Source organism: Haemaphysalis longicornis, unplaced genomic scaffold (genome assembly GCF_048455015.1).
Source record: "Haemaphysalis longicornis isolate Haplotype H1 unplaced genomic scaffold, Haemaphysalis longicornis Haplotype H1 scaffold_7, whole genome shotgun sequence".
Taxonomy (NCBI): domain Eukaryota; kingdom Metazoa; phylum Arthropoda; class Arachnida; order Ixodida; family Ixodidae; genus Haemaphysalis; species Haemaphysalis longicornis.
Genome location: NW_027526422.1, coordinates 139791477 through 140027546, shown reverse-complemented (window position 1 = coordinate 140027546; position 236070 = coordinate 139791477). Strand labels below are relative to the sequence as shown.

The 236070-nt window shown below is 47.5% G+C and overlaps 4 protein-coding genes and 1 pseudogene across 5 annotated transcripts; 2 read left to right on the top strand and 3 right to left on the bottom strand.

The window, feature by feature from the left end:
* Window positions 1-4268: 4268 nt before the first annotated feature.
* Window positions 4269-5019, bottom strand: LOC144145191 (uncharacterized; annotated as a pseudogene).
* Window positions 5020-9374: 4355 nt separating this feature from the next.
* On the top strand, window positions 9375-70794 carry LOC144146577 (beta-scruin-like). The gene is made up of 16 exons (XM_077678520.1): window positions 9375-9478; window positions 14931-15046; window positions 16515-16631; window positions 21678-21855; window positions 24820-25032; window positions 25770-26116; window positions 34130-34179; window positions 35751-35843; window positions 36350-36457; window positions 39129-39316; window positions 40015-40160; window positions 40936-41052; window positions 49482-49665; window positions 52030-52227; window positions 67748-67962; window positions 70578-70794. The coding sequence occupies exons 1-16, from the start codon at window positions 9375-9377 to the stop codon at window positions 70790-70792; spliced, it is 2589 nt and encodes an 862-aa protein (XP_077534646.1). The 3' UTR covers window positions 70793-70794.
* Window positions 70795-74989: 4195 nt separating this feature from the next.
* Window positions 74990-123468, bottom strand: LOC144147072 (arylsulfatase B-like). Of its 2 annotated transcripts, none has more exons than XM_077679111.1 (11): window positions 123412-123468; window positions 109600-109704; window positions 102918-103077; window positions 102402-102514; window positions 100488-100598; window positions 98180-98305; window positions 90716-90839; window positions 86798-87091; window positions 84621-84891; window positions 79108-79285; window positions 74990-75202 (listed from the first exon to the last, which is right to left on the bottom strand). In XM_077679111.1, exons 2-11 carry the CDS (start codon window positions 109702-109704, stop codon window positions 75074-75076), a joined length of 1611 nt encoding a protein of 536 aa, XP_077535237.1. In that variant the 5' UTR covers window positions 123412-123468; the 3' UTR covers window positions 74990-75073. The 2 variants fall into 2 exon arrangements, with proteins under 2 accessions (XP_077535237.1, XP_077535235.1); XM_077679109.1 differs by lacking the exon at window positions 123412-123468 and adding an exon at window positions 120362-120461.
* Window positions 123469-180624: 57156 nt separating this feature from the next.
* LOC144147071 (uncharacterized) lies at window positions 180625-184505 on the top strand. Its single transcript, XM_077679108.1, has 2 exons — window positions 180625-181044; window positions 183973-184505. The coding sequence occupies exons 1-2, from the start codon at window positions 180763-180765 to the stop codon at window positions 184228-184230; spliced, it is 540 nt and encodes a 179-aa protein (XP_077535234.1). The 5' UTR covers window positions 180625-180762; the 3' UTR covers window positions 184231-184505.
* A 7812-nt stretch (window positions 184506-192317) lies between these two features.
* On the bottom strand, window positions 192318-200049 carry LOC144147070 (uncharacterized). Its single transcript, XM_077679107.1, has 2 exons — window positions 199331-200049; window positions 192318-193422 (listed from the first exon to the last, which is right to left on the bottom strand). The coding sequence occupies exons 1-2, from the start codon at window positions 199658-199660 to the stop codon at window positions 193246-193248; spliced, it is 507 nt and encodes a 168-aa protein (XP_077535233.1). The 5' UTR covers window positions 199661-200049; the 3' UTR covers window positions 192318-193245.
* Window positions 200050-236070: the final 36021 nt, after the last annotated feature.

Genomic DNA, 236070 nt, shown 5'->3' with positions numbered 1-236070 from the left:
TTTTTGTTCACCAATCCCCCCCCCCCCCCCCAAGAATAGTTCTGTTTGTAGACGCCAGTTTATCTCGAGAATTTAAAGCAAAGTTAACTCTGTCAAAAAAATCATTAAAAATCACTTCTTTTTTAACCGCCATTATTTTTCGTGGGTATCATGTTGAGGCCCTGAACTCTCGTACGCTGCATTTTCAAAATATTTGTTTTTTTCCTCGCGACGCCATTAAGAAAATACACGATGTTGAGCATTTTCAAACATTTTCAGCAAATACAAGCACACTCTCTCAGCCAATGAAACTTTTTTTGTGGGAATTTTACCATTGCGGACATTTTTTTTAGATAAAGAAAAGGCGGGGGAAAAACATTTGTCAAATCTCTTTTCCAGCTCATTTTCATCCCTAAATTGCGCATTTTTTGTGGTCTTAGTGAAAATATCAAATACATGGCATTCACTAGAATAAATCATGACAGTTTATTTTAGAAAATTTAGTCGGAACAGTTTTTGTTTTACCAGAGAAAAAAAGTTTTGAATGTATACACCGACATTTCACGACGTTGTTCCACAGAGCGTCCTCTCTGCACGGCATGCGCCTGCCTTGATGAAAAATACGCGAGCCGCCGGCTTCGCGCTGCGAGAATACATTTCCCTGCAATGGTATTTCGTAGCGTTAATACGGGAAAAATGAAAAGTTATCGTGTTGGCGGGAAAAGTACAACGTGGTGCAAGCGGTGGAACGTCCATCCTACCAGTACGTGTAAACTCAACGGCTGGCTGCACATCAGACGTGCATTTATCGAACGAAATCCCGACTACTGTGGATGGTAACTGCAAGGCGGGAGCTGAAAGGATGGTGGTGTTTAATGGAGTAAGCAAAGAATTGGCAAAAATGGCCTGTGGGCGACAGAGACCGGACCAACAGGAACTAAAAAAATACATTGCATGCTGGAGCAAAACAGACTGTAGTCTGTCCAGCGAGGACTCAAAGAACTTTGAGAATGCATTAATTGTCAGGCATTTGAACCTGGAATTCAGCGTTGGGACTCCGGCTTCTAAATTGACAGCAAGAAGTTACTGAGTGTTCTTGTAGATACCTCGTTGCAGAATTGTGTTTTGGGAGACTTAGAAAAATAATCAACCAATGTAATGGCGAACCCGCAATCCGGCGCAGCTCTTAGCATTGGGCCAACGATGTCTATGGCGATTTTCGCCAAGGGCGCTCTGGAAATGGAACGGGTTGCAGAGGAGCAGGTGCCGTTTTCACAATCTTGTCTGCCTTCTGACAGACGCTGCAGTTTTGGACTGCGGCTTCTGTTTTCCAGTCCATGCCCGGCCACCAAAAGCGTTGCCGAAGTCAGGCTTTCGTCCTCAAAATGCCAGGATGAGCTTCATGCGCTGTGGAATGACCAGATTCGTATTAAAATGTGGCACTACGAGTCGCTCTCCACGCAGGAATAAGTTGTCTACAACTAACAACTCGTTGCGTAGCATGAAGTACGGATGAAGCTGGTTTGGGACGAGCTTGTGGGGGGCCCATCACGACTTAACCCATTCTTTGACTTTTGCCAGAGTGGCATCGTCACTGGTGGACTGCTCGAAGTGATCCTTGGAGATGCACAGTGACTCGACTGGGAAATTTTGCAGCGCGTCTGCGACCTTGTTCTCCAACCCCTTGCGGTATTCCACTGTGCAGTTGTAGCGCAGAAGTTGTTCTGCCCACCTTGCAATGCGAAAAAGGCGTCGCCCTGTACCTTGTTAGATAGCAACGCTACCATGCCTGGTGATCAGTTTGAAGAGTGAAAGTTTGTCCCCACAAGTAAACATGCCACTACTCACATGCCCACACTCAAGCCAATGCATTATGCTCGCAGGCGGAGTACTTCTTTCCTGCGTAAGTCAGAGTACCCGAGGCAAACGCAATGGTGCAAGTTTTCTGGCCGTCCACCTGCTGCAAAAGCGCACCCAGCCCGAGTGCAGAGACGTCAGCTGCGACAATAACTGGAAGGGCTGGGTAAAACATGCGCAACAACTTGTGGGAGGCCAGAAGCGTCTTCACTCTCTCAAAACTTGTTTGGTTGGCTGTGTCCTCCTCAAATAGTGAGTCTTTGCGGTGAAGTCGACGCATGGGCTCCAAGTCTTCGGCTAGCCTCGAAATGGACTTTGCGTATTACCCGACACGGCCTAAGAATAAACGGAGTGTGCCTGGGTGTGTAGGCGTGGCGGTGTGGACGATTGCATAGACTTTGCTTTGAAAGGGTGCAATGCCTTCTGCGCGGACACGGTGTCCAAGGAAAGAGTGTTCTGTTGCATTGAAAACAAATTTCTTATTGAGCTTCTTACCTGCTTTCGCAATGCGATGCAGAACTTCTTCCAGGTCCTCCAGATGTTCTTTCTCCGTCTTCCGGAAGACGATGATGTCGTCTATGTAATAAAGAATACCATGGAAGCCTTGCAGGATCCTTGTCATTAGCTGCTGAAAGGGTGCTGGGGTTGACGCCACTCCAAAGCAGACCCTCTTAAACGGAAAAAGACCTCCGCGCGTAACAAAAGCTGTGAGGTCCCTGCTGTCTAAGTGCAGCAGAACTTGGTGGTACGCAGTGTCGAGACTTAGCTTTAAGAAGTGGCTGGCTCCGTTTAAGGCATGCCGCAGCTCTTCAATGTGAGGCAGCGGGAAGTTGTCGACCATGATGGCTTTGTTCGGCTCTCTCAGGTTAACCCCGAGACGAATTTTGCCATCTTTCTTTAAGGCTGCGAATATAAGGGAAACCCATTCCGAGGCATTGACCCTTTCCATGATGTCGGCGGAGAGCAGGGCCTGTAGTTGTTTGCTTACTGGTTGGTGTATTGAGGATTGAAGGCGTCTTATGTTCCGGGCGACTGGGTGGACTGTCTGTTACATGTTCACCTGGTGTTGAAAACCTCTAACAAGGCCCATGCCTGGGGTAAAAAGGTGAGAAAACCTGGCCCATAGCACTGCAGGCATAGCAAACTGTGGGGCACTCTGTGGTTGCTTTACAACAGCGGCCTGCAGTGGAATGCGCTCTTGTGTGTGGGAGCTCGTGGCAGGCAACGTTGACGCTGCGTGGGTGGGCGTTTGCACAACGGCAGTGCGCAGGCAACGTAGCTCTGTCCCTGAAATTTGAATATCTAGGGCTTGCGCAGCATCTAATCACAGAAAAGAGTTCCTACTACCCGTTACATCAGGCGGCATGACTGCTATTGGTGCCTTGTACGACGGCTTTGCTTTAAACAGGCCAAGCACAGGGACCTTCTGGCGTGAAAAATCAAGCAATGTAAGTCTGGGTGTCTTGAGTTGTACCTGATCTTGAAAACGTTTTGGAAAGTGACCGTCCCCAATTATTGGCACTGCTGAGCTTGTGTCGATGACAAATGTGACTTTGCGCGTGAGCGGCGTCGGGTTATTCACGGTCACGTCGACGTCAACATACAGACCTCGGCGTTTGTTTGTGTTGAAGGTCAAAATGCTATGAACGCTTTCAGCGTCATCGTCGCAGAGGAGTTCGCGGACTGGTAGGTAGGTAGGTGGTTCGATGGAAAAGGAAAAGAAATGGACTGGGGATATTATTGAGCCCAGCTGGGGGCTCACCGGCATACAACCCAGTCCGGGGGGTGGGGAATATAGAAGGGGATGAATAGGATAGGGTAGAGAAAAGGAGATAGGTAATAAGAGAAAAGTTGAGGCGCCGCGAGGAAAAGAAGCGTTGCCACAGTCACTGGGGGCCACCGAGCACAGTACACACCACAAACACAGGTCCTGGCGTCATGCTGCGTCCGAGAGAAGTTCTCGACGGGAGCGGTGGAGCGTAGAGGCGAGGCTGTGCTGCGATGAGTCGTGCGCGGAGGTCCGAAGTGTGGGTAGCTTGCTGAGTGAAGTTCAAGGCAGACGAGCGGTTACTGGCGACCGGGAGCAGGCGCTCGACGGCCCCACGCAGCAGAGCGCGCGCCGCCCAAACAAACACCCATGGCTCGCGACGCGTGGCCGGCATAATCGCGATACCGCCACGGCCGCGCAGGAGCGAACGAAAAACACGTCCGCACCCCACGACGACCGAGGCCAAACTCCAGTTCGCGGACTGGAGCACGCCTTCGTGGTTGGCTGCGACGCGAGCTCCGACAAACGCTTTGGAAGTATACGCGGCGTCGGCAACCGTAACAGGTGCGGCCGCGTGTGGGACAGCGCGACCGGTCGCATCTTACTGCGCCACGGTTATCGCAGTTATCACGTAATACACCATGCAGGGGGTCGGAAGCGACGGTTTCTTGTAGTTCTGGCGTGTGCGCTACGAGCTACGATGATGTTGACTAGGGGGGCGGGACTCGTTGGAACCAAAGAACCTAGCGGTGCTGCGTTCTCGTTGTCGCTGTTGCGTGATGCGGGTAATCTGGTTCGCGAAGGCTTCTTGGCGGGTTTCTTCGCGAAGTTTGGCTATTTCTACAGCTCGGTCCAATGTTAATGAGTCACCTTCGAGCAGCAGTCTTTCTCTGAGATTCGGGCAAGTAACTCCGGCAACGAACTGTTCGCACAAGTTATCGTCGGCGGTATCGGCGAAATTACACGGGGCTGCCACTTTACGGAGCGCCAAAGCGAATTCGGCAACTGACTCACCGGAAAGCTGTCGACGCTCACGGAACTGATGACGCTCGGCTCGAAGGTTGACAGTAGCGGTGAAGTATTTTCCCAGTGTGTCAGCCGCAACGTCGTACAGTTCCCGAGCGCTTGCGGCCAGGGGCGCACGTGGTAGGCGTTGTCTGTTCCTTCGCCTGCTTTCTGTTAGTGTCTGCAGGTGCAAGCGGCGGCTGGGGCGGTGCCTTCGGGGCGTCGAAAATTGGTTGGCCCTCGGGGCCCAGGCAGTCAAGTAGGAGCGCGCAACGGCGGGTGGCTGACCACTCGTCGGCGCCGGACGCGAGCACGAAGTTCTGGGACAAGCGAAACCAGCGGGGCGAATGGATTGCTGGCGTGCCCAGAGTCTCGAGGAACGGCGGCGGCGACGATAAACCGGTGGCCATCCTCGTCGCAATGTGGTGTTGCGGCGCGGTGGCCCGATATTTCGGAAGGAACAAACTGGCCCATATGAACGCCGCCATGGGATACCGATGACGTCCTATGTTTATTGGACAGTGCACTTATATACACGACGTGAGATGTTGACTGGTCACAGCGCCATCTCTCATGGTGTCACAGAACGAATATACAAGAGTACGCTGCTACGTGAGCGCCATGCAATCGGTTGCCCCCCTCAGCAGTGTCTTATTACAACGCACGCTCATCACCAAGACCAAACCGCATATTATTACCTTACAAGAAACTAACGGAGACTTTTCCATTCCGGGGTATGATCGCGATGTTCAGCCAAGTATTATCACGAATAGGAAAGGGACACAACTGCTATTCACGCCACCTACCATGGCAATTACCTACGTATACTCAAAACGCTCCCCACCATCCAGCTGGACATGACGAATCTTAATACTTCTGAAAAAGAGCACATGGCTACTACTACGATGGTTGACGGTCATAAGATCACTATTTTAAACTGCTATTGGCCGCCCCAACAAACAACCGCCACGCTGTCCGCCTTCCATAAGATGAATAATGCAACTCGTAGCTCAGACACGCCCCTATTGTAGATTTCAACTCTCCACCCTCACCCCCCCCCCCCACCACGGGGCTACACTCGGACATCCCTTTTAGGGCGTAGATTGGATGAATTTACAAGCCTCCATCAACTCACCCTTATGAATTACACCACACCCCCCATAAGGCTCGGCTTCAATCAAGAGGCGGAGAGAAATCCCGATCCTACCTGGATTCGGGGTCTGGTATTCGACGCCTGGGACAACAACGAAGAAACTCTCGGGAGCAACGACAACATTATAAAAATAAGGGTCCCTCTTACTCGGTCATCAAAAAGAAACCCATAAAACAGGCCCAAAACAGGTATAATGAATTGGCCAAATGTTCGTAAACAACTGCAAGAAATTGCACAAGCGGCACTCCCATTGCTGAATGGAGCAATGTCATCCTGACATTGCTCCATTCCAGCACCTCCTTACCCTCTGGCGAAAGCGCCGTGCTATTGTGAAACGCTGGAAACGCGGCAACCATAACAGCGGGCTCAAAGAATGCCTTTACCGCCCCAGTCATGAAACCCAAGAGTATGCCGACAAGTTAGCGACACAGAATTGGCTTCAAGTATTCGAAGGGCTCAACGGCAGGCTTCATATGGCAAGGGTCTCGCAACAGTTTTGCACACTACTGGGACAACAAAAACCAAAATACACCGCCCAACAGCTTCATTTAGCGATGGGAGGCACACCACATGATATCACAGAACAGATACGTAACACACTCTGGTACCTCACACATCGGCATCATTTACTCAGGATCAGCCCCGGAAGATGACGACGAAGGAAGCAACTCGTACGTTTCACCCGGGGTACTAAACATGCACGGCATCAACTCACTCGCAACGCAGCCCGGGGACCCGATAAAATTACATACGCAATGATCCGGAACCTGCCTGACAAGAAACTTGCAAAACTTCTCGACCATATCAATAGGCCTTGGAGATCAGGAAACCTACACCCCAAATGGAAAGAAGCTCATGTCACCCTCACTTCAAATTAGGAAAACCACCCAACACACCCGCCGACCTCCGCCCTATCTCCATGACATCTTCTGCTGGAAAACTTATGGAGAAGATGGTGCTCGCTAGACTGCAATGGCACGTGGAAAGCAACGGCCACCTGCCAGCCACAATGGCGAGATTTCGAAAGCATGTGAGCACAGAGGACATTGCCAAACGCATTCATGAGGACGTATACGCACAGCCCAGTGCAGCTTAATTAAGCACCATCGTAGGATTAGATATAAAACAGCTTTTGACAATTTGCTGCATGACGCGATACTTCTCAACCACAAGGAAACAAGACCGGGTATCCGTATTTTGAATTACACGTAAGATGTTCTAACAGTCCGCATCATCTGCATCTTGGGACCCGATAGGAAACCATCTCGGCCTTACCCACTTCATAGAGGCACATCACAAGGAACCATATTATCACCTACGCTCTTCGATCAGGTGATGAAGAACCTCCCCGCCAAACTGAACGCTACCCCACATCTTCAACACGCCATATACGCTGACGATGTCACACTCTGGTGTACAAAGGGTAGCCCTGGCGAGTAGGAATACACGTTACAACCGGGCCTCGATATCATCAGCGGGAACGCCCACGACGTCGGACTCACCTGCTCAAACCAGAAATCAGAATATCTGGTTGTATTGCACAACGGAACCGAGAAAAATAACCAATATCGCAACCTGAACACTCCCACATTAAAAAATTTACCCGTCCATCGCTATAGCCACATCAAGGTCCTGCGCTTCATCCTCCAACAAGACGCTAAAAGTACAGAATGGGTCAAATCCATCATTGCTCAAATTACCCAAATTCACCAACTGCTCCGCCGCGTGACGCTACACCAACAAGGCCTCAAAGAACACGAATTACGCAAAGTAGCGGAAGCCCTCGTGTTCTCACGCGTCATGTATGCATACCCTTTTCAGCGCCTTACCAAGACAGAAGCCAACAAAATATAAACAGCCATTACAAAATGCATCCGCATAGAAATGGGAGTGCCTCTCTACGCTCTCACGGCAATAATTAATGACGCGGCCCTCCACAACACTCTTGAAGAAAAGCCTCAGTTTAATATGAAGCTCAGCACCACCGACAAACAACTTCAATGCAAGGGCGGGAAATTCTTCGCGTCCTCGGCTACCCCACCGACCACCTCCAAACCATCACTCCCCCGCCGCCACCATGGGAAAGCATACCAAGAATCACTGTGCTACACATACCAAAACACATGAGTCGAGCCACAGATCACGAACGTAGAGCATCTCGCGCTCATCACCTGCCCGAACCAATCCATGACACCTACTACACAGACGCCCGTTTTTTTGACCATACAACGACTACGGTATCGGTTTGCCCCTGCACAGCTCACGTACGGCATCACGTCAACGTCCCTTCGCCCACAGCTACAGAGACTCAAGCCAGCGCAGAAGCCATTATACATCACAAGCATCGGACCGCCCACATTACAGTCCGCACGGGGAGCCCGGGAACACCACGAAGCTTCGCCGCGAATGACATCCCATCCCCTGTCCACACTAGCCTGACAACATACATGCACGATCATCCTCACCTACACGTTTTCCTCGAATGGATCCCTGGCCACCAAGCCACAAAGGGTAATTAACTACAAAGGGTAATTAACAAAGGGTAATTAATTAACCCATTTCCCGGGCAGCCCTCAGCAGTTGTCTGAGGAATACAATCCAAAAGAGGATAGAGCAATGCAGCATTAAAGGCGCCGCGATCATCTCGGCAACTTTCTCAAAGCAAGAGTTGTACTTCCCTCCCCATCTAAATTCATGTCACGGAGACCCGCTACATATATTAGGCAGGCGCAGACATTGTCCCTCCCCTGTGATCTCTTTCTCCACTACATACAGAAGTCACCAGGCCATCCGCATTGTCAGGTATGCGGTGGCTATCCTAACAATGAGCACGCACATTGGCGCTGTGCACGTGCCACCTCGTCTTCCACGTTTCTTTCCAACAATCCCTTCCCCCCTAATATTCCCTATTCGTGGCCAAGCTGGGCCACTCCCCCCGAAAATCTACCGGCCGCCCTGTGGCCCCTGGTGGCTGCCCACATTGAAACTCTTTGTGCACCTCTGCCAAGCCCGCCACCGTCGGAGGACCGTGGAACACCCCCTTCCTCCGAGGACTGATTACTCCGCGGCTCGGACTTGAGCTGCCGAATGAAGTTCGCTCTCTGCTTAGTGTCAGAGAATTGTGCCCAAAGCTAACTTTTCTTACACCATTTATAATATTCAAAAAAATATTTCCCCACTTCCCTGGCTTGATTGCTTAAACCTCATCATTTTGCCAATGAACGGCAACGCGCATGTGACCCTTCTAGGAGAAACGTAATAAAATGATTCACCCTCGTCAGGAGCAGCATCATTTAATTTTTGTGGCAGCACGTTCTCCCCTCCGCTCATCATGATCATCCTCATTGACGTAGGCGACCTTCCGCTCAAATGAATGTCTACCACGCACCTTCGATAGTGCGCAAAGCGGACCAATGTATAGGTAGCACTGGTGGGTGCATAGAAAAAAGCGCAAGAGCCATATCAATCTGAGAAGATACTTTTGTTCGTCATCGTCATCATCACAATCCTCCTCCTCCTCATCATCATCATCATCCCCGAGAAATCCTCGTGGCAGCACGTTCAGAGGGAGAGCTCGCGCGGGTCGCAATCGGGGCGGGGTCGTGACAGGCAATGTTTCCCTGGTCGAAAGCCGCGGCCAGCCCCAAGGGCGGCAAAGAGGGCCTGCAGTCACCCAGCAGCACGGCCACGTCGACGACGCCTAAAAAGGACGGCAGGTACGCACGCGTGTACGACACGGCAGACGTGTAGGTTAGGCCGGCTGTTCTGACGTTCGGGCTTAATCTTTCGCGCACGACACGGCCGTTACCAACAGCGATCGAAGCGTCCTGACACAGGGGGTTTCCAGACTGGGCAGATGCCCCCTCATTTTACCCCGGCCCAGTCAGGCTGCAAGGGGAAATTTCAAATACGGAAACCGAGGAAAAATTGACCACGGTGATGTAGTCAGGGTCAGAACCGGTTCGCTACTGCAAGCGATACGGTGGTAATAGAACTATAGCGAAGGACCGGTCACGATACGACGCCTCTGCGCATTCGCTCAACCACTTTGCTTAACTCTCCGCACGAGCAGTGGTGCCGGTTGCCAACCAGGTACCGTACCGGGACCGATTCTCCAACCCGCTATACCTGTCTTTGCATCGATGCTCGCTTTACGTTGGTTTCATTAAAATGCATGGTTATTGGATGCAGTTGTTCTGAATGGTGACATAGAGGAAGATACTATTCCGTGAGGAGTGAACAAAATGCCAGCCCCGTAATGTGGAAGGAGCACGTAAGCACCGACGCAAAGGTCGCCGTGCCCGAGTCAGCGAGCGCACTAGACGGGGAAAAAAGAGACGCTGTAATTGGCCATTGCGACCCTACCATGAGGCTACTGGGGGAGGTCCTGCGAGTAACCCGTCCCTGGCGCCTGGCGAAAGCAGTGCGGGGCTTTAGGTGCTCGCCTTGTCGTAGTATCTCGCTCGCTGTTGCGGTGCTCGATGTTAAAGGACTGCCGGAATCAGGTGGTGCAGCGATATAACGGACCCAAGTAGATCCTCACGGCGAGCCGTACTTGCGTAACACAGAGGTTTCGAAAAACAGTTTACATAGGTACAACTGTTCGAAACTCTTGAACAGCTGGCGCTTGTATTCATCTCCACGTTGTTTACGGCAAAGAAAACTGCAGGTAAATTTGCGGAAATGTGTACGTAATTAACCAGGAGCCCCCGCGTTCATTCAGTTAGGAACGCTCGTTGGGTTGGTTTTTACGATCGTAAACGAATGAAGTGGCAGTACAATAAAAAAATGACGTGTTGTAAACTGCGCAGTGAGGCGCCGGCTCGTGCGAGATGAAAAGCTTTAACAAAAAATAAAATAAATCTGTTCCCCTCAATGTGAACGCTGTCGGAACTGCGGAGCAGTGATTCGCCATTATGGGCTGGAGCGCTGTTATTCGCTCACTGCTACCACCCAATGAAATACAAATTTCCCGCCTTCGCAGTGCTTGCGCACCCCTGCCTGAAACTGCGGCAGTGGGTGTTATGTTCTTTTTGTGCTTGCTTTTTCTCCCGCATGTGCCGGAGTTGCACTGCCACATTCCAACCAACAAGCGCTCCTGACTACATAAACGTGGGCGCTGCCGGTTAATTACGTTTATTAACGGGGAAATGTATGACAAGCACGAGCGGTTCACGAGTTTCCAGCGCTTATGACTAAATAAACCGCTTGGCTTTGGAAGCCTCTGGGTTATGCCGTGACGACAGCCGCTATGACGGAACGCCGTGTGGCTCTACTTGGGTCCAGCGAGCGACCTACGACCACAAGGCGAGCCCCTAAAGTGCTCTGTACTTATAATAACTGAACTCCCGCTCGCGCTGTTACAGGCAGGGGGCGCGAGAGTGCTAGAAAGGCAGAAAATTTGAAATGCGTTTGACAAAACTTTGTTCAGTTCATCAGGAGAAGAGTGAGACAGGGCGGCGAAGAATAAGATGGGTGGTATCAGTGACCAGCTATCGGCGCCACAGCCCATAATGGTGAATTACTGCTCTGCACTTGCGACAGCTTTCACGTTGAATTGAACGTCTGCAGCTTTTTAGCACAGCGGCTAGCGTAAGCTACGCTAGGGTCATCGTTCCGCACCGGAACGTTCAACGTTCCGGTGTATCATTAGAGTGTTTTAGCAGTCCACCCGTTGATTGATTTGATTGTAGGGTTTAACGCGCCAACGCAACGCAGGCGATGAGGTGCGCCGTAGTGGAGGGCTCCGGATTAATTTTGACCACCTGGGGATCTTTAACGTGCGCCGAAATCTCGTACACACGGGCGTTTTTGCTTTTCGCCTCCATCAGAAAAGCGGCCGCCGCGGCCAGGAATCGAACCCGCGACCTCGTGCTCAGCAGCGCAACGCCTTAGCCACTGAGCCACCGCGGCGGGTAGGCAGTCCGCCCGTTCCGTCGTGTACGTTGTTACGGGGTTGACCTGGACCCGTCAGGGCACTTGGGCATTCGTCGCGGTAAGGGGATTAGTTCCGCGGGCCTGCCTTCGCCATGTCCGCGCCTCCTCGCCCTTCCTCCTCGCCCTTCCGCGCGCGCAGGGGAAGACGGGTCCGGTCAACCCGGTAACAGACGCAACGGACGGACTGCTTAAACTCTCTAGTGGTTCCGGTGCGTGTGTTCCGCTCCGGAACGACTGCCTCGGCTCGGCGGGCGGGCCGCCCGTCCTCGCGGAATGAGGGCCCGTATGCCAGTCGGGTACCGCTACCCGCCTCGAATCGCGTAGTGACGCTAACCGCTGTGCTACTACAACTGTGTAGTCTTAGGGAGAATGAACCTGTGGTGCAGCACGTTTTCGTGGTAAGGCTGCCGCCGCTGCTCTTCGAGACGATTGTACCGCGGTATTCGCCGTACCTAAGTTAAATGGTGCCGTTGTAGAACTCAACGGGACTCTAGGATTTCTCTGTGAGGAGGTCAGCCTGTTAGAGGGTCAGGTTTCCTTTTGTTTCGTCTGCGTACGAGCAAATGCTCACACAGTGCTACGTACCCGCAGGGGTGTGTTGGCCCAGAATTGGCTTAACGTCACGTTTTGAGATTTGATGACGTTAACGGCTGATCGCTTGAACCAGACGCGCTTGAACGCCGGTGGGATCGACATTAGGGCTACGTAACGTCAAGCCTAACAGAAGCCGTAAATATACCCGCGTAGGTGTAGTAGTAGTAAAAACGTTCGTTTGAGCCGTGGCTCCTTATTCGAGGAATCCAATGGACGGGCAGCCTCGGCTCTCAAGGCCAAAAGTATCCATACGTTCAGGTCCCTACTGGTCGCCAGATTCTCTCACAGATGAGTAGTCGGATTGAATATGTGTTTGAATATGGGGGATTGAATATGTGTATTGAACAACGTTTACCAGAGGGATTTTCATTTAGTGTGAGTCTCAGAACACGGCATTACAAATTCAAAGGGCCGAACAGTCTGGCATACGTAGATGCTGGCCAACACTATCACCGGAATTTTCCGTTTCGTGCCAGTGCCAAAACACTGCTGACGTCTGCGGAAATACGCAGCAGACTGCCAAAGTGCTTGGCCACCGCTAATGCTTGACTTCAGTAATGCTAACCTTCGCAGTCTGCATCGTCCCTTGAAAGTCAGAAACAGGCACCGATAACTCCATGCATAAGCCCATTGTATGGCTGGGACTATAGAACGAGACACAGCGGTGGTTATAGTCGGCTTTAATGATGACATTGCGAAACACGTCAAGGACTATTTGCCTGCTTTTGCCTTTGGCAACTTAGTACTCGCTCGCTACAACGGCCCAAATCAACCAACCATGCGGTGCAGGTAGCATTTGGCCCTGGTCTTTGTAACAACGACCTGCAACAAAATAGGAACGTCGTAGCGAACATGGAAGCTTCCGTTCGAGCTCGACGCTGTGCGTATACGCGACTTGCATTGGAGCGGAGGGTTGATGGCATTTCCGCTGTACGTTTCTAGGCAATGAAATCTGATCTGGGAATCTTGCCTCGTGGCTGAATACATTCACCAACGTATAAGAAAACCAACCAGTAGCGCATCACGACGAACGGTGGGTGCATGAATGGAACACCCCCGCAGCATTTGCTCACTATTTCGCTCCTGCGCGGACACAGCCTCCAACTTTGAGCAATGACACCGGTTGTTGAATCCTTGTCGCGTTTCAAACAACTATAAGGTTCGCTCCCATTCAGCACTATTGTGCGCATACGTAGTGTGGCCAGATTGTCGACCGTGCCAAATATAGCACCGCCGGCCTATGGAAGCGGTGGTATGGGCGGCTGCATCTGCAGGGCTATAACAGACCGTGCACACACAGCCAAGTTGTTCCACTCGGTCACGTGACGCTAGAAACGAAGCGGTCAGGCTCGTCGCGCGCGAGTGTTCACCTGTAATGCATTTATCTGTAATGTGTTTACCAACGTCTTAGAGATAAGGAGGAACCCTTAATTCTTGTAAGGTAACGGTACTCTTGTAACGCAATGGTAGCGGTACTCGACGAGCACCCTGCTGAGGGTGTTGGCAAATGCTGTATGACGTTAGTTCTCACACCGCAATGGATGCGGACGGGTCAAATGACAATGACAAGAGGATAGGCGCAAGGTGCGTCGCCTTCTAATCGGGGCGACGACGTCTGTAAAAACTCTTCTTACAAAAGGGTGTACTGAAGGGCCTGTTGGTACACTATATCGCTTTAAAACAGCGCGGAAGACGGGCCTAAGGAAGGAACAGACGAGACAAACTCTTTTTAGAGCGCCCAGGAGCGCGTATTGCTACCGTTTTCTGCACAGACGACGTGATGTATTAGCAAAGCTGACGTCAAAGACGTAAAGTGGCTCAGAAGGCTTCTTTTAACTGTGGGGAAAAGGTATGGCGGTAGCCTGACACGGTAGACACGGGAGACTTCGAGGACGTGAGAAATGAGGATGAACCCTCGGTGGGAAACCATTTGCTTATGGCAAAAAAGGATATTGATGAATGCACGAGACAGGGATGACAAAGATGGTCATTGCTTGCACGTTAGACGATGAATGCAAGTTGCGGGGATGACCAGTTCCGCGGCAGTTTGGAAACGCCGATGATGCTTGCGCACACGATATTTCTATGACCTGACAGAGAGTGATTGATTGATTGATTGATTGATTGATTGATTGATTGATTGATTGATTGATTGATTGATTGTAGGGTTTAACGCACCGACGCAACGCAGGCGATGAGGCGCGCTGTAGTGGAGGGCTCCGGAATAATTTTTACCACCATGGGATCTTTAACGTGCGCCGAAATCTCGTACACACGAGCGTATTTGGTTTTCGCCTCCATGAGAAAAGCGGCCGCTGCGGCCGGGAATCGAACCCACGTCCGCGTGCTCAGCAGCGCAACGCCTTAGCCATTGAGCCACCGCGGCGGGTCTGACAGAAGATGGAAAGTACGTTCAGGTAGTTTCTTTGCATGGTCACAGAAAATTGCTTAAAATCAGCCTCGATTAACTTCCGCAGCTACACCTTGGCTATCAGAAATCACGCCGTACAGTAGAGGGTTACACAACGACTTTGAGTGCGGGACTTCCTGGACGCAGAGGGGGCGTTCGGATTTTCGCCTCCAGAAGCGACTAGTATTCAGAATAGTATGTCCACGAAATGCGCCCAATATGCGCAGGCATGAAGAGTCTTCAGCGGAGGTGTCGCTGGTGGGCAAGGTGCAGAACTCGGACTCCGCAGTCGTGGTCGTGCTGGGGGGCGCCGACCTCCAGGAACCGGGCGACACCACAGCCGGTACGTTTCACCGGAATGGACTCTCCATGGAAAATGAACGTGACAAATTGACTCATGGACGGTGGTTTTCAGCTTTGGAAATTTCACAGAAAGTTTACAAGCGCGTTGAGCTAGTTACTGTTATTTATACCACTTGACAGCGGTCGGGTACAAGCCCAAGCGCAATCTTTCAATAAATGGGTTGGTTGCAAGATAACTGTTTTCTGCCGAAATATGCGTGGTGGGACACTATTTAAAATTAAGCCTGTGTCTGCTTAAAGTGTTTTTGAAAGCCCTTTTGGTCCTGCACTGCCTATAGATATTTCCTCATTCGCGTGAACACAAAGCTTAACACTTCGCGAGTCAACGTGCAACAGAAATATGCAGAAATCGTTTTGCGTGCAAATGATACAAAGCGTACCACGAACCGTCCTAGTATAAAGTACACTTTTATGTTTGAGGCGTGACATTGCCCGATACAAAATTTAAATTCGGAAACAATGCGCGAGGTCATGCGGACGCCTGACAACTGTTGCTCTTGTTATTGTATTTTAATTATCAGTAATAATAAACATCCCCCTCGCGAGGGGCACGATCAAATGCAGATCATTTCTGCGAGGGGGGAGGGGGGGCGCGCCTGCAAGTCGTAAGGATTACGTATTGGTTGTTGTTGTAATTGTTGTCTTCCAGCGTAGACATTGTCGATGAAGTTGATGGTGAAACGTGCCGTGAACCCCCTGCCGCGGCTATGACGCAACGTGGAGCGGCTATGACGCAACGTGACGCGGCTATGACGCAACACAATCCAACACAATCCACTTTAATCCAATCCAATCCAAATCCAAGCCAATCCAAGCCAATCCAAGCCAATCCAATCGAATCCAATCCAATGCCCCTCGCGAGAGAGTGTTATAGCGCCGAAATCGCCACCACGCGAACGCGTGATGCTGACGTCACGATCACGCCACAGATGTTAGCGACCGCAGCGCGCGCGAACGACATATGTGGTTTAAGCGCGAACTGACCGCGGCGAGAGAGCGCGATGCGCGCGCCCCACCTGTTCTTGCGCGCGAACCTAACGCGGCGAGGGAGGGTGTTGCGCACGTCCCCACCTGTTGTGCGCCCGAACCGAACGCGGCGAGAGAGGGCGTTGCGAGCGGAGAGAAGGCGAGGAGGACGCGGGGGAGAGGGCGCACCTCTGGCCGACGGTTGAATGAGTCAAGGATATAAGGCACGTTCGTAACCTTCCGTTCTGTGTCGGCTTTGTGGCTCAGTTGGTAGAGTACCGTGCACCTTGCGTTCCGCCCGCACAGTCGTAGGATCGAAACCTGGCGCCGGCAAGTATTGTTTTTTTATATAGTGTAGGGGGAGCGATGCGGACGCGGACTACGGACGCCAACGCGGGTGACATCGTGAGTTACTGAAATGCTCTGCATTTAAAATAATCTTTCATTATCTTATCAGCTACCCTCGGCCTTTTCCTGCGCAGGGACGTCTGCGTTTGTGTTCAAGCCCCAGTTGAACCAGTGGCTAAGCCTGCCGCCTCTGCCAGAACCTCGCAATTACCACGCCGTCGTCTACTACGACGGCTGCATCTACGTCCTGGGTAAGAAGGGAAAAGCGCCCTTCGAGCAACCGTGATAGCGCGCGTTACGTCGGAAAAGCGGGGTATTCTTTGCCCGTGGCAGCAGTGAGCAGCATACTGTAGACGTATACTCTATTTGTGGAGAAGCCGGGGGAAAGTGCCAGAGTTCTTCAATGTATGCCAGTTGCGAAACTCCGCTTCAGAATCCGGGCCGCGCGTGCCCCCCTGCTGCGTTGAAGCAGAGGGGCAAGTGCACTGGCGCGCCCCTAGGGGACAAAAAGCTGAACTTCTATAAAATATTACTCAATCACAAATCTTTGTAAAATGAAGCTTGCTTTTTCAATTAGAAGACATTAATTGCGTAAAATGTACCTACGTTTTTATGATTTTTCTTTTTATGACGTACAGCAGCAGCCGCATGCATTCGAGTACTACTTGAACTGTCTGCTCACAGACGACAGGCTAGTCAACTTGGCCCGTGCTTGCCGCAGTGCGCCCGGGGGGGGGGGGGAGAGGGAGAGGCAACGGTAGACCGGCTTTTGATACATGCGGTCTATGGGCAGTTTCGTAACTGGTATATACCCTGTAACCCTGACAAAATGTAGCCTGTGATATGCTGGAGTTTTGCACCAGCTGCTATTTTAACGGCAATCGCTACCGACACCAGCGTCATCGATGCGATGTGACACCGCAGCATTGATGAAACAGCGCTCCTAGCGCAGCACTGCCGTCGCATCTCAGTGTTCGCAGCATCAATTCAAAACTTTTTTTACGCCGGCAGGTCGTCTGTGCAAGTAATCATGTAAAACATTAAAAGTGCGTACAGGTACAAAAACCTTTTTAGCCGATTTACCCGGATGAGACACGATTTTACGATTCCCCCAATTTGATGAACATTTCGTTACTTCGCTATAAGCTGCACAGTTGAAAATATTTTTTTTAGTTTAGGAAATACTCTATTTCACTGAACAGATTTCTCTGCCCGTCAACCTTACTAAATGTAATATCAACGGTAGTAGCTGTATGAAATAGAAACAATGCCAGACACAGACATTATTTCTGACAAAATACCTTCGTGGTTCCAGTTTTGTAGAATATTCCAGCATTCCTGAGTTGAGGCATTCGGCTGTGCCCGTTCCAAGTTCTGACAGAGTATGGCGGAGAAGAGAGCAGGGAAATGTTTTCTCTGGAAAGGACTTTTCCAACTCTCCCAATCATCAGCTTGCCGATCGGCAGCGGCAGCATTGATTTGCAGATACAGAGATTTCGATCTGTAGCGGGAACATTGAGTAACACGCATATCGCCCTCGTAGTACAGCAGAACCTTTAGTGAGTGGAAATCCCTTGAATGGAATTAGTGCTTAAGGAAAGGGGCTTCAATGGCATTTTTAACGCGAAGCTTTCGTGGGCTCTCATTTCGGTTACCGGGCTGCTGTTGCTGCTGCTGCCTTCTGGCAGGTCGTGCAACTGGGTTTTATCTCGCACATAGCTTATCTCTCACTCGCCCCGGGGCTATGCAGACCGCTATTGTGGATGTAACGATCGAGGTGGGGAGGTGACCACATGGGTACGACCCGTCCGCATGGCGTTACCGACGACCGGGAAATCTTTGTCCAACTGTAAAAAATTGTGCGCTTATCTGCTCACTTTGCTGCAGATGTCGCCGAAAGACCATATTATTTTGCCGCCCTCGCCGCGTGGATGCCTGTCTTCTCCACCTTTCTCCGCCTGTCTTCTCCACCCTGTCGCAATCCACCTTTCATTTCGCTTCTCCAACGATAACGACACATAAGATTTGCTAAAATCAATTCAATTTCCGCGCGTTTGACTGGTCCAGCGCCATCTATCAGAACATTGCGTTAATGTTAAACTTGGAACGCCGCCTCATGGTCCAGGCTCGGCGGGCACTCTTTGTATTTTTAGTTAAAAATATTTTTCAACGCGTATTTTTTCTTTATTTGCTGTCGCGAATACCAATCAAACGTTTATTTCCAAATAAAAGAACACTCAATTTTTTCCCGATGATTTCGTTTAGCTGAAAACTGTTGACAAGTATAAAGTGTCTTTCCAGGTTTAGTGGTTCAGAAAAGTTTTGCCTATGTGAAGGTCTCGTTAAGGCATCCCGCTCAGATTCTGGCAGAAGTCTAAACGGAAGGTCCACACACACACACACACACACACACACACACACACACACACACACACACACACACACACACACACACACGCACACGCACGCACACGCACACGCACACGCACACGCACACGCACACACACACACTAAAATTTTCTGGTTTAAATGGCCGAACGAACACTATTGTCTTTAAAAATTGCAGGTGACGATGTCAGTGGAAAAGCAGAAGTGGGAAGCTTTGCCTTCCGTCGATTTCATCACCTCTGTGTGGGATGCGCCAAGTTTTCCCAGTTTGCGTTTATAGGATGCAAAAAATGGCATTCCTTAATCTCTTTTAATGAGGATGTACTGCGAAGCTGGTGGTCTGGTTGGTGTACCTATATCGGGGATTCGGTATGTCGAAATATACAGTGGCGCCATCTCTACTTCACCGACTAACGACACACACACGGTTGTTGGGTAGAGACAACGATGTGTTCTTAAAGCGTGGCTACGCGAATCACCACGCTGTCTCTAGTGCGCCTCAGAGGGGGCAATTCACGAGCGCGCAGCATTACGCAATGGCATTTGGGAGGTAGAGGGCGTGTGTGGCGCGCAGTAAAGGTGGTATTCATTGAAAAGCTTAGCTGTCAAGTTCTTCGTTTGGCAACACTGAAATGGCCACGGACATGGTCGAAGCGCCACGGGCATAGAGTTAATACTACTGGGCCACGGGCATGGCGTGGCCTGTGCCACTGCAGCCGCACGCCGAAGAGAAATATAACACCGGCGTGCGTCGTCTGCTCCGTTTCAACCCGATTCTCAACGGTGGTGTCAACAGAATTGTTGTTAATCGCACTCACATTGTAGTCGAGGCATTACTTTGTGTTCGGCGGGCTAGAGCTTGGAATGTTCAACCCATATCATGCGCTTAGCACGGACAAGTACCGCCATCTCGCAAAGCCCGACGTAACCAGTAACGGCGCACTCACATGGTTGCCTGCATGCGTACCTCGCCATTGAATACAGGCTATACAAGACTGGGTAAAGCGGTGAAGGCCGTGGTGGAGGGGAGTATACAGCGGGGTTGCCATTATACTCCCGTCGTAGATAGGCATGCTTCACAGCTCAGAACGCAATGCGGAAAAGCCAGAAATATACACGCAGTTGCATGTCAGTAGCGCGTCGCTTCAAAGCGACGTCCGTCTTTCGGAGAATTAGGCCTCTGGTATGGTGTCACGCTCCTTCCGGGGGAGGCTCCTCGACCCCCCCCCCCAAAAAAAAAAAAAAAAAACCCGTTTCCAAGTATACCAAAAATTCATAAGAGAATTGAAAAGGCCCGAGGTCATCCTAATATAAAATGGCTTAAAGTGTTCCTGTCGAAATGTCGCCCCAGCAATGCATTCGTGTTTCGAACTGAGGCTGAGTTTAAGAAGTTTGATGGAAGCTTGGACTTAAACGGGCTTTTCCACATTTCCGGTTACGCAGTGAAGCATCCCCATCTGCCGAGGAAATGTTATTGCAGGAAACGGCTGTAACTGTTGTTTTACCGGGAATATCCGGAAACAAATTATATGGAAGTAAGCTGCTAAGGCGACTCTGACATTACGCACCCCAGATCAGCTGGTCCTCCTCTTTCCCAGAGCGAAAGGGCACCGGATTTTCTAATTTTTTTGTGTGAATTTTTTCATGAGGTCCCATGTCCCCGAGGTTTCCTTTCACATTGGCGCGTGGACTGAAGGGTCTAGGCCCCCAGCCTCTTTTTTTGTAAATACGGCAAATGCATTTGTCTACGGCATCCTCGCCTGGTAACAATATACGCAGTGTCACTTTAACTGTAAAGTCCTTAGCCTAAATAGGACGAAGATACCTGCTGTCGAGATAAACGAAGCAGACGAGGCGGCCGTGAGCGCTCACCAGCTGACTCGTAAATAAACACTCGAAAATTTTTGACAGGAATTTATTTATTTATTATACAAGGTTATTAAATGTGTCATCAGGCCATAGTTATTCCATGTTATACTACTATAAATTTTTGAACTGCTGTTATCGGCAACCTATTAAATTTTGACCCTTACAAGTGGTATTTTCGGTACATTATATTACCCTGGCGGCTTTCATTCACCACCTTTCACATAGTGGTTTAGGTACCTCCACAACCTTGTAGTTTGTATTTTTTCGCATATGGATCTGTATGGAAACGTTGACACTCCGATTCAATGTGCGAAATCGTTTCTATTTTTTAAGCAGGTCCCGTTAATCTGGGTATACTCACTTCCCCACGTACTCTTCGTTTTCAAGCCACCCACTCTAGCCTTAAAGAGCGAAGCGCTGCCCTTTGAGTTAATATATAAGCTTTTGTAGCCGATAATAAATTTGTGTTCCCGGTACCTGTATAAGAACGTTCTCGAGTCCTTTTTTTCAGAAGGCGGCTGCAAGAACTTCAACACTCCAATTGACAATTTTTTTCGCCACACACTTATGAGCCCCCGTGTATCTGAATTCGCATATCAGGCGGCAGTTCTGTCCACTTTGTTTTTAACCAAACTCGCTTGTGATCGTTAGTTGCTGAAACAGCTTGCGTAATTAGCGAGATTTAATATGGCGCTTGCGGTCTTTGCGAACACTAAACGTACGCAAGTAAACGGCGTACGCCAAATTTTGCATCTCGCTACGTCCGTACAGCGAGGAGAGTTCAAGTAGGGACAAAGTCCTTCGAGCATTAAATGAGTCTGGTAGAGCTGTAACACCCTCGTTTCAAAATGACGTCAGCAGACTTAGGGGCCCAAGCCACTTTTTGAGCTGTAACGCCTTCGCTCCGAAATGACGTCAGCAGATTTAGGGGCCCCAAGTCACTTTTTGAGCTTTAACGCCTTCGCTTCGAAATGACGTCAGCAGACCTAAGTGCCCCGAGGCATTTTTTGAGCCTCTACTCTGGCCTCCTTCCACTGCAGGCGGCTGCTGTCCCGACGACAGGGGTGGGGCACCGGCGCAGCGTTCGGTATTCAAGTTCCACGTGCGGGAAAAGCGGTGGGACCGGGCCGCCGACATGCTGCACGCCCGAACCTGCCTGGGCGCCACGGTGGCTCTCGAGAAGATCATCGTCGTCGGGGGAAGGGACGACAACGGAGAGTGAGTGGAAAGACATGGAGGGCCTCTGCACCTGCGGGGATTAAAGTATGGCTGTGAATGCGGCCTGCTACGAGACGGCGCTCAGTTCGAGCCCGAATTCAAAAGTTTCACGATTACGAAGTGTATTTCTGTGAGCCTTGTGGTGAGGCTTGGCCCCGTGGCGCCATCCATCGTTTCACAGAAAGAGATTGCAGCGGTGACCGGCTACGGAGGCAAGATGAGTAACCTGCAAGTTGTGTAATTAAATAGCTCAAAAATGAGGGCAAGAATAGGCGGAGGACACAGGGCGGCGCGCGTGTCCCTCCTTTTCTTGTCTACGACTTTGCGCTGTCGCCCCGTCGTTAATACGAAACAAGTGGCCCAAGTTTACACTATGCTCTCGCGTAAATGGATGGTGACTAATGAGTATAAATTAATTTTTGGACAATTTAAATAATTTGTGCATAATCCAAGCCTTCCATTCGTTTCGACCGCCTATAGTTTGCGCCACTCTTCGTGCTTATGTTGTGCAATATGTTTTTGCCTGCGTCAGTTCCGGTGGGAGGGGCGCTTTTTTGTGCTAACTTCACTACCGGCCACGGCTGGCACTGTCTGTCGAGAAACAATACCAGCACCGGCGCGGGGTAGAGGGAACTCTACTACTGCGAAGGCGCACCACTTGCTGACCCGACGTATCGTTTCCTTCGTATCCGTCATAGTGTATTCGTCGGTGAGCCTGTCGCCCGCCTCCTCCTTTCTCCACAGTACTTGCCGCTGCCCCCGATCCCGGCTTCAGGTGAACGCTCGCTCCTGGCTGCCACGGTCCGAGTTTTAAGGGCAAAGCACTTTAGGGTCCCGCCTTGTCGCCGTAGCTCGTTCGCTGTCACGTGGTCTAGCCACCGCCGCAATCAGACGGTGTAGCCATAGAGTTTCTTAGAAGGTATACTAGAGAGGAAGCTGCACCTGGCAATCCACTTCTTCGCGGGGGTTTATGGGAATACCCCCTTGTTTTGACATGGGCTTGTCATGACAACTGGATTCTTAAGCAGTTTTGGGGATTTGCTTTCTTCACTATGCATTAACACATCTGCAAGCTACGAGGAAGCCAAAATCCTCCCTGTTCTGTGGTAGCTGTGTTCGGTGAAAAGGCAGGCAGTGCGTGATCGTATTTGACGTTGGTCATACCGCAGTCGAAGGACGTACGATTGAGCGGGTAATATGGCGCTGCGAAAGTTGTAGCTGACGAAAAAAAAAGAAAACGTACTTCGACGAAGACAAGATACGACAGATATGGGCGCTTATATATGTCCTATCTTCTCTTTGTCCGCGGCTGTTTAACGCCACGTTTTCTTTTTTCTTCAAGTAGGAAGCAACTCGCTCAGCAACACGTTTTGTTAAACTCTAGCTGACGGTCGGTGCACTGGTTCATCACGAAGACGACTTTTTCGTAGGCACGCTCAAAAAGCTTTCCAAACTCTTCAAACAACTTAATGTTTGAAATATAGTAAAATTAACAAAAAAGAGTCTAATGAGGTTCCCACAAAATATTGACATTGTTGTTAACTACCAGCTTGGCCTGCAGAATAGTAGGCACAACCGTTTCTGCGAAAATACGCTTTACTTCCTTTTTTCATTAGCCTTTAAACAGCCTGTTTTATTTTCAACCTATGCAATAGCACACCATTATTCGCATTTTTCGTGGCACTGTGTTTGAATATACGGGCACTAAAGCGTTTCAATCCAATCCAAAAAGGAAACTAAGGCGAGCGCATGATATAATGGCGGTCCATGACTACACAGACGTCCTTGATGTGAGCCGCATAGACGCTTGCGCCAGATTCCTCTCCAGTGTATATTGTATGAAACTCTATGCGTGTAGCGACGTAACGGACCCAAGCAGAGGCTTCCAAAAGCAAGCGGTGCGAAACGTCTAAGCCGCCGTCACTTGTCATACATATCATCGTTGTTTAGCGCCAAAAAACCTGCACGTGCAGTTGAGGCAAAATCTGTGTACATCACCGGCAGCCCACACGCCCATTTAGTTGAGAACGCCCGTTGGGTTGGTTTTTACGACAGTAAGCGAAAAAAGTGCCTGCCAGAATGGCGCGTTCCAAACTCCGCAATAAGGCTCCGGCACGTGCGAGACGAAAGCAAGCAACAAAATAACAGAACTCCCTCTCATGCTGTTCCAGGCAGAGAGCGCGCTAGCATTGCGAAAACGATAAATTTGAATTGTGTTGGTCCAAACGCCGGTTTAATTCATCAAGGGAGGAGTGAGACGCGGAGGGGAAGATCGCGTGGCGGCAGCAGTGAGCGGATAACGGCACCACAACCTCACCGGCGGATTAATCACTGCTCTGCACTTCCAACCACTTCCACAGAGTGGAAGTGCTTTCATTTTTGGCTGGCGCCTATGACGTCTTCCCGCGAACGCTAGATCGGACGGCTAGCTCACGCGGAAAGTCGCTGTATGAGCATAGTAACGCTCTCGCCTTAAAAGCTGTCGACTGACGTGGCTGGTAGCAGTAGAAGTGGAAGTTGGTATTTCATTCACGGGTGCAGTTGAATGGCGTTCATCTGGCAGGTTCTAATGAATGGCCGGTCTCTGGCGTTCATGCATGACATAATAATCACATCGGAAAGATTTTCAAAAATCCAGAGCACATTCCATTCGCCTCCGCACTGTTTCAAATAGAATAATCATCACCTGGTTGTCGGTACCACCTTTCATTAGCCCGTCCTTGCGCTCAGTGAATTCAAAGTTGTCAAATTTTCTAGTCCACGCACCCGTGCGTAGAGTTCTGTTACGATTCCCGAACGGCCGGTTCGCATTTAACGCTCGTAATAGCGAAACGCTTCTGCTTTATCAAGTTAAATGTTCCCAACGGCGTGTACATATGCACCGAGGACTAGGGCGTTCCTAAAGCATGCATGTCTTTTGATCCTTTTTTTCTTCTCTTCATTATACCCTTGCACACCCACCAGGATCCTGCAGTCGGTGGAAGTGTACAACCCGGCGACGGACTCGTGGGTGCCGTACCGCAATCTCCCACTGCCCCTGATGGGCTGCGGAGTGGGCTTCTTGGACGGCATGGTGTACGTGGTAGGGGGCGTCACCACCAAGAAGCAGGTCTTCACCGGCATGATACCCAACGAGATCCTCTCCGAGGTGCACGCCACGGACCTCAAGGAGCGAACGTGCGTACCCGATACGTGCCGCTACAGCACTGACGGACGGGCCATGTCGGCAGCTCTGCCAATCGGTTGGAGCCGCCAGGTAGACGGTAGAGGCAAATGTGGCACATTACTTGCGAAATAGCGAGATGACCTAACTGGCAGTCGTGTTTCCGAATCATAATTTCTCAGGCAGCACGGGCTCCCGGTGCCGGCGGCGTGCGGGAGGCGCTTGGGCGACATGCTCGCTTGACGCCGTCCGAAAAAAAAACTGATTAAGGGGGAGGGGGAAGTAAGGGGAAGTGGTGATACGAAGTTTTGATATTGCTCCTAAAACTGAAATTTCTTCCGACTTTCGTGCACCTTGAAAGAATACAGAAGTTTTAACCTCTTTGGCGAATAACCGACGCTCTTTGCGTTACGGTCAATAAGCGCTGTCCAAAGTACGGGCCACGTCATTACTCCGCATATCGTCTTCCCGAAGTGCATACTCAGACATAGTTTCGCAGCGTCTATGTTATCTATAGACGCTGCAGATATATAGATATCTATAGATATATACAGACATAGTTATCTATGGCCCTTTGAGGAATTATATTTTTAGTGCGTAGCGCTAATCGGAATGCCGAAGTCCGTATCCCGCAGTAAATTCCACCCATCATAGCCGGTATTTTAACTCCTTACTTTACATACCTGAGTGTTCTCTGCACGTCTCGCGCTTCTGCTCAAACACATTGCCGCGACCAAAGAGTCTACCGCAGGTGGGTGCGGCGTCCGAGCCTGCCCGAGCCCCGCGCCTACTGCACGGCCCTGGTCATTCACCACGAGCTGTGGCTGGCGGGTGGCCTCAAGCCCTCGGGCAAGGATCCCACAGGCTTCTCAAACGTCGCCGACGTACTGGCGTACGACTCGCTGAGGGGCCGCTGGGAGTTCCGCTTCAAGCTGTCACGGCCCCGGCACGGAGTGGCCGCGGCCAGTGCCGACGACCGCGTCTACGTCATCGGAGGCATGGCCTGCCTGACCGGCGCGTCGGTGGACGACGTGGATGTCTACCACCGGCAGAGGCTCACCTTCCTGGACTGCGAGTTCCTCCCCAAGAGACTCACAGGTTAGGAGCGGATCCTGCAATCCTGCGTATTGTCCTCTGTCACTGCAGGACACGTGGCATGCTGCTAGTTGCTCTGATGTGACCTGGCCCCTCTAATTCTCACTAGTGAACAAAAGTGCGAATATGGCAGCAATGTTTCAGAATAAGAATGTACCTTTTTCCAGTAGCGCTCTGTGCATGCGCTACTCTCGCTCCCAGCCACCGATCCGCCATCATTGGGGGGAAAAGGTAAACAAAACGACGCCATATTGAATTTGCTAGTGGCGAACACCGAGCCAGCAAACTGGTGCCCTGTTTTCTGAGCCCTGAAAGGGGCCGACAGGTAGGCGCTACGGCTGCCAAACGAAAAAAATTCTCTGGCACCCAAAACGATGCTTTGCGACGGAGACGGCTTCCCCAACTGCGCAGGGCAGGCGGAAAAAAATGGGGGCGTGTTCTTCTATAATCCCCCCAGTGTGGTTCGGGCGGCCGCCGCAAGAGGGCTACGCTACCGGGAGAAGGTACATTATGCAAAGGCGTAAGCAGACGGGAATTGCAAATAAGTGCTTATTTCATAGTGACTGACACATGTAGCCCAAAGTGTAAAGAATAGTGAGGGTTCAAGAAAGGAAAAAGATTGGTGATTACTACAGGCCTGATTTTTAGGCATTAAACAAGTGCATTTACGCAATTAAACTAGGCAGGAAATACAAGAATTTAGGTTTCCAACCTAGGAAATATCGGCACCATAATTTTTTAAATAAAGGCGAATAATTTCAAACAAAAACCTGGGTGACCTGTATCCATGGAAGGAAAACTACTAACGTTGTCGTTTATAATGGCACAAGCGCGCCGAGTTCCAGATAGCCGTTTAGTTGTCCCATAAACTTCTGTACCAATGGCGATCCATTGCTTTAGTTGAACAAACGCACTGCTCGCTTCCACGTTTAATGGCCACTGCCGCTTGCTCGAGCGTCGCATTTAGTGAAACAGGTGTTGGGACGCGTCGCTCGGCAGAGCTTCGCAAGTGAACAACTCGCGTCCCAAACAACAACTGAACTTTTATTATCATCCTTCGTCTCGAAGATAACTTTCTCGTGCGGGCGCATGCGCTCTCTGCACCGCACACAGAAGCGCCGCTTTGCGTCGCCACAGTACTCCCCCCCTAGTGAGTGCGCGCACAACGGTCGCACTCGGACGACCCACTGCGGTTCATAAGTTCATGCGCACCGGGGGTCTCGTCCACCGTCCACTCCGCGTGAACCGTTTGAGGATTTGTTGGGGCTGCGCTACGTGGTCTGCCGGGGGTGCCTGCGAAGATGGAGCTCGAGGTGGTGCAGGTGCTTCGCTGTCGGAGTCCACGTGTGCTGGTTTTACGCGGTCTAGAGAAACCACGTCGTGACGACCACCTCTGTCGATTGTAATGTGCTTGTCTGCCCGTCGCAGCACCTTGAAAGGCCCGTCGTACGGGGGCCGGAGTGGACGCTGTACGGCGTCGTGCCTCACAAACACGTGAGAGCAGGAGGAGAGTTCCCGGTCCACGTAGACTGGCCGGGCTGCGGGCGGACGCGGAGGAACAGCGCGTAGCTTGCTCATGATGTCTCGCAGTCGCACGGCGTAGTCCGCGTTCGCGTACACGTTCTCGTCCTTACTGGTAGCGAAAAACTCCCCTGGGAGGCGAAGCGTTGTTCCGTACACCAGTTCAGCAGAGCAGCATCCAATATCTGCTTTCAGAGCCGTCCTAACGCCCAACAGAACAAACGGCAGTGCCTCTACCCAACTGTGACTCGCAGTAGCCGTCAGGCTCGTCTTCAGATGACGATGGAACCTTTCCACTATACCGTTGCTTATCGGATGGTAGGCAGTTGTTCTGATGCGGGAAGTACCCAAGAGCCGGGTGACGCTTGCGAATAGGGCGGACTCAAACTGTGTTCCGCGATCCGTAGTCACGGTTGCCGGCACTCCGAAGCGGGCCACCCAGTGGAAGATAAATGCGCGAGCGACGGTATCAGCAGTCATGTCTGGAATGGGCACGACCTCCGGCCATCGCGTGAAGCGATCGATGCAGGTTAGCAAGTAGCTTTGCCCCTGACACAACGGCAGTGGTCCCACAATGTCAACATGCACATGGGCAAATCGACAGTCCGGCAGAGGGAAGGATCCCAAGGGGGTCACAGTATGTCGCTGAACTTTGGAGCGCTGGCATGCGAGGCACTCTCGTGTCCAGTGTCGGACATCCCGGTTTATTCCTGGCCACACGAACCTCGCTGTGCATAGCCGTTGCGTGGCTCGAATCCCGGGATGCGCCAGGCTGTGCAGCAAGTCAAAAATGCTGCGACGGAGGTTCGAGGGGACGAACGGTCGGGCCCTGCCTGTAGACATGTCGCAGCATACGGATCCTGTGGGTTCTGCCAACCATTGCAGCTTCAAGGCGCTGGTTGAAGACGTCAGTAGACGCTTCAATTCTCCATCACTGCGTTGAGCCGTCGTAAGTGTGGTGAAGTCCACGCCGCTCGGCAGGCTGATGGCATTCACTGGACCGCGCGAAAGAGCGTCGGCAGCAGCATTATCCGTGCCACTAACATGGCGTATATCTGTCGTGAATTCTGCGATGTACGACATTTGGCGGAGCTCCCGTGCCACGTGCGCACCAGAATCGGAGTTCGCGCGCAATGCGTAGGTGAGTGGCTTGTGATCCGTGAGCACAAAAAATTCTTGTCCTTCCACATAATGCCGGAAATGCCGGATAGCCGCGTATATGGCCAGGAGCTCCCTACCAAAGGTGCTGTACCTTCGTTCGGACGGGCTCAGTTTTCTGGAGAAGAAGGAAATTGGTCGCCACACTCCGCTCACCCTCTGCTGCAACACGGCTCCAATCGCTGCATCGGAGGCGTCCACCATGACGCATTGAGGAACACCAGGCTGCGGGTACGTGAGCATGGTAGCATTTGCGAGAGCTTCCTTAATCATCCGGAATGCTTGTGTGGATTGGTCGTTCCACTGAATGGCAGTTGCCTTAGATCCAGATGCCGCAAGTAGGCTGTGGAGAGGGTGAAGGATGTTGGCGCATTTCGGGATAAACCTACGGTAGAAATTCACGAGTCCCAGGAACTCTCGAAGCTGGCGGAGGTTTTTCGGCTGTGGAAACTGCCGTACTGCTTCCACCTTGTCCTTCTGGGGCTGTACTCCGGCACTTGAAATGCTGTGGCCCAAAAATGATAGTGTCGGTACCCCAAGCACGCACTTTGCCGTATTGATAACGATGCCGTTCTCTGTCAGTCGCTGAAGTACGTAGCGCAGATGCCGCTCGTGCTCTTCAGGAGTGCTGCTAGCAATCAGAAGATCATCGAGGTATACCTTGCAAAAGTCGAGGCCACGGACAACGCCATCCATGAACCGTTGAAAAGTTTGGCCGGCGTTGCGTAAGCCGAAAGGCATGCGTAGGAACTCGAACATTCCGAACGGCGTTGTTATTGCGGTCTTGGGAATATCCTCCGGTGCTACGGGTATCTGATGATATGCTCGCACTAGATCTATTTTAGAGAAAATGGTAGCACCATGCAGGAAGGAGGTCATGTCATGAATGTGCGGGACTGGGTAACGGTCTGGCACGGTTACCCGATTCAGCGCTCGATAGTCCCCGCAAGGGCGCCAATCACCGTCTGTTGATTTTGGGACCATGTGAAGAGGTGACGCATATGGGCTGGATGAAGGACGTACTATCCTGAGTTCCATCATGTGGGCAAACGCCTGTCGAGCCAACCGCAGCTTCTCGGGTGACAGGCGCCGTGGTCGCGCATAGACCGGTGGGCCTGTGGTTTCGATGTGATGCAGGACGCCGTGCTTTACTTCTGGAAATGCCTGTGGCTGTCGCGTCAGCTCTGGGAACTCTTGTAGTATTGCGGTGAAGTACGCTTCTCCACCCGGACTAAGCAAGGCCGGGCTGATAGGGGGGTGCCAACACGGCGTGCCTTGTACCGCTCCCCGAGAAACAGGATCTTGAAGCCGTTTGTTGCGGACGTCGACCAACAGACCGAAGAACTGGAGAAAGTCTGCGCCTAGTATGGCGAATTTGACATCAGCAGCTATGAACACCCAGCTAAACGTTCTGCCGAAACCGAAGTTCAGCGACAGTGAACGATGGCCATATGTTGTTATCACCGTGTTATTGACAGCTTGCAAGGGCGATGCACTAGGTTTCTTTCTTTCAGCTTGTGACGCCGGTATAACGCTCACCTCGGCGCCTGTGTCAACTAAGAAACGTACTCCGTTGTTGCGGTCGGTAACGAAGAATACCGAGGGACGACTTGGAGGCAACGTAGTAGCACTGGTCGCCCTCAGTGCCTGCCGCGGCTGTTTCCCGAGTGCGCGCACGGTGGGACACATTTACGCGCACTACTTCCGAACCTCCGATGGTACCAGCAGATATGCTCGTGCTGCTTTTGCGATAGCGGCGTGTTAGGCTCGGTTATCGTTTGCGCCCTCCTGCTTGCGTGCAAAGCTGATACTTTTTCGGCAAGTCGAGAAATCTCCTCACGCATCTCTTGAAGTTCGTTTAGAGGCTGTTGCGCTTGCACGGCAGCCATGGGTGTGGGCGGGGTCATCGCTACCAGTTTGTCAGCAAGTTCGGCGGCTGCGGTTAAATCCTTGTGCTCTGAGGCCGCGACGACCATGCGGACGCCTGAAGGCAACTTTTGCAAAAAAAGTTCTCGGAGCAATGCTCCATCTATCGTGGTTGATGTCTCGCCGAGCAATTGTTGCATGTGCCGCAAAAGCTGACTAGGAGTACGGTCGCCGAGTTCCGTGCCGCGAAGCAATTGCTGCAGTCGTTGTGGTTCGGAGGGCGTAACTCGGCGAACAAGGGTTTCTTTTAGCGTTGCATATGCGTTTTCGACAGGTGGTGCGAGCAACAGATCCCTGATTTCACTGGCTATGGCGGGCGGCAGACTGCTGACTACGTAGTGGTATTTCGTAAGGTCTGCGGTGATTCGTCTGGCTGCGAACTGAGATTCCACTTGTATGAACCAAAGTGCGGGGTCCGCAGTCCAAAAAGGGGGCAGCTTACCGTCGACTGAGGAGACTGTCGGAGGGGCGTCGGCCGTGGACGTTGAATCCATATTGCGGCTGGTTCGACACTCCGGTCGCTGTGTCTGTATTCCGGGTCACCAATGTTGGGACGCGTCGCTCGGCAGAGCTTCGCAAGTGAACAACTCGCGTCCCAAACAACAACTGAACTTTTATTATCATCCTTCGTCTCGAAGATAACTTTCTCGTGCGGGCGCATGCGCTCTCTGCACCGCACACAGAAGCGCCGCTTTGCGTCGCCACACAGGAAAAAAAAAGAATACTTGAGAGTTAAGTGATATAATTTATTAAAGCCCTTCTTTATGTCTGCTTGACGCGATTTAATTACAGAACAACAAAAACATACCAATAATAAACGCAAGAGAGACGACGATTTATCAAGAAATTAACATCCTCTTACATAAAAAATGAGAGGTGCAATGATTTCGGAATTTTTCAGGCAAGACGTCCCAACACTGCTTTGCAAATGCTTTGCAATGCTTTGCAAATATGCGCAAGTGTAATACACTTGCGCATTTGCGCATATTTGCAAAGCATTTTTCAAGCAGTGTTTAGCAGCCGAACCGATTTTTGATAAAAAAAAGCGAGTTTGAGGGCCCGTCGGCGGTGCCATTTTTGAAACGTGAGGAAATGATTCTGCGCAGTCGTGTTTCGCTGTTGGCTCCTTAATATGCCAATTTTCTGCTAACAAAGGCGTGTTTGATGCCCAATCGTTGCGCGCCATAGCTTAGTAATATTCGAAAGGAATTAGGTCGGCGTTGTGGGTCTGCCACCATCCTAAATGGCCTGCCGTAGACATTAGAGTTGGATTTGAGTATGCTTTAGAAATGAGAATGTGGCGGCGTATGCTTGAAGAAGTCTGTTTGTGGAGCACGCGGAACGTAGTTTAACAATCACTGTGACAATTACAGAAAATGCAGCAAACTACCACCATCACCCGATTTTGGTACTTAAAATTGCGCTTCTTGTCATTGAGAATGAGCGCCTGTTTTTTTACTGCCACTTTCGGTGGTTTTTCGTGAGTTTGTTCAACTAGAGCAGGGGTCGGCAAACTTTTGAGGCGGAGGGCCTGACAGCCAGTCGGGGGGGGGGGGGGGGGGGGGGGAGCGGAGGGCGGAAGGGGCTTTGCAGGCCGACAAATATTTCAGCGAATTGCCAATAATATCCGCAAATAATTGACAATATTCTGGCTAACTGTGAAGACGGGGGACAATGCCCACTGGAAGCAATCGATTCTCTGTTTTCTCCCCTTTAGCCCCATTTGAGGTCAAAACTGGCATGTCGGCCTTCAGATGGGAAGCGACAGGGGAAGGGGTCGGGGTTCTGTCGACGTGCTGCCGGCCGTATAATACTGCCCCGCGGGCAGCATGCGTTCCGCAGGCAGCGGGTTGCCGACCGCTAAACTAGAGAACCAGGGCAACCTCATAGAGTTCCGCACAGTCTTCTGTGTTCGGTAATATGAATAGCGATCTCAAACTGCACTCGGAAGGGAAACTGGGGGCGAAGTAGCGGTCATCTCGGCGCCGGTTTTGTGAATAGGCATTCATTGCCCTCTAGGCACAAACTCCGAAATGGGAATTTACAAGTACCATAAAAACACTACAAACGCTCTTCTTAACCTCTATTTCATGCTTATATATCAAAGTGGGGTGATAGGTACGCAAATAACAGAAATAGCATTGTCCTGTAATTCTGTCTCTAGTGATTACATCCAGCCACAACGTTTTCTCGTCCTGTCAAAAGATAAACATTCCGGGTTAACGATGTACATATAGCTTTGATCTTCATCTTTCCTTCTAAAATTGTTTATATCAGAAACGTCTTCAAATTAGTCTGACTGTTGATAGCGTTGTTGCATTTTTTTACATTTTTACGTGGTGGCAGAGAGAATAAGACGAACCGTGAAAAATAACTATCTATTTGCGAACCCGCCGTTAGTCAGACGAGGCCAGGCAATTGGCCACCAACAGCTGCTTCGTCATCGGAGGCTAAAAGAACAGGACCATGTCCCACTGCTGGCTCTTCGTCCTCTCATAACATTATATGTGAAATGAATAGACTGTCAAGTAAAGCTTTGTATAAAATGGACGCAGCGTATGATTTCGGGCGCGGAAGGCGCATTTAGTTCGTAATGCCAGCCAGGGTCAACTTGTTTTTCAATAATAGGCCTGGTGGCCTTTCAAACATTTTACAAGCACTAGCCGCGGTTAAACACATGCTATAGTGTACCTAATTCCCCAGTCTAAATTTAAAAGCTTCTCTCATTATTGCACCGAATAGCGTAGACCGACCTTAAAGGGAAAGACAACCAATTTTTGTGGAGTATATACTCTCGTCCCAAATGAAAGGGCATCACTTAAGATACGTGGAACTGGAACGTTTTCCCTAATAGGACCCAAGAACGCCTGCAAGCGAGATTTTTAGATATACTCCCCATAACTATGGTTTAAAAGGAATGCTGGCAACCACAACGGTGACCCGCGCTGCAACTCGGGATAGAAATAAGTCTCCAAAAACTCATCCAAAGCAAAAACAATAGTACAATGTAGTATTTTCTTTCCCTTTTATGCGGTTTCCAATCCCGCATTGTAACCCACGAAGCTGTTTGTATACGCATGGTAGTGTCATGGTTAGACACTAGATGGCGCCACTTTTAAGACTTCACAAAGTTTAGCGCTAAATTAAAATAGTTTCCGCCAATTTATTAACACATCCCTTTTGTACATCCAAATATATAAAACCATGACTTTCATATGAGCTAGAGGAATTTCACTCCACGAAGACCGGTTGTCTATGCTTTTAGGTGGAGGTAAGTGAACAGACGCGTGATTTAAGTGGGATCGGAAGCAATTGAACAGAAAACCGCCAGAACGAGGGCACGGTGATATGAGAAATGTCCCTACTGTTGAGCATGATCTGGTTTACAGGCGTGCTTTAAAATTATTGCAGGACTCGCAGCAGTCACGGTGCCCCCGGAATCAATAGAGTCCGGGTTGAAGGTGAGCAGCAGCATTTACTCTTTGAAGCCAGGTCTTAACGGGCGGAAAGTATAAACAGAACCATGGAGCGCGATGAACTAAAAACTAAAAAAAAAAACATTGGCCGTTCCAGAATGTTTAAGCACAGCGTAGTTACGGACTGGCTCTTACGGAGATTGTCGCTGTTGTCAAACATCACCGCTTCGGCATTGACTCTGCTTTTACACACCTCGGCTCACTTCCGCCACGTAGGTACTCTGAGCAAAACTAACCGCGCACTGTTTGGGCGAAAGTATCGTACTTGAACGACGGTAAATAATCTAAACCATACAAAATATACATGTTTTTTTTTTGTTTGACATACTTTCCTTGGTTTTCAGTAGAAAACGGTAAAGAAAACAGTAAAGCACTTCAAACGTCCCTTTTTTCGCCTTAATTCTTCCAAATTCCAAAACAATGAACACTTAAAAATATGAAGGAGTGCTTTTGAAGCTTTATGCATTCTGGCGAAGCTACTGTACACCTGTGAAATTAATAATTGCCCCCTATATCGTGGAAATTTACAACTTTACGGTTTATAATGTCTCATTGTATATGCGAGCTGGTAGGAATGCGTGTTTGTTTTTCTTTCTACATTTCGCTGTTCTCTAAACAGGAGCCTGGCAAGCAAGCTTAAAGATATTTATTTGTCGTTGTTCGCCTTAAATTCGAAATAAACCTTCTTGTTTAGACGCTGCATCGCTCTTCATGTTTGCTTCACTGGAATCGGAAAACATTGGGGCATTCACAGCACGCTGCTGCTTGTAGGTTTTACTGCGAAGCATCCCTTTACCACTCAAGAAAATTTTCGGGTCCGCGTCGGCAGAAAACGCCGGGATAATGAAAGAAATCACAGGCACCAGTAGGGATCGAACATGGACCCGAATGCGCAAACGCAGCGAGAACGCGTCATTTTACCGATTAAGCTACGTCCACTTTTTTTTATTTGTTGCTTTTTAAGTGTGAGCAAAAAGAGGCGCGCGCGGGACTGTCAATTGATAAATATAAACTACGCCCACACGAGGAGACGGAGAGACAGACGACGTGCTCGACGAGCACCGCGGCGGGCCTACCACCTACTCTTATTCAAAGCCCTCGTGTGAAGTGCAAACTGGGCAAGGTATGGTAACGCCGTTCGCGTGGTTTGGATTAGCGTAAACAGAACAGCGTATGAGGAAGGGCAGGGCAGGGAGGTCGGCGCCGCATGAAACAAGAGGGACGGGAGGCAGTGAGAGAGATGACGATATAGCCGCATGTGCCGCCCTGTTGCCGCCCATGTGCCGCACGTGCTCACTGTTCGCCAGACGTTCGCCTCCGTTTTATTTTTGCCGTAGCCGCTGCGTTCGGACTCCGCCCCCGCCAAACCTAGGGAACGGCTGCCAGCGTCTCTGGTGTCCCTCTTTGTAGAGCCACGTGCATGAATTCAATTGACGCCGCATGGGTAATCATTGTGGGTGTCGTTTCCAGGTTAGCAGTCCAACCACCTCCACAGCGTGGAGTGGAACGAACTTTTTTCTGTTTCAAATCATCTTCTTATCTTCTTTATCAACCAGAGTGAGGCAGGATCGCCATCACCATCCTCTACGAAGCTCGAGCAGGGGGACCAGGACAGGAAGAAGCGGCCGCTGAAGACGCATAAAAGTATGGTACGTGCGATACATTCCTTCGACTTGTGCTAGTCGTAACATCGCTTTCGTCCTAATACTTGTCGTCGCTCTCCCGGCAACTATCCACAGCACCGAATATCACTGGAACAGGCTGTTAGGTATTTGTTGTACAATAAGTGAAAGAAAATGGCGAGTGATTATTCGATACGATAACGCGAATAGTCCGCGCAACAGCACGATCATTCCCCGCCATCTCGATAACACTTGTAACGCATGGCGACGTCTTCACGTTGTGAAAATATTTTTGGGGCAATCTGTTACTGCTGCGACAACATTCCGTTTGGTTGCGGTGGTAGTTATGTATGTTTACGGCCCATAAAATACTAATCCATAACGTTACTATTGTGGGGTATAGTACGTTATGTGATTACGTCGACGCTGCATAGGTGTCATTGTCCAGCCTCATTACGCGTGAGAAAAGAGTGGCAGCGAAGCTCCGGCACAGTGCCAACATTTTCCTCTAATGGGGACTGCGAACCGCGCAGGTCGGGGACAAGGACCGCTCTACAGAGGAAATCGTGGTGACTCCGGACGGTCGGAGAAGGTCGCATACTCGCCGGACGGACGCTGGTGACATGGAGGACAACGAAGGGGTACGGCATAATTAATTGCAGCCACCAAAACATCAGTGGAACAAGGGTTAAGTGGCGAGTATACTGCCCCCACCGCATTTTCTCAACCGAGAAAGCACAACGGGTGTAAATAGACTTCATGCTGACTCTTAAAGGAGAAAGGGGTCTTCAAGCAAAAAAAGCTTTAGAATTTCTTTTGTTCCGTTACCCCACGAAGTTGTGAAGAACAGAAGCGAAGGTCAAATCAAAGTGCTTGAAGGATCTCTGGTAAAATGAAGTGTGGAGAAATGTGATGCGGAATCGAATGTTGCCAGTAAACAGTGCACCGATTTAAGTGACGCTGAAAGCGTTTAAATGAAGGCACGAGATAAAATTCGAAACTCGGTCGACCGAAACCGTGATCGACTAACACTGTGTCGACGGCACGGGGCACACGGCGGTCTATAGTAAAAAAAAAAGTGCAGTTTATTAACGTGCATTGTTTACAAGCGCAGCACAGGAGATCAGAGCCCACTCTCAACGGGACTCCCCTCTTTCTGCTCGGAACGCCAAACAGCTCACTGTTATTCTGAAAGTCCCCCCTCCTAAAGCGACGTAATAACAACGGGCGAGAAGGGCCTATCAATAACCCACGCTAAGCCGCTGATTCCCCAGAATAACAAGCAATCATAGGTGTGTACACAAATATTAACGTGGCCCGATTCTCTCTCTCATTCGGAAACTCCAAGGTGTTCATCAAAACACGCAAACGCATAACCACCAAGAAACTCGCAGTGCTCAACCGTCATACCTCGGACGGTCCATCTCTGAAAGCGACGCCGATAATTGTTCTTCGTTAGCACTTGCAGAATCGCGGGAACGCGGTAAGTCCAATTAATATATTTTTTATATTATTATTATTGTTACGATCAATGGCCTCCCCTTTGAATCGGGGTGAGGGCATGCCACACCTCGCCTACGACTCGCATTTCTCTTCAATTTTACTGTGCTGTTACCTATGGGTGTTATATCCACTTTTTTCCTAATTTTTGTTTACCAATACTCTAGCCGCTGTTTAGTAATATCTACTGGCGACCAGTTAATGCTTCCATCAACTGCGAAGTCTAGTGCCTTAGCAAGCAGGATTCCCCCTCGCCCTCCCCCCAATTGTAGCTTGCTGAATCTTTCGGCATTTTATTACTAAGTGATCGATTGTTTCTTAATCCCTGCTGCATCCCACACATGTCTCATCCTGGGCGATTATTTGATCATGAAAGTTCAAGTCCTCAGGCAGTCATTTCAGGCCTCAAAGAGCAACACACTACGTTTATTTTTGCCGTAAGAGTTCTCTCTCCGGATCTCTTGTCGGCCCTCAGACCGATCGCCCTCTTCAATGACGACTCGCCGCAGCCGAGGCGACACGTTCAGAGGCGGAAAAAAAATTCGTTAACACCGTGCACCTTTGGCACTACAGCCTCTCCAGGAACTGCGCCGCGCTTCTCCTTACTTCCTCGTCTCTCTACCCAGGGCCTCTCGTACCATGAACCATTCAATGCACACACAAATTATTCTTCATCCACCCGCCAGTCAAAAAGGCGCCGCTGAGGCCTCGAAAAGGAAACAATTGATTATGGGCGTCCTCGATTATGAGTCTTGGATCGTCCGCGGTATGCCCGAGACGCGATCCGGTGCTCGATGTTACCATGTATTCCTAAGGGCCTTCCGGTCCTAACGCAGTCCTCGTTCTACCCTCGGACAGTCCAGGACTGGTAAATGGACAAGGCCTTATGTTTCTGGGCCGCGAATATCTCGAGCGGCTTAGCCAGCGTGTCTCCTCCCGAGTGTCCTGTACGCCAGTACGGTACACTCGGTATATCACTCCACTGTATCATTTTGGGGGTCCGGGAAGCCCCACCTAAACCTTCTCTTATCCGCCTCCACCGCCCCTTCCACATTCTTCTCTTTTTTGCCAAACCTTGCTGGTAGTGCACATAGCTAGCTTCGCTGCACGACTTTTACATATCACTCCTTCAATCTCTCCATGTAGGACATGCTTTAACGTTGGCTATTTGCACAACACGCCAGATATGAGGAAAAGCAACACACACACACACACCCACGCATGCACAAAGGCACCATACAGGTGTTTGGATACTTTTAGCTGCAAGATCAAATTGGGCAACAATATGACACGCATGATCATAAAATGCGAATACACAGTCGGGCTTTGGTTAAGAATGTGGGCCACTTTACTGCAACTGCAAATTGTTTTACGCCATCACACGGATAAACATTTGCAAGCCCGAAAGGGGTCCCCGGCACACTCACGGTTGCGAAACACCGCTGCACTGCACAACATAGCCCCAGCCTCGCCTTCTCCAAATAGGCAGTCACCCTCGTTAACAAGAAAAGAGGCATTCCGCCCGCTTCAAAAGAAACACGGGGGGTGGGGGGAAGCGACAATAGTTCCCGGTCTCTCGTCTCCTCCAAATGTACTCGCCGGGGGAGAAACATAGACGAGTGAAAGATGCTCCTGCGGCTGCATTTTGCGCCCATTGGACGCTTCGTAATCCCGGCAGGCATGAAAACAAACAAATCAAAGCGAAACCAGCTAAAATACGAAATAAACGAGCTGCCACATAAGTGAGGCGGTCGAACGTAACAGCACCGAATGTAGCGAGTGCCAGGTTGGCGCGGAATTTCCCTCGCGCAGCCGCAGTGGCCTCCCGGCCGGCTGTCCCTGGACTCGGAGGCGTTCCTGGGCGTTGGAGAGCTGAAGCTGCGCACCCCGCTTAGCCGGCCCAGCCTTCCGCGCTTCTACCACTACGTGCCGGTGGAGCCCATGAACGACCCGCACCACGGCATCACCGTGCGTGTGGACGACGACTTCAAGAAGACCAAGTGAGCCTCCCCCTTTGCCTTTCTTGGCGCTGCACGAAGTCGACGCCGTCTTTCTTTAAAGGGACCCTGCAACACCTAAGAGCTTTCACTCTTCCCTTCGCGTCTAGAAGCACTGCTAAAGCTACAGTTATCGCCAGCACGGAGCGGCACTGCATGACTCTCTCGTCGCACCAGATACGCCTTCGCTTATGTCTTGTTTTTGTGGCTTTATTTTTAAAGTTGCTATCGAAAATCGTTCATTGCTGCAACTAAAGGAAAACCGGCTCACAGCCGCCACATGACCTCAGTGACCTAGTTCGGGGCGTCGAAGTACGTCAGGAGCAGGACTTAAGAGGGAAAAATCTTTTGAGCGAGTTTTCAAGTTATCTGACGAGCATAGAGCAGTAATCTTTCTCTGAGGTACTTTGCGACCCCCTAGTGTAAGTTCTGGGTGTGTTGGGTGACTGCGCTGTGCAAGCCTTTAAGATTTCAAAAAAAAAGTTGGAACAAGTGTTGCAGAGTCGCTTTATAACGGAGCTGTCAAATGACGTTGCGGAGACAACAGAGATACGCAATGTGGCATTTCTTTTCTTGTTCAATGCACTACAAGCCCACTCTCTTTTCTTGTTCAAGTTTATGCTGTCTCCGACCGTGCTAACCAATGGCCACTCGTTTGTGAGACGCCTCGTTCAGTGATTTCTTGGGAATCCTTCTTCCAGGGAGGTGCTGGGGTTGCGAGACGCCGTCGGGCTTCCGGCCTTTGCCCGTAAGCTGCGCCGAGTGAAGAAGATCCAAGACGAAACTATTCCCGTCATCCTCACCTTTGGCGGCCTGGACCCGAGAGAACCGCTCAACTACGCCAACGGCAAGTTCTGCTAGTGTTTCCGATGCGCCGGCGGGGCCGTACGTCTGCAGTGGGGTGTCAGCTAACCTTTTTTATTTTCCCAGCGCTTCGCGTTCATACTTATCTAAGCGTTTCAAGGTGGTACTTTGAAGTGGGGTGCATTACGCGCGGACCCAGGGGGCAACGCAGGGATGACATTTGATCTCTGAAGAGCGTGCAACATGTACCCGCCGCGGTCGCTCAGTGGCTAAGGCGATGTGCTGCTCGGCTCAAGGACGTGGGATCGATCCCAGCCGCGGTGGCCGCTTTTTTGATGGAGGCGAAAAACAAACCTTCCGTGGGTCGAGATTGCGGGGCACGCTAAAGAACAGCAGGTGGTCGAAATTAACCTGGAGCCCTCCACTATACGGCGCGCCTCTTAGCGGAGCTTCTGCTCGTTAATCCCCACAATCAACCAGTGTCCGACTCGCCCAACCTCTCCCGCGTCTTCAACGGCGCTTAACTCAAGGTATTCCATCTTATTTCATGTATCTCAGCGCTGCCTGCGCCATGTCAGCCACGAACTCACCCGAGGCCAGCATCAGAATGGGTGAATGCAGTTTAGTAGTAATCGTCGATTTGGCGATTGTTTTTGTTAGCGGTACCTGCACCAGTTCATCTCTTAAGCTTTGTGAAGCTACTAGTGATCGGTGACAAATGCCACGCTCTAATTAGATGACAGGCGTATTTGAGGAGAGCGTCGTTTTCTTCCGCGGTTCAAGCAACACTGCTTTCGTGTGTTCTGCTCGGCACGCAGGCCGCGTTGTCCTGCACTACCACGTGATGAAGGACCGCTGGGACTTGTGCGGCATGATGCCCGAACCCCGCAGCTACCACGCCGCAGCGCTCATCGGGAACACCGTCTACATCACCGGTCAGTTCTTCGTCCAGCCACTCTTGGCTCTTCTCTCATGGTCATTCATTTTCTCTTCTGCGAAATACGAGTTTCGGAGAAAGAGGCAGTTTTAAGTATAGTGTCGAACCAGGAACCGAACCGAAAGCCGAAACTGAACAGGTATTTTTGCTAGAGTTGAACCTGAACCAGAACCGTTATTTTTTGAGTCCGGAGAAGTTCCCGAACCGAAACTGAAACTAAAAAAAAATAACGGTTACCGCCCCACGATGGAAGAGTTCGACACCCCGTTGCTAATAGTGCTCAGTCAACGTCAGTCACAACTTTTCTCTTTCACACAAGGTAAACTTCTTTTCTCTTTCACACAAGGTAAACTTCGTTCTCTTTCACGCACCTTTCCCCTTCGGAGAGATGACAACACTATCACTGTTCTATACATGACCGCAACACGCGACAAGGGATGCGCACGAATGTTGCATGAACGTTGCACAAATGTTGCACAAATGTTGCACGAATGTTGCTACTGATCGCGTATAGGCAGTGCAAAGCTGAGTGAAAGAAATGACTTTTTCAGTAGCCAGTAGGCGATATGAAGCATCGACTTTGCCCTTCCTTCGCTGCGACTGTATAGGGGCAAGCAGGCCGCGAAGTTTCTGTACTGCGCACCAGCAAAGACCCTCACCATAAACGTACAGTCTTTGCCAAAATTTTGTGGGCCACGGCGACCGTGGCAGGAGCAGGCACGCGGCCGAGTAGGGGCGCTGCGCTTGCCGCTGTCGGCTGGTTGCGTGGCTAAAGAGAGCGAGGGGAACTTTTGCTTTTAGTTTTGTAGTGTGTCCGGAGTGGTACGGAGCACGGAGCAAGATAAACAGCAGCGCCGACTTCGCTCTCTCCGGCGGGCTCTTAATGTCCATAACTCGCGGAGCACAATGTAGATGGCGCAGCGAAAGGGACCTTAGCCGGCGGCGACTAAGCGGCCGGCGTTCCACGTGCGCCGGCGGGAGAGTTGGCGGAACGCATTCCGTCGGCTCTGTCGTCTGCTTCGGCGACGGTAGTTTTGGGCACGGACTGCTTTGGGCCTGCTTTGGCGCCGCTTCGCGTTCATTGCGCGCCTCCTTCGCACAGTTGATTAACTTGTTCGACAGCACCTTCCGGGTAACCCGGACCCGAAGGAATTGAGTGGCCGTACGGCCAAGATACGTTAAGGATTGGTTTCCATGGCGGGAAAACAAAATATAGAGACCACATACAAACATATGGCTGCTATACAAACACTACCTTTTGCGCGGCGCTTGCCGAAAATGTGGCGCCGTTTTGTAAATTTGGGAATACCAATTTGGCTCTGTTTTAACAGGTTTTACAAAAGGCGAAAGGAGTAACTGGTTCTGATCACTGGCGATTATAAAAGTTCCCTCAGCTTTCTCGCAGTTCTGCAACTTGCGTCCAAAACAGAGTGCGCCTAGAACACGGGCCGTCACTTACACGCTCATCAGAAAAGAACAGAAATGCGATAACATCACCCGCGACTGCCCGCGACGTAGCAATCTGCTCAAGATCAAGTCCCTGACAGTGCGGTCTTTTCACAAGCCTTCATTTCGCGATAACTCGCCGAAAGAAAAGGTTTAACGAGCCGGTTGTTTTGCTGGTCAGTCGCTTAACGAAAAAAAAAAAAACGCCGGGAACCCTGGTAGGCCAAAAAATTGCAGCCATACAAATCGCAGCATTTTATTTGGAGACCGCGGTGTTATCGACGAGATAACACGACCGTAGAGCGACAGTGAACATCGGGCGGTAAGTTGCGGCATGAGTTAAAATGAAGTATGCGTTTGATATTCTTGGGTTCCTTATCAAGCTGACAGTGTTTTTGTACAGTTGATACAACAGGGCAGCCGTCCAATTCAGTCATTGGCACAGAAATGTGCATCATTGCCGTTTGCCGATGGAGTCTCCGGGTGACCCTCGTAAGCGTTGTTCGTGCGCAGAAGCGGCATAAATAATTAAGCACGCGGCCGGAGAGCGGGATAACAACAGAGGGTAACCACAGAACAGGGAGGATTTGGGTAACCTTTGCGCTGCATCGATTCCTCGTAAGCAGAATCACGCTAGACGGCGTTCCATATTACTCTTGCTCATTCTTTGGTGCTTCTGAAGTCGTCGTCGTTCAGTTGCGTCTTACATGTGCTGGGTTAGTACAATATTTTTAGTATTTAGTATTTAGAACGTTTAGTCTGACAATATTTCATAATGTCAGACTAAACGTTCCGGGAATAAGCGATTGCCATGTATGCGGCGGCGTGCGCTTATCTGCGCCGTCTATTGCGGCCGCGCACGGGTGTTTAAATTCCGCGCGTGCACGCATGCCTCCTGCATAGTAGGACAGGCATAAGACAGACGTCGCTGCGCAAGAAAAGATGCCTCTGGGGAGAGCGAAGAAGGGAAGAGCCATGTACAGAGGCACAGCGACGAGAGGGCGAACGAAGGAGGAAGAGAGCAAAGGGAAAGCTGGGCGGCCAGCGGCGCGTGGACATTATCTGCCCGAGCAAAAGATTTTTTCTGGGCCACAGTCGGCGCTCCTCTTTATATCTTGCTCCGTGGTACGGAGCGGCAAGTGCTGTAGAAAGGGCCTGCGCCGAAGCGAAGTGCGCCTGCTCTGAGGAACCGGCTCTACAGCACTTATCACGCCAGGCATACTACGAAAGTTCTCCGCACTCTCTTTAGCCGCGTAGCCAGCCGATAGCGGCAAGCGCCGCATCTGTTGGGGCGCGCTCCTGCTCCGGCCACGGTCACCGTGGCCCACAAAATTGTGACAAAGACTGTACCTGCTTGTTGCATTTCGTAATTTGCTTTGAAATGTCACAAATCTGGAGAGCGTGAAAAATGGACAAATGTTTTCACAGAAATGGTTCAGTGAATCAGGGAAAAAAAATTCAGGGAAGTTTTCACTTACGCGCAAGACTTGAGTGGCGGAGCTGGTGTAGGTGAGCGTTGCCGGACACATAACTAGTTTAGTTTCAGTATCCTTCTTTATTTACATAGTTTCAGTGCTAGTAATCGTCGTGATATGCATTGAAGAGGTCGTCATCGTCGAGGCGAGTGGTGGATGCAAAGTCGTCCTCAGCATTGATCTGCAGTTCGCCTCGAAAAGAATTGGCACACTAGTAGACATGTCTCCGATTATCCATAACGGCTTCTATAGATAATGCGCTGGCCGTGGTGACCTCTCCCAAATAGCGTGTCTTTTCATCTTGAGCATTAGTGCTGGATTTGTTTTATTACATGCTTGGTGACGGTTGATGACAGCGTTGGAGTTTTTTGTTTTAGGGGCCAAGCCCCGTACCGGCTAGAGCTGTTGGCGTCTCATATGGCCGTCGTAACCATCGTCTGATGCAGTCACGGTACTAAGACGCCGGGACACTCGTTGACGCCTGGCGCTAGACCGTAGCGCGTACTATAGAAAATACGGCGACACTCGTTTACGCCTCGCAGTGGAACGCTTCGCGTTTCAAAGACATGAGACTTTTACAGCAAAGCTGTATACCTCTACCCCCAACGGTTTCATCTCCGTTGGCAAAAATACACTTCATCTGCTGCATACTTCGCCCCTCCCCAGGTTTTACGTTAGTGGAGATGTCACGGGATTTTATTTTTTTTTTGCTATAGCTACAGCGCATGCCGAGGACGCTCGGCGATCGCCGCGAGGCACGGATCACGAGCGCTCGGCATTTTCTAGGTATTTTTTCCTGCAACGGTGAACTCAAGGCTTGTACGACACCTCCGCTGTTAAAATACTTGCCGTGGTCGGAATCGAACGTGCGTCCCTCCAGCTATGAAGCCGACGTATATTCGCTTGCGCCATTCCGCAACGGTTGAAGAGGTTTGGATTTCGGGCATTGACTTTGATTGAAGTTTCATGGGAGAGGGCTTCGCGATCGAACCATCTTTTTAAAAAAGGAGGATTTGATTTTTTAGATGCAAGGCATCTCTTACACTCGGCCTGTCCTTCCATCCGGCGTGCATACGTCCGCAACCCTCCTCCTTTCCCCTCGCCTGCCAGCTGCGTTAGCGCGTTCTCCTCGCCATGCCAGCTGTGCGTCAGCGCGCCGTTAGCGCGCGTATGCTACACTCTCTCTCGTTCTCCTCGCCATGCCAGATGTGTGTTAGCGCGCATGCGCGTCTCCCTCTCATCACTCTCTCTCGCGGAGCGGCTATATAACCGCGGTATCTGCGGCGCGCTCCTCAGTCGCTCCGTCAGTCGGTCTCACTGCTACTGCTCCGACTGCTGCTCCACCTGTTGCTCCGATGAGTTGAAATGAACACTAACATGACGTTCTTTACGTAATTGGAAATCTACGTGTGATTGAGCATCATTTAAGGTTCACTACACTTCAACCACATTTGGGTAACCGACATAACGGAAACGCGAATTGAACCCCGTGAGATGCCTTGCATCACCCCAGGGTTCCCCTCGCGGGAAGATGGAGAGAATTTTTTTCTCTAGACGCCTCTTCCTTTGTCCAACCTTCCACATAGCAAAACGTTTTGTGACTGCGAAGACAACGGTTGCCGTGGTGCGTGGTATAATCGTTATTTTCTCGGGAATCGTAGGCAGGATACGTTTGTACAGGCCATTTGTCGTCTTACGTTGATTTCAGAAGTTTGTTACGGAATGAACCATTTTGTTCCCGTACGCTAAAATTGTTACGAAGAATGGTAAATGATGAGTATAACACTAAAGCATTGGACTCACTAGCTTTTTTGCAGGCAGAAAAAAAGGACCCGACATATTGGCAATTTTTGAAGATGTGTGATGTTTGTAGGTCTTTCTTGGAAAGAATTCCTTCTGCAAACCAGAAATAGATAATATCTTGATTCGTTTTAACAGTATCCAAAGTTGCGACGGAAAGAAATCTGTAGCGGTAGCTGCATTAGTTTGTGTTTTACAGGGGTAAAAGCTTCAACTTTCGTGCTATTCGCCCAACCCACCTGTTCCCGGAGCCGGCTTCCGGTTTGTTTTTTATTGGGAAGTTTTTTTCTCTTCAAAATAACGTGAGGTCTCATTTGCGGTGTATAACCAGCAAAATATAAAGTTTTCGACAACATTTGAAATGCCGAGTGGACACCCCTGTCCCATCTCGGTGAAAACACATCAAACTACTTCCTAGGACGGCATAAGGACGGCGATGAAGTGGTTGGTGAATCGTCGCCGCATCATTTGTCTACCTTATTATGCGGTCCAACTGTTTAAAGTTGTCTGGAGTTGCACCACTGCTATTAGTTGAAAAGGGTATCGAGTTTTCTTTTGTATTTTCTTTTTCTTTGGTCGTTTTAAGCTCTTCAACATTTTCTTCAATTACGCTGTTAATTCAACACACCGAAACTGTTCGTGAATCTGTTCCAAGCTGCCGAACCGCTTCGTTAACTGGTTGGGTACGCGATTTAGTTTAACCGGAACTGAACCGAAACGAAATGAATTCGCCTTAAACTTAACCTATATATTTTCGGTTCGACGCACTTGTTTTATGCCAGACAAACTGGCTCAAGCCACATTAAAATTTGTGCACCATGTTTTAGCTGATATGGCCAGCCATGGTACAGGAATTCTCCACATGGGTTGGAACACCGGGGAATTAAGAGAATATTTCGGGAGCGCCTACCTCTGAGTACATATCAAATACAAACTTTTTATCACGTGGTAATGTTTTGCGGATAATATCCGGCCGGCACAGTGTCCCAATGGTACAAAAGCTCGTTTCGGTCTCGTTTATTATACTGTTATGTTTACAGTAACCTGAAGGGGCCATAAAGACAATATATAACTTTGTTCCATTTGAAAGACCTAGCCTTCAATAGCCCTCTCAGCTTCATTCCAACTTCAAAAGAAGTTTGGGAACTGAGAACACGCCAGAAATATTCAAGAACTTCCAAATTTTGCGCTCCACTGACGTGTTTGGGTAGGAGTGCCGTAATATAGGCCAGGACTAAAACATATCAGCGTGATAACCCCACGTCAGCATTCGTTTAACACGATCGAACAAAACTAGTGGCGCCACCGCAACAGGATAGTCATGTTTTTTGCCGGCCGCTTTGGTCGACGGCCACCAATCGCACAAATTCAGTGACGTCATAGAGAAATTGCCGAAAAGTGGCTGTGAAGTCGCAACTGCTTTTCCTCATACCTTCATTTCTTGTTCGAAGCTATCGTTTCAATTGATATCATTACTATCGGGACAAAACAGTTTTTTAATGAAACAAAGGGTAGTTTGTCTTCATGGCCTCTTTAAAGGCTGTGTCCTGAGTGTCTTCCGACAGCACTATATGCACTGTACTAAAGCTACTCCAACCGGCGTTTCGCAAAAATGCCGCGTCTGGCATTGCTAGGCTCCCCCTAATGTACTGTAACCTAACCTAACCGAACATAACTGAACGAAAAGTAAGCAATAATTTAAAACACCAAAAACTAACCTAAGCTATGAAAATTGTCATTGAAACTGAACAAAAATAAAGGAAGGAATAGCTACGCTCTAACGCTCGCCCTTGGTATCAGGAAGCAAACACGGAGGCTGTATACCACGACGGCAGACGCACGCCTAGCGTCACTAAATAAGCTACGCTTAAGAGTATCGCCACTTCGTGCACCCAGAAGCGTCTGGGGGCCATTTTGTTTCTGACTTGCAGCGTTGCCATCTCTCCCAACGAAACCGCCGCCGGTTGTGACGAGCAGAGTGTGACCGGCCGTTCTAGCGTCCGCCCAGCAGAGAAAGAGAGGAGAGGCGCCCAGAAACAAAATGGCTGCGCCCATATGTAAACAAATACCCACCTATGGAAATCCTGGCGGCACATAACAATGAGAGAAAAGAGTGACGATACTCTTAAAGTCTTTATTTAGTGACGCTAGCACTACCCAGTCCCAGCAAGTCATAAAAATTCGAATGTCGTCGAACGGCCCTCTAGCGAAGGCTGCAGCGCCGAGGTGGACCACAGTCGGACGACAATTTAGAGACTCCGTAACTTAAAGCGCCCGCACGCACGCCCGCCCGCCCGCCCGCTTATCCGTCCGCACGCACGCACGCACGCACGCACGCACGCACGCACGCACGCACAGACAGACAGACAGATAGGCAAGCAGGCAATCAGGCGGGCCGACCAACCAAACGACCAACGTACCGACTCATCATAAACTCCCTCCTACCTTCTCTCACTCACTCATTAAATCGCTCGCTACTCCCTCAGTCACTCTCAGTCACCTGCCTCCTGCCTGCCTGCCTGCAAGCTCGCAAACGTTATTACCGTCGCCCGGGCATCTCACTCAATTGGTTCCACCCACAGACATCCTACGCGTAAAAACCACCGATGCTCACAAACGTCATTTTGGATGGTTCTTTCAAATTCGAGAACACGCTTCCACATTTCCTCTGTTAATCGCAATGTTCCAATTTCCCTCGAAAAGTCTTTGTCGCCTCCCTCCAATGTCCGGCACAATGAGGTGGTCGCTGCTTATGGTTCCTGCTTCAGGGGCGGAATCCTATGTTGTGCTAGTTTCAGAAATATCCCTTTCTACTCCATTTGAATCGCGACACATTTGTACTTGTGAGGCCTCTGAGAAATTCGTCCACAGAAATCCACGGCCCCGCCGTGCTTGTGCTGCGTCACGGCAGCTCATCTGCTTTCAGTCAATCAAGGCTCACTCGAAATGGACATTTCCAAACGGACATTAATTGACCAAAAACTGCGCCGTCCGCCCAAGGTGAAGGAAACGAAAATGAAGTTCAGTCAATCGAGGGCTCCTAGTAACTACTTTTACGCACGTATGTCGTAGGCATGCTTCGCCTTTTGGTCGCAATTCGTGGTGCGATTAGGCCTCAGTAAATGAAAGAGCAAACCACTTTGAGCCGACATAAGAAAAAAACATTTGGTTGATTCCTGTGTCGTCGGAATCGGTAAAACATGAAAGGGAAATGTGCAGCGAAATGTGCAACGAAAGGAGCATGATTTGTTGGTCGGCGGCTGTCTTGTGGGTGTGCTTCGCGAGCGACGTCCTGCTGGGGTGTCGCTTCGCCAAAGGTGCGACCACTTCGGTCCTTCTTCCTGGCGTGCACGGCAGGTAGTTGCGGTGCGACGAGCTCAGCTTGTGGGACCCGAGAGGTAGCCTTTGTAGGTTAGACAGCGCGCGAACGCGTTCCTTGTCGAAGCTACGATCCAAATGCGATGAAGGCGCCAACTGCCGGCGCTGCCTGTCGTCATGATGCACCAATTCGCTTGCATCACCCTGACCGCAGCATCATCCGCGTAAATGAAACGTTTTGCCGTTTCTTCACTGTTCGTTGCACTGGCGTCATTTCCTTAACCGATGTGATGCCAGTGAAATCTTGGTGTATCTTGACATAAAACACTGTCGCGTTAAAATAAACCCCCTGCAAGTTCGATTTGACGTGCCCAACCATTGCCGCCAGGTGGCTTCGACCCGGACAGGCGGAAGTGCGGGGAGCTCGTCGCGTGCAAGACCACATACGCCTACGACATCGACTCCATGGAGTGGAGCCGCAAGGCAGACATGAACGTAGCCAGGGCGTCGCATGGGGCAGCCTGCTGCGGCGACAGGTTGTTCGTCTTTGGCGGTCGGGGGCGCCTCGGACGGTAAGTGCGCAGTAGTGGTACTACGACAATCAAGCTCCGCGTAATTCTACCATCAATTCTGTAATGTAGGGAAAGAAACCTTCTTGAAGTACTGGGTATTAGAATCGAGGAAACCGTGAAGTGGTATAGTGTGAAAGAGCAAGAACCGATAAGAAAACTCGTAGGGAAATTTCTTTCGGCCATTGGCAAAAAAACAGGCAAGGGGTGGTTACATGGCCGTTACAAGCACCGTTGGCTTCAGCGCGTTCTCGAAAGGTTACTATAGCGTTAGCTGAAAAGGGTAAGGAGCATAATTTCCATTATGCAGGCAAGATCATGTGCCATCAACCCGATTCAAAGCAAAAGCATTTAGCCGTTATTTACCACCGCCACCACCACCACCACCACCACCATCATCATCATCACCGCAACAAGCACTTGATTTTTCCACATGTCATTCTCAGCTGTTTGGTTTAATGAATGCTTCTACTTAAAGAAGCGCTCACAAGAAGCTGACAGTTTGAACACAAATTTTAACATTAACGAAATTTCGTAGAAGTCCCCCAAAATTATTCCTAAGTCAGTCGTCAGGAATGGCTATTGATAAACCTAGCCCTCTATTTCGCTTGAACCTACTAGAAAAGATGCTACAAAAATTACAACATTCTGTTTTACAGACATGTGTGTCGCGGCCTGAATTATCCATACGTCATGCATCCCGGCGCCGAAATGAAAGACGTGTGTGCGGCCAGATGGCACTGCGAATACAAAAATTATACCTCCTGTTGCGTAGTAATCCTTCTTTTCAGGAATGCTCTAAGAATATCCTAATCTACGTGTATCTAGCTGGCAGCTGAATGGAGCCTCGAGGCCTAGGCGGCCGCTACAAGCTCCCAGTCGGTTCTCCGCAGACAGCGCAGGCTGAACCAACGGACATTTGCTCAGCTACTGAAATTAACATTGTTTGCACCGGAATCCAACGACAGCGTGGTATCGCATCAGTGTCGAACTGGTGTCGTTGTGGGACGCCTGGGGCAAGGCCTAGAGAGGTAGTCCAAGGGCATCATCGGACGTAGTGGGTCCGTGTAGGGGTAAAACGTGGAGTTTGCGTGGAGACCAATGTGGGATCACGCATGAACTGAAAGCGAGTGTGCCGTTGGTGCCCACCGGCATTTACGTGGGGCCCACCGATAAGGCGCATTTTTATGACCGTAACAAGACACGTTCGTGTACTCGTCTCATGGAAAAATTCTCAAAAAAAATGATCGGCACACATAACTTGGTTTCCCGGGAAAAATGACACTTCTGAAGAATGTATACGTTAGCGGCATAGATTGAGTTCAGAACAAGCTTGTGTAGGAAAGCCAATCGAAACCAGTTCGCCCTGAGTTTGACTCTAGCCTCTACGCCTTCACCGCGGGCATACACCGAAACGAAGAACGCTAAGATGGAGGGGCCTCGTGGCGTAGGTGTGCATTTACGGGTATTTGCTGTAGACATTTGCATACCACATTCTGGGGTAAATAATAACCTCATTTCCTTCTATGGCGATATAGTAGTTACAGAAGGGGATACACACGACACATGGGACATAAACATCTAGCAGGTTTGACGCACGCGGAGAGCTCTATTGGTAGGACCCGTCGGCTGTCGGACCGGTTCCTGAAGCGTGGAAAAAAGTGCCCAAATGCGTCGCTTTCCTAGCACTTGCTTCGCCCTCAGCACGTCAAAAGTATGTTTTGCTTTTGTCTATGTGCCGCAACGCCTACACGAAAAGCGTTTCCGTTGAAAATTGAGTTGGACGGCCTTCCCGGCGAACGTATATGGGCCAGAATAAACTCTTCGCTGGTGGCGGGGGTACGATGCATTCTGCTATAAAAATCCAACTCGCATGCGCACGTGATCAGATCTTACCCCCCTCCTCCCGCGGACCTCAAGATGCCTTAAGGCGGGTTAATTGAAAAGAGGAAGAGAGTGAGTTTTAACAGAGGGGGCCCTGCCGTGAGAGATACGAGCGACGTCACCGACTAGGAGAAAAGGGAGACGCGTCCTGTGTCGGCCCATATTCAAATCCCGCCGAAGCTGGAACCGTTTGTGTAGCAACCATTCCCGTCCCCGCCACGCAGTAGCCACCGTCGCTTCTGCTGTCTGCCCCGAAAAACTACGCACGTAGGTGGGACGTACACCCACGTGATACCCCTTGTGCACGGTGCAAGGGAGGTTGGTTTCTTACCCCGTGTAAACTCTGTGTGAGCCAAGTGCACGATAGTGAGTTGAAATTGAGGCCATTCCTTTATTGTATAGGACGTAAAGTTGGGTATCGGAATCTGTGATCTCCAAGTGCGAAATGTAACTACACGCTTCTGCTATCGCCGTCCATCGCAGTGCCGTGGCCACGACCGAGGAGTACGACCCTGCAGCAGACATCTGGAAGGAAGCCACGCCCATGGACATTCCACGCATGGCCATGGGGTGCGCCACAGTGGGTGACGTCATCTACGTGGTCGGTGGCATGACCCCAGAGTGCGACGAGCTGTACCGGGCGGTGGACAGGGTCGACATCTACGATCCCAGGAGCCACACGTGAGTTCGTGCGACTGCGCATGTCGCATTTACAGAACCTCATATTTTTCGTTCACGGGGCCGAGATTGCAATTTAAAGAAAAATTGCATTCCATTCCTGTACGAAATATCTGAGAATGCATGCGGTAACGAACTCTCACCTGACTTGACAGCAAAATGAAAGGCTCTGCAAAACTATTTTCCCTCCAGTTGGTTTGACAACCGACAATTGTGGTGTTACGCTTCTTAAAGGTGGGCTATCGTCCCACCCCTATACGCATAAGAAGAGGCCGGCAGACTCAATACTAATGAGTACGCTTACTCAGCATGATCTGGGCTCAAACTCACGCTTGAGTTGCAGTTTCTCTGAGCGTGAGACTAGTATGGCGTCATGGGTATGAGCCCGAGTGGATTTGAACCTGCGTGATTCCGAGTGAGTTTGAGCTTGAGTGAGTTTCAGCCAAAGTGAGACTACATGAGAGCGGTTTACGTTAGACTGCGTGATGCTAAGCCCGTGCGAGACTGAGAGAGCTGAGCCGGCATTCGTGTAGATATGGGCCTCAGGGAATTCGCTGTGGCGTGAATGTAGGCTGCAGTTGTCGTGAACATTATTTTTGTATTGAAGCCGACTTAAACTTACCAGTTCAAATGAGCTCATCGGATTATTACATAGATGATGGCTAGTTGCTGATCTTGTCCATCCCATGTGAATGCGGCCGCTATTCGCCACAAATTATTCTGTGACCCGGAATGCCGTGATGACTGCGAGCGAAGGCATCCCTTTCTTGGCAGTGTAATGAAATTAACGCTGCCGTAGTTCATGATGATGTTTTAATACGGTTAATAATTTGTATATTGCGTAAGAGAAACGCGCTGCGTAAGGGAAACGCGTTGCGTAAGAGAAACGCGATTCTTTACAGCCATAAGTTTCAGGTTTCCAGAGTAAGACTAATATGTTAGGACAGCAGCCGCGAAGATCAGGCATGTGCGTTCGTATGTCATTAGTTTGCTGCGTTCCTTCTTAAGCGTGATTGCTGAGCAAGTTTTTGTCATCCAGGAGGCAGCTATGGATGTTGGCTGTTCAGTTTCATGCGTCGCTTTGGGCTCGGCATCGCGTTCCGCAAGTGATAATAATGGGCGGTGATTGATTATCAAAATTCAAGCAAGGCACACGCCGAACAACGGCCACGAAGACACAGGTCACGGCATGTCAGCCAGGCATGCCAGTAATTGGCGTGAAACCTGAATGCCGGGCGTCCATGTAGACAAAACACATAAACCTGGAATTCCTTAAACACGGTTAGCAACTCAGGCGAGAGTCAGTGTAGCGCTGCGCGCATTCAACCCGCCACTGTGGCACTGCGCGCAGTATACAGCACGCAGCGATTCCGCGGCGAATACGGTGCACTCACGCTGTGCTTGTGTAGCCACGAAAACCACATGAATGCAACAAAACAACGCGTCTAAAACCAATGTCCATTCCACTCGGGCAAGGCGGATCGCCGCAAAGCTTAGGTGACAGAGGATTTTAAACAAATGAAGTGATTCTGGGACTAGCGGTCCCCGGCTTCATTCAATCTTGTAAACTGTCTGTAATGAAGGTTCAGGCAAATCCGTTCGTCGTGGAAAATCGGAGGATGCAACCCTTAAACACAGTCTACACGTTCCGCATACTCGAATCTATTGGACGTCCTCGGCGTCCTCAGGTTCGAACTATACGCCGTTCCTCAATACTACCAGACAGAAGTGAAATTCCAAAGGCAGAATGGCGCCTTTATACTTTTCCCCCACGTGCTCGTCCGGCAGAGTTCCGGTGGGCGCTACTCTGTCGTTAACACGCAGCGTATCGCCGCCGTGCAACGGGTTGTTAATCATGCTTGAACTTTCCTCGCTAATGTCACGTGATTAGGATGAGCCACGCAGCGTGGAGGAGGCCCAAGGACCAGTGTACGTGCAACACGCGGCGAGTGCTGGGCTTTTGTGGCGCCGCCCCCGCACACCGCCCTGCCCCCTGACAATTTCCTCTTCCGTTTTCCTTCTGTCTTCGGTGTATCCTTCGTTCGCTCGGTTACGAGGTCGACGAAGTTTCCAAACCGTAGTAGCTGACGCTTAACTGCTGCGTACTAATCCAATGGGAACACCCACGAATGCCTTGCGCTTCATAAACCTGTGGAAACAGTTGGCTTTGCCGCAAGGAGTTATTTTTTAACATGAAGATCAAGACTAGACGTGACCCTAACCATAAACAGCTTCGGTGTAAATAAACCAAGAGTACGTCACCTTGCCCAATGTCCTTTGTTTCTCCAGCAGTGCACCCTATATGATTCCTCTTCGGCATGAAGACGCTGCCCATATCAAGGGTTTGGTATCCAAATACACAGTGGAACCCCGGTTATAAATCCCGTATTTTGCTGGAACCTGGTTTTTACGACAGACAGGTCTAACCCCGGCGAAGTTTTTGTATAGACAATGCCTTAAAAACCTCGGTTATGCGGCGCGATTTTATGCCTGACCGGCGTTATTCGACGATCCACGTGAGGCGCGCCACCGATCGAAATGAAAGTGCCACGGGCATGCTCCGCGAATGTTGGGCTCGCTCGATTGGTTCTATCCGGCATAGCTTTCTTCTCCGTCTGGATTGAAGGATTATACACAGGCGGAGGCGCGCCTTAGGGGAGTACTACGAATTATCTTTGACCACCTGGGGATACTTAAGCGGGCCCTGAATAGGCTTCCGAAAGTCGGAATTTCAATCGCGCAATGACTAGAGTACCCCGTCACGACAACCTATACCAAATATTACACCTCTGCCTAAAGCAGGGGCCGCACAAACACTACAAAAATTCCTTTTTTATCCTTGTTTACCAAGCGGTCCTCATTGCTATACTGCCGTGCTCTGACGTGTGGCAGAAGGCTTTGACGGAGCCTCTATGACTCACGAAGCACTGAACAACACGGTGCCGCTATTGGTGGGCGCCTTTAAATGCTGTAGCCAATCAGCGTTTCCAGTTCTGGAGGAAGCGCGGGTGCGGTTCCGGCGGCCGGCGCTCCGGCCCCGGCAGCGCGGTGTATCTTAGTAGGCACGAATATCGATCGTTGCTATCCGTCCCAGGAGCTTAGCTGAGTTTGTAGACGTAGCGCGTCGTTTACAAAGTATGCATAACGCTTAAAAACTCGGGGAGTCTCTGCAGGCGGAAACGCCGCTACACGCACGACCGCGGCAAGCATCTGCCAGCCCGGTCGCGTATTCCCAAACCATATCCCGTAAGGGCCCAGGCCGACCACACCCCCTAAGCAGGGGCGCAGCCAAAGAGATTAAAAAAATTGCAATTTTTTAACCTCCTTGGACGCAGCACCGTGACGTCTCTACCTATTTGTGCGCGACTCCATGCGAGGTGGATTTCTTCTTTTTTCCCCCTTCCCTTGTTTCGACTGCTTGGCAGGCGGCAGATGGTTTCGCTCCATTGGGCGGGGCTGGACTGCGGCGCTGGGGAAGCTGACGCACATGTGGTAGAAGCTAACCTTTTGTACCTGAGCCCCTGATCTCTCCGCGCTCTTCTTGCGCACCTGCAAGTTGACGCTGACCTCCGATCGTGTTCCTAAATAAGCGCTCAACTCAGTGCTCGAAGTGCGCGCGCGCGCATGGACGCTTTCACGCGCATGTGGCAATTATACACGGTCCGGAAAGCAAACACCCTCATTGAAAGCTCATTCTACAGCACACAGAAGGGTATACAATTGAGTTGGGTGCTCTTTCACTATATACACAGCTCAAAACACGATTCGGTGCTGCAGGTAAGGATTACAAGAAAGGCAGCCAATTACCCATGACTACACTTACAAACTGTCCTACTCTTGCGAAATATTACAGCTGCATGAGCTGCTACATTTTGGCACTTTCATAAGGAATATTCCATTGAATTTCGTTAACATTAACTTCATTGCATTATTCTTTATCAGGAACAGTGCCACTAAGGAAAACATTGACATTTTGTTAACAGCAATGGAAGGTGTGAATCGTTCTTGCAAGGGCGATACATTGATAAGAAAGACACCAGCTCAAACGTACACGTTTTACACTGGGTCATCAATTCTGCATAATTTACACTGCTGGTCATAACAATTTAGGGAAACAATATCGAAAATATATACCAACCAAGGGCTAAGTAATAGTTGGATTATACAGCAACTAAAGTACTCGAGGAGTTCGATACATGTCTTCTGTACAGGGCTATTGACCACAGTCTCTTCACTGAAGCCACCAGGCCGAGTTTGATATCAGTAATCATGCGTGCTACCACTCACGCTCTTGCCAATGTCGATTCGTTATTTTTAACATTTTGTGCTTCATGCACACAGAGATTTTGCTGCATAAGATACGTTATTTATAAATAGACAGCTCCAGCAGGATCCGAATGGCGCTGATGCCCCCCCCCCCCTCCCTCCCTGTAATCGGGAAGGCACACCAAATCGTTACCACTTAATTTGGCTCTGTCCATTATTTGACCGTAATCGCCACCAGCTTTTAACTCTAGGTCCCGCCCCTGCGACTGAACAGGAACATGTTAGTCGGGTCCGTGACGATCCCACCGCACTAAAGCAATTACCGAGTACGCCCTTGAAAGCACTCTACAAATTGGTGTAGCAGCCTGGCCGACTTTCCCGTTCGGTATACAATGTGAACTGTCTGCAGCGTGCACTGTTTTAAGTGTGAACCGCATTGTCCACAGTGTTGACTGTACATTTAAGTGTGAACTGTGCGTTTTGCTGCCACTGACTGACTTGTGTTCATTTTGCGATTAGGACCCCAAGACTGCAACTGTCTTCATTGTGCGAGTTGTGACCTTCCCCATTCTCCTCATCCTTGCTCCCCCAGGGCCCCATGGCCTCTCATTTAATGCAGTGTTACACTCACTCAGATACGGATATTCTTTTCGCTGGGACTAATGAGTAGTTGCCCGTAAGCTTGAAGTCACGGTAGTCGCCGCAGAGATAAAACTAAGTAAAAAAGTTATCTCCTTGGCGCACTATTTTTACGATAGTGATCTCGGAGTCCAAATAGCGGCAAAGAATTGTCACTTTTAGAGATCCACTGATGGGTATAGATGAGCAGTTTGTGCCTGTTTCCTGCGACGCATTTTAAGCTACCACATATATATATTTCGGTAGTGTCTGGCCTTTTTATTCGCCAGCATTGTGTCACAGCTCGTGCCTCAACTGTAAGCCACACACACGCAAAAAAGTATACAAATGTATAAACAAGAAATAGCAGGAATAAAAATATAAATAGTACAACACAAGTTGCCCGCGGAGCGAAACCATCGGCCACCAGCAAAGTAGCCGAAACGAGGGGAGGGGGAAAAAAGAAAAAAATCCACCTTGCATGAAGTCGCGCACATATAGGTAGAGACGTCACGGTGCTGCGTCCAAGGAGGTTAAAAATTTGCAATTTTTTAACCTCATTGGCTGCGCCCCTGCTTAGGGGGTGTGGTCGGCCTGGGCCCCTACGGGATATGGTTTGGGAATACGCAGCCCGGTCGGCAAGGAGCCACTCTGCGGTGTATGCACGACACGGCATACACCGCAGCACCTAAAACTTGTCAGCGCCTGCCACAGCGGGACTATTGCTGAAAATCAGTTTGCAAATACGTGAAAGGGGTAATAGTGCAGTGAAAGATTGCGATGGTGATCGTCGTCGGCGCGGCTTCGTGAAGCGGTTTCTGAATAACTGCGGTGATGCAAAGTCTTTTCTTCGACCTTGGAGGACCAGTTCCCCGCAACAGCGCCGCATGCAGAAACGCTGACGGGCTGCTAGTCGGTGGAAATTTTAATTACTGTAGTGATCGAACATGTTGTGTTTGGGACAACCACTATCTTGCCTTCAAAGGCTTGTTTCCCTAATATTCTGACGATACCACGCGACTGACTGCCGACTGCGATGCCGACGTGACGTGCCGACACGTCGACGCGAGCGCGGCTGACGGGAGGAGCACAGCCGCACTGTCATCGATGCCGGCCGACCGCCGACCGGAATCTCTCAGCAGTAGTGGCTGTAGTAGGCGGAAAATCCCGTCCACTGATAAAAAAATATCTGCCGCGGCGGCAGCTTGTCTGATGGAGGCGGAAAGTAAAAATGCGCGTGTGTGCAAGATTTCGGCGCATAGTGAAGATCCACAGGTGGTCAAAATTAATCCGGAGCCCTCTAGTAGGCGCGCCTCGTCGCCTGCGTTGCGTTGGCGTGTTAAACCATAACATCAATCAATCAATCAATCAATCAATCAATCAATCAATCAATCAATCAATCAATCAATCAATCAATCAATCAATCAATCAATCAATCAATCAATCAATCAATCAATGAATGAATGAATGAATGAATGAATGAATGAATGAATGAATGAATGAATGAATGAATCAATCAATCAATCAATCAAAGATATAAAATCCTGACGTACCGCCCAACGGAGCCAATTGCTGCGCGCATCTCGAACCAGCACGGGCCTTGCCCTGTTTCTCTAGGTAGTCTTGCGCCTGGTCGGTGACGTCACAGCTTCCACAGTGCTTTGGAGGCACGATGAGGGGGTAAAAACTCGAGGCCTTATTGCGGACCCTTTTTAATGAGCAATAACTCGGCTCATACCCAACGCTTTAAATCATTTTTCGGCCGAACGTTCCTGGGTTAGTACTCCAGCGATTGCTCAACTAAAATCGCTACCTTTGGAATCCGGTTTAAGTGCTCTTGTAACGTGCGCCAAAATCTCGAACATGCGGGCATTTTCCCCTTTCGCCATAATCAGAACAGCTGCCGCCGCAGCCGGGAATCGAACCCGCGTCTGCGGGCCCGCAGCATAACTCCATAGCCACAGATTCACCGCGGCGGGTTCCTGTCCGTCTAATCTGTCGGTTCTCTCACCTCCAGCCGCGGCCAGTTCCCCTGCAAAGTCGCATTCCCCCTCTTCTCGCATTCGTCTCTTCTTGTCTTGTTACGCAGCGGTCGTAGGGGCACTATGTAGGTTTTCTGTTTCCCAACTCAGCAGTGAATTGCCAACAAGGTTGCGCTGATAGGTAGGCTTCCACATGTTTTTCTTCTGATCGCTTGTGGCATGATTCGCACCCGTCGGCGGCAATAGCGGCAGTTGACGGCAGTGCAAGATTTGTTTTAATACAGCGTGATTGGCACCTGCACTGCATTACTCTTTCAACATTTAATTTTTATAGTGATTTCACTTTTCGAGCCCTGCAAAGGATTAGTTTGTTGTTCAGATTTCACGATGGCCGTGTTTTCCCACGCTTTTTGCCCAAGAGAGTCGTATACTCGGGGTTCTACTGTACTTACATTCGCTTGTAAGCGGCGCTAGTCATCATCACCTAACCAGTCATCATCATTATCAGGCTGTCTACGCACACTGCAGGGAAAAGTATCTCCCATAGATCTCTAATTATCCCGGTCCTGTGCTAACTACGAACAAGTTATCCACGCAAACCTACCGATTGATCTCATCTGCCCATCTAACTTTCTGTCGCCCTCTGCCACGTTTGCCTTCTCTGGAGATCCACTGTGTTGCCCGTAATGACCGGCGGTTATCTTGCCTTCGCATTACATGCCCTGCCCACGCCCATTTCTTCTTAAGTTCTGCTAATATGTCCTCAACACACGTTTGTTCCCTGACCCACTCCGCTCTCTTCTGCACTTCTGGTTCGTTAACGTTACACCTCTAATCTTCCGTTTCATTGCTCGCTGATTTGCCCTCAGTTAGCGTTGAACCCTTTTAGTGAGCCTTTAAGTTTCTGCCCCGTAGGTGAGTACCTGTACGGTGCAGCTGTCATACACTTTCTTCACTTTCTTCTTCAGGGTAGTAGCAAAGAAGTAGCAACCGATGTTTATTGCTGTTCCCGTGCCCACGGGTGCTTTGCGCTGTTCTGACAGAGTGTATATATTGTGCTGAACTTTTGTTGCTGTCCGGGGACGTCGAAACGAATGCTGGTCCAACTAGTAAAACTCGCGCTGGTTCTAGTAGTGTTACTGACGACAGTAATACTGGAGATGGCAGCGTTATTTTGAGCATTTTAAAGGCTGTGCAAGCGCAAGTAACGACAATACAAACAAGCAATAACGAATTGAAGGAAAGTGTTGCGCAGGTTCATGCAAGTCAAAAATTATTGAGGCTGGACTGGCTGCTATCGGAACTAGACTGACAGTCGTTGAAAAAAAACTGCAAGCTTTAAAAGAGATCGAGGTTGATTTGCAGTCTACAATTGACGACCTTAAAAAACAAAATCATTTTCTTCAGTCTCGAGTGGATGAACTTGAAGATAGGGCTAGGAGGGATAACCTTATTTTAGATGCGACTGCATCTCATTCATTCGCCTTGTCCCTCCATACCGTTGTTGTTGTTCGTCCACACCCCTCCCCCATTTTCCTCGCCGCGCGAGCTGCGCTTTCCGCCGCTCACCCCCACTCCTCTCCGATAGCGAACACTGTCTCGCGAGGGGCATTAGATTGGATTCGATTGGGTTGGCTTGGCTTGGCTTGGCTTGGATTGGATTGGATTGGATTGGATTTGGATTGGATTGAATTGGATTAAAGTGGATTGTGTTGCGTCATAGCCGCGCCACGTTGTGTCATAGCCGCGCTCGTTCCAGCACCGGCCAAAGAAATAAAGAATACATCATACGCGTTCCTCACACGTTTCACGCAATTAGAGAATCAACCCAACGGAAACACCAAGTGAACCCCCAAGATGCGTCGCATCTCCACAGGGTTCCCCTCGCGGGAAGGTGGGGTAATTTTTTAAATTAGGAGCATTTCTTAGGCTCGCCTGGCTTGATGGCGGCGCCGTCCACACGCTCACTGCGCACGCGCAACTCTCCTCCTTACACCCACAGCTCCGCGATACTACACTATAAAAAAAAAGAAATAGCTAGCGGCGCCCGGTTTTGATCCCACGACTCTCTGGCCGCAACGGCAGGTACGCGGTGCTCTTCCCACTACGCTACAAATCCGGGACAGGAGTAAGTGCTACGAACGCGCCTTATGTCCTTGACTCATTCAAACTACGTCAAGAAGCTACTGATACAACGAAGGCACGCGAAGCTGAACGTCAACGGAAACGACGAACTGAAAACTTCAGAGGGGGATGCTGAATTTCCCGTGGGAAAGCTGTGGCGGGAAGCGCCACGCGCCTTGCAGCTCAACCAGCCCCGTCCGCAGCGCCTCTGATGCTGATTGTGGCAGGATGCCCCTAGGGATTGGCCAACCAAAGAATTCATCACGAGATAGGTTCGCGTTCAACCACCGTCATCTTCCCGTAGGGGAACCGCCGAAGAAGAAGAAGAACGAGAAGACAAAGCTGCGAAGAGGAGGGCGTGCACATTGCTCTCAGCCGGTGCACCAATGTCAACAACCTTTATCTCACGAAAGCTGACGGAGACCACCGATTCTACCACAAAGACAACATCGACAAGAACATGATGGACGAGTTTCGGCGCCTCGGGAACCACCGCCTATTCACCGTAACACAACAGCACTTGCGTGCCTTTGCCACCCGTGTGGACCCGGATGCGGAATTCTCTCTGGCGCTAGTAAAAACCAGATCACTCAACATAACGGCCACACAATGGAACCACACGGAACCGCCACGATGCTTCGCATCCTCATCAGGGTTCCCCACGGGAAGATGGTGTAATTTTTTTTTCGTGGTTTGCCAGATGGAAAAGAAACTTGGGATCAAACAGAACAAAAAAATCCTTGGCTTGCTCTCATCTTGCCTTCAGGGCGAGATATGTGGCATTGAACGTGCGCATCGTCTTGGACAGTTTTCACCTTTAGGATGCCGTCCAATAATAGTTAAGTTTTCTAGCTTTAAAACAAAATAAAAAATTCTTCACGAAAAGAATAATCTGAATGTGCGCAATGTAAACGTTACCCAAGACTTCTCGCCTGCAACACGCCTAGTTCGCAAAAGGGCCCATCTCCCCGCGAGGGGGACTCGAGTAAATGCGTCGCATAGGGGGTGGGTGTATTGCGTTAACGTTTAGTGTTTGGGGAGTTGGTGGTAGAGAATGTGTTGTATCAGCAGCTTCTTGACGTAGTTTGAATGAGTCAAGGATATAAGGCGCGTTCGTAGCCTTTCATTCTGTGTCGGTTTTGTGGCGCAGTGGGAAGAGCCCCATGTACCTCGCGTTCCGCCCACAGGTAGTGAATGCGTTGTATCAGCAGCTTCTTGACGTAGTTTGAATGAGTCAAGGATATAAGGCGCGTTCGTAGCCTTCCATTCTGTGTCGGCTTTGTGGCGCAGTGGGTAAAGCACCATGTACCTTGCGTTCCGCCCGCAGGGTCGTGGGATAGAAACCAGGCGCCGGTAAGTATTATTTTTTAAATGCAGAGCATTTCTTTAACTCACGATGTCATCCGGCGTTGTCGGCGTTGGCGTGCCTCGGCGTCCGCAACAGCCGTTCCAGGTGCGCCCTCTCCCCCACTCCTCCTCTCCCGCATCACGCTACCCTCCTCGCTCTCAACAACAGGTCCGCACCCCTCCCCCTACACTATATAAAAAATAATACTTACCGGCGCCTGGTTTTGATCCCACGACCCTGCGGGCGGAACGCAAGGTACATGGTGCTCTACCCACTGCGCCACAAAGCCGACACAGAATGGAAGGCTATGAACGCGCCTTATATCCTTGACTCATTCAAACTACGTCAAGAAGCTGCTGATACAACGCATTCACTACCACCAACTCCCCAAACACTAAACGTTCACGCAATACACCCACCCCCTATGCGACGCATTTACTCGAGTCCCCCTCGCCGGGAGATGGGCCCTTTTTATATAGTGTAGGGGGAGGGGTGCGGACCTGTTGTTGAGAGCGAGGAGGGTAGCGAAATGCGGGAGAGCAGGAGTGGGGGAAAGGGCGCACCTGGAACGGCTGTTGCGGACGCCGAGGCACGCCAACGCCGACAACGCCGGGTGACATCGTGAGTTAAACAAATGCTCTGCATTTAAAAAAACTAGTCCAATTTGCCAAATCGCAGCCCAACTCTCCGTCCTTCAAACTAAAGTATAACAAACTTCTTCTGAATGATAAATACTACGTTTACGACCACGTAACAGATTCCGTGATTGAAGCAACCACGCTTTATTCCTATGAAAGCAATACTCACGGTGTGTCCGCTGCCCCTCCCGAACAACCTCCGGTTTCACCAAGATAGCGGATAACGAGGGGTAGTACCGTAGTGGTAGTAGTTCCCATTCTACGCATGCTTCTATTTTATTCACGAATATCAGAAGCTTAATCAGCAAGCGCACTGAAGTGTCAGCAGCAATTAATTCTTCATCTGCAGATATTGTAGTGTTAACGGAAACTTGGCTCCATAGGAATATACGTGATAGTGAACTTTTTGATTCATTTAACCAGTTCCATCTTTATCGCCGTGATAGGGACGCAAGGCAAGGGGACGGTGTCTCGTGGCTGCTAAAAAACAATTCGAATCCTTTTCACTTAACATACCGTCTGGTTTAGAAATCGTGTGGGTGTCTGCTGAGCTGTCGTATCGCAGAATAATTTTCGGTGCATGCTATCGCCCAACAAATTCCTCGCTGACGTTCGTTACGACCTTCACGATGCTATAAACATGGTTGTATCCCGAAACCCAGCATGTCCTATTTTCTTACTGGGTGATTTTAACTACACAGGAATTGAATGGTCGGCCTCAATACCATTTTCGACACCGTTTTCATCTAGTACCCAGCAATTTATTTACTAATGTTTAGCCTTTAGTTTAACACAATTAGTATCGGAACCTACGAGAGTAACGCAAACTACCGCGAATATGTTGGACATTGTTCTTACAAACTGCCCTGATCAGTGTTCGCAAATAACGTACATGCCCAAAATGAGTGATCATGCCCTTTTAAACTTAACTGTAACAATTCCAGTGCAAAAACGTTCCAAAAAAACAAAAACCATTCGAAATTATAACAAAGCCAATTTTGCGGAAATAAATAGTGAACTGAATTTATTTATAGTTGATTACTTAGATGGATTCGATGAACGATCGCTAGAATGCAACTGGGCGTTATTTAAGAACAAGATCATTAAATTAACAGATCGCTTCATACCTACTCGGGAAATACCGTGTAATTCCAATCCTCCCTGGCATAACCAAAATATTAGGCGCTTATCAAACCGAAAGAAGCGGCTGTACCGTCTCTTCAAGACATCTCACAGTATTTATAGGTGGTCCTTGTACCGCTCAGCAGTGAATGAGTATATTACAGCGGTCAAAATTGCAAAGCAAGACTTCTTGACAAATACGATGCCTAGCTTTTTGCAAAATAACCCGAGGAAATTTTGGCGCGTCGTCAACCCTACGGAAGATTCTCGAATAACGTAAATTGACGCAAACGGCGAACCAATGCTCAATAATGAGTGTGCTAGTGCACTGAACAAAGTATTTTCAGATGCTTTCTCTTCCAGTTCCACTTCTTCTTTACCCAACTTTAAGGGTCGGGCCTATGTAGCGATGTACCCTCTGCAAATTGACCCAAATGGAATATTTAAGATTATTGACTCACTTAAAACTAGTTCTTCCTCTGGCGTTGATGGTATTAATTCCAAATTCCTTAAAAGTACCAAACACAACTGTTCTATTATCCTAGCTAAACTTTTTCAGCAATCACTTGAACAAAGTAATATCCCTGATGATTGGGAAATAGGCAAAGTGGTACCCGTCCTTAAATCTGGAGATAAACAGTCCCCTTTCAATTACAGGCCAATTTCTATCACTAGCATACCGCGTAAAATCTTTGAACATATAATTTATTCTCATGTTGCCAACTTTCTTGAATCTAATTCATTTTTTGACCCCGCACAGCACGGCTTTCGAAAGTCTTTTTCATGCGAAACCCAGTTAATTTTATTTACTAACAAGCTTCACTCTATTCTTGACGACCGTTCCTTTGCCGACTGCATTTTTTTTATTTCGCAAAAGCGTTTGATAACGTACCTCACCCGTTACTTCTTCACAAGCTAAGAAATATAGGTCTCGCCACCGGCATAATTAATTGGATTGAGTGCTTCCTCGTGCATCGCCAGCAATTTGTCACAGCCAATGACACCATTTCATCTTTAAGCCCGGTTATTTCAGGTGTACCCCAGGGCAGCGTTCTGGGTCCACTACATTTTCTCATCTACATCAATGATTTGCCTGAGTGTGTTTCATCATCAGTGCATTTATTCGCTGACGATTGTCTCATTTTTAGGAAGATTGATAACGATATTGATATATGCACACTTCAGTCCGACATCAGTTCCATATCCCATTGGTGTAGTACATGGCAAATGACATTAAATACTAATAAATGCAAATCAATGCGATTTTGCGGTATCGCTACTAACCCGCACCCGTATTTACTTAATGGGAAAATCCTCGAAGCTGTTACTTCATATAAATACTTGCTCGTTCATATCACTGCTGACCTATCTTGGAATCGTCATATTGATTATATCACCAATAAAGCCAATCGAATGCTTGGCTATGTAAGACGTAATTTTCATTCCGCTCCTTCTTCTGTAAAACCGCTCCTTTTCCAATCCCTTGTCCGTTCACAACTTGACTATGCTTCATTTATATGGGACCCATCTACTGAAGTACTAATTAACCAGCTAGAAATAATTCAGAATAACGCCGCACAATTTATTCTTTCTAACTACCAGCGAGCAGCCAGTGTCTCTAGAATGAAAACTAACTTGAATCTCCCATCTCTGACGTCACGACGCAAAATTGCACGTTTGTGCTTATTCCATAAAATATATTCACACAGCATGCTTCACAACGCACTACTTAGTCCCCCTTCATACGTATCTTCCCGTTTAAACCATGCTCACAAAGTTGGTATTCCTACTTGCAAAAACAAAGCCTTTTTTCACTCTTTCGTTCCATGTACCTCTAGGGACTGGAATCATCTTCCTTCTGATGTCGCTACGATTAGCAACCCGGACTTGTTTCGTTCCGCTGTGTGCAACTTCATCACCTAGATTTGTCTATTGTCTGTAGCGATACAATGGTTCCTGCCAATCCCACTTGTTTTGCTGTTTTGTTTTTATTGTTTTTATTTTATTTTTTATGTGTTTTGCCAGGAACGCCAAAAGTGACACGAAATTGCAACTGACCTCCTGTATTACTCCTTACAACATGTATACCTTAGCCGCATTTCTCACGTTGTAAAAGAATGATTACAACCTTATTTACTGTTTTACGTTTGTTTTAGAGGTGATATGTACTCGCAATGTGTTCGTTGTACTGCATTTTTCTTATTTCTTGTTATGTATTTACCCACTCCCCTCTTCAATGCAACTGCCTTGAGGGTATTCCAAATAAATAAATAAAAGGGTAGGCTGCCATTCATTATCTGAGAATGTCTGCCGTATGCACTCCAGCCCATTCTCATGCTTCTAATTATCTCTGCGTCATGGATGGGATTCGGTGTCATTACTAGGCCTAAGTAGATATATTCGGTTACAGCTTCTCCTGCCTCGCCACATATTTTAAACCACTGTGTCCCCTCGAGGCCATGGAGCATTACATTAGTTTTGTGCATATTACATTTTAGACCCAGAATTCTCCTCTACTTGTCCAATGCGGTAATTATGCTTCGCAATTCGTCTACCGAGTTACTTAAGAAGGCAACGTCATCAGAAAATCTGGGGTTACTGAGGCATTCTCCATTATCCCTTACGCCCACTTGTTCCCAATTCAATGTTCTGAATACCACTTGTAAACATGCTGAATACTTGGCAAATATAGCTGTCTTAATCTGGACCGTACATTCTTTCTGTCGTGATTGAAGTGACGACGTCATGTCTTAGAAAATACAAGAATTTACACGAGTTTGAGCCCTAATGATTCCTGAGCCCGCGCGAATTTTCAACTTTGAATCCCCATCCGTTTTGTGTCCACCTGAGATCTCAGCCCGGTACTCAGTACTCAAATGGACTCAGTAGTCAAATGTACTGAGTCCATCTGAGTACATGTTAGTTCTTAACCTGCGTGAATTCTGATTCTTGAGCTCGCTATGAGCTTGGGTACGTGAGCGTTGATGAGATCCTAAGCAATGACTCTGACTTTAATTGAGAGGTGATTCCGAAAATCAATTGGTGAGTGAATGTGAGCGCGGCGGTTTAACTTTGTCGAGGTAGGCGCGTAAGAATATTTTGCGTGCCTTGACGGTAGTAAGCCCAGTTCAGGATTCACCGTGCGTCCGCTCTGCTTGACGTACATTGTACGACGTGCATACCGCCGTCTATTGGTGGAGCTATTTTTTTTTCTTGTAGGCGGCTGGAACGGCCAAAACATCGCAATACGGAGAATCCCTGTTTTGGGGTGCTTGCCTGTTTACAGGACTACCGGTTGTATCCAACAGTGCTATCGCCTTGAATTTCGGGATACTGAAAGTGACTCCATCTGAACATTTCGACTAAACTAATTTAGTCTCACAGGACGAGTTTTTTAATAAGTACGTGACCTGGTGCTTGCACAGGTGGAGTGCGGGTCCCCCTCTGCCTAAGCCCCGCGCCTTCCCTGCGGCGGCCTCGCTGGGCGAGAGGCTCTGGCTGCTCGGTGGCTGCTACGACAACTCTGAGCCCGGGCTACCGCTGGTCAGCCTCCGCGACGTGGACGTGCTCGAGTCCAGCGGATGGGTCCACGTGGGCTGCACCGTGCACTCGAGGCACGCGGCTGCCGTCGCCGTGGCCGGTGAGCCGGCAGTGAGCAGGCACCGGAATGAACCATTGAGCGGAGCCATAGTCTGTACTTTCAAGCCTGCTCGAAGGCTCCATCTATGAAGTCCGCGGCTCTCTCATTCTTTCTTCTTTTCATTTTATTTTTATGTGAAACTTCCATAAAACGGCAGTTTTCTGCCAAAGGGATGTCGGTGGCGGGCTTACAGTATCTCACTGAAATCGCAGTACATGTATCGTCCCCATTGTATTTAATGTATTGATACAAGAAAGATATTCGCACAGAATAGGTATGGGCGGGGCTGCACTTTGCAAGCACTCCCAAATACTGTAAGGGAAGCTACCCATATCACTGAAATCAAAATTTAACCAATGCGTCCTGCCGGTGATGACATATTGAGCGAAAACGTACCGCCTTACTAAACAACTTCAAGTTGTTTAGTAAGGCCCCAAGTTTCCGCTTCAAGTTTTGCTTACTGAACAACTTCAAGTTGTTTAGTAAGCAAACATAGGTCCGATAAACGGGCCACGATAATGATAGGAGTAACGTTAAGGGATAGGAAACGAGATTCCTGGACCAGGGAACAAACTGGAGTAGATGAAATCATAGTTCAAATAAAGAAATCGAGTTCGGCTGGCCGTATAGTGAGACGAAATAACCGGTTGACCACCAGGGTCAAAGCCTAAGAGGGGATACCTAGAGGCGGGTCTAGAATAAGGCGAAGGCCAGTAACTTGATGAACGGACGAAGTGAGCATATTTGGGGGCAAAGAATAGACTGGAGGAGCGCATTACAGGAGCGGTTCCAGGTATACAGGGGAGGGCTTCGTCCTGCAGTGGTTGAAGTACGCTGTTGATGCTGCTGGGGATGATGATATCAATTCTGTCCTTCACACACCTGACGTTGCAATAATCGACACTTACTCTGGCCCTGTTAAAGCACGTCATGTTCATGCACGTCGTTAACCAGAAGCGCGTCGTTAACCACGTAGCTAACATAGTCATGTTAAAGCACGTCGATAACCTAATTTAGAGTTGAGCACTGGCCTTCCGAAGCAAATTGCTCGGCGAGTTACTGCGCTTAATTCTGACCCCAAATTTTTGGAGGTCAGACAGACAGAGAGAACAAGTACGGCTATTGTCTAACTTTTCTAGGCCATGCGGAAGGTGCATAGGCCTCAAAAAATTTAAATTACAATTTTACCTCTCGAGCGAGGCTGAAATGTTTTGTGCCAGAAATCTGGAGGAAACAGCTTTCTTTCGTTATGTAATAAAAAAATAGCGCGCATCTGATTACTTCGTTGCAAATGTTGTGTCAAGACAATAGCCGTCCGGCGCTACTGCCGCCTCAATCAATTCAAGTTTACCGCATTGCCTTGCTCCACTATAAGGCCATTCTCCACGCGGGCTCTACGCGCCATCTACTGGAATCTTGCCAGGAGCGATCTTGGAATGCCGCCAAGAGCTATAGCTGCGCGGGTGACAGCGCGCGACTGTGTGATTTTGTTAGTGTTATTACGTGTCAACTATGTCGACAAGTAATAACACTAACATCAGATCTAGATGCTTCTGAATGGTTGTGGGTATATAAACATCTGGTTCAATGGATATTTCGCTTTGGCCGGGTGGCTGAATTGAGGGACAGACAGACAGACAGGCAGACACAGACAGACAGACAGACAGACAGACAGACAGACAGACAGACAGACAGACAGACAGACAGACAGACAGACAGGCAGGCAGGCAGGCAGGCAGGCAGGCAGGGCAGGGTGCTGCGGGGCGGGGCGGGGCGGGGCGGGGCAGGGTGGGACAGGGAAGGGCAGGCAGACAGACCAAATTTCTGCTTTCAAGTAGCCCAGGAAAGACTGTCGTTTTTGGAATAATTGGTGACAGTTGAACGTAAAGCTTTTGCTTTGAATTCTTTGTGACCGAGAAACCGAAAGTGTGGCCTAGAAAATTTTGGCAAAACTGTATGTTTCAACTGTTCCAATGACCATTTTAGCCTTGTTTCTTCGCTGGGCTTGTCCTGTTTCACAAGGGTCGTTCCTGAGACCACAGAATGGCGCCTACACGATGAATCGCGTAGGGTGCCTCGATTTACATGTGTCCGCTGTGCGGTGGCACTGGCATAGAGGCACCCTAGGATCGCGTTGGGTTGACCTCTCCCATCGATGTGCCGCGCATTAACCGATTTCCCATGCGTCACATGTGCGCACGTGGACGACTGAGAATATTTTTGTTTCTGAAAACAAGCTGGTGGAGTGACCAAGCTTGTCGACTGAAAGGCAGATAAGTTTGGCAGGATGGAGGATAAGTTTTTAAAAGATGGTGCTCTCACAGACACACCTAGTGTGCTCAGAGAACTTCTTAGGGAACGCGCTGGTGGATGCCAAGGTTGCAGCGTAGCACATTCTCGAAGGCTAGCTCAGGTTACGCCATGCTCCGGAGGGCCACGATTGCTTCGCTCCTGGGGTGAGTCTAACCGTCAACGACGAAGTGGATCTCTATGCTGTCGCTCTTGAGCTTGAATGTGTTGAAACTCATCCCATTTTTTTACTTTATACTGCCCCTGCGCCTTCCTCAACCTCTCCTTTGTTTAGGTGGGATAATTCCTTGCCACTGTCGTTTCAGACACCAACATCTACGTCATCGGCGGCACCAGCAGCGTGCTGAACGGTCCGCTGAAGAGGCCGGAAGTGTACTTGCAAATCGACAACTGCTACCGGTTCCCGGCCGAGTACCCGGAAGCCATGACCGGCATGGCCGCGGTGTGCGTGCCTCCGGCGACGCCGACGTTTCGGAGCAAATCTCTGACGTGCATGATCCAACAGAGGCTGGCCGAATGAGGCACGTTGTAGGCAACACTAACAGAAAATGTTGACTTGCACTCTAAATTTCTATACGTATATATAAACGATTGAGCTCAATGTATGAGCGCCATATCACAATTGTCACTGTTGTCATTTCTCGTAGGATGGATTGAGTGTCCCCAATGTTCTAAGTGAGTCGTCACTTAACCGTGCTCGGTTTAGCAAAGGTAAGGGTTGAGCGTTATGTGCTAAGCACGTGTCCACCCTACGAGGAAACCCAAGGCGAATCAACAGCTCGACCAAATTCAGTATTTAGAAGAAAACGGCCCTGGGTATACTGGTCATGCTGCCGTTTAGTTTTTGTATCATAAAGTGGATGAGCCACAGTCCCTCAACCCCGCGCTGCTGGAACAACTTATCACGAATGCGTCTGTCGAACATTTCCAAACAACTAGAAATGGGCTGAAATCTGGTGCAGTTAGGTAAATGAATATTCTTTTTCTTGCAAATTTCTTGCTGCTGCTTCTGTGCAGTTACGCTTGCTGTTCGTGGCTTTGCTAATGTACTTGTGGTTAGCTTTTAAGAGGACCCTGTGTGTAAATAAATCAGTGTGGAGGACATTTATCTTTTTCCTTTGTATTTGGGACGTATGCTGGTGTCCAAACGAAGTTTATGAACTCAAAATTACGGAGAAATGCTATGCATGCAGTTGCAACATATCTGCCCCTGATTTCCGACAGTGAAGATTAAGAAAAAACGTTAAAGGGCGATGTGCGGCACATTTTTTTATGTGCTTGCTTTAATGACACGCTGCATGCATGCTTTCTTTGATGCCCTACCGACACATGGATTTCCTCACGCGGCGAGAGCTGGCTCCCACGTGCCACACCACGTGACGCCTTCGATTTGCACACGGTGCGCCTTTGCTCCGACGCGGAAGGAGAGTGGCAACGGCACACTGGACCTAGTCCTGTGGCGCAGCATGTACGGATAAGCGCGGACATGTCAGTAATACGACCGACTTTATAGATACCGACCTGCCCATCGCCGGCGGCTACAGTGGAAGCCAGCGTGGCAAAAAATTGCAGCGGAGGGACGGCGCGCTCCGTCAGTTGGGGCTTAGTTTAATCACCAAATACCGCAGCTTCGTCTCGCTGGCAATGGGGCCTGCGACTAGTCGCATAAAAATTCACTGACCATTACAATACTCCCCAATGCGAAATTTGTGCGAAGTGCGAACTGCAGTCTTCTCGGTCATGGCTCTTATCTGCTGCGTCTCAGGCGGGGATCGCGTGATCAGCGAACGCAAGGTTGCGCGCGCTACTCGGCTGCTATATCGCAGCGCGTCACCACCGCAGTAGACAATGTTTTTGCAAATCGTGTTTGAATCTTCCGCACAAATATTTGAACCTCCTGCGCAAATGCAAGTTAAGAACTACAATAGGTCATGTAGTGTGTCATAGCGCCGAAGCGGTGGACACGAATGTCAAAACGCGTTCGCTTTTCGAAAATAGATTGCACACAATGCGTTACGTCGTGTGATTTGCTCACATGGTTTGCCTGTCGTCACTGCAGTAGTTTGTCAGCACATGAAGCCCGAAAAATGACGGGAACGACTCGTGTCACGTTCCAAATACTCGCAGTTACAGCCTTTTACCGCCGCGCTGTGGAACAGCCGGGTGAAGATATGAGGCGCAAAGACAACTTCCGTTGTCGTTCTTAACTTGTACGCGACTATACCAAGCGAATAGGAAGGCAGAGCAAAAAGTAAGCAAGTGAGCACCATAGCCGAGGGAAAATAGCCCCACCGAATTTCAGTTATTGGAGAGGGAAAAAAGTGTATTAGTGCACACGCAACAGAGTAGCTGGTCTTTTGGGGTCTTCCTCGCCGAAGACAAACTTGGGCTTTCAGGTGCGCCGTAGTAGAGAGCTCCTGATTGATTTCGACCACCTTGAGATCTTCGCCGTGCGCCGAAAGCTTGAAACACGGATGTTTTCGTTTTTGGCCTCTATCTAGAAAACAGCCGCCGTGACCTGGACCAAACCCGCTTGCTTTGGCAGAGGAGAATGAGTGATGTTGTTGAAAATGTGCAGCAGTCATTGTTCCTACACTTACCATGCACGAACACACAGCCGAACATGCCAGATCTTTATAGATAGCCTTCACTATGATAGTCAGTGGCAAAAGTGTGGGTTTCGCCATGATTTTTCGGTAAATGGGATATATTTCAACGAATTGTTTAACCAACCCTAAGGCTGCCGTATGTCTACGAAAAGCTTTTCAGAACTCGTTTATTACACGAGAACTCCGTAGATGCATTCCGGTGGCTTTAGATGAAGTTCACGTAATGGTGCCGAAGACAAATACCAAAAACCACAGTTCACAGCGATGGATCCGAGGGGGCGGCCGCTGCGTAAGGTACTGCTATGTGTCGTCGTGGATAACCGACTTTTAGAGAATAGAATATCAGGCGCTACATTATCCACTTGCAAACTCTTCACACTAGGTCTAAACTATGATGTATTCCGGGCAGCAAAACCTTATCAGGAGTGTAATGATCTTCCATTTCCTACCACGATCAGGATATTAGGCGTTCCCTTCCACTGGGATGGTTCAGGCTCTGCCCTACTCCCCCAACTGCACCGAACAGTCTCCCAGCTCATCCACCTTATACGCCGAATCCGGGGATCGGCATACGGTCTAAAAGGCATACACTTGCCGTCTTGTCCAAGCCCTCATGGTCAGCCGTCTCACCTACGGAACCCCGTTTGTGAATCTCAGACCCCAAGAAACCACCAAGCTGGGTGCCCTAATCCGCAAAACTTACAAAGATGCCTTGGGCCTCCCTACATTTACCTCTACTGAGCGTCTACTCCAACTTGGGCTGCATAATACCCTCAGTGAAATTCTGGAAGCCCAACGAACCTCACAGCTACAACGGTTGGCCCTTACTCCCACTGGCAGGAACGTGCTTCGCACCATTGGCCGGTCCACCCCGTCTGCAACTCACGAACTTCAACGCATCCCTCTTCACATTCGCCAGCGGCTTAGGGTCGCCACAATTCCGAAGCATATGCATCCGACGTTCAATAGGGGAAGGCGAGAAGCTCGTGTCAGAACGCTCAAAAGGCGGTATGAAACCGACGCCCAAACGCGCTACACGGATATCGCCCATACTCCCAACGGTTCACACACCACCCTCGTCACCCTGGACTCTACCGGCCATCTCGCCACTGCAGCCACCTACAAGCAGCTACCAGTTCCCACAGCAGAGGCACTCGCCGTCGCTCATGCGACCACCACCCACCAAAAACAGCCCTACCTAACCATCATCACCGATTCTCAGCAAGCATGCCGGTGGTATCAAGCTGGCCTGGCACCCCCTCAAGCTCTTTCCATCTTTCACTGTCTCCCCGAAGAAATAGAGATAACAATAGTTTGGACCCCTGGCCACTCTGGTCTTGCTGGGAATGAAGCGGCCCATGCCGCAGCCCGCGCTCTCCACAACCGGGCACTCCCCTCTGCAAGGCTAGATACCACAGGACGTCCAGATTCCGCAAGCACCACCTTAACACCGCTGGACTCTACCTATAGCTCCATCCTTTCCCACTACACAAACATCAGAAGAAGGTACCCTCCTCCCCACCCATCCCTTATCCCACATGAAGCCTACGTCTATCGCCGCCTTCAGACGGAAACTTTCTATAATCACACGATTCTTTCACACATCTCCCCATCCCTATTCCCTCATAACTGCCAAGCGTGTGACCTTCCTCTTACCACCTTCCACCTAGTCTTCTCCTGCCCGCAGCACCCAACCCCCCTTCACTCCCCCACCCTTGAACAGTGGGAGTCGGCTCTGACCAGCTCGTCACCGGAGCAGCAGCTCGCCCTGGTGAAACGAGCTCTGGAATCGGCGCGGGCTCGCGGCCTCCTGGACATGGGAGGCTGACCACTTCCCCTTCCCTCTCCCCTAAAGCTCAAATAAACGTTTTTACCACCACCTACCACATACAATCGGAAAGAATGATAACTCAGCGAACGCAGTTATCAATCACAGTTAGGAGTCGGCAACAGTAAAAGTCGTAACTCTAAATGATAATTCGAAAAATGCCGGTGCCTTGAAGAGTGTTCTTTTAAAGTATTTGATCGCTTAGTAAAAATTTGAGTAGTAGCCAATGCAAACGATAGTTCAGCTTTATTTTCATTCAGGTTTCACAGGCAGGGAAAATCTATCATGCTAGGAAGGTGGTCTTTCATTGGTAGTCAATGGTGAGATTGCTGAACGCCCACGAATATTCCCCCACTACAATAGCTCATCGCATCCAAGGCGCCCAGACACCACCGTGTTTCTCAGGAAAGCCTTCCTCATCAACGGGCTTGTTTTCGGGTGGCATCGAGGTGGCCGCATATAGGTCGATTTTCTTTTGCAGCTTTTTGACCATCTGAAAGCATGTAACGAACAGGTTTTATTTGAAAACTGGCCTTTGCTAAAATAAGATGAGCAGCCACATGAAATCGTAGGACTTCAAGTGACAATTTTATAGCAAGAGCAAAAATCTTCGATGATACGACGTTTAGGATTATTAAACTGTGCAATTATCACAGGTTACGCTAAAAAACGCTACCAAATGGCTTTTAGATTTCATTCAGAATTAAAAAAACACAATCACAATGGCATCTTTGTTTTACCGCGGCAGCGCTGAACAAGAAGTTCTCAAGGAATTGTCCGTTGCATAAAACACGCCGGGCCTTGCTCATACAGTTTTCATCTATATAATCAGCGTAGTATGGTCGCTGCAAGACAAAGGCCTCTCCCATTGACCTACAAAAGATCCTGTCCTGCGCTGTTGGAGTCCGCAGTTTACCCCAAAATTTATCTCGTCCCTACCTCGGAATTATGGCCTTCCCCTTCTTCTAACCCGTCTCTTGGTATCAACTCTAATACACTAATTTTCCACCGGTTGTCCGTTCATCTAACTACATGGACGGCCATTTCTTTCTTTATTTCAACTACCATGTCTTCTATTCTGGTTTGTTCTCTGACCCAGGTAGCTTGTTTACTGTCCCTGAGTGTTACGCCTAACATTATACGTTCGATGGCTCATTGAGCCGACCTAAGTTTGCGTCCTAGTTGTTTAGTAAGACGCAAAGTTTCAGCTTCGTAAGTTATAACCGGCAGTATGCACTGGTTGTAGATTTTTCTTTCGAGTGACAGAGGTAGCTTACACTTGATTATTTTGGAGTGCTTGCCGAGTGCTCACCAACCCATACCTATTCTTCGCAGGGATTTTTCTCTCGAGGATGGGGTCTGCGCTAATCATCTCTCCGACGTAGTTATAATCTCTTACTTCTAAAATTTTCTTCCCTAAGTTGAAGAGGACATTTCTGGCATGCTTATTTTAAAATAATATTTATTTTTAGCCCCATGTCCGTTCTCTCTGACTGTAGTTCCTCAAGCATTGTTTTATATCTGTTCTGCAGTCTCACTTAGCTAGACTATGTCGTCCTCAATCCTCAAATGGCTCAAGTATTCTCCATTTATCCTTAATGCAATGTTTTCCCACTCGAGCTTTCTAAATACCCCCTCCAGACATGCTGTGAATAGTTTCGGCGAGATGGTACCTATTTGGCTTACTCCCTTTCGGATCGGAAATTTAGCGATTTGCTTTTGGAGGGTTATCCGGCCCGTGTTCTACATACCTTCTTGAAGTCTTACGTAGGCCTCCTATATTCCCTGCTCCTTTAGTGCTTCTGAAACGGCTGCGGTGAGTACGGAATCAAACGCTTTCTCGCAATCTATGAAGCCATATGTGCAGCGGTTTGTGTACTCCGCGGATTTTTCTATCACTTGTTGGATGACATGGATGTGATCCATGGTTAAGTACCCTTTCCTAAACACAGCCTGCTCTCTGGGTTGCTGGAAATCCAGGCTTTCACCTATGCGGCTAAATATAACTTCGGTAAACAGCTTGTAAACAACTGCGAGTGGGCTTATGGGTCTGTAACTATTGAGGTCCTTGGAATCTCCCTTCTTATGAATCATAATAATGTTGGCGTTTTTCCAGGCTATGGCCACTTTTTGAGTCTTCAAGCATTCAGAAAATAGTACAGCAAGCTTTTTCAGTACAACAGGTCCTCCCTCTTTCAAAAGATCCACGGTCATGCCGTCGTCACCTGTAGCGTTTCCTCTTTTCATGCCTTTCAAAGCCTTTCCTACCTCTTCTTTAGTTACCACTGGGACATCACAAGTCGAGTTTGCACTAAGTGTTTTTTGTCTAATATCGCTGGGAGACAGCTGGGTGTAAAATCGCCGCTCTGCTACCTTTATTATTTCGTCCAAGTTGTGCGTAATGCTATCTTGTTCGTCTCTGAGTGCGTACATCCTGTCTGTGCCAATGACTAGCTTTCTCGTAGTTACTTTTAAGCTTCGTCCTATCCAGAGCGTTTCCTCGATTACATACGTGTTATATCGTTTGTTTTGCTTCTGTATCAGTTTCAACAGGTCGACTAATACAATCTTTTCTGCCGTACTTGACAGTTTCATGTTCTTACGGTCGGCAATTAGTTCCTTCGTTTTCACCGTTTTAAGTTTGTTCCCTACATGTTACTTCTTCCACAGCTGCTGCTGATTCACTGATTGCCGATGTTAAGTTGTAATTTAGGCTGTGCACACTTACCTCGTTCTGCTCGTCTAGAAGCGCGAATTTGTTTTAAGAGTTTTTTTAAACCTTTGTGGTCTGGCCCTGACTTACCCCATGCGGGGTTTCTTAGGTTTCAGAAGTTTCCTCCTTTCTCTTTTGAGAGTAAGCCTTACCTTGCATCTAACCATCCTATGATCGCTGTTCCAAATATTACTTAGCACCTCTATGGCTTGCACAACACCTGGGTTGTCATTTAAGAAAAAGTCAATTTTGTTTTTTGTTGTACCATAGGGGCTTTTCCATATCCATTTCCGATTCTTGCGTTTCTAAAACAAGGTGTTCATGAACCTCAGGTTATTTCTGGGTACAGATCCCACAGTTTTCACAACCAATGTGTTAATCGACATTATCTTCATTGTTTTCATTGGAGTAGCAGATTGGCTAACCAGCGGTATCGGAATTATAGCTTTCATGGCCATATTCAGCCTAACACGAAGATTCGCGGGGAGTTACTTTACATGCCACTTATTTGTACAAGCAACTCGAGCTGAAATATAAGCTGTGATCCCCCGTGGACGCCATTCTCATCGACGCACCGTCAATCATTGACGTCTCTTTCGGCCAGAATGAGATCGGCCAGGAGCAAAAGAATAACAGGCAAACATCTAGTTCAAAGGAAATGTTAAGGATACTGAATACGATTACAGCGATTTTTGTTCAAGTAAAGGCGAATACGCACGCATATTTGTCACTAATTGCTGTTCACTGGGTAGCCCCGTTTGTTAGGTGTTGAGGAGAGGGCCCAAAACGATTCCTAAGCTTATGCTGTGAGCTACGATCCCTTGCTGTCTATCACAAAGGGGAAGTTCATAGACCCACTCATCAGCAGTGGGCCGTGATTTTGTAGTCCACGGCGTGCCCTATCGGCCAGTGGCGTGGCCGAAGGTTGGGGGAGGGGGTTGGACGGTTCAACCCCACATTCATTCTTTTAATGCATTCGTTTGTGTCAAGTTTGGCTGTTTTTTGCGCGCACATCCGTCCTTTGCTGCAGTTGACGGAATTTATTGTGTGGAACATGCCGGCACATAATTTAACAACGATGCTGTTTAAGGTTGTGGTAGGGCCGGCGAACGTGCGCAAAAAACCTCGCCGAGTGAGCGGGACTCGTGTCGCCACCTGTCGGAGGCGCGATAACACTCGCACAAGCATGTCTTTGGAAACAAGCCGCAGGGTGGCTCGTTCTATCGCTTTTTGCGACGAGTGGTACATTTTTTACGGTGTACAGAGAATTATTATTGGAAAAATAAAAGAAGCCAGACGGCCGAGAAGAGATAAAGTTAATCAACTAGTAAATCCCACCATTCCACACGCCAAACCACAGAAGCCGAACGGTGGCCTCCGAACAAGTCCAAAATAAATTTTGAACAAACGCTCATACCGCTGTGCCCTCCGATACTCTTGGGGCTTCCCCGCAGATTCGGTGGGCCCGCGTGCAATATACATGCTTTAATGACCGAGTGTTCATTACTCTTTTGGGTGCTAACTATGACACTGCGCAGACAACTTGACGGCGTCTCGAAGCATAACCACGCATCAGCTTAGCCGAACAAAGAACAATCTAGTTGGGCCGCCAGCTTCGCTGTTTGCTCAGTCTTCGCGCCACTAGTAGGAAGCTGCCCAAATTTCTCAAAGGAATGCTTGCATACCCTCGGGTTTTTGCGTGCCAAGTTGTACAGCTCACAGGGATCTTTCTTGAGGTTGAACAGGTACGGTGGCTCCCCGCTGACAAAATTTGAGCGCTTGCCTTTCGTATTGCCGCACGTCACTGTGGCCCGCTCACGCCAGCCTTCGGGAAACTGGAGGTCGTCGACGCCATAAAAACTCCTGCATTAATTGAAGTCGTTAGATCATAGCACTATTCATCCAATTTTGCAAAACAGTGCAGCGAAATAATTGGTGCAATGGTAGGTGGTCATTTCCAAGATTTGGTGCAATGGTACGTCACGAATTCGAAGGACTCACTCAGGCTCAACTAGCCATTCATATCATACCCCAGCAGTGTTACTTCTTTGGAACTCATGTACGTATGCCGCACCTCTGGTTCTCTAAATCTAAGTCCACGAGCCTCGGCTACTTGGGTAGCCTCAGCAGTCGAACTGTTAGTTGCGCCATTCAAAGTCTACTTCTGCTGCAGTCTACAACAAGTTACTGCTGTTAGATAAGCAGAAGTAAACAATGGCGCGTAGCACCAGCGACATCCTTCAACAACACTGACAACGAATCGCTGGCTGGCTCTGACACATTTCTCCAGCTGCCATGGCCCCCTGCACATAGATCGCATCACCCCTTAAAGGCACCGTGCAACACGTTTTTACAGTTATTTCGAAATCCTATATGCTTTCAGAACGTACCCAACAAACACATCCAGTACTTAGAATAGGAGGCAACAAAGTACTTCAGCCAAAAATTGCTGCATTGTGCCCATCAGATAACTTAGAAGCTTGTTCAAAAGAGATTTCGTTCTCGCTTTCCCGAACGTGGATTTGTTCTTTCCTTCAGTTTCAGCAATGAACACAGTCGATGGCCACTTTAAAAATACAACCATAAAAGCAAACCAGAAACGAAAGGCGCATCTGCTGGGACAAGCAAATCACGCCGTGCCGCTCCATGCAGGTAATGACTATAGCTTTCTCAGTCTTCCAGATGTGAAGGAAAGAGTTGAAGTGTTTATAGGAAGGGTGGCAGATTCCCTTTAAGTACCTCGTTTCACCACTTGTCACGGTTCGTGATTTCGCTCTTGCGAAACAAAGCACCAACTGGCGACCGAATATCAGCCTTAGACGAATAGCTTTACTGTGCACTTTAGCAAAATGTTTATTGAAAAGCTTGCAGTGCACGTCTCCAACTATTGATACCTGGGACGTCACACTGCTCTATGTCCCTTTTACCTGTAATTGCTCCCGCAATGACAGTGCCGGGTACTCTCCATACACTGCCGGATACCTACTTTAACCTTAGGCATTATGCTACCGACCTACCCCACCACTCCATGTGCTGGGAACGCCATCCACCTCGCTGACACGGCCCGCGAACTTACCCGCACAAGGTTTTCAGCATTACTGGCTTCCCAGAAAATTAGATACGATAAGGGATTAGCGCTCTGCTCATTATGTTCTGAGCTCTATAGTTTCCTTGTGGACTCCTTCTCGCCGCCCTAGACTTTGTCGGAAGCTAATCTCCCGCTTCGATGGCTCTTACCGCATCAAGCTTGCGGCTATCCCCGACACGTGCGCAATTGCCCGGCAAGGCCCACAACATCATCGGCTTACTCGGCAACTCAGCATATGCTCAAGCCTTACGGCACACGGGACACAACGACCCCTGAGCCTTAATTAGGGGCAGATGGACGCTGATTTTGTCGGCACAAATCATGCCACGGTCCTTATGTTGTTTCACTTCAGAAGTTCAGGGAATGATTCTATGATTAGCCACCTTCTTCGCTACCACCAATCGCTCCTGCTGTGTGTACGTGCCATCCATTGCTTCATCGTCGTCGATGGAGGAATGACCCTCGAGCTTCGCGCCACTGCTCCACTCCTGCTTTTTGAAACACTAGCTTCAAAGTTGCTTTTGCCTATGATTTCTCCCGCAACGACACCGCCGGAGGCAATTAACTTTTACTTCTCCTTGGAGGTGAGCCTACCTTAACTTTCGGCACCATACTACCCACCTGCGCTAAATCTACCACTGAATATGCTCGTGACGCCATCGCCTTCGCGGACACGGCTGGCCAAATTACCCGCACAGGGTTTATTCGGACAATGATTTGGCGTTGCTGGCAATCCGATAGCAGGAAAAATGGTGCCGAATTTCACAGAAGGTATGCAGCATTGAATTATCTTGTGTTTCGAAAAACGAGTGTGGCACGGGATACAACACCAGACCTCACTTTGCGACCAACACACCAAACGTTCAGTATACTCGCCTGCCGGACACATTGGGCAGCGACCACTATATAATTTCTCTTACAATTAGGCTCACCCACTCTTCCACCAGGAGGAAGAAGGCTAGAGCCACCAACTGGCCGGAATTCAGAGCTGACCCCACTCCGCTCCCACCCATCGGGGAAGACATCACGGCATGGACCGAAGCACTTAACAAACTTGTTCGCAAGCACACACAGAAAATAGCCCTCACGGACACCAACCCTGACGTAGACCCGCATCTCCTCCACATCTGGGATGCCCGCCGAGGCCTTATCAAGAGATGGCCACGTCAGAGCCACTACAAGAAATAAAGGAAGCGCATAGCCCAACTCACCCAACAAGCTCAAGACAATGCCAAAACACTCCAGCAGCAAAGCTGGCTCTCATTTTGTGACCAGTTGAAGGGCACTGTCAGTACCAAACGCAAGTGGCATATACTGCGCCACCTCATCGAAAATACCAAGTCCCGTTCCATCACCAACACCAGGATCTATCGACTAATCAGAAACAGTGATCTTACACCCGGAGAACTCCTTCAAGCCATCAAAACCCACCTCTTCGGTCACCCTACGGCGCATCCGGCCCCTATCTCAACTGAATGCAAGGGGCAGCCCAACAGCGAACTGGATGCTCATTTCGCAGAATCAGAATTCCAGCAAGCATTAGCACGTCCCACCCGAAACACAACGCCAGGTAGAGATGGAATCACCAACTGACTGCTCAGAAACTTCGACCATGACTCCCAAGGTTCACTTCCAGAACTGTTCAGTCATCATTGCAAACAGGGAACCGTGCCGGCCGAGTGGAAACATTCTGACATTACCCTTATACCAAAACCCAACAAGCTCATTTCCCCAGCATCGCTTCACCCCATCTCACTGACATCGTGAATTCGAATACTTTTCGAGCACCTAGTGCACCAACGCTTGACAGCCTACCTAGAACCACCAGAACTTTTCCCACTCACCATGTTTGGCTTTCGTCAAAATCTCTCGACGCAAGATGTTCTTATTCAACTAAAACAGCACGTCACATATCATCTCAGCCGTTCTACACCCAAAACCGTACTGGTACTAGATATAAAGGGGACCTTTGACAACGTCACCCATGCAACCATCCTAGGAAACCTCGTTAACACCAACCGTGGAGCTAAAACGTATAACTTAGTCAGGACGTTCCTCACAAATAGAACGGCAACACTCCGGCTCGGCTCCCATGTATCACCCACCTTCAACACTCCGGCCAAGGGGACACCCCAGGGGTCGGTAATTTCACCCCTACTATTCAATATAGCCTTCTTTCTACTCCCTTCACTATTGGAGTCCATACCACACCTTCAGCATGCATTTTATGCTGATGATATAACCCTATGAACCACAGAAGGCTCGAGTAGTCACCAACAAGATGCCCTTTAGAAAGCAGTCGACACCACGATCTACTACCTCCAGTCCAGAGGGCTGACTTGCGAACCCTCCAAATCAGCCCTTCCTGTCTTAATGTCCCGCACCCGCGGTCGCCCACCTCTCCCGACGCCTGACCCACAAGTAACCATCTCCGGTCAAGCCATACCCCAAGTGAAGACTCTAAAAATATTGGGGGTCCCATTCCACCATGATGGGTCCAGCGCGGCCCTCCTACCCCAACTGCAAACAACCATAGCCCAGCTCACCCACCTCATTCGTCGCATCAGCCACAAAAAGTTTGGGCTGCAAGAACAGGACACGTGCCGCGTCGTACAAGCGCTGCTTCTCAGCAGGCTTACGTACGCCACGCCATTCCTGGCCCTCAAGCCTCGAGAACAGGCCAAATGGGATGCCCTCGTACGCAAGACCTATAAAGCGGCACTAAAATTACCTACGTACACCCGCAACGAGAAACTGCTACAACTCGGGATACATAACACCCTCTCAGAACTTTTTGAAGCTCAGCACATGGCGCAACTGAACCGACTGTTCGTAACACCACCAGGCAGGAAAGTACTCCAACTCATAGGGAGAGAACCCCCTAATTCCAACGACGCCCCGCACCCGATCCCGGCGAACATACGGTGCAAGATCCGGGTAGCCTCCATACCCCGCCACATGCACTCGCTTTCAACAAGGGCCGCAGAAAAGCTCGCGTTCGTCATCTGGCCAGAAAATACTCCGAAGACCGTCAGGTTCGGTACGCAGACATTGCACAGCACCCCCGATCACGAGGAAGCACAATTGTTGCCCTTACACCTCAAGGTGAGGTGGCCACAGCAGCATCTTATTGTAGTTTATCACCCACAGCGGCTGAGGCAATCGCGATTGCACATGCTGCAACTATTCACCAGAACCAACCACAAGTGACACTTCTTACCGATTGCCAACAGGCCTGCCGACTGTATCAGTACAGCAGGGTACCAGAAAGCGCCCTTCGTCTCCTCCGGACCTTGCCCGAAAATCTTGAAATCACCATCGTATGGACCCCAGGGCACTCGGGCCTTGCCGGGAACGAGGCCCGCCCGCGATCTGCGCTTCCGGGTATTCCCATCCTCAAGGCAAGATGGCTCGAGCTGCCGGGCTTCACAATTCCCTGTCTAACACCCCTCGATCCTGCATACAATGTCATCCTATCCCACTACCTAAGAAGGATCTATTCACCGCCCCACCCTACTCTCAACAACCAGCAGGCTCATATCTCGCGCCGCCTACAGACCCGTACTTACTTTAACTACATTGTTCTCTCCCAGATTTCTCCATCACTCTTCACACACGACTGCCGCACTTGCAACGTCCCTCTCACTACCTACCACTTGGTGCACTCATGTCCAGACAACCATAACCCCCCCTTCGCCCATCACCTGAGCAGTGGGAGTTCGCTCTGACCAGCTCGGCTCCGGAACAACAAGCTCTGGTCGACCGGGCACTGGAATCAGCGCGAGCTCGCGGCCTCCTTGACTTGCGAGGCTGACCACTTCCGATCTTACTTCTTTTCCTTTAAGATAAATAAACGTTTATCTCTCTCAAAATTATATTTAATTTGATGCCGGCCTTCTCACAGGCTGGGTGAGAATTCCGTATTCCCATAATTCCGTTTATATGGAACATTTCAACAGGGTCTAGTGAACCATCTCAGCACCAAATTATTATAAGTTGTCACCTTTGAGCATTTCAAGGACAGAAATTGGCGTGAGACGTAGCATACTAGGTATAATAAAAAACATACGTATTTCGAATATTGAACTGCGTCGTATACAGGGTAGCTACCTGAGCACACGTGCCACCGTGGAGTTCTCCGTTAGTTCATGAATGTCATCGAATGGCCGCGGGTTGCCGGTTGTCTTGTAGCGGCCGTCGTTCCCTCCATCATTAAACACACCCTGCACCAGCTTCATGTTCCCCTCGCGAACCGCTGCCGTGTTGTCAGTGGGGTCTATGTTGTACAGCATCTCGGTCCGAGGCGATGGCAGGTCGAGTGACAAATGGCGCCAGATGTCCATTCCATCAAGGTTACTTCCCAGATTCTTCGGGTCTCCACCTGTTAACGTAGTCACGTTAACGGCAATTACAGTGGTAGCAGTCTATGTGTTCATCATCGTCCAGAGGAATCTAATCATAAAACGAGCTTAGTTAGGGCCTGCCAAGAAAATCCCAACCATTGATTTCCTGCGTCCACTTATTCAATTCTCGACACCGAATTCTCACTTCTCATCAGTTATCATCGACATCGAATTTTCACTTCTAGCGAGAGCCTGCGTGCATTCTAGCAAGAGCCTGCGTGCATTGTAGCGAGAGCCTGCGTGCATGCAATCTCTAGCAAGAGCGTGCCCGCCTGCGTGTACCTCGCTTTCTCAAGTGGCTATGCCCTTTTTTACGTTTTCCCGTTTACCACTTGGTTACCAGTTGCACCTATTAACCGGTTCGCAAATCGAATAAATGCACTCGAACCAGATTTTGGAAGTTTTTAGCAGAACCGGAACAAAATGAAACCGCCCAAGCTGGAACGGCCCAGCGGAACCGGTATTTTTTTGCTCGGCACCCTGGGTTCAATCCGGTGAAAGAAAGGCCTACATGTGCCGTCTCAGCACCGTTTGTTCGCTGAGTGTCTGACCATAAGAAGGCTTTCATGCTTTCGTTGTTAAGGAGATTTTCAAGCCGCACTGCACACTCAGAAACCATCCCCAGAAACCGAATGATCGCGTCCCGGCAGATGACCTGAACGGTGTCGTTGACAAGGTAAAATGCCAAGACTGTGACTCATCCCCCACCGGGGAGGCCGAGTCCACAAGAAAGACGAATGAAGCTGCTTAACAGAGCCATTTTCAAAGCTACAAATACTACACGTGTGAGGACGAAGCTGGTTGAACGTTACTTGAAAGACAGGCAGGTGTTTGATTATGTTGGAAAGAAAACACTCGTACAGAAACAGCGGTGGGCTGCAAATATTTATTGACTCGTGGTTCATGCGTCACGACAAACGCCGCAATGCTAATCGTGGTCCCCTACTGGTTGCCTGTTGTGACCTCCATGCATATGTTTTGAGATTTCATATGGGCCAGTTCGGTCACTGACGATGACAACAGCATCAGTTACGAAACGTCTTATGTGATCTTTTACTACCTGTAGGGCAAAGCCAGAGTTTTTGAAGTGTTATTTTATGCTTTGCTACAGGAACGTTAACATATTCAGCCTGTTTACAAAGTTGAGTGTCTTCGTACTCTAAGACGCAGTAGGCCCGCGAACTTAAACACAGTATCTTGATTTCTATCTTTCTCGCACGTTGGCGCACGCGCCCTCCTGTTGGCTCTCAAATGTAAGATGTATTGCTTACCAGCGGCACTGTATAGCGTAGGCAGCGAGTCAGTGACGTGCATTAGCTGCATGGAAACCCGCTTAGTTTTGGAGAGAAGGGGTGCAAATAGTACAAATACTACAAAAACTGCACCTGTGAGGACGGAGCTGGTAGAATACTGCTTCAAAGGCAGGCAAGTGCGTCTTTTTGCAGACAGAAACACTCGTACGGTAAGAGCGGTGGAGAGCAAATATTGATGGAGTCATCTTTTATGCGCCGCGACAAACGCTGTGCAATGCTAATTGGGGCCCCTTACCGGGTGATTATTCTGACCTGCATGTATAGATTCTTGGTATTCTATACGGGCCAGTTCTGTCACTGACGATGCCAACCGCATAACTCCCGAAACGTCTTACAAAACGTCTTTTACTACCTGTAAGGCAAAGCCAGAGTTTTTATAGCGTTATTTTGTGCCTTACTGCAGAAGGGGAACAAGGTATGTAGCCTGTTACACAGCATAAAGCTGGGTGTCTTTGCACTGTAATACGCAGTAGGCGTGCGAACGTAAACACACTCTTAACTTAACTCTGACACACATGCGACCACACGCCCTCCAACCCTTGAACTCTCAGATATAAGATGGATCGCTTACCAGCGGCACTGTGTAGCGTAGGCAGCCAGTCAGTGGCGTGCATTAGCTGCATGGAAACCCGACTCTTCTTGGCAATCAGCGGCGACCACATCAAGGCAGCTACTCGCGTGCTGCCTTCGAAGACAGTTAGCTTGACGCCACGAAGGGGCCAGTTGAAGCTCCTCGTTGAATGAGGGCCGAATGGTGTGCCACCGTTATCGCTCATGACCACCACTATGGTGTTGTTCAGCATGTCCTCGTCATGCAGGGTCTCCATCACGGTAGCCAAGGACTCATCCAGGGTGTCCATCAGCGCTATGAGGGGAAAAAATTAGAGCCAGTTCCACGCCGGTGAAATCTGCTCACACCGCAGAGCTGACTTCAGCACGCGGGCGGCCACATCCCGCCGAGGTGGGGTCACTCACAGTCGCACACACCGCAGGATGCACGTTTACTCGAAGCTTACCCACGGATGTCTGGTAGTTCCGCGCTGTATATATGGGAGAGGGAGGGTGGGGGGAGTGGTAGTGCGGCGGGTGGCCTGGCGCACGAGCAGATATAGCGCCGTGGACGGCCATCAATGCAGTGGCGCCATCTATGGCCACAGTGGGGTACCTTCGCCTGGCGTTACGATCATAAACGTACATTGCGGTCCCGAAAAAAAGCTCTACTGTTACAAATACAAGGGTTTAATGCAGAGCTCGATGTCGAATTTGGCACGAGTTGAAAGGGTCACTTGGCTAAATCACGTGGCGGCCGCTTCAGGGTGACATAAACGCCGCATGAGATTAAAACTCAGCTTTTTTTACAAGATTTTACAGCAGTACGCTTAGCGGGGAGTGGTATGAAAAAGGGGGGTTTCACCTCACATTCGTGTTATTAAAAACCGATTTATCCTTCGTGACGCTCGCATTGTGTGGACTTCGTTTTGATCCTCAAAACCACTGGGATAGAGTTGTGGCATGTCGTTGGCCTACAGAAGCAGGGTTGCCCGACCACCGCCATCTTGAAATCCCATTTATGCGTGAAAGGTGATTGGCCTGTTCAGAGCTGCGGCGCCGCGTTGAAGACAACTGTTACAAGGCTACAGTGGTCTCATAAAATGATGTATCTTGCCTACAGTGCTCACTCCGTTACGCTCGACCTTGGCCGTTTTGCTGCATATGGGAATCCAAAAAAAGACGTCTAAAAAAACGAGCAGTCTTCTAGAGGGTGACTATCTGGATATTCTAATGAGAAACATCCTGGCACACATTTAGGACTCGGAATGGCTTTTGTCGGCGTAGAGATGCATATTGTAGAAACTATGCATTATGCATGCAACTGGGTTACTGATATCTTAAAAAGGAGCGTAGCAACGTCTCGCTGCAGGGGTTTCCGGCTTGAAAGCGAAAGAAAAGTCGCGAAAACATGATGGAATTTGAGAAGTTGCGATCGCCTGCAAGCATATTAAAACTCAGCTGCCAAAAAATGTCGAAGATATGCAAGCCGCGCTTGTTGGAGAGACATTCTTGGATGAAACCAGCGCGAAATTAAATAAAGTCCTTGTGTCTATTTCCTTAGTCTGTTTAATTTCGCGCTGGTTTCATCCAAGAGTATGCCAAGAAAACGTTGCACGTCATAAAACGAGAGACTATAGACGCTTTGGCGGAAAGAACTGTGAGCTCGATTTTTCTAGCTGACTAAAGTGGAAAGCATGGTAGATGAATTTGTGGCCCCCACCTCTGAAACAAGTGTCAGTGATCCTTACAGGAGAAATAATGCAATTACACGATTAACAAAGCACGTTTTCGATTGTAGCCCCAACAAGCGTGACTGACGTAGTAACGGATGCAGAAAAGAGGAGACCCAGAAGGAAAAGAATTGTGGTAATAATGACAGGACACTGGCACAACTGCGCATGTGCTGTGCAAGAGATGTGTATGAGATCGCGCCATTGTAGGCTTCACCTCATGGCTGTATATGAAATGAGTGCTCAGCTTCCCACGCGACACTCGTTTTCTGAATTTCACACTCTTGGTGCATACGGCGATGAACTCAACCTCCTAAATGAACAGAAGCTGTGAAACGTGGTTGCCATGGCAATACAGCGCTGCGGAGGAGTGAAAGCGACAGAACGCGACGAAAAGAGCAAAAACAGCCGCCAAGCCAGCGCGAAGGGATTAGAAATTACCCCGGAGGAAGAAAACAGAGCGGAGCAGCCGTAACAGCTGTCCGGAAATCCAGGAGGTGTGGCAGCGAAGTAGCTGAAGCTACTGAGCTGAAGTGCGTGACGGCTACCCCATGAGCTGTGAATGAACTGCCATCCGCCCCAACAAAAGGTACCGCGCAAGCAGCATCATTACTATGGCGAATTAAACTTGCCATGACGTATTCTCCAATAGGACAAGGCTGCGCATATAGTACCGGCATATCCCCGTTAAACAATTACCCTAATGCCTTCCCATTAACCACGTCATAAGGATTCACTAGGTGCGATGGAATTTTTTGTTGTTATTTTGTTGTTTGTTGAATTTTGTTGTTCCGTGCTATATATATATATATATATATATATATATATATATATATATATATATATATATATATATATATTATGTTAAATCACCAACGGTCATTCGCTGGGCTCTCCAGCCACGCACACAAGCGACACCGTGAATGCTTGTGTGGGCTGGCATGTTGTTGTTATCGTCCTTTATTGATTGAGGGAAGGCCATGCGGCCAAAGGAGGGGTAGGGGAAGGAGGGGAACAGGAGGAGTAGCCCAGTTAAAGAGATGCGTCCATGAAGACCACACAGGGTTTCCCTTCAGACCGCAGAGGCCAGGCTAAGGTTAAGATCTAATAAATTATTATTACTACAACAACAACAACAACAACAGCAACAACTACTACTACTGCTACTGCTACTACTACTACTGCTACTACTACTACTTGTACTGTTGCTACTACTACTACTACTACTACTACTACTACTACTACTACTACTACTACTAATACTACTTCTAGCTTGCAAAAAACCCTGTTTAATAACAGCGACCGCCATACTGAAAGCCTGGTTATGATAGTCGGCCGCGGGGCCCATGGCGTGTTTCTTGCAGACACAGATGTGGTGCGTTGTGCCACTGTTATTTCGCGTCTGCTTAACGTGATCTGTCTGTTCCATTGAGCGAAAGAGTAGGCACAGAGGAGGACATAAGTACAGGGCTCTCATAACCGCTCCCGTGGGAGCCTTGCGAACGTGGATTTTAGTTAACGTTCGCATACAAACTCCCGGTGTCCGGAGACCGTGAAAAGCAGGTGTTGCAAGTACCCGTGTATAGTGGAAAGTTTCACTGGTGATTCGTGAGTACCTGGTGCGGGACAGTTGATCGAGCACGTTAGTACGCATCGGCCGCAGAGCTGGGGGTCGGGGGTGGGGGGGCATGACCGTCGCCACTAAATAGGGTACTTCCTGTCTTCGACAGTTGGGGCCCAGTTATCGGACCCTATGGGTGAGCGGTAACCCGTGGCAGGGGCCGCATATTTGGCAATTGGCACTGTCTGATGCCCTCGCTGAGCAATCAGTCTTGGAAGAGAGTCAGACAAAAGGATTGGAGCAAATTGCTCCCTCCATTCCCACCCTTCTTCCCATAACCCTTCCCGATGTCCAAGTTCCCGTTCCCAGCAACCCACCCTATCCGGCTTTTTCCTCTGGGGGACAAGGGGGGACCCCCCGGGCTCGTCCCCCTGGCGGTGGGTCGCAAGAAAGCTTTTCCCGTTAATTTCTCTCCACCTTCGGGTGGACAAAATTCTCTTTGCCGGTTGGCCCTTTTTTTCTATTGTTGCAATTGGGTATAACCGGTTATACTAAGGTGGTGCCGGGGAGCTATTGAAAGCTCCATTTACTCGATGGACATGTCACACGAACCTTACGCATCGATTTAACGACTAAAGGTGCTTACCAGCGTACATTGTCCGTTGCCACTCTCCGATGTACCAAAACTTCTCAATGTTTCTTGCTGGAGCAACAAAAGGAACTTCGACGCCCGAGTGGGCTGCTTGGTGGCTAAGGTATAGAAACAAAGGCTACGAGAAAAGAAGGCAATGTCACCAACGTTAAGCGGCAGATATCACGGAAGGAGAGTTCATAATTTGTCTGCATCTTTAGCGATGGGCTAGTGCGAATAATTTACGCTTGTAAAAAAAGAACGTTCTCATAACAGCTCCCCGTTAACGTGTGCTAAAAAATTCAGTCATTGGAAAAGAATAGACGCTAGGGGAGTTACTAGAAGCAGTTCGACTGTCCAGTGCCACAGAGATAGGAATGGGGCAAAAATGCGAGGCATGTTTTGTCATCATAACAACGCAGTGGCTTGAATTCGGCTAGAGGTGAGCAATTTTCGCAAGTTCAGGACTAAGTGGAAACGACAGCCGCTAAATGTTTTCTCTTCTGGCAAAAAATGCGCACGACGAGAGATAACTCTCGAGAGAAATATAAGAAGTCTTAAGCAACAAACTATAACAGCGTTGTTCGCGCTGATTGCTTGTTTTATACTGTTTATAGCGACTGATAATACGCTGCTCAACGCGGGATATGTGGGACGTGATGATGGTAACAGTTTCATTCGGTTATATAGTATGTACTGGCTGTCAATAGAAAGTGAATCGGCCCCGCTAGCACGGCGAACGATTTCGTCGTCCGCAGTCTACTTACAACTGTTTCTTATTATTTATGTGACTTAATTGAGTCCAACAATTACTTCACTCGCTGATTCGCAAAAAATAACGAGGACTTTGGATTTTCCTAGCACCAAAAGCATTAGGAAGTGTTGAAGTACTTGCATACATACATAATCTCGGAATGCACACATTGTGATCAAGTGTATCGTGTATGTCGCTTAGTCTGAACAGTATAAGCTTTAACTATTGCTGGAAACATTAGATTTTGACTGAGTGTACCGTCACGTTTATTAGAACCGCAAAAATGCGTCCGTTGAAAAGATTCCTGCCGGCAAACTTACAAGCTCTATTGCGAATAACAATTAGTTCTGCATCAAGTAAAAATCGTATTCATGTATTAGGTGCTTGGCAACAAAATGGGGTAAATAAATTTATTTGTTTGGGTATTCTTGTCGTTGCCTTGAATTTGTATATTTTCGAAACTTGAAAAAGCGAGAAAAACCTCGTCTTTTGACACAAGCGAGCGCTACAGAGCATTCTCGTTCAAATTTAAGACGGCCATAACATGCACATATAACCTTCCCACTCCTCTCTGTAACGCTTTTCGGTGCGTTGAGAGTATTGAAACAAATAAATAAATAAATAAAATAAATTATTTATATATGCTCAAGTGCGCGCCATTTGGTTGATTTGCGTCACTAGGTGGGCCGAGGTGCATCTTGACGCCTAAGCACGAGACTATTCTTTTGGTGCCTTTGCTGTCTTCGCCATTAGTGCAGAACCTATTTCTTGTCTCGTGCTTTTGCCTTCCTCATCCCGCCGGTTGTCCACTACATGCACACAAAAACTAGCGTGCCCAGCCGCGCATGAGACGGCAGTGCTCATCCAATGCGCATGCGCGACACCTGCTGCCATCATGTGTCCTCGTTCTTCTCTTCTGTACCGCTTAAGGGGCCATGAAGACGAAATGGCAGTGGGGTTCATTAAAGGCACTGCTTTGTCCCCATAACAACGGCAGCAGTTTTATCGCAGTCGTAAAAAAATAATGCAGAAAAACTCCCACCTCCCCTCGCGGGAACCCCTGTGTAGATGCGACGCATAGGGGGTTCACGTTGCAGCGTTGGACAGCGGAGGAACGGCGCTGCAACGATGGAGCGGAGCGGCGCAGGCACCGCGTTTTATAGCGCGCATAACGGTGAGGGGACGCGCCGGCGCCAGTGCGTCTGCCGCGGCTATGGCGCAACACAATCCAACTCAATTCACTTTAATCCAATCCAATCCAAATCCAGTCCAATCCAATCCAAGCCAAGCCAATCCATTCGAATCCAATGCCCCTCGCGAGAGAGTGTTCGCTATCGGAAAGGAGAGGGGGTGAGCGGCGGAGAGCGCAGCTCACGCGGCGAGGAGAATGGGGGAGGGGCGGACGCCGACAAGGACGCCGACGCCGGATGTAGGGACAAGGCGAGTGAATGAGATGCAGTCGCATCTAACATTACCGAAATCAGACAAAGCAGTCGCGATTCTGGAGCCAAGTTTTGGCGACTTGTCTATGACGTCACAGAATCGTGTTTGTGCGACTGGCGGCCACAGGTACAAGCCACCGGCAAGAAACATCACTGACCAATTGTAGTGGGGCATCTAGTTCCGTTTGACGGTATCGATAGACAGATCGTTTTTTTTTCGGCGCAAGGCCATCAAGGGGAAAATACTGCCAAAACTGAACTATACTTATTCACTAACGCGGAGTGAGAGTGAAAGGGTAGTTAGAATTTTTAAAATATGACGGATGGCGTAAAGGGGCAGAATGAACAGCAGGTGTACTTAAAAAAAAGAAAAGATGACTGGTTTATACGCCCAGGTGCAGCACTATGGGCGGTATGGGATGAGGTGCAAAAAGTGAAATTATGAGGAAAACTTCAAGATGTGCTTAGTAGAAAACATGGGATCGTTTCCTACGTTAGACTATATCAGTTGAACGTTAACGTGCAGTCAACACACCGATAAATATGTTTCTAGTGCTTGCACTTAACACGCCACTGGGGCCCGTATCACGTCACTGAAGCGCAAAATTAGGAAAGTTTTCAATATTACTTCCCCTTTTTTTACGTTTAAAAGCCTTTTGTTGTTGAAATGGAGTTGAGTGAGTTACCAAGCGCTAGTTTTTTTAACATCGAACGAAGATGTATTTAGTCTTCATGGCCTCTTCAATTCTCCCGTGCTCGGCGCCCCCACTGTACAATTGTTCGTGCTAACTCGTTCGCTCGATCTTGCGGCATAAGAGAAATGAGTGGTGGCGCTGCAAGCATTTGCGTCTCCGAACGACACATTTACAAGTACGGAGAAGCCGATATTAAGCCCTATAGGGCTCCTGCGCTGGAGTTATCATAATGATGATGCTTAGCGGCTTCCCCCTTGTAACGGGGTGGCGTCGCACAGCGACCTTAGTCGTAACGCCCCCGTACAATCACCTCGCCAAAAAAGAAAGAAAAAACCTTTATGACATTTTTGTGCTAGTCTGACATCTTTGTTCGCATGCCTTCCCAGATTCTTTTCTGCGATTTTTTCACCAACATTCTAACCTTCTTTAACTAATCTCTACTGCTGTCCTATTCTCTTTTTCGTTAACCTTAAAGCCAAGGGCTTGAGAAAGCTGCACGTCTTCCTCACTGAGGAATGGACGGATACTTTTGCACTCCGTTGCAACATGTCGGAGTTTTGGCGACATGCAGAGCACCATTGCACCGGACGCAACTGGGTTACTAGTACAAAATCAAACGACCCACGCCGCCATCCATTTTTTTCAAATACAAGCAAGAGTGAAACTCCCTTGTACCTAATTTAATCGCGTTTTGTTGCGTGTAAATTATGGCATACTGAATAAAAAAGATTACAGCCCTTCCACTCTGTGAAGAAGGATGACCTGCAAAGCTGCACGCAGTCCACGGAGTGCCCGAAACAAAACACGTTTATCGTAATTCCTGATGGAGCATACTTTCTAGCCAAGTAGCTGAATTAACCTCTGAAGGATCCAAGCTTTGTTCTTGCAGATGAACATGGAACTCCATGCGTGTCTCCCGCGTCGTAAGCGTCTTACTGTTTGTGTAAGGCCGGGTTTGGATTGCTCCCGCAGCTGCCATAACTTCAAAGAATGACGTCATTTCACGCTGCAGCCAGCCGAACTGCGTGACATGCCATTTTTTACGTCCATAGATCACGATACGGTTTTCGCGTCGGTAGTCTTAACATAGCTTAACACACGAACCCAATCCGCTCTACCACTAAGGACTTCGGACCCGTCTCATCGGGCCGTTTAACGTCCGCGTTTAAACGCCGCACCAGCACAACGGATATGCCACCCATCAGTACGGGCATGAAACCTATAGTTGCGCGTGCACGCATACCCTCCTCCCTCCCACTATTCTTCACTACAAACCCGCGCACGCATAAACCGGCAACCGGTCATGTGAGCGTGCTTGGAAGTGACAGACGCCATCGAAATATCCCCTGAAAGCCCTCTGAAGAAATGGTATTGGCCCACGCCTGCGTTGCAAGCGGTAAAATTGCTCTTCAGCCGGGTGGGATTCCCCGCTACTCGACGAGCTCAACTTGAGGCGGTAACGGCGGCGCCAGAAGCTTTTCGTAGTTTTTGCACCCATTCGCGCTTGTGTTCGGACCAGCGCTTCAATTATTGCTCTTCCTCCAAACGAACGGCGTGCATCCGTCCCATAACGATTTAAAACCTGGAATCCCTTGAGCTCCATTCTCGCGTACAAACATGTGGCTGTCCGTTTTCCTTCCCCTTCGTAATCATCTTACTGTGTGTGTAAGATGTCTGTGTAACACATCAATTCACACCCGAACCACTCTATTAAGGAGGACATCCAACTAACCGCATTTAGCCATGTTAGCCATGTAGTTTCGGCATCTAAGTCTCCCGCCAGCACAACCGACATTTCATCGGTAGCGGCATAAAGCCTAGCTGTGTGTGCACACCCCCATTTTTCTACCCGCAAACCGTGCACGCATAAACCGGCAACCGGTGATGGCGCATACTAAGGCGTGAAAGACACTGGCTAAAATATCGCTCGCAAGGCCTTCCAAGCTGAAAAAGAAATATGGGCCCAAGCCGGCGTTCCGACTCGAAAAGTTTCTCTTCTACCGGGAGGGATTCGTAGCTACTTGGCGAAGTGAATTTGAGTGGAAACGGCGGCGACGGGTTTCGGTCGTTTTAGGGGGCAGCCCCTTGGCAGCCGTTACCGGTGCTTCGCGGGAGCGGCGTCTGTTTAGGCCCGCGAAACCAAGTGAGCGAACGCAGCAGCGATGAAAGAAAGAAAACGGAGAGGAGCGTCTAGCGAAGGCTGAAGAAGAGTACGACACGTGCGGCTACGGCGTAATCTCTCTCACTGACTTTCCCTCACACATGTCTTATGCGCCGCCACCAAGGAGCGCCCTTCCACTGACTTTCCCCAGTCGCTGTTCCATTCTCCGCTAATCCAAACCACGTGACTTTTGCGCGGGAGGTTCAAACACGATATGCAACAACATGCTCGCTGCTCCCTTGTGTGGGGTTAATCCCAACCGCGTGACATTATTTGCGCGGGAGGTTGAAACACGATTTGCAACATGCCGGCCGGCGGTGGCGCCGCACTGCGAGGTAACAGCAGAGTAGGGCACGCTGCCGTACGCTCGCTCATCACGCGAACACTTCCTCAGACACAGCAGAAATGCGCCGTGACCGAGAAGACTGCAGCTCGAGCTGCGCACAAATTTCATACTAGCGAGTGTAGTAATCGTCAGTGCATTTTTTTACGCCCATCCGTGCTTCCGTTTATTTTTTACAATCATCTGATAACCGCACTACCGCTGTTATCTGCCGGCTGCGCAACTTGCCAAATGGGCATAGGTGGAGGCTAGGAGGAAAATAGTTGTGAAAGAGGTGTCAGCGACGGTGAGGAGGAGCCACGGAGTGGCGCCGAGTAAATCGATTACACCGGAATGAAAACTGGGGGGGTTGGACATATACTGCTTTGCAGTAAAATCACTTAGAGTAGTTACAGAGGCTAAGCAAAATAGCATCCTCTAACAGAAGCCGATTTATCGGCTTTTTTTAGCGAGCTGCCGCGATCGTGGCGATGTGGGTCAGTATCGCCCGATCAAGTGGTATAACTTCCTGACGACAATTATCGTTCTTTCTCCTTACGTATGGTCGACAATGGAACAGTTCGCAACTAGCATATAACCCAGAACGCTGCTCTCCTGTAGCCCGAGGTGACTGCAAAAGGTTGCTTCATCGAGAGCATTCAAGCGGACGCCAGCAGAACAGCCGGCTCAACTGACACCACCGTCCCGGCACCGCGTTGAAAACGAGTGGAAATTTTGTTTTATATTTTCGCGAACTGAATGATTTTTAACGCGACATTTTACGCCGCACGTTTTTACGAACGGCACGGTATATGTGTGCTAGCGGTTAGAAGGTGAGGCAATAGCGCTAAGCAAAGAATATGAGCTCAAATAAAGGAAGAGAAACAAGCACCAAACCGCACGTCGGCTGCCTGCTAACATGTGCACCTCTATATTTACACATCATAACACCGCCTATTTACATACGATATTCACTGACGGTGTTGGTTATCTTCTAGTGCAGGGGTCCGCAAGAGGTGGGGCACAGGGGGGGGGGGGGGGGGCAATTTTCTGCGGCCCCCAGCACGCCGTCGGAACCGCTGCTCCTCCCCCTGTCCTTCCGATCTGAAGTCCAACACGCCAGTTTTGACGTCAGACGGGGTTAGACGGAAGACAAGAAGAGATAATTGATCGCTTTCAGTAGGCATCATACCGCACCTTCAGATTCAGGGAGATTATTGTCAAATGTCTTGTCAATTCGCGGAATTTTTTCTGTTTGCCTGCAATGCACCCTCCTCAGCCCCCCACGCGATTAGCTGCCCAGCCCTCCGCCATGTCGGCTTCATGCAACTCGGTCCTCCACATCAAAACGTTGCCGACCCCTGGTTCTAGTCTATTAAGTGGGAACTGGGAATATATGATGCATGTGCGCGATTATATAAAGTGAGAGCAAACAAGGAAACAGAACGGCCACCCAGTTCGCCCGACCGCTTTTTTCAAGGCCTCTACTTTAAGAATCACAAAACTGATTTCACGCTGCTGACGCTCGCTGCATTTTGTCCCTGAGCCACGAAACTATAAAAGGCAAGCTAGCGCTGCACCACGTATTCGTAACGGCGACGCAGACCAGCAGTGTTTGATGAAAGTGCACGCATAAAGGCACAGGTGCGCAGGATGTCGGCGCACCGCAGCAGACGAGCCTGCGGTTCGCCGGACTTACCGGCTTTTACGCACAATCGTCGCCGATTGCGTTACTCTTTTTTTAACCGCTGTTGTTAGAAAGCCCCTGTCACCAAGTGCAATAATTTAAACAAGACGCACTGACTTCAAATTCAACTTCACACGACCATCGATCGGTGAACTGCGAGTGGCAGAGCGCCGTCACGGTCCAAACAGTTACACTCGACGCTGTGAATTTATTTAGCGCTGCAAAGATTTTTCCCCTGGGATGGGCTAGAGACCATGTTACAAAACAATCGGGAGTATTGAGCTCATTTTGCTTCTATCGACACGGGATCCTATGGGACCCCCGCAGCCTCGTACTACCCGGAAGTACTAACCGGAAGTGGGTTTGGCCTCCTGCTGTGCAGCGCCGCCTGGGCAGCGCAGTAGCCCTATAGACCTACCTTGTCCTTTTCCCGAGATCTTATCAGGTTTGTCGCTCTCTGCGTAAACAATGTAGTGGAATAGCGGCCACTCTCGTTCGTAAGGGGCTCCATGTCAAGCCAAAAATCGAGTCCCACGTGGGTGTCCTAGTGAGGAATCAGTATCAGAATGAACCAGAACATTACGATGAAAGGTGAGGAAAGAGTACAAAAAAAAACTCTGGTTAATTCCTCTGTCATAGGAATCGGTAAAACACGAAAGTGAAATGTTCAATAATAAAATCTGCAGCTGAGCATGATTTGCGGGTCGGCGGCTGTCTTGTGGGTGCGCTTGGCGAGCGACTTCCTGCTGGCGGGTCGCATCGGCAAAGGTGTACTGGCGTCATTGCCGTGACGGATGTGACGTCAGTGAAATCTTGGTGTATCTTGGCATTAAACACGTGCGTGTTAAAATATGAAACCCGAAAACGAACAACCCTAGGTATAACTTACTCGTTTGTACTAAAGGTTTCTTTCCCGCAAGAAGACCCTATGTGCACGGGTGCACCCTTTACAGGCCCCTTGCGTCGTCGTACTGGCGTCACTTCTGTGGTGGATATGACGTAAGCGAAATATTCGTGAATCCCGGAAGAAAACACTTTCGTGTTAAAAAAACGAGACGTACAATTAGGAGACACAAACACTGTGCGCTGTGTCTCATGAGTCTGCGTCCTGTTTTATCTTGCTATTCATCTACTTTTCAACAAGCACCCAACAACCTACTTGCTCCCTAGTCTGAGATAATTAAGATCTACTGATATCCAAAAATTACTTCTCCCTGTAGCACATCAGGGGCCATCTGTGAAGCTTGTCTTAAAGACCTGATACCATCATTTAAATGAGCAAAGAATAGGTTAAATAAATGTTTGCATAACGAAATGCCCACATTCTGCGCGAGTATCGCTGGCGCTAAGCTTACGCAGACAAAAGCGCTAGCTTGTCTTGTGTGCAACTCCTCGTAAAACAGCCTAGCGTATTCGCCACAAATGATATTAGCTTTACCAATAGGCGTGGAAATTCTCCTTATGCAAAATCGGCACAGATGATGCGGTCAACCACTCAGACGTGCATTAAATTGGAAAATAATCTTGAAAACTGACTAGCGACATGTCTAGAAAGCAGGCTTCCAATGACATCACACCTTGTCCTCAGGATGTTCTCAAAACAAAGATGTGTTGTTCCCGAAAATTTTCATTTTGCAAGATGCACTCCTTCCAAGGGGCTAAGTGGGTTCTTGACTGTGAACACTGCTGGCGCCAGGGTAACACAGACGAGAGGGGTTCGTTGTTTTGTGCGTAAGTACTCGTCTGTGTTAGCTCAGCAGATGCTATGCTCGTCGCAGTCAACCCAGTAGCACCCTCATATGTAGTGCATTTCCCGAAGTGCAATTTCTTGTAGCAACTCATCATTGTTTTGAGTACGCCCTGCGCACAAGCTGTGTCGTTCATAGAAACATGCGTTCGGCACAAGTCACTGACTAAACTTCCTAAGGGAAATTCCGTTGGCGTTAGTAATACACGCCTAAGTGGTTGGCCGCATCGTCCGCGCAGATATTGCGCGATGGAAGTTTTTTTATGATAGTTCAAAATGAAGATCATTTCTGACGTATACGATTGCGTAACGCCGATATTTCAGAGTTTAAAGATTTCTCGCTTTGAAATAGGTCTGTTTAAAAATGTAAAACGGCTACATTAGAAACAAAAATCGGCTGCTCTCATACCTCGTGATGTGGTTCAATATGCTAAAAGCTGAGTGATGCAAATCTCATCTGGCAACGATAGTATGCATAGATAGGCTGACAGAGTGTGAGTGAGTGAGAGTACTTTATTGATGTAGAAAGTGGAAAAGAACTGGACTGGGGATATTTTGGACTCATTTGGGAGTTCACCAGCATACAACTCAGTCCGGGGGAAGGGCGGAAGGGGAATGAAATGGGATAGGTGAGAAAAAAATGGGGATAGAGAAAGAGGAAGAGAGAGAAAGAAGGCCGACATCGTGCCATTTTTTTTTCGTTTCTCTCCTGTAAAGAGCGCAATGAGCTAACTATTACCGCAGACTGGAGGGAGAGAAGTAGAAGTAGGCAGAACTGTATATGCCGGCCGACATCGTGCCATTTTGCCGGCATATACAGTTCTGCCTACTTCTAGCTCTCTCTCTCTATCCAGGCTGCGGTAATAGGTAACCCCTTGCGCTTTTTACATGAAAGGAACAAAAAAAAAAGGTTTCGTGAAATAAACATTCTATGCAGCAAGGTGAAGATTATTAAGAAGGGTGAATACTGAAGCAATACCCTCTTGGTAGTGTGGTTGACGTAGTCCTCCTCGCCGGCGTAAAATCCGTAAAATGAATCGAAGCCTCGGTAGTTTGGTGTGTACTCCTTAGCGAAATAGCCCAGATGCCACTGAAAGTTAAAAACGTGATGAAAATTGCGCCCCCTTTTCGCGTGTTCAAGAAGGATCATGCAGACATCAGAAAGCGTGTCGGCCAAACGAGGATCAAAGCGGCAAAGGGAAGGATATAAAATTAAAAGAAGACCATGCATTTCGAAACCAACTCTTTTTATAAGGTGCCTTTAATTATTCACCCCTTTCGAAATACGCCAATATATACGCCATTTTTGGTCCTGCTTGGCTCTGATTGCCGAAAATTTCACGTGTAGGGCACTGCTTGCACATTTGAACAAATAAGTGCCTTTCTGATGGGAAAGAAATTCGTGCGTTGGCGTGACCGATTTGCAGATTGCCCAAAGAGAGTAAATGTAAGGAAAATAAAACTGCGTGAATTTGGGCCCGCGAAATAACCGGGGGCTCCACAAAAAGCGACTCCTACACGCAACCTTGGCTCTTGTCTATCCTTGGCTCCATTTAACCTGGTTACATCGTTATGGCCTCCCACTTAGAAACGAGTGTTAGAGACGCATACTGAGCACTTCAGGAGTAACTTGGGCATGTTAATTGGAGAAGTAACCAAGCAGATTGGCAGTAATAGCGCATATGCAGGGCCTAAAATGGCAAAGACGCAGACCAAAAAAGAACAAAACGACGCAAAGGAAAGCATCAAGCTGATGGTATTGAGAGGACAAAATTGTACCGCTGCTGCCTACAAAAGTACGTTGAGCATGCTAGAAAAGTGAAAAAAAAAGAACGTTGGCGGTAAGACCGTATACGTCGGGTTAACAAAGGTGATTGGGCGAGATACTCAATCATACACTCATAGTGACCAAAAGAAACCGGAAGTGGCGCAAAAGGACTTTGAAACATCTATCTGAGGGGCAGTTATCAATTGGGGTGCCCACATAAGCACGCCTCACTGGCGGCCCACATGGAACGAATTTCGCGGACGAAAATTCACCGGTGGCAAAAGCCGCCCCGACGGGTTCTGGACTCTTCGCAGGCCTGTATCGGGCATATGCTATTTCATTCCACCGCGGATGATATAATACCTTCCTCTGTGTATCTAGAAGATCTAAATAGTCGATAAACTGTCTCTGTGTCATCGCCGTGGCGATGACACAGCGCAACCATTGCATGAGCATCGCAACCATTACCAGCGCGGTAGATTACACGTCAGACATATACCCCTCATTTTCCAAAGACATTGCCGCAACAGAGGATTACTTTTAATCAACTTCAATAAAGCTTGGTGTTGGGCTAGTTGGCATCTAGACATAATGGAACATAGAGCGCGGAACTTTACACGACGACCACAGCATTAAAGAAAAAAGGACACACGAAACGGAAGGTGCGCTTCCGTTTCGTGTGTCCTTTTTTTCCTTTCATGCTGTGGTCGTCGTGTTAAGTTCAGCGTTCTATGTTCCATTATTACGTAGTCAAGACATCTTTCAATTAAACTTAGAGAATCGCATAGCTTGCAGTAACACGTAACGCTTCCGCAATCCTACAGCTAAGCAGCGTTAATTAGTAGAGAGCTGTAGCTGACCGTTTTAGACGGTCCGCTCCGGTATCTTGCGGCCGCTCAGCGCAACCGGAGCCAATGCTCTTCACGACCAAGCGCGCCACGCGTGCGCAATTGCGCTCCCGCTTGCTATCGCAGCGGAGCGAACCGTGACAAACGGTCAGCTAAAACTCGCTAATGTCTCTGAACAGTTTTGTACATCAGCTCTACATAAACGGGCACACCTCTGAGCTTGTGCCCGCAAGGAGCTGACGAGCGGGTTGTTGTTACGCTACCGACACGGTCTTACCTTGCCCACAAGGTGCGTTTGGTAGCCGAGGTCCTTCAAGTACTCCGGCAGGAGCTTGAAGTGCAGAGGAAGTCCCCAAGGTTCAGCCGGTCCAAGGACGCTATGCTGAGTCCCTGTGATGGTAGTGTAATCATTCAGAATACGCGGGTGGTAATGAAGAAGCCTGCTCTCGCTGCTCTAGACATAGCTCTGTTCGAAGTGGAGGAGCCCAAGTAGTTAAAAATAAATAAATAAATAAATAAATAAATAAATAAATAAATAAATAAATAAATAAATAAATAAATAAATAAATAAATAAATAAATAAATAAATAAATGTTTTTCTCTATTTGTGCCTTTGTGTGCGTGTGGGCCTGGCTTCCTGCCTCCGTGTTTGTGTCGGTCTAAGTGTTTATCTATCTGCCTGTGCGCGTGCGTGTGTTCGTGCGTGTGCGTGTGTTCGTGCGTGCGCGCGCAACCAGAAATTCCAGAGAGGTAAGCGGGTCATTTCCCCGCCGATACAGCGGGTCCTACTTACCCGTATGAATGGGGTACAAGCCAGTGAGAAGCGCCGCACGGGATGGCGTACAGGCTGGCTGTGTGTAGAAGTTGTTGAGTATGATGCCATCTGCGCCGAGGGCGTCCATGTTGGGCGTCGGTATTTGGGACGAGCCATGGAAACTGACGTCGTCCCAGCCCTGAAAAGTGCGTCTTGATATAGCAGGTACGTGAGCTTGTTAGGTATGACCTATCCCCAGCTACGAGAAACCCGCTTTCACGTTATATCTTATGTATTTAAGATAAATAAAACGTTTTGTTTGCGTATTTGGCTTCCTATTGCAAAACCACAAATGCGGTAAGCGCAGAAATATGCTGCAACGAAAGAGAAGTCAAGGTCGGAAGCCTAAATAAAAGAAAGAATAAACACAGCTGCCCCCACACTCAACCTAAATGTGGGATAAGGGGTTTAAATTATCGCGCGAAAAAACAAACATATTATTAGAAAGTAGGAAGTCTGAGAAAGCTCGAGTGAAGGACGAGTGATTGTGGGTTCAGATATTTTATCTACCTTTCAACCAACTCCAAGATTCGGCATCTACCGGCTAGAGCATTCTGTTCCTTTCGGGTTGATAGGTAATGCTTATGTTATCTCTCTGGCGCGCAGATCGCGGTATTACCTTAGCACGATCACTTTATCAAAATCTGGCGAGCAACTGCAGCACTACACGATGCACGGTAAAGTTACTGCCAGGGAAATTGTTCGAAGTAGTACCCGTATTCTCTTAGACGATCATTGACGCAATTGTTTGGCCATTGTAACACCAGGGGCATGTAAGAGTGCGTTCGTAAACAACATTCACAAGGCAGCGCACATAAAATGTTTGCGGTATTTCCATCAAGCAGCGAACTCTGGCGTTTTCATTCTACTTTCCATTTCTTTTTTCCAAAAAAGAACGTTTTTAACTTTTCACGACGTTGTTTCACTGTGTACCGTACTTGCTTCTAACCTTTTCTTGTCGCTTTCCAGAAGACGGCCCCTCTGAGGAAGTTTCTTCCCTTTGGTATGTTCATGCGCTGCTTGTTAAGTCATTTTGATTTTACATGCTGTTCATAGGCACCGCGGAATAATGACGCAGGCCTTCCCCCGTTCTACATACTCCGCTTATGGTATTCTCAAAAGCCTCCATTGAGGTCACGCGGCGTCACTACCAGACGCCTTCTGCACCCCTTCCTCCCAGAGTTGTCCTTCAATGTTGATGTTCAAATTTGTCTTCCCTCTCGCCGGTTGGTTCTTCTCAAGAAGTGCACCCCAATCTCTCCTCTCTTTGGTTATTTCTCTCCTCTCAAACACACTATATATATATATATATATATATATATATATATATATATATATATATAGCGAATCAGAAAATGGGAAATGAGGGTCTCCGTGAAATAAACACAAAGTAAGGGTTGGCAGTCAAGAAAACCTCGGAAAGCAAAGGGGAGGTTGTGGTGGGTCATAGAAAGAGATGCAGAATTTTTTTAGTCGAAAAGAAAGTGGTCTTTTCGACTAAAAAAATTCTTCATCTCTTTCTATGACCCACCACAACCTCCCCTTTGCTTTCCGAGGTTTTCTTGACTGCCAACCCTTACTTTGTGTATATATATATATATATATATATATATATATATATATATATATAGGAAGACCTGTCTCAGGTCGAAACGTTGGAAATAAAGTCTCCGAAGAGCGTACTTCTACTTTGTGCATATATATATATATATATATATATATATATATATAGTCTGGAATCAAAAACTCACACAGAGCGCGAAAAAATAAGGTTAGTAGAGACAGAGACACACGAGAAGGACATTGAAAATAAAAATAAAAGTTTACTGACGTTTCAGGGAGAGGACTCCCTTTCTTCAGAGTACAAAATAAGTTCGTTTCAGAGCTATATATATACAAAAAATGTAGCAAGGGCGAGGGCAAGGTGAAAGGAGGGAGAGTTTGTACAAATGGATCACGGTTGGTGGGTAGCAAAAGAATGGCGAGAGAGCGGGAAAATAAATTATAAAAATGATAATATGTACACACAGTCACGCGGTATGAACATGGGAAAAAAAGTGAGAGAAGAACCAAACACAGAGAGAAAAAATAAATAAATAACAAGGTAATTTTCCTCCCCCGTGGCAACGGGGGTCAAAGAGGGGTCACAACAAGATATGCCCATGCAGGTGTTGGACATGGGCGAAAAGATTAGTCACGCGGAACAGAGACGTTCCGAAGAAGATATACACCCGTTCTAGGAATCCGGGTAAAGTCATTGAAACAAGAAACACGTGGCTTCTGTTGGTGGGAGGCAAGGGTCGCGCCCAAGAGCAGTAGGGCAGGCAGTTTCGACAGGAATGAGTGTACATTGGTATACAAAGAGCGGGGAAAACAAATTAACAAGGTAATTTTCCCCTCCCTCGTGGCAACGGGGGTGAAAGAGGGGTCAAAATAGGATATGCCCATGCACGTGTTTGACATGGGCAAAAAGATTAGTCAGGCGGAACAAGGAAAAGAAGATACGCAAATGCACACAAAGGATGAAGATCTGCCCTTACACACCCGTTCTAAGAATCCGGGTAGGGTCATTGAAACATGAGACACGTGGCTTCCGTTGGGGGGAGGCAAAGGTCACCCCAAAAAGCAGTGGGACAGGTAGTTTCGACTCGAAATGGGTGTACATTGGTATGAAAAAAAGAAAAAAGAAAAAAGGTCAAGGTGAAACAAGTCATGAAAAGAAAGAGAACAGGCAGGTGCACGCGTATGACGCGGCAGCAGGTGGTATTCATCTGGGCGGCGCATTGTGCCAGTTCAGGGAATGCCGAGGCGGTCAGCAACGAATATTAGAAAACAACAATACAAAAAAGAAAGAGGACACGAAAGCAATCACACACGCTCGCGTTCACAAAAAATAATTACAAGGTGAACGCGAGCGTGTGTGATTGCTTTCGTGTCCTCTTTCTTTTTTGTATTGTTGTTTTCTAATATTCGTTGCTGACCGCCTCGGCATTCCCTGAACTGGCACAATGCGCCGCCCAGATGAATACCACCTGCTGCCGCGTCATACGCGTGCACCTGCCTGTTCTCTTTCTTTTCATGACTTGTTTCACCTTGACCTTTTTTTCTTTTTTCTTTTTTTCATACCAATGTACACTCATTTCGAGTCGAAACTACCTGTCCCACTGCTTTTTGGGGTGACCTTTGCCTCCCCCCAACGGAAGCCACGTGTCTCATGTTTCAATGACCCTACCCGGATTCTTAGAACGGGTGTGTAAGGGCAGATCTTCATCCTTTGTGTGCATTTGCGTATCTTCTTTTCCTTGTTCCGCCTGACTAATCTTTTTGCCCATGTCAAACACGTGCATGGGCATATCCTATTTTGACCCCTCTTTCACCCCCGTTGCCACGAGGGAGGGGAAAATTACCTTGTTAATTTGTTTTCCCCGCTCTTTGTATACCAATGTACACTCATTCCTGTCGAAACTGCCTGCCCTACTGCTCTTGGGCGCGACCCTTGCCTCCCACCAACAGAAGCCACGTGTTTCTTGTTTCAATGACTTTACCCGGATTCCTAGAACGGGTGTATATCTTCTTCGGAACGTCTCTGTTCCGCGTGACTAATCTTTTCGCCCATGTCCAACACCTGCATGGGCATATCTTGTTGTGACCCCTCTTTGACCCCCGTTGCCACGGGGGAGGAAAATTACCTTGTTATTTATTTATTTTTTCTCTCTGTGTTTGGTTCTTCTCTCACTTTTTTTCCCATGTTCATACCGCGTGACTGTGTGTACATATTATCATTTTTATAATTTATTTTCCCGCTCTCTCGCCATTCTTTTGCTACCCACCAACCGTGATCCATTTGTACAAACTCTCCCTCCTTTCACCTTGCCCTCGCCCTTGCTACATTTTTTGTATATATATAGCTCTGAAACGAACTTATTTTGTACTCTGAAGAAAGGGAGTCCTCTCCCTGAAACGTCAGTAAACTTTTATTTTTATTTTCAATGTCCTTCTCGTGTGTCTCTGTCTCTACTAACCTTATATATATATATATATATATATATATATATATATATATATATATATATATATATATATATATATATATATATATATATATATATATGTAAGAAAAGAAAACTTTGAACAAGGTAAACACACGATTGTTGCCAACGTTTCAGCAAAGAGACTTGGTTGTCAGCCGTGCGAGAGATTGCCCTGTCGAAAGCAAGTCTCTTTGCTGAAACGTTGGCAACAATGGTGCTTTTACCTTGTTCAAAGTTTTCTTTTCTTGTGTTCTCTAGCATCTTCAAGAGTTCAACTGCTCCCTTTATATATATATATATATATATATAGTAAGGAAATCAGGGGCTCGTTGAGGAAATACAGAAAGATAGGTAAGCAGTCTACAACGCCAAAGGAGGCGTAGGGGTGTGGTTAGGCTCTTTTCTTTTTTACTACGGTTAATGAAGTAAACATCTTTTTTTTTAAATATACAGAAGAAAGAAAGAAAGAAAAACACGCGATGTTTACTTCATTAACCGTAGTAAAAAAGAAAAGAGCCTAACCACACCCCTACGCCTCCTTTGGCGTTGTAGACTGCTTACCTATCTTTCTGTATATATATATATATATATATATATATATATATATATATATATATATAGGGTGTTTCAGGGAAGTCTTAATGATTTTTAGAAATAGGCTTTCAGAAGTAAAATTGTTTTTCTTGCGCGAAGCGATCAGGGGCCGGGGCAGAATAAAAGGAGTTCCAATTGGCTTTTAGGGTTACAAATAACTAGTACTTGTTAATTACCTTCTTAATAATTGCAGCTAGGCGTGTTATTGTAATGTGGCAATTGTAGACAATCTTCAGTTTGCGAAAATGTAATTCTCCACAGACCTAAAAGTTGAATACTTCAGTCCTCAGGATGCGCGCGTCTGGAGCTCGTCTGATGCAAAGCGCCGCAAAGCCATGCCCCCGTGTTGACGTCACTCAGAGCTTCTTACGTCACAGGTACGCCGCGCTTTATCAAGGCAGGGCTAGAACGGTGGTGCACGCGTTCCCGCGCCTCCCCTCAAGCCTGGCCGTGTCTTTCTCTTGTCTTGAACGAGATTAGCACGTCTATGTGTATCGTGTATATGTATTTTTAAGGGGCCAGAAAGACAAAATACGACTGTGTTTAAATTGGAAGAACTAGGCTTCAGTACTTCACTCATCTGCATTCCAGCCACGAAAGACTTTTTCTAACCAAAAAACAAACGCATGAAGTACTGTAAAAAATACCAAATTTCGCATTCGCGTGACGTGTTATGGGCAGGAGCGACGTCATATAGGCTATCACTAGAAAGAATTTTCAACGTATTAACTGCACGGTAGCATTAAAATGATGCAGTCAAACGGAACTAGAAGCCCAACAGCAATCGTCCATTCGTGTCTTGTGTGTCTTGGCGAAGGATTCGTTCGGCAGCCGATAATAGCCCGATTCTGTGAGATCACAGAGAGGTTACTGGAAAGTTCGTAGGTAATCGCCACTGCATCGTCATCATCATCATCATCATCATTCTGTCTACGCCCACTGCCGGGCAAGGTCCTCTCCCATATATCTCCAATCATACCAATCCTGTGCTAACTGCAGTCAATATATCCCCGGAAACGTCGGCTCGAGATTACCTTCCCACCTAACTTTCAGTCGCCCCCTGCCACGTTTTCCTTCTCTAGATTCCACTCTGTTACCATTAATGACCAACGATTGTCTTCCCGTCACATTACATGCCTTGCCCACGTCCGTTTCTTCCTTTCTAGTAACATGTCCTTAACACTCGTTTGTTCCCTGCACCCACTCCGCTCTCTTCTTGTCCCTTAATGTTACGCCTATCATCCTGCGTTCCATTGCTCGCTGAGTCGTCCTTAATTTAATTTGAACATTCTTAGTTAGCCTCCAAGTTTCTGCCCTGTAGGTAAGTACCGGTAAGATACAGCTGTCATACACTTTCTTCTTCAGGGACAATGGTAGGCTGCAATTTATTATCTGAGCATGCCTGCCGAATGCACTCCACAACATTCTTATCCGTCTAATAATCTCTGCCTCATCGTTCGGATCCGGGGGCACTACTTGGCCTAAGCAGATATATTCGCTTACCCCTTCGCCTGCCTCGCCGCCTATCTCAAACCGCTGTGCTCTCCGAGCATTGCTTTATTTTTCTGCATATTAATTTTCATGCCCATGGTTCTACTCTGCTTGTACACTGCGAAGAAAGCTGCTTCACGTGTTTTCATAAATAGCTCTATTATTTTTCGAAGTTTCCGATAGAATTGGTGTCACTGTTATCGGGACAAAGCAGTCTTTTAAATGAACCCAACTTGTATATCGGCTTCATGAACTCTTTAAAATGCAATGCAGCCAGTTTAATGAACATGACAATACTCGTCTTTCTGCTTGTGACTTAGCAGCGATACTGCTTGTGAATAATGGGCTTAAGCACTGTTAACTTGAACAACTTCTTGGCATTCTTTTGAAGGTCCTCGTGAGGAGCCGGCGCCTGGTAGAGAAAAAAGGGAGTTCCTTTACGGGAAAAACTTTGTCGCACGCGATGCCAGGTAACGTCGTATGGCGAACAGACAAAAATCGCATTCAGCTTAATGACATTGTTGATGTGCTACCGCAATACTTACTACTTCGTCCATAACAAACAAAATTATGTTTGGCGCCTGCTTGCTTCCGAGAGCTTGGCACATCGCTAGTCCGAAAACCAGGGTTACTTGTGGGAGGAACTGCATCTGTTAATTTTTTAGAGACCATGGAAGCAAAAATCATTAAAAATATCTACTAAAGTTGCTTCAAACTGCCACTGAAAAACTTGCGACGCGGAACATTGTCAACGCTAAGGGAAATCTGTACTGATGGTAATAATTCTAAGCAACTTGTTTTTCAAAGCAAACTTGAGAGGAAAAAATAGGGTGGTTACAAGGAAGGTTATTTTATTTCAGTTTTAGAATTCTAATGCCAGGAAGTTTTGTTTGAGCATGAAGTAAAAGCAGAAAGCAAGAGTTAGCGCACGTTGTGCTTTGCATGTGCAGCTTTCCCGCTCATGGAAGTCCTTTCAACTGGGATTACTCTGTAGTTATTTAGCGAAATGTAAAGTTCTTTTGCGCAGCTAACCTTGGGAGTGAAAACGTGCTTTGTGCATAGCATCAAGCCTCGCACATGGCGTGTCTAGGTTCCTGAGCCATCGAAACTGTCCCATAGAAATGCATGGAGAGTAAGATTTGACAGCGAATTACATACAAAATATTGAGAAACCTGGAAACTCCTTTTAGTGTTTTCATCTTCACGTTGACTTCTTGTTGTATGCCAAATATCACTTTCCTGAAGCGGTTTTTCTAGGTTCCTGAGAGGTCGGAATTTTGAGCGAGAAAGCTGGGTATGACTTGAATGAAAATATCGATTTTTGTTTCAAGGTAAACAAATGAGTCGCGTCGCCGCCCGGCCGCTTTAGGCCAACTGTGCGCAAAATTTGAACCTCTTGAAACTGTTACATCCGTGTAGTCTGCCTAAAAAGGCGGCAAGATAGTAAATATCACACTGAAATACTGGTATCCGCGGCGCAAACGACCATCAAATAACGGAGATTTTGAAAACAAAATTGAGGAGAGCGCGGCCATTACGGCCAGTCTGAAGTGACGTTCCAGCCCGCCCAGCCGACGAGCTAGCGGCGGCACGCGGCCGGGCTGCGTATTCCCGAACCATATCCCGTAGGGGCCCAGGCCAACCACACCCCTAAGCAAGGGCGCAGCCAAAGATATTAAAAAAATTGCAATTTTTTAACCTCCTTGGACGCAGCACCGTGACGTCTCTACCTATTTGTGCGCGACTCCATGCGAGGTGGATTTCTTCTTTTTTCCCCCTTCCCTCGTTTCGACTGCTTGGCAGGCGGCAGATGGTTTCGCTCCGTGGGCGGGGCTGGCCTGCGGCGCTGGGGAAGCTGACGCACATGTGGTAGAAGCTAACCTTTTGTACCTGAGCCCCTGATCTCTCCGCGCTCTTCTTGCGCACCTGCAAGTTGACGCTGACCTCCTATCGTGTTCCTAAATAAGCGCTCGACTCGGTGCTCGAAGTGCGCGCGCGCGGATGGACGCTTTCACGCGCATGTGGCAATTATACACGGTCCGGAAAGCAAACACCCTCATTGAAAGCTCATTCTACAGCACACAGAAGGGTGTACAATTGAGTTGGGTGCTCTTTCACTATATACACAGCTCAAAACACGATTCGGTGCTGCAGGTAAGGATTACAAGAAAGGCAGCCAATTACCCATGACTACATTTACAAACTGTCCTACTCTTGCGAAATATTACAGCTGCATGAGCTGCTACATTTTGGCACTTTCATAAGCACTATTACATTGAATTTCCTTAACATTACCTTCATTGCATTATTCTTTATCAGGAACAGTGCCACTAAGGAAAACATTGACATTTTGTTAACAGCAATGGAAGGTGTGAATGGTTCTTGCAAGGGTTATACATTGATAAGAAAGACATCAGCTCAAACGTACACGTTTTACACTCGTTCATGAATTCTGCATAATTTACACTGCTGGTCATAACAAATTAGGGAAACAATATCGAAAATATATACCAACCAAGGGCTAAGTAATAGTTGGAATATACAGCAACTGAAGTACTCGAGGAGTTTGATATATGTCTTCTGTACAGGGCTATTGACCCCAGTCTCTTCACTCAAGCCACCAGGCCGAGTTTGATATCAGTAATCATGCGTGCTACAACTCACGCTGTTGCCAATGTCGATTAGTTATTTTTAACAATTTGTGCTTCATGCACACAGAGATTTTGCTGCATAAGATAGTTTATTTATAAATAGACAGCTCCAGCAGGATCAGAATGGCGCTGATGCCCCCCCCCCCTGTAATCGGGAAGGCACACCAAATCGTTACCACTTAATTTGGCTCTGTCCATTATTCGACCGTAATCGCCACCAGCTTTTAACTCTAGGTCCCGCCCCTGCGACTGAACAGGAACATGTTAGTCGGGTCCGTGACGGTCCCACCGCACTAGAAGCAATTACCGAGTACGCCCTTGAAAACAGACTCTACAAATTTGGTGTAGCAGCTTGGCCGACTTTCCCGTTCGCTTCGGTATACAATGGGAACTGTCTGCCGCGTGCACTGTTTTCAGTGTGAACCGCATTGTCCACAGTGTGAACTGTACATTTAAGTGTGAACTCTGCGTTTTGCTGCCACTGACTGACTTTATTGTGTTCATTTTGCGATTAGGACCCCAAGACTGCAACTGTGTTCATTGTGCGAGTTGTGACCTTCCCCTTTTCTCCTCATCCTTTCTCCCCCAGGGCCCCATGGCCTCTCATTTAATGTAGTGCTACACTCACTCAGATACATATATTCTTTTCGCTGGGACTAATGAGTAGTTGCCCGTGAGCTTGCAGTGACGGTAGTCGCAGCAGAGATAAAACTAAGTAAAAACGTTTTCCCCTTCGCGCACTATTTTTACGATAGTGATCTCGGAGTCCAAATAGCGGCAAAAAATTGTCACTTTTAGAGATGCACTGATGGGTATAGATGAGCAGTTTATATATGTTTCCTGCAACGCATTTTTAGCTACCACATATATATATTTCTGTAGTGTCTGGCCTTTTAATTCGCCAGCATTGTGTCACAGCTCGTGCCTCAACTGTAAGCCACACACACGCAAAAAAGTATACAAATGTATAAACAAGAAATAGCAGGAATAAAAATATAAATAGTACAACACAAGTTGCCCGCGGAGCGAAACCATCGGCCACCCGCAAAGCAGCCGAAACGAGGGGAGGGGAAAAAAAAGAAAAAATCCACCTCGCATAAAGTCGCGCACATATAGGTAGAGACGTCACGGTGCTGCGTCCAAGGAGGTTAAAAAATTGCAATTTTTTAACCTCATTGGCTGCGCCTCTGCTTAGGGGGTGTGGTAGGCCTGGGCCTTTACGGGATATGGTTTGGGAATACGCGGCCGGGCTACCGGGGCAAACCAGGGCTCAGAGCTTCGCCCTTTCTGCAGTCCTTGGAGGAGCTCTCCCAGTGGAGCTCGACCGCTTCTCCAGGCTGCCCGAACGAAAAAGCACAGGGCCCGCCACAATGTCATTTCCGCTTCACGGCTGTTTGCTAAATCCGCCGTCAAGTGAAGCGTCACCTGCGACGGAGCTATTTTAAACGCCTAATTAAGGCATTTCACGAGGCTACCAATCAAGTCAAAGTTGGTGTGCTGGTGCATACTGTACGTTCAAAGTAAATTTGGCCGAGGTGAAATTTGAGTGCAGTTGGCCTCTAACTGTCGTTCCTCCGTAGATAATGAGATTAGCGGAAAAATAAAATGAACTTCGAAATGGTCACTTGTGCCTATTCCGGTAAAAGCAGAGAACTAAATAATTTACATCACTTAACGCTTCTTGCGCAATTTCTAATAAAAAAAAACTGGTTGATTCATCTGCCATAGGAATCGGTAAAACATGAAAGTGAAATGTACAGCGAATCTGCTGCTGAGCATGATTTGCGGCTCGGCGGCTGTCTTGTGGGTGCGCTTGGCGAGCGACGTCCTGCTGGCGGGTCGCTTCGGCAAGGTGTACTGGCATCATTTCCGTGACGGATATGACGTCAGTAAAATCTTCGTGTATCCGGGCATAAAACACTTTTGTGTTAAAATATAAAACCCGAAAACGAACAACCCTAAGTATAACGTACTCTTTGCAGTGAAAGTTGCTTTCCCGCAAGAAGACCATGTGTGCAGGAGTGCACCCTTTACAGGCCGCTCACTTGGTTGTACTGGCGTCTCTTCCGTGACGGATATGACATCAGCGAAATCTTCGTGCATCCGGGAATAAACACTTTCGTGTTAATATTACCTATAAATAAACCTAACACTCGCTCTCGCTCGAGAAACATATCTTTTGGCGTTTTCCTTCACTGAACCATTTGTTTAACAACAGAATCAATTTGAAGCAGTCTGCGTCCTTTACACAACTATTTTTCGGCACGGCATTTAGACGGTTGACCTGCCGCTTTCACTATCCTTATTTGTTAAAATTTTCCCCATTTCAGTCATTAAAATTGGATGGTAAGGCAAATGATAGGCCTGTAGCAGGATTAGGAAAACGAAATGACTAGGAAGGACGGAAGGATAATACAGTGAGTGAAAGGCAGGTAGGGTAACCAAGTTGCAGTCCGGTTGGCTACCCTACGCATTGGAAGTGGGAAAGAAGGGATTTAAAGAGATGGACAGGGTATTGAATAGATAGGGAATAGAACTTGACGAGCAAGAAAAGAAAATTAAAGGTAACTACAAAAACAAGACCATGGGTGATAACAAATCGTAATCTGAACAGGTGTAAATTGACAAAGTACTTTTGCGCAACAAATATTTTAGGAAATTTCAATGCGACGTCCTGTTTGCTATATTACAGTATGTTTTTTAATATTTCAGGAGCATGGCAAGTGAACGAAATGTGGCTAAAATGTCATTGTTTTGGAATCCACTGTTGAATTCGACGGGAATGCGTGGGTCCCACTGCAAGGCCCTATAAACGAAAGCGTGGCGATCCGTACCCTTACGCTGTTTTTTCATGCCATCCTCCTGGTAATAGATTATCGCGGTGGGGGGACAGCTGCCAAGGGCAGCAATGGGCGCCGTCGCCGGGCAGTGGGAATGTGGGATGGGGAAGAAAAAATACGATTGTTGTGAATAGACACTGAAGCTAAACAAAAAACCTCTGTCATGCGGGTAAAAAATCTGGCGTGCGGGCAGGTGCATCCCGTCGAAAAACAACAAAGAACACAAGGAACGTTAAAAACACAAGATTGTTTTTTTTCTGAAAAAAGCTTGCAAGCCGAATCTTTCATGTCGATTTCTCCCGATAAAACGTACTATGGGGCACGTTTTTAACGTTATGAAATCCCGTTTTGGTTCAGGCTGGTCAGACTGTTCAAGTTCAGACTGTTGTCGCAACTGTAGTAATATGTTTAAGTAATGTCGTCATTTCACGTCTCAGCCAACCGAACTGCGTGAGGCGCCGTTTTCTTTACGTCCATAGCTCGCGATATGGCTGTTACTTCGCTAGTCTGAACATGCATTGCCCAGGGAGCTCCTTTCTTATCCGCCTATAGCCATTCGCGATCCTGGTTGGTGTACCTGTGGGGAACCACAACTATGCCGCCTGATAGCCAATGTCTCTGCTAGTTGGCCGCAACCACAGTAGAACTTTGGTAAACGTCTCTTTGAAGACTTGTGACGATCATCTTTCGGTCGGGGGATATTAGCCACCCATTAGGAAGGGTCGAAGTAGAAAGCTTAAAGCGGTGGAGCAAAAAATCCCGACATGCCCCTTCCTCTACACGTAAGGACATTCCAGAACCATTGAGGATATGAAAATAAGTTCAGCAGGCGCCTTCGTCCATGAAGGCCTTTTTTGATTCCAGAAACACGTCAGTATTTTTAAAAGAAATGCAGCAGATACAAAGATGAACGCCTCGTTTTTCAGCAAGTCAACTGATAACAGGTAATGGCGCCCACTTGCGAGTTACTGGATATTATCAAACTGGCCGGATCCTTCTTCAGAGCCACTCATGGCTCGATTTGCTTCTAGGCATGTAGCATGCAAATACCAAGGACGATCAAAATACGGGGGGAACGTTACGAGAGGGCTCTGAGGACTGCTAGCGCTTGTATCGTACCTGCTCAACGTGAAATGTTGACGACTCTCTGTTCACTAATGTTTCAATCGACGCACACTTCGGCAGACAATAATTGGTGTCCCGCCGTCCATACGCTGTTTTTTTTTTTCTTATAATCAGAAATGTGAGTTTTTTGTCTAGGACAACCTGATATATATATATAGCCATGGATGAACACACGCAATGGGTTAATTGGCATATTCATGGGAGGTTGTGGCCATTACTACACCAGGGTGGCCAATTCTGCTCTGGTGAGGGAGTGCGTTAACGGCAATGGTCGCCAAGGTCAGGCCGCACCCAAAGCCTCATTTTGAAACTCCAACAACACCTGGATTTTTTTCCATAAACACGCGGATAGAAATTAAGAAGACGAAATGGAAGTGGGCAGGGCATCTAATGCAAGGGCAAGATAACCGTTGGTCATTAAGAGTAGCAGAGTGGATCCCTAGAGAAGGTAAGCGTGGCAGGGGGCGGCAGAAGTTAGATGGGCAGATGAGATCAACAAGTTTGCGGGCATAAATTGGTCGCAGTTAGCGCAGGACCGGGGTAAGTGGAGATTAATGGGAGAGGCCTTTGCCCTGCAGTGGGCGTAGACAGGCTGGTGATGATGATGATGAACACACGCCTCACCCCCATGAAGCCGGACTGCTGCAGTACCAATAGCCGGGGAGGGAGTCTTGTTTTGGCGGGCAATCTTTTATTCTTCATATTTTTTCTCTCCTGCCTATGCGACAGCTTGGGGCTTTTATGTGGATTTAACCTGTAAGTTCTTCTTAAAAATGGCGTGACGAAAACGCGCGAGCGCGTTGACTGCCAATACCAGCACATGGCGAGTACTACAAGGCATAAGAGAAGTGAGGGTAGTGAAGTTCTTACTTTGCTTTTCTGGTCCGTTAATTTGTCAGCGCTGCGACAATAGTACTCTGGGCCAGTTCCGTCTTCAAGCGTGGGCGAACTCGAGCCAGCTACAATTTTTGGCGTTCTCAGCTAAGCCCGAATAACTCAGTCTGCGCGTCACTTCATTGTTGTTAGCCGCTGAGCGTCTCATCGGCTATATATCTGTTTTTCTTTTCAGTTGCTTAGATAGTTATTCGGGTATTTATCGCTTAATGTTTTAAAACGAAACTTGCTTGACCGTTCTGAAGGCGGTTTCGTTACGTAAACGCACTGCAGGGAAGCCAACTTTACACAATAGGAGGGCACAAGATGCTGGTGATGGCGATACAAACAGAAACGCTTCCCGTAGTGGGAATCGAGCCTGGGTTCCTCGCATTACCAAGCCGACGTGTATCTAATTGCGCCATTACTACACGGCCGAAGCAGTTTGCATTTTAAAGCGACTTTTAACGGTGCACTTTGAACAACGACGATGGATTAAGAAGGCGGGGGGGGGGGGGATGGGCACCTGGCTTTCTTGTGAGGGATTGATTTGGTGTCGTCTGAGTTTCTATTTTGACTCGCATGCAATGTGGACTTTGATCAGACGGTTTGCACTTCGATCGCGGACGCTTGGACTTTGATTGCAGCGGCTTCTTTCACTTTGGCACTTTGCGATTTGAGTTTCCCACGCAAGAAAGTTTCGCCTTTCAACCATCATCGTCGTTACACGGAGGGTATTTGAATGTTTTCAATAAAGATGTGGTAATAAATCATGCGTGCATTAAATCCACGTGATTGAATATGACGTGAAACGCGACGTAGCATTTTAGTGTTTCTGGTGAAAGTTTTAATGTTTCAAAGTTTGCACCGCCTGGGCAATTACGTCGGAGGATGCGGTTAGTGTCACTAGATAAGCTACAGAGTACCGTCACTGAGGCGTGCAAGTGAGCAACGGCAGCCATTTTGGTGTTTATCAGCGTTGCCAGATTGCCGCTTCAGCGGCCTCACCGCTCACTTTGATGAGGTCGCTTGTCAACAACCCTGCCGAAGACGCAGCAACACGGCATCTTCGGACACGCTTCTGCAGCTGAAATGCTGCGAAGCACGTTATCTTTGATTCGCGTTCGGTACGTCGCCAGTCGCGCGCAGCCGCAGAGCAGGGAGGGCAAGCTGAGGCTACCACAGTTGACCGACCGAAAACGCATAAGCAACAAAATGGCGGTGCCCATGAACCGTCGCAGTGTAAACAAATGTGACGTGGTGCGAACTGACCAATGATCACGGCGGCGGCACGGAACAATGGGAGAAAAGAGTGCCGATACTCTGTAACCTTATCTAGTGACACTAGATGCGGTGTTCTTCAACGTCAACTGCCGGCGTACCATAAAGGGTTTTTGACCCCTTAATGCGAAACCCTGCTGTGCAATTATCAGCTCAACGTATGAATGTTTCTTGCTAATGTTGCAATTATATCTTGTTTTTACCTGCTCGATATCACCTTTCCTGCTCCTTGGTACCCTTTAAAAATACAGCTTATCTAATACAGTGCGTACCACTAAGACGTTGGTTCACAAATGTTTGCCGACAAACAATTTGCCTGCGCCGACTTGTCGACTGTAACTCTTGTTTCATGTAGCGGTTACAGACAAAAAATTAAGCGGTGTTTAACCGGTCAGACGACTCAATTTATACGCCGAGTTTTCTTTACTTTTATTTACTGCAAGTTCACAGTTTCAGAGTGAGTTCGTACCTTTGTTTAAAACTCTTTTTCCTCTGAGTAGTGTGCTAAGCAGCTTTAACCATGCATTCACCTCCTTTACGGAGTGGAAGACGAAATGTAAACATGCCCAAGCCGCCTTTCATATCGGTTATTGCCTACCTCTACTGCAATATTTATTCAACAAGAATTAACAACCCCATTTAGTCCTACCGCATCACGGAAATAACTTCGAGGCTCATTTTAAAGAATGCCGGTATTTTTTTTCAGTTCGCGGTTATGCTACAACGGTAGAGTACAACGGATTTGTTTAAACCGCCTACAACGCTTAGGCGGCAGGGCTTTGGGAGCGTGCGTTCGTTCCAATCTCTGTGTACGATGTGCTCAGCAATTTCACCCAGCGACATCGGTTCGAGAAGCACCATTAGCGTTTCTCCGAACTTCGTCGGGGTAGGCACTGTTTGCGAAGCCAGCCGGGGATCTTTCAGCAGTGGTGAACACTCCCCGCTAAGGGAAGCACACAACATCAGGCCTACGAACAATAAACTGAAACTGTAACATCAAAGTGTTTCAGAAATTAAAAAAAAAAACATAATTTTCAAGCGCGCAAAAAAAGAAAAAAAAACATTCGGCCACCTTCGCAATTGATATGCGAGGACTCAGGAAGCAGCGGAACGGCTGATCTTCAGTAGCTTCAACTTGGCGTTCCTTAGGTCTGCACATCTTATCGGTAGACCGGACACTGATGCCGCAGAGCGCCCAGCGTCTCTATCAACTAGGAGAACGCCTGCACGGGAGAGCTTACGTCGTCACTACGCGCAGCCAATCCGCGACGAGAGCGTCCCCACCAGAACATTTCCGCCGCGGCGCACACTCCCCACACCTGCTCGTCGGCTGCTTTCCTCCTAACCACTTCCCGTCACACTTCTTGGCCTAGCATGTTCCTCCTCTACACTATGCTGCGCTGAGTTTTGAGCGTCGCCAGAAACGGATATAACAGCAGCTTTTAAACAGTTACGACGTTAAAAACCATGAGCCGTTGCACTCTGTGATGGCGGATGACCAGTGAACCTGTTGAGCGCACGACACAGATGTGACAAAGAGTTTTGAGCAAATGCACGAACTTAAATATTCGGAACTAAAGAGCATAGGTAAATGAAATTCGGCATATTGACGGAGTCGCCTCAGCGGCCACTTGTCATATGACGTTTGGAGAAAGCTTCTATCGAACAAGAGTCAGCCGTTTCCTGTAACTATACGCCTCCAGAAGGTGTCCTGTATTCACCACAACCCGGAATTCGGTAAGAGTTACAATTTCACTGCGGACTAATTACGATAAGAGAAAATCTGAGTAAAGATAGTGTCATGTTAGCGGCAAATGATGAATCGTTTTTTGGGGAAAATTTTATAAAAGAATACTTAGAGTCATTGTCTGCCGATAATTCATGACAAAGTTGGCTTTGCCGCACGGCGTTCTCGCTCGCGCGCATGAAAAATGGACGATATCCTACACATGTGGTGCTTCGCTTTAAACCTCCCATTGCTCCTAAGCGCTTCTTACGAGTTCTGAGTGCGTTGAATTAATTTCTCTTTAAACACACCTTTGTGTTTCTTATAGCTCCGCGCTGAGTAGCGCTTTATCTTCGGGTATGTTCTTCGGATATGTTTTGGGGTTCTGAAACTGAATCCGTGCGGGTTACGTTTCCAAGTTTCTACGGTAGCAGTTTGGCTGGATTTTCCTACGCTCCGTAGCCAATGGTAAGTTTTGTAGCTGTTTGCCTGCTACGGAGCCTGTACCCACGTAGCTGAGTGTCCACGGGATATTCTAGAGTAACGCGTCGTCGGAAATGAGCGCATTTCTTTTCGAGCCTTCCGCATAATCAGCGCCCGCTCCCAAAGACGGTCATCTCGGAACCAGAACCTCTCAAGTTTAGAAGAGCAATGCCTTATCACCCGATTCTCTCGAATCTGAGAAGCAGTGATCTGGTCGTCCGCTTTTTATCTCTCTAATCTCCACTTAATACCGTTACCTTCAATTGTGAAAGGCGCATTGGTAATATATTTGTTCGAAAGCTTTATTGCCACGTCGTTCTCAAGTTACCCCGTTCGGTGGAACGGTTTTGGGGTGGCAGGAGAGTTGAAGGACAGGGTGGCGGATAGGTGTGGCAGAAGGCGATGTAGTCTATATAGACCGTCGGTCTGGCGAAAAAAGGCGCGGAATGAATGAAGGGGCTATTGAACCTCGCGTCGGGTGTTACCACCGGAGTAAAATCATTCGCTGAGCTCTTGAGGAGTAGGTGGCCCTCATTAACCGGTAGGCCCACTAAAATCATCGGTTCCTACATAAAATTCACATCAAATGGTCTCAGTTATAATTTGTTCTAAGCTGGCTTTGCGCGTGCTATTTATACCGTCTTCCTCTTGCTTATATTGGTAGGGCTTCGTCGCAGGGCTGAGGATTTAAATTCATTGTGCCGTGGTGCATTTTGAAATGCAAAAGTGTTAGTTGACACTTTAGGTGGATAATCTGGCGCCCTGATACGGAGGTGGCTCACAAAATGGTGGAAAGTACACAGAGAGTAACAGCGAAGAAAATAAGTGAACAAATGGGGTATATTTCGGTCTACGTAAAATTCGAATTCAGGGTCTTCGCAATGCGACCGAGAAACAATTCACAAGGACACTAAATGTCGGTGGTTCCATGTGACTAGACGTGGAACTTGTGAATGCGTTGTGGCTTTCGACTTAGAAACATATGTTACACGCATGTATTGAAGGAAGCATACGTGAGTAATTGAGCATTCCGATTATAGACCTATGTGACAGTCATGTACTGTGCCCTTAGAAACGTGCTAATTACAGATGTGAGCAGCAAAGTACGCTGTCCCTAAGTGTCAGGCTTGTTTGGCGACGAGAACGTGGGTATGTCTTGCCTCGCGTTGGACGCACCAATGCCGCCTGTATAAACATTGCCTAACGCGTGAGCGAAAATGGCCAAACAGCCACTCTCCTGTTGCTCTCTCCTACCCTTCCCCGCTCCGTAGCCTTCCAGCGTGCTTTCGTGTCCGCCAGCCAGCGCCGCTTCTCGGAAACTATGCAAAATAGTGGAAAGTTTGTCTAGCGTTCCCGAGGCGGCGCTCCTACGCCTTCTTGTTTTTCGCCATGCCTGTCTGTCTTGGTCTGTCACTGATAAAGCTTCCTTTATCACGAAGCAAAATCCCTTGCGCTGCCGCAGGCTGATGCCGGCTTTGCGCGCTTATCTACTCGGATCACAGGCCCTGAAATTTTCTGAGTGGGGCATACCACCTCTATCCCCTTCGCATTTAGGTATTGTTTAGACCCCGCTGTTCGCACTCCGCATCGGTACGCACTTCTAAAATTGAGGACTTTACTGTAGAAGCGCCCGGACAGCGTGGCGGGATCCCAGCTGCTTATCCTCTTGTTTCCTATAATTTTCTGAAGTTTACAAGCGCGTGATATTACTGGAAAGTAATCGTAGAAGTCAGCGCCTGAACAAAAAACGTGCACGCAATTTTTTCTTCTCTAAATACTCGAGAAAGAAAAATATCAGTAAAATAACGGCTGCCCCTTCCGAAAATATCGTTTTTCTGTTAGCTATATGTCTACCCGACAATCAGTATGTTCTTACACTATTTCAGTCCACCTCCGTCTTTATCTTTGGAAAAATGCAGCAAGTATGAAGCGAGCGACACGTTGAACGAGATAACCAGTGCGCCACCGAACTAGCGCCCCGTCGCGGCTAAGATGTAAGCGAAACGGCCCTTGAAGCCCATCAGGCAAGCTGACAGACACACGTCGTAGAAGTGGGTGCAGCGTTCGCGACTCGCGAGCAGTGACGTGAGGCGAGATGTCCGCCGGCACGCGCCACATAGCGGATCAGTGCCTGAACTAAGCGTCCCTACCCTTCCCATTGAAAAGCGCGCGACGCGTCAGGCAATGTTAGTACAGGCGGCGTTGGACGCACCATCACGCGGCATACTCTCAAATCTACGATGTTACAGTGCTGCCCCACCAAACGGGGCTTAAGCTATGCGAACGCGCATATGTGTCGGCCTATCGTTAAGCTTAACTCAAAGCTTTAGCCCTAGCAGCGTCAGCCGGTGCACACAGCTTGACGATTCATGATGTTGCTTACGCGTCGTAAGGTCCAACGTTACGCGTAGCCTTATGCCGATATATATGGCTAACCAAGGCGGACGGACCAATGCTTTTAGTCATAGTAACGGACAGAAGGCATGGGCTCTAAGAAAAAAAAGAAGATTGGGATTATGAGAGTGCCCTCTATGGCACTTAAAAACGAAGGCTGTCGCATTCCCTCTAATATAGGGAAGTGTCGTAAGTGTCGTTTGTAAGTGTCCTCGTGGGGGAGGTTTGTCCTATTCTTGCGGCTTGGCTGCGCCCAGACGCATTAACCGCAATGTCTAACTCTGGCCGACGGTCCTGATAGCAGTGACTCAGCTCGGCCAGAGTAAAACTGGCGCGCAGTTCTGGCATTCTCTTTGCTGCATCAGGCTGCTTGCACGGATCATTTGACTGAGTCAGTCGCCATCGCAGCAAGTGCCCAAATGTAATTCCTTCGGCTCCTACATTGCTAGCAGGCGCGTACGCTCAATTTATTCCCGCATGCCTTGCCATGTTTACGTGACACCAGCATGACGTAGCTTCTTTCATAGGCGTTCTATTCATTTCCTTCCAGTCTTGCGTACCAACAGAGCGCTGGAGTGCCTATTTTCAGTTTCCTACCATAAAGCGACGCTACACGCAATAAACGGCTTAAACGTGTAAATTTGAAGAATCTGGTCTCAGATTCGGGTGGCACGTTTTAGACTTTGCCATAGCGTCAGTAAGCGTCGGTTGGCAGTTTCAAAAGGCTACATAAAAGGGTTTTTTCTGTAATGGGGTAGCGTGTTGGCAGTGGTACCGCTCGCACTTAGTATAACCACTCCAGTTGGAATCTGGGTTTCGGTGAGGCAAACGTGAAGTGATTGGCTGTTGTCCCCAACGTAAGGATCACTGTAATTCCTAAAAGAGCGTGCCAATCGTAACTGCCATGCTTTCAAGGTCTAGATCTTAATAACATTCATAAATATTTTTGGGGGTCAACGAAATCAACCGTACGTCGTTTCTTACCGTTGTTAGATGTGTGGGAAGATACGGCGTTGCTGTGTGCGGGCGCAATTTACTTTGCCGAGCAATGAACGCCGGGAGGGGCATCAGAGACAGCTTGCTACATCAGTCGGGGCACGCTGTCAGTCATCTGGCCAATTTGAACATTTTTTTTTTTTTTAGAAGTAGTGCTATGCCTCATGACACATTCGTTGGACATTAACGAAGTGGACTTTGCAGCCTTTGCTTTCCCATGTTCTATCAAATAAAAAAAAAACGACAAAGAAAACCGAAAGCTTGTGAACTTTTTTACTCACGCCTATAACTTAGCTGATGTAAAAATAAAAAAAAATATCAAGAATTACAAAGTTCCACATATGTGTCAAGGTTGGCGAACATCACGAGCGACGTTACGAGTCGAAGCTTTCGAGACCGATTCTCCTGTTTTGGTTGTCCTGTCATATATGTTGTGCGCGCCGGCATTTTGCGACGAACTTTCCTTTACGCACACCATGAACACTACTTTATTTGAAAAATGTGGTGGTACCAGCCCGGCCACAGACCGGCTTTAAATGATGATTCCCTCCATCTTACTTCGCCCCGTCAGTATGGCTTTACTAATCCAGCCTGGTAACGATGGTACGCGAAGTGCACTAGGTGGCTGCATAGTAGCATCAAGCACCTCAGAGAAAATGTTAACTGTTTGCACATTGCGGTCGAAAAAGATGCATCGTTGTGTGCATTTCAGATACAATTGTTGTGGTTGGTGACGTGCACGCTAAGATACCGATCTGTGTTTCACTCCTACTCAGCGTAATGGAAAGTTTGCAATTTTGAATTCCGTCTTTTTTTTGGTTGACTAGCACCAATGTTTTCGCACTATAGTTTTCGCACTAGCATTACATCACTTAAAGCAGAGTTGGGCTGGGAAACATTAAGTAAACGTCGGTTGCATCACAAACTTGAACTACTATATCGTATTTATTTCAATAAGACTGGTATTGATCCCAAAATTTTCTTACTACCCCCGCACTTTGTATCTAAGCGTCGCGACCATGAGTAGAAAATTCGTGAAATTGATTGCCGTACTGATGTGTACAAGGGTTCTTTCTTTCCCCATTCCATTGGGGAATGGAATAAACTACCAAGTAATATTGTTAATTGTACATCTGATGCTCTGTTCCACACGTTTTTGTCGCACATGTAAATTTTTCATTGTGACACTGCTTGTACATTTGACGCGCTATTGTGCAGATTTGTACCACTTATTCTCATGTCAGTTTTTTTTCTTCTCTCTTTTTCTTTTTTCCCCATGTGATGAATCGTATTCATGTATTTGCATACACCCCCCCTGCTGTAATGCCTTATTGGCGCTGCAGATAATATGAATAAATAAATAAATAAATGCCCTTGATTCGGCCTCGTTCCTGAAGCTGGTATGCACCCGATCACTGCGTACTTTGGTTGAGCACTGTCGAGCTTGAAATGGAAGTTTTCAAATGCGAACAACGGCTTTGCGTCGGGACGTAATTCTTTTTATTAAATATGCTAATGACAAGAATAACAAGAATTTTGTGTTTGTTCCAGGCACACGTTTACCTTCTGTTCAACATCTGAAGTATGCCTTTACTTCAAAGGAGAGAAAAGACCTTTCAATTTTCAGTATATTTTTAACTTCGTGTTTTAAGTAAACCATCTCAGCTGTCATAACTCCTTCGGCGAACATTTTACGGGACAGGATGTTCGAGTTACCAGCAAGGCAGGGCCCTTCTCTGGGAGCACCACGATAAATCTGCAAATATGAGCGCTTTCTCTTAATCTTGTGCGCGTGCTGCGGCGTCTTGGGACTGGCCATCCGAGCGTAGTCACCCGTGCAGCGACGTTGCCTTGCTCCATTCGCAATCGACGCGGCGCAGCGCAGAGCGATGAAGTTATCCAGCCGACGAAGAGATGAAGCAATATTTAAATACAGCATGTACAAGGGTAACAAAAGCGGTATATGAATCGCCCAAGGCGACAGCACGTCTCTACTCTGTGCCTCTGAAAATTGCCGCTCTTGCTGATGCTTCCGCGCTATTTTATGCCCCCGGAGATCCGTTGCAGTTCGAATTCCTCCAACCAGGACTCTCACTGGCCGATGTTTGAATCCGACGAATGGAGGCAAAGCGATTGCGTCAGCCAAAGCCGCCACGACGGGAAAGGAAAGGCGACTCACCGGCGCCGTCTCCAGGCGTGTTGCTGCGTGTCTGCAGCGGGCCGTTCGTCCGAGGCATGATTAGGCCAAGCTGTTGCGAAGGGGAAAGGAGAGGGCACTGTGCGGCGCCTTCAAGTTGGGGCACGCCTGCCGCGGGCGGTTTGGGCTGGGCGCTCGGGCACAACAGCCGACATCCAGAGTCTTCAATACCCATATAGTAGCAAATAGTCTAAAAGGTGTATTGAAGTACGGTTGAAAAAAAGAAATTCATCCTGGTTTCGCTCGATATTCTGTGGCTGGCGTAGCTAAGCCGTCTGTCACTTTGCATCGAGGTACGTACCCATGGGTGCCAATGCGCCCGTCCGCCAGGGACATAATTCTGATTACGTTTTGGTGCAACGACGGGACACATCACAACACGTGCGGTCGTCTGAGGTGCATACCCGTGTTCGCAGTCACAGGACGCTGCGCAGCCACCGGCGACGTTAGGCTGACGGATACTGGCGCCTAAGGGAAGTGGGGATTTCAAAGGCACGTTTGAGCTTCAATGTTTGGTTACGCAGACCTCGAAAAATCGGCTGTGTACTGCTTGAGCGAGGCTCATATAATGAAATGTCTTCCTGTTGCTGTGAAAGCAAAATCGCTGCCAAACAGGAAGACAAAATGCAGGTTTCTGTCATTAGAAGTTCTACTTTGACCTGATAACAACGATGCCAATTTTATCACAAACGTGTAAAAAATAAGACTTAAAAAACTTAGGCATAAGAGTGGCGACTTCCTAGGCTCTTTCCGGCGATTACTTTATGATGTCAATAATCTTGTTTGTGTGGTTGGAGACGCACGGCCAAGGCCACCGCATAAAAAACATGACTGGTTGACTGTCATTTGGCCTCTAGTTCTGTTTAATCGTATCACTTCTATGCTGTGGTGCAGTAAACACACTTATGACTGCGTTTTAGTGCTGGCATGCATTACGTCCCTCCTGGCCGTAATAGATCACTGCGCGCGAAATTTGAGAGTGCGGTAATATTTCTTGCTTTTTTGTTAAAAGAGGACTTTGCCGGCTGCAGTGGAGTTAGCTAGAAAAGGCTATTCCTGTCAAACTTAGCAAATTTGTATTTTGTCGTCATGGCCCCTCAAAACAAAGGTGCACGACCTACCTATTCAGCCTTTCCAACAGAAAGTACGTGTACGTGTGGTCAACGGGGCCTACAGCCCACAAATGCATCGTAAATAGTACACTTTCTAGTAGCTACCCAGATGGCCACACTGGCACACACTTGCCCAAGGAAACCTCACTCAACTGGTTCTGTCATGTCCGAATTTTACTAAACGACGATGATGTGCAGCGCCACAACTGCACACTAACCCGCTACAACGTGACACTGAATTACTCCACCAAGTAGCAGTTTATTCTCTCACGGGCGGTATGACACGAGTAGTCGCAGCGGCGTCCTCACCGGCCCTACTGGCGATGAACTATTAAGCCTGACCCAGCAGTTGTGACGGAATCATGCCAAGAGGAGGACTGAAAAGATTGGAGCCCTTGTCAGCGCGAACAAGAAGTGACTCATGGAATTCTAAGAACTGTCCCATTGCCCAGTGCATTAGCTATTCTCTACTCTTCCCCTTCCCATGCGTTGGCCCCCGTATCAATTTAAAAGCTTTACTCTGTAGACATAAACATGTCCAGTTTAACTGGCTTGGAAAACAAATGATCCATCCGTCTCTGGAGTTGTAGGTTGAAGAGCAAGATGTTACTTCGAGCCGAGCAATGCCATAATTTTTAGCTGTGGAGCTTTTTTACGTACGTAATTTTTCTGTAGCTTTGAAAGGTGTCTTGTACTCAGTATGTCAAATTTCTCTTAACTGAAGAGCGGACCGTGAAACAAGAGAAAGCAGAGGGGTGTGTGTTGGCGCTGCGACACAATGGCGCGGTGGTAATTGGGCACGCCCTTGCTGCCCGGCTGCCATGATACTATATTACTCGTGCTGCTGAGGATGTTTTGACACCCTAACCTTGAAGCATTACGAAAAGACACCGGGCATACAAAAATTAATTACGCATTGGAGGAGTGCGCCAAGAATATAGTTTCACGGTAACAGCCTCCAATTTCACTATTTATTGTTTCCTCAAAAGTGTTAACTGAGAATCCCGAGATTATCCCGGCTGACATGCTAACACGCTGACGTCTTTTAACGGCTCTCTGTAGTGTTCCCTGCACATGTTAGCACACCTCAGAAAGAATACCCCACGGAAAACTCGAAGGAAGCCCCACTTCCTCAAAAGAAATCGGCACGCGGGACGTTATAAGATAGTCCATAGGCAAACGACATGGTCATTGAAACAGGCCACCAAACGAGGGAACCTGATAGAGTGCGCCGTAAGCTTCCTCACACCATCCGCAAGGTACAAATAGGTCGGCCCGGGGTGCTTGCCGGCGGTTGCAATTCGTGATTTGCCCCAGCAGGCCGCTGTAATTCGTAGCAACATTTAACCACTGGGACTAGGGTGCAGGTTGTCATGGCTGGGTTCTTCAATGGCACGGACCAGGAACCCAGTGGTCAGAAATAGGGGTGTTCTGAATTACGGCTATAACTTAAGAGCACCTTCTTGGCTACATGCACCTTGGCCCAGCAGCTTCACATAAGAATTTTAGGAATTTTCTTCGCGCTAGGCTGTCTGAATACAGTGCCGAAACAGCGCTACAGACGGCTAAATAGCCACGGAATACCTAAATATATTCCTATATTCTCTGTTTGCAAGTGTGTAAAAATGTACATAAACCGTTCCAGCAAGCCTTTTGATAGACTTACACTTTACCATATCGAATCTTTTGTAGAACCAGTACATAAAATCACCCCTGAGCTGTAGTACGCTGTCGTCAACATTGGCTTCAAACATCTTGCATTGTACGTATGAGTTGTGTGTTTCCGCCATTGTGTCGGCGTGACGTTGCCGCTTGCTCGCAACAATTTGGTACCATTGTGGGCACCAAAACATGTTGCTGTGTCCATTCACCGTAATGCGCAGTATTCAATCAAAGCTTGAATTGCTAGGCTGTTGCCGTCAAAGGTGTCTTCGCCAAAGCTCTCCTCGTCCGCGCCACACTTTCTCTCCATCCTCGCTCCCAGCAGTCGCTCCCTGCAGGTGGTGGCTGTCGGCGCCCCAATAATGGCAGGTACTGTGATAGGGGGCTCCAATACCCGCAGTTTTCAATATCAAAGAAACTTAGCTACAATTTCCCGCCCTAGAGTTTACCGGCTTTGTTCACACGCGTGTAGTAGACCGGTCTATAGAGAGGCAGGAAGCCACCGTTGTTGGTATGCAACTCGGAGTACCGCGTCTGTTAAATGGTAGCAGTTGTGCGCTTCACTGAAGAACCGTGGCTAGCATGCTCACGCGTGAGGGCACGTAGAACCAATTTAGTAGCATGTGGCAGATTATTTTGTAAGTGCAAATAGGGCATTGTATAAGTACTTTCTCAAGAAGCCGCATGTATGTCTGGGCTCAGTTTGCGATCGCATCGGGCTCCGGCATAATTTGAAGCCGCATATATTTACAGAAAAGCTGCATTGTCGTCATAATGTGCTGAATGTCGTCAAAATGTAACGATACGAACATATGTTATCACAATTTCTTCTTATGATCGTGCAGATGATGTTGGCGATCATTATAGTTATCATCATCATAAGGCTGTTTGTGTCCACTGCAGGACGAAAGCCTCTCCCAAAGATTTCCAGCCGCGCCTATCGAGTGCCAGCTGAGTGCATATTGGCGATACTATAATAAATTACGTGAAAATGTTTCTTGTTCATTGTACGGCCATTCAGGTGACCCAGGAGTCCTTATTGAGGCGCTGGCTGTTGTTTACTAGGCGTAGCTAAGGAGCGTGGTAAGGGTCGTAGCACTATCATTACAGGAAACGCGTGAAATGTAAAAACCAAGTTATTGCCTCAGCTTTCGACCAATGGAAACTGCAAAAAAGAACGCGCGAATTTTTGTATACCACGGGCAAAAATAGAGCGAAACAGAGCCTGATCTCGCATGTCGCTGGGCTTTGCGTATGGCAGCATCAAGAAATCGCCTAGATGCATGGCATCTAGGTGCCTGAAACAGCAAATTGAAGGCATTTGTCCATTGAAGCACTTGCAGAAACAACCGATTACCATGAAGAAAATGTATACATGCAGCTGAGAGCGACAGAGAGCGAAGTACTTATTACCAGTAAAAATGAGGAATTCTTGAAAGGAAACAAGAAGGGCAAGCAAGCAAGCAAGCTAGCTAGCTAGCAAGCGAAGATGCACGAAGAACAAAAGTAAGCAAAGGAGCAACGGAGCAGAGGGGGAAGAGCTTAACGGAGTTTCAGTCATTGACGATGTGAGCATGTGTACCACTGCACACGGGGCGGGCTAGCCGGTGTGGAAAAAATTTACATTATTGAGTTTTGCGCGCCGGAGTTGCGCGGGAGTACAGGGCTCAGGGATAATGTTAACCACCGAAATCTTTTAACACCCGTGTTTTCGTTTTTCGCTTCCTACGTAACGGCATGCGCAACCTGGAGCTAGCCCGCACGCCACGTCCTGTGACAGAGGAGACCAAGTGGTGGACTTCAAAATGCACCGTATTCATTGTTCCTACACTTAGCGTGTACGAACACACTCATTGCGTTAAGTATGATAGAGACGAGCAGGGTTGTGGGTTTCCTCGTAATTTTTGGTAAGTGGGATTTATTTTGACGAGTGGGTCAGGGAACAAACGCGTGTTAAGGACATATTACTAGAAATTAAGAAGAAGAAATGGACGTGGGCAGGGCATGTAATGCGAATGCAAGATAACCAATGGTAATTAAGGGTAACAGGGTGGATCCCTAGAGAAAGCAAGCGTTAAAGGGAGCGGCAGAAAGTTGAATGGGCAGATGAGATAAACAAGTTTGCGGAGATAAATTGGTCGCTGTTAGCACAGGACCGGGATAATTGAAGATTAATGGAAGAGGCATTTTCCCTGCAGTGAGCGTAGGTAGGATGATGATGATGATGATGATATATTTTGACGAATACTTTAAACAGCCATAGGACTGCCGTATGTGTACGAAACGTTTTGAAAACTCGTTTAGTACACCAGAACCCTATAGAAGCATTCCGGATGGTTTAGGTGAAGTTGATGTACTTTTGTCGAAGACAAGCACCCAAGATAACAGTTCACAGGGATGGATCAGAGGTTGCAGCCGCTCCGCAGGGTACTGCTGTATTTCGCCGCTGATAACCAACTTTTAGAACACGGAGTATCAGTTGCTGCATTCTCCACTCGCGAAAACTTCACAGTAGTTCTGAAGAGTGATGTGTGTAGGGTGGTATCCACTTCATCAGGAGTCTAATGAGCTCGCATTTCCTACAACATGTAATCGCCAAGAATGAGAACTGAGCGAACGCCGCTAAGAATAATCACATTAGGGATTCGGCAACAGTAGACGCCGTTACTCCAAATAATATTCCATAGAAAGCCGAAGCATTAAAGTCGGTGCCTTAAAGAGTGTGATTTTGAAGCATTTCATCGCTTGGTAAAAATCACAATAGTTGGCAATAGAAACAATATTTCAGCTTTATTTTCATTCAGGTTTCACAGGCCAGAAAAGCAATCATGCTAGGAAGGTGGTCTTTCGTTGGTAGTCAATGCTGAGGTTACTGAACGCCCACGCATATTCCCCCACTACAATAGCTCATGGCATCCAAGGCGCCCAGACACCACCGTATTTCTCAGGAAAGCCTTCCTCATCAACGGGCTTGTTTTCGGGTGGCATCGAGGTGGCCGCATACTGCTCGATTTTGTTTTGCAGCTTTTTGACCATCTGAAAGCATGTAACCAAAAGCTATTGTTGAAAGGCTGGCCATTGTTAAAATCGGATTAGCAACCGTATAAAATCGTGGGAGGTGAAGTCCCCATTTTACAAATGGAGCAGAAATATTCAATCATACAGAGTTTAGAGGTGTTAAAGTACGTGCATCACAGGTTGTGCTAAAAAAACGTTACTTAATAAATTCTACATAGTTTATGCAGAATGAAAAGCGCAATCGCGATGGCGTGCTACGCCATCGCCATCGCGTGCTACGCCATCGCCATCGCCCTGGGCGCGTGCTACGCCACGCGCCCAGGGGCGCGTGCTACGCCAACGTGCGTTCGTGCTTCGCATCGGCTCCGTCAATGAAGATCATTATCTGCGGACAAGTCGGCCTCAGCTTTCCAAAAACGTTACAGGCAGTTCCAGCTTGACGTCCGGAACACGGCAATACCAAATTTTGGTCAGTCCGGTCGATTTTTACGGACTTTTGACAATTTAAGTGCCCGTCAACGTGGCGAGCCAGCTAGGCCTAACCGGCCCGCTAGGCTTAGCGTCGACATCGGCCACGCCGGACCGCGGCGGCGGCTCGGCCTCGGGTGGAATGTCGTCGACAGACCTTCCCGACATGGACACTACGCCGGCTCAAGACCCGCAGCCCGTTTTGGACCGCAGCTCGGGCCGGATGGCAATTTCCGTCCCCGGAACCTCGTTCGACGAGACTTCAGAGAGCGTCGCCGGCTGGGTGGTGGCTACCCAGCGCGGCAAGAAGCGTACGACCATCGCCGGCGCTCCGCAGCAAGCGCCGACGACCAAGCCCGGTAAGAAGGCAACCCAGCCAACTCGGGCACAAGTGATTAAGAAAGTTAACGCACAGTTTGCTCGGGCAGCGCGCATGCCGAGCGTGCCACGTGGCGAATGCACCGTTGTGGTTAGACCTCGCGGGGGTCTGATCGTGGGCAAAACGATGATGCCGGTAATGGCACAGGCGATCGCAAATGCGGCGGGAATCGGTCCCGAGGTGATGCACGAGGACACGATTTGCCCTAACGTGGCCCAGAATATTATCGTGATCAGCACCCCGAGCGGGGATCGGGTGAGTCGCTACGCGGCCATCCGCAGTCTCCGAATCGGAGATCAGGACTACGAAGTGTTCGCGTACGCCGCGGCACCCGAAAATACTGTGAAAGGAGTGATCGGCGGCATTCCGCTGAGCGAATCGCCGGAGATGATCCGGACGAAAATCGTCAACATATACAACGGCACGGCGCTCGAAGCGCACCGAATTGGGAATTCATTCTCGGTGATCGTACTGTTCAAGGGGGACAAAGTCCCGCCTTACGTGAAGTATTGCGGTGCAATGATCAAGTGCAGGATTTACCGCCAGCACAAAGAGGTCTGTAAAACGTGCGGTCAGTTGGGGCACCGGAAAGACGTATGCCCGAGACCGTACGTGGAGGTATGCTTTGCGTGCGGCAAGGCGAACCCGGGTGCAGAGCACGAGCAGGAGTGCAAACCCCGATGCAAACTGTGCGGAGGCCCGCATCCCACGGGCACGGGAAACTGCCCCAACAAATTCAAGACCCCCTACCAAGTCAGGAAGAAGGAGCACGAGCGCAAGATGGCGGCGAGGAAGCCGGCGGCGAACGAGGGTAAAGTCAGGTTCTCCAGGAAAGACGAACTCCCGGAACTACCGACGCGAAAACAATTCCCCGAAGAGAAGGAAAGGGGGCGTTCTGCGAGTCGCGGCCGCTCCTCTTCGAGGGAAGAGCGTTCCGCCAGTCGCGGGCGCTCGGGAAGCCGGAAGGGGCGGCGCGAAGGCGCGCGCAGCTCATCACGTGACAACAAAGTGGCCTGGTCCGAGGTTGCCAAGGGGCGGAAACGCTCGGCGACGCCGGCCAGGAAAGCGAGCAAGACGCCCGCGGAAACGAGAATGGAGCTGCTGGAGAGCACGATAAGGCAGCTGCAAGCAACGATCGAACAACAGCAGAAGCTGATCGCAAGACTCAGCACGCAGCAGAGGCCGGAGGAATGGCGACTTGGATCGACGCCAAGACCGGCCACGCTGACGCCAGCGGCGGTGGCTGCGACGAGCGCGACCCAAGGAGAGGAGGACGCGAGCCGCCAGAAGAAGGCGAGGAAAATCTCCGAGGTGGAACCCGAGAATGGAGAAGAGGAGACCATGAACGAAGGAGGCGAGGAGGAAACGGCATCGGTGGTGTCGGTTACCGCACCGGCCTCGCAAGGTGAACTGAACTGCGGTGCGAGATTCCGCAAGATCGAGAAGCGACTAAACAAGCAAGATCAGAAAATAGAGGAGCTGTCCAACCGGGTCGATAGGCTGGGCGCCACAACCAAGGCCCGCATCGGCAGGCTGGAGCAGGAGATGAAAGAGGAATTTGCGAGATTCGAAGAGCGCATGGAAACGCGATTCGAGGAAATGAAGGATTTCATTGTCCAGTTCCTGAGAGAGGAACTAAGGGCTTTCAGCCAAGGCAACCGCAGATCAACGAGATCTATGGTCAACGATCATGGACAAGAATAACACCAAGTTGAAGATCTGGCACTGGAACGCCAACGGTTTCCGGTGTCGGAAAGCGGTACTGCAACAACACATACGTTCAATGGCAACGCCACCGGACGTTATCATGATTCAGGAAACGCATATGGAACAAACTCCGAAGTTGCAGGGCTACAACGTGCAAGCCGTGCCACCCAGCGCCCGGAGCAGCACCAAGGGTGTGGCTCAGGGGGTGTGCACCTTCGTTCGCAGGGGCATAACCCTCGTCGAGCTGGACAAGTTCCTGGACTGCGACACGGCGCTGGAGCTGTGTGCGACCGAAGTGGTGATCGGCAGGAGGAAACAAGAATCCATCTTCCTGGTGAACGCTTACAGTAACCCACAACACCGAAACCAGAGGTTTCGAAGCCTCTTTCAAAAGACGCGTAAGAAGATCGGAAGCAAGCTGGCGCTGGTCGCGGGCGACTTCAATTCGGCACACAAGGAGCTGGGCTACCCCCGCACGACAGCCAAGGGACGGAACCTGCTCGAAGAGGCAGAGGCGGCGGAATTCGAGCTGATCTCGGACCCGCAGCAGCCGTCGCGAATCGGCACCTCTACGGCCAGGGACACCACGCCGGACCTCGCCTTCGTCTATCTCCCGGAGGCGAGGGACGTCCGCTGGAGAAACACGGGGTTGAACCTGGGAAGCGACCACCAGATCATAGAAGTGGAGATCCCCCTGCGGGTCAACGCGGGTGAAGAACCGAAGCGAAAGCACAAGATCACCGACTGGGAGGCTTTCCGGCGGCAGGAAACTCCGGCGGTCATCGATGACATAGGAAAGTGGACCGAAGGGCTAGCGAGCGCGGTCGAGCGTGTGAGCACCGAGATCGAGATCGACGAGTCGATACCCAACATGGACTCCCGACTCGCGCATCTGATGGAGGCGAGGCAATCTCTGCAGCGCAGGTGGAAACAGAGAAGGCACAGCAGGGCGCTACGAAAGAAAATCGCGCAGCTGGGCAGGGAAATCGAGCGCCACAGCCGGAAGCTTTGCGAGCAGCAGTGGCACGCCGTGTGTAACGAAGCGGACGGCCAGCTGCACGCGGGCAAGACGTGGAAACTGCTTCGGCGCCTGCGGGACGAAACGGCGAGCAAGTCTTACCAGCAGCACAGACTCGCGCAGATCCTGCACGTGGCCATCAAGAATCACGGGGAGGATGAGGTAAAGAAACGCCTCAACGACCAATACCTACCCGAAGGCGAGCAAGCACGGCACCCCGAGTACGGCGGACCCGACAACCCCGCGTTCGACGCCGACATAGAAGAGTGGGAAGTACGCCGAGCGGTACAGGAGCTGAACTGCAGGTCGGCCGCCGGCCCCGACGGGATCGGCAACAAAGCCCTGAGAAACTTGAGTGACGGAGCCATCACGGCCCTGACCGGCTACTATAACGAGTGCTGGCGGAGAGGCGAGCTACCCAAACAATGGAAGCACGCCAAAACGATACTTATACCCAAGCCCAACAAAGCTCCGGGACTCGAGAACCTACGCCTGATCTCCCTAACGTCGTGCGTGCGGAAAGTACTGGAGCACGTGTTGAACAACAGATGGCAACCGCACATGGAGAGAAGCGGCGCGTACCCACCGTCCATGCTGGGCTTCCGGGCCCGGCTGAGCACGCAAGACGCGATGCTGCTCCTCCAACACGATCTGCTCGAGACCCCCCACAAGACCGATGCGAGGGCGGTCCTGGGCTTGGATCTAAAGAGTGCCTTCGACAATGTGAAGCACTCGGCGATACTGCAACAGATCGAGAAACTCGGGCTGGGAAAGCGCTCGTACGATTACATCAGAGCCTTTCTGTCGGGCCGGACGGCTAACCTGCAGATCGGGCAGCTGACCCTAGACGAACGCAAGCTGGGCAGCGTCGGAACCCCGCAAGGAGCGGTAATCTCCCCGTTCCTGTTCAACGCAGTGATGATCCCCGTGGCGGAGAGACTGTCGCAAATGCAGCAGATCCGTCACACGATATATGCGGACGACATCACGATATGGACGACGGGGGGAACCGTCGGGCACATGGAGGACTCGTTACAAGAGGCAATCGCCACGGTCGAAGACTGCCTCCGGGGCACGGGACTGCGCTGCTCGCCACAAAAGTCCGAGCTCCTGATCCTGCCACCGACCGGATACTGGAGAAAATCCGTCGGAGGGGAGGCCGAGAAAATCGTGCTTCGAACAACAGACGGTACAGAAGTCCCGCACGTTAAGGGCCTCAGAGTCTTGGGTATGCACCTAGACTCTGGGGGCGACAATCACACGGCCCTGGAACGGCTCCTGACGAAGATTGGGGTGGCCACCCGTCTCGTCAAACAGGTATCCACGAAGCACAGCGGCATGCGGGAGGCAAACCTCCTACGCCTCCTGCAGTCGTTTGTGCTGAGCCACGTCGCGTACGTAGGAGCCTTCCACGCGTGGCGGAGACACGAAAGAGACAAGATCAATGCGGCGATCAGGAGCTCCTACAAGGCGGCGCTGGGACTGCTGCAATGTACCAGTAACGCGGCCCTGGCAAAGTTGGGCATACATAACTCCTTGGAGGAAATCGGGGAGGCCCAACGGGCGGCGCAGATTGCCCGCCTCGGAACGACCGCGACGGGAAGAATGATACTGCAGAGCGTCGGGGCGAGTCCAACGACGACCGGGGAAGATCGCGAGGACCTGCCCGCAGAGCTAGCAAGATCACTGAGGGTGCCGCCGCTCCCGCGGAACGTGCATCCGGAACGAAACGAAGAGAGAAGACTCGCGAGGGCGAGAGCCCTGGCGGAGGCGCACAAGGAAGACCAGCGGGCGGCCTACGTCGACGCGGCGGCGTACGGCGGTAAGCCGGGACGCTACGCAATCGTGGCGGTCAGGGCGTCCGACGGGGAGATGGTGGCAGCCGGCAGCGTCCGGGCGGCCACGAGCGAACAGGCAGAAGAGGCAGCCATAGCGCTGGCGCTAAGAAACTGCCCAGAGATGACTACTATACTCAGCGACTCCCGAGCCGCCGTGGCAGGCTACAGCCGCGGTCGCGTCGGAAGACCGGCTGCGAGAATCCTCCCGAGAGGAAAGGAGACCGTAACAACGCTGAGGTGGTTCCCGGCCCACGTCGGAGCCCTCCCCGGCGGTACGCCCAACCGCAACGAGGGCGCGGACGCCGTCGCGCGAGAAATCGTGCACCGCGCGACGCCCCCCCGTGCCCAAGCCCTGCGGACGGAAGACAACATGGAGCCCCTAGCCGGCTACAGTGAGATACTGGCGTGGTACAAGGAGGGACGCCGCGAGCTTCCCGGCCCTCATCGGGGGCTGGGGAGGCACGAGGGCGTGCTCTTCAGACAGCTACAAGTCGGGACAGTGTTGACGCCGGCACTGGCCCGGCACATGTGCTCGGACATTCCCGGCGACGGTGTGTGCTGTGTGTGCGGGGTGGAACTGGCCACCCTGGCCCACATACTTTGGAACTGTGACGAACCTGTGCGGGGTGTGCGGGGCCCCGGCCCGCTACCACCGGACATCGAGAAGTGCATCCGCTCGACGGATGAGGGCGACCAACTATACGCGATCCAGCGGCTCGAGGAAGCCCTGGGCCGGCAGAAGCGAACGGGAGACCCTCCTGCTGGGGGAGCGCTCCCTAGTAGCCGAAGCCAAGGCCTGGGTACCCCTTGAGGCCCAGGGTAGGCGGGGGCGGTGAAGCCCTGCGTGGTGAATCCCGCCCCCCTCGCAGGATTTATTAATAAAGGTCATTTTCTCTCTCTCTCGCGATGGCGTTTGTGTTTTACAGCGGCAACGATGGACCAGAAGTTGTAAAGAAGTTGTACCTGTGGCATGAATCACGTTGTACCTTGGATACACAGTTTCCATGCGCAAAGTTTTTATCGATATCGCCTTTATTAACATCATTTATATCAGCGTAGCAAATTCAATGAGCAGCTGTATTTAAATTATAGGTTTCATGCCTGTAATCATCATGAACGCAAAGCTCGAAACCATACAGGGAAGTTACATATATATTCTTTACAGCGTATACTTATACAAGTAACTGGAGCTAAAGCGTAGCCTGCAGGCCCCCAGTGGACGCGGTCTTGCTCGACATACGTCAATTCACAAATAAAAAAATCTGAACGCTCGTGTGATTGCTGTTGCCTTCGGCAAGAAAGAGATTGACTAAAAGAGTAAGGGTTCTGGCTAGTTGGTAATCTGTGACGGTAGCGGCAGGGAACCTTGCAGCGGTAGAAACTGGCAAAGAGCAAAATCGTTTGAAGCTAACGTCTGGTCACAAGGAAGTGTTAATGGTACTGAATACGATTACAGGCAACCCATCAGCAATTGAAGGTGAACACGAACGAATATTCGTCACTATACCTACAGCTGCTGACAATGGTACCCCCGCTTGTCAGGTACCGTTTAGGGAGAGGGAGCGCAGTTCCGCAGCTTATTCTGTGAAGTAACACATCGTGGGGTCGATCATGGAGAGGGAGTTCATGGGCTCACTCGTCAGCAGAGTGACGTGGTATTGTAGTCCGCGGCGTATTGCACTAGCACAGGCGTTTAAGGAGGCTGATTGTACGCTGCTCATGGAGTGCCAGCAGGTCATGCTGCGGAAATAGTGCCGTTGCATCGTGAATTGCGTAAGTACGATTGTTCTGCCGCGTAAAACTTGCCTTGAGATAAATACCCAAGAAAGTGGAGGGAAAAATAGCCCCGCCGATAGCATCGTGGTGATCGCAGCAGACGCGTTTTCTGTTGGTCGTGGGTTCGGGTCCCACCCGGCTGGAATTTTTTCTCCACTTTCTTTTTTTCTTTCTTTCAAAAAATATATATCGCCTACCACATTTTCCCTTTTGGTTTCCTTGGCTTTCTTGATTTCCTTTCCTTATTTCTGTATTTTGAACCCGCCCCGGTGGCTCAGTGGCTAAGGCGTTGCGCTGCTGAGCATGAGGTCGCGAGTTCGAGGATAAACATGAAATTCTGTTACTATGGATACTTCGCTGAGCCCCTTTGTTTAACACAGAATGCAGTTAAAGCAATTTACGTTCTTTAGATGCTCTTTTTCTGCAGGGCATTTGGGAAGTTGGCGTGCAGGCCTCATTAACCAGATCATATGAACGTTTCTGGTACATTTATTTTAATTGCCTTTGAAGGAAACTGATTAGCCCACTTGAGGTTTAGCCAAACAACACCACGCTTATAGAAATTTAAATGGACGTCCAGCGCGAAACGACGATAGACATGAAGAAGGTAAAAAACAGACACAGCGCAGAACAATGTAAACAACCATTGTGAACTTCCTCCTAGGATTCACGTTGTTTGAAATATTCCGTGGCCGCTATTTTTTCTTTTCTTTCGTTTTCTTTCACTGGGTGCGTGTGTTCCACTGAATGTTTTAGTGCTGATTTAAGCTCTGTGTATGCTCGCTACCTTCTTCAAGTGTGTCGTTGTTTCGTGTTAGTTTACCTTTTCTTATATACCAGCTCACCCAATCTTCCGTCATAGAACTTATTGCTCGAAAAATAATTTAGAAAATTCTAGTGCAACCTGTTATTTTCTACATCCCAATGCACTTTGCGATATGTCAGCTGTATGCCAGTGGGCGAAATGTGTCACGAATAGCTTCTCATTTTGTCTGCAATCCGGCCTAGTATTCTGTGTGGAATGTATGAGTCCTGCTGCAACGTCCTATCGTGTGTCAGAGTGGCGGCCCGTACGTGTACTCGGGGTATTTCGAAACTTTGGGGGCTGCAACGTCGTTGCCCGGCATAGTAATAGCTGCCAAGGCGCAGCGGTGGGCATGGGCATCGGTGTGTGGGCGTGTTTGGTGGCTGGGAAAAGTATCATCGCTGTCGGTGGAAACAGCAGATAAAGTGAAGCAAACGTTGCAGAATTCTCGTAGGCTGTCAATAACACGAGCACCTCCAAGAGGAGAACGGTTACAGAAAACCGCTGCAACACTTATTGTTTTATTGGAACATCCCAACCCCAAAAATTACACAGCAAATGGCCAAAGAGAATTAGTTATTACTGAAAGTTTTGTTTACTTGTTAGGACTAGTTGTTCACAGTAAATAAGTTTGTACCTGTGTTTACCACCCTGTGCAACTTCTGTGTCGCATATTGAACAGCATCGCTCGGAATCCACATTCACAGAGCGGAATTGCTCATGAGACCCTTTGATAGTTGGCATATCCTACCTATGAGCAATATTTATTTCGAATGAGATGGTGAGTGGATCTAGTCTTACCACATCATGGATATCACTTTCATTCTCAATCAAAAACAATACCGGCATTGTTTCAGTTGGGGTTTACTCATGGAAATTACAACTGGTATGAAGGCGCCAAATACTGGAATATAACAGATTATTTTCGACCACTAGACACATTTCAAGGCAGATAATTTTGAAGGGCGCATTTTTTCCAGCCGTGTGATCAATGTCCCCGGCGATTCCACCGAGAGATGTCAGCTCGAGAAGGATGATCGCCGTTTTTCGAAACCTGTTTTCCGAACTTTGCAGGTCGTCCCTCAGTCACGGCGAACTACCACTAGTAAGTGAAGCACACAAAATCAGTCGTTTGAACAATCAACGGGAAGTGCATAATACAAGTGTTACAGAAATAGAAAATAAGAATGTCAAGGGCCCAAAAATCAATGAGCCCTAGGAGTCTCTGTAGGCAGATCACCTGTGAAGCTGCTTAGGGCACGAAACAAAAGTGACAAGGAGTTTTAACCAATGATGCGAAGTCGTGTATTGTGAAATATTAGGAAAGGAAAACAAATCTCAGCGTAATCGCAGCTTCGTTTTAGCGGCCATTTGTAATATAATTGTTCCTGGGAAAGATTCCGTAAAACGAGAGTTGGAGCCGTTTTTTGCAGAGAATTCTTGCTAATCCTGGCATTGCCAGCATTCGTTTCTTGCTTAAAATGGCTTTGCGGGCAGGCGTGTTCGCTCGGGAACATGAAAATGTTGTTTCCCTAGCCCCATAAAGCTCCGCTTCAAAACTCTGATTACCTCTAAGCCCTTCTATGAGTTCTCACTGTGAAAGCTTGAATTTCGAGTTGAAAACTGCTGAGTGGTTCTTGTTTTTCCGCGCTAAGCAACGTTTTTAATGTTTTATACGGTGTATGCTTTCGAGCTCTGCGACTACATTTGTGCAGGTTACTTTGCGGAGGTTGTACAGTAGCATGTTGACTGGCATGTGCTACGCGTCGTAGCCAAATGGAAGTCAATTTTCGGCGGTTCAGAGCTTGTCCCCATACCGCCGTGTGTCTGGGGGTTATGGAAGGTGTCCTAGCCAATCGGTGCGCTCCTTTCTTGTAGCGAAAGCTACAATGGCCGTATTCTCGCCATTTAGCTGTGGCCGGTGGCTGCACCACGAGCTGAGCAGTAGCTTAGCAACTGCCATAGCTCGCAGCGCCGCTCGCCGCGCCATCTGGCATGACGTCAGAGGAAGAGCCGGTGAAACCACATTGCAACAACAGAGTAGCCGGCGTTGTATCCTATATATAGAAGGAGCGGCTCTGTGGGATTCATCGTCAGATGTGGAAAGCGAGTCGGAGAGACGGAGGAAGAACGAGCCGCACTCCTCCAGAAGAGTCGTAAGTACGAAGTGGCCAAGAGAGTAGATTTAGATGCGTATGGTTCGTCCTCTAGAACAGCATGCCGTGCCAAGACCGCGGATCAACGACGGACGAAGCCAAGAGCAGGCAATGAACTGCGGGGACAGAAGAACGTGCTAGATGTATAGAACATTGACTTAACGAGAGCTAACAAGCGAACCTAAACACTCAGACGTACGAAGCTAACTGATAATGATGTAACCGTACGGAGAACCTAGCTAAACAATATCATTAACCACCCCTCTCGATACACACACCCAGGCATAAATAAATTCAGCCACAGCCAATTTTTTTCTGACACCTTGGTGCACGTCTTCAGAACCCGCACCCAAAGACAGATATCCTGCTCTTCGTCGAAATCTCTCCTCTTCACCTTTCGGCATGAGGAACTATGACCTCTCAATTCGGGTGACAATGCCTTATCACCAGAGTCTGTCGAAGGTGAGGGAAATTGAGCCGGACAGAGAGAGGCCTTAAAGCTGAACGAACGGATCATTTAATGCTCTAACCTCACTAGCCTACTTGACTGCTCTTCTAAAAGACGCATTAAAAAACGTTTAGAACGTTTATTTTTACGTTGCTGTGGGTTTACGCCATGCGGTGGATCGTTTTTGGGGTGGGAGAAGAGCTAACGCACCGCGAGGGAGAGCAATGTGGTCCATAGCGACGTGATACAGTCCGTCGGGATAGAGACAGAATGCACGCAGTGTCTCTTCCTCCTCGCGTCGTGCGCGACCACTCGAGTCAAGCCATTCGCTGTGCTCCCGAGGCCCGAGTGGGTTCCATGCCCAGGCAAGGCTATCAAATCCTGCGGTGATAGGTTGAATTGCTGCGGTGCTAGGTTCATAACGTTGGAGCATCATCGCACAAATTGGAGGAGGAGGAATAAATGTTTATTGGAGCAGACAAACTTGTTTAGTCGACCACTATCAGGTGGGGGCCTCTTTAGTCCAGGAACCCTTGGTCTGAGGGCCCCGGTTCTCTTGGTCAACCAGATGTGGGTGATCGGAGTTTTTGTCGGCTATCCGACCATCCCACTGCTCAGTTGAGGGTTTGGGATTTCTGGCAAAGGTTGGTGTGTGTCGGCACCGCCGCACCATGTGGTAGAGATTTGCACAACTTTCGCCAGAGTTAATAGTTCGATGTGTCCAGAGTCGAATGTATGAAGTGTAGTAATGTACCATGTGGTAATGTCGAAAGCTATAAGCAGATGACCAAGTCTTCGCTCGAAATCTTCAGATGTCGCGGTAAAGACTCTTCGATGCAACCGGAAATAAGCCAGCATTTTATAGTATTTTCCGGGGATGATTTCGTGCGTTGGGCTCATTTAACTACTGGGTTTCCTCCCAGAAAGAGACGGCTGATGTGCATGAGCCCGGGCAGGTGCAGAGGTAAATGAGCAAATGTCCAGATGATGAGAATGCCCGGGAGGTGAGGTGTGGAAAATAGGATTTCCGCAGTCGTTCTTGAAAGGCGTTCAATATGGAAGTTACGACACCTAGTCCGATGGTATGATATGAAGGTGAGGTGTACTTTGCCCGTGGTGGTTGCAAGGGCAATGGCTGCTGCTACGGCAGTGCCGATGTCCGTTGTCGGTGTGGCCGCAGAGTTTAATTCCTTGTGGTTAACTGCTTGTTTTTAGCCGGCTCTGATACCGTGGACTGACCGATTCGTGTATACAGCTGCGTCTCGCGGGGTACCAAATGGCACCGGTTCTTCCGTATACATTGTATACTCACGTGCTGTCTTGTTATGGATGATCATGTTGCTTTGGAATTTGGGCGAGAGTGATGTATTCTGTAGCATGTTGAGAAATGCGTTTTGTAGTTATCTTGGGACTTCACAATCCAATTTTTGTAAGGTGTGTCTTCTGCAGCACTAAGGCAGAAGGTAGTAGCGTTGTGTATTCCAAATGAGAAAGAAGGAGAAAATCTGGCATCGTAATAAGGGGGGGGGGAGTTTATTTCAGAAAAAAAACAGTACAAACATGTTCATATACAGACGAGGGTCCAAGAGTCAACAGACTGTAAGGGGACCCTCGATTATGTATGCATAAACAAATTCCCAAAAGCAGCAAATGGACGTGAGAGCTCATCATATAATCAAAGCAGTATAAAAGACAAGTGAAGTAAATCTATAATGTACACGCACTCAAAACGTCAGCCTAAAATAAATACCAAAAGTTATAGAAACACTTTCAAGATAACACGAAAGAAATAAAAGCATAAGACAACATAAGAGAACAACCATCATAAATACGAACAAAACATGATCATAATTAAATCAAAAGAAACTCTCTAAGATTTTTTTAAAGCACGTAATGAATGAAGATGATTTGACCGCGACAGGTAAATTATTCCACAATTTGACAGCTGCGAAACAAGAGGTTTTCTTACCGTAATTAGTGCGAACAGTTGGTAATAAGAAATTGTTATTACTTGAAAATCCAGTGAAGCTTTTGCTTCTTAAACTAACAAGATCAATGAAATGATGTGAATGGTAACAGTGCAAAAATTTGTAGAAAAATATTCCCAAGTTGTAATGAAATACTGCATTAATTGATAGTATGTTATTCTGACGTAGTAGACGTGACGCAGAGGAACGACATTAACTAAACGTTACAATGCAAATACATTGATTTTGAATGTGTTGAACCGATGAAATGTGAGAAAAGCAAGCGGCGCCCCATAAAATAATGCCATAATGGAAGTGACGGTGAACAAAAGCAAAATATAAAGACAGCAAAGCATGATGAGCGAAAATGCGGCGAGCCTTGATTAAAGCTCGAATGCCGGACGCGGTTTTTTGCTTGAGATTGGAAAAGTGAGATTTATATGTAAGGTTAGGGTCAAGATGAATGCCAAGGTATGTAACTCGGTCACATGGCGCAATTTATTGAGGCCCAAGTTTTATTTCCGGAAAAATACTGAGTTTCCTGACATGAGCTGAACACCATAAATTTAGTTTTTTCCGGGTTAATAATTAGGTAATTGTCATGACACCAGTTTACAACATTGTTAAGCACTGCATTCAAGTTAGAGGTGAGGGAAATTATTGATTTATTAGATAATGATATGGTTGTATCTTCCGCATACAAGACGCAGTGAGAGCAATTAACGCAATCGGGAAGGTCATTAATATATAAAAGAAAACGTAAAGGACCTAAGATTGATCCTTGGGGTACAGCTTGATTAAAAGTTTTTGTATCAGAGGAAGCATCAGCAACATATACAGTGTATTGTCTGTTTAGTAAGTAACTTTTAAAAAATAATAATGGAGGTCCGGTTATGCCATAAGCTTCTAATTTATTAAACAAGATTTGGTGAATAATGTATCAAAGGCTTTAGCAAAGTCTAAAAAACTGAACCCACAAAATTTCCAGAGTCAATTGATTTCTTAATATAGTCAGTTAACGAAAGAAAAGCTACGTTAGTGGAACGTCTAGACCGGAAACCGAATTGACAGGGGTTAAGTATATTAAACTTAGTTAGGTAGCTGTTGAGACGTTTGGAAAATAGCTGTTCAATAAGTTTACTTAGACAAGAGACAATGCAAATGGGGCTGTCATTAGATATTAATAATCGATCGCCTTTTTTGAAAATGGGTATCACTTTCACTTTCTTTAAAGATGATGGAAAAGTTCAAGATCTATTTACAAGATTTATTATACGGCTGAGTGTATTTCCAATTAAATCGGCAACTAACTTGAAATGGCGAATAGAAATGTTATCTAGGCCTGGGCTCCTCTTTTTGAGTGCACCAAGCGTAGATAGCCCTTCTTCTGGCGTAACAGGGAATAAAAAGAAAGATTCGTTAGCACGGCGCATACCAAGTTGCGCATTCACAGACTCAGGGGTATTGTTATAGACAGAAGAAAAATAATCGCAAAAAGCTTCGGCAATGTCAGTGGGCTGATTTAGGTTTATTCCACTGTGGGTAATTTTTCGTATTGAGACATTAACTGTAGTCGTGTTAAGAAAGGTGTTAATCAGGTTCCATTGTTTTTTGTGGTTATTTTCGTGTTTAGCAAATTCAATCTCAAAATAACGTTTTTTGGCCTGCTTTAAAAGAATGTTTAGGAGGGAGCAGCATTTCTTGTAACGTATAGCTAAATTGGAGAGATTGCGGGCACAATGAGGGAAAGTGAACAGATAATGAAAGTAAACTGAAGATGTTAGAAACGAAACTGGATCAATTTGGGTTTGGATAGGAATTGAACCTAGGGCCAGGAAAACTTTCATACACACCAATGACCGTCGCTTCTATCCGACTAAAACAGGACGGAATGAACACATTACGCCCTTGGATTTCATAACGGCTGCTGGAAACATGTACCGAGGCCTGAATGAGTAACTGGCGGGTAATTTGGGCATGCTTATTACAGAGTGGCAGCTAGAAGTGAGTAGCAAAGTACGCTGTCCCTAAATAGTGATGGTTCCTTGGCGATCAGAACCGCAATAGGCATGTGCCGACCTGACATTATAAACGTCATAATGCTTCATCCTCTCAAATCTACCTTATGATATGACGGTGCCCCCGACGGATAATGCCCGGGCAATGGGGACGGGGTCTGCGCCAGCCTGAGGCCTATAACCTTACGATTTAGGCCTAACCTCGTCAACTGTACCACATAATGACACGCAATGGCGTTGCTCGAATGTTCTAAGGTTCAAGTTTACAGCTACGTAAGCTGAATCGTAGATGTGAGGCTTGTCAATTAGGCCATTGGCCGAGACTCTTAGTTATAGTAACAGCGGCAAAAGGTGCAAAGGGACAATGATGATGGCAATAATTAAAGCAGACGGTTGCCAGTTAAACATTTGCACTCTCTTCGCATTCACTATATCATAAGGTGCCACCCCCGTCCTTCGGAAAGGCGTAATATGCTCCCTCCTTGGAATGCGTCCCTGACATGTGATTACCGCCTTTTTTAGTACTTGCCCGCGGTGTAAACAGCAGCAAAGACGAGTGGTGAGCTTGTGCTGAGCAAACTGGCGCGCAGGGCTGGCATTCAACTCGCTACATCCCATTGCTTGTCAAAGCTCGGTTGGCTGAGTCAGTCGCTATCGCAGCAGGACCTCAAGACTATTTGGTAGCGGTCGTATAAACTAAAGTTTATATTTCCAGGTGCCTTGCCACGTTTACGTGACATTAGTATGCCCCCGTGTTACTTGCCGAACGTCTCTTCTATGCGCACAAAAAGGGCACCTAATAGCCAGTTACAAAGTTTTTTAGCTATGCTACATGCGGCCCTATAAGCAAACAATGGTGTCGATGGACAACAACTTTCCGAATCCGGCCCCAGATTCGGTCGCCTCAGATTCTAATTATATGATTGCGGCCGTAAACGTCGGTTAGGACTTAAAAAATCGGTATGAATCAAATTTTTCTGTAATGTGGTAGGCTGTGGCCAACAGTACCTGTATCACGTAGTACAACCCTTCTTGTTGGCATGTGTGCTCATTGAGCAGGCCTTGGTTAGAACGTCCCAACCATGATTGCTCGTTTGAAAAGTTTGATTTTACAAATTTTGTCACGTTCTTTCCGGTTGAAGAAACAAAATCATGTATGCGACATTACTTACCGTTGTTCGATGTGTGACTGCCTCCGGCGCTGTTGTGTGCCGGCGCAGTCTACTTCGCCTAGCAGTAAATGCCGAAAGGGGGATCAGAGACAGCTTGCGACATCAGTCGCCGCATGCTGGCAGTCAGCTGCCCAATTACAGCTTGATTTTTTTTTACAAGTGGTGGTATGCCTCAGGACTCATTCGTTAGAGATTACCGAAGTCTGGTAAACGAATTCTGTTAAACCAGTTCTGTGAAAACAAAAAATTAATAAAATAAAAAAATCAAAGCCTCAACCCTTGCTTTTGCTCAAAGTTATACACCAGATCAGTGGATTTAAAATGAAGAATGTATCAACAGATACAAGATTTCCAATATGTTTCAAGTTTCAATGTTACCGACCTCCCAAGCGACGTTACAAGTGGAAGCGTTCGTGACCGATTGCCTTTTTTTTTTTGCTGTTACTATTGCCACGCCGCAATTTTGTGACGAAATATTCGTTCTGTATTACACAATGCAAATAACTGTCGCTAAAAATATCGCTGTACCAGCCTGGCCGCAGACCTGCTTTATAGGATGATTCCCCGATCTTGCTTCCACCACCATCACTAAACCAGTCTGCTCACGATTGTACGCTAAGTACAATACGTGTCCGTATTGCAGAGATCGGAGTTTGGGATACCATATTAAAACCCAAATTTAATACCTCGTGTCTACAAAGGGAGCCCGAAAAAGATGTATTGTTACCCGCATTTGAGATTCAAACCCCGTGTTTGGTGTCGTTTACGCTAAGACACCGATGTTTTTTCACTACTCGGACATAAAGCGAACCTTTGCCAATTTTGAATTCCGTTTATTTGTTGGATGACTAGCACGAATGCCCTGTGTTCTGCCTCGTTACTGAGGCCGGATTGTGTTCGATAATTGGATGCCTTGGATGAGAGCTATCGAGCTTGAAACGAAATTTGTTTAATGTAAACAACGTGCTTGGCGTTGACGTACTTTCGTTTTTGTCAAATGTGCTATTGACGGAAGTGACAAAAATTTTGTGTTTGTCCTACACACACGGTGACTTTCTATCCAATATCAGAATTTCGCCTTTATTCCAAAGGAGAGAAAGTATGCGCCTTTACTTCAATACCTTCGAACTTTGTAGAATTTTAACTTCATGCTTTAAGTGAACAACCGCAGTTTTGTCAAATCTGTTGCCGAACATTTCGCGGCAGAGGATGTTCGATTTGTTAGAAAATAAATGAATAAAGCTCGCATTTCTATTTGCTGCTTTAGGTTGCTATGCCATTCAACGTTTATTTGCCGACAAACGCTTTTTTTATTTGTTCATTAAAAAATGAAAAAAGCTCCCATTTGTTTTCGCAGCACCGTTGCGAAGGCACAGTTAGCCTACAAACCTGAATTTCATATATTGCTATAATTTCAGCTTGAAGATCGTCAACCGGTGCTTGGAGTCGACGTACAATAACATTTAAGTTGTTCTGCACATCGTTAGGCTTAGCGTTAGGGCTACGAATGCCCATGGGCCTCAATGTCCTACTAATTTAGGTTTCGCTCACCGTTACGATTAGAGCTCTAACGTCGCAAACCAAATACCCACAGCTAGACGTCAACTGTGTTCAGAGAGAGAGAGAGAGAGAGAAAGAGAGATAGAGAGATAGAGAGAGAGATATCTTTAATAAGGACGAGTAGGTCAGCCCTGCATAATGCTGAGCTTGGTACTTAGGATGGATGGTTGGTGAATATTTAATGAGAGTGAAATGCTAACAAGAATAATAAACATCAGAAAAATAACACACAAAATCTACCAGGTGGACACACGCACACACGTATACAAAAAATAGCGACAAAAGCAGTCACAAGTTGTAGCAGAGTCCAGAGTCTCTAAGGATACGCATAAGAGCTCTAAATCCTCACACCTCACGGTATTTGCTGTTTCAGGGGACTAAAATTATTCATGCTGAAGTTTCTCGCCCATAGTATACCTTGCGCCGTCTTTTGCGCCGAGTACAGACGTGGAAAAACACCGAAAACAAGTTCAGTGTCCTCTCGTAGTCCGCAAAGGGGACACAGAGGTTATGTCATTAGACTGATTTTGTTAAGAAACTTTCGGTATAGGCCACTTTGAGGTGCTGGCGGTGCATAGAAATTGATATACATAAATAAATAAACCGCGTGGGATACGAAATGTACACGGCAGGTCGACAACGTAGAGGGGGCGTACTGCAGGTCCGGGTTCCGGCAGTGCTGCAATCCCATGCGTTATCCGACAGTTGTGACTTCATTCTGCTGACGTCCTCCTTGGATAAAGGGAGTTGGGCTGTTGGGCTCGTGGAATGGCCTTTGCGCTCGACCCGATCAGATATTACATGGTCCGTCATGCCAAAGTGCCCTGGCGATCGCTGCGACGAAAAATATTTGCGCAATGCCTGTGTCTGTCTGATGTTGATTTCATGAATGAGCTGGCCTTGATTACCTCCTGGGTTGAAAAGCGCTTGTAGCGCATAGGGGGAGTCCAGGAAGACTACCCACGGTTTTGGAGGGCAGTTCTTGATAATCTGCAGCGCAGCGCTCACTGCTGCCAGTTCGGTTATTGTAGCCGATGTATTGTGGCTGAGCGTTTGCCTCAAATAGCCCCGAAAATAGTATCAATACACCTACTGCAGCAGATTCTGAAGTCACTTGCTCATCAGCATATATGCCCCCCATAGCAGCGAAATATATGCCGATGTGTGCAGTATGTCAAGGCCGGTGGAGGCATCATTGACTTTTTGCCTATTCCAGCCACCGTTGTTGTTGAACACGTATAAAACTGCCAAGGTGATAACCCGGGCCTAATGAGACATTGCTAGTATGGCGGCAGTAATTCCTGCACACGACTAGTGGAGCTATCGGCCAAAGGATAGGCAAACACATTAGTAACATGGCGGATGAAGATATGGATATTTTCTTCTCTTAATAGTAGACTGGCCGAGAAGCATCCGATTCACAAAGTGTCCCGATCGTTAAAGTGCACTTAGGAAGTACCAGGCAAATACGCAGAGCTTGCGCCTGTGGTGCCTCGAATTGCCACACCAACGTCAAGTAACTCTGTGGTCTTGTACAGTGCACCAAGAGCAGGCAGGCTGTAGCAAAGTGGACCAATAAAAAGTGCCTCGTAGAATCGTAGCAGCGAAGCAACCGGGCAACCCTTGCAATGCGTGGAAACATCCATGAGATGTGCACGAACGTCTGTAGTTTGTCTTTGAGGCAGCGAAAAGAATAGGTTCACGACACTAACCTGTGGAAGCCAATGCCCACGAATCGATGGCATCCCACATATGGTATAGTGCAGCCTGCTACAGTGGGGACAAACGAGACATGTCGCGTCTTGTAAGTTCCATTGCAGCGCATTTTTCAGGCGAGACAACCAAACCATAATTTTTCAGGTATCGTGCCAATTTTCAGATCGCTAGTTTCAGCTTTGCTCGTATGCTTCGGCTGTTTCTACCCCAGCACCAGAAACAGATGTCGTCAACAGATGTCGTCAGATCTCGTCAGCGTATATTCACCCCACGAAGTAATAATTTTGGGAGACCAACCAGACAACTGTTACAGAGAGTGGGGCTAAAGACACCTCCTTGCGGAACACCTTGTCTATTACCTGACGGGCAGTAACTGCGCTAGTAGAGGTCATGTATACCATCCTGTCTCAAAGATAGTCACTTAGCCACGTAGACATCTCTCTCCTGATACCTACAGCCGTCATTTCGCGGAAATCAGCGTCATGAGCGACGCTGTCAAAGGCAGGTTTGATGCATAGAAAGACACCTAAGACAATGTTCTTTAACACCAAATGCAGGGTTATGCCCCGCGATACCATAGAGACATAATGTATGCTACTCATTCCGCGCATGAAGCCCCAACTTTTGGTGGATAAACTGCCTTGTTTTCGAAGTCCTATACCAGGCACTCTATAACCAACTTCTCCATAACCTTGCCAATGCAGCTCGAAAGTGTTATTTGGAAGGTAGGAGTCCTTGTCCTCTGGTGACTTGCCCGGTTTGAGAACTGCTCTCCCAAGCCCGATCTTCCAGCTGGCTACGAGGCGCCCTGAGCTCCATGAAGAATTGTACATGGAGAGTAACTGCTGAAGGGCCGCCTAACTAAGATGGGCTAAGGTGGAGTAGGTAATTTTGTCGGAGCATGGTGCTGACGATCCGTTGGCACAGGCTAGGCCACTAAGGAGGTCCGGCATGGCGAAAGGACAGCCTAAAATCATAGCATTTCACGTAGACAGTCCAGACATCGTGAAAAAGGACACTGCAATGTAAGTGGAAGGGGGAAATAATCTCTTTGTAATACGCTTCCGCCACTTCAATGTCACTTCTCAAGCTTCTGACTAACGCTTCTGTCAATCTCAAGCTTCTGACTACGCGCCAGACGCGAGAAAGAGGCTTGCGTGGGTCCACCCGTGAACAAAACATCCTCCATTACTCCTTGCCGAGGCTGTCGATGTGTTTTTGAACGCCCTTTTGTGCGCGTCGGACAGCTCGGATATCATCTGGCGATATCGCCCTTCCCGTACGGCGTCCTGCTCGGCGCCGGATGGCTCGAAGTCGCTCGTATTCAGCATCCGCCACAGTGCGTGATTTCAATAGCGGAACCTAAACTGTTCTTGCGGCAGCAGTGTTTGTTATGATCTCGAAAAGCTCTTCATGAATTGTGATTTTGTCGCTGGAAACCTCTAAATGAGGCTCGTAGCCATTCCAATCTACGATTGGAATGATTCCCCGTGGAGACCCTCAATACGGATAAAATAGGTCGGCACATGGTCGCTTACAAAGGTTTCAATGTCGGAGGGTCCGGTTACAGAGTTCATCAAAGGGGAAGACACCATTGTGGCGTTCAATGCACTGCCCATAGTGCCACGATAGAATTTAGGTTTCCAGTGTACACCACCACCAGTCCTGCCTGACTCGCCATATCCAGTAGGCGACGACCGCTCACGGCAAATTTGTCAGTTCCCCAAGCAGGGTTATGAACATTAAAGACGCCTGTCAGCACATGTGGTGGCTGGGTAGTCGTGAGCAGGGTACGACGCCGTTGGCGTGAAACCTGGCCTGGACTGACACGTATGTTGAGATAACAATGCACGTATATTTTTTGTTTCACCGTAGTAGCGACATACTCATTCGACGAATCCTCCGGCACAGTGTGCGATATGAAGGTGAAGTCATTCCGAACCGCAATTGGAACCCTGCATTGGTCTGCGCCTGTGACGGACTGAAAAATCGAGTAATTGCAAATTTCGGAAGACAGCCGGTACTCTGAAGTAGCTATAATTAGGAAACGGTACTTTCGAACGCCTTGCAGGAGGTCTGAGAGGCGGATACGGAGAAAGGCAGTAACCTTGCTACGAATTTCATTTAGTACAAGTACCGCAGATGTAGACGTTCCTGTTACCGCCACAGAGAGAATGTGCGTGAGACTAATTGAATGAGTGTAAGTATGCCATGAGCCACTGAGCAAGACGGAGGAGTGAGGTAGTTGCGAAGGGTGTCCAGTATCAGTCCCACCAAATGGAACACATTTGTCGAGCCATGGCACGTGCTTTGATCGCGCGACTGTTTGGATCACCTGCGAAGTGCCGGTTTCGGCCCTGCCGGCACCCTGCGTTGGCATAGTCGCAACTTGCTCTGCAGCTACTTGCTCAGGCTGAGGCGGTGTTAGTGGAGGAAAATTGTGAAAATCTAGCTTTGGAGGCGAATTGTTCACTCTGGTTTGCTTGTTTGCCCTTCTAACAGCATCTGATGCATCCTTGGGGAGACATTTGCGCGGTTTTTGCAATGCGGCATTTGCCGTCACGAAGTCCATATATTCTAGCGTTTTCATATTGTAGACGGCTTTCTCCTTTTTCGTAGCGGACCTATTCTTTTGGCTGCCTTAAAGACAAACTACAGTCGTTCGTGTACATCTTATGGTTGTTTCCAGGCTTGGATGGGTTGCCCGGTTGCTTCGCTGCTACGACTCTACAACGCACTCTTTATTTGTCCACTTTGCTACAGCCTGCCTTCTCTCAGTGCACTGTACAAGAGCACCGAGTTACTTGACGTTGGTGTGGCAATTCAAAGCACTACAGGCGCAAGCTCTGCGTATTTGCCTGGTACTTCCTAAGTGCACTTTAACGATCGGGACACTTTCGAAATCGGATGCTTCTCGGCCAGTGACAAGACACGAAAATACCCATATCTGCATCCGCCATGTCACTGATGCGTTTGCCCATCCTTTGGCCAATAGCTCCATTAGTCATGTGCAGGAATTACTGCCACCATACTAGCAATGTCCCATTATACTCGAGGTAACCACCTTGGCAGTTTTGTACGTGTTCAAAAACAACAACGGTGCCTGGAATCGGCCAAAAGTCAGTGATGGCTCCACCGGCCGTGAAATACTGCACACATCAGCATATATTTTCGTGCTATGCGTACCCATTGAAAATCTACGACATGCCCTTTATCACGGGCTGTTTGGAGATGTTCAGCAATCGTAAGAGCCAATAATCGGTACCGTTTCTGACCTCAAAGTTTCATAGGAGCAGAAGTGCTGGCCTTGAGCCTGAGCAGACAACCCACCTAGCACTTTGCTGCCATGTGGCAATAAACTTGACAGCCTTGACAATAGCACAGAGTTCAGCAGTTGTCGAGGATGTTCTGTGAGACAATCAGAACATCTGCTCCATACCTAATGCAGGCACAGCGCACGCACAAGCGGAGCTACGTGCATTGCAAGATCCATACGTGTACACGTGTGTCTTGTCCATATGCGTGTTGTAAATATGCATCAGCACAAGTGTACGTTGCGTAAGTTTATATGAGCCAATGGCTGCGCTTTCACATGACGGACGAACGACATAAAAATCCCGTGAGCGAAGGATACATTGCACCGCTGTAGTCAGCGGTGGCAAAGACTTCGGTATAGAAGCCCCGGCTCTTTTTCGGGTACTTCGCGGAGGAGGTAAACAGGGTTCCACACAATCGAGGAGTTCCACGCTGCTCGGGAAATTATTCTTTGACTTTCGCCAGAGATAGGCAAGAGGGGACCGCTACGTCCTTCAGCTTCGCCTCGATGTCAACGTCTGTCCTTTTAGCTTTGTGCTCTAGCCTGTTGCGTTTTGTTTTGTTGCAGGTGCAGCTTCAGATCAGACAAATACCATTCCGTCAGTCCGGCGTCTGATGAAAGTGGACGGCACGTGATGGAAGACTGGAAGAACCGCATGGCGTCACCTAATGGGGAAGGCATCCGCGATGGCCTTATTCGAGGCTATGCAATAAGCTGGCATGTCCACCTAAAGCATGTTTTAAGGTTCCAGATATGATTTTCTTACAACGCTGATGAAAGAAGAGGTCTTTCCTGCACGGCGCAGAGGATCAATTAGGAAAGGTGATGTGCTGCACACCGCGGCTGCGGATAAAACAACATAAACGCACCGAATCAATGTTAGTTACAAAAAATAGGCACGAGTACATATTCAGAAGAGTGTTACATTAAAATTCACAGGAATTTAAAATATTCAGGATGGGAGCGATCAAACCCAGGCAAGCAGAATCTGTCTTGTATTGACGAAGTTCCAGCCGGTGGCTTCTGTTTAGCAGTTGACCAAAAGGATGTCGCTGATACTGGAAGCGAAACAGTAGTGGACGTTGGGTTATTTAGTCCTGTACTATATATGCTATGGAATATTGTGGCTTCAGGGTAGCATTATCCGTCATTATCTTCTGCATAGTAGCTGTTTTATTCAAAATATTGGGATGTGTCTTGGTGTAGGTTTGTGAAATCCGCCAAAGTTGCCACTCGTGGAGCTCGCTTTTTGCAGTGTATGAAAGGTTCCGTGTTCTTGGAGTTACTTTCTTTGACATTTTGTGGCCAAATTTCGATGTTCATCAGATTTTATTTCTCATTTATTTTCGATTCTTTAAAACTTCTAGTTTAATTTGGGGTATTCCTAACGCTACAAATCTTGGGAAAAATGACATCTGAGTGTAAACATGCCAAAACACAGGAAACGCATTTTAATTGTTTGGGTACACAATCATAACTGTACGAGGACAAATATAGAAAAACAAAGCACGTACATTTGCACACCATACAACCTTGGAGTTCTTGTAACAGACTAAAAGTTTCGGCAGGTAAAGGAAGCGCGATTATGTCGATTGATGATTCTTGGAGCACAGCACGGGCCAGATTTTATTGCGCAGCTATCTTTGCTTCCCCCCCCCCTTACTAAGCCAGGGGGGCAAGGAATGCTACTCATTAACCCCGCAGCCGGGACCCTGTAACGCCCTGTAACGCCTACACGTACATGCTAATTTGGCCGAATTTTCACCTCTAATCTTTATAATAGCGCAACTGGAGATGATTTGTCAGAGAGAATTTCGGAAAACTAAAAATAGGAAAATCAGAAAAAAATTTTACGAAAGGAAATCAGGCGAAATAAAAAGTGCACATTTTATACATCTCCACCCGAAACCGAAGACAAGATGACAAAAGCCTGCTAAAGAACATTAAAAATACGAAATAAAAGTAGCGAAAAAGGCGAAAAACTGTGTAACGCCCTGCGTTTACATGAAAATGGCGATTAAGCCGAAGTTACACCGTTAATCGTTATAATAGTGCAAATGGAGATAACACCGTGTTTGTTTCAGTTACGTAGAAGCTCCACGTACGTAGAACCTTCACGGGTGGCCAGTGCGCATGTTCAGAACGCAAAGGGCCTACGGGAGTCTCAAAGGCGCAAGTGAGATTCGAATGTTTACGTTGCGGTGTTATGCTGCCTCTGTACGTTGGGTTAACCAGCTTCGCGGCGTCCTGCCCCCCCACTTCGTAGCGAAAACAGCTTCGTCCCTAATTAATCCCTCGGTGCGATGTCGTTTTCCAACCTGTTGATTTCGCCTTCAATATGCCCATTTTTACCCTCACCTAAAGTTTAATTCGATAAAATTGGCTTTTTAGATAGAAGAGAGATTTTTCAGCTGGGAAGCCTGACGAAGTAGCGTTTGTCGTCATAGCAACGGGCTCGCGAGTTCACGAGCGAGCCCGTTGTATGTGTAAGTTCGTAGATGGGGCAAGGCATCCAGGCACCCTATGAGCGGCGTGCTTTGCGTACGTGTTTCTAACTACATGCGCGTCGTCTACGTATACTTCTGATGTTTGCGTACGTGCACTCTGCACGGAATTGAACTAAAACTGTCTATTTGGTCAGATGGAATTTTGAAAACCAAACAATAGGAAATATCGAAAACAATAACCACTGAACAAAAACGATCTGGCAAAATAAAATAAATCTATTTATTATACATCTACCCCAAAACAGAAGAACAAACAAAAGAAGCCTGCCAAAGAACATTCTAAATACGAAATAAAAAATAACGGAAACGGCGAAAACGGTGTAACGCCCTGCATGTCCACGAAAGTGCAGATTCGGTGGAAGTTCCACGTTTAATCATCAGAATAGCGGAAGTGGAGATAATTCGACAGAATTTTGAAAAACCAAACAAAGAAGAACAGTAGAAAAAAACGTTTACCGGAGTGATCGGACAAACTTAAAAATATGCAACTTGTACATTTCCACCCAATACCGAAACATGAACAAAATTAGTTCCCAAAAGCACGTTTGAAATACAAAATAAAAAATTACTTAAAGGAACCAACTCTGCAGTGTTCATTGTGTCTTCCGAAGAAAAAAACATGAGTAGCGAAGTTAAGGCACTTCCTCGCTATAATGGTATAATTTACATCATTGGCAAAACGGTAGAAGAAATAGCCGCGTATCTGCTCATTTGCCAATTAAGTAAAGGCCGCCCTTCTCTTTCCCGCTCACCCCTCATGTTGTTCCTCTCCCGTCGCGTTCCTCCCAAGATAACACTTTAGAAATTTGCTTAAGTCAATTTACATTTACCACGTTCCGCTGCTCCAAGTTAGATGTCTTGATGTCAGCGCTGCCGTACGGCGGAGACGCGGGTGAATTGAGGCACCCTACTACAACGTTTATAGAACCACGTTGCCCTAGTCTACGAGCGTTCCAAGCGGAACGTGGATCCCACCTAGTGGAACCTTTCGTTGCTATTGCCGGTTTATTTCTTAAATGCCGCCAGAAGGTAGCGCTGGCAAAAGCAGGGGACGGTTTTCTAGCGTTGATGTAGTATTTAATTTGGTATCGCGAAAACCAAGCATCCATGAATTCCTTTAATAAAGGAACTCTGCAAATATCACCTATGTATTGATTTGCTGCCTCATATTAACGTAATGTCTTGATCTTGTTCAACAATGTTGACACGTATGAACGCTTACACCGGACTAAGTCGTTTAGATTTGGCTGTGAGTATTAAAGGCCATAGCGCAGCATTAGTATCACTTTGGCCGGGTGTCTCAATCGAGTCGCAGAAAGACAGACAGACAGGAAGACAGACATACATACAGACAGACCAAAAGTTCTGCGTTTAAGTAGCCCTAGAAAGACTAAAAACACGATTTTCACACGTTCGGAGGGGCCGATGCGGTGTAAATCACTAATTGTCAACTTAGCGAACAGGTGCTCGGGCAGGTCTATGTCAGGTATGCTCGCATGTCTGAGATGCATTTGTTGTTGCGTTGCTGCCATGTGCCATGAATCTGGCCACGTTGTTTTCGCAAATTTTAGATGCCAAGAATCTTGCTCGGGGGGATGTCCCGCGTCCGTGCCCCGTCCGCAGCACCTCTGTGATGATTGTGGCAGGATGCCGCTAGGGATTGGCCAGCCAAAGAATCCACCATGAGACAGCTTCGCGTTCAACCACCGTCGTCATCTTCCCATAGGGGAACCGCTGAAGAAGAAGGAGAAGAAGACAAAGCTGCGAAGAGGAGGGCGTGTACGTTGCTTCTGCCCCGTCCGCAGCGCCTCTGATGATGATTGTGGAAGGATGGCCCTAGGGATTGGCCAACCAAAACATCCATCACGAGATGGCTTCGCGTTCAACCACCGTTGTCATATTCCCGTAGGGGAACCACTGAAGAAGAAGAAGGAGAAGAAGACAAAGCTGCGAAGACGAGGACGTTTAGTACGTTGCTCTCAGCCGGTGCACCAACGTCAACAACCTTTACGTCAAAAACGCTGACGGAGACTACCGATTATACCACAGAGACGACAACATCGACAAGAACATGATGCACGAGTTTCGGCGCCTCCAGAACCACCGCCTACTCACCGTAACACAACAGTACTTGCGTGCCTTTGCCACCGGTGTGGACACGGACGAGGAATTCCCTCTGGCGCTACTAAACACCAGATCACTCAAAATAATGGCAACACAATGGAACCACGCGGAACCCCCATGATTCTTCGTATCCTCATCAGGGTTCCCCACGGAAAGTTGGTGCTATTTTTTCCTAACATTCTTCAAGGCCTTTAGTGCAAGGAGTCTTTATACCTGTATAGCCACATGAACATGTCTCTATTGAAGCGCTCTGTGCGTTCGGGCTTGGAAAGCAGTTTTTGTCGAGATGACAAGAAACGTTACTTTTTCTGTGTGCCTACGTTGCCGGAACGTTGCTTTAAAGTCTCCCATCGCTTCACTAGTCGATTCTTGCAGTCTGAAACGTATCTTTATTTCCGTGATTGTGAAACTAATTCGCGCGACTCAGTACGTGAGGTTGGAGGAAATAGCCTCTACCGTTTATAGCAGAGCGGATGTAAGTGCGAGAAGTCAGCAAGGTTTTCTTCCGTGAGTCGGTTTCCTGCTTTACAAAGGCGCACAGCCCTTACACGCCGCCATGCTTACGGAAGGCTGTGGACTTTCGTCAACGCGATCAAAGCGGTCAACGTCATGTTGAGGGAAGAATAGCCTTGCATATGATAACCTTTGCGGTTCTGCTACCCGCGTATATTTTATTTAAACGCACAAAGGGTCATGAGGAAATATCTGCTGATGCCATATTTCAAATCAATGATCGTTATTTCGAACGAGTGGTGTGAGACTACGTTTGAATAAACAAACTAAAAACAGTTTTCAACAAGTCTGTACAGGAAGCTTCTTCATTAGTACGTACAGCCGAGGTGAAAAGCTTACCGGGGACACGATTTCGACTTTCAAAGTTCGAGAACGTTGTCCGGAATATTGGACAGGAACAGTTTGGGGAAATTGTCCGGCTCGGGAAACATTGTAAAGCACGCTAGAGCTTTTATTTCCGAGTCCACTGCTGCTTAGAGTGTAAATAAATAAATTTAAATTGATATTGAAAGTTAATTTTTCTGCTATCCGGGGGTTAGGCTCCTGCTACGCGTATGGTGAAGAAACCTCGAAGAGTGTTGTTTTTGCTTACAAATCCAAATGAAGTGTTAAGCTTCCAGAGAGCACAGAAATAAGCTCTTAAAAACCGAAATCTTCTCCTGTAAACTTTTGATCCAGGTGTGCTTTTACAACAGCCCGATCAGAAATTTCGTAACATTCTATTTATTAAGGTGATTTTCTAGTTTTTGCGTTAACAAGGAAGCTCCAGTTGCCAACTGTCGCGGGAGGTATGAACTGGGAAAGATAAACCCTTAATCCCAATTCCGGGAACAAAATGAACAAAGCAGTACTGGTTGGTAGCTGGGGGGGGGGGGGCGAGGTATGATTGTACCCAGACGGTAAAGCCCATAACTGTGTCGTAATGGTGAATAAAAAAAACGCAAATTGTGTGAGTAAGCTAACGGTATCTCCAAAAGAACAGGGGAGTTAGTACTAAAACGCTGAAAAGCGCATTAAATACGACCGACATTACGCAGAGACCAATGCGTTTCATTTCTATATATTTTGGCAATTATCCGTATAGTCTATTGACTGGGAGAAATTGTAAATTTTGAGTGTAGGCACAGTATACTTTCTGTGTGACGTCTCAATTTTTTAAACGTAATTGAAAACTATTTGACGGAAAGTGGCGAGGTTTTCTGCCTTCATTACACCACAAGCGCAATGACGGCGTCTAGAAGCATGATTGCTCTGAACCACAGAAATATGTCCTTGTAAGTTCAAAGATAGCCCAAGTAAGCTAAAATAGAGGATTCACTAACTGGTACATAGTTCGGGCGCCATGCTGAGTAGTGAAATTTGCCATTTGCTATAGAAGTACACTTGTTCTCCTTGCGTTGGAGTTTCAGGTAGTGCCTTGAAAAGTGGCGGTGGCATGGAAGCCAGGGAAAAAGGGTGTAAATGGCAGGAAGCAAACCACGAGCGGTACGCACAATACATAGCGGACGCCACTTCATTTATATTCTGGGCCGTGACTCGAGCGTATACAGCCAGTCAAATGCAGTCGGTTGACGGGGAAGCCCACTTAAAGGGACACTAAAGGCTGGAAACAAGTTGACCTGTATCGATGGATTACGTAGACCAGAATCTAAGTACAAGATTCTCGTAATTAGCAGTTTAATAGGTGGAAAATGCCAGAAACGTGAAAATAGGGGACGACGCCCGGTACGCTTTTGTGTACCACGGTTTGTGACGTCACAAAAAGGGTGAACGGTGACAGCTCATTGGAAAAGGATGTATAGATATTTTCCGGAAATAAACAGTCCTTCAGTGGTGGAGCACGTGAAATAAACGTAAGGAAAAGCTGGTCGTGAGCTAATCGTACCTAGAAACACGGGCTGCAGCTTTTATACACAGCGAGGAAGGCTGCTTCCCTCACTATTCCGTCAGCTATCATGCCTTCAGTTTTGTTTTCGGAAAGCATTGGTACACAACTAGCGGCGTCAATAACCTACGACGGTGTGCGCCCGAGCTTCTGCAAGCAATATACCCAGCAATGGACAGCTAAGGCATCCTGACTGAAATCGACAAAACGAACAAGATGCACTGCATGTGTCTAATCGAGCCGCCCGAGCTTCCAATAAAGCTTAGCAACGTGAAAACTCGGGCAAGTTGGTGATGCATATTGAACCACCGTGCAAACGACAAGACACAGGACGATAGGAAGAGGACTGTTGGGAATGACCTTCCCAGCGCTGCTCCCAGATTGTGACTCGCATCCATCTCGTCACCGATGTTGGGAATCAGCCATCCCGACGCTACTCCCAGGTTAGGAATGGGCCCTCTCACCGCCGCCTTCACAGTTGCGACTGGCCATCCGAGCGCACTCACCGGTGTAGCGACGTTGCCCTGTTCCGTCCGCTATCGACGCGGCCCAGAGCAGAGCGATGAAGTTCTCAAGCCGACGAAGAGTTGAAGTAACATTTATGTACAGTATGTACAGGGTAAGCAAACGTTACACGACTCGCACAAAGGCGACAGCACCCTTTTACTCGGTCCCTCCGAAGAGTGCCGCCGGAGAGAAGCCGCCGAGGAATGCCGACGATGAGAGCCTCCGGGCTTCTTTTATACCCCGGGAAGTTCGTTGTGGCCCCGAGAAGTTCGAATAGCTCGAATCATGGCTCTCGCTGCCTGAAGTTTGAATTCCAACGAATGGTAGCGAAGCGGTGAGTCAGCTGCGCCGCCAATGGGGAAAGGGACGGCGATGCCCCCGCCGTCTCCGGGACCTCGCCTCCAGGCGTAGCGACATGCCCTTATTTGGTCGTTCTCAGATGCGGGATTTGGCCGTGCCGCAGCGACGAAAGGGAGAGGCATGACTCAGCCTTGCTGTCGGGGCGTGGCCTCGTACAACGTATTTGGGCCAGGCGCTCTGGCACAGCAGGATACACGAAGCGCTGACTTACAACTGAATTTTATTTTCTCCAACGACGCGAAATATAAATCTCAAACTTTAAACTAGGGCGGAACTGCTCCTCCGGAATACAAAGCAACAAGAGCAAAATTTACGAACAGCGAACAACAAATTTCAGGAACAATTTTCAGACTTTGTACAAAATGACAGAAATCTTGTGAAGACAAAATGATACAGTTATTTTAAATATTACTAAAGAAACAAGAAACAAGCGCAGCCAGCACCAATACCTCATCACCTTTGTAGAATAAGTTACTTCGTAGGCCTTCTTCCCGTAACTCCGCCTCATCAGGTGTCCGGCGCAGTCCATGTAGGCATCGGCGATCAGCACCTCATCATAACCATAATCGAATATCAACAGCCAGTGTTTGTTCGCAGAGTCAGCGCACAGAGGCCGCGATGATGGTGCGAGGAAGGAGAGGGCACCGGACGTGAAGTTGAGTGATTCTTCACGTTGAATAGGCGTGTTGCAGAGGTACACATCATGAGAGGCCGGAGCTTGTATCATTAAAAACAGCCCCTTTAGGCACCACAAAGGGGCAGTAAAAACCGTGTTTAGGCTTGCAACGACGGAAATATACGCACCTTAAATGTTTACATAAATGTAAATTATTTCCAACGAAGGCTCACGAGACCTGTACATACGACAGGAAAGCAAAAGTTATTGTTTATGGTTCCACCAAGGCGCCAACTGTTGAGCATAGCCGTGCAGTATGAAACTCCTGGACTGATGGCGATCGATTGACATACAATTCAACCAGCGCACTGCTTCCATCCTTCTTTACTGGCCACTGTCGCTTACTCGAGCGACGCATATAGTAAAACAGGCATGAAAAAGAATACTTGACAGATGGGAATACTGATGTAACAACGCCTTTTACTCAAAGAAGGGCTTGCGTTCGGGCTAGTTGGTATTGCATAACGTTCATCTTAAGCGCAGAAAAAAACAGGGACACAGTAGACAAGGACAAACGCCACTTCCAACTGAATTTTATTGAATCAAGGTGAAATATATAGCAGCAAAAATACAAGAGATACAGAAAAGGTTACGAATATACACATATTATAATAACGGAATCGTTTGCCGCTGTCCCACACGTGTCAGCTAGTCATTACCACGACCAGTTCTTTTTTAAGAAAGCTGCCTCCTTATCGGACAAGGCTACTGATGTCGTGCTGACACACTCCAAATCACCTAGTTGCATTTCAGCTGTCCCTACTATCTCACGCGTGCGCTGATCAGAGCCGTGAAACAATATCAGAGAGTTTTTAAAGTAAGGTTCACACTTGGGGCATTTACCGCAGTGAGTCGACAGGTTACCATCCTTTCTTTTGTGTACGTTATTTTGATGCTCAGGTAACCTGGAGTTGACGCACCGTGCCGTCTGTCCTACATGTACCCTTACGCAGGCTAACGGAACACGGTACACAACCCCTCTATCGCATTTCACGTACTTGTTTTGGTGTCCAACGTTACAACCAGTATGTTCTTTTTGTACAGGACATGTATCTCTGCAAAGCCTCTCAAGCTTGATTGGTGCGGACATTACAACGCGAACCCCAGCCCTCTGCCCTATTTTCTTTAGCCGATGTGCGATACCGTGCAAATACGGTATAACTGCCGTCTTACGGCACTATACGGTATAACTGCCGTCTTACGGCGCTATAGGGTATAACTGCCGTCTTACAACTCCCCCTCAACGTTTTAGCAATTTTTGGAGGGTTTCAACCGTCATACGGCCATGGAAACCGGATGTGCAAGGTGCTGCGGCCCGAGTGGCAAAGGCAGGAACCCTGTACAGGGATTGCCTCTACAACAATGTGCACCGCCAGCATGTTCCCACGTTCGTGAACAAGAAACGGTGGCATGACTATTGTGAACAGATCGACCGGACTGCGGAAAGCCTCTAGATATCGTCTCTCGCCTTACTCCGCATGAATCGCCCTATGAAGACACAGGCCTCAAGCAGTGCCATCCACACTTCAAAGGACATTACGCTACCTAACCATGTTCGACGCACGCTCAGCCTCGGACCAAAGTGATCGGGGGAACCTGTGTTGTCCGGACCTAAGCTGCTACCCTAGTGCGGAGAGTGGCTAGTGCGGCATCGGAATGTGAGAGGGACCGGTGTATCTCGGAAGGCGTCGACGTTCTGTCGCATCGGGGACCTGTCCGTCATCGGGTACCTGTTAAAGGCGTCGTGTCGTACCTGAAACACCACAACTTGTGCGTCGTCCCGTCCGACAAAGAAGGTGGGTTTGGGGTTTTTTCGCATGGCTTGTTCTTTGAGAAGGCAATGACAGCGATTGGTGATGTAATGTTCGCGCGATCTGATGTATCGCTGGAAGCTGTTAAAGGGACACTGAAGTGAATTTGTCAAGCTCCCGTTTATGCTTGCACTGCGTAGACTGGCTCAAATTAGCACACTTTTCATCGTTTGTCCGGTTGACAAATCGGTAATTATTTTACAAAGCGCGAAAGAAGAAAAACTACCATGCGCGGTTTGCGGCGGCTGCACCAACTAAGGCTGTGACGTTGGGAGGAGGGGGCAGCGTGATTGGACGATACCCAAGGTTAGCAATCAAACAAGTTTCGGTTTCTGTTTCGGTTTTGTAAAACACAACCGATGGCGTTGTTGGATGGGCATTCTCAATATCTCAGTAATCATCGTACCGCGCTTCTGCCATGTTGCCGACTGTAAAATGCATAAGATAAGCCTCCCGGGACGGCTTGGAATCGTAGCATTTACTAGCCGAGGCCTACGCAGTGCATGAACGCCCTCCGCGTCCCCGCAGACGCTCAAATGCCATGCGCTTTTCCCCCATATTTGGAGCTTGCCTCACTCATGCCTGTGTCGTAAAAGTGTGTTCGCACCAGGCCAAGGGTCTGTTGATTCTGGCCTGTGCCCCCTGCCCGCAAGCAGTCGGTGCTTATGGCAACAGCACGCCAACGAGAACTCGCTAGCGCGCCAGTGCCAGCCTGCGCGCGTTCTGTGAACTAGTGCATGAACGCCCTCCGCGTCCCCGCAGACGCTCAAATGCCATGCGCTTTTCCCCCATATTTGGAGCTTGCCTCACTCATGCCTGTGTCGTAAAAGTGTGTTCGCACCAGGCCAAGGGTCTGTTGATTCTGGCCTGTGCCCCCTGCCCGCAAGCAGTCGGTGCTTATGGCAACAGCACGCCAACGAGAACTCGCTAGCGCGCCAGTGCCAGCCTGCGCGCGTTCTGTGAACTAGTTCGTGAAACAATGAACGTTGCGGCCCAAAAAAAGTTGAACTCAGTATAGAAAAAAAAAGCACGTACCCGCGGGGATTCGAACTTGCGACTTGCAAAACACTTGCGATGACACACCTAGCGCTCCAAACCACTCGGCCACAGACGAGAGCGGCCGACTTTGGAAATATAAGGTATATAATGTATCACCAATTTACACTTTTATTTAGTTTTAGCATTCCAAGCAGCTTAGGTGACTATTTGTTGTTTTCCGCTCGTGCAGTAAGCATCCCCCAAGTTTCCACAATATCTCACGTCTAGCAATTGCATTTCTTAGACGGAAAAGCGTTCGCAGATGCGTAGTCGTGCTGCTGGCCGCTGCGCTTGTTCGCCCAGCGCAAAAAAGTGCTTCCCGCACCCTAGTTTTACGCTGAACGGTAAAAATATCAGTTGATTTTATTTCCTTAGTACCTATATTGACTTCGCTGACTCTTCTCCCAACTTCAAGAGGCCTTATATTTTCCTACTGGCGTGCGAGTCAGCGAAGCGTCGCATGTGCGCTTGTGCAGCGCTTGTGTGAAGCGACCTTGACTTGGAGCTTGATACAGTGTACAAACTAACCAAGTAAAGAAAGGCACATTCTTTCATTCACAAACGTGTCCTGGCTTCGTTTCAACTGAGCGAACGAATTGCGACGACCCGTCGGCGGCCGGCGGACGAAACGCTGGGCTGACTGACTCTGTCTGAAGGCCGGGGAGCCGTGCAGTAGCGCAGCCAATTGCGAGCTCGGCTCCTCCCGACGTCACACGAAAACGCCACAGAAAATGGGCGAGCGTAAAGAGAGGAGGACAGCATTTTCGAATTAATTTTTCTACTAAATAAAATCGCGTAAACGCGCCCAGAGTGGTCGAAACATGGCCTGGGGACTCCGGACTACAATTTGCGCTAGTAATCCCGCAATGTTTACATATCACTTCAGTGTCCCTTTAAGGCGAAGGCTCGCAAGATTTGTTAAAAAATGAACCTGAAACAAATTGAAAAATGCACCAAACTGGGGCTAGACATGTTTTTTGCAGTGAAGACACATAAGGAAGGGATGCCTTTTCGAGTGATAGTATGAGAACGGTACACCTGGAAGAAAGCCGTAGGTCTGTTTCTACAGAAGCACCTTCAGCTGCTGGACGTTGGGGATGCCTTTCGTACCAGAAACTCCGACGAGGTCTGTGACTTCTTGACACAGCACTCCCACTGTACATTTAATGGGTGTTCTGTAGATATCAAAGACCTTTATTACTCCCTGCCACATGACCGAGTCCTGGAGTGTGTCGAAGAATGCATTTTTGAGTTTGGTGTAATAGCCTTTCAAAATGAAAGTGGAGTAACAAGGCAAGGGTTTCTTGACCTGTTGTCGATGTACCTGCAGTCCACCCATGTTTCCTGGAACGGCAGAACCTTCATACAAAAAAATGGTGTCTGTATAGGGTCTTGTGTTGCGCCAGTGCTGAGCGATCTTTTTCTGGGTCTGATCGACCGGGTACTGCCGGGTAGATTGTTGTCAACAAATGTCGTCAAAGTGTACAGGTTCGTGTATGATTTTTTGGTTGTCCTTCGTAGGGATGCGTCTAGCTTTGACAATGATATGAGATCAACACTGGCAGTTTTCGAAGATTGCCTGAAACCACTTCAGATAACTCACGAAGTACCAGAAGGTAACGCGCTGAAGTTCTTGGACATGAGCCTCATGTTTTCGGACAACCAGGTTTCCTGGAGTCAAGCACCCCGCAGCCAGAAGCCCCTCTTGCCATTTAGCTCTGCACACACCAAACTAGTGAAACGCTCAGTAGCAACGATGTGCTTCAGCAATGCTCTAAAGAAATCCTGTGTTCATCACGTGCAGAGCGCTGTGGAGGCGCAGGTCTCTCGGCTGAGACGGTCAGGGTATCCTGAACACGTCATTTTGGCAGTCGTTGAGGCTGTCCGCAGGCGTGAGAAACAGGTAATAAATGCGGCCGAAACAAATGAGCATGACTGCAACGAGCCCCGTAAGACGGCGGTTACACCGTATTTGCACGGTATCACACATCGGCTACAGAAAATAGGGCAGAGGGCTGGGGTTCGCGTTGTAATGTCCGCAGCAATTAAACTTGAGAGGCTTTGCAGAGATACATGTCCTGTACAAAAAGAACATACTGGTTGTAACGTTGGACACCAAAACAAGTACGTGAAATGCGATAGAGGGGTTGTGTACCGTGTTCCGTTAGCCTGCGGAAGGGTACATGTAGGGCAGACGGCACGGTGCGTCAACTCCAGGTTACGTGAGCATCAAAATAACGTACACAAAAGAAAGGATGGTAACCTGTCGACTCACTGCAGTGAATTCCCCAAGTGTGAACCATACTTTAAAAACCCTGTGATATTAGAGAGTTTTAGCATACCGGGTACCGTCCGCTAACGCTACGGCGGCGGGTAGCCGGGCCCGACTGGGAAGGTGAAAATTCGTTCCGGTGGGGGGATTAGTTCCGCCGGCCGGCCTTCGCCATGCCCGCGCCTTCTCTCCACTGAGGGGCAACCTCCTCGCCCTCCCCGCGCGCGCATGCGCGGTCGGGTCCCGGTAACCCGCTACCGTAGCGTGAGCCTCCGCTAGCCTTTATGCTAAAACTCTCTATTGTTTCACGACTCTTGTCAGCGCACGCGTGAGATAGCAGAGGCAGCTGAAATGCAACCAAGTGATTTTGAGTGTCAGCACGACATCAGGTGCCTTGTCCGATAAGGAGGCAGCTTTCTTAAAAAAGAACTGGTCGTGATAATGACTAGCTGACACGTGTGGGACAGCGGCAAGCGATTCCGTTATTTTAATCTGAGTATAATCGTAACCTTTTCTGTATCTCTTGTATGTTTGCAGCTATATATTTCCCCTTGATTCAATAAAATTCAGTTCGAAGTAGTGCTTGTCCTTGTCTACTGTGTCCCTGTTTTTTTTCTGCGCGTTAAGATGAACGTTAAGCCTTTTACTCGCTCGCAAAAATAACAACGGCAATAGCGCTCCCCGAGGCGACGGCCCCGGATGACAGCGAGGGCGCGCGTTTGGAAAGGAGATCGGGCTTATGCGGTACTTCGTCTGCTTTTTCTCACGCAGTTTGTTGCTCGTTGCTGAATTAATTTACAAGCTGTTGCTGGGGGGATCAGGCGCAGTGACAACTTCCGTTGCCGTTCTGAAATTGTACCGAGAATAGTTTAAGCCTGGCTGACGCCATTTAATTACGAAACAACTGAAACAGACACAAATAATGAACGAAACAGAGACTACAATTTATCAAGAAATTGGTACGCTCTTACACGAGGAATATTAGGTACAATTCTTGCAATTTTCTCATATACCATGACATTGGACTTCAACAATTACATCGTCCGAAAAGAGTCAGATACACTTCCTCACACTTGAACAGCATTTTTCAAAAGATGTTTAGCAGCCTAACATATTCTCAGTGAGAAATTGTGTTTAAGACCACATTGGCCGAGTGAATTTTAAGGCATAAAGAAATGTAACTGCGCAGTGACGTTTCTCCATCGGCTACTTAATACGGGAGGCGTGTTGGATGCTCAACAGCTGCGTTAAAAATAGAGTTGGATTTTAGTATGCTTCTAGAAACAAGGAATCAACGGCTCATGATTAAAGGAATCTATTTGGAGAGCTCCACGACCGTAGTCTAAGAATCACTGTGAAAATTGTGGAAAGAATAGCAAACTTGCACGATCTCGAGATTTTTTTATTCAAATTTGTTTTTCTTGTCACTGCGAATCAGTGTCCCATTCTTCCGGTGCTACCGGTTATTCTTCGGGGAATGTATTGAAGTAGAGGCCTAGGTTTAACGCTTTACGGCCCTGAACAGTCAATTCTGCCAGATAACGCGTCTAGCAATCTCAAACTGCACAAGAATACAGAACTCGAGGCTGCATGGCGTTAATAAAGGCGCGGATATTGAAAACAGGCATTCAAAATAGGCATTTATATATTATGGGTATTCAGGCACAAACGTCAAATTATACTTTTATGGGAACAATAAAAACACCCCAGAAGCCCCATTTACCTACCTATAATATTCATATACCAAAATTGCGCGATAGGCGCGCATGGAACAGAATAGGCATTTGCCTAAAGTACGGTCTCTGCACATCATACTAGCTCCCATTCACCGAAGCCGACATATTTCGGGAACCGAGCAACCATTTAACGAGTTTCTGTACAGCTCTGTAAGACTGTTTTTTTAGAAGGGAATATATGAAAGTAGTGCCGTACGTCTCCGATCAGAACAGGCACACCGCGCCGAGGACACTGCCGCATTCCTGCGGATGTGTCAAAAGAGCTGATAACAACGTGGCAGCAGTGGCTGGGTGCTACTTCCTTTTCCATTGCAGCAGCTTGCGGGGCGGGTCGCGCCTCGAGATGCCGATGACGACACTCTGCAGCCCCGTGTACCGCCTCCTCCGAGGGGTGCTTGTTAGTAAGACGTCGGCGGATGTTGTGCGAATTCCGTGTACACGTTCCCGCGCGCAGTGGTGCGCTCGACGTTCGTGGTAGGTGTGCAATAAGGTATACTGCGACGAAAGGCCAGATAGACCTAAATGATGGTTGCGTTTCAGATATTGGTATATTTATTTTATCCAGCGCAGGGTTTGCAAAAACACATGACGGGGTCGAGAAAATGCCACACGGTTTTGCCACGCCAACACTTAAATATAGCAAAAATATAGAGCTATTCGTAAAATTTTCTTCTAGCAGGGGAGTCATTCCTAGACCGGTGCCTATAGATGATTTTCAGTAATACCGCAGTTAGAGGGTGGGCACGAGCATATGGACATATGAGGATATGGGCAAAAAGCCCAGAACTCCTTACCCGTGCAAAGCACAAGGATCTATCTCAAACTCACCCACAAAGTCATTTTTAAAACGTCTTTCCCTCAAGTTAGGCCACTCGGTGGTCCCATTATCTAGGTCACTTGAACTCAGCCTCACCGGTTCTGCGCTTTTATGTCGTTACTAAGAATACACCTCACAGCAGCGCAACACAGTCTCATTGACCATACACGACACTCATGTGATGACGCGCTATATGGAGCCATTTGCGTTCTGAAGTCATTCAGAATTAAGTCTCGTCCACGTTCGGAAATAGTATCAGGTCAGAAACCACCTGGACACAAAACGCATATTTCTACGGCCTTGAGTGATGGAATCGCTTCATTTACGGCGACGAGATGCAGCCTCCTCTTCTGCCAAACCGCAGTGCACTTGGTCAGTCCTTTTACAATCCCTTTGCGTTATTGGTTGTTCTTTATTGGGCCGACATCCTTGGTGGAAACTGTTCTGTAACACATCCTCGGGGCGAGACGAAGCTCTCTGAGCGAGCTGAAGTTGTCTTGGGTGGCCAGGCTTCATGGCGGCGACGTGAAAATCTGGAGTCTTGCGGGATCCGCTGTCTTGCAACCTTACTCTAGCGATTTCACAATTCAGGTCACCCAACCTCCACACAACAACAAAAAGGGCCGGCGTAAGCTGATAAAAACTTCCGATCCGAACGATGTTTCCGTATCTGCGTCCCGGGAAAGCAAAGACAATCGTAAACTACGAAGCTGCTGCTTGTCGTGGTTCATATGGTGCCTTTGTCTTACCCTTGCTACGTCAAGGTCAGTGGTCGGCTAAGTCGGAGAGTCTCTTCAGCACGACAGAGGGTCTGCGCTTTGGAATCACCTTAGTGTTGAGAAAACATCAGGATAGTGTCGAGAAAACTTCTTGTTAGTCGCATGTAGAGAAGAAGGTGCGTATCCCGTCATCTCGTGCTTAGCGGTAGCGTAGGCGTTGAGTAAGGAAAGGTAATACAACGTCCTAGTTTTTGTGGTTCCAGGATGCGTACATGGCCAATTTTTTTATCAGTGCACGACTTGTTCGCTAAGTAAAGCCATTCGTTTGCGGATGATATTGTGTGCTGTGTCGGTAGTGTGATCCACAGAGACGAAGGAGCTCTTCAGTGACATCTGCTGTGGATTGCTGTCCGGGATCACTTATTACTACACGGGGAAACAATGGCGCAGTATAATGAAGTGCCGCGAAGCGTGTGCGACCACCGAGGCTGTAGAAAATGGAAGTACAGTCATTTCCACATATCTCACCTGCTAATCGTCGCAGGTAATTATCCAGCAATTTCCTGCTACCGACTTCACGCACGATTCAAGCCACTCCTTGTTCTTCAAACAGTGACTTTGGCGTATGAACCGGATGCAAAGGACTTAAAGAAGGAACCGTGGGATGCTTGTTGTACTGGAATGCCTCACTACTGGCGACGTACTGCTTTTTCGTTTTCCAGAGACGAAGCCAGAAGATGTTTGTGTGTTGTGTTGTGTTTTATGGCACTTCAGCAACTGAGGCTATCGTGCGCCAAACAAAAGGTTTGGTATTTTTTGTGGATAATAACCAATTGCTTCATCTCGTTATAGCTTGTTTAGAAGTGTAGCTTCTTTTAAAAAACTAAAGACAGAGAAAATTTTAACAACAGCATCCTCTCCTAGGAGTAGGCTGGCGTGAAATGGAATTTACTCGCTGTAGAAGAGCCTAAAATGGTTTTCCTCAAGGCCTCCAATTTCGCACATGAGAGTAAGATGTGATTTACTGTAAGTTCTTGGTTACAATCTTTACATCTCGGTTTGTCTTGTTTCATAAGAAGAAAGCTATGTGTAAGATGTGTGTGTCCAATGCGGAGACGAAATAAAATCACTTCTTTCAGGCGTTCTTCATGTCTGCTTGATTCCCACTCTGGTATCGTGGGTTTAACTAGGTGGAGTTTGTTGTCGCTTTCCTTATCCCATGAGGGCTGCTAAGTTTCTCTCAGTTTGCTCCGTGTAAATTTCATGCAGTCGCTGTGAGGAATCTGTACCTTCTTTATTGTTACGTTACCCGCCTGTGTGGCACACGCATCGGCTCTCTCATTTCCCTTGATTTCATCATGGCTAGGGACCCAGTACAACTTAATTTCCTGTCCTTCTGTTGTGACTGTTACTAAATTGTGTATTATGTCTCCTATTACAGGTTGAGCTGCATTATTGTCATGTACTGTCGTGACTGCGCTGAGAGAGCCTGTATGTATATTACTGTATTTAATTTTATTCTTCATTATCATTTCTATTGCCACAGCAATGGCAAAACATTCTGCTGTGTAAACCGAAGCGCACTGGGGTAGCCTGATCACTTTTTCCCATTTCCCTTGCACTACTGCACTCCCGAAATAGCATGAAGTTCTGGAACCGTCTGTGTAAAATGAGGTGTGGCCTTTGTAATTTTTGCTTAGTGCCACAAATTGCTGTAAAATATGTTCCTGTAAATTCCTGTAAAATATGAAGACAGCCCATGCTTTATTTTGCTCCTATTTTGCCTGTTTACACTCCAGTGTCCACTATATTTTGTGGTTTTGTTTCATCTGCCCCGTGGACTGCGGAATGGCTCTGCGTGCAGCATTAACGATGCAGGATGTAAACTCTTCGTTCAGTTCATCAATACAAAGAACTTCAGAAAAAACTTCATTTAAACTTGCTTCGGACGTAAAAAGTCCCCACTCGGCAGACTGAAGTTTTCACCGGCGTGGTTTCATTGCGATAGTAGTTGGTGATCTTATGCTGATGAGTAGAGGTAGATGATCACTCCCATATTGATTGTTAATGATATCCCCCTTAAAATCGCTAAAAACTGAGGGTGAACTAAAAGACAAATCTTTGCAGCTCATCTTTCGTGAGCTCGGAGAGCAGTATGTGGTTGGCCAGTGATCAGAACACATACGTTATTCAACAAAATAAATTCCTCTATTATCTGGCCTCTTGCATCAGTGTTTTCGCTTCCCCAAAAAGAAGAGTGCGCATTAAAATCGCCAACTAATCAAAATGGCTCTGGCCATTGGTTTCGTAAGCCTTCTAAATCTTGCAATGTTATTGTGATGTTTGGTTCGAAATACACACAGCACACTGTAATTGTTTTGGACGCTAAAAATGTGGCAGACACTGCTTCTAACTTAGTTTTCAGTATGTGTTCTCGTGCTGCGGTACAACTTTGGGCAATTATTACAACACCCCCTGAGAGCCTGCACGCCTGCTCTCGGTCGCAACGGAAGACCTGGTATCCTTTCAGTATGGTTTTGTGCTTGTGGCCCAAGTTTCTTTCTTAAACACAAACGGCCACAGGTGAGTGTATGGGACAGATGTCTTTGACATCATTTAAATTATTTAAAAGTCCTCTGCAGTTCCAGTGGACAATGTATGCCATGTTAGTTTTTTGTTATCGAGTGTACACTACGTTTTTGGTCCCGTGATACGGTTCTCGCATTATTTTTTTCAATTTTCTAGGGCGTTCTTCCGCCCCTCCGAAGTAGACCGCCGAGAACCTCCCTCAGTTGTGTCCATTGTCTCTTCAGAGACGCTGGAGGTTCGTGCAGGGCGAACGGGTGTTGAAGAGTTCCACCTCGCTGTGTAGGATGAGGCCTTGGGGACTGCCGAACCAGGGGTTCGGCAGTCCCCAAGGTCGCTTTGTAAGGTCGCTTTGTCGCTTTGGTCCCAAGGTCGCAAGGTCCCAAGGTCGCTTTGGGGATGGTGGGGCAGCACTAGCTGCTTCCACCGTGGGCACGGGGGACCTTGCTTCAGCCTCACTCTGTGTGGCGTCAGAAGGCGCCGAAGAACGCTGTGATACCGAGCCCTGATGCACCACAGCGGAGTATGATCGCGTATGCGCCGGTGAGAGTCGCCTCTGTGCTTCGCGAAATTTCAGTTTCTCTGTTACTTTGAGTGTTCTTATCTCGTTTTCTTTTTTCCGTGCTGGGCAAACACGTGAGTACGCTGCGTGATTGCCCTCACAGTTCGCACAAAGGTATGTTTGGGCTTCACAGTTTTCAGGAGGATGTTCTTGGGAGGCACATTTTGTGCATGACTGTTGTCCCCGGCAGTTCAGTGAGCCGTGGCCGTAGCGTTGGGATTTGTAGCATCGGCGTGGGTTAGGTATGTAGGGTCGAAGTTTCATCTCGATATAGCCTGTATAGCCACAGATTCTGGAAGGATGCTTGATGCAAAAGTGAGGAACATGTGCCTTGTCTGAATTTCTTTGTTTCCTCTTTTGATTTCGATAAGGTAGACATTTGTGACATGTTGTTCCTTCAGACCTTCTAGAGGCTCCTCCTCGGAAGCAAGGATGACATCTACCTGTTCTTGCAGCTTCTCATTGTTCCTTAACATACTTTCAATTTGAACGAGGGCCTCTGTGATTGCCTTGTCGGCACGTGAAAGTTTCGTAAGGGGCGACTGCTTGTCCATTTTCTCTTTCTGAACTTCTTCGTTAGTCATGGTACCTTCGGCCTCTCTTGGTTGTCTTCTGAAAGATTCCTGCGCTCCTCTGTCACCTTGTTCTTCTTGTTCCTCTTCTGTTGATTCGTTCCAAGAGTCCTCTGTAGCTACTTCCTTTGGTCTCTCTTCCTTCTTCTGTTTCCCTTTATCCTCTTCGTCTTCAAACCAGGGAATGTTCTTCCTGGTTTGTGAAGTCTCGTCGTCTTCCTGTCCTCCGTGGGTGTACTCTTTGGTGCCATCCTTCGTCTTCTGTTTCTTCTTCTTTTCCTTGCTCAGTTGTCCAAGTCTTACTTTCTGGGATGTACTGTGCCCTGGTTTGGACGGAGCTGTTGATCCCTTGGTCCCTGTTGCATGATCGGGTGTTGTTCTTGGCTGTACGCCCCTGGAGTCGTCCCTCGACGTGTGGGGTGTAGCCACTTTTCCTTTGGTGTGGTGCATACTTTTTTCCCCTAGTGTTCTTCAGATTTCTCCAGCATCATATATTGTCCTTCCGTTATGCTCAGATTTTTTTCTCCTTCTAACCAAATGATCCTCGCAATCTGAGGCAAAAACCGACTTTTCTGCAAAATTTAGCGATTTTCTTTCGAAGGTCTGGCAACACTGTAGCCCAGGTTTTTAACCATGCGGTGTCCGGTGTTTTTCTTGCTTTTCTTACTTCTGCGGTTTCTACGCTTTTTCCTAGCGCTATCTCCGTAATTTTGTGGTTCATAAGGCACAAACTTGACGAAAATTGAGCCAGCCATTCAAAAGTTACGCCCAATTTGGTTTGCTGGCAAACTGCTCTCGGAAGGGTGCTGCCATTTTGGGCGGCAACCAGTATTTGCACCACTCGTAAGAATATTCCTTTTTCTTGATCTTACCGCCTCACAGGTCACAACCGATTACATTTTCCTTTTCGCTTCAATTTTAGCCTTCTTTTAGTCCTGATAACTAGATGATTGAGGCCGGAATTATGAAATTTGTCCACTTCAAACCCCGATCAGGTTTAGCTGGCATCGGATGTTTTCTTCTCAAATTCCCTTATTTTCCGGCCGATTTCGGCGCGGTCTTCGATAACCGAGCGTTCTTGATGGGTTAAACTGATGTATAAGGACACGTAAAGGTACACACACTCTTTTTCTGACGTTTTCCAGAATTTTCTTGGGAGCTTGCCCGGAGCAGCCCGAACCGAGAGATGGCGCCATAGCAGTTACGCAAATTAGGTAGTAATGCTAGAGAAACCAAACTTAATTGCGTGCCTTCCCCTCTCAATTTCGAACATTTCAACAAAGACGAAAAAGAAAACGCACGCTGTAAACTTGTTTGCTCTCTGCTGCTGAACACAATATACCATTTATTCTACCTGCCGTTAATACTGGTTACTTTAAAATGTGGTGCAGGACGGGTCCCCCTTTCCTGCCGGTTTACAAGTTCCTCTATCCGTCTGTAGGTATCCACAAATCGAATGGTCCAGTGCATAAAGCACATAAATACGTTAGCTCCAGTTGGTTCTATCATATGGAACGTAAGGAGACAACCGCGGTGTATCCTTGGCGAAAAACCTGCCACTTTCTATCCTCTATTACTAAAACTATTTCCTACCAACACGATACATATGTGGATTTAGCAAGCTAACACCAAAACCACAAAATTTTGATCCATCTTTCACATTCCAAAGTTTCTTCTATTTAATCCTACCTAACTGTGGCTTTAAAATGTTGAAGAGTTCATGATGTTCTGCAAAAATTTCCGGCACGCATTTTGTCACTCTAAAATATATATGGTAAACGAACAACAACCATTGCTTTTTCTCACCCCAGTATATCGTGCACATGCCTGCTGTACTCACATAAAGTATCGAGCAGTCTTTTTCTAGAAATATGCATATTTCAATAAGCAGCACTTAAGCGCTGAACATGGTGCTTCTCCGAGAACTGCTCATCAGTCTCATACATATGAGAGAGCACAGAAAAACTACACGGGGTAAAGCTTTTCCCGGTGGAGGAACATCAGAATGCCTACCGGAATTACAAAAAAGAAAAAGTACATGAGTGAGATGAGTCAGCTTCAACACTGAACTTCCCAAACCAATTCAAGCATTCAACCAAGAACAACTCGACGTGTGCCCGCGTGGCCACGTGGACCCAACATGTTGGCTAACATGTTTATCAATATGTCGCTGCAACACTAACAAACTACTGAGCTGCTTACTACCACAAATTAGTGAACAGCTATGAGGGAAGCTTGACAGTGCTAAGCTTGGGGTATGCCAGCAGAGAGCACAGTGACTCGAAAAGGACAGCGCAAGCCGCGCTGCTGGCGAAGCAGGCGAATGCCCGAAGGCGTGCGAAAAATTTTATTTTTTGTTGACACGCGGCACGCGAACCAAAAATAAATATTGTTTCCACGCGGCGTGGGAACTAAAAGTAAAAATTGGGGTTCTACTCTCGACTGCACAAATTGCCGGCAATTTGCCGGAAGTCTTTTTTGATTGGCTTTCAATTTTGGTCATGTGCTTCCGGTTGACAAAGGGGTTGTGCGTGCGGTCGTCATTTGGACGTTTTATGACGTTTACGGGCACCAGTTCTAAAGTTTGCCTTATTTGTCTTTGCTGAAAGCGCATAATTCTTGGCCGGCAATAAAAAACCAGACTAAAAGCACTAGACATGACAACGTAGGCCTGTCTTTGCTATACAACAACAATAATGCCTGTAATACACGCCTTCTCTGTGATTGGCTGAGAAGGCATGACGTAATTTAAACAGTTGGCGGGAACGATTGCGTCATGCATTGGCAACTCCAGCCTACGTAAGAGTGACGTAATTGTACGTAACAGCTTGAAAATGGCGGCTGTTTTTGTCGCAAAATACAAGCAAAATAGGCCAAAAAATTTTCCCGGCTTTCGGCGCCGCGAAATGTCCGCCAATTTGCAGCAGGCGCAGTTTCGCATGCACGCTGTTTAAAGCCTGTTTCCTAACAAAACAAATTATAGTTTCAACTGCTTCCAAGTCAGTGATCATGGAGTATAAAAATAACGTGCAATATTTTTCTTTTATGTTTGGCAATAAAATATAAAAAAATATTTGTTTGGCGTAACCGCTACATAAGAGGGCAGTACAAGCCTCTTCATGACAGAGAGCCCAATGTATGGCATTTGTCCACACTCGTCCTAGTAAGCTGGTGGGTCACATGATCAAACTCAAGAGAAAAATAACAAAGAAAAGTGACTCTTCGGTTCATTACAGCGCTGATTGAAGTCGAGATTGACGAATGAGTGAATCGGCGACATCGGTGGGCTCCGCGGTTATCAGGCGTAGCGCTTCGCTGCTCTTATGTGTGATAGAAGCGATGGTCGCGGCCGTCTTTTTCTGTGATCACGCCATCAACTTGTAACATAGCAGCTGACGCTGGCGTGGCGGCGGTGGCGGCAGGGAAGGTGATTACGCAACAAAGCTTGCATTGAAGCACAGAGCCCAGCTATGTTACTAAAAGCGATTGAAAGAAATAAATAGATACCGAAAAAATTGTGTGATGTTCTTCAGCTCGCCATCCGCTTTTCGCTCGCGTTTGGATCAACGTTACTCGATCGCCTTGTGGTGTTGACGCCAATTTTGACCTACAGAAATGTGTTTTAGGGGCGAAGCTCCTTAGGGCGTTCGTCTGTCCATCCTCGACGTATGTATGTAGCCACCTCTAGTTTAGTTCTTGGATTGTTTACTAGATGGCGTGGCTACCTCTAGTTTAGTTCTTGGATTGTTTACTAGATGGCGGTACTTGTATATGATGAAAAGATGCGCTTGGATTGTTTACTAGATGGCGGGGAGCGTTGTAATAAAATCCGTTCGCTGTTGGCGCGCGCTCGGAGTCGCCCGATGGATAAGGCTGCAGATGTGCGAGCCCGCGAGGCAGAAGCGCTCCGTGAAGCTGCGCGACGCCGCTGCCAAGATCCTGCCGTACGAGAGCGGGAGGCCGAAGCGTGTCGTCTGGCTGCGCGACGACGCCGCCAAGATCCCAGCGTTCGAGAACGAGAGGCCCAAGCGTCACGGCAACGGCGCGAGGACCCTGCCGTACGCGAAGCGGCACGGCTGCGGCGCGAAGAGGATCTCCAAAACGTCAGAGAACGGGAAGCGGCGAGAAAGCGCGCGTATCGGCAGGCAGACCCCGATGCAGTGAGAGCTCGTGAGGCGTCTGCAAAACACATCAGGCGAGCTCAGCCCCAAGGTGCCGACGCGCGGTTTAAGCGAGACTTTCTAGACGTTACGTTCGGACACAGATGTAGTGGGCGAACTTTCACTGAAGAGTCACGGTTTTACCGATGATTTCCCCTCAGGAGCTTCGCCCACTCATCATCATTCACCCCGTGGATATGCTGCGAATTTTTTTTGTTGTCAGCCTCAGCTACCGTCCTAATTTTTATAGCACATGCCAAGTGTTTTTATATCTTCCTTGCACAATATTTGATACTTTGGTTGCAACCTTTATGAGTGAATCGTCAAATTACACTGCATGTCGTCATAGCTATAGGTGCAGCACGTCACTGATTGCTTACGTCGTGCTTACGCAAAAAAAAACATGGCCAATTGCCGGTAATTTGTGCAGTCGAGAATAGGGCCCCTTGTTCCCACGTGACGTACAAATAGGGACACCGCCACCGCAGCCACCGCAGCTGGGAAACTCCGCAGTTCGCCATAGTTATCGTTATCTGGTCGCGCGATAGCGCCGGTCGCAATGGGCGTTTCCTCTGCTATATATTCTTGCTCCGTGGTTCTAGCGGATGATGCACACGACGCCGCGTGTTTCTTTTCGGGCCGAAAGATATAGCGCCGTGTGCGTGTAACGTGCACAGCTCCGAGGGACATGAGAGTGTGGGCGTGGCTTTGCAGCGCTTTTTTTCTGCCCGGAGTCCGTTGGGCGCATCTGGGGAGATGCGGCTCTGAGCGCTGTAGATCTGCAGCTAATTGCAATTTCGGAAATGTAATAATCGGCACCGGATGGACTCATGATCCTCTAATATTTCCTCATTACAACGAAGCACCTAGTTGGAATAATTAAAACAGTTTTGAAATTCTAGTGATTGTTCCCCTAAATTGCACTTGGAACCAGTTTTATAGCGGCCTCTACGGCCCCTGATCCCTAAATACAATACAAACAATGTGACATCCGAAAGCCTATTTTTAAAAATTACTAAAATCTTCTGTAAAACACCCTGTATACGAAAGTGGAATGTCATCAAAAAAGGCAAAAACATTTTCTGAACAAGAGCTCAGATTCTCCAGTGTAGATCATGCCTTTCCATTGGCATTTGACCGGTCAATTAACCGCAGAGGCATAACACCGTTCATAGCGGTGCGATCTTGAGGCGACCTCGTGTTTCAGAATGTTATGTTAGTTGTCTCTAAGCGGAAACTTTTGCGTGCATTTGTATCTAGCGACGCATCATCGAAATCGCCATTTATTTCTCGTTGGCCAGTTGACTCTCAACATCCGTGCATGTGAGTGGTATCGCGATCCTTAGCATTGTTCAAGTGGTACTCTATCTAAATGCGTTTACTACCTAGCCACGAAGTAGGGAGCAGAAGCTAAGCCTGGTCAGCGCGGTGTCGCCAGCTATCTTCACAGATCTTATTACTTGTTTAAAAAGGGAGGGGGAAGCACTGTCTGAGATAAAGAATGTGTTTGAAAAGAGCAAATTAGTCATAGAGAAACGGGGATATGTACTTCCTTAAACGTGACCGCCGCCGGCGAGAGAGGAAAGGTTAAACGATATTCTTTGAGATTCGGGGGTTGGGTGGAACAGGGGAGGAATGATATGAGGTGTCAGGTAGTGATGCCGCATGACATCGACGAGGCTTCCGGGAACGTCAGAGTGGAGGCAGAGAGGGATTGGGTATGCGTGGGGTACTGCGCGGTCATTACGACGTGACTGAAGCTAAAAGCAAGAAGAAAAGAAGAGCAGAACACAGCACACAGCACTTGGTCTTGTGAGAGAGAGGACAATTCGTAAATAAGGAGAGTTACACATAGGAGCAGGGCGGTTGGCGAAGGCGCGCGAAGTGCTGGTTTGCGCAACGCACCGTCACGCCCCTACATCGCCCGACAGCTGCTCCGACGAAAAGGGGAATCCCCTCCGCCGTTAGAATCAGCGCTGCCGCCGCGGCAGCAGCGCTCCGATTACAACAACAGAAATAGCGCGGCAGCATGCTGCCGCTGCATGAACGTATCAGCTGACACGAGGCTGCAGAACTACTTTCGTATCATCACCGGTGCTCAAAGCAGCCTCGCAGAGCTCCAAGTGACGGACGTCGAGGAGGGTTGTTAGGTTCCCCAAATATGCCGGTTTCGGTGAATTCTGACCATTGCGACGTGTACCTCTGCAGCAGGCCCATTGAGGGGGGCGAGTCCACGTTTGCGTCCCGCTTCCTCTCCTTCTTCGGCTCGTCGTCGTCGGGGTCTCTATGCGGTGACTCCTGGAACAAGCACTGGCTGCTGGTCTTCGATTACGGCGATGAAGAGGTGCTGATATGCGACGCTAACAGGGATCCCGCGGGAGACTTGACGGGACAGCGGTCATGGAAGAAAAAGGCTGCCTTAGAAGCAACTAATCTGAAGAAGGTAAGCGGGTCGTGTAGCTCACCGTGCATGCGGTTGCTACCGTCACTGACGCTTGGAGACGAATGGCACTACTCTCTCCTGACCAGGTTCATAGACCTGCGAACGTGTTAGTATAAAGTTCCAGTAGAAAAAAAAACCGACAATAAAGTAGCAGTAGTGAGGAGTCATTGTTTGCAGCGCTAACAACCTTATGTTCTGTCCATGCAAGGCATAACGTGTACTTGTTTCGTACTTGTTTCTCTGTTTGCTTTTTGGAGTTTCATTTGTGGTCTGCCTTGCTGAAAACTTTTGAGGAGTATTTATCTGCGTGAAACAATGTCCCCTATAGATCAAGGGTCTACACGTTGTATTTTATTGCACTTGGCATGGTACTTGCCCGGCTTTTTTTCTTCTGTGCTTTACAGCTCCGCAGCAGCTGTCCCGCTAGCCTATGCTATTATGCCATACCTTAAAAAGGATTTATTGGTGCATTTAAAATGAGTTATCACAATAATGCTTACAATAGTACTGACCTATTATATGATGACAAGAGAGAGCCCAATTGTTAATGAATCTGGAGATGTAAGCCGACCTAAGATGCATCGCGTGCTACACCAGATAAATGCGCTGATGATGATGATGACGATGATGATTATAATCAGATTGATGATGAGGTACAAATATGATTTGTGTATTTGCAAGGTGTGATCGAGACATGTGTTTTTAGGTACGTCAATGAGGATTTTGTAGTGGGATAGGCACTTTGAAACTATTGCAAGGACATAATACGTCCATACGATCTTTCCCTCCGGAAATCTGCCGGCCAAGAGGCGCTCTGAGAGACGCTCTTTATGTGCTAAATCGCGCAGAACCTCAGATAAGGTCTTGCAAGTATTTACGCACATCGCTCTCTGGACAAAGGGGTGAAGTAAAATGGTTGATCCTGAAGCGGAACTATCGCGTGTAAGCGACATTCAACCGCATGCGGTGGAGCACTGATTATTCGTGCTGGGATAATGGCAGCTTAAAATTGTTCAACAAGGTCGAGAACTGGGCCAGTTGGTATACATTCATTCTGAGGGAGCAGCGCAAACTAGACAGGACAAAGGGTAGGACACAACACGAGCGCTTACTAACAACTGAAGTTTTTATTAGAAAATGGAAGAACATATAAAGAAGCCTGCGTACTAACACACCGTGACATAGGCCATGCGCACAACACTCTTGCTCACACTGATAGTTGTAGTTCATGCGCGGTCAAGGTAATCAACTTCACAATCCAGCAAGCACACCGAGGGGGAACTGATGCAGTCATCACCATTCTTTTTGATAAAGAAGGCTTCGGATATCTCCCTTGTGCGCGCGTCTTTGTGTGAAAACAAAATACTTGTCCCGTTAAGTTTCGGATAACATCCATGCTTAGAACAATGTGACGAGAGCTGGGAAGAAGGCTTGCCCTTTACATCGGAAGACTTGCCCTTTACAGCATTTCGATGTTCCCGCAGACGTTCATTTATGCATCTCCCCGTCTGTCCAATGTATATCTTATCGCACGACAATGGACGACAATGGACAATGGACACGACGTTACTTCTGCACTCAACAAACTGTGATCGGTGACTTACGCCACACCCCTTCTGCACAGCCTTACTTTTTCTTTCCGCCTTCTTGTCAATTGCGGGACAAAGATTTTTTAGCTTATTTTTGGGGGAGAAAACAACGTCAACATTAAATCTCCCGGCTATCTTTTTAACCCTGTGCGAAAGAGCGTGAATGTACGGAATAACCGCAAACCGCTGGGGCTTTTCCTTTGCCTGAGTGCACCTTCCAGAATTCTTCAGTTTTGAAAGCACCTTCCCAGCAGCACAATGAATAAAATGATCCGGGAAACCAGCCTGCCTTAGTCTATTAACCTGGGACGCAAAACTGGCACCCATACTGTGCACACATGACTTCGTTATGGACGAGTTCAAGCTGTTTACAGCTATTCCCAATTTTGCCACCTTGGAGTGGCAAGAAGAAAAACATAATAGAGTTTTTTTTACCTAGGCGGTAAGTCCAACACACATGGCGCATGGCCTATGTCACGGTGTGTTAGTACGCAGGTTTCTTTATATGTTCTTCAATTTTTTAATAAAAACTTCAGTTGTTAGTAAGCGCTCGTGTTGTGTCCTACCCTTTGTCCTGTCTAGTTTGCGCTGCTCCCTCAGAATTAAAATTGTTCTCTGGGTCGACAAAGTAAAAGGGCGCGTAATTATATATATATATATATATATATATATATATATATATATATATATATATATATATATATATAGTAAAAAATGGGTATAGCTTCTAACAAAACAGTTTATTGGTCGACGTTTCGATCGGCATCCGATCGAAACGTCGACCAATAAACAGTTTTGTTAGAAGCTATACCCATTTTTTACTATTTGCTACGGCAACCAAAGACAGCCCTTCTCTAAAGTATATATATATATATATATATATATATATATATATATATATATATATATATATATATATATATATATATATATATATATATATATATATATATATATATATATATATATATATATATATATATATATAGCGATTCAGAATAGGAAATGTGGGGCTCGTTGAAAATAAGACAGAAATAAGAATTGGCAGTCAAGAAGACCTCGGAAAGCAAAGGGGAGGATGTAGTAGCTCAAGATAAAGAATTTGCAAAATAAGAGAATGGAGAAAAAATGCCCGCCAGGTGGGATGTCGTGGGTTCGGACATGCACGCACCAGCCGCACAGACGCGCACGTGCGTGCGCGTCTGTGCGGCTGGTGCGTGCATGTGTGTGTGCGTGTCGCATTGGGACCCCACACACATTGTGGTTCACCAAATACCGCCTCAATCATTCAATGAACGTATACTCTGTATTTCTTTGTTCCTTCCTTGTTTTTAAACAGATCCACCTGGGGAGGCACCGCGTTCCAGAATGGATTCTTGACAAGATTTTGAAAACCATGTGCGACTCCGGCCGCTACCATGCGACAAGCAACAACTGCCAGACCTGGGCCTTACGCCTCCTCAAGGAGCTGGGAATCAGCGCCCCGAAAAAGGAATATGACGCCGGGAAATTTGTGAAGAATGTCATCATTCCTTCGGCGGTGGCTATCGGTGCCACCGCGGTCGGTGGCGTTAGTGTCTTGCGTGCAATAAGGTAAAGTGGCACACGCTGAAATAACTGTAATTATACATCGTTAAAAAACAAAAATATCTGCTCCCCAATTTCAGTGAATATTTTTTACATTTTCGCCCTACCAATATTGAAGAGGGGTTATGAACCAGTTTTTCCCCATGCCTCCGAACCAATGTTTTTTTTTATGGTAGTGGCCATGAACCCGTTTTTCTCTACGAACAGTGTATTCATTTTTGTGCTCTCAGTATGTTGCACGCTCGGGTTTGCGAAGTTTGTGCAAATAAAGGGTGTAAAACCGTCCGTGCATCTTAGATTTGCAGCCTGACCTTGCTGCGCATCGGACGGCGATTTCCGGGAGGTCCATTTTAGTTGCTGTAATTGCAATGGCGGCGATAACCACAATATTTGACTGTTTTATACGTGTGTTAATATATTTTGTCCAGATCTAGCTAGCGTGAATACCGACAAGTTCGGCAGCACGCTGTAAGACGGGTGTGCCAGGTATGTTTTTGTCGCCAGATTAACGTACGCCTCTGATATGAGGGTCCACTGCAAGAAGGGGGAAGTACGGAGATAAAGGGGGGTGAATATCCTAGAGCCGACGCAATAAACGTGTCTCATTTAAAAGAGGGAGGAGGTATTTTACAAAGAAAGTTCCATAACACTCTCAAGATATATCAGGTATAAGGTGTACCTTTAGCCTGAAGAACATGGCATCATAATAGCGATTCACAAGAAGGGTGAAGGCCCATGACAAGGATTACACACTTGCCATCCTACTCCCGACTGTATTCAAGCTGTTTGCCAAGATAAAAATTATTCACATAACCCACACAAAAGGTTTCTAAGAAGCGTGATATCAAGCTTTATATGTGAAATGCTACATGTCAATTGAGAACATTCATTTTATCAATGAGGTAGTAGATAAATACCGGACATTAAAAAATTTTCTTACATGGTATTTATTATGCATAAAAACAGGCTGATGCTCGCCGTACCGGCCGAGTTATCTAAGTGCTAAGAAACCAGAACAAAACTTGACAACTTTTTTGCGAGTTCATAGACTAGAGAAGCACCGGAAGAATAACAAACATACGGAGTTCGAAAAGTTCATTATCAGGAAGGAGGCGAGACAAAGGGATGCCATATCTGAAAATTTGTTTAGTTGTTCAGGAACTACTAAATGGCGCATTCAGGAAGTTCGAATGTCAGGGACACGAGGCAATTATGAATATTCAAGGCACCCAACTGACAGTGCATTTCGCCACTTCAAAGCCTTCGGCAGTGTAAAGTATTCCAACAAGTAAATAAATAATTAATATTGGCGGGCGCCAACGCCTATTTCAGCTAGTGTGGAGGGCACCTGTAAACACTGCTCCAGGAACTACACTAAGAAAAATCCTGACTAGAGTTAAGAAGGGTTCCCAGGAAAAAAAATTAAAGCCTTTCTACTCAACGTGAAAGCTGACGGGAGTGGATATCAGTGATTCGCCATAATGGGCTGTGGCGCCGTTATTTGCTCACTGCTACCCCCAATGTAAGTGAAATTTCCCGCCTTCACAGTGCTCGCGCGCACCCTGCCTGAGACTGCGCCAGTGGGAGATCTGTACTTTTTGTGCTTTCGTTTCCTCCCGCACGTGCCCTCAGCGGCACAGCAAGCCTCAACCTTGTCCACATCACGCCGTTGGAGGCTGAGCTCCACGCTGTCATCGGTACCCTCAACCACATAAGCTTCGACGTCTCGCAGATGCCCCCATCCCACATTCGCATCCTCACGGGCTCCTTCGGCGTAGTTCAAGAACTCAGACGCCAACCCTCTCTCAACCCCCTCGGACAACAAATCCTGACCCATGTTGCCCTACTCCGTCGCAACGGGGTATCTGTACGGATTGACTGGGTTCCCGGCCACGAGACAGCTTGCACGGGTAACCAGGCCGCCCATTCTGCGGCAAAGGAGAGCAGTATCACACCTCCGCTGGTTCCCTGCACTCCGACTCCGTCACCGCTACCTCCTTCCTTGCAGTTACTTCGACATAAACACGACAAGAGGAACCGCTACATCGCTGCCACACCACAAGGGTACTTAACCGGCATTCCTCCCCTGCCACGAGCCGGTGAGGTATTTCTCAACAAGCTCCTAGCAAATGCCGCCTACACTCCGCACATAATCCGAAAATGGATCTCACCCAATCTGCCTCTAAAATGTACATTCTGCAATACCCTCACATATGCAGACCTCAACCATCTCCTTCGGGATTGCTCCTTCTTCTCGGAACATCGCTCAGACATCATCACATCTTTTCACGCGCCCACAAGCATCCCAGAAGACTATCATACTATGGAGAAACCTCTACTGCCCAAAATAGGGCTGTTTGCTATCGAAAGTGGCCTAGCACGGGCAGTGTAGCTGGGGTCGACTCTGGTCCCTGCAAGCTGCCACGTCCCTGTAAAAGACGCTGCATTCCACTCCCCTACTCCCCCTTCCTCTTCCCCAAACCGGCATTTGGCCCTCCTTACCAATAAAGGTGCTGCTACTACTACTACTATCGTAAAAAAGAACCCAACCAGCGTTCCTAACGATGAACGCGGGCTCTGGTGGGTAATTACGTATACCCTGCCTCAAATTTACCTGCTGTTTCGTTTGCGCTAAACAACGGCCAGATGTATGACAAGCGCCAGTGGTTCACGAGTGTTGAACGTATGTCTATGATGCACCAAGACTTAAAAAAAAAAGACGTGTAATGCCGTAACTCGAAGAACACCTAGTGCATAATGTTTGCAGTTCTGTGGAGAAGCAGAGATCATTTTTTGTTAATGAGACGGAAATAATTGATTGTAATTAATTATATAACTTCAGAAGTACTGTCCCAACCATTTAAGTGTCAATGAGGCACTTGTAGGTACTCACGAGGGGCATCTAACTGCGGTATTTTCAGCGACGAACTAATTGCGTATACATTTATTTGAATGATAAAGAAAACCAGCGAAATATGAAAAATACCACGTGATGCCAGCTCCGCACGCATCTTAAAGCAATGCCCTCAAACAAGCTGCCTCTGAGTTAGTCAGAATGAAATAAACAAAAGAAAAAAGAAATCGCGACCCAGTTTGTGCCTTTTCTGCACCCGCGCCCCGCGAATCTCGCGGTTGCTGCTCCTTCCATGCATGTCATTATCAAGGTGATGCGCTCTCTCTTCGGGCGGGTGACAAACGAAGCAGTTGCTTTCAATCAGCTTATTCGGGGACGCTGTTTACAATGCGCGCGGGAGCACCGTCACGTGGTATTTTTCATATTTCGCGGGTTTTCTTTGTCAGTCAGAATAAATGTGTATGCAATTAGTTTGTCGCTGAAAATACCGCAGTTAGATGCCCCTCTTGGGTACCTACAAGCGCATCATTGACACTTCAGTAATTAGGACAGTAATTCTAGAGTTAGATAATTAATTACAAATAATTAATTACGTCCCATTAACAAAAAAATACTATTCGCTTCTCCACAGTACTGCACACATTGTGCACTAGGGTTTCTTCGAGTTACGCCATTGCTCTTTTTTAAATCTTAATTTTTGACAGCTGGGACAACCTGTATAAACCGCTTGGCTATCAAAACATCTGCGGTTACGCCGCGACGACAACCGATACTACGGGTCGCCGTGTGGGTCTACTTGGGCCCAGCGAGCGAGCTACGACGACAAGGCGAGCCCTTAAAGTGCCCTGCAGTTAATTTAAAACATAGAAAACAGCGAGCGAGCTACGACGACAAGGCGAGCCCTTAAAGTGCCCTGCAGTTAATTTAAAACATAAAAAATAATGTTCTAGAGATAACCAGACAGCGTCACCTTTCGCATTTTTTTTCGTTCCATCCTTTTTTTCTTCTTTCTTTTCTCTATTCTTCTCGTTCTTTTCTTTTAATTTAGTCTGTCTGGTAATGTTACGACATGAGTTCTTGGTTTGCATTGCTCTGTTGCTACTTTGGCTCTGTAAGTGTAACTCTGAGACTTGCGACTATTTAAATTGTCCTTAGCTGCTTTCATTGCATTTTTTCTATGTAATTATATACCGAGAGAGAGAGAGAGAGAAAAAAATTTTGTTTCTCCAGCAGAGGCTGATGTGTGGGCGTCGCCCCGTGGAAGGCGTCCCTAGTCCGGGATGCCTTGACTTCGGCTGGCCGTCCGTGCTCTGGTCACCAACTTAAGCTGGATATCCGGGTCCGGGCTGGCCAGGGAAGCCCTCCACTGCTCGAAGGTTGGGTTGGAAAGGGGGGGCAAGTCTGGAGTTCGTTGGCACTCCCATATGATGTGGTAGAGGGTGCCAGGCTGGGGACAGTAAGCGCAGAGGGGAGGGTGTTGGGTGGGGAAGATAAGGTGGAGGCGGGTGGGATATACCGAGGGACCCGCTGCCATATCAATTATGGGACCCTAGTCTGAATATATCTTCACATGCAACCTTCCTCTTTTACAAGAGTCAATAAACTTCTTCTTCTTCTTCCTACAAAGCGCAATGCCTGAAGAAGTGGATGAATTGTCTCAAATATGATGCAGCGCTGATCCCAAACGCGAGAAAGAAACCCGTTACTATTAGCCTGGGCAGGGTTTGTTCTGCAAAGACTTGCAAATAATTAGCAGTAGACAACATCTGTCTTTTAAAATATTAATATAAAATTCATGCACACCGCCTAACAATTTCTATTCGGCAGAAACTGGACCTCTTAGTAAGCCCAGGAAACTTTTTGGAGCTTAACATACCACGGAAATAAGTATGATAAGGGCAACAGGTAAGCATAGAAAACCAGTGCTGTTTTATGAAACAACTAAGTCTGAATAATATATGATACCATGGACAAATTAAGAGATAGAAGTTCATGTCCGTGCCGAAAACTAAGCAAGCATTACTGGATTCTGGGATCGCATGATAGTAGCCGTCGCCAGAAAATGCGAGTGCTTTCTTGTGCAATGAACACAAACAGGCTTATTGTTCAGCTGACACTTGGATGCCAGTTTGTTCATGAATTATGATTAGGCGTAGTCGAGCGCCAGAACAGCCAGCAAACGCCGGGGCCCATACCTATTTCGTGAAGTACTTTGAGGAAGTGTTTGCAGTATGGTGCCCGGTGTGTGATTGGCTGGTTCAAGTACGACGTTACTCGCGCTCTGGCTACCCGGCATCGTAAGAAAATCTTGACTCTTCATGTAGACGCGGCCCTGAGCCCCATCGGGCAATAAAACACAGAATTGATAATGGCGAAGAGCTTTTATGTTGATATTTATGTTCAATGGGAAGTATTGGTTTGGTGACCCATCAGCGTATCTCACTTGAATTGGGAAAACACGGCAAACAAGTGCTTTTTTTAAGGTTGCAATGTTTCACCTGCATGTGTAGTCTCCGTGGGTGTTTGTAAATTTCAGGGTAATTTGAAAGGCGTGATTTCGAGCAGAAGTGCTGGTCACAAGTAATTCCTACCTGGCGCGAAAAATCCGGGGGAACGCTTAGAACGTTCTAAGAACGTGAAGGCGGAAGCCTCATTGGAGCTTCTGTTCATCTGCTGCTGAACCCTCTGTTGGGCTTCTGGGTTGTTCTCGCCGGGCCACTGCCGCAGCATCAACCATTTCGGCTTCCTCGAGACGGCGGCCACGTAGATCGGCATTTCGAGCTGCACTAGCCTCTTGTGCCGTGACGTACTTCCTCGGTCTTCCTAGAAAACGACTAGAGTTGGTGCGTTGTCACCCATAGTGGTGTGGGATGCTCTGAGCCCACGCGGAGACGTACACTAGGTGTGTCCAGAACCTTCAACAGTCCGCCTCCCTTTGGGAACCCTTCTATGGCGCTGTTATCCTTTGACAACGCGCATTCCGATTTTGTGTGCACCTCCCAACAGCTTTTGTACCACCTCACAACGAACGCGATCGAGACCTTGACTCTAAGGCTTTCGCCTTGAAAGAGCATTCTAAGGACTACCAGTCTATAAGTTAGTGCAAGATGCACAGTGAACAAAAGCCGGTGTACCCTACTAGCCTAGTGCTGCGTGTGCTGCGAGCTGCCCGCGATCATTGTGTGGAGCTTCAAAAACGTTTTAGCGAGCACAGCTCACTAGAGGCCGATGCGCGCAAAGACACACAGACTGGGACAGACCAATTGCCTAATTTTCCTTAAGACGTCGCAGTCGTTGAGCCACACTGTCGCTTAGGCCACTGATACGGGATTTCTTTTCTTCTTTAACATATAAACGTGCACTGCTGCTTCATTACGCTCTGCCTTTTTCCATTCCGATCTCATCGGGACAGAGCTACAAACTATCACGAGTACGTTCCAGCTCTTGAAAAGCGGATGGGAACAATCGCCTCATTACGTCACAGAAGCTACAGCTCCTACCCTGTGTATCCAGCCGTAGGACCTGTGGCAGCGACATCATGTGTAGCAACGTACATTCCGTGTACTAAGTGCCCCTTCTAAATTACCTATAGCTGCATAGGGCCTGTAAACAATACGACATAAACTTCGCATTGCCTCCACGTGATTAGTCTTTGCACGATCAGAATCGAACCTGCAATAAAAGAAATATACTGGGAAGCACAGACCTTTCTCAGAGTTAGTGACAACGAGAAAGCTGCAGCAGGGCACTACGCAGCATGGTCAGTCACTACTCACTTGCCGCTGCTTTGAACAGCGCAGCTCTTGCCAACATGGCGTGTCACTCAATAGGGCACCTCCAAATAAGAGACATGGAGGCTCGAGAGTTTTTCTCCAGGCATACTAAAGATGCAGGAATCCCCAGCCATGAAGGGCCCGCTGCAAAATCGTTTTTTGATGGTTTATTGCAACTCCGCGTCCCTGGCGCAACACATCGCAAGAATCGCTCTCCGCCGTGCCATTATGAGCCGTTCAAATGAGGAGAGGGAAGAAAATGCATTGGAAAGCCACGTTAGTGTGGTAAAAACTACGCAGTACAATGTTTGTTAGGAGGAGGAAATTCCCGTCACCATGAGCTTGCTGCATAAGTAAGCTCTGTAGCATTGTGATGCTTTTCTTGAGTTTCCCCGATATCTTAACGAAGAAGCACAAGCAGAGTTGCAAAACACCCGCTTACACCACGAAGAGCCCGATGGGACTTTTAAAACTCAGTAGTAATTCAAACGGCGATGCAGCATTTCTGTATGTCTGGCAGTAAACTCACATGCTTCCTTCATCACACATTAAGATAGTGCTAGCGTTTACCATCCAGAAAGAAACATCATGTTCAAGCAGAAAGGAATTAAAAATGGTAGTTAAAGCTTGTGTTTCTTCAAGCGTAAACACTACTCTATTTCTATACATGGAACAAGTGCTTCTATGTAAATAATACAGGCATATTTAAACAGCCACCCCCCCCCCCCCATGTATACACGCAAGGAAAACCAGCAAAACTTGGCACACCGCGAAAACACCTCGGGTAATTAGGGTAACTATAGAGTGTAAACGTGCCCCGTTACAAAACAGCATTTTACAAAGCTCCATGCAGGAAAGGGGTAGTTTCTGAGAATAAATACAAAGTATGGCATTCATGAGCCCTGGCCCAACACATACTCTACTAAAAAGCAGAAGTGAAGTCTAGCCAAGCGATGGGAGACCTTGCTGGACAGCCCCGCCCTGTAGACTCAAATTGTGCTGGCGGCCAGGGGCCAGAAGCTGCTGGTCGCATACGGGTCCCGTGAACAGGGAACCACCCCGTCCGGCACTTAAAGGTGCCGCCGTCTTTTCGGGCTCCAATAAAGTTTACTACATTAAGTCTACCCAGGGCCTAAAGATTCCCGCAAGCGCTCATGAAATAACAATTATTCTACATTAAATTGTGTCGCCAGTAACAAAGCAAATTTTGATTACAGAAGTGTAAACGTTACATGCGTTACATAATTTGACAACCGCTGTAAACACTTGCGAGCTCTAAACAGACAATATTTCGAGGCTTGTGAAAGTACTGGCCATACTACCTTTATGCACATTTGATTTCATTGCTTGTTTTCCGCTATGCCTTTGTTTCAGCATTACAGTAACACACCACTTCCAAAAGCACCAACTCTAATCATTGTGCAACGCACATTTTCGCTTGCCTCCAAGGAACAAAACATTACAAAAGAAAAACATTCAAGCATCTTTATTGTCTTCACATTCCGTAGCCATGAATATTGGCTGCATACCACTGCGTAGCAATCTACAATATTACTGGTAAAACGTCACTTCACAATAATAGCATCAAAACAAATTGCAAGAGGAAAATACCAGTCTTTCAACTCTCAAAGCTAACTATACAATGTAACGACAAATGTAAGGGTAGAAGGAAGACTAGCGCTTGTTACGAGCGGCTTCCAGGCGTTAAACCGCTATGGAGCCTTTATTTTATGTTAATGACTAGGTGAGAGACGCCGCCACTGAAAAATTGGCGATAGTTGTTTCTTGCATCCGCCAAATTAGATCCGTCAATTGTGGAATGAAAAAAAATCGCCCCGGTGCTGACAACTTTTTCATGTTGAGTACGGATTTTCGTAGCATTGCACGCTGCCTACCGTACTTTAGGAGTCTAGCATCAAGCGTCTGGTCAGTGTCCGCGTGCGGACCTTATGATGAATTCTAACCGTTGCAGTTTAGACCTAAACTTTCAAGACCATCGCGGCGTCAGTTTTTTGGTTGAGTTGAAAGCAAGCAACAAAACATCAGTTTCAGTTTTTCATTATTTCAACGATGGGCAGCATTACACGATGCCAATATCAATGCTTCCCGAATTCCGATGTTGTTTTCGAACGGCAGGCCCTTGCGAGATTATTTCCCAATTTCTTTGCCATTTCTATCCGTTTAGTAGTCAAGCGTACGTCTTTGAGCCATAGTTATTCTGACAGGTACTGCACATCAAGGGAACGCAGCTCCAGCTACTACTGCAACAAAAAATATCACACCCTCCAACTCACCACTCATTGCCACAATTTGTGCTCAGCGCGAAGAACAGCGCCACACATAGTACAAAGTACACCTCGGGAAAGAAGATTTTCGTGGGAACAGAAAATGGCCCAATTTAGTTGTCTTCCGCGGTCACTGAATCAGGTACCGGGATTGGTAGTCGGCGAAGCAACTCGAGCGCCCAGGTGCGGCAGTTGTTCCTGACCTGGTCGTAAGCCCCACCGGCGTCGGACATCTCATTGAGCAGGTTCTGTATACGTTCGTGGGGAATGTCGTGACTTCCGAGGTTTATCTGCAGCAACAGAAATCAAAATTCATTTACACAACTGCGCTGAAATAAACGGTGCTTTCAAGAAACTACCTACTATTAAGAGGCTAAAGACAGACATTCTCAAGCTTTCAGACATCAATTAGCAAAAATGAGATCAGCCAAAGAAATGCAAACAGGCACTTCCATAGATTCATTAACGTTTCTAAAAATTCCGCGTATTTTAAAAAATAAATTAAGCGCCTGTTAATCATTTTTTTCCAGAAGCTTACACAGGCAGCTCGTAAAGAAAATCGGCCTGTAGCTGCCCTCTAGAAATGTCCTCTCCTTCTTTCTGTACCGGAGCTCCTTCCAGGATTTAGGAAGACGTCCTGGTTGCCATATATTGTTAAATAAGAAGAGAATTGTTCAGTGTTTATTCATGAAAATGTCTCACCCTCTGTCTGCCCCTGGGACACCTTTACCGCAGGTAGAACGCGCAACAGCTATCTGGTGTTTAGGGAACGGGCAGTTGTAGACACCCTTCCGCTCTCCTTTCTTTTTTCGTAGTGGCTGCAGTTAATGTTTTTGTGTTGCAAGAATTGTGTGATGTAGTGAGCGGAACTGGAGACACCTTCAAAGTGTTCACCAAGTGTGTTGGCTTGATCCTCAAGTGTGTCGCCAGCCTTGCTCACAAGTGGGAGGGTGTTTGCGTTACGTCCATGCATTGCACTCTCTTCCGAACTTTCTGTGTGTCAATATATGAGTTAATGGAGGAAAAAAATGTCTTCCAACCCTCAGATTTGACCACACGTCTAATCTTCCTACCCTTCCCCTTAACACGTTTGAAGGCAACGAAGCTTTCAGTTGTTGAATACCTTCTAACGGCTGCCCAGGCTCTGTTTTGTTCTTTCCGGGGTATTTTGCACTCGTCGTTCCCTCGAGGCCTTCGTTTGTTCTTGTTTGTACTGGATGTTTGGGGAATGGAGGACTGAGACTATCGTACGCAAGGGTATTTCTTGCGTACAGCGCAGCTAGCCCGGCAGGCACCAGGAAAGACAACTAGCGTTCAGCAGGTTCCGATCGCTTCGGTAAGAGGTAGTAACTCAAAACGATATCCCAAAGATAACTTGGTTCTCAGCGTAAGTATTCACCGGGGACGGCTGCTATATCCAAGATTGCCATTTATGGCTTGTAAGCCACTCTGAGGGAGCTCCTTCCTACAAACGTGGCGCTCCAGTTATTGTGAAAACGCCGCAGCCGCTGAAAAGTTTGCCGTCGATTAATGCTCATTTTACTGAAAAAAAAAAAAAAACGTCGTTTTCCCGCAAGAATGACGGCGCTTCCACCCACACAATGGCGCTGTTGGGGTGTTTATACAAACTCCATCCTTCCACGGGGAACTGTAAATTTTTGCACGTGCATAGATGTCCTTCACGTCAAAAGAAAGTTCCTCGACGTAAGTCGACAAAGTTTCGACAGAGCAAAAGTTGACAAAGTTTCTGCATGTTTAAATGAACGAAAATGCTCGAAAATAAAGAATGCCAGTCGAGCAGGCGGATATGGTAGGAGTGGTGATTACTTGTGTATGTTGACGTTTGCGCAGCTAAGAGACGGTTCTAGACTTAACCGTGAATTCTCGTTGCTGGCCGGTATTATATTAGTTATTGGTGCAATCGACATTGATTGGTACGACTAGCTTTCCTGCGAGCAGTCGCAGGACGCAGTGTGAGCGAAGCGAAACAGGCTAGTTTGGGGATTAAACTTAGCCCCACCTGACGGAGCACGCCATACCTACACGGCAATGTTTTGGAATGCTAGCTCCCATTGCCGCCGGCTGCGATGGGCAGGTCGCTATCTATAATGCCGGTCGTGGTCCCAGCTTCCGGCGGTCGAGATGGAATCCGATTTGAATAGGTAGAACGCTGCCAGCGTAGAAAAATTTGGTGTACCACCGGATCCCCAATATAGTTTGTTGTATTGAGTAATATTAAGATCGTTGGACTAATCCCCTTCGTATTTTTCGCCATGGCTTGAATGTTTTTACTGAGAAATGCTCGTTGTATGCTTTAAAAATGGCGTGAATTCATCAAAAACATCATCTTCGGAGCCTTGAGGAAGACCATTGGGTCCGGTCACTGTTAAACATTTTCTCCCCGAATAAACCAATACTGGAGGATGCAACTGATGATAATCAAAAGTATATTTAAAGATTAAGAAAGGTGATAATTCAATGTAAACAGGCTATAACTACTGGCTAGTGGCCGCTGATATCAGAACTCACGGTTCCTACGGCTGTAATGGGTGTATCAGTGTGTATTATCAAAAGGTCTTTTATGGATGAGCTAGCTACTCTAATGTGTGCGGGCTAATGTATTGCATCGTGAAAGGCCCATGACGTCAGCCCGTTTCAGGTTGATTTTTACTGCACAGTTTACAGCGAGAGGTCAATACTAAAATCACCACCTCGAATCAGTCATCCAGGAGGCATCGTTCAAAGGGTGCCTCGTCGAGCAGAGCTTTAAAAAGATGAAGTGATTGGAATCTGCAGGAGGCAAATCTCGGTATGTAAAAATAGTGGTGTGTCACAGCCCCAAATTTTGGGAAATTCTTGCAAGGTATATCATCGGAGACACAGACTGCAACACCAGAGCCCTCTTGTTCGTGCCTTAGCAACCGGAAAAATTGTCACAAGAAATGTTCAGTATATCATTATTTGGGTTACACCGTATTTTGGCAACAATATAATGGTGAAATTAGCGAAATACATGCGAGAGGAAACCAACCGGTCAATTTCGTTCAGAAGAGTACAAGCATTAGCTGAAGCACCAAGATGGTATCGGTCATTATCAAGATGTCAACAACTGGAAAATCTTCGATACTTCGTCGTCACCACAGGCGAGCACGTGCACATGGGAGGGGCAAAGTGAGCCATGCGCACCCCCTCTCCCAGGCTTTTCTGGAATGGCGCTGAGTTTGTGAAAATACAACAGCTTTATTAGTGTTCTGTACATACCATGGCTTGGGATCAGAAGAGCCCGGTGGGGCTTTGGACCGCGCGGCGGCGCTACCTGCGCGGCAGCGACGATGCCATATTTGAGGTTGCATTCCGCCGCGCGGACAGCGCGCTTCCCGATGCGAAACGTGGTTTGCGGCGTGGTGCTGGCAAGAACATACGTGTTGACGGTGTTTTTTTTGTTTTTTTTTTGCGTGATTCGCGGGTTTGCCAATGCATTGCCGCAACGAGTAGTCAGGTTTTCGTTTCGATATTCTGGACTGAGCTGTTCACGTCTCCTACAACCACAGACCCGAAGCCTAGCCCGCACGACAAAATCAAGTGCGCCGGGTATTTTTTTTTTTCCTTTCGCTGTTTCGAAGCGACGCCTAGGGCAGTGATTAAAGACTGTCTGTCTTCATTCGACGAATTCCCGAAGAAGTTATCAGTACCGAATCTAGCTGTTGGCAGCCCGTTTTATTCAGGTGGGCCCCGGGACGATGTGCGTCGGAACTTTCACCTCGCACTTCGTCACATGTTTGAAATATTGCGCAGCAGTGCTTAAATTGTTCACACATTAAGGCAGCCGGCGTACTTTATGGATCAGACGAACCATATTCGGCGCCCAGCCTCAACATGGGCTCCTTCGAGTGTTGAGGTGAACGCACGCGTACATTCAATGTCGCTTCCAAGGTAATTGCGGGCATCCAAGTCTTCTTCGTAGCCTTCGACTGTTCTCTATAATTGACCTAGCGTGTTGCGTGACCAGACGCTGAAGCTTGACGCTGGGTACACAGTTTGACTACTTCAAAAAACAGCGCAGAGACGAAAACGTATGCAGGGACAAACTAGAGCACTCTTTGTCACTTATCTCTGCGCTGCTTTTGAATTAGCGAAAGTGTGTTCCATAATGTTGTTCTGCTTATAATTTCCTCTTCGTGTTTACCGAAAAGAAAACTTGAAAATCATCGGTGAGATTTTTGTCGTCGCCACCATTCCTAGTTTTATCACGTACTTACCTCGTGATGGTTTCCACCCAGGCCCTGTGCGTAATTGTTCTACTTCATTAGGAGCTTAAATGGAAGACCTTCTTGCGTTCAACGCGCAAAACACTGTCACCAGAGCACCTCACCGTCACTCATACTCCCCAAGAAGCACGCAACATGTCTGGGTGGCGCGGTAAAACCAGCTCCTCATCTCACACGCCACCACATCAAATATCCTAGCAGCCTTGGGTGAAGAAATTTTCTCAACTCGAGCCGCGGTCGTTTCAAGCAACGCAGAAAGTAAGGAAATCGCTGCACGGGGATGACACCGAGAATCGATAGCGAGAAATCGCCGAAACGGACCGGGTTATGCTCGCCGCGCCAGTCAAACAGTTGGACATGCAGTTGCATTCGTCGCGCGAAACCATACTGTCTTCAAGCACTGCCCTGGCCTTCGCTTCGAAACAGTTAAAGAAAAAAAAAATACCCGGCGCGCTTTCTTTCGTCGTTCGACCTGCTTCGGGTCTGCGGTTGTAGGAGACGTGAACAGCGCATCCGGAATTTCGCAGCGAAAACAATGCTGACTACTCGTTACGACAAGGCATTCTCAAACCCACGAATCATGCAGAAATAACACCGTCCACACGAACGTTCTTGCCAGCAGCACGCCGCAAACGACGCTTCGCGTCGGGAAACGCGCTGCCCGCGCGGCGGAGTGCAACCTCAAGTATGACGTCGTCGCCGCCGCGCAGGTAGCGCCGCCGCGCGGTCCAAAGCCCTGTAAATACACCCTATTGTTGTTTTCCAAAGCCGGTCGTTTGTAACTAGAGAACATGTGCCGCCGGTGTGCGCTGACATATGTTCCGCTCAATTGTTCCGCTGACATATGTTTTCCTGGAGCAAGCAGATGTTTTTATTGTTGCCCTGACTTCCAGCTTTCCACTTTGCCATGGGGCCGCTTCGATGCACCTCACAGCACAACGCAACCTCCACAGGTATAAACAAGGCTGCCGAAATTTATTAAACACTAAGGAACATCATCGTTAGCAGTGCACGTTTTTGCGTCGTGCTGAGGTAATTTTCGAGAGGAAGAAAGTGTGTCGGGGGGAGCTCTGATGAGAATCGGCCTCCTCTCATGCGGGACCCTGCGCACGCGTATAATTGTCAAATAAAACAGGAACCGTAAAACTGCCGTTATGTTGGCGTGCGCGAATTACCCGTTGCGCGTCTACACGAAGTGCCGGAAATTGCCGCTTCCCGGCAATATAGCGGAAACCTGCAGCTGTTTTTGTGCCGCACACAGCTGTAAATTCATTAAAGGACACTGAATTCTGCAATAAATGAGCGGATAACTTCAAGCCATAGCTGTCAGCTGAAAGGTGCAGAGAACCGTGGGCGGTCTGTTACTGGATTCACGTGGCCCCTTTGCTTGTAGCCGTTGATCAAGCACGAGGTTTTGTCTGATGTCAAGCGTGTAACCGCGGTTGAACGAGCCATCGTTTCAAACGAAACGGTGAAACGTCAGCGCAAACAACTCAAACGAGTGGGTCGCGCATCGACGAAATCCACACGCGGGAGACGGAAGTGATAGTTGCGTCGGCAACCCGTCCCCGTTAGGTCACGCCGGTCTTATCTATAGACACGAACACTTGTGCAGATTCCACAAGCCCCGTTCCGCCAGTTGTTCGCAGTTTTAAAGACACGTTACGGCACATCTCGAGATAGCTGATCGACATATTGAGGCTCAATGGCAATTTCTATGAATATACATACAAGCAGAAGTTTCGGAAAAAGGCCTCTTTGTTTTTAGCTCTGAATACGGGTAAATAAACCAGAGGGTCGAGGCAAACCAAAACGTTCGTCATAATCTTTTTTTTTTTTTTTTTGCGCAATCAGAGACTCGTTTTGCAATAGTGCAGTTACGCCTACAAACTAATAATTGCTTTGAAATTCTTGTTTTCCGCTTTCTCACCTTTTCAGTGCCATCTCCGTGGAAGGAATCCCTGTTGCGGTAGGACATGGATGCGGTCAGCTCACCGGTATCACTCTCTTTGTTGGCCTGAAAGACAACCACATTGTCGCCTCTGCGCGCGAACGCCACCGACCAGTGCCTGTACTTGGAGTCGGCACAAAGCCCGGCGCGACTTGAGCTCGACGATGAGGATAAGGTGAAGAACCAAGCCACCGAGGCAGCGAGCCAATAGAGTCCTCGTGGAACGGGCGTGATGCAGAGATACACTTCGCATGCAGGCGGCAGAGTCGTTTCGTCGAAAATGCAGCTGTCGGTAGGCTTCAACTTCATACTGGCCTCAACGTATGCTAAACCGGACCGTGAAAAGGCGGGCTACCACAAATAGCGCTTCCTCGTCGCCACACCCTTCAAAGCGGGTAATTACAGTAACGGCCACTGCGCCGAGGCTGTTATCTTACACTGATAACCGATGCCCGAAGCTCCCGAAGCGCGAACCGAATATAGGCTCCGAGGAATGGGAGGGCTAAAGACGAGCGGCCAGCACGCGGCAAAGCGTTTTGTCACAAGTGGACCAGTTCTTGTACTTATTACTGATAGTGGCATCAAACTTCTGCTCAAGCGGGGAGTCAAAAAGCGCAGAGAGCATTTATGCTCGTATTACTTTATGTGTCGGCGCGAAAGCATACAGGCGTGCAGCGCAAGGCTGTTGCTCAGGGTGTGCGCGCGGCAGCCGCTATTGCTTCAGGCCCGTGACAGTGTGGCGCCATCTATCTTACCGCAGACAGAGCTTCTAAACGCGAGCGGTGCGCGGGAAATTTCAAAAGTATTCAGCAAATTCGTTTAACAGACGCTACTTCTCTGGGTTTCGTTTCCACTGTCATTTTAGGTAGTTTCTGTTCATGAGATGCCTTCCATTTATTTTACAGATCCAAGAGTCGAATTTTTTTCCACTGTTTTTCTCGTTTTGTGTTCCGGACCTAACCTTTCCGTTTTGTTTTGAATACCCAGCCCCCTAGCTAATTGATTTCACTTTTTTAGTTGAATCACGTAATGTTGGCGGAGGGTTGAGCTCCGGTGATGCATGTTAGCAGGACGCTTAGCAATGCTGGTAAGCACAGCAGTGGCTTATTGCAGCTGCAGGCGCCTGGTGCCAACGGAAAAGCGCACAGTGAGCCCAAAGTGATACCCTGTGGTTAATATGTGCTGCCACAAACAGTGTTTCTCCTTCACCACAGTATTCAAAACAGACCAGCACAGAGGGTACAACGCTAACTTGCAAAAAATTGTGCACCCTGTCCGCGTAACGACGGCGATAGCTGAACGCGTCGCTTTATCGTGATGGTTTATTTGTTTGGCTAATCCCACACTGCGGGCAGGTGCAACTCGGAGGTATGCACCACATCCTAGAATAAATGCAGCAACTATCGAGTGTGCACTCCGTAGGTCTAACGTGTGGGTTTGGGGTGTACCGCGGGGCTCCGTACCTGCCCAAGCAGCATTAATTGCCAATACCAAGCATGGCAAATCATCAGTGGCCAATGTGTCCGAGCTTGACAATACCTCGGCCGCCATCATTGGCTGGCGCTTGGGAAAGGTGACAAGCCAACAATTAACCAAGCTCTGGAAGGCCAATATTGGACAACACTTAGCAAAGTATGTTGCCATGATATTGCCTATAGGTGGACCCCAGGCTATTTTCATGCACCTTTTTGGCTTTGTGGCCAGTCCTTATGACCAATGCTTATTTTATGAGTTGCCTCGTGGCCCGATTTCTACTTTATACATGCCATTGTACAGGAAATTATTTAACGAGTGCGCATTATTTATTTATAGCGCACTCGTTAAATAATTTTTTCTACAATGACATGTATAAAACATAAATGGGACCGCGAGACACAATAAACAAACTGCATCAACTTTGCGAAGCAATTATTTGACTTGTCAAAAACAATTGAGCAGCACAACACGCGGAGTCTCTCTCTGTAGTTTTTTATTATGCATATCAAATTTACAAGAAACCTGGCTTAACAGTGGCAAGAATACGAACACAAACACGAAAGCAAGCACACACAACAGTCGAGAGAGAGAGAGAGAGAGAAAACGTTTATTGAAAAGCAGGGACGGGATAGGGGAGAAAAAGAGTTAGGAGCTGTGGGTGGCCATCCTATTCCGGTAGGCCGCGTGCCGCGGCTGCCATCTTCGCCCGAGAGATCAGGGCCTCCTGGTCTTCGAGCTGGCAGCTCTGCAACGCGCACTCCCACTGCTCAAGGGTAGGGGATCTGGGTGGTGGAGGGTTGGTGGGGCACGTCCAGACGAGATGAGCTGTGGTGTTAGGCTCATCACATTGGGGGCAGTTGAGTGGGTAGTTAGTAGGGGATATGTGGTGGAGATGGAGGTGATTGTAATAAGTGTTGGTTTGAAGTCGGCGCCAAATGCAGGCGTCAGCGGTAGAAAGGGAAGGGTGGGGAGGGGGATAGGTGCGTCGGGTTGCTCTGTAGTGGTAGAGGATGTCGGTGTATGTTTGGGAGAGGGGCGCAAGGGAGTTTGTAATACTGGCTGCATTGTTGCCCTCTTCTGGGAATGCCCGGTGAAGGAGAGCTCGGGCGGTGGCGTGTGCCACCTCGTTCCCAGGGAGGGAAGTGTGGCTGGGTGTCCACACTATGCCTGGCCATCCTTTCCCAATGCCCCACCCTCCCTCACACAACAGTCGAGAAAAATTTTTAAAAAGCGCTGCTCATGAAGCGCGAACCGATTATGCTTCGTTTTACTGCTTGAGATGCCTACAAAACAGAAGCATTCAGGTAAATGAAGACAGGACCATTATCCCCGGTAATTCTCCGACCTGCCAAGATCACGATATGTTGTTCAACAGCACTATTGTAGAATAGGCCAGCTTGGACAGCTTGTCTCGGCTGCATGCGCCACTTGTCCACGGGAAACACCTTTACGTCGTAGCGCCTGTAATAAGTAAAAAAATAGTTCACTACAATGCTAAATGCACGCTGCTTACTAAATACAGCACTTTGCACCAGCCTTACCACATGTCCGTGGGAAAATATGTCCGTGCCTAAAGTTCTAGCTTGTTAACACTCGCTATGAAACATAAAACGTACTGCACAATTCATTTCTCAATACTGCGTTCTACGGTGGCAGTTACTTGGCTCGTTATTGAGAAAACAGTATTTCACCGAAACTGGGCTTTACTCTTGTTGCAGTCACGCAAGGTAATTAAAAAAGTCCAATACACAAAGCAATACGGCAGCGGTTCCGCGAAATTTTGTTGTGGCTACTGTACCCCATAAACATTTTTTTTTTTTTTTATTGCGACAGTATGCCCTTTGGCATAAGTTCCTACAGGTACAAGTTTGCACCCGTTTCCCGGATGAAGTCCAGAAGCCATAAACATTTAATCGCGACTGAAATGTCGTGCCGTCAACGTTTTATTAGCGTAAGTTTTGTTCGCTAACAACGCGGGACCCAGAGACTACAAGGCAACGCCTACACAATGAGTTCGGAACGCACGAACGTGCAGGTGTTTTTTTTTTTTTTTTTTTGCAAGGCATCCATGCCAACTTGGAGGTTTGAATACAAACCTTGTGACCATTGAATGCGTTATATTTTGAGGGGTAACAAAACAAAACCACAAATAAATTATTAAACTGGTTACGGTTATGCTGTCGCCGTCGCTCACATCTGCCTCGTCACACGCGCCAGATGCGAACGGAACCGACGGAGAAGCTCAGCGGCAGTGTAATTACTTTGTCGCTCGACAATATCTTTACTTTGCTCAAGAAAATAATGAAACGGAAGCTTCATTTATAGCTAGAGTTTAAGTAAGTCAGTTTAGAACATCCGCAACTCTTATACTGCACACGAGTCGTGCTTCAACGCATGCTGAACGTCGTGAACCTGCAGTGGGAGCACGGCCGCTTGTTCGGAAAACACAAAGCCGGAAAAAGGATAGCTAGAACTGCAGGACCACACAAATGGAAGTACATGTATGTGACCGCTTCTTTCTTCGCAAGAACCAACAACGCTAAGCAGCACTCACGGGCGCCAGTTGTTATAAACGACAGCTGAAGTTTTAGCGGGAACGAGCGCGAGCTCTCCCGCACCGCGCAAGGAAAAATGAAATGGTGACTTACGTTTTCAGTGGCGGCCGCAGCAGGCAAACGATGTTATTCCACCAGTCAGGTATACTTCACAGAGCCACCGACACCAAAACGCACCTCACAGACACGTACAGGAGTACTACCGCAGTTTCAATGCCACAAAAGAGACGGAGCCGTCGGTGCAACGCGTCCGTCCACCGGCCCCGCCGCGGTTTCAAAGAACGCGCAAAGGCACAGCGCTGAAGTAGTTCGACGGTCACCGTTGCGTTAGGACACACAAATGACCCATTCCTACTGAACGTGTAACACTATCTCACGCTTTTTTGAATACGCTGCACTTTAGTTTAAGTACGCTTTGTTTCATGGCCCGGTGCTGTGGCTCTTTAGGTAACTACTTTTTGCTGCGTTGTGGCCTGTTCACCCGCTCTAACCGTCGCCGTCACGGGCTCGGCAAGATCAAGGCCAAAATGCGCTTTTATCCGTCAGCTGAAGCTCGGCTTCCGATGAGCCTTCCGTGTGACGTTACTTCCGGTCGCCGTTTGCTTGGCGCCTTGGCGCTCACTCAATCTTTCAGCCAAGTTACCGATGAGTGGCCGACGGCTGGGAAGCCAATGGGGACCCATGGGGTTTCCAATCATTGACAATCGGCCTCGGCTGCTTGGGTGGTTCTTGGCGTAGAGTGAGTTTTTTTGTTTTTTTTTGACTGGGTGCCGGTTAAAGGTATAAACCTAAAAATGTGACGTTAGCCAAACACCCTTAACCTCAAATTGCGACGTAAGGCATCCGCCATGCGGCGAATAGCCTTCCGGTCCGCAGAGCAACGCCATTCTTATCGTGCGTCCAGCAGATAACGGCTGTCGACGTTCGAATTCGGAACCTAACGTTAGGCCTAGCCTCGCCACCGTTCGCCTGCGTGACGGCCTCCCAGTGCTGCACATCACCATTTAGCGGAGGGGCCCTAACAGAGCTGTCGCCATGCTTCACAGGGAAGCGTTTTAAGTTTTCAACACCTCACACACAATCATCGCCGTCAGGGAAAGTTGGCTTCCTGCAGTGAGCTTTCGCGTACTGACATAATCAATGAGAGGCTCAAAGCTTCGCTTAGCCCTTTCAAGGCTTAGTCCTGAAAACGCGTTCAAAATGTTCAACAACCTATTTCTACGTCATCACTTGTATATCTAAGAGCGCGCCTTTTCCCATCATTTCTCTCGCATGGCATGTGCTGCCACACTGCATAAATACGAGAAATTTATTTCTTGCGTGGACGGCTCTTCTTTTCTTTCTTATGCCTACTAAAACGCTGCCTCCAAGGAGGTTTAAAAAAACTGCACCGGCTATCGCTTGCGCATCCCGTCACGGGGGGGGCTGTGCAGCGGCTAGTTTTTGTTTCGTCCTACCGGCGCTTCCTGCTTCTTGGGTACGCGCAACCGATGCGCTTCTTTCGCTTTTCCCCCTTCTTGCGCCCGCGAAATTTTTTTATATTATTTCTTGTGTTACTCATGAATAAACCACGTCTATGCAACACCATAAACGATTTCCTTTTGTCACTTTATCGTCCCCTAAAAAATTGCAACAATTTTTTCTCGTAATAGATTCGACCGAAAATTTAAAATATCAATAAGAAAATTGGCTGGGGATTACGATACTCCCTAATGCGATATTTGGGTGCAGCAGCAGTGCGCTGAGGCAGCACTCACTCGCGGTTTCTCTCGACGGCAGCGATGATGAGCGTCTCCGTCGGCGGCGCGGAGTGCGTCCCAGGAAGGGACTGCGCACTGCGTCTAAAGCTTAAGTGAACACACATCATAGTCACGCGCACGCCCCTCTCACGTTTTCGCCAAGTGTCCCTCCGTCGAGCGCCTCGTGCAGGCACAGCATACTGCCCCCTCCGCTCCCCCAGCGCACACTTTCGGAGAGCGCTGGCTCGTGCCGCCACGGCGAACCGCCCTCCCATCCCGATTTCGCGGCACTCTCATCCTTTCCTTCCTTTCATTGTTCGCTTTTAAAGACGATAGTCTTTCTTGGGCTACTTAAACCCAGAAATTTTGGTCTGTCTGTCCGTCTGTCTCTCTGTGACTCGATTGAGCCACCCGGCCAAAGTAAAATGAATATTGCGCAGTAGTCTTAAATACTCACAGCCAAATGCATAAACGTCTAAGCCCGGTTTATATATTCATACTTGTCAACTTTGTTGAAAAAGAACAAGACATTACGCAAAAATAAGACGAAAAATTAGTACACAAGGGATATTTACAGTGTTCCTTTATGAAAAAATTCATGGATGCTTGGATTATCGATAGCAAATGATAACCTAGATCTACTGCAGAAAACCGCCGCCTCCTGGCGGCTTATGAAAATCACGCGGCAATAGCCACGAAAGGTCCCACTAGCTAGGTTCCACGTTCTGCTTAGAACGAACGTAGAAGCCGGCCACGCGGTTCTATAAACCTTGTAGTCGGCCGCCTCCATTCACGCGCGTTTACGCCGTAAGGCAGCGCTAGCATCGAGGAACCCGGCCTGTAGCAGTGGAACGCGGTAAATTCAAATCGCTCTGCGCAAACCTTTAGTGTGTTTACCTTGGGATGAGCGCGACGGTACAGGAACAGCATGATAGGTGAGAGGGAAAACAAAGGGGGGCATTTGCTTGCAAATGTCTACAAAGGCTATCGTCTTATGACTACATTTGCAACTAAAGGAGCAGATACGCGGCCATTTTTTTATTTCACTCGTCGTGCCAGCCATCGTTCGTTCGGTAATGACGACGCGACGGGGCTCAACCCACGAACGCGCGACAAAGGGCTGCGCCCTAAAAAATCAACCCTGGGGGGTAGCATTTGGCCAAAAAATTGTGAACCTCAAAGCGTTAAGTACGGGGGTACTGTCCACTGCCTAAATGCTACCTGCCCCTGGCGGCTGTTTTTCGCTTGTCTTGTAAAGTAAAAAAAAGTCCCTTTGGAACTACTCATTGTATTATAGAGCGCTTGTCAGCAGACCCGTTGGTCACTGTATTTCACAGTGGCTATTGGCGTTGAGCTCGACCACGGGCGGCGCTCCGAAGCGCGCCTCCGTGACGTCCGCTTCGGGATTCTCGCATTTGTCGTCTGCTTCACTCGGGCTCGCTCTGCCTGCTGTTTCTTTGCGCTCGGTTAACGTCTGATGCTTCTCCGCCCCAGATTTTGCGTGTACGTAACTTTTTATCATAAGAACAGACTTAAAATGGCATACACTAACTAGCTCAAGGCATGAGTTAAGTCTTGTTTTGGATACCGCTACGGAAGAAACACTGCTGGTGTCGTCCCATTGTTGCGAAGCAGGTCCTGTGCGGAGCGCGAAGAGTCGGAGCTAGGCGGCAGCTTCAGTATTAAGCAATCTTCCGAACAAAGGGAACACCCAGCAGTTAGTAACCGACAACAGCTACATTACAAGACCAAAACAAATTACAGGCCTTCGGGGCTGTCGGCTTTGGCAGAAGGCATTACGATTCCCAGTAATCATAAGGTAAGGTAAAGCAGTTTTTTGCAACCGAACGCCCGAAAGTATTGTATCACATCTCTCTACGTTTTCATGGCATGAAAGTATGCCGACATGCAATATAGGCTGCAAAAACATACTGCCCCTCCCTTAACCCACCGCACACTTTCGGAGAGCGCTGGCTCCCGGAGCCACGGCGAACTGCATCCCCCCACCCACATCCCAATTTCGCCACACTCTCCTCTGCGTCCTTTCATTGTTCGCTTTTTCTTTCATGGTCCAGCCATCGTCTCCTCGATAACGACGACAGCGACCCGGCTCAGCCCACGAAAGGGCGACAAATGGCTGCGCCCTAAAAAATCGACCCGGGGGGGGGGGTCGCATTTGGCCATAAAATTGTGAACCTCAAAGCGTTAAGTATGGGCGTACTATCCACTGCCTCAATGCTACCTGCACCTGGCGGCTGTTTTTCGCTTATCCTGTAAAGTGTTCGGTTCCCAGTAACCCACTGCGTGTACAGGCGCGTGCTTGTTTTATAACAGGCTCCTAACCACTATGGAGATTGATTGAGCAAAAGGAGTCACGTCTGCATTAAAGATACTGCAACACTGTTTGTTCAGACGTAGATGGACATTTCGGTACATTTCCCACAGTCATATCTTCCAAATGTGAAGATATGCTTTATAGGAAAACTGCACTCAAGACCGGGAGGACCAGTAGGATGACGCTGAAGAAGGAGAAAACTTTATTTAGCAGTAAAATCGGACTGATTAGTGGGCCGGGTCCTCAGTCCAGGATCAGAGAGTAAGAGTAATTTTCTTCATTTCATTGAACGCCATCCCGAGTAGGCCAGAATTTTTTCTTTACGCCTGGAAGGGTTTGAAAGCAATACAGAGTTGCTTGGAAATATTCATCAGTTTCGATTCTAGTAATATATGCACGTATATGCACACAAGCCTGTGGGCTAATGCGAGCTGGATATTTTGCTGTATTTCTACCTCAGTGAGGCGTTTGATGTGGTGAACCATGAGTTATTAATTAACAAGCTTGCTAAGTCCGGTGTAGACGCAAGCCCTGTTGCCTTGTTGTCCAACTATCTCCTTGACCGGTCCTTTTATGTAGATGTTAACTACAAAAAGTCAAGTGTTTACCCTGCTACAAGTGGTGTACCCCAGGGTTCCGTGCTGGGTCCATTATTGTTTTCTGTCTTTATCAATGATGTGTCAACAGTGTTAACAAACTCTTCTTTTCTTCTCTATGCTGATGATGTCAAACTGTTTAGGCATAATTAGCGGTGTTCAGGACTGCTGTGCCTTGCAGAGGGATGTATCAGAATTATCGGTCTGGTGCAGGAAAAACTGCCTAATTTTAAACCCCACTAAAACAAAGGTTGTTACCTACAGCCGGAAAACCCACCGTCTGCTGTTTTCCTACAGTATTGATGGAGCTTCTCTGCAAAGGGTTGAGGAGATTAGGGACCTAGGGGTGCTTTTCGACAGTACCCTCTCTTTTTCTCCTCATATTAGGCTCATCACCCGGCGAGCACTCCGAAGTCTTGGAAATGTGTGTCGGATTACAGAAGAATTCTCTTCTCCAGATCCATTTCTAATGCTATACAATGCAATATGTATACCACAGTTAGAATATGCTTCAATTGCCTGGAACGGCATCTCCAAATCTAGTAGTGAATTAATAGAACGTGTGCAGATAAGTTTTTATCCATATTTAAGCACCGTCATCACAATCACAGTTTTCATCCTGATTCTGACTTATCCATAGTCCCTTCCATCCCTTCCTTGAACTGCAGACGTATGCGTGCAGACCTTACATTTCTTCACAAAATTGTTCATGGTGACCTTTCTTGCGCAGACCTGCTTAACTGTTTAGAGTTTAGTGTACCACAAAGGCCCACCAGGTCGCATCGCCCGTTCTTGACCGCTGCGCGCAACTCCAATCATTCTCCTGTGCGCAGAATACAGAATTGTTACAACCGCTTCTTTGAACGCCTTGACATCTTTCAGAAATCCTTTACAATTTACCGTACAGCGCTGTTGAATACAGTATGTTAAACACCTATGATATGTCTGTCGTTCTTTTTTTTTCTGGAATTTGGGTTCTCTGCGGTTGTGTCTATCCAACTGATAGTTGCCTCTTTTTGAAACTGTTTACTGTCATTTGTTCGTCTTATCATTTGTCTCTACACTCTTGCCGTTGTTTTTGTTGTATTACTGTCAAACTTTGTTGCTCTGCCTGTCGTGTGGCCTTTACGACAGGCACAGCAACGTAGGCATCTTCTTTTTTTATTTTTTACCTGTACCCAGGCTCCGCCTGTGCTCTATTTCTGTCATTTTCACTGCTTCAATTTGTGTGTGTCTTGTCGCTTGTTTGTTTCTTGCTATATGTTTCTTGTATTTTGTTTTCATGTAACTACCCGTGCGCCAGCACTCAGGCCTCTGGCTGTTCCTGGGCACGTTAATAAACATGATGAATTGATTGACTGATTGAATATTATTATTATTATTTGGTTATTATTATTATTATTATTATTATCAAATAACATCAACAAATCGCCCAGATTTGCTTTCAAAAGAGGTGACTACGTTGGCTTACACCGTGACTTATCCTCCATTGACTGGTCTCTGGTAACTGAAAAAACCAATGTTGATGACCAAGTAGATCAGCTTACGGAACTTATCTTAAGCAGTATGCGCAAATATATTCCACAATATACTCCTAAACTCCATAAATATCCTCCGTGGTTCTCGTCTGAACTTATAAGTGCTCTAAAGCATAAAGATCGCGCACACAGAAAGCTTAAAAGCACTCCATCTCTCGAGCGCAAGGAAGAATTCCGATGCTTTCGAACTCTCTGTAAACGCCTATATAAACGGGATCACAGTTCATATATTGCACACTTAGAAAAAAGCGCCTCTGACAGGCCGGCTGAGTTCTGGAAGTATGTACGCAAACGGTCTAACAAAAGTGAAGAGCCTTTAATACTACTGGACTCCAATGGAGCAGAACTACAAGCCGTCGCTGACTGTTTTGCCACGCAGTTCTCTTCCGTTTATAAAGCCTCTGACTCTAGCACTACTATCGAACAACATTTGGAAATCAACACACCCAATGCTCTGTCGCTAGATGAAAATCTAATCAGCGAATGCATTAAGCGCTTGAAACCATCCTTGTCATGTGGTCCAGATGGTATCCCCTCAGCCATACTAAAACCTTATAGCAGTATATTGGTCCCAGTACTGACTAGCATATTTAATAACTGTCTAACTACTTCCACATTTCCTAGCAGGTGGAAAATTGCTCGTGTTTTTCCAGTATTTAAGTCTGGCTCTAAAACTGATGTCTCGAATTATCGACCCATTTCTCTTCTCTGTGCCATGTCAAAGATTTTTGAGCTGGCCCTTCACCACATACTGTCTTTTAATGTGAAAAACTCATTGAATAATAATCAACATGGATTTGTCCCTGGCCGCTCAACCGTCACTAATCTTGCCAGTTTCATGACACAAATATCTACACCTGTATTCCAGAGAGGACAGGTCGACACCATTTACTGTGACCTCAGCAAAGCGTTCGATGTAGTCAGTCACTCAATCCTTATGGTTAAACTTGCTCATTTTGATGTTGACACCGCTGTTGTGAATGTATTGCATAGCTACCTTCGTGACAGATCATGTTATGTTGCCGTCAATGGCCAAACGTCCTCCTTTTACAAAGTGACCAGTGGTGTACCTCAGGGTTCAGTATTAGGCCCACTTCTCTTTTTAATGTATATTAACGACGTTTCTTCTGCCATTCGCAATTCTTCTTTCCTTTTGTATGCCGATGATATAAAGATATTTAGGGAAATTCATTCATTTAACGACTGTCGCTTGTTGCAGTCTGATTTATGTTCTTTTTCAGAATGGTGTAATAACAATAACCTTTCTCTCAATATTTCAAAGGCAAAAGTCATGAGTTTCACTCGCAAATAATCTAGCGTACCTTTTTTATACTCTGTCAATTCTGTGCCTTTATGTAGGGTTTGTGAGATCAATGATCTCGGCGTTCTCTTTGATAGCACCTTGCATTTTTCAGCTCATACTAAGCGTATTGCTATGCGGGCTCTTCGTTCTCTCGGCTGTGTTTGTAGAATATCGAGAGAATTCAATTCTCCTATGCCACTCCGCAAATTGTACACCGCAATATGTCTTCCTCAACTTGAGTATGCATCTGTGATCTGGAATGGCATCTCTAATTCCTTAAGTAACGTAGTTGAGCGTGTCCAGAAAAAATTTCTAAGCGTTTACAACCATCGCATCGCTAAAAATGACTCTGGCTCGTGTTCTAACACCGTTGAACTATTGTCACTGCCTTCACTTCGCTGCCGGCGAAATCGCGCCGATCTCTTCTTTCTTTTCAAGCTCGTTCACGGTACTATATCCTGTCCTATGCTGCTCAATAGTATTAATTTTCGGATTCCGCGGAAGCAAACAAGAGAGAGCAGGCCGTTTCTTGTAACTACCCGCCTCTCTCAGCACTCAACCCTCAACAGGATACAAAGTCTTTATAATTTTTATTTTCTTGACCTCGATGTTTTTGATGGGTCACAGTTATCGTTTTCCTCCAAGGTTTCTACCGTTATAAGATAACATCAGATGTGCAATTTGTTCTATCCTTCTCTTTTAGTTTATCTGGCGCATTGTTGCATGTATGTATATATGTATGTATGTATGTATGTATGTATGTATGTATGTATGTATGTATGTATGTATGTATGTATGTATGTATGTATGTATGTATGTATGTATGTATGTATGTATGTATGTATGTATGTATGTATGTATGTATGTATGTATGTATGTATGTATGTATGTATGTATGTATGTATATTATCTGACTTTTCGTCATTATCATTAGCTATTTCTCATACTGTGTTAATCTACTTTTGTCCTGTCGTCCTAATATTTCTGTACTCATTGTGTCTCTTATAGTTTTCTTCTGAACAGTTATCTTGTTCTGTTGTGTTATTCATAGTTTTTTTTTGTTTCTTTTTTTGTGCACCAGCATCAGGACCTCTCGGTTGTTCCTGGGCACGTTAAATAAATGATTGATTGATGATGTCAAACTATTTAGGCACATTAGCGGTGTTCAGGACTGCTGTGCCTTGCAGAGGGATGTGTCGGAATTATCGGTCTGGTGCAGGAAAAACTGCCTAATTTTAAACCCCACTAAAACAAAGGTTGTCACCTACAGCCGGAAAACCCACCGTCTGCTGTTTTCCTACAGTATTGAGGGAGCTTCTCTGCAAAGGGTTGAGGAGATTAGGGACCTAGGGGTGCTTTTCGACAGTACCCTCTCTTTTTCTCCTCATATTAGGCTCATCACCCGGCGAGCACTCCGAAGCCTTGGAAATGTGTGTCGGATTACAAAGGAATTCTCTTCTCCAGATCCATTTCTAATGCTATACAATGCAATATGTATACCACAGTTAGAATATGCTTCTGTTGCCTGGAACGGCATCTCCAAATCTAGTAGTGAATTAATAGAACGCGTGCAGAAGAAGTTATTATCCATTTTTAAACACCGTCATCACAATCACAGTTTTCATCCTGATTCTGACTTATCCATAGTCCCTTCCATCCCTTCCTTGAACTGCAGACGTATGCGTGCAGACCTTACATTTCTTCACAAAATTGTTCATGGTGACCTTTCTTCCGCAGACCTGCTTAACTGTTTAGAGTTTAGTGTACCACAAAGGCCCACCAGGTCGGATTGCCCGTTCTTGACCTCTGCGCGCAACTCCAATCATTCTCCTGTGCGCAAAATACAGAATTGTTACAACCGCTTCTTTGAACGCCTTGACATCTTTCAGAAATCGTTTACAGTTTACCGTACAACGCTGTTGAATACAGTATGTTAAACACCTATGATATGTCTGTCGTTCTTTTTTTTCTGGAATTTGATTTCTCTGCGGTTGTGTCTATCCAACTGATAGTTGCCTATTTTTGAAACTGTTTACTGTCATTTGTTCGTTTTTTCATTTGTCTCTACACTCCTGCCGTTGTTTTTGTTGTATTACTGTCAAACTTTGTTGCTCTGCCTGTCGTGTGGCCTTTACGACGGGCAGAGCAACACAACCTTGCCGAAATGAATGACACCACAATTCTTATAGAATGGACCCCCGGCCACCAGTCCAACCCAGGGAACGAGACGGCCCATCGCATGGCATCTGTGTCACTTCGTACCTCCCAGAACTCTCGTGCGACGCCCGCCCCACTTCCCGAACCTGCCCTCAACAGCCCAGTCGTCGAACGCCGTATCCGAAAAATGCGGCGACGCCGTCACCTCAAGGAAACGACCCCAAGGCCAGACCCACCAGTTCCCGAGGACATCCCGCGAGGCCTCCAGGTCCTTCTGCACAAGGCCCGCTCCGGCACAGCGGTCACTCCTGACGTCCGCGACCGATGGACCTGGTACCGACGTTTCGGCAGAAAAAGACCAGATGGCTCCACACCTGTTCCCCCTCCTACCCTTCCCTGCCCCTTGTGCAGTGCCGACCAACCCACCATACACCACCTTCTCTGGAACTGTGCCGGACTCTCCGAGGAACGGCGTAGGTGTCTACCTCCTCACGTCACTTCCCTTCAAGAATGGATAACGCCTTCGAGCGACGTGAAAGAAACTTTACTGACCCTGTGGGCATTTGCTGAACGTACTGGTGTAGTGAAAATGACCTAAATCAAGTGATCCGTGTGCGGGGCGGACATGCTTTGTGATTGAACCCAATCCCCCCGTTGGTTTATTTCCCCTTCTCTTCCTCCCCTTCCCCTGCACGAGGCGTTCGACGTCTCCTTTCTAAATAAATAAATTCATTCATTCATTCATTCATTTTTTACCTGTACCCAGGCTCCGCCTGCGCTTTATTTCTGTCATTTTCACTGCTTCAATTTGTGTGTGTCTTGTCGCTTGTTTGTTTCTTGCTATATGTTTCTTGTATTTTGTTTTCATGTAACTACCCGTGCGCCAGCACTCAGGCCTCTGGCTGTTCCTGGGCACGTAAATAAACATGATTGATTGATTGATTGATTGAATATTATTATTATTATTATTATTATTATTATTATTATTATTATTATGCACGTACAATCGGTACTCGGATTACCTTGATATATTTAATGATTGCCCTACTCTGTTTCGCAAACATGTCTGTGAGTTTGTATTGGCGTAACTGCCAACTTTTCTTATTCTGCATTTGTCTTTTATCCTTGAGTTCATGCACTTAAATGACTTTCATTCCGTAACTTCAACATAAGCTATCCTTTCGTTTTTTTTGTATTTTGTATTTTATTTTGTATTTGAAAGATGTGTACATTATGTTTCGTGTGTTTCTGTTTCCGTGCGCCAGCACAAAGGCCCCCCCGGCTGTTCCTGGGCACGCAAATAAATGATTGATTGATTGATTATTATTATTATTATTATTATTATTATTGAACCTGTCATTCTAACAGCAAACGTATAGAGCGTGTTCAGACCAAATTTCTATCAATATACAGGCATCGTTTTTCCTCTGGGCCTCCCGAGACTGCCTTAGCAGTATCCAGATTCCCATTGCCTGTCTCTCTGAGTTGTCGGCGAACCCGCCTAGATCTTCTTTTTCTATATAAACTGCTTCATGGTATTATCACATGCCAGGAACTACTTGCACAAGTCAGCCTTCGTGTTTCGCAAAAAACAACAAGGTTTAACCCCCCTTTCCATAATGCTACAGCACTCAACACCCATTCCCCCCTCCAAAGAGTGCAACGTCTCTATAACTGTCACTCTGGGAAACTTGATATATTTCAACGACCCCTTCGGGAGTTTTTGACTGGGTTGTTAGCTGTGATACAATAATTACTCTTCTTTTCGGCACTTTTTTTTAGTTTTTTATATGGTTTTTATGTGTGAAATGTCTTCATAGTTCTTGTTTCTGGTTTGTAAGTCCAATATATTCGTGACTTCGTGGCTGTAACTGCTTCATCGACTTGTCATATATTACGGTATGCTACTTGCTTTCCATCGCACCCGATTTATTGTGATGTGTCTGGTACTTTCCATCTTCTGTTGCTGTTTTTCATAAATCAGTTCCTGTATTTTGTTTCATACATTCATGTTTAATTGAAGCTTTGTGTTTTCGCCTATATCTGCGAATACGTTTTTGTGTCTGCTTACTTCACCCAACTGCTGTGACCATTGCTCCATATACTTTTGCCATTGATCCACCATTAGAGTTTCTTAATCGTCTAATTGTGTTTGGAATACCTTTTTATTATCCTTAGGGTTTTACTGCTTTTTTTTTCTTCGCTCGTTCTTCTTGTTGACTGTTTATATTGTGAGTTTCTGCTGTATATTAGTGCCGCATTTTGTCTTCCTCAGTGCGCCAGAACCAAGCCCTCGGCTGTTCCTGGGCACTCTAATAAACATTGATTGATTGATTGATTGATTATTATTATTATAGCAAGCACTGCACTGCCGAGGGTGACCGAAATTCGGGACTTGGGAGTACTATTTGATTCTTCTCTGACTTTCTCTTCCCACGTAACACAAATTACCGGACGCTCTCTTCGATGTCTGGGTGCTGTCTGCAGGTATTCTAGAGAGTTTAAAAGTCCTCTTCCTTTCTTAAAGTTGTATTCGGCTCTGTGCTTACCTCTTCTCGAATACGGTTCTGTTGTTTGGAATGGAACTTGCAAGTCCAATAGTGACCGCATCGAAAGGGTTCAAAATAAGTTCCTTTCTATCTTTAGGCACCGTTTCCGTCATGTACGAGAAGGCGCAAACGGCAGCATGTCTTGTCTCAAAAGTATTCCTTCCCTTTGGTGTCGACGAATGAGAGCTGACATTATCTTTCTTTATAAACTTCTTCATGGTGATATCTTGTGTGATGACTTGGTTGCACTTATCAATGTCAACTTGCCGAACAAACTTTTCCGAAGATTTCGAACTTTCAGAACAGATGCTTTAAGTAAACGATGCTCGTCCATCTGCAGAATACAATGTGCATATAATGAATATTCCGATCGTCTTGATATATTCCAGAGCTCTTTGTCTTTGTTCTCTAATGAATTGAAAACTGTTGTAGCTTAAGTGCCTTTATGTCATTTATGTGCCGTATTTCTGTTCCGTATTTATTTTATGCAAATCATCATCTTGCTTGTTTGTTTTTCACTTTTCCTGATTTTGTGTTGCTTGAATTTCTGTCGGTTTAGGTGTCAGTGCTTGTAACGCTGAACTTCGTTTTTCCATTTTGAAACTTCCTAACATTTTGTTACAAAACCTTTGTTTTATGTGTATAATCTATCTCCGTCATGTGCATTGAGTATTTGCTTGTGTATTTTCAATTTTTAACGTGCTTTCAACGTTTTGCTGGCCGGGTTTCATGGCTTCTAACACTAGGCTTCCTTTTTTTTTTTGCTGTTTTGCTTTCTGGGATCTCTGTAACTATTTTTATCTTATTGTTTCTTTCATATATATGGTTTTCTGTGTTGTGTTGTCTTGATTTTAGTTTGTTTTTATGAATGCTTGTATATGGTGTACCAGTACCAAGACCCTAGGGTTGTTCCTGGGCACCAAAAATAAAGGTTGATTGATTGATTGATTGATTGATTGATTGATTGATTGATTGATTGATTGATTGATTGATTGATTGATTGATTATTATTAGAAAGGGTCTAAAATAAGTTCATATCTATCTTCAACCATCGCTTTGACGATAGTAGTAATTATAACCCTGGATCGCCCTCTTCATTGACGCTATCATGCTTAACTTCCAGGCGGAACAAGGCTGATATTCTCTTCCTTTTTAAAATTATGCACGGCATAGTGTCTTGTGGTGAGCTGCTACAACATGTTCGTCTTTATGTGCCGCAAAAGTGGACCAGGAAACATGATACCTTTTGCAACCCCAATTGTCTGCGTGTCTTGTGCCCTGTGTTCCGACTGCAATGCACGTACAATCGGTACTCGGATTACCTTGATATATTTAATGATTGCCCTACTCTGTTTCGCAAACATGTCTGTGAGTTTGTATTGGCGTAACGGCCAACTTCTCTTATTCTGCATTTGTCTTTTATCCTTGAGTTCATGCACTTAAATGACTTTCATTCCGTAACTTCAACATAAGCTATCCTTTCGTTTTTTTTTGTATTTTGTATTTTATTTTGTATTTGAAAGATGTGTACATTATGTTTCGTGTGTTTCTGTTTCCGTGCGCCAGCACAAAGGCCCCCCCGGCTGTTCCTGGGCACGCAAATAAATGATTGAATGATTGATTGATTGATTATTATTATTATTATTATTATTATTATTATTATTATTATTATTTAGACACATTAGCAGTTTTCAGGACTGCTGTGCCTTGCAGAGGGATGTGTCGGAATTATCGGTCTGGTGCAGCAAAAACTGTCTAATTTTAAATCCAGCTAAAACAAAGGTTGTCACGTACAGCCGGAAAACCCATCGTCTACTGTTTTCCTACAGTATAGAGGGAGCTCCTTTGCAAAGGGTTGAGGAGATTAGGGACCTCGGAGTTCTTTTCGACAGTACCCTCTCTTTTTCTTCTCATATTAGGCTCATCACCCGGCGAGCGCTCCGAAGTCTTGGAAATGTGTGTCGGATTACAAAGGAATTCTCTTCTCCAGATCCATTTCTAATGCTATACAATGCAATATGTATCCCCCAGTTAGAATATGCTTCTGTTGCCTGGAACGGCATCTCCAAATCTAGTAGTGAATTAATAGAACGTGTGCAGAATAAGTTTTTATCCATATTTAAGCACCGTCATCACAATCACAGTCCGGGTCCTGATTCTGACTTACCCATAGTTCCTTCCATTCCTTCGTTGACCTGCAGACGTATGCGTGCAGACCTTACATTTCTTCACAAAGTTGTTCATGGTGACCTTTCTTGCGCGGACCTGCTTAACTGTTTAGAGTTTAGTGTTCCACAGAGGCCCACCAGGTCGCATCGCCCTTTCTTGACCGCTGCGCGCAACTCCAATCATTCTCCAGTGCGCAGAATACAGAATTGCTACAACCGCTTCTCTGAACGCCTTGACATCTTTCAAAGCTCCTTTACAATTTACCATACTGCGCTGTTGAACACAGTATGTTAAACATCTATGATATCTCTATCGTTCGTTTTTCTTTTTTTTATTGCTGAAATTTGGTTTCTCTGCGGTTCTGTTTAACCAATATAGTTGCCTGTTTTTGAAACTGTTTACTTATCATGCTTGTCTTATCATTTGTCTCTATACTCTTGTCATTGTTTTTGTCGTCTTACTGTCAAACTTTGTTCTCTGCTTGTTGTGTATTCATTACAATAAGCTGAGCCACAAAGGCATCTTCTTTTTTCTTTTTTACCTGTACCCAGGCTCCGCCTGTGCTTTATTTTTGTAATTTTCGCTACTTCAATATGTGTGTGTCTTGTCGCTTGTTTGTTTCTTGCAATATGTTTCTTGTATTTTGTTTTCATATAACTATCCGTGCGCCAGCACTCAGGCCTCTGGCTGTTCCTGGGCACGTAAATAAACATGATTGATTGATTGATTGATTGATTGATTATTATTATTCATTCCATCGTTGGTGCACCAAAAACGACCTTATTTTGAACCCTTCAAAAACTAAAGTTGTCTCCTATAGTAGAAAAACTCAACAACTGCAATACCCCTATGAAATTGCAGGCACCACACTGCCGAGGGTGACCGAAATTCGGGACTTGGGAGTACTGTTTGATTCGCCTCTGACTTTCTCTTCCCACATTGCACAAATTACCCGTCGGTCTCTTCGTTGTCTGGGTGCTGTTTGCAGGTATTCTAGAGAGTTTAAAGGTCCGCTTCCTTTCTTAAAGTTGTATTCGGCTCTCTGCTTACCTCTTCTTGAATACGGGTCTGTTGTCTGGAATGGAACTTGCAAGTCCAATAGTGACCGTATCGAAAGGGTTCAAAATAAGTTCCTTTCTATCTTTAAGCACCGCTTCCGTCATGTGCAAGACGACGCAAACGGCATCATGTCTCTTCTGAAAAGCATTCCTTCCCTTCGGTGTCGACGAATGCGAGCTGATATTATCTTTCTCTATAAACTTCTTCATGGTAATATTTTGTGTGACGATTTGGTTACACTTATCAATGTCAATTTGCCAAATAAACTTTTCAGAAAATTTCCAGCTTTCAGACCAGTTGCTTTAAATAGCCGACGCTCGTCCATCTGCCGAATACAATGTGCATATAATGAATATTCCGTTCGGCTTGATATATTCCAGAGCTCCTTTACTTTGTTCTCTAATGAGTTGAAAACTGTTGTAGCTTAAGTCCTTTATGTCATTCCAAATTTATGCACCCTATGTATTATGTGCAAACTGTTCTTGCTTGCTTTTCACTTTTTCTTGTTTTGTGTTGCTTGAATATTTGTACGTTTTTAGTGTCAGTGTTGGTAATGCTGAAGCTTTTCCCCCTTTTTTTTTTTGGAACTTCCTAATATGTTGTTAGAAAACCTTGGCTATATACGTATACTCTATGTCATGTTGATTCAATATTTGCTTGTATAGTTCCTATTTTTCACATCTACTGAACGTTTCGCTGGCCGAGTGGCATGGCTTGCAACACTAAGCCTGCCTTTTCTTTTTTGACTTTCTGTTCTTTTTTTTTTCCTTTTTTGCTTTCTAAGATTTCTGTAACTATTTTTACTTTATTTTTTATGTCATACATATAGTTTGTGTATGTTGTCTTGTCTTAATTGTAGTGTTTTTTTTTTGTATGGTGTACCAGTACCAAGACCCTAGGGTTGTTCCTGGGCACCGAAAATAAAGGTTGGTTGATTATTATTATTATTATTATTATTATTATTATTATTATTATTATTATTATTATTATTATTATTATTATTATTATTATTATTATTATTATTATTTATTGCGTTCGTTAGCGAGTATATCAAGCCTTCAGAACCGTAATCATGTCCTAATTGTTCGGGTCGAGAGTCAGTTCGTTATGATAACGATGGTTACGATATAAATGCAGAGCGTAAAAGCTGCATTCTAGTAAACTGGACAACGCTGTCTGGGGTGCGATCGCGGTGGCGTAGCGCAAACCTTCTCTATGTATTCGCATGTGAATGAACAACACATGCTCCGGAGATGCACTTCCTTGCACGCAGCCCTACCGAAAGCCATTTTCTTGAAAAGACAGTGTATGCCATACAGGCTGAAGAAAATATCCACTCGATCTTTGTGAGCCGCCCAAACATCCACAATCTCACTTATAAGACGCTTGTGACGGTGCAGAAATATAATTGGTTAGGCACAGAAAAAAAAACGTTCATCTGGTACAAGTCAACCAAAACGAAAGAAATGGAACACAGCCGCTTTATTTCGGGCTGGCGATGCGCGTGTAGGGGCCCGCTGCTTGGTATGTAGCATTAGTCTATTGAGTCTTCATGAGAGCGTCTCAAGAAATGCTGTAGGAAATACCACGTATTTTGAATACTTATCGAGGAGCTCCGAGCGCTGCACCTCGCGAATGAGCTAGAAGGGACGAGTTACACACGATCTTCTTACCGACGCTCTTATGAACTTCGTTCTTTCTCTCCTCGTGCGTTGCAGACTTGTGGGGGATACAGCTCGAAATTCTCCATACGTGTCAGAAGCTGGCAAAAATAACTAAATTACTTGAAATACGCTTTTTAATGCATTAAAGCGTCAAAGCAGGCGATTTCTAGCACAGGCACTGCTGCCCCTCACGAGCGGAGCGTAGCAGACGACAGCGGCGCGAGTCCCTAAGCCGACGTCAGAGCCAGGGGGTGCAACTCAAACATCTCACCGCCAATAGGCACCCTGCCCGTCTAATTCTGGGGCTTACCACGCGCCTCTACAGGGTCTGACCGCGCATTCTTATCCTGAAAGCGATCGGAGTGGCCGTACATATCGGTGTCGGCATTGGAGCAGCTCGCGCCAAGAATAAATGCTTTAACGATTTTTGGAAGTTTTGCATAGGGCGCAACGGTATCCCACGTATTCTGGAGTCCTATGCCCATGTTATGTCACGTTTGCTGTTGTTAAACCTAACCACTCATAAGTACGCTGCGTCAAGACGTATCAACCGAGTTCTGTAACTCTTCAGCATGAAAGCATGGAACTATTTGTTTTCCCGCCTGAAACTGCATCTATGAGAACATTGCATTTGAGCAATATTGCATAGCACAACAGCACTTCTCTGAAGGTTTACGGAGGGATTAAAAGACCTTGGAGCAGCGTCGTGGCTAATAAGAACGAGTCCATGCCTACAACCCGAATTCTTGCCACCGCTGTACAAAACGACGTGAGTTAACGAGAATGGTAAAGCATATATATTAGCCTTCGCATTATTAAAATAAAGATAGGGGCTAGGAACATTGTTTCGCCCATGTTAAAATTGTAAGGGCGCACCCTGCGCAGGGCTCATGATAGGTGTTTTCTGATGTCCAGGATGTTGTCTGGCAATCCGGGCGCTTGTTATTGTTCGGGGGCAACGAATACACTCGGCGAAACCAATTGCGGCTGCTGGTAGGGTTGTTTCACTGCTTTGCTTTTACGATGTGCCGTTCTACCACCGCGTGGTTTTGCCACTACCCTGTTTTCTGGCGGGGCTGTATTGTCGCTGTGCTGTTTCGTTGCATGCTGTTTTTAAAGGAGCCATGAAGAGAAAATACAACTCCGTTTAATTTTAAAGATCTAGGATTCAGTATCTCACTCAGCTTCATCACAGCCACAAAAGATGTTTTTAACAAAAAAAAAGCAAGAAGTATTTAGAAACTTTCAAATTTTGCGCCACAGTGACGTGTTATGAGCAAGAATGACGTCATACGGGCCTACAATAAAACATAATTTTCAGTGCGTTACTGCATGTCAGCATTCAAGTGATGCGGTCAAATGGAACTAGAGGCCCCATTACAGACGTTCAGTCATGTTTCGTCGCGACAGGTCAGTTAGGCGGCCACCAATCGCACAAACAAGGTTCCGGGACGTCATAGAAAAGTTGCGGAAAATTGACTAGGGGGTCGCGACTGCTTCACACGTTTTCATTAATATCTCTGTCATTTGTTCGAAGATTGCGATGATATTGGTATCGTTGTTATCGGGACTAAGCAGTCTTTCTAATCAACTCAACTTGTATTTTGTCTTCATGGTTTCTTTAAATTAAGTGTGTTTTTTTTTCGTTGTTGACACGTGTGATTTGTTCCCGGCGCCATTTCTCAGATGTCTCGACACAGCACTTCACTTCGCAACTCAGACTGGGTTGTGAGGCTTGTTCGTTAACACGAAAGTGTTTTATGCCCGGGAACACAAAGATCTGAGTGAGGTCATATCCGCCACGGAAGTGACGTCGCCAGAAAAAGTGCGTTAACGCGGCGGCGCCTGGTTTCGAGCCCACGAACTCTCTCGCAACGGGAGGTACGTGACCCTCTACCGACTGCGCTATGAACAGAGACGTCAGTAGCTCTACGAAGGTGCTTTATGGGATAGCCTCTGCGCTACCCCATCTCCCGTCGCTATAAAATTGACATGGGGCTGTACAGCGTCGCTCTACGTAAAACGCGGATATGCCATCGAATCATGAACAGCCTTATATTCAGTATATTCTTAAGGTTATCTTCCCCGCCACAGAACGGATACGGTAAAAGCACTGCCTCGATGCAAGACCATTTTCGCCCTACCATATACATGTCTGTTCAATGAAGGATTCCAAATCTTTATTCTACGCCATAACGCGGTATCGCAACTTGACCTCTAAATACAGTAGAACGCAGCTCTTACTGCTCACTACTACTCCTCACTGCTGCGTTTTCCGCGGCTGGTATACATTGTTTTTGTCTAGTCCCAGCGCAGCTCACATAGAGTCCTATGTATTCAAGTCCTCACTGTTACGTTATGGCTCCGAGTACGTTCCCGGATCATTCGTCGCAATCTGACACTCCGAACCCGTCGGGGCAACATGCGGGGATCGCCATTTTGACGTTTGTCGAGAATTGGCGAGGCTTGGCTACGGAACTGACTGCCTGAAGCCGCACGTCGGTGCGATTCCTCGCCACTAGATGGCCCTGCGTTACTCTACGCTCTCACCATCATCACTGCGCTTACAACGGAAGTTGCACTTCGGAATGCCGGAAGTGCGTGTTTGCCATACAAGCACCCCCGCATGAATAGCACGCGCTCTTGTCGTCATCGGTCGCTTCAAGCTTTGAGAACACCTTTGAACTTTAAAACCGCGAAATTTGTCGTGCCTTGATGGCGTCGCGAAAACGGGAGGCGCTTTCCCTTCAGGAAAAACTTGACGTACTAAACGCAGTAGACAAGCAGCCAGAGTGGAAGTTAGCCGACCTCACTCGGGACCTTGCACTGCCACGCTGGGTGTTTTCGAGTGATCGCAAAAAGCGGGAATCCTACATTCTTGAGCTTTTTAGGGTTCGAAAACAATGTTGCAGAAATATATGGTTGCAAGTCAAAGCAAGTCAAAGTTTTCGTTCTATTTCGAACGTTTCCTGGCTGCTACGTTTTCCTGGTTGATAAGTTTTGTTTTCCTGGTCCGGTGAAAAACGCATGAACGGGGTTGCACTGTGTCAGCGATGCCATGAGGCGAGGCCTAAAAGGGGCATTGCAAAATAATCGGGAAGGTTATTTTTATGTGAAATTTAGCCCCTATATAGGGTATCGGATAACAGCGAGAAAGAATTTACACAGAAGTCTCCTTTAACCGCATTTTCATGATGAACTGTGATAAGTGCCACAAGAAAGTTGACTGGGACAATCAACGGTCACTGAACACCTGGGCCCGTTTACCCGTAAGCATAAGTTCGCGATTAAGTTCCCGCTTACGAATAAGACGCAAATAAGTCGAAGTCAGCCACGGCAAATAAGACGGTTGCCAGAAAACCCAACGGAAACGCTACCTTAACCGAGCGTTTGTATCAGTTTCGGGCAAACGACTTATTACCTAGACCGCGCTAAAGTCGTAGTTGAGAACTTAATCCCACACTTATCGCGTTCGGGCAAACGGGCCCAGATGGCATAGTTAAAGGCGCCGGAAAGGATAAAGTTATAACCGAAGATATCTTGTACTGTCTGATAGATTTTGTTATCATATAGAGTTGTTACCGTGAGAGCAATAAACACTCAATCACGAGCTAACGAACAATGAGCGCATAATAATCAGTGTCTACAAAAGCCACGTACCTCCCATGTGGATGTCGGAGGATTGGAAATATAACTGTTTCAGAAATCCTTTTACATTTGGAAAAATTCGCGACAGCTCGGAGTGACAATTCCAGAATATTTTTTTAGGTTAACTGTTTTTCATGCGCTGCGTAAACGGAAAAATTGTGGTGTGTTTGTGCGCCTGGCACTCTAGTTAACCACTCTTGTAAAGTAGGATGAAGAGATTCGAGAAGAAGTATATATCACGACAAACTTTCCAAACTATCACAACTTGTGGCATCATGCTTCACACATGCGAAAATTGTACAGCAAAAATTAAAGCCGTTCCACTCAACGTGAAAGCTGTCGTAAATGCAGAGCAGTGATTCGCCATAACGGCATGTGGCACCGTTATCCGCTTATTGCTACTACCCATCACGCTCTTCGCCTCCCTGTCTCACTTCTCTCTTGATGAATTGAAGCGAGGTTTGTCCAAAGCAGTTCAAATTTCCCGCCTTCGCAGTGCTCGCGCGCTCCCTGCCTGGAACGAAAAGCGCGAGCGGTTCTCGCACGTGCCGGCACCTTACTGCGCAGTCCACTACGCGTTGTTTTTGGCGATCCCATCTCCCCGCGAGGGGGACTCGAGTAAATGCGTCGCATAGGGGGTGGGTGTATTGCGTTAACGTTTAGTGTTTGGAGAGTCGGTGGTAGTGAATGCGTTGTATCAGCAGCTTCTTGACGTAGTTTGAATGAGTCAAGGATATAAGGCGCGTTCGTAGCCTCCCATTCTGTGTCGGCATTGTGGCGCAGTGGGTAGAGCACCATGTACATTGCGTTCCGCCCGCAGGGTCGAGGGATCGAAACCAGGCGCCGGATAGTATTTTTTTATATAGTGTAGGGGGAGGGCTGCGGACAACGACGGTGCAGACTACGACGGACGTCAACGCGGGTGACATCGTGAGTTACTGAAATGCTTTGCATTTAAAAGAAAGCATCAGACATATTCCAGAGAAAGTATAAATACATAACTGGCATTATCAGGTTTATTTGGAATAAAATTACATATGGGCTTGGTTACGGCGAATGAATTTAATAAACGCGGTAAAAGCAATGCCGAAGTGAGGCGGGATGAAACCAATAAAACAAAGCCTCTTTCATAAAAGATAGGTGGTTAAAACGCCAAGCTGATTCGAGGTTTCGGAATGGCGCAGTCAAATAGACGTCGGCTTTAGAACGTGAGAGATCGAGGTGAGAGATTGAGAGATCGAGTCACTTGATGTGCCTTCGCTGACATCACCATCGTTTTCTGAAAACCAGTGCGTCAGGTTTGCTTTCCTGCAATTCTTTAGCACGAAATTTAACGCCAATAATGACACGCAGAAAGCTTCGTTTTAAAACGAAGGTCAAGGCCAAGGCGTTGCAGATTACCCAAAGGTTCCAGTAGTATGCGCAAGGAGAGCTAAGACGGGAAAATTGTTTTTATTGAGTAATCTGCACGAGAAGAGGGGAAAACATTATTCAGACCACTCAATTCTGGTTAGGTGCTTTGAAGGCGAAAGCTGGGCGTACTGATTAAAAAATTGGCTGCATATCTGCCTGCTTCGATGCAAATGTCGATAAAAGACGATAGTCTTTCGTCGACATTTGCCACGTAATTGCCTCCCTTCGCTTTCCCGCTCACTTCTCATGCTGTTCCCCTTCTGTTGCGCCCATCCCAAGGTAAGCACGCTATAAGTTTGCTCAATTAATTTAAATTGATCACATTCCACTGCTCCAGTCCGGGTGCCTCGATGCCACCGCTGCCGTACGACGGAGACGCGCGTGAATAGAGGCGCCCTACTCCAATGTTTATAGAATCACGTTGCCCTACTCCATGTGCGTTCCAAGCAGAACGTGGAACCTATCTAGTGAAGCCTTTTGTTACTGTTGCCACTTCATTTCTTAAAATGCCACCAGAAGCTATAGTGGCCCGGGCGACAGCAGGCGACGAAGTGATTTCTTTTCTGCAGAAGATGTAGTATTTCACTTCGCGAAAATCAAGCATCCATGAATTTCGTTATAAAGGAACATTGTATTGATATTCGTATTGATACGAATTGATATTCGTATTGATTACGTATTGATATTCTGTCTCATATTTGCGCATTTCTTGCTCTTGTTCAACAATGTTGACAAGTATAACCATTGGCACCGGACTTAGATGTTTATATTCGGCTGTGGGTATAAAAGCCAATTCCGCAACGCTTGTTTCACTTAGGCTGGGTAGCTGAATTGAGTCACAGACAGAGAGGCCAAACTTTCTGCGGTAAGTAGCCAAGAGAGACAATCGTCTTTAAAACTTTTTGCTCCTAATAGTCTTTGCGTCTCTTTTCTCACTTTCGTTTCTTTGTCTTTTGGCGCAAATTATTTCGCTGGCCTGTTTTCTGTGACACGTGTATGCGTCTCTTCCCTATAGCTTCAGTTTCTTCGTCTTACTGCCCGAATTGCATCAGAAAGCAGACTGGCACACTCCACAGCTTCCCTAGAATCGGGGTTCTCCGCGGCTGACGATCATCAGTTATACTCACTTGTCATCATCATCATCATCATCATCAATATTATTATTATATTTACGTGCGCACCAACAGCACATGGCTTTAAGCAATGGTGCATACGATGGCAAACGCAAACAATGTTGATGTGTCGCTGAAATGACAAAAACAAACCGGAAGACAAAAAAAAAGGCCATCGAGTTCAGGAGTAATACCTGTGCTACACGGTCGTTTTAAAGGTCTTCGGAAGGCCGTTGAACCGAATTTATATCGAGTTTCCCCATTGTAAATACATCGGGAGCAGTTGTGGGGTTGAGTCCAGTTGTCAATTGAAAGTTACCGCGTAGCGCAGGCCTAAGATGCCCCCCCCCCTATTCTATTAAATATGCGTTTACAGTTTATAGTTTTCCGAACTTTGTGAAGCGGCTAAATAATCCGCTTAAAGGTGCGGATTCCTGGCCAATACCTCAAGTGGGTGTATGCTGCGAAGACAGGAACAACAAAAACTTTCTGCTGGGATAGAAAAGTTGGTAGAGCACTGCGCCGCTGCTGTGCAGATTGGGATTGCATTCCCGCGGGATCACACGCGTGTTTTGTTTACTCTTTAGAGCTGAGGCCATTCTGCTTAACCAGACAACCAGAACGACGACGACTCTTTTTCGCGTTATGCGGAACTTGAGGCTCTCGCCATAAAAACGGCAGGTGTGTGAAAGGGGAGGGAAGAGAGAGTGTTACGTTGCAGGGGTGGCCAAAGACTGTTGCTTCGACACAAAATTTGCAGCCAAACAAGCACATATGATTGCATTTTTTCGATGCTAGTGTGCCTATAAAATTTATGGAACACCTAAGCACTGGTGACAATGGAGTGGATGCGGAAGGATTACTGTCGAATTGGACAATGAATATGACGGCAGTGTATGCGCTGGCATGCTTAACAGATGCTGTTGATGTGGATGGCTGGGAGAGTCGGGTGTCTACATAATTCAGTCATGTAGACCGTTGAAATTTCTGGAGCAAGTGTCACATGGAAGGCAGTGTCTTCATTCTGTGCATGGCAATGGCGTGGCGCCTACAGTGGCACAAGTTCGGCGTTACGCATACGTCCTCCCATTATCATGGCCATGGCTTTTCCTTCCCGATGTTTTCTTCCGTCTTGGTTAGCTTGGCTGAGAGGCCTGGTTAACAGCCCTTGTTAGCCTTACATGCACGTAATTAACGAGAAAGCGGTTTGCTACTCCTCTGGATGCTACTTGTGCAATTGTCATGTTTAACATTCTCCTGTAGTATTGGGTACAGTCCCTACCTGAAGTTTTTAGGCACTGCTGAAAGCCAGTAGGCCTCAAGCACTTGGAGATACAAAGGCTTACCTACTGTGTGGCAGTAAAACTCTTTGTTCCACAAGCCTAGCGAAATGACGGTTACTTCCCACTATAAAACATATTTGGTTCGCGCTTAAACGTAAGCATTTGCTGTGAAGTCCAAAGACGTCTTTTGTGGCGTAGAACTATTTGACATAGTGTAAATATTTCTAACACACGCTTTGCAGTCGAAGGCCACAGCCTCTTCGCTATGTTCAATATCTAGTCAGCTAGGATTAAACTGGGTGGTTATTGCTTACACAACTACGGTGGATGACACTTCTGTTCCTCAGTGGGTACAAAGCTGCGATGACCAGCTTCCGCGCTAGGTATGGCTGCGGCTTCTTCAAGCCGTGGTGGCCGCTAATATATGGTTATGGATCGTTGCTGCAGATTTTGCTTTCGGACTACATAATAAATAGTTGTGTATTTAATGCACAGCATTCTTTGCCTAGTACCCCGCCAGCCCCAAGTATGTAAAAACTTGCATTTGCACGAAAATGCATAATTTAAGGAATTAGCACAGTATAACCGTATAACTGCGTCAATAGATATAAGTGGCCGAGCGGTTTCTTTAAAAAAACAAAAATAAAAAAAAACAGAAGAGAATTATAAAAGTTAACGCGAACTATAAGAAATATGAATATTAAACACTGCCCCCTCCAAAACAAAGGCAAAAAGAAGCCGGGGAAAGAACGAAGGAAGCAGAATACAAACATCGCGAAAAGGGACCTACCGTGTAAAGTCTTACATTTTTAGAAAAATGCCGATCTGGTGGAGCGAAATTTTTTTTTGTACTTGTAACAGAGTAGTGGAACAGAATTTGGAATAACAAAAAATTACTGAAACAAAAAATAAAAAAGTATACATCGGAACTAAGAGAATAAAACATGCATCTTGTGCACCGCCCATGCAAAACCTTAAATAAGAACTTGTCAGGAAAAGAACGATGGAAACAGTAACAAAAAGTCGTGAAAAAGGGACCAAATGTGTCATGTCCTACATTTACACCTAAATACATTATTCACAAAGTTAACACGTGGCTAGAATAGCAGTAGAGTAGTAGTAGTACGAAAGTTTAATAATCCAAAAAGTAGGAATTCTTTCTTGGTCCAGGAATCACTAGAATTGCATAAATGGAGAATATTTTTTCTACGCATGTATGAAAAAGCGAAGAAAATAAACAACAAAAATTATGAGTCTAGTACTTTTGGAAGAGGAGCCAGTGTAAAGACGCTATACAGGGGGAGAAGACGGACACGGATGGCACCAGTGCCGTTCGTGTCTTCTTCTCTCCCTTCGTAGCGTCTTAACACTGGTTCCCACTTCGAAAACTATGAACCAACTGGCCTAGCTTTCTAGGTGAGTCTACTAACACTTTAAAAACGTTCATCGTATAGACGCGCCATGAAATGAAGGAAAAATCCACGCAAATACAAAAATAATGTCCTGACAACAAACTAACCTTGCAACGCCCCGAATTTGACAAAAATGCATAATATGGCGTAGTTAACACACTCGACCGGTGTAATAACGTAAATGGGGATAAATGGACCAACGGGATTTAGAAATACTAGCAAATACAAGTTACAACAAACAAAATTATAGAAGTTCGGTTACAAAATACACTCCACTGCATAGAAACGAGGAATAAAATTAAATGTTCCGAAACGGTGGAAAGAGGAAAAAGAAAATCTTGAAAATAGACCATGTCTTGCATGTGCACCAAAATTCTATAATTGGCGAAGTTAAAGCACTTAATAATCACTATAATAGCGTAAATCTAAATGTTCGGCCAAAAAAGATAATGAAATCTCCAAAACGATGAAGCAACGAATCGTATTTGGCTGGTCATAGCAAAATGTGGTTATAAAAATCTTAATGAAGAGAAGCAGTGTTAGAATTCCACGGGTCAGTAGTTAATTCCTGCATTTATACATAATTTCCTGCACTGTAACCCATCGAAAAGCAAATAGCGGATTGTTGTGCAGTATTTCGGGAATCGGACTTACTGAAGGAAGTGCACGGCATCGGTGTAAACTGGTGAACTGCAATTGGCTTGTCAAGTTCTATATCCCGGCAGCGCGCGTGGGGATATAGAAAGAAGGGTGGCTGAATGTAAAAGTACAGTGGCCACCTGAGTTTAGGGTCATTCTACCCACCATAGTAAATGGTCATTTCTGAGCCGTTACTGACACAATCCACCAGGACGTGAGCTTCAATGTGCACTGGGTGCCTTTCGACAACCCTGGCAGTCCCTCAGTCGACGCTGAAACGACATCGGCACTGTGAAGAGTGTCAAGCATGGTGCCTCGGCGGCCAAAGATTTCGGGACCGAAGAATACACCGCCCGGCTAATCCAGATGACTTTTAGTCCAGACGCCACAGCGGACGACCTGTCGCCCGTGACGGCATCTGCGGTGGCCAGGTGCCTGTCGTCGCGCCGGGATGTGCCCCGCTGTGCAAGCGCTGCCGGCGCACCGGCCACCACCTTCACACGGCCAGTCGTTCGATCACGCCACCGATGAGTCATTTGAAGTGAACGAGAACTTGTAGGAAGTCGAGGGGGCGGAGGAGACTTCGAGAGCCGAGCATCAGACGATTATGGAAAGTGAGAGAGAGAGGTGGTGATTCGGGTGAAAAGGAAAGGAAGTGCACTGGGGATATTATTGAGCCCATCTGAGGCTCACCTGCATCAAACCCAGTGCGGAGAGGAGGGGGATAAAGGATTAGAGAGGAGAAAAGGGGTGATGAAAGAGATGGGTAAGATAGAAAGAAAAAAAAAAGAAAAGCGTGGAGCCTCAATGTAAAGCTAAGCGAAGCAGCAGCAATGGCGCGGACAGCAGACTGCCGTCTCGCAAAGAGCAAGTGGCGGCGGTTGCTGCCCCGCCCGTCGCGCCACTCCGGGGTAGAGAAAACAAGCAAGAGCACCGATAAAGCGGGAACTGCGGAACAACAACAACTGAAGAGCGAAGCGCCGCCGCTGACGTAAGTGCGCTGGCTATGGAGGTCGAGGATGCGGGAGCAAAGCAACGCCGGTACGTCAAGGAGTGTTTCGTCAGGCAAAAAAAAAAAAAAGCGTGAGCAGAAATTGCGGCGACAAGAATATGAATGAAGAAAGGCGGAAGCGAGAAAGGGCAAGCACCGTAAACCGGTCCGCGTCCTTGGCGCGTACGCGTAGTCCGACAGAGTGGCTGACCTGTTTCGAACCTTATAAGGCTTCGGTTTCAGGTATGTTTTGCGTCTGCGACGAAAAAGCCCCAAGGCTCCACGTGTCTTTAAAGCGCGTGGCTTTGAAAGTAAGACGTCCCGGTGTGTGCGTTATTAGCACGCGATCCCCTGCACGGTCACACGCCATTCAAAACATAATTCGGCCATCAAGCGTATACGCCTATCTCGTCACATAGGTAGGTGTCTTGAGTACATTAGTTATCAATCGGCCGCATTTTCAATATAGTAGGGTCAAAATAAAAGTGGGCGATTGTGTGTATTTATCTTCAAGAAAAATGAAATTGGCTCATACTTTTCCCCTGAATTCCGTGTAACCTCCATTTGGTGTGCCAAAAAGCTTCGCTGGAAATCCACCTTCACAGAGTGAAATGGCGCATATTTTTTTGTTTCGAATATCATGCTGTCTGGGTGCTCCGCTCTTTGAAATATTGCCTTTAAAATCGGAGACTCTGATTGACGCAGGAGTCCGGTCAAAAATGTACCCCTCAACATCAGCAATATGGTACGAAACAATTAGTTGTAAGCACTAGGCATCGAAAAAAAATGTTAGAAAGCGAACAGTGCACTGACAGTATGGTAGGACCTTTTCTTGGGGACTTCTACTCGCCTGTACACCACTCAGTTCGTATTTCAGTGCTTGCTGTGCAAGTCGTAGTATGCAGTGAAAGTGCTCAATTTGGTTATCGCAATTTGGCTTGTGTACATGTCTAGTTTGGTGCGTTGTGTGTGGGCTCCGCACAAAAACGATGCCGCTCTATGAAGTTACGGGAGATTTGAAGGATATTTTGAAACAGAGTATTTTGAAACGGAGAAAGTTTTGCCTGTTTTTTGTGGTTGGCTTCGCAAAGATAGTTTGAATGTAGATGGAGTGATCGACCGCAGCGTGGAGCTACTCGGAAGCACTAATGCCAATACTTTGCTAGCTGTGCTGTGACGCCAGTAGGTGGAGAAGACGGTGTGTGCGCGCACTTTCAGGTCGCAAATCACGCGAGGATTTGTAACATGAGCGTTACTGCGGATTTGACGCCCTTAGAAACTACGAAGTACAATTAGTGTCACTCAGCGATCGTTGTTTGGTGACAAGTTTGTTTGGGGTTAAAACAGGAATTTACGGTTAAAAGATAGGCATATTTTAATTTTCCGTCCTCAACTATTTATTATGCATCACAGTATTTCGATGAAACCAGGGATAACTTTTATAAAAATAGCGGAATTTATCTTTCTCGCACGGACTGCTTGCACTTTTTGCGTGTTGTGATTACGAATAGGAGTTTCATTTATTTAGGGGTCATGCTGTTAGTATGACCGATAACTTTGCAAGCTATGTCTCACACACTATTACAGAATGTCACAAAAAATTACCAATCTTGAAAAAGTATTCAAGGATAACTGCCCGAAGGCATGCTTCTCTCTAACGTCCCGTGAAGTTTCCATTTTGTGACAATATTTTTTAATTATTACAGGCAGCAGGGGCTCCGTGGTATTTTGGATATGACAAACCTGCTTGCATTTATTGGCCCGCTATACGCATTCCTAAGTGTCTTCCGGTATCCGCACAGAGAAAGAAATCACCGTCCCTTCCAAAAAAAGTCGAAGAAGAAGGAAAGCTTCCTACCATCATAACAGCGTCCAAAGTGGATCAAAATCTTCGCTTAAAGTGCATCTAACCTTCGTCAAAGTGTATTCAATCGATCGCCAAACCTTCACACACAAATTGCGGACGCAGAACGAACCCATACGACAATTTTTTGCGCACTCAGCTGACGCACCTGCGATCTAAATGTATACCAATCCGCGGTTTATGAGATAAAGGTATACTATTTCACCCCTTTTTTATAATTGGTCAGTGTATTTCATTATCTAGAACCCTTCCGTTCTCGCAATTTTCAAATAACCGTTTTCACGCAATGGAAGCCCGGTTCCACGCACGCAGCGTGTGTCCAGAAGTCTTATCAGAACTTTCCAATCGACCATTCTATGGAGAAATACATTAGTTTTTTTTTTTTACAGAATGCCATCGGTCCAACTAAGGAAGCTTTCGCTTTAAAAAATAACGTCGCTTGCCGTTGGCCTATGCAATTACTATTTTAAAGCTAGTCATTATTTTGAAAACCTGGCACTGCTTTGACCCCTGTTATCTTTAATCAAAATCACTAGTAAATTAAGACTACTTAAAAATTTTAGTGAAAAGCAGTCAGCAGTGTGCAAAAAGGAATTCTTTGAAGGCGGTCACTGACTGATGCATCCCGTTTAAAATTCAACGGTCTGAATTAACATTTTCGTAAATTGGAAGATCTAATGTAGGGAAAAATCACTAACTAAGAATGAGCATAGGTTTTTCATGCTTTTTGCCGCTCGACAGTTCTTGTGGTCGTAGGCACTGCTAGCCCATATATGGCTGCCTATGTTTCCGTATTTGTTGACAACATTACTAGGCCTTGCGGGTGTACGCAGGGGCGGGATGTGAGAAATACCAGAATGGTCACCCGAAAACGCATTCAGCCGTCGTCAATCGTCCTGTGAGTACCTGCATCCTGAGAACACATCGGGAGAAGGCTTGTGCATCGCACAAGAAAAGAAAACAACACTTGCGCTGCATTTGCCTCAGCAACAAACGTGTGATTGCTCCGAGCCGGCACTCGTCGGGGGGTGGCAGGCATACGTTAGGAGCGAGTTTGTCGTTTTTATGATAAAGGTCATAAAGGAGCTATTTTCCTCGTGTAGTCAATGGTTGAAGGTCAGCCATGGCAAGCAACATTAATAGAGGTCGTGTTCTTTTGTAAATAAAATAACTTGACCTCCTTTCTATTCTTAGGACTCGATCAAGTTTGTCGTATTCAGTTTTATGATGATTGATAACTGCGTACTCCACCGTTGGGCCATCGTTTTATAGGCTATCAGTTTAAGAGACGATGTTGCATTGTTTAGTTTCCGTCTTAGCAATCCCCGCTTTCGCTTCGCCAGTGCTGTAATTTTATGGACACGTGTAGCCTACTTTAAGTTGTTGGACAGAATGACACCTCAAAATGTAAACTCAGCAGAACTTTTGGCTTCCGATAGTATTGTGGTACAGAGCTGTCATGTTCTTTTCGACTACAGAAACCAATGCGCTGTCGATTCACAAGTCTGTTATTTAATACAAGAGACTTAAATAATAAAACTCTGCACCCCTCCGTCTAACGACGACAGTGGTTCAACGGGAAGCTTTCTCGTGAAGGACTTTCTGATGGAAGATCTCACACTGCGAGTATGTGTAACTCTGAAGCTACGCACCAATTTTCTAGAATACCCACAGCAACTTTCGGGTGTGCACTCCGTTAACCAACGTTTGAGTTTTGGGCATGCGGCGCAAAGCGTTACCTGTTGCCTGGCATTCAGAGAGCAATTGTTCGAGTGCTGCGGCGCCTGCTTTTCTGATGGAGGCGAAAAGCAAAAACACCCGTGTGTACTAGATTTCGGCGCGCGTTAAAGATCCCCAAGCCGTCAAAATTAATCCTGAGCATTCCACTACGGCGTGGCTCATCACCTGTGAAGCGTCGGCACGTTAAACGCCCACAATCAATCAATCAATTTTTAGAAAAATGGGGGCCGGTTTAAGGTGTTGTTCTGGGTGCTTGCACTTCCTGTACCATTGTTTACGTAGAACTTTGCATTCCCGTGTAGTTTCTTGCTTATCGTGGAATTAGGAATTTTCAGCTTTCTTGTGTGTGATTTAATAAGCGCATTGTGAACACTTTGTCACATAGTTACAGCCTTGTTACGGGTTCACAGGCCTCGTCAAGCTATGCTAAAACAACCTTCAGCCCGGGAATCCAGCCAGAATTTCTGTATTTTTTTTTCTGGCAAATAAAATGAAATAAATTGAATTAAACCCAGGTTTATACCTAACGACCTAAACCTGAAAATGGGAAATTAGCCCTAACGTCTTTTGGCTAACAGGTTTACGGCACGCCGAGCAACGCCATTCTTCTCTTGACGGATTCTTTGTTTTGTTGTTTGAGCTGTCCAAGGCGCGTCGACGATGTCGAAATGGAGCAACCGGATAAACGCTGGCTTCATAACGCGGTTGACTGAGGCTGGATTGCGGTCATGGGAAGCGTTTTTTTTTACCCTTCACACGCGATAGTTCCTCATCATCGTCAGAGAAAGTCGGCTTTCCTTTGATTGGACTCTTGTTAAATTTAAGGTACTTTCAAAAACTTTCGACTACATGTCAAAGAATAAGAGTTACTGATTTTCCTGACATTTTTCTACCCGTCTTTCACCAACGTTTCGCCCTAATGCGATGAAGATATGTGCGCTTAAAGTTCAGATCAAATTGGAAACAGAAGGCAAAAACATTGTCAAAATATGAGAGGAAGCAAAGTAACTCCGTCAAGGTTGTGGGCATATATATTAGGGCGGTTCGGTTGGTCTATGTTAGGAAGCTGCCTCTAGAGGGCTGAACAAGATTATGCAGCACGTGTTTTCAATCGTTTTCTAAATAATAATCTGTTCCCTTCCATAAGGATAATTCATTCGGAACAGGGTTATTTTTAAAGCGTCTACTGCGGACAACCCTAGCTGAGTTCCCTAGAATTGGGCAGCTGTTGTCAAGAGTCGGAGCTGCGACAGTGTTGTCTCGCTGGAGTAACGCCTGTTCAACCTCTTTACAAAGCAGGACCAGGAGCGTGTACTTCCACGTTTATTTCCGCCTAATAAATTTGTTTTAAAAAACCCGCACGTCAATGAAACTATGCCATACAATAGTATCCGCCCCAGCTCCCTTAAGGCAGCCGCCATAACAACACGGGATGGACAATGAGCGCTTACGTGAACCCGAAACGAACATACCAAAG

Bases quoted from the DNA above. Each gene is read 5' to 3' on its own strand.
- LOC144146577 (XM_077678520.1), top strand. From the start codon at position 9,375: ATGTTTCCCTGGTCGAAAGCCGCGGCCAGCCCCAAGGGCGGCAAAGAG. The intron at 21,856-24,819 runs GTGAGTGGAAAG...CACACCCACCAG, and splicing joins GGAAGGGACGACAACGGAGA to GATCCTGCAGTCGGTGGAAG. The intron at 35,844-36,349 runs GTACGTGCGATA...CGAACCGCGCAG, and splicing joins TGAAGACGCATAAAAGTATG to GTCGGGGACAAGGACCGCTC.
- LOC144147072 (XM_077679111.1), bottom strand. From the start codon at position 109,704: ATGCAGTTCCTCCCACAAGTAACCCTGGTTTTCGGACTAGCGATGTGC. The intron at 100,599-102,401 runs GTAAGACCGTGT...TTTAACTTTCAG, and splicing joins AAACGCACCTTGTGGGCAAG to TGGCATCTGGGCTATTTCGC. The intron at 79,286-84,620 runs GTAGCTACCCTG...CAATTAATGCAG, and splicing joins ACGGTGGCACGTGTGCTCAG to GAGTTTTTATGGCGTCGACG.
- LOC144147071 (XM_077679108.1), top strand. From the start codon at position 180,763: ATGCCGGTTTCGGTGAATTCTGACCATTGCGACGTGTACCTCTGCAGC. The intron at 181,045-183,972 runs GTAAGCGGGTCG...GTTTTTAAACAG, and splicing joins AAGCAACTAATCTGAAGAAG to ATCCACCTGGGGAGGCACCG.
- LOC144147070 (XM_077679107.1), bottom strand. From the start codon at position 199,660: ATGAAGTTGAAGCCTACCGACAGCTGCATTTTCGACGAAACGACTCTG. The intron at 193,423-199,330 runs GTGAGAAAGCGG...CTGTTGCTGCAG, and splicing joins ACGGAGATGGCACTGAAAAG to ATAAACCTCGGAAGTCACGA.